General features: G+C 38.5%; 3 protein-coding genes and 2 long non-coding RNA genes across 9 annotated transcripts; all 5 read left to right on the top strand.

Moving 5' to 3' along the window:
* The first annotated feature begins 36,311 nt into the window (after positions 1–36,311).
* LOC137048637 (phosphoinositide-interacting protein-like) lies at positions 36,312–39,478 on the top strand. Its single transcript, XM_067426818.1, has 2 exons — positions 36,312–36,379; positions 39,018–39,478. Exon 2 carries the CDS (start codon positions 39,086–39,088, stop codon positions 39,476–39,478), a length of 393 nt encoding a protein of 130 aa, XP_067282919.1. The 5' UTR covers positions 36,312–36,379; positions 39,018–39,085.
* An 8,495-nt stretch (positions 39,479–47,973) lies between these two features.
* LOC137050327 (uncharacterized) lies at positions 47,974–53,173 on the top strand. Its single transcript, XM_067428754.1, has 3 exons — positions 47,974–48,395; positions 49,692–50,086; positions 52,180–53,173. The coding sequence occupies exons 1-2, from the start codon at positions 48,074–48,076 to the stop codon at positions 50,078–50,080; spliced, it is 711 nt and encodes a 236-aa protein (XP_067284855.1). The 5' UTR covers positions 47,974–48,073; the 3' UTR covers positions 50,081–50,086; positions 52,180–53,173.
* A 6,065-nt stretch (positions 53,174–59,238) lies between these two features.
* Positions 59,239–171,118, top strand: foxk2b (forkhead box K2b). Of its 4 annotated transcripts, none has more exons than XM_067456323.1 (14): positions 59,239–59,502; positions 65,778–65,891; positions 72,123–72,227; positions 73,662–73,986; positions 93,843–94,012; positions 94,990–95,040; positions 152,788–152,979; positions 155,570–155,714; positions 157,582–157,728; positions 161,969–162,162; positions 163,535–163,737; positions 166,463–166,708; positions 166,791–167,003; positions 170,884–171,118. In XM_067456323.1, the coding sequence occupies exons 1-14, from the start codon at positions 59,267–59,269 to the stop codon at positions 171,084–171,086; spliced, it is 2,544 nt and encodes an 847-aa protein (XP_067312424.1). In that variant the 5' UTR covers positions 59,239–59,266; the 3' UTR covers positions 171,087–171,118. The 4 variants fall into 4 exon arrangements, with proteins under 4 accessions (XP_067312424.1, XP_067312426.1, XP_067312425.1 ...); XM_067456325.1 differs by lacking the exon at positions 59,239–59,502 and adding an exon at positions 64,112–64,367; XM_067456324.1 differs by lacking the exon at positions 59,239–59,502 and adding an exon at positions 65,299–65,514.
* A 3,295-nt stretch (positions 171,119–174,413) lies between these two features.
* On the top strand, positions 174,414–176,033 carry LOC137050311 (uncharacterized). 2 transcript variants are annotated; one of them, XR_010899897.1, is made up of 5 exons: positions 174,414–174,492; positions 175,298–175,363; positions 175,441–175,515; positions 175,640–175,734; positions 175,856–176,033. It is a non-coding gene; the product is annotated as an uncharacterized lncRNA (long non-coding RNA). The 2 variants fall into 2 exon arrangements; XR_010899896.1 differs by lacking the exon at positions 174,414–174,492 and adding an exon at positions 174,573–174,649.
* A 24,926-nt stretch (positions 176,034–200,959) lies between these two features.
* On the top strand, positions 200,960–261,089 carry LOC137091855 (uncharacterized). The gene is made up of 3 exons (XR_010908144.1): positions 200,960–201,106; positions 239,782–239,844; positions 260,798–261,089. It is a non-coding gene; the product is annotated as an uncharacterized lncRNA (long non-coding RNA).
* Positions 261,090–267,500: the final 6,411 nt, after the last annotated feature.

The following is a 267,500-nucleotide window of genomic DNA, read 5'->3' as shown; positions in this document are numbered from 1 at the left end:
ACATCAAAAAAACCCTCTGGAGCTGAAGGTGCTTTGTAGAAAGTGATGACAAAACTCTTTGTTAGCAGATGGCAAACGCTGACTTCCCTTTGATGCGCTAGTTTGATCTAAGGCTGTTTCGTTGATGTTTTTCAGGTCTGCGTTCAGAGGGAAGGCCAGTCGTATAATGCTAATTATTTAGCGCGTGCAGAACTGAAACATCATCAACTTAAGCACGCATCTGTCGGCAGATGAGCACCAGATGTTTGCCGCAAGTATTTTATTTTTTAATTATGTTTAAAAATGGATAGCTGTGATCTTCAATGCTTCACTGAGGCGCTAGATCAATGTATTTTAATGCGCTAGAATATTAAAATACACCGAGTTATGTTGAATATCTGGTTCATATTCAACATAACTCTTTACATGCAATCTGTAAGAAATCACATGATTACCGGATGGCACAAGCTGATTGGCTTCTGATGATCCCTCAGCCAATGAGATTGCTTGCTCAACATTTAAATAGTCTGTGTCAGTGGCTGCTGTAGATATTACTGTGCGTTCACACACTGTAAAAAAAAATTGTTGGTTTAACTAAAAAAAGTAAGTGTGTGTTTTATTTGTGATGACACAGCCAAATAGTGCTATTTTCGTGATTTATCATTTTTTTTATGTGGTTCAGATACAATAATATTTTGAGTTTCTATTTATTAAACAAATTTCCTTCATTGTATCAACTCAAATTTTCAATTTCAATAAACTCAAAATATTAAGGCAACCAGGCTACAATTACCCAATATGCTTACAAAATCTTTTAATAATATTTTAATTAAGGTTGTCGAATCTCAAAAAAATGTTAATTGTATTTACTAAAAAAAAAAGTTATTTCAGTGAACTCAAAATTTTAAGGCAACCAGGCAACTTTTTTTCTAAATCATTTTTTACAGTGCACCAGACACGACTTGCGCAAATAAATAAATATATATTTTTTGCTGCTTGTTCAAATTGCTTGATTAAAATGAGCTAAAGCAACACAATTGCTATGCCTTTTGCCCTTACTTAATTTAAGTGTGTTAAATCCACTTAAATATAAGTCAAATTGAAGTCAAACTTAAATCGTTTTTTGTGTTGCATTAACTGAAACTGGGCGGGGCTTGATAGTTCCCAGCATGCTTTGCATATGGCTAAATCAGGAGAAAGTAAATGTTGTCATTTTATATGTAAAAGTGTTTTTATGTATTTTTGAGCAAAAGAGGGAGGGAGACTTGATTGTGTTTAATATTCAATTATGTTGGAATTATTAGAACAATTTAAATTACAATGAGTTACAAATGTGTTGAAGAGTGAAGCATGTGCTTCGGCTATGGACTAAACCAATTAATGTCATAACGGCTTTGCTGAAGGAGCTTTTAGTGCTTAGCATTTAAGATGCTAATGTGTGCTATTACTAGCTAAAAGTTTGTCAACTAGCTAGTGCAGTATTATAATTCAGTTATTTAACATTAAAATATATGAAACTGAAGTGGATGAATGAATATATGATTTTGAATGTCTGAATCATGACAGAGAGTCGTACAAAATTCACATTGAAATGACTTAGTTGAGTCACTTAAAATATATTCATTCCATGATGTGGAAGTTACATGAACAAATTATGTTTGTTTAACTTAATTGATTAACCCATGTACACAATTAAATCGTGTAAATCCAGCACACTTTTTTTCAGTGTATTCGCGCGTAATTGGACGCTTTTTGAGTTGGACCCCTCCACCTCCCCAGCTCCACCTGCCTAGATCTGCGACAGGATTTATGTGTCTAATCATGCAGCAGCAGCAGATCTTATCGTGTGAGCACACCAAAAGCAAATTTAATTATGTGCACGAGCGGACTGCATACAAAGTCGTGAATGACACGAATGACGTGAAGTGGGATGAAAAAGTTCAACTTGAGCAGAAAATTTGCATGATATGTTGTCGCGCAAGCCATTCAGTGAAGAGCTTATTGAGACGTCCGGTTTGACAAGTTATCAAACTGTGGCTTTCCGGCGTATTTGGGACTTCCGCAACAGGAACAGAGCAGCAATAGTAGTTATCCACAACATGCTTGATGCTGCAAGCAATCAATATCTCAGACAGCAGCAAAATGTCGGCCCAGATCTGGTACGCATTGAATCCACATGCACCAGATGTGGGCCGGATCTGGGCCGAGACTATGTACTGTCTAGGTATTGGTTTCAATACAGTAAGACTAAAACTTGCAGTATGTTTACACTGTATACCCGGATTAACCATGGTAAAAATATTATTCAGTATAAAATGCAACATTTTGTGTCACTGTACAAAAACTGTTGATTTGATGCCACACAAAAAATGTATAATATCATATAAAAATGTAAATACTTATTCAATAAGCCTTTATATTATTTAACTTGTATTAATGCTAGAATACTGAAATGCACCAACAACAATGTATTTTATATATTTGATCAGTTTTTAGGGAAAGCCGGGCTTTTTGTGCGTTTTGTCTTAAATCAATCACCATTGAGTTCCAATACATGCTTTTACAGTAAGACTACAACTTAGAGTGTGTTTCGGTTGTATACTCTTTTTTCAAAAGAGTAGTTTTTCCTGATATTACCCCTTAAAGGACACTAATCTTAGATGGATGTGAGTGCAGCATGACGACTGGTCCCGTTCCAGGAGAACACAAACGCCTCCGTCCCTTTACACTCAGGGATCGTGGGGTGATACATCTTTCCAGACACAAGGACAATGCCTGTGAGCCCTAATTCTTCATGACGGCGCTGTAAATGGGCCACAGATATGGCTGCTGTTATGAGAGAACCATTTGCATTTAGATGGGAAAAAAGAAATGAGGTTAGTTTGAGAACAACAGATGTCAAATGGTCAATCAAGAAACTACCTAAACTATAGTGTGTGTGTGTGTGTGTGTGTGTGTGTGTGTGTGTGTGTGTGTGTGTGTGTGTGTGTGTGTGTGTGTGTGTGTGTGTGTGTGTGTGTGTGTGTGTGTGTGTGTGTGTGTGTGTGTGTGTGTGTGTGTGTGTGTGTGTGTGTGTATTTATATTTTTGTCGTTCGTTTAAAAGATTTACTTGATTAATCACCATTAGAAAATACTGTATGTAGAAAAAAACATGCAGTAATTTTTTTATTATTTGTCATATCTTTTTATGAATGAAGGCCAGAATCACTGATACTAATATAGCTACTGATGTCTCCATGAAAATTATTTTCTATCAGAACCAGCATTAACTTGAGCAATTTGAGCTCCAGTAGTTGTGTGTGTGTGTGTGTGTGTGTGTGTGTGTGTGTGTGTGTGTGTGTGTGTGTGTGTGTGTGTGTGTGTGTGTGTGTGTGTGTGTGTGTGTGTGTGTGTGTGTGTGTGTGTGTGTTTGTGCGTGCGTGCGTGCGTGCGTGTGTGTGTGTCAAAGTGATAAGGACTCAAGGTTTCCCAGCAGAACATTGCCCAAATCATCACACTGCCTCCGCCGGCTGGCCTTCTTCCTATAGTGCATCCTGGGGCCATGTGTTCCCCAGGTAAGCCACACACACGGCCATCCACGTGATGTAAAAGAAAACGTGATTCCTCAGACCAGGCCACCTTCTTCCGTTGCTCCGTGGTCCAGTTCTGATGCTCACGTGCCACTGTTGGTGCTTTCGGCGGGGTCAGGGGTCAGCATGAGCATTGGTCACCCTGACCGGTCTGCGGCTATGCTCTGACCCAGTCGTCTAGCCGTCACAATTTGGCCCTTGTCAAACTCCCTCAAATCCTTACGCTTGTTGAATTTGTAACATTACAGTAGATTACTGGTAATGTGCACATGAACGCTGAATGAAAATAACCCGTCTATTTACTTTGGGCCAATCATAAAGAAGATGACGTGATTACTCTGTGCAATTTAAAGCAGCACTAGGTAACTTTTCAACCTTTATATTATATTTTTTAAGACTCTTGTGATGATAAATCGACTTACAATAGGTTGAATGACACGTCTGCCATAGCCTGATGGGGTGTGTATCGTTTTTAATCATACTTTTAAACTTCGGGTTTGGGTAGTAACCCGAGAACAAAAAGAACTACAAAATTCGACTGCTTTACGGCATATACGTCACTTCCACCAACACCCACACTTCCTTACATTCGGACGTGCGAGCCCAACTTTGTTCGTCGGATAATATAGTCATGTCCGAAGCAGCACAGACAAATAAGAAAGAAAAGGTTTAGTTGGAGGAAAGCAATAAGAGGAAACGAAAAAGTGATGGGATTAAAGGCAGGACGAGGATCAACAAGTGACCAGCGTTTGCTCGTCGGCGTGAGCTGAAGGAGGCGTGCCCGACCGATGCTGTCCTGCTTGTTACGGTGATCACCTACCACTCAAACATTGAACTGAAGTATCATATAGATTCTGGAAAACGGTAACCAATAGACTACTATAATGACGCTGGCTTGTAAACGTGAGCATCGTGATTATTTGGCGTTTGAAAAAAATAAAACCCATGAAATTATATTCATATGACATGCTGAGACATATGCCACTGACTGTACCTGATGAAGACATTTCACACGCGCCGCCAGAAGAACTCCTGCATGTGAACTCCTCCTGCAGTGTTCAGGGGAACTGTTAGTGCTGCACCGACCCGCGGCGCCACTTTTATGAAGTTATTTGGCCTGCCCCGCACCACTGTATATATTTTTACAACCCGCCCCGCACCCGCGACCATTAAATAGACATACGGGGTCAGCGGGTTATGAGACGACCCGCGCATCACTAGTTCAGGGCTATCAGGGTTGTCATGTCAACAAATGCATGCGCAATGGCATCCCCTGTTGTAGGATTACAGAGCATACGACAGTAGTTGAGGACATTATTTTTTCCAAACTGTAGGGGGACCCCGAGAGCAAAAGTAGCCAAGTGCGGCTTTAAAGGTTTTTAATAGTTTTTCTATTTAAATATGCACTAAATGATGCCTTCTTTTCCCCTCATCAGCCCTGCAGCTCTGCCGTTCGTCAGTTTTACACGCTTCTCGTGTTTTTTAGAGCGAGCGATTTCTATTTGATCATTAGTTATGTTACGAGCCAGCCTGCCGCACTTGTGTTAAAAACTGAAGCTAAAGCGTCTCGATCGCCCCCAGGTGGTTGATCCCAGTATAGCTCATAACCCCCCGTCCCTCCCTTCATGTAATGTAATGGATCCGAGACAAACTAAACAATCAAATTACATTTCAAATAATTTTCTCCCAAAGTTGGTTTCTGTCATTTTAGTCCGTTTTTATTATGATGATTTCATTTTTAAAGGGGTGCTTCAGCGCTGGGAAGATGAATCTGTATTTAAACTGTGATATGTGGTAGAAATGTGAAATTATTTGTGTATTTGGTGCCTTCTAGACTGAGAAAAGACGGATAATGTATTTTTGTCTCACGGGGATGAAAGACTACAATTCCCAGAATGCTTCACTGCCCTGTGAGGCCATTCCCAAAGCCACCGCTACTGGATTACTGTGACTGAGTTGGAGAAGACACGACAATTAAAAACTGAACGTGTCTGTTCAATATAACGATGGAGTCGCCGCGCGAGTCTCACAGCACTAACTGCAGGAGTGAGATAAATGAGCTGATGAGCTCTCGTGATGAGAGCTGAGGTAATCACACTCGCGGCAGTCGTTCACAGCGTGTCTCCAGTCTGGCGCGTTTCAGTTCATGCCTTTAGAAGCTTAACTTTCATAGAAATTAATTTGAGAAGTTAAAACACTTACATTGCTCACCATAGCTCCGTTTAAATGAGTGCCTGCAGCTGCGAGCTGAGCTGTGAGTGTGATCTCCATCCCCCATGCGCGGGTTCAAAACATGTGGAAATGGCTCCCTCTGCTGGCTGTAGTCTTTAGCCTTTGGCCAAACATTCCTCCAATGATGGAAATATCATCAATTTGCGTCACGGGAGGAATTTTTCCAGAAATAAAATGCATAAGTCTCTCATCTCAGGGGGATATGAGGGCGGAAAGCACAATCATTTGAATATACTCCAGGGTTTCTACTGATACAAAGCCATATGCTAATCGCTGAAGTAACCCTTTAAGTGTTGTCGTGATTGACTGCTGGGAATGACGGCTTCTCTGAGTGAATTTTCAGGAGGAGATTGGAGCTTTAGCTTTCATTTCTACATATCCATAGCTGTTTATTTCACACCGACATAATGAATATTTCTAAATCTGTGAGAGTGTGGGCGGGCTTTTGATATCGCGCATCTACTTAACGCTCTCTACTGCGCATAATCCGTTCCTGAGTTCACTGTGCGGTCCCAAAATCTGCGCAAGATTCCGGTAAAAAAGTCAGAATGCCATTGTTTGTGTGAACAGCATATTTGTGTATTTGCCAGTAAAAGTCATTCTGGTAATTTTTTACCGTAATTTACCAGAATTGCTGTGTGAAAGAGGCTAATGTCTTAATATTTTCAGCCCCAAAATCTGAGTCCCACTTCACTTTCATTTTAATTTTGTTAAACATCTGAAAAACAGATGTTTGTGCACAGGGATTTTCTCCAGTGAGTCTCGATCTCAGTTCAGCTTTCAGATCCGGGAAGTGAGTGGTAGAGAAAAGAAGAAAAAAAAAAACACAACTTCATGAATAATGCAGCATGTCGCTCGGTGTAAATGCTACTTTATAATACGCTGTGATATCCGAATATGACAGCGAGAGGGCTGAGGGTAATTATTTTAACCCGGCTTACACTGTTTGCACTGCACAAATCCAGAACGACGTACAACAACTAATCTCAAGGCAGCTTCTCTGTCGGTTTGTGGAAATGAATCAGAGCGGCTGTCTGGAATTTGCATGTAATGACTTATTTGCTTGCTGTTATTGAAAGAAAGAGAATTATGCTGAATTAATACCTTTAATAAATCTATAAATCCCTAGAGACATGGCATGCCTGTACCAATGATGTGTTGTTATTCAGGTAAACCTCAACAGTTTAACTAACTTGAACTCAGCACTGAAAAGAGAAAAAAGACAGTGGAAGAATATGGTAAATGCTGCTCTAGCACCTCGTGTGGCAATGCTGAGAATGCACTACTTGCTGTGTTGTTGTTGTTTTTTGTTGTTGTTGTTGTTGTTGTTGTTGTTTGTTTGTTTTTTGGAAACAAAACAGTGGTTTGTGAAAAGCTTGTGTGGATACATATATTTGCATTCATACTCAAATGCACAGTTATGCACAATGAGATTTAAAGGGGTCATGCACTGCATTATTGTTTTTATTTTTTTCTGGGTGCACTTATAATGTAAGTATGAATTTTACATCAACATTTATAGTCATAGTTTAGAAATCTCAAAAATTAAAGGAAATCCTGGACACTATTGATACTTGCGAAGTTATCAAAGATATCAAAAACTTTTTATTAGCAACGTTTCAGTCTTATATGGAAGCCTGTTTCCACCACTAAAAAAAAAAAAAAATGAAAAGACATAATTTTGCAACTTTTTATCTCAGAATTTTGACTTTTTTTCTCACAATTGTGAATTATAGTCATAATTCTGACATATAAACTCGCAATTGCAAGTAATAATTTAGATTTTTTTAATCTCATAATTTCGATATAGTATGTCATAATTTCAAATGTTTATTTCTCATAATTATTACTTTTAAATTCATAATTTCGATTTAGCATGTCATAATTATGACTTAAGTATGCTCAATTTTATTTTCTTATGTGGCGGGAATAGGTTTCCATACCATTGTGACTTTATATCTCAGAATTCTGACTTTATATCTCAGAATTCTAACTTTATATCTCAGAATTCTGGCTTTATATCTCAGAATTCTGACTTTATATCTCAGAATTCTGGCTTTATATCTCAGAATTCTAACTTTATATCTCAGAATTCTGGCTTTATATCTCAGAATTCTGACTTTATATCTCAGAATTCTGGCTTTATATCTCAGAATTCTGACTTTATATCTCAGAATTCTGACTTTATATCTCAGAGTTCTGACTTTATATCTCAGAATTCTGACTTTATATCTCAGAGTTCTGACTTTATATCTCAGAGTTCTGACTTTATATCTCAGAGTTCTGACTTTATATCTCAGAATTCTGACTTTATATCTCAGAGTTCTGACTTTATATCTCAGAGTTCTGACTTTATATCTCAGAGTTCTGACTTTATATCTCAGATTTCTGGCTTTATATCTCAGAATTCTGACTTTATATCTCAGATTTCTGACTTTATATCTCAGACCTTCGTCAGGCATAGACATTTAAGAAGCTTTTATAAACATGCCTTAGAAATATCTGGTGTGAATCGGAGGACAAAACAATGACACTGACATATGTCAGTGCGAGTTCCTTCCAGTTAAAACATTTAGTTAGACTCTAGCCCGGTGCATTGATCTTATGGGCTTGATGTTGTGACGCTTTAACGCTCCCTTTTGTGTCTTCTGTAAACTCTTTTCGTTTAGCTTTGCATGCAAGAAAGCAAGTCGTGTTTGGAGCGGCATGTAGGTGAGTAAATGCTGACAGAACTCACATTTTAGGTCATTTAATTCAATTTTCATTTTCAGTAATACTGCTGTTTGTTTTTCATCCCTATAGATATACAAGACAAGTTCCCAGGGCATTGTGGGTCCTGTGGGTGTGGAAACAGATGAGAAACGAAATGTGCAGCTGGGAGCTTCTGAGGGGCTTAAGGACGAATCGATTCTTTAGCTCAAAAGGAGAAAATACTATCGACAATCCTGTGAGAGTCCGAGGGATTCACCTTTACCCTTCAGCGCTGGAGGAGATCTCAGGTGTTTAATCGCTGATCTCTGCTTCACCTGTGCATGTCATTAAAGAGTTTGTGCCTGTGAAACTGAGGAAGGGGATCATGACTAGCATTGTATCACTGTGAGAACAAAGACTTGCAGATTAGGTTGATTGAGTCAGTTTTCCAGGTTCTGCTATTCATCTAAATCCTTATCTTATACACAAATTTATAATTGGGGGGGGGGGGGGGGGGGTTGAGACCCTTCCTCTTTAGTCACCAGCTTATTTTGTTTTTGTGGTCACTGACTGCTTTATAAGACGGCTATAGCTAGCTTTCATTCTGTTAGTCCGCAATAGCACATAATGAACACGTCAAGTGCTTTGAAATGCTCTTTAATGGCATGTGCTGTCTCAGTCCACAGCCTACGCAATCACTCCGCGCTTCTCCACTGTGGTAACCCAGTATAAGTTAAATAGTTTTTATTATTCCAACATAATTAAACATTAAACACTATTAAACAATATAAAGTCTCCCCCTTATCTAATTTTGCCCCTAAAACACATAAAATAACACTTAAGTTCAACAATTTTAGTCTTCGTATCAAGTCTCACGCAAAGCATGCTGGGAACTTCAGTTTCAGCAAAAATCATGTTGGAGAACTTGGTTGGTCCCAAAAATGTAATCTAGTAGATTTGCACAATTAAAGAGAATTACATTAATCGAAAGCAGAGAAATCACGTTTAGAAGAGAGAAACAATTTTGTTGCGTAGATCGCAAATAATAAGATTTCATAAATTGGACAATGTGTGTTTTCCTTTTTTTTCAGTATATGGTAAAAATGCACAAAAAATGTTTTATATAAATACCACAATTTGTGTTGCTTTCTGAAAAACTGTATTCACTTGTTTAATGCCGTGAAAAAATGATGTAATAAAAAAGTACAACTTTAAAGCAGCACTAGGTAACTTTTCAACCTTCATAATATATTTTTTAAGACTCTTGTGATGATAAATCGACTTACAATAGGTTGAATGACACGTCTGCCATAGCCTGATGGGGTCTGTATCGTTTTTAATCGTACTTTTAAACTTCGGGTTTCGGGTAGTAACCCGAGAAAAAGAAAAGAACTACAAAATTCGACTGCTTTACGGCATATACGTCACTTCCACCAACACACACACTTCCTTACATTCGGACGTGCGAGCCCAACTTTGTTCGTCGGATAATATACTCATGTCCGAAGCAGCAGAGACAAATAAGAAAGAAAAGGTTTTGTTGGAGGAAAGCAATAAGAGGAAATGAAAAAATGATGGGATTAAAGGCAGGACGAGGATCAAAATGTGACCAGCGTTTGCTCGTCGGCGTGAGCTGAAGGAGGCGTGCCCGACCGATGCTGTCCTGCTTGTTACGGTGAGCTACCACTCAAACATTGAACTGAAGTATCATATAGATTCTGTAAAACGGTAACCAATAGACTACTATAATGACGCTGGCTTGTAAACGTGAGCATCGTGATTATTTGGCGTTTGAAAAAAACAAAACCCATGAAATTATATTCATATGACATGCTGAAACATAAGCCACTGACTGTAACGTTACCTGGGATGAAGACATTTCACACGTGCCGCCAGAAGTGCTGCACCGACCCGCGGGACGCTTTTATGAAGTTATTTGGCCCGCACCGCACCACTGTATATATTTTTACAACACGCCGCGCACCCGCGACCATTAAATAGACATACGGGGTCCGCGGGTTATGAGACGACCCACGCATCACAAGTTCAGGGCTATCAGGGTTGTCATGTCAACAAATGCACGCGCGATGGCATCCCCTGTTGTAGGATGACAGCTCTTACGACAGTAGTTGAGGACATTATTTTTTCCAAACTGTAGGGGGACCCCGAGAGCAAAAGTAGCCAAGTGGGGCTTTAAAATGACCACAGTAAAACTGTTATTCAGTGCAGATACCAGAGTTATTATTACTATTGAAAAAAAAAATATTTGGTTAATGCCATAAAAATACATAAGAAAATTACCATGGTAAAAATGCACAAAATACCACAATTATTGTTACTATCAAAATACTGTTTATTGCCATAAAAAAAAAAAAAAAAAATCTAATAAAAAAAATCACCTTATTGTTAAACTATAAAAAGTCACTGTTGGTTTTGTAAAATGCCACAAGAAAACAGGAAAATTATATCATATAAAATAGAAATAAATGGCAGATAAAGTATGAATGCTTAATTCATTACATCAGTATTTTTATTATGATTTTATTGTTTTACTGTATTTTTACAGTAACTGTTTATCATGAATTTTTGTTAGGTTATTTCAGCCAAGTGTTCGCCATTGTTTTATTTTATTTTTTTTCACATATTAATTGCATTGATATAAAAGCGCTTGCAAAAACATTTAGTTTCTGAGACAATTACATTTACAAAAAAAAAAAAAAAAATGATTGTATGATTTGAACTAAAGTGCTCCTAAGAATAAACTCTCATTAAAACCAGTTGCAGAAACACAAAACACACATCTCATTCTTATGAGAATATTGGGACATTTGGCCTTTCCATAAAAAGTTATTAATATTTTTTTCTGAAAGCCCTGCCCTGCCCCGAGTCATTCACATTCAAAATAGCATTAGGCCAAACCTCTGAACATTTGTTATACGTTTTCATAAAAGAAGAGTTTTGATTATAAGTGCATTTCATGCATTCACAAAAGAAGATCCCCCTTGCATTCACTAAAAGCAATTATTACTGCAATAATCATTGCAAATGATCAATTACCAACTTATACATTTGCTGGAAAATATAAATTAACATTTGCTAAATGATTGACCATAAATGTAAATACAATTTGTCGTTATTCTTACTTAGAGTTTAATATGTAATGTGAACTCTTTGCCTCTGAAGAAAGAAACATCTTGCAGATCAAAGATGTGTTGGGTTTGTAGTTAACAGCAGCAAAAAAATAACATCATAAAGTCCATAATCCTAAAACAGCAATCATTTATTCATGCTGGAGTGCATGAGTTTGCAGAGCCTTAGTAAATAAGCTTATTTTTTAATTAAATTGTTTATTTAGACTCTCTTAGTTGAGATTGGGGGAATATGTTTTTTTTTATTTTTTTTATTATTTTTTTTTTTTATGTAGATTCATTGTCATTCATGTTTGTTTTTAGATTTTAATGCATTTGCAATTTCTTTTTTTACAGTGTAAAACGAGCGTTTTTTAAATATTATTAATATTATACTTCTGTTGCCACCACCACATTAAGCCTTGTGCAATACAGTGATTTTAGCACAGTAAGGAGAACTCCCCTTTTTTCTTTATTTTGTTTATTTTCTTGTTTTCCTGCTGCTCTGAGTGTGAACCGTGCTGCTGTAATTCTCTGCCCAAAGAAAGGGAGTCTTTTTTTCGGGATCTTTGGCCCCATAACTCTTCCTTATTGCATTGGCTGACTTTACCGCGGTAAGCGCTGACAGAGGCCTTTGTGCTCTTACAGGAACGGCATGTATTAATGGAGTCAAAGAGTTCAGATCCAGCTCCAGACTTTGGACAATAAGATCAAGAACCGCAGGGCAGACGCAGTGCAGCCGTCAGGAGACTCTCCTTGAGGATTCAATGGATTTACAGGTGAAGCTTTTATTCAGATCAAGTTTAAAGTTAAGAGCCAGTCACTGATAGTTTCACCTCCTGAAGAATAAAACTCTGTGGCTCTGTTTACTCCTGGCATTAAGATGCGTTTTGGTCGACTGGATCAGCCGTAGATGAGGAGACCCATTCCCATTTACAGCTGGTGTTTTAATCCGTCTCTTTTGTCCACTTCTGTCCTGATTTCTTCGAGGGGAGGGTCTATGGGCGGGTAAATATATGAGCTTTTCAGATCTTTCCATCTAATGGATGAAATAAGCTCACACAATTTACATATGAACACACCGGAGATGATGGAAAAACACACAGAGATCCTCAGGTTTAGTTTCTGCTTTGACAGACACAAGAGCAGCCGAACGCTGAGAGTGTGTGTTAGAAATCAGGAATGGTGGGAGAACATTGTGCTTGGGATGTTTTTAACATAAACTAGAAAACACATTTACAGATTAAATCCCTCAATGTGCAACAGAAAACTCACATGACTTTGCCTCAACAGAGGATGTGATTGGATAATTGGACTAACCAGCGAACCAATCGAATCACAGCATCTCAATATCGTGTTGGTTTTGTCGTTTTGAAATGCCAACGTCATGATATTAACTGTTTGAGCAGCATTTGAGCATACATTTTCATTGGCAATTGTATTATAAATCTGTACAAAAAAAAAAAAAAAAAAAACACGTAACACTTAGTTACATGCATGAATGTTTCGCCAGGCATTCTTACACATTTGGGTCTTTAGTGACCCGGATCTATATCTAACATGGATGGATTGCCTGTCGCGATAATATATAAAACTCTCCTGATATTAGAGTAACACTTACAGAAGAATAATATGAAGCATATTTTGTTGCTTTTGGAGTTTGTAAGGGTTCAGTTTGAGCAGATGTTTTATCTCATCATCACTGTCCTCGTCAGAGCTCGTTTCAGTTCATTCAGCATCTGCCTCATATTCACCATCTCAAACATATTCTCAAAACATCTCCAAAATCAATATTTTGATCTCTGACAGCTTCAGCAGATCCAGCATCAAGTGACAATAATATCTGATTGAGTTCAGTTCTTGCTCTGGAGTAAATCTGAGCCATTTCAGGTTTTGCTGATGATTCTTCCTATTCTTTTGTTTACTGCCTGCGGTGACTATTAGTGAAACGTCACTTCATCACTGTGTGTCCGACATCACCTTGAGGAATAAAGGTGAATTGCACTTATTTAGTCATCAAAGATTTAATTATTGTTGTGCCGAAAAAATATACTTACACTGTTACACACATCAAGCGTATAGTGTCAGTTATGCAAGGTCATGTCAGTCAAGCTCACATCAGCTGATCACGTCTACCTACACTGTAAAAAAAAGGCACATTTTGAACTTTTGCAGTACAACTTGGATGTTTGCAAACGACTTGGATGTTTAAGTTATTTCAACTTAAATTATGTTAAACTGACTTTAAAAAAATGAGTTACATCTTGTATAACTAATAAAAAAAAAATTACACTTAACTTATTTTGATGAGTTAAACAATGTAAAAACACATGTTGCCATAACATTTTTAACAGTGTATAGGAATACGACGTCTATCACAGCCTACATATGTATAAGCTCCTCAGTACTATCAGCAGCTGTCGCATATATATAAAATTTACCCTCCTCCATCCCCAGCTCCTCTCGTCCAGTCAAGATTTGGTATTCTAATTCCCCTTGATTCAGACGATTTTGTATATTTAAAATGAACATTAATGATATCTGCAATGCATTATGTTAGTTCCAGAGGTGGACAGTAACTAAGTATATTTACTTGAGTACTGTACTTAAGTACACTTTTTGAGTATCTGTACTTTACTGGAGTATTATTTTTTCTGGAAACTTATGACTTTTACTTCACTACATTTGAAAGACAAATATCGTACTTTTTACTCCACTACATTTCTATTTAGGTCGAAAGTCGTTTCTGTTGCACCTCTGAAAGTCAGTGGATGGTTTTTCCTTCTTTAAAATGTTTTGTTGTTGTTGTTTCAGACAGTCTGTCAGGAATCACTCTTATAGGGTCATATACATTTCCCCAACTTTTTTTGAACACTGATCAGTTCATAGCAAAATGGAAGAAGACGGTTCTTAGGCTCAAGTGTGTGCACCCATAGCCATACTTTGAAAATATGTTTCAGTTTTTTTTTTTTTAAATCAAGATTAGTTTAGTTGGCATACACTTGGTGCCTGTCTTATTAAATATTAAAAATATAAACGTCTGGGAGAAAGAGAATGGTAAAGTTGGGAGAATATCAGATGTGTATCAGTGTATTGGATTCGTGCATTCGGCCTTAAAGTGACAGCAACTTTGTAACGAGCTTTGTAACTTATATATAAGTATTTAGATAAGTTTAAGTTAGTCGTATGATAGTATGTCAGATGGAGCATCACTGAATGACTTTAACAATGATGACAGTGTGCATTTATTAAACAATAATAAAATAATGCATTGGCATAAAAAAGCAAATTTACTTTTATACTTAAGTACTTTTGAAAACATATACTTCTGTACTTTTACTTGAGTAAAAATCTGTTTTTACAACTTTCACTTGTAACCGAGTAATATTTGACCAGTAGTACTTTTACTTTTAGTCAGGCATTAGAGTTGTGTACTTTGTCCACCTCTGGTTGGTTCTGTTCTGTTTACCCATAGGGGGGTATTACCAGTGATTACTAATTTAGTTACTATTTGTGAGAAGTAACTAGTAACTATAACTAATTACTTTTTTTAAGTAACTTGACCTATTGCTGCTCTCCCTGCTCTTATCCATGCTAGACTGCATATCCAAAATATATGCTAATAGTCAATCAATCATCTTTGACGTTAGTGGTCCTGACAGAACTCAGGTCACTAGCAACCCTATCATTTTATAAGAATATAAATGGGCAAACAGAAAACTGCTATTTTCTTGCTATATTGTTTATAATAAATTCATTGAGGAATACTAATGGAGATTAACTTAAAAATGAATGATAAAGAGGGCAGTGAATAATGCCCCGGGTCACTAAAGACACGTGGTACATGCTTAAAGGTTAAACATTTCTGGTTACAGTGTTTACATGAAAGTCTTAGAGGCAAAAAAAAATATTGAAATATTATTTGTGCCCAAAAATAGACTAACATTACCTGAGGAAAAAAGTATGACGATGGCTCCCCCACAGACAGAGACAAGAAATCAATCTGTGCTTTGATTCAGTGTTTTTATCAAGCCCTATTCATTATTCACATGCCTTGAAAACAAGCTTACACCGGAAATATTATTCAGTATACAAACATGTCAGGTTTGAAATGATCTTTCCCAATGAAATCAGCATGTTGAACACCCAGTGTTTGCTCTCTCTCTCTCTCTCTCTCTCTCTCTCTCTCTCTCTCTCTCTCTCTCTCTCTCTCTCTCTCTCTCTCTCTCTCTCTCTCTCTCTCAGTAAAGTCTAATGTCTCTGACTCACTGTGTTTCTCTAATGCAGGTTTTCAAATGTGTGTGTTAATTACCCGAACAGACTGAAAAGTTTGCTGTTTGATCAGAGGTGATGAGCTGTTTACTCACGACATCCTCACAGCACACAATAATTATGAAATAAACATCCTGATATCCTGCAAGATGCGCCGTCGACGTGTTTCTGAAACACGAGATGAGAGAATCTGTAAGAGCAAACATCTGAAACATGATTCAAATATTAATGAATCTGCAGAAAATAGATGGGTAAGCTTGTCATTTATGGTGAAAATGTGCCGTAGGCTATGCAGTTTTTTAGAAATGCTCTCTGACTGTCGATCGTTTTGCATGTCTAGGGGTCTTGAAAAAAGGACCATCTGAAATCAACTCAGACAAAACATTTTGTTCACAGTAAAATATTGTAAAAAGTGTCAAAAGTGCATTCTGTGTGATCTTGTAAAGGCACAATATGTACAATATTTAGATTAAAATATCCAAAAGCCACTACAACAGTTATATATTTTGTTGACTTGTACAGTCCCTGACAAAAGTCTTGTCGCTTGTGTACAAATTGACCTAAAGTGCTGCTGAAATATATTTCTAATCAAGATTTTTTTACAAGAAATGGCTCATTTTAATCCCACCAGCTTTTGTGATAATGTTTCAGTGAAAAACTAAACTTTCAAAAAGTATTCTAATATTCACAGCTTGGTAAAGCCCATTGAGTCAATTTTTGCAAAGACATAAGTGTTGTCTCCTTGTCATATGAGCTTCACCTGTGACTAATAATGGATCAATTAGGTCTCAAGTGTGTATAAAAAGAACCCCAGTAGACTAGACCTTCACATCAACTGCAACTAGACCTCTGCAAACATGCCTAAGATTCACCCTGAGACTAAAGTTTTAATTATCATGAGGCTGAAGACCAGATCCACTGCTGATGTGGCAGACACCTTCAATGTGTCTCAGAATCAAGTACAGAGGATTAAAAAAAAGATTTGAAGAGACTGGAGACGTTTTTGACAAGCCCAGGTCAGGCAGACCCCGCAAGACAACTGCTCGAGTGGACCGTTTGTTGGCTCGAAAATCCAAGGCCAGCCCATTTTCCACTGCAGCAGAGCTCCACGAGACCTGGTCACCTGAAGTCCCTGTGTCAACCAGAACAGTTTGTCTGATTCTGTCTCGAAATGGCCTCCATGGTCGAATCAGTGCCCAGAAGCCAGCACTAAACAAAAGACAATTGAAAAACCGTGTGGCATTTGCCAAGGCCCACAGCCTGCTAAAAGGATGGACGCTGGAAAAGTGGCAGAAGGTGGATTTTTCAGATGAATCTTCTGTTGAATTACACCACAGTCGCCGCAAATATTGCAGGAGACCTACTGGAGCCAGAATGGATCCGAGATTCACCCAGAAAACAGTGAAGTTTGGTGGCGGAAAAATCATGGTCTGGGGTTACATCCAGTATGGGGGTGTGCGAGAGATCTGCAGGGTGGAAGGCAACATCAATAGTCTAAAATACCAAGAAATCTTAGCTACCTCTTATTCCCAACCATAAAAGAGGCCAAATTCTGCAGCAGGACGGTGCTCCATCGCATACTTCCATCTCCACATCAAAGTTCCTCAAGGCGAAGAAGATCAAGATGCTCCAGGATTGGCCAGCCCAGTCACCAGACATGAACATCATTGAGCATATGTGGGGTAGGATGAAAGAGGACGCATGGAAGACGAAACCAAAGAATATTGATGAACTCTGGGAGGCATGCAAGACTGCTTTCTTAGCTATTCCTGATGACTTCATCAATAAATTGTATGAATCCTTGCCAAACTGCATGGATGCAGTCCTTCAAGCTCATGGAAGTCATACAAGATATTAAATTTGAATCTCACAGCACCACAACTTAATTTGCTGACATATTTTTGTATTTGCTGTAAATTTGTTCAATTTCTGTGTAGGCGACAAAACTTTTGTCTTGCCAAAATTTGACCTTTCTGTCTTGATTAAATGATAAATATTTTTTCTGTGAAAATTATTTATTTCAGTGCATTAAACATCATTTGGGAGGGTTTTAGCTTTTCATATGAGCTATTTTTAACACCAATTAATTAATTAAAAGTCAGGTTAATATCAGGTATTTCTAGAAAATAGATAAGCGACAAGACTTTTGTCAGGGACTGTATATAACCAATGCCATTGTTGACTGTGTGGCAGACTGTCTGTCCCATGTCTTAAAAATAAAGCAAAGCGCAGTGCCCTTAACGCACACTAAACCCACACAAAATAGCTAAGCTAAGCGTATCCCATCATGTATCATATTTAGGAACTTACATGCCTCGAAATCGCGAGATGTCGAGAAAAACGTGCTAAATTAGTTGGATGTTACATATAATTTGCTAAACATAAAGTGTTGCACATTTTATTGGTGCAAAGATGACACAACAAACATTTGCAACTTTTTTTTATCACTTAATTCGAGGCACCACCATTTTAAAATTGTGTCTTTAGTTAGTTACATAGCAACTACTGAAAAGACATTTCATGTTTATGTAACACTATTAGTTTTTCACATTGGGTAATCAAATGTTCTACACATTCGCAGCCTTCATGTCTACTTGAACATTTGGGACAAACACGGGAAATATGTCATGTAATATAATTTGATCATGTTTATTGTGATATTTAAAGGTGCAGTGTGTAAATTTGAGCAGCATCTAGTGGTGAGGTTGTAAATTGCAACTATCACCTACCCCTCCCATTCAAAGCACATAGAGGGGCATACGGTGGCCGACACAGGACAAAAATGTCATCGTCTGAGACAGCAGAGAGGGACTAGCGCTCTGTAGAGAAGTTTGTCCCTTTAGGGCTACCGTAGAAACACAACGGCACAACATGGCGATTTCACATAAGGGGACCTGCGGCGTATAGAGATAGAAATGGTTCATACTAAAGTGACAAAATCATAACGGTTCATTATGCAAGCCATTTATACACTACTGAAAACATAGTTATGCATATTATATTGCATTTCTGTCAATAGATCCTCATAAATATTATACACTGCACCTTTAAAATTAAATCAACCCTCAAGAAGAAAAAGTAGCTTGTAATTCTGTTATAGAAAGCATCTGTCATAAATGTGTATGTGTGTTTGAGACAGTTCAGTAAAACAAATCTATACGACAGAGAAAGATCTTTTGGGACCAGCGAGGGCTTGCTAACAGTCTTTGTCACACACACACACACACACACACACACACACACACACACACACACTATCCTACCCACACTGTGTTAAATAAATAAGGAGCTCCTGTCAAAGGAAGGGGACATGATAAATCCACACTAGTAAACAAAGAGAGCAAGAGAAATGGGCCCGTCTGTGGTGAGTATTTGCATGTGTTGCTAATGTGATCACTCATGACATTCAGTCTCTTGACAGACAAATTAATGACGTGTGTCTCATATACTGCTTTAATGTTAAATGACTAAATTACTGTCATGCTGTCTACTGTGACGTCCTATTGTCACAGTTTTTATTCTGAGAGTGTCTTCTCCATAAAGGATTCACGCAGTGCTCACAAAATGACCTTTCTGACGTGATGGTGTCATACGTTATGCAAAAGCACAACACCAAAGTCTCGCATTTGAGGTTAAAAAGTATACAAAATGTTTTTTTTTGTTTGTTTTTTGTTTTATTCCTTATTATTTTCAACACATTAAAGTATGCCCCCTCTATATGGAAAGAAAATTGTTATTAGGGCCAGGACAGGACTTGAAAACAGGACATGTCTGGAATGTTTTCCTCAAAAAAATATATTTCTTTTCGAATGAAGAAAGAAAGGCATCTTGGGTGAGATAGAGGGTGAGTAAATTATCAGGAATTTTTCATTTTAAAGTGAACTAATCCTCTAAGAAAACTATTTCATTGTACTTCTAGGTCAAGTTTTGCTTGAGTTCAGTGAACTTAAATATTTAAGTTGGCTGAAGTACTTAACTTGCCAAATTGAGTTACCAATACTAAGGTCTTCTAAACCTTCCAAGCCTTATGGATCATATTAGATGCTTACATTTGAACATGATTTTTCAAAAAAAAAACTGAGTATGGATAATCAAGTAAACTTCGGTCCAGTGTGCACATTCGTGTCCTAATTGCTCTGGTTTTAAACATTTTTGAAACCATTTAGGATAATGAAAGTACGCAAGTCAACAAAATATAAAACATTGCTCTAGTGGTTTTTGGATATTTGAATCCAAAAATCGTACATATTGTGCCTTTAAACTTCATATCATTATTGTTATTATCCTTGGTGTTTGAACGGGCCTTTAACCCTTATGTTGCGTACGGTCCGTTTTGACCCGAAGACAATTTCCTGAAAAAATGTTGGTTAATGTTTTCGCATTGGACTAAACTTACCGACTTTGCTCACAAATGGCTTTTAATACTTCCCCAAAAATTTTGGGATACATTTGGTACTTTTTTTTCCTTGTTACACCTTATTTTTACACTTGTGGGGCAGCAGTGGCTCAGTGGCTCATGTAGGTTGTCTACAAACCAGAAGGTTGGTGGTTCGATCCCCGGTTCCACCTGACCAAGTGTCGACGTGTCCATGAGCAAGACACCTAACCCCAGCTGCTCCCGACGAGCTGGATGGCGCCTTACATGGCTGACATCGCCGTCGGTGTATGAATGGGTGAATGTGAGGCAAAAATGTAAATATGCGCTTTGGATAAAAGCGCTATATAAATGCAGTCCATTTGCCATTCACTTGTGGTGTTCCTGGTCAGAACTGACTGGGCTACACAAAATAGCTTATAAATCTTGTTATGCTATATTAGCACCGGATATTGGATTCAAACTTTGTGTCAACTTGTTTTCTTTCAATAAGAACAGGTTTTGTATTTATTGTTAAAACTGACTGATTGTATGCCTCACTGATCTGAGCTTACATTGGTCAAAAATGACCATGCATTGACAATAAAGAGGGAGATTGAAAATCAGAAAAACATTTAGGCCCCGTCCACACGAAGCCAGCGCTTTCCCAATCCAATCTTCTTTTTTCCCTCGTTTCAAGAAATATCTGCGTCCACACGAGATTACCGAAACCGACTAAAAACGATGTAGTTTGCATGCCAGGCCAGTGTGTGACGCTGTAATTCTGCCACAGAAATACACTAAAAACGGAGAAGAAGAGTTGTGGCTAGAAGGGGTATAGCAGTGGTCGGAGGTGAGGCAAACTCACACAATAAAATAACAATAAATACATTTGCTACTAAACAGATGTGTTTTATTAATGCCTACACCTACCCCAACCCAAAACCCTTATAATAATGCAGATACGGTTATTAAATGACGTGATATTGATGTGCGCATACCCAGAGCCCGTAGTTGTATCCCTTAACTCTTTCACCGTGCCGGACGTAGTGTGATGACATCACTGTTTCAGAAAATATACGGGTTCGCCGCACACACGAAAACGGAAGATGATCGTTTTCAGATTTATCCACTTTGGGACCCGGTTTCAGAAAATATCGGATTCATGCTTTCATAACACCGGATCCGTGTGGACGAAACGCTGATACGGTACAAAATTTATATACGTATGGTCACTAGGGGTGTCAACAATAATCGATTCGGCGATGCATCGCGATGCGGGGCATGAACGATTCAGCATCGATGCGGCAAAGTGCCATAATCGATTATGTCACTGTTTATTTTCTGGCGGACGATAAAGTTGTGAAGTTTCAAATACTTCCGGTTCCGGGCGCAATTCACCTTTATTCCACAAGGTGGCAATGTCTGATATGCAGTGATGAAGTGACGTTTCACTCATAGTTACCTCTGAAAGAAAACGAAACAATAATTATAATCTGCAAAACTTGAAATGGGTTAGTGATTTACTTCAGAGAGCAAGTACTAAACACAATCATATGTTAGTGTCACTGTCTTTTGATGATGGATGTGGTCAAGAAGCTGTCAGTGATCAAAATATTGATTTTGAAGACGTTGAAAATGAGTTTGGAGAATATGCTGGAGATCGCGAATATTAGGCAGACGCTGAAAGTACTGGTAAACGAGCTCTGACGAGGACAGATGATGATGGTATTAAACATCTGCTCGTACTGAATCCTTCCAAGCTCCAAAAGGTAACGAAATAGGTTTTATTTTATTCTTCTGTAGCTGTTACTCTAAAATCAGGAGTTTTATATATTATCACGACAGGTAGAGGTCTATCCATGTTAAATATAGATCTGGGTCGCTAACGACCTGAATATGTAAGAATGTTTGGTGAAACAGTCATGCATTTAAGGGTTAATTGCCTTTTTATTTAATTTTATTTAATTACATTTTATTTTATTTAATAACTTTTATGTCAAAGATACAGGAGACACATAGCAGCCAATACAATCTGTTGTTTAATATCTGCTTGTATTGCCTCATGACTGATGAAAAATTAGCTTTGTGTGCAGTAGAATTTTGATGCATCACAATGCATCGTAGAATCGAATTGAATCGAATCGTTACCTGGTGAATCGTAATCGAATCGAATCGTGAAGGCAGTGCCAATGCACACCCCTAATGGTCACACACACACACACACACACACACACACACACACACACACACACACACACACACACACACACACACACACACACACGTACATCCACAGACAAGGTATTTAGAGTATTACATGCTATCTTTTTCACTGAGATGAACTTGATCCTCAGATCAATGAGGCTCAGATCAATGAGGCCTACGATGTAAAACCTGTCCTAACTAAAAGAAAACATGTTGACCAAAAGATTGAATCCAATATTTGGTGATAATATAGCATAGCAAGAAATTTATAACCACATTTTTATTTGTATTTTTTTTGTAGGCCGATTATTTTTGAGCTGGGACACCAATAGTCAACACGGTGCAAGTGTGTAGTAAAAACTCCCTGTTAAATCCGTCTGTTCCAGATTTTCCAACTTCGGATCTAGTTTTCCATGTTTTATGACCGATGAGTTCTCCACAGCATGTGTGGCTTTTGTTCAAAGCCTGCTAGCTCTGGAATATGGGGTGATTTGTCTGATTTGGAGCAGATTTATCGAGTTTTCTGTCTGGCTGCAGGGCTTCTCGTGTTGTGGTGAAGAAGAACATGAAAGGGCTCCCAACCCTCCCTCTCTCTCTCTTTCTTTTTTGAAAATGTATTAGAGTTTGTATCAGTACGGCTGCTTATTTGAAGTGGATCATCGTGTTTTCCTTTAACTAAGTTAACTATGTCAACAGGTCTGAACGCTAGCATCGCTCTTCAGGAAGCCAAACTACCAATAGTCAAACAAATGACACCCGGCAGCTTTAAATCACCCCGTTAATCATCATAAGCGATAGTCGTGTACTGACGTGATCAGTGAGACCGCAGCTTATTTTTACAGGGCTCATAAAAACGAACTTGCCCGTAAAGAATGACGGTAAAATTCGGTCCTGAATGAACCGCCGGCGTAGTGTTGGTTTCATAAGCTCTCAGGGTTTCATAATGCCTTTATCATCACAGAACTGCGCTGACTCGCAAGACTAAACCCACTTTCGGCTGTAAATCTCTGCGGGATACAGCTTCACATTTACACCTTCTCTCTGCCGTTATATTATAGAAGTTATTTTGTTATAACGATGAAATAATGATATGGTGTAAAAAGTATTTTTTTCCACAGCAGATCATTATTTTCTCGTTCACCTGATGGATTCCTTGCTGTAAAATCCAGCTTAAACTGATGTGTTTTGGAAAATTCAGAAATGCTGGTCTGGTTTAATTGTAACATATACCTTGAATGCAATATGTGATTTTTTTGATAAAGTCCAAATGCATAAATGTAAATCACAAACTAAAAATGAATAATAGTTTTACAACATTTATAAGGCTTTTAATCTAGGTTAATTTTATTTCTAGGTTTTAATTTATTTCTATGGTCTACTTATATATTTTACAATTTTAACCCTTAAATGCATACCTCGGGTCTTTAGTGACCCAGGATGTCATTCACTACCCTCATCATACTTCATTTTTATAAAGTTTGACATCAACCTTCTGTGGAGCACTCATTCCCTGGCTGGGCCACTCAAGGACATTCACAGAGTTGTCCCGTAGCCACTCCTTTGTTATTGGCTGTGTGTTTAGGGTCGTTGTCCTGTTGTAAGATGAACCTTCGCCCCAGTCTGAGGTCCAGAGCGCTCTGGAGCAGGTTTTCATCAAGGATGTCTCTGTACATTGCTGAATTCATCTTTCCCTCGATCCTGACTCGTCTCCCAGTTCCTGCCGCTGAAAAACTTCCCCACAGCATGATGCTGCCACCACCACGCTTCACTGTAGGGATGGTATTGGCCAGGTGACGAGCGGTGCCTGGTTTCCTCCAGACATGACGCGTGCCATTCAGGCCAAAGAGTTCAATCTTTGTTTCATCAGACCAGAGAATTTAGTTTCTCATGGTCTGCGAGTCCTTCAGGGGCCTTTTGGCAAACTCCAGACGGGCTTTTACTGAGGATACAGGCCTGATTGGTGGAGCGCTGCAGAGGTGGTTGTTCTTCTGGAAGGTTCTCCTCTCTCCACAGAGAAACGCTGGAGTCAGATCGGCCATTGGGTTCTTGGTCATCTCCCTGATTAAGGCCCTTCTCCTCCAATCGCTCAGTTTGTACGGCGGCAGCTCTAGCAAGAGTCCTGGTGGGTCCAAACTTCTTCCGTTTACGGATGATGGACGCCACAGTGATCATTGGGACTTTCAATGCCACAGAAATTGTTCTGTACCCTGTTCCTCATACAATCCTGTCTCTGAGGTCTACAGACAATATTTTGGACTTCATGGCTTGGTTTGTGCTCTGACCTGCATTATTAACTGCGGGACCTTATATAGACAGGTGTGTGCCTTTCCAAATGATGTCCAATAAACTGAATTTACCACAGGTAGACTCCAGTCAAGCTGTAGAAACATCTCAAGGATGATCAGTGGAAACAGGAGCACCTGAGCTCAATTTTGAGTGACATGACAAAGGATTGGAATACTTATTAACATTAATTATTTATATATATATATATATATATATATATATATATATATATATATATATATATATATATATATATATATATATATATATATATATCAGGGATGGAAATTAGCACCCACCACCAGCCAAATGGGGGTGATTTTGAGTTGTGGTGGGTAAACTCGCTTCACCTACCGGCCACCGTGGCGGGTAAATAAAAATAGCATACTGTTTTCCCTCTTTATAAACTGTGTTCAGTGCATGCGAGTGCGGCCGTATGTCCGAATATGACCGGTCGTTTTCGCCGTCATTACCCGGATGTAGTGCCAGAAGACGCGAATAAGAACTCGCGCTCGCGCTGAGAGAAGATCCGTCACTTTCATCCGGAAGCGCGCACCCGTCTCACAGCGCGCAAATATTGAGTTATCTTTCAAGTCTTATGCTTAAACAGACAAACTCACACAAAAAGTATGCCAACATGTTCATCTTGATGAGTATTCTAGCAGACATAGTCTGTATATGCCTTAAGTGAACTTTATACAGTCGTGAAAGATGACGCAAATCCTTCTATTAGGTCTTAAAGGGGAAGTAACGTTAGCCTTTACTGCTATGTTTAATGTCAAACAAAAGGACATCACTCACTGCTCTTGATTGAATAGCTTTTGTAAGTTTAGTAAGGATTAATCTTTGATTTAAACAGTTAAATATGCAGTTATTTTACATTTGATTACTTTATTCAATTTCTGTACCTTTCTGCAGGCCAGTAGACCTGTACATTATTATTTAATGTACACATGAGTGAGGTCGTGTTAAACATTTTAGTTTGAATTTTATTTTATACTGTGGGTTGTTGCAATGTGCTAAATAAATATTTGCATAATTTGTAATTGATTTATTATTTGAAACTTTAATATTAATTAATGCAATTGCAATGCCTTGATTTTTAGTAAAGTTACACAGTCACAGCATTAGCCATAAATGCAACGGATAATTGGCAAAATTTCTTTTAGTGCTTCGGTTTCAGTCAATAATTTTTATTTTGGTGCATCCCTACTGACAATGTTCTGCTCGGTGTGTCGTCAACACGCTTCAGAAGATGCCAAAACTAGTAGTTTCATTGTTGGTACTAAAAACCTAAAACTGGAAGCCATAAAAGACCACAAATCATCCAAATGCCACATCCAGGTAAAAAAAAAAAAAAAAAAAAAAAAGCACACAGAGCCCTACTCATTTAATGAAATGTATATCAGTTCATGGTTTGTGTGTGTATTAGAGTGAAAGACAAAATTTCAGTATTTCATTGAGATTTAAGATTAAATAAACAACTTCAGTATTGTAGAGCTTGTAGTATTAATTTTCACGTGCAGTTACACATTGTCGGTTAAAAACAAGAAAGTGGCTGGTTAAAACACTGAGTGGCTGGTAGATTTTGAAATCCACCAGCCACAGTGGCCGATGGACAAAAAAGTTAATTTCCATCCCTGATATATATATATTGCTAAGATTTCAAACAAACTTCTTTCACGTAAAAATCAAAAAAATGCTTTTGACCATGCTGATCCATTTCTGGGTGAGATTGAACATTACAGTTCTGGTGTTCATTGCTTTATTGCACTCTACAGGAGTTCAGTTGATATTTCTAAGGCTGTCGATAAACAGCTCACAAACATGAAGGAGCATGTGCAAGCTTTATTTATGTATATAGCCTAGCACCTTTTAAAACAGTGCTTTAGAAGAGAAATACACAGAAATAAGATAATACATTTAATAGAAATAGCAAATACAAATAAAATACAACAATAGCATGACTCAAGGAAAAGATGATGGCTCAGGTTGTCAGGAAGAGAGTTTCATAGCTTGGGAGCGAAATGGGTGAAGGCTGACTTTTTGGCACAGCCGACAAATTACTTTTTGATGTTCGGAGTGAACTTGCTGGATCTATTCAACAAATTAGAAAGGTATAGGCTACTGGGGCAGTTCCATGAAGACATTTAAAGACAAATAAGAGGATATTTAATTAAATTATGAATGATACAGGCAACCAGTGAGGGGATCTGAGTGTTGGACTAATGCGATTACTAGTTTTAGAGCGAGTTAGCATTCGTTAAGCTGCAATCTGAACTCTTTGTAAGTGTTTAATAGAGCTCTTTGGTAACCCAGCCAAAACGCTTTTGCACTAGTCAAACGCATTAACAAGTTTCTCATTGTCAAAAGCTTTGGAGTTGTCCCTGGGGTGATAATATGCTGTTTCAGTAACAATTTCAAACATTATTCCTTTTTATTATTATTATTATTATGCAAACAGACAAGTGCAATATTTACAAAAGAGAATTAGTTGCAAAATACAAATAGAAAGACCAGCGAAACACACAAAATGTCAAACATGATTCCTAAGTGTGCGAGTCTGCCCATGTCCTCATGTGAGAAAGTGTGTTCTGAATGTTGTCTTACAGAAAGAACACGGGCAGTATAGATTTTAGTACACTAGTAGGCTATCGCTTCTCTAAAACACCCTGCTGTTTAGAGTCAGAGCAGATGGTTAATAATGAAGCACTACTGCCCTCTAGTGTTGAGCGCTGGTAAGTCTGACTCACTAAAACACTTGAATGTTTAAATGTTGTGACTGACTGAGTTTTCCATTTGGAATTGTGTCACACGTATTTAAGGACACATGCACAAATCAAATGAGTCAAACGCTTTTCTCTCTGCTTTTCTTTAGACATCTCTATCCCAGAATAGATCCTGTCCTGTCTATTAGTCGCATTCGGTATTATTAAATAATGTTGCATTGGACTATTAGATATTCTCTTAAAGCAAATAGATCAAATGGAGAGCAAAAAATATGGACTTTTACCGACATCATCTGCTTCTCAGATGCTAGAGTTTCAGATATAGGATCTCAACAAACTGTGCTCAGATTCGTCAAGACACCAATTAAGTCAAAAGTCTGAACTCAAACATTTCTCATCAAATCATCTGAGCTGCTCCACATACATTTGAAAGGTTTTAGAGTTAGATCCATTTCTTGTATCTGAACACAGCTCATGAAACGCATTATTTCCTCTTCCTCATGAACATCTGAGCCCGAATGTGATGGAAAGACTCTCACACTCCTGCCCCGAAGCTCCACACGGCTCTATTGGGAATTTCTGGCCATCATGTTTCAAATTTAATCACAGTGATTAATAGATTCCTGACAGATAGAAGGTGAGATCATGATAGTCCTCATGGACCAGAGTCTGTGGTTCTGTGCCAGCTGGGAAAACCACAACATCATTACTGATGAATTGAGCTCAGCCCCAACACTAATGCATTATGGGAAAACGCCTATCTGTCTGTCTGTCTGTCTGTCTGTCTGTCTGTCTGTCTGTCTGTCTGTCTGTCTGTCTGTCTGTCTGTCTGTCTGTCTGTCTGTCTGTCTGTCCGTCCGTCCGTCCGTCCGTCCGTCCGTCCGTCCGTCCGTCCGTCCTGAAGCTTTCCTGTAGCTCAAACAGTAGAGTGTGGTGCTAGCAATGCCAAGGTCATGGGTTCAATTCCCAGTGAAAGCAAGAACTGACAAAAATGAAAAATGTGTTCCTTAAAAAGGCAATGTAAGTCGCTTTGGATATAAGTGTCTGACAAATGCATAAATGTAAATGTTATCTATCTATCTATCTATCTATCTATCTATCTATCTATCTATCTATCTATCTATCTATCTATCTATCTATCTATCTATCTATCTATCTATCTATCTATCTATCTATAGGCAGCATTGTCACCCATAACACCCAATATTCGTGTTACATAATAAGAAAATTGACATCTACCCTAATATTAGTCTCTCTGTTTATCCCATGGTTTACCGTTGTCACAAATAGTCTGTGTCGTCTTAGTTTCACTTTCATGCACTTTTTGTTTTTATTAATTGGTTCCTGTTTTCCTTTGTTCAGTTCCTTTACTCGTTTGTTGTCATAAGCCGCGTTTCCACGGCGGGAACTTTCCCCAGGAACTAGGGACTTTGGGGTGATACTCGGTGTGTTTATATGTTCGGGTGTAAATAAAGTTCCAGGTAAAGATGTCCCCCTTAAAACGGCCCTGCTTACGAGGTAGTACCAGGCTTGCAGTATCCCTCTCAGAAACTGAAGCTTTCGTGCCTCGATCGCCCCCCGGTGGCCGGTCCCAGTATAGCCGCCCCTCTGTGTTTTCTTACGGACGCGAGGCAAACTAAACAATCAAATTACACTTCAAATATTTCCCCCCCAGAGTTAGTTTATGTCATTGAAGACAGTTATCATCACGATGATTTCATTTCAAGTGTTTTTAAAATAAGTTTAGTTTTAGTTAGTTATCTGATGCTATAAAAACGGGGTGTGTGACGTCATGATTGACAGCTGAGATCGACGGCTTCTCTGAGTGAAGTTGTCACTGAGGCACTAACAGACTTTTTTCAGGATTTTAGGGAGCAGATTGGAGCTTTAGCTTTAATCTCAACATTTCCATAACTGTTTATTTCACACCAACATAATTAATTGTTCTGCATCTGAGAGTGTGGGCGGGCTTTTGATATCGCTACTCTACTTCCTGCTCTACTTCCTGCTCTACTGCGCAACTCCGGTCCCGAAATCGCTACTGCGCAGACTCGGTCCCAAGATGTCACCGCCGTGCAGGCCGGGTCATCATGATGTCGAGTCATCGATATTTTTTTATGGTCTATGGGTAGTACTTTTTAAAAGTTCAGGAACTTTCGGGGTGGGACTTGGCCGGTGAACATGCTGATTGGTTGAGCTCACGCAGCATTTTATTTCAACCTAAAAGTCTGTTTTTGTGTGTGCAACGATAGTCGTTTGCAATTCAAATCATCAATGGAGTTTAAAAAATACGGCCGATGGACCAACAACGAGGTTCAGGCTTTGTTAAGTTTATTTGGGGATGATGAAATCCAATGGGAACCTGAAAGACTCACGCGCAGTCCTACGTTACCGGACTAATCTTCGTGGTACTTTAGACTGCGATGGAAACGCAGACAGCAGCAGGTCTGAGGGAAAAAGAGTTCCAGCGGAAAAAAATTCCTGGTAATTTCAGTGGAAACATGGCTATAGTAATGAATATGATTTGTCATTCTGCTGAGCTGCATTCACCTTATTATCGTCTGTATATATATATATATATATATATATATATATATATATATATATATATATATATATATATATATATATATATATATATATATATATATATATATACAGCTCTGGAAAAAATTAAGAGACCACTAAGTGGTCTCTTAATTTATTCCAGAGCTGTATGTTCTCATGTGTTCAGTGTTCATTGTCCAGTTTCATTGATGCATTGTGGAGATTATCCTTATCTGTTTTATATTGAAGTAACATTGGCCCCCATCATCGTCTTCATGTTCCCTTAAATCCTGACAGAAGGCCAGACCCAGAATGTTGCCATCCTGATCGACAATCCCTGAGCCTCCTGCAGACTGGAAGCTTCCACTTGTCTCGACAAAGGAGCCTGTGCCCAAAAAAAGGGAAGACAGAGCATACAATCGCCCCGGAGCTGAAGCAGCTTGAAGAGTCTGACCTGGGGTGTCTCCTGTCACTGAGAGTTAGTACCAGCTTGACCTTTTGGACAGTTTGGATAAGTATGGGGAGATAAATTCCCTGTACCCCTTGATCTCGCCAGAACCAGTCTCGCCTTCTTCAGTCTTGTTAACCCCACCATTCTCTCCTGCCACCACTTCAAACTGCCATTGGTAGCGCTCTATTCTTCATTGGATTTTGTTCAGTTCTCCAATTTCTTCTTGGGTCTTCATCCAGTCATCCTTGTACCCCATCGGTTTTAGGGTGTCACATCTACCTTTCAGTGGCGTGGCAACACTGAGACCTCCTGGGAACCTGAGGCTGCGCCTTCAGTTGCTGTGCACATTAGTACACCTCGCCCGACCACCTCAAACTCGTTGTGCTCCTCAAACCACTCCTGAACCATTTGTGCTTTGTGCCAGGAGCATTATCCTGCTGAAACAGGCCACCAGGGATGTACATGGTCTGCAACAATGCTTAGGTAGGTGGTATACGTGTCAAAAGTAACATCCACATGGATGGCAAGACCCAAAGTTTCCCTGCAGAACATTGCCCAAAGCATCACACGGCCTTCGCCGGCCTGCCTTCTTCCCATGGTGCATCCTGGGGCCATGTGTTCCCCAGGTAAGTAACGCACATGCACCCGGCCATCCACAATAAAAGAAAATGTTATTCATCAAACCAGGCCACCTTTCTTCCATGTACCCACTGTTGGTGCTTTTGGCAGGGTCAGGGGTCAGCATGGGCACCTTGACTGGTCTGCAACTATGCCGCCCCATACACAACAAACTGTGATGCATTGTATATTCTGACACCTTTCTATCAGACCCAGCATTAACTTCTTGGGCAATTTGAGCTACAGTAGCTCGTCTGGTTTGACCACACGGGCCAGCCTTCGCTCCCCAGTGACCACTGGATACTGACCACTGCAGACCGGGAACAGCCCACAAGAACTGCAGTTTTGGAGATGCTCTGACCCAGTCGTCTAGCCATCACAATTTGACCCTTGTCAAACTCGCTCAAATCCTTAAGCTTGCCAATTTTTCCTGCTTCTCACAACAATTCTGTGGACAAAATGTTCACTTGTTTTGTCCACAGAATTGTTGTGAGAAGCAGGAAAAATTGGCAATTTTTTAAAATTGGCAATTAGAAAACAAACACAACCCTAAGTATTTATTCGATACAGTGGCTAAATTATCAAAAAATAAAGCTTCAGCTTCTGATGTTTGTAAACAACACAGCAGTAATGACTTTATGAACTTCTTTACTAGTAAGATTGATAATATTAGGAATAAAATTATAACCATGCAGCCGTCTATTACAGTATCACTTCAGACAGAGCACTGCAGGGTCACTGAGGAAAAATTACACTCATTCACTACTATAGGAGGAGAAGAACTGGCTAAACTTGTAAAATCATCAAAATCAACAACATGTATGCTTGACCCTATACCGACTAGGCTATTAAAAGAGATACTTCCAGAGGTCAGAGATCCTCTGCTTAATATCATTAATTCATCTTTGACATTAGGATATGTACCGAAAACTTTTAAGTTGGCTATAATTAAACCACTTATTAAAAAACTCAACTTAATCCTAAAGAATTAGTCAATTACAGGCCAATCTCGAATCTACCGTTTCTATCAAAAATACTAGAAAAGGCTGTGTCTTCACAATTATGTTCCTATTTAGAAAGAAATGGTATCTGTGAGGATTTCCAGTCATGATTTAGACCGTATCATAGTACCGAGACTGCTCTAATTAGAGTTACAAATGATTTACTCTTATCATCTGATCGTGGTTGTATCTCTCTATTAGTGTTACTCGATCTTAGCGCTGCATTTGATACTATCGATCACAATATTCTTCTGAATAGAATCGAAAATTATGTTGGCGTTAGTGGAACTGCTTTGGCATGGTTTAAATCGTACTTATCTGACCGTTATCAGTTTGTAGCAGTAAATGAAGAGATGTCACACCGATCACAAGTTCAGTATGGGGTACCGCAAGGCTCAGTGTTAGGACCGTTGCTTTTCACCCTGTATATGCTACCACTGGGAGATATCATTAGGAAACATGGCGTTAGTTTTCATTGTTATGCTGACAATACTCAGCTCTATATTTCCTCACGCCCTGATGAAACCTACCAATTCACAAGATTAACAGAATGCATAGCTGATATAAAAAATTGGATGAATAGTAATTCTCTGCAACTTAATTCAGATAAAACTGAATTTTTAATTATTGGACAGAAAAGCTCCACAAGTAGTAACCGAGAATACTGTCTAACACTTGATGACTGCTCTGTCAAGCCCTCGTCGTCAGTGAGGAACCTGGGTGTGCTCTTTGATACCAATCTTTCATTTGAAAGCCACGTTTCTAGCATCTGTAAAACCGCATTCTATCATCTTAAAAATACATCTAAATTACGGCACATGCTTTCAATGCAAAATGCTGAACAGTTAGTACATGCGTTCATGAGCTCAAGGCTAGATTATTGTAATGCTCTACTGGGTGGTTGCCCTGCTCGCTTAATAAACAAACTCCAGCTAGTCCAAAATGCAGCAGCTAGAGTTCTTACTAGAACCAGGAAGTATGATCATATTAGTCCAGTTCTGTCAACACTGCACTGGCTCCCTATTAAACATTACATACATTATAAAATCTTGCTTATTACTTACAAAGCACTAAATAGTTTAGCTCCCCGGTACTTAAGCGAGCTCTTAACGCATTATACCCCATCACGTCGATTGCGGTCTCAAAACTCTGGCCAGTTGATAATACCTAGAATATCTAAATCAACTGCAGGCGGTCGATCATTTTCCTATTTAGCTCCTAAATTGTGGAATAGTCTTCCTAGCATTGTTCGGGAAGCAGACACACTCTGTCAGTTTAAATCTAGACTAAAAACACATCTCTTTACTATGGCACACACATAGAACATTTTTAACTTTCATTATTCAATTCAATTGACTGATTGTTAGGCTGCATTAACTAGGTCAGCCGGAACCGGGAACACTTCCCATAACACCTGATGCACTCGATACATCATAAAAAGAGTGACATCTACGCTAATGTTGTCTCTCTGTTTATCCCGAGGTTTATCCCGGATCTGGGCCCTGTCCGGATCGGATGGTGGACCTGCCTGGACATGACCAGCTCATCCTGGAGTGTCTGCTGAGCCGTGTCAAATGGTGTCTCCTCCGAATTTGCCTCACTGGCACGACATGCTCAAAACCCGTCTTCGGCGCAATAATTCCGATCTTTCATGTATTCATACTCTTGTGTAATTGACGCCCCATCCTAACTAAATCTGTCTCTTCCGTGATACCCTGAAAATTTTGAATAATCCGATCTAATATGATTTCCGACCTGTAAGGTTGCCAGAATAATAATCATACACGGTGTGTTAATAGGCCAGAGGAGAACTGGCACCCCGACTGAGTCTGGTTTCTCCCAAGGTTTATTTTTCTCCATCATGCCCCGATGGAGTTTTGGTTCCTTGCCACTGTCGCCTTTGGCTTGGCTTGCTCAGTTGGGGACACTAAAATTATGATTAAAGTTATTCAACTTATTATACAAATAAAATATATGAATTAGGTCTTATTTAATTCTATAAACTATAATACTGATCTGCCAACATTGTCGCTATATGATAAATTAAAATAAGCTGATAACATCATTGTTTTCTCCAGTACGACTGTACAGCCAAATCTAATTTTGTCGCAATATTATCCTGTTTGACACTGTGAAGCTGCTTTGACACAATCGTGATTGTAAAAGCGCTATATAAATAAAGTTGATTGATTGACTTGTTGCCTAATTTATCCCACCTGCTAACAGATGCAGTGATGAAGATAATCTGTGTTATTCACTTCACCTGTTAGTGGTCATAATGTTATACTTGATTGGTGTATATGTTCCTGTGTATTCAGTGTACATTGTCCTGTCTCGTTAATGTGTTGCAGAGTTTATTCTGTGTTAATTTATCTTAGAGTACTGAAGTACTGCTGACCCTTCATCATTGTCTTCGTGTTTGTGTTCCCTACAACTCGTGACAACCATTAAATATTTTGAATGTTCTGATGCAATATGACTTCTGATCTGTAATGCTGTCTGAACCATAATCATGCAATGTTCGTTCACTGGCCGGAGGAGAACTGCCCCCCCGACTGAGCCTGGTTTCTTTCGGGTCAGTGCAGCATTGACATTATTGTATGAGAACTAAACTGAACTGGATGACATCACTGTTTTCTCCAGATCTTCTGTATCGATATATTAACTAAATTAATAACCAATGATTTTTAGTGCAGCTGGAAGAAAGCAAAACTAGAGTCGCATTTTACATTTTGTGGAAGGAAACTGTTATTGCATACAGAGTTACACTTTTTGACTCTTTTAGAAAAGAACAAACACAACCCTAGGAATTTATTCAACCCGTTCTCACTCCTAAAGCGTCAAAATCCGATGCATGTTCAAGTGCCTTCCTCATCTCAATGAAGACGCTAAAGGTGCCCCTAGGTGTCATTTTTCGACACGCTGAGTGCTCCATTAATTTCAATGAGACCATTTATAGGCCACTTTTATATTTTGGATCTACTAACCCAACTCCTACCCTAAACCTACCCACATCTAAACAATATAAAACACATCACAGGCAAATAAATGTACAGTCACAGGTATTTATTGCAAAAAAACAACAAAAGTATAAAACTATACTGAAGAAGCTGATCGCTTTGGGGGATTTCCTTCACACAAACCATCGTTTGGCCTCAGAAAACTTTTTTTTTGTATTATTTGTACTTTTTGAATAACTTGTGGATGCAGTCATATCTGCCTGTTATATCCTGTGTTTTACATCATGTTCACACAAATGGGTAGGTTTAGGGCATGGGTTGGGGTTGGATTACATCTTAAAACTCGTCTAAATAGCATAAATAAAATAAATATCAATAAAATTATGCTTACTGATTAAATTAAGAATCACACTCCAACATGACATAATGGCAAAATCATAAACCAAAAAACTTTCATCATGACGATAACATTCACACACCACACACACATTGAGTATGTGTATGACGCCAAAGGTTTCTCATTGTAATGAATGGAGCACCCAGTGCGTCGAAAAATTATGCCTAGGGGCAGCTTTTGCATCTTCATTGTGACACGGAAGGCACTTGACCATGCTTCGGATTTTGACGCTTTGGGAGTGAGAATGGTTTGATTTATTTGATACAGTGGCTAAATTAATGAGAAATAACAGCCACCAGCACAGATCCTCAGCAAAGACCCCAAAAACCAGACAGCACACAGACCCTATGGCCAGCTTTGGCTCCATACCAGCGTGTTGAATCGAACTGGATGAATATTTGAATACTAAAGATTCAAGATTTCTCCATTCTGTCAACTGATCGAGTTTGGGTTCCTTGCCACTGTTGCCTGTGGCTTGCTTCGTTGGGGATACTTAATATTCAACAATATTACTGTTGTATGAGAACTGAACTGATCTGGGCAATGACATCATTGTTTGCAACAACAAAAAAAATGACAAAAATTAATTTAATAATTGATAATCTTTACAGTGGAACTGAATGAACACTGACTTGAACTGAAATTACACTATTTTCCTTTTTCCTGTTTATGTTATCTATTATGAAAAAAAAACTGTCAGGACTGTGCTGTGAAGAGAGAATGAGTGTGGAAATCAGAGGAGATGTGGGGTGGGGGTGGGGGGAACTCCACTTAGTGTCCATTGAAAGCACTTTAATGCGCGCACGCACACACACACACACACACACACACGCCTCTCAAGTCTTGGATCATCTCACAGCAGAGGAGTTGACAGGACTGATGCTCATCTGACAGATCAGACAAATATCAGACTCCGGATAAGACGATACTCACAAGTACACAGATTACTCTGCCAGGTAAGACCTATAATTATGTGGCTTTTTGACCATATTTATTCATAATTAAATATTATGAGTATATTAATGAACAGAACAGATATTTATAACTTCAATTTCTTTGTAAATCTTTGTACTAGACAGAAATTATGCATTTAACAGTTATCTTACTCAACACTCTTCACTTATACTATAGTGTAATATTCATTTATAATGGGCTGTTTATGTTTATGTACAGTAGCTCATCTGGGTGTGGTCCTGTATGCCCTATAACGGTTATTTTTCTCACTACAATAATACTGAGATGACCACCACCACCAACAACTATGGTGACTGTTTATTGTCATGTAGTTTATGACATTGTTGACATGTATGTTGAAATAGTCTTCTTTTTGGACTTTATTAGTAATCTTTGTCAAGGAATATCTCTATTATTACCGTCCAAATTAACTATTAAACTAAAGATTGGTACTTCATAAATGAATGATTCCTCAAATCATGTGTGCTGTTGAGGAGAGCGTGTGCTCTTACTTTAAAAACTGATCAGATGCAATATTTTCACTGCTGGACCAATCACAGGTAAAAAAAATCCCACTGTAGGAAGAACCTGAGCAAATTTACAGACTAAAAGATCACAGAGACGTGAAGTACAACCCTTTTTTTCACACCAGATAGAAAGAAACACCCTAGCAGCCTCCAACAACATACTAGAAACTGCAAAGCAACCACGCAGAATACTTTGGCAACTGTTTAACAATGCACTAAAAAACATTCATGCATAGCAAAACATCATAGGGGCAAAATTTGCAAGTCCATGCATGGAACCTAGGCCAGTAAGAGCTGTGCGTGTAAACCTCACTCCCCTGGCCTCAAGGGGCATGCTAGTAACTCACCTTAGAGGCTGCGGTTTTTAGCATCCTTGTTAGCAACACAGTTTGAGGCGCAGTTTGAATCCCGCTTGGAGTAAGTCGAGTAAGACCAGTTACATTTAGCGCTGTGTCCCGGATGGGAGTTTAGGAGGGCTGAGTGTGACAGACATAGGTCAGTAAGAGCTGTGCATGTAAACCTCACTCCCATGGCCTCAAGAGGTGCACCAGTGGCTCCGATCCTTAGCATCCTTATTAGCACACATCCGGTTTGAATCCCGCTCCAAGCAGGTCGAGTAGGACCAGTTATATTTAGTGCTGTGACCCGGATGGGATTTAGGGGGGCTGAGTGTGACAGTTACATTTGAGTTACATTTGGTGCCTAAGGGGATTGAAGTTTGGTGGTGTAAGTGTGACGTAGGACTATAAGAGGCGTGTGTGTAAACCTCACTCCTCTGGCCTCAAGATACACACTAGTTACATTTGGTGTCTAATGGGATTGAAGTTTGGGGGGGTGAGTGTGACGTAGGACTGTAAGAGCAGTGTGTGTAAACCTCACTGCCCTGGCCTCAAGAGGTGCACTAGTTACATTTGGTGTCTAATGGGATTGAAGTTTGGGGGGGTGAGTGTGACGTAGGACTATAAGAGGCGTGTGTGTAAACCTCACTCCCCTGGCCTCAAGATACACACTAGTTACATTTGGTGCCTAATGGGATTGAAGTTTAGGGGGGTAAGTGTGACGTAGGACTGTAGGAGCCGTGTGTGTAAACCTCCCTCCCTGGCCTCGAGACGCACTAGTTACATTTGGTGTCTAATGGGATTGAAGTTTGGGGGGGGGGGTGAGTGTGACGTAGGACTGTAAGAGCAGTGTGTGTAAACCTCACTGCCCTGGCCTCAAGAGAAGCACTAGTTACATTTGGTGTCTAATGGGACTGAAGTTTGGGGGGGTGAGTGTGACGTAGGACTGTAAGAGCCGTGTGTGTAAACCTCACTCCCCTGGCCTCGATACGCACTAGTTACATTTTGTGCCTAATGGGATTGAAGTTTGTGGGTGTAAGTGTGACGTAGGACTGTAAGAGCAGTGTGTGTAAACCTCACTCCCCTGGCCTCAAGAGAAGCACTAGTTTCATTTGGTTACTAATGGGATTGAAGTTTAGGGGGGGTGAGTGTGACGTAGGACTATAAGAGCTGTGTGTGTAAACCTCACTCCCCTGGCCTCAAGAGAAGCACTAGTTTTATTTGGTGTCTAATGGGATTGAAGTTTAGGGGGGTAAGTGTGACGTAGGATTGTAAGAGCCATGTGTGTAAACCTCACTCCCCTGGCCTCAAGAGGCGCACTAGTTATATTTGGTGCCTAATGGGATTGAAGTTTAGGGGGGTGAGTGTGACGTAGGACTGTAAGGGCCGTGTGTGTAAACCTCACTCCCCTGGCCTCAAGAGGTTCACTAGTTATATTTGGTGCCTAATGGGATTGAAGTTTAGGGGGGTAAGTGTGACGTAGGACTCTAAGAGCCGTGTGTGTAAACCTCACTCCCCTGGTCTCAAGAGGTGCGCTATCAACTGACATTAGAGGCTGTGATCTTTAGTGTCCTTGCTAGCACGCCTGCCTCGTATGTTGTAGACGCTGGTTCGAGTCCCTCTCAGAGCGGCTCGAGTAGGACTGGTTACACATGCATACACACTTTTAAATGACTTAGGCTCTGCAACATTAATAATAATGCCTTCATAAATGTGTTTAATTTGTGTGGTGTAATTCTGAATGCTTGAATTCATTGGTTTAATTATTTCCCCAGACTCTGCCGACCGGACATCACAGTGCTGTTCAGCAGAGGCGGCACAGGGGTGCGGGACATCTGAAGACATGCTGTCTGTCCCAGAGCACCTGCCCCTCAGGGACTGCTCCCAATCATATTCCTGTGAGCAGCTGACGCCTCGCTCCGAGCACACGATCCTCAGCCTGTCCGACAAAGAGATCCGCTGGACCCCTCTGCCCCCTCCTGGCAACTGCGAGTACTACTGGCAGGCGATCCTCCTCATTACCTCTGGGGGCAGCGTGCTGCTTTTCGGGATTGTGCTGAGTGGACTTTATTTTGCAGAGGTTTCCACCATGGCCACCAATATTTTAGGCCCCGCCCTGCTGTCTGTTGGACTTATGGTGCTGGTAGTGGGTGTGGTTTTGATGCCCATCTCAAAGGAAATGAGGCACCAGAATGCTGCGAAACGTCTCTTCTACAAGCCTCATATAAACCCATGAGAAGAACATAAGGCAAGACCAGGGGTGTCCTGGAGAGGGCCACTGTCCTGCAGAGTTTAGCTCCAATTTTCCTCAACACAGCTGCCAGGAAGTGTCCGAAATCGCCCTCTTTAACCTCATCCACTATTCCCTATAATACTCCACAAATATAGTCCACTTGAAGGAGTGAGTGAATTCGGATACTGAGAGCGCCAAAAGGGCTGCTTGTAGAAACTTAGCAAACTGGCAGCTCCGGTAGTAATGAAAAGATTTATCTTGAACTCTGTCATGGAAACTATGTTTAAACCCTAGTTTAACAATCTAATAATCAATCAAAAAGGCATTTATACCTCTTTGATGTTACGCTGTAGCCACATTGGATCAGCGGTTTGAAAAACAGATGGATGGATAATTCAGCTGCGGCGCCATCTTCTGGTCAGACGTAGGAATTAATTCAGTGCGTGCGACTCTCACAGTGCATTGTGGGTATTCTCTAATCGTTAAGTGTGCATCTGTCATACCCTCATTATTGCGGAGCATTGTGGGATTGAATGAGTGCACTTGATAACGTCCACTATCGTTTCGTACACCGCTACAAATGAGTGCTCCCCCAAATCGGTTCCTAATTATAGGGGGGCGATTTCAAACAGCCCTAGTAAGAACTTGATTAACTGGTTCAGGTGTGTTTAATTGGGGTTGGACCTCTGTAGGACAGTGGCCCTCCAGGACAGTTGGTGCGTTCAAGTCATGACGTAAAGATCGTATTTACGAGTTGAACGCACATGAACGCCACCACAAAGTTGTAAATACCAGTGGGAAGTTGGGGATTTTCTTTAAGCCCTGATCTGTACGAGTTGGGGGCGTATGGATGCAACGTCTGTAGTTGAATTTAACGGGTATTTAGCAGTGACACTGTCTGGCTTTGTCGTTTACAACAAAGTAAGCTAGCATTGTAATATAACAATTAGCCTAATATGTAACGATACCGTTTACAGTAGCTTCATAGATTAATTAAAAACTTAAAAGATTAAAACTCACCTGATGCGCATTCTTTGTTCTTCATTTTCTATAAGCAGAGTTAACAAACCTTGCTGTTTTCATGAAATTACAGTACACCGCCATCTTGCTCCGACCAAAGAGACTTGCCCTGCGTCCCAATTCACATACTATCCATCCTAAATAGTATTCGAAAATAGAATTAGTATGTCCCAAATCGTAGTATGTTGAAAAGAGTATTCCAAAGATTCCCGGATGGTTTACTATTTCCGGTCTGAATTCGAAGTATGGACCGATGGGCACTCTAACGGCTGATATTGCCCACAACCCACTGCGAGTTGGACGAGGATTCAATTAGAACTACAACCGCGGATAAAAAGCGTTAAAAACTACAAACATGACGGATGTGCGAGTCCGCCGGTTAAGTAGAGAAGTTTAGATAAAGGGTTTGAGTGACCAACTATAAGTATTTAACCTGACGAAAATATATTTATTCAGTGTAGTCCACATTATATTTCACCTGCAGCAGCATTGAGGACTTTTGTAATGACACGTTTGGGCGTTAACTTTTGAATACATCATTATATTTAAACTGCAAACACATGAGGAGAGTCTCTGCATTAAAGACCCACACATGGCAGATCAACGAGCGGCTACATTTCTCTCCCATACGGTAGGAGATTAAACTGAAGGTGTGTCTCAATGTCAAGGATGCTTCCTTGACATTGAGAAACGGCTTGAATGTGGAGGATTTGAACTGTGACGAATCTGACGATGATTGACAGGGCAGTTAAACGGTGACGGGATGCACGTAACTAAGCGACAGAGTCCGTTAAAGACGGCGAAGTAGTCCCGAAGCTTGCATACTTTTCTGCTACACACTCAAAAGTATATACCTTTTCTTCACAAAAAGAGTACATACTTTTAGGACATAGTATAAGTAGGCGACTTGGGACGCAGCATTAAACACACATGATGTCGTAAACACGACTCCTCACCTCGTAAATCGAACATCCCAGGAGGACTTGAACGCACCAAGTGGCCCAACCCTGGGCAACACAATTGTTTCTTTTAAGCACTATTCAATTTTCTTTCCATTACTTTTCTTTTTTCAGACCAGGGTTAATCTCTGTAACCAAAACTAAAACTTATAAACATTTTTGTTAATTGTAAAAAAAGAAAAAAAGAAAACTGAAATAAAATATTAGATGATCTACAGAAAAGGAATGAAAAAGAGACTCCCCTCTGTAAATAAATTTTTTTTATCATTTCTGTAATATTCTATTCTGTCATGTTTAATTCAAAGGTTTATTGCGTTTTTCACAGCTTCAAAGCAGCTTTACAGAAAATATCTCATCAAAATGAAACAAGAATTTTGAACATGGCTTTATCCAATGTTTAGATTTCTGTTCTGGAAATGTATGTAAATGAGTGCACATATAATTAGATTTGCATATTTAAACATACCATTTCAGATACAGTGTAATGCAAAACATTGTCTTGATGTGATTAATCAAGTGTAGGATGTTTGGTGATGTCCTTTTAAATAGTTTACTCTGTTCACCTGTAGTGTCTTGTCTTAATGGAGAAATCGCAGCACTCATCATTGTGGCTGTAAACGGCGTCCCGCTTCCTTAGCGGAGGTGCTGAAGATTTTGTGTAGCCTACATGTGCATTAGCTAAGCCAATGTGAAATACACAAGTAGTTTACTGGTGACGTTAGTCTCACCCTCAGACGTTTCGACCATGGACCACTGACTGAATGTCTGGTGCATTATGGGACATTAAATGGGAAACTTCACCTAAACGACTGAATTCTCCCAAGATTTCCGGGGGGGACATGTTTGTCTCTCGTTCTTTAACGGTCCGCCTGGAAACAAAGCAGTTGTGAATCCAAACCCCCTCATGGAAGAAGAACGCCATTATGTTTACAACTGTGACAATGAGCGCTTACCAGGATCAACTAAACGCTGGATTTTCAAAAGTACGTGAAGCTCACAGTAAACTTGCAGTGTTCTTGAATGAATTGCACGCCAGTCTGTTATTGTGACGACATTGACATTACATCATCACGCCCCTGTATGACGCTAAATGGAACGAACTGTGATTGGTTGCTTAATGTGTCAATCAGACGATCTCTTGGCGCTACTTGGCCAATGAAAGCTGCTACTGAAGTCAATCTGAAGGCCTTATTTACTGTTGTCTGTCTGCTGTTTGCTAAGGTAAGAATCGCTGTCAACATTGTTCATGTATTAAACAAATTGTTTGGATGACTAAATGGGCAAATCATCTTATAGACTCTATACTTGCCTGCTTTAGCTTTATATGCAATTTTACACTGAGGTAACAAAACAAAACAAAAAAGTGGAATGTGAACGTTAATTAAAAACCAGTTTGAATACTGAGCCAGATTTTTATTTATTGTGTGAGATGCATTTGTTGTCTTTTTTAAAACCTACCTAGGAATGTGCATAGCATTTTTATATTATTATAGTAATATTGTAGTTTTAGTTATAGATCTGTTTTTTAGATTTTGTCATTTAATATTTAGGCTATATTTAGGTTTAATTATTTTATTTCAGTTTCAGTCATTTTAACACAAGTTCCAAGTTTTTCATAAGATTTGTCGTAGATTACATATTAATTATGATTTTTAATAATAACTGTTCTGTATTTTAGCAGAATGGTTATCCAAATATTTGTGAGGGCTCAAAGGTAAGGTTTGATTAAAATAAAATTGAGGACTCATTAGGTATTAAATGTTTATCTCAAATTAATCCTATAATAAATGAATAAGAATCAAACACAACTCACGTCTTTTTCATAACTTCAGTTAATCCAGTACTTGATTCTTGGCAATCCTTCTGTATTCCTTAAGGGGTTTTCACCTTGCTAACATTAACACAGTATTGGGAAGGTTACTTTGGAAATGTAATCAGTTACAGATTACAAGGGAGCGCGGGGTTAGTTGTAACACACATAGTTTAACACTTTCCACACATGCCAGGATGACCAAACTGTGTGTATTTACTAGTTGTCATATCAAAATTATTTAGAGAAAAAAATGCACCAGAATTTAAAAATCTTTGGAAAATATCACTGAACATTTATTTAACCATAGAAAAAGCACATTTCTTACTTAAAGGGTTAGTTCACCCAAAAATGAAATGAATGTCATTAACTCCTCGCCCCAAAAGTCGTTCCACACCCGTAATAATTAATAATTCATTACATTTATATAGCGCTTTTCTAGACACCCAAAGCGCTTTACATATAGATGGGGGGACCTCCGTTTATCTTCACACACAGTTTAAGATATTTTATATTTAGTCCAAGAGCGTATCTAAGGCCCCGTCCACACGGAGACGCGTTTAGCTCTATAGTATACGTATACATTTTGTACCATATCAGCGTTTCGTCCACTCGGATCCGGTGTTATGAAAGCATGAATCCGGTTTTCGTGTGTACAGCGAATCCGTATATTTTCTGAAACGGTGATGTCATCACACTACGTCCGGCACGGTGAAGAGTTTAGGGATACAACTACGGGCACTGGGCATGCGCACATCAATATCGCGTCATTTAATGACCGTATCTGCATTATTATAAGGATTTTGGGTTGGGGTAGGTGTAGGCATTAATAAAACACATCTGTTAAGTAGCAAATGTATTTATTGTTATTTTATTGTGCGAGTTTGCCTCACCTCCGACCACTGCTTTACCCCTTCTAGCCACAACTCTTCTTCTCCGTTTTTAGTGTATTTCTGTGGCAGAATTACAGCGTCACACACTGGCCTGGCATGCAAACTACATCGTTTTTAGTCCGTTTTCTTTATCTGGTGTGGACGCAGATATTTCTTGATAAGGAAAAAAAAAAGATCGGATTGGGAAAGCGCTGGCTTCGTGTGGACGGGGCCTAAGTGTATGCACACTATACTGTCCATGTCCAGAAAGGGAATAAAAACATCATCAAAGTCGTCCATATGAGACATCAGTGGGTTAATTAGAGTCTCTTGAAGCATCGGAAATACATTTAGGTCCAAAAATAACAAAAACTACGACTTTATTCAGCATTGTCTTCTCTTCCACGTTCCTCAAATAAAGATTCAAACGGTTATGAATCAGCGAATTGATTCAGGATTTGGATCGCGTGTCAATCTGCTGAAATCACGTGACACTGGTGATCTGAATCATTGATTGATTCACTGATTCATAACCGTTTGAATCTTTATTTGAGGATTGAAAACAAACACGGAATAGAAGACAATGCTGAATAAAGTCGTAGTTTTTGTTATTTTTGGACCTAAATGTATTTCTGTTGCTTCAAGAGACTAATTAACCCACTGATGTCTCATATGGACGACTTTGATGATGTTTTTATTCCCTTTCTGGACATGGACAGTATAGTGTGCATACACTTGCATACGCTCTCAGACTAAATATAAAATATCTTAAACTGTGTGTGAAGATGAACGGAGTACTTACGGGTGTGGAGCGACATTAGGGGGAGGAGTTAATGACATACATTTCATTTTTGTGTGAACTAACCCTTTAAGTTTATTTTTCATCTCGGTTATATTTAAAGACAAATCTGATATTATTGTAATCTTATATCTGTTATTTAAAAGTTGAGATGGTTCTTTAATGGTAATCTAACAACAGAAGACACGAGCCGTGGTTTAAATCCTAGTTGTGCAGGTGGGGTGCGTTGTAACAATCAGCCCCTATTAGAAATATGCTAATGTCACAGGGTGTGTTGGTGTTGGTGTTGGTTCATCAAGTTTTTGAGTTTTCATGTTCACTGTCATGTGTCTTAGTTTGCTTTGTTCAGGCATGCTTTGTTTTGTCATGCACTTCCTGGTCTTGTCATGTGACTCCATGCCCTCATGTGTTCCTGCCATGTGTCTTGTGGTCATTGGTTTATAGTTATGCTGCCTTCACGTGCTATCGGATTTATCGCAAATACGAGTTTCCGAAGTAAAAATTGCACATGAATGCCCTCTGATGTCGTGTTTACCACTCGAAGGTTCGGAAATAATTTTGATACCCAAGTTCCCGAGATGGGCATGGCATAACCGTCAAAAATGCCAGATAGGAGACGAATTTCTGCTGTGGCGGGTGTTTAATTCGTTTTTGTCTTGTCTTGCCGTTAAAGTAGTACATATTTACTTAAATTGATAATCATTTAAAGCATATTGTGTATTTTAAACACATTGAAAACCGCACGTAGTTGACCATCATTCCAGAATAGTGAGCAAGCTGACAATCTAGATAGTGTAGCTATACAATAGGATCATGTAGGGCTGAAAACTATTGCCATTTTAGTCTTTAAGCAGCCGTTATTATCTACATTATGCCTTTATTGTGAATGTGATTATAAAAAATATGCTTTCATGTTGTGCTGCTAGTGTTTGCCGGTGATTCGCTGATTTTCTGGGACTGAATGACTGAAATGGTTATAGTGTTAAAATAACATTTTCCAAAGACGCACAAAAGAGTATGAACCTGGCGTCCTCCATTCTTTCCGACAACAAAGCACCTGAACACAACAAGCTCGTAATCACGACTTCTGAAGTGGGAAGTAGGAAACTTCGATAGCACGTGAAGGTCGCTGAAATCATTGTTCACACGAGTCCCTTGTCTTGTCATTAGTCCATGTGTATTTAGCCCTCATGTTTGCCATAGTCTTTGTCTGAATTTGTAACCTGCTTGTTTGTGAGTCTTTGTCTATGTCAAGTTTGGCCAATGTTTTTGTTTGTTTATTGCCAAGTCTTTGTTTAATGTTTTTGGATGTTTTGATTATATACTTTTCTTAATTCTGTTTAGAGGGTGAATAATGGCTGAGAGTAAATATTCAGAAATGATTCATCATTGTTGTTTTGAACTATGCTGTAGTAGTGACGTGTTTGTTGTCAAACTTAAAAAATATTATTTTTAATGATTTAAAAAATGCCATTATTAATTAATTGTATTTTATTGACAAAATATTTGAGTTTGCAGTTAGCTAGTTTTTTTATTAGACCAGCATTAAAGCTCTGGTCATATTACAATGAGCCCCAACAATGGGGCATGTTGTCACATTTTGCTTCCATTCTTTCGGCGTAAAGCAAGAAAAAAAGTTTACACTGTATGTCTTACTTAAAAAAAAATTGGGGGAAAAAACGCATAATTACTAGATATGAAATGAATGTGGGGGAAAATAAATACTCTGAACCCCAAATGGATTTACACGAAAAGTGTTAGCTTGTGCCACACTCTCCCCCACCCAAATATAACCTTTTCTTTTTACATCACACCATCCAGTCAGGAAGTGTGTGAGATTACAAACTAAAGCTTTAGACCTGAAAGGCTTAAGCAGACCCAGGTCTCTAGTTTGAATTAGGCCTGCTTGAGCCCAGATTTGACAGGCAAATTTTGAGGATGTACAATCTGACACTGAATCCAACATCCTGCTTAACAGAAGGATATGACTGACTCTAAATATAAACATGATATGCTTTTTACAGAGCCAAAATGGAGGTTTAGCCCACGCGACACTCTATATACTGCATATTATCACTAAATGCAATGTAGGAAGGTCATTTTCTTCAATTTTTTTCTTGTATTAATGCTCGAATGACAATAGCATAAATAACATTGCCACGGCAAGATGCATAAACACACAAGATAAAATAATACATAATTTCTACATAATTGACATACATTCACACACTTCTTACAACAAATTAAGAATAGTTACAACTTAATAATAAAAAGAATATTCAAAGAGAAAAATATCTAAAAGTTAGATGTCAAAATTTAAATCAAAACATAAGTTTCTGCGACAAGGACACAGGCAGATTTTATTAACACAGACATTGATACACTAGGAAAGCTTCTACATGGATTTTCCTTAAATATTTCCTTATAATCTTATTTTTTTAATTTATGTAATAAAGAGATTTAAGAAGTGAGTTTAATTCAAATTCAAAGTGGGGATCGGATAGAAAACCGTTTGCAAATGTTTGCTTATGAATAATAAAACAAAACAAAAAAGAATACTCCAGGAGTCTATTTTTATTATCATTATATTAAAAAAGTATTTTAAACTGAAACATTGGCAGAATGAAATACGTGAGAAGCAATTATATGATATGATTTTATGGTTTTACATTGCTTTAACTCATTAAAATAGCTAAGTTAAGGCATTTTCAACTGTTTTTATGTTTTACAAGATTCAACTAAATTTTAAGTCTGTGGCTAATTTAAGTTGAAATGACTCGACTCCGTCCAAGAGTAAAGTTTATTGCATTGTAACTGGACTCCTTGGATGAAGTGACTTTTAATAAGGTGAATGAACTCAGGTGAGATTAACAAACTCTTTTGGGGGGAACTGATCAAGAGTCAAAAGCCTAATTCATCATATAAGGACAATATGCAGTTCATATTATTTTGGAAGCATTCTTGGAAAAGGCGACTATATTCCTCCTGATCGCGATAAGGAAGGCCATTTGAATGCATCGGTTTGCAGTGACGTCACGTGGGCGTTCCGTTCACGCGCGCCAGGTGCGTCTCACCTGAGCTCTGCAGATCTTCCGCTACACCGACAGGAACGGCAGCATCCCTCTCCTCCTCCTGAAGATGAAGGAGCTGAGGTGCATCGGCAGCTGTCTGCCGTTATTCGTCATGGCGATCGTCTTCGACATCGTCGGCGTGATCCTGCTGTTCGTCGGCATCTTCGGCGACGTGCGGCGGAACGGCGTGTTTTACGGGGATTTTCTCATCCACACCGGCGCGCTGCTTTTGTTCGCCAGCCTGGCCTGGTGGCTCATGTGGTACGTGGGGAACATCAGGGTGGAGGAAGAAAGCCTGACGCACAGACCGAGCGCCGCGCGCAGCGTCAAAGCGCTCGCGAGGAAACTCACGGAGAGACTCTCCAAAACACACCTGAAGGACAACACCGGTGAGAAGCGCGTTATGCTTTCACAACAACCCACATAAACACCCTATAATGAAGCATTGTGACCTTTTGTAATCTCATATAACAACTCAAAAATATAGTACAGCAAAAAGCATTTATTTTATTTTTCTTTTTAAAAGGCTTCTGTTAAACCTAAAGTTACGGGGCACATAAAGGGACATGTTGATAGTGCAAATAAACAAAACAAAAATTGGGTGGGAAGAAAAAGTAGACTATATAAATGCATACAGGAAGTTTATTTTCGCCACAGCGAATTCGGACTTTTTCCTCAGAAATGCGTGATATAAACTTGCAATTGTGAGTTATAAAGCCAGAAAGAATTGCGTGATATAAACTCACACATATAAGAAATTCCCCCTCTTTTCCTCTTCGGGGGGAAAAAAGTTAGATTTTCGAGATAAAAAGTTGCGTTATCTTTCAAATTGTTTTATTCCGTGTTGGAAACAAGCTTCCCTAATATGATTATTGAGATGGATACATTAAGATGTGGGAATATAAAAGCTAATACGAACTACTTTACTAGCTATTTTTTTCTGTCCCCGTCAATACGTATAAAGAACCATTGAAGAAAATGTTTACCACCTTAAAGTGCATGCATTAGTATTTTTTGTGCTTTATTTTATTTTGATTTTTTTTTTTAAATTACATTTAGGATTAAATACTAAATTAAATAATACACTTTTAAAATAAAGGTTCTTTTTTTTGCCATGAAGAAACTTTAACACATTCATTGATTTTTTTTTTTTTTTTTTTTTTTTTTTTTTTTTTTTGTAGTAGTAGTAGTAGTAGTATAAAAAGGCTGTTTAAATTTTTAAAATGTTCTTTCTACCAAGCAAAAAAGGTTATTTTAAGAACTGGGGCTAGTTGCATAAACTTAGCCACTATGTTAAGACTGTGTCTTAAACACTAATTTGTCCAACTACACTCTAAAAAATGCTGGGTTGTTTTAACCCAATGTTGGGTCAAATATGGACTAAAGCAGCAATCGTAAAAAATTTAACCCAGCGATTGGGTTGTTTTAATCCTGTGGTTGGGTTAAATATTTGCTTAAGACAACCCAATCGCTGGGTTAAAACAACCCAACTGCTGGGTTAGTCCATATTTGACCCAACATTGGGTTGTTTTTTACTCAGAATTTTTTAGAGTGTAGCAATTAGTCAAAATGTAATCAGTCTTACTTTTTTAATTCAAATTGAACCGATCTACCATTTTATGTAACTGTATATCCTCTTGTGTATTTATATATTGAAGCTAACCATCTGCCTTTGTTTTGCACAGGTCTGAAAACAGGAAGCAGTTCTTCCACCATTCGAAACGTGACATGGGGCAAATCCACCTATTTCCCAGGACAGAAGGATCTTGAATCGGATATGATCAAATGTGAGAAGCTGCCCAAAGAAAAGTCAGATGATGATCAGTTCATGTGCTACCAGAACCAAGGGTACGAGGACGAGGAGTCGGGTGGGACAGAAGGAAGCAAAACCACAGAGGGTTCTGAATCGGATGTGAGCAAATCCAATGAAGCATCTCAGGAGGAAAAGCCAAACGAGGACCAGTTCACCTGTTACCAGAATGAAGGGTATGAGAATTCAGAATCAGACGTGAGCAAAGGTGGTGGAAAGGCCGACGATCAGACTGAGTCACAGAGCATCGATGATCTGCTGTGAAAACAGGTGAGCAAAAATCAACTGCCTGCATAAAGACACTTAAATGTTAAATTCAACAAAATAAACTCCCTTGGGACATGAACTATGCACAGTTTCATGCTGTGCTCATGACATTTTCATAAATAAACATCCGTGTCTTGTTTTAGCTGGTGTGTAATTGTTTACCAAGTTGATCTGCAAATATTTCTTGTATTTAGATATATTATTTCTATACTCTTGCATGCATGTATCTTTATTAGTGCTGTAAAATCGATTAATCGCGACTAACTTAAAAGTTTTTGCTTATATAATATTAACTATGTGCGTGTCTGTGTGTGTCTATATACAGTATAGGCCTATATACTAGTTCTGTCAAATTAATTAATCGCATATAACATAGGTATATATATATTCTATAAACAAACTTTTAGATGCGATTAATCGATTTGACAGCACTAACACACACTTAGACACATATATAATCGATTAATCATATCACATATAACACAAACGTTTTTGTTTATATGTGTGTGTACATAAACGTGTTTGTGTGTGTGTATGCTATATATACATACACACATTATATAAACACAAACTTTTATGTTAAATGTGATTAATCGTGATTAATCGATTTGAATGTACTAACATACACACACAAACATACATATAGAGTAAATGTATGTATTGCGATTAATCGGTTTATCAATAAAGGTTTTAGTTTATATAATTGTGTGTGTGTGTGTGTGTGTGTGTGTGTGTGTGTGTGTGTGTGTGTGTGTGTGTGTGTGTGTGTGTGTGTGTGTGTGTGTGTGTGTGTGTATAAACACAAACTTTTATGTTAGCTGCGATTAATCGATTTAACAGCACTAATCTTTATTCATCCATTCTGGTTTTTGTTCATATGTGTGTGTACATAAACGTACGTGTGTGTGTGTGTGTGTGTGTGTGTGTGTATGTGTGTGTATGCTTTATATACATAAACACATTATATAAACACAAACTTTTATGTTAATGTGATTAATCGATTTGAATGTACTAACATACACAGACAAACATACATATAGAGTAAATGTATGTATTGAGATTAATCGGTTATCGATAAAGGTTTTTGTGTATATAATTGTGTGTGTGTGTGTGTGTGTGTGTGTGTGTGTGTGTGTGTGTGTGTGTGTGTGTGAACACAAACTTTTATGTTAGCTGCGATTAATTGCGATTAATCGATTTAACAACACTAATCTTTACTCATCCATTCTGGTTTTTGTTTATATGTGTGTGTACATAAACGTGTGTGTGTGTGTGTGTGTGTGTGTGTGTGTGTGTGTGTGTGTGTGTGTGTGTGTATGTATATACATATACACATAATATAAACACAAACTTATGTTAAATATGATTATTCGATTTGAATGTACTAACATACACAGGCAAACATACATATAGAGTAAATGAATGTATTGCGATTAATCAGTTTATCAATAAAGGTTTTTGCTTGTGTGTGTGTGTGTGTGTGTGTGTGTATAAACACAAACTTTTATGTTAGCTGCGATTAATTGCGATTAATCGATTTAACAGCACTAATCTTTATTCAGCCATTCTGATGTTTGTTTATATGTGTGTGTACATAAACGTGTGTGTGTGTGTGTGTATACTGTATATACATACACACATTATATAAACACAAACTTTTATGTTAAATATGATTAATCGATTTGAATGTACTAACATACACAGACAAACATACATATAGAGTAAATGAATGTATTGTGATTAATCGGTTTATCGATAAAGGTTTTTGTTTATATAATTGTGTGTGTGTGTGTGTGTGTGTGTGTGTGCGCGTGTGTGTGTGTGTGTGTGTGTGTGTGTGTGTAAACACAAACTTTTATGTTAGCTGCGATTAATTGCAATTAATCGATTTAACAGCACTAATCTTTATTCATCCATTCTGTTTATTGTTAATATTGTGATCATAATTTTAACCCCAATCGAGATGTATTAATTGAAGCAAACTAATTCACGCAAGCATAATTTTAAACACGATTTACATGGAAAATTGTTCTACCAATGAATGAGGCCTGATATAATTTCACTCGAAAATGTAAGAACTTGTTCTTTTTTTCCAGGTCCTGAAACAATGCCTGAATTAGCCAAGAACCTTCAATAGTTTTGCCAAGCATTTGCCATCCGCAGTACGTTTAGAGATACTGCGTAGATTTCAAACGGAGGTCTGGAGTGTAGTAAAACTGCTTTAATATAGTCAAACACAACTGTCTGTTGTGTTTATGTGGAGTGGTCAATTGATAGGTCAACTTTTACTGATGTTTGGAAAGCAGTGTGGCTTATATAATGTAATTTAGTCGGGATACCAAACTGGTGAAATGAAGTGAACTGTTACTTTGCACAATTTTACTTTAATTTAATAAGGCGTTGGCAAATTACCTTCAGATGCTGGAGGTAACACTAACCAAAATGGCCAAATACTGTATTTATTGTTTAATATACCAGTCTATCGCTATTTCAGTGTGTCGTTGTGTCCACTTGTGTCGTGTTTCTGTTATTGTTGGGTTTGTTTGTTTTTTGGCGACGTTTTGAAGAGAAACTCAGGTACAGTCCTTGTTTTTGCACATTCTCATTTGTAAATTCATGCATGACCTCACGCATTGTAAGAAGCCATTTCCCTTTCAAAGCGGCAGCTGGGCGTTCATGCAAACTGCTCCACAGAGTCATTTTACTTGTCAGTGATCAAACCAGTCCGACAACAAACACTGATTCAGCCTGAAATTGCAATACTTTAGTTTATTGGACAGAGCTTTAGTGGAAATGGGTCAAATATGCATGTTATTTTATTGATAAATATTGTGGCATAAAACTATATGAAGAATTATATATTGCGAGATGATGTGTAACATAACTATATTTTAATATATAGATTATATTTTTAGTTGTGAGGCATGCATGTGTGTATGTAAATTGACATGCCAAACGCATCCTGAATGTAAACACTCCTGCTTTCACTGTATATTGTACTAATGTGATATGAAATGCATGTAGAGTTAAATCTGCCTTTGGATAAAGTTTGTATAAACAGTATAAACACTATCAAATTAAACCATGTTTCACCCGTAATGACTGTGTCTGTTTTTAGATAATTAGCAGGATTTGTCAGATGAACTCATAATCTTAAGTATTAAGGTTAATGTCAAATTAAATGATAACTTATATCGTGTGCCTTGCAGGAATGTGCAATTTCTTTGTGATTGCATAACTCTGACATGTTACTACTTGTACTTACAATAGTAATAAAAAACCAAACCCTAACCGTAACTATAATAAGTACATGTATTTATTACCCCTTATCTAAGTACAATGTAACTACGTCACCTTAAAATAACTACTTAAACTCCAGGACCATTTTATTGGGATTTCCGCCTCGATTTGGCCGACCCAAATTGAAAAGCCTCCCATACACACATACAGTGGTCTAAGTTCAAAATGTTGGTGTCATTTTACAGGAAACCCTTTGAAGTTACATAAAACACTGCTAAAAGTGATAAACATGTAAGTATATGTTGTCTAAACTGTTATAATCCCCCAAAAAAGTAGGCGCTTTTTGATTATTATTATTATTTTTATAAATTAATTGTTGAAAGTGTGTAACTCAGGCCCTGTGTGCTCTAGGACCCTGCAGACAGTTTGGGCTGTTTCCACTGTCCCAAACATATAACAGCTTAGACAACACATACTTACATGTTTATCACTTTTAGCAGTGTTTTATGTAACTTTAAAGGGTTTCCTGTAAAATGGCAAACATTTTGAACCTAGACCACTGTATGTGTGTATGGTTTTCAATTCACAGGCGGAAATGGCACCAGAGTAATTTAGTGTAAATACATTACTTTGTGTAAAACAAATGCCAAAGTGATGCCTATCTCCAGAAAGTAGAGACTCTAAGCTTTCAAATGATACCCCATTTGACATCATAGCTCCTCCACAGACATTTAAAATGGAAAGTAAATACATGACGATGTCATTCCCGACCCTGTACTCATGGGTTAAAAACAACCCAATGTAGGACAGAACACATGTTGGGTTATTTGTACCCAGAAAATTGGGTTTTTTATTTAACCCAGCACAATGGGTTGATTAATTTTTACTATATTTTTTTTTTATGTTTACCCTTTTTATTAACTTCATACATGAATTAATGTTTGTGGATTAACTTAAATCCTCTAAGCTTTCTTAAAATATTCCACAAAACCACTGGCTCGCATGATAATTCCTTTTCTTCTATCATATTTTACAGTATAGCAATATTTTATATATCATTTAATACATATTACCTGCATTTAAGCTCGTTTAACAAGTATTAGAAGTAAAAATTAAACATTTAAAAGTAATTCAAGTGTAATCGACCAGTCGCAATCTGAGCTACGCGAAAACTACCCAAACACTGGGTTGTTACGTCTGACCCAGGATCTGAGTTACACAAAAACTACCCAAACACTGGGTTGTTACGTCTGACCCAGGATCTGAGTTACACAAAAACTACCCAAACACTGGGTTGTTACGTCTGACCCAGGATCTGAGTTACACAAAAACTACCCAAACACTGGGTTGTTACGTCTGACCCAGGATCTGAGTTACACAAAAACTACCCAAACACTGGGTTGTCACGTCTGACCCAGGATCTGAGTTACACAAAAACTACCCAAACACTGGGTTGTCACGTCTGACCCAGGATCTGAGTTACACAAAAACTACCCAAACACTGGGTTGTCACGTCTGACCCAGGATCTTAGTTACACAAAAACTACCCAAACACTGGGTTGTTACGTCTGACCCAGGATCTGAGTTACACAAAAACTACCCAAACACTGGGTTGTCACGTCTGACCCAGGATCTGAGTTACACAAAAACTACCCAAACACTGGGTTGTCACGTCTGACCCAGGATCTGAGTTACACAAAAACTACCCAAACACTGGGTTGTCACATCTGCCCCAGGATCTTAGTTACACAAAAACTACCCAAACACTGGGTTGTTACGTCTGACCCAGGATCTTAGTTACACAAAAACTACCCAAACACTGGGTTGTCACGTCTGACCCAGGATCTTAGTTACACAAAAACTACCCAAACACTGGGTTGTTACGTCTGACCCAGGATCTGAGTAACACAAAAACTACCCAAACACTGGGTTGTTACGTCTGACCCAGGATCCCCAAAAAATCACCTAAAAGGCTCAACCCAGGATTTTGGTAGGAAAAAATAACCCAAGATTAGTTGATGATCTGACTCTATTCTACTGAACAGTTGTTATTCTAGGATAGCCTGTGGAATAATATGCATAAAAATAGTCTTGGCCTCTTCAGTATGCGTCTGCCAGGCGGTTGAACTTGTTTTGGTGGTTGCATACCTCACCTGCCATCAAAGAAATGCACTACGTAAGAATGTGGGTGAGCTCCTTCACAAAAGCTTTATGGAGAAAAGGTTCCTGTCATTTGTTCTTCGGGCTCGTCAGCCTGCAGTGCGTCCGTCGGCTCTCCCAACCTGAGCTTCTCCAAGATGGACTGCAAGGAAAGAGTGGGACGCTGCTTCCTCTTTCTCTTCTTGGCCATTCTCTTCGACGTCGTCGGACTGCTTCTCTTCCTCATAGGCATTTTTGCACCTCTCAGTTTTTGGGACTTTTTCGTCCTTTCCGGACCGATCATCATCTTCCTTAGTCTGGTGTTTTGGATCTTTTGGTACATGGGGAATCTCACAGTACCTTACCGTGAACTTCTGCCCAAGTGAACACCGCATATGAGGAGGAAAAATGGACTGGGGAGTTTAAAAATATGGACTTTTGGAAGATGAAGGGACTCATGGAAGGATGACGTGTCACTGCTGGAGTCAACGGTTGAACCATCTTTGTGCCCACATGTCTTGGGAGTTTAAAGCACGGGAATTTAAAACTTGAAGATTTTCACCATCTCGCGATGTTTCCAGATGGGAAAAGTGGAGTGATATCCTGTCAGTGAATTTTAATGGCAGAGACTGGCAAAAAAGGAGAGGAAGATTCTTCAGTTAGAAGTTCATTTTTAGCCATTGCATTTTTTCCAGTGGCCAAAAATAAAAGACTTAACACACAGTTCTTCGCTCTTTTTTTTTTTTGGGAGATCCTGTCATGCACTTTATGGAAAACATTGGAAAACCTCAGGTGAAAAGCTGAGCCCACAGACACTGATTACTGCACTGGAAGCCTATATTATTGATTTACCAGCAATGTCTTGCCTTTTCCACAGATTTTACATCCATTTACAGGCTAACAATTGAACTATTTTGTCATTATAACCAATAAGAGCATAACATGCTGAATGTGAACACCTGTACAGAAATCATGTGGTTACTTTGAATGTTTCATATAAGTTTAATTTATGAAATGAAGTTTTTGTTTGGTCAGTGACAGTCAATGGGTGTTGTCTTTTATGATCTTGTGTTTTGGTCAGATGCCTTTGTGGAAACCTGATGAACTGGAAATGCCAGCCAAACGTCAGCAGTGAATGTGAGAGAGCCACCCTGCATGCGTGACTCAGGATATTTTTTACTTCGTTATTTTGCCTAAAGTGTTTCTTCTCACGGTGTTTATGATGTTGACATCACACGACCAGTACAATAGAACATATTTCTCATGGTTATATTACTTTTCAGGACTCAGTTCTGAAGAAATGTTTTGTTTACTTTGGTTCGATTTACGCTTGATGTCCAATGTAAATTCAGGAGCAAAACCAGTTGAGACCAGCTGACTTAAGTCTTGTTTTCCAGGTGGACATAACACTCAACAACTTAACAATATTTTGAAGCTAGAACAAAAGACAGGCAGACTGAAAAAAAGCAATGCAATACATCAGACTTTTGTCCACTGTAGTGGACCTTATATTTTAGTGAGTTCCTCTGACACCATCAGGGTTTTGAGTCAGGAAGGATTTCCTTTATAGAGCACATTCGGGGCTTTGCACAGATACTAAATGTTTGGAGGTTTCACCAGGACAACAACAACTTCTTGGTCTTTAAAAATGGCTGACATCAATGTTTAGCACTCATATGGAAATATGATAATATTTTGTCATTATAGTTTAAATCTGATTAATTTTCACATTGTTTGTTATAAATCAACATCTCAGGAAAATGCTATGGGGTTTCTAATCAAAACAGGACTTTTTTTGTTACAAAACAGGGCATTGATTTCATAAATGTCGACTGTAGTGGACGGCAGGACTTTAATCATGTTTATCAGGCATTTTGGAGACACAACAAGTTAATAGGGAAATAAATTACATATCAATATTCCTATGAAATATTACATATTATTATTATTTAAATGTTGCCAATTATTACTCCCATTATTACACTTCTTTTTTTCATTAAATGTTACAACAAGAACACAATAATATACAAATTAGATGCAGTGTAGCGATACATTGTATTGAAGTATGGCCATTTTATTGCATAAAGTAAGATGGTATATCAAAGCATTCAGTTATATATTTTATAACATAGCTCAGAATCATCTTTAAAAAAAGAAATTTGTTAAAAAAAACTTGTTTAAAACTTAAAAATGTATTCGTAAATTAAAAATAAATCCCATTGTTTTTGCTTATACATGCAATTTCATTTAATTTTTTTTTAACAACTGAGTCCTGGTGTCAACTACAGAGGACATATCATAACATATTTATACAATATACTTTTGCAAAAAAATGATGTGTCCATTTGTTTCTTATGCTCTAAAAACAATCTAATGACATGAGAGAGAAAAAAGTTTCTCTCATGAAAGCTCAAAAAAGCTCCCATGAGGTTACAGTACCCCTGTGCTTTTTGGGATATTATCTGTCCTGCAGTCAAAAGACACATTTTTGCAAATTGTTGATTAAACATTACCACAACAAACTTTTTTTCTGTATATTAACTTGCTCAGGTAAAATGTTTACCACAAGATTAGCGATGTGCACTAACAAAGTAAATAGGGTCCATTTTGGTTTCATGATGACCTTAACCATTATAGAGAAATCAGAGCCAAACTAGCCGAGGAAAGGCTGCTCTCGGCAGGGGTTAATAAGCGCTGAGCGCTCAACAACAACAAATAATAATAATAATAATATCTAATAGTTGATATCTTTATAAATAAACTGCAGATTTGAGCTTCAAACAACTAAATTATTTACTGAAAAACTCTTAAAACTACATTTCATGACACAATAGTTTAAAATATGTGTGTTTTCTCCTTTTTCAGACTCTTTAAGAATCAGGTGATGTGCAATGCATATTGAGAAATTAAAAGGTAATAAAATAGTAATAAAAGGTTTTTTTTTTTACTTTTCTTTTTCTTGGATGCATGTAAACCTATTGTAGGAGACCCACAGAACAAAATTAAGAAGGGTAAATATGTAAGAAAGGTACAATATGGCCTAAGAATTTAGCATTCAAATGCACACACACACACACACACACACACACACACACACACACACACACACACACACACACAAAACACTAGACCAATGTTATGTGTTTCACTTGTGTACATCATCCCAAATTATGCTATGAGATCCAGGCAGACAAGCAGTGATTATGTCAGAAATCAATAAGAACACATTTTATTAAATAATTGCAAATAGGTTTCAAGATAAGGTAAATCAAACTAGGCCTGTTAATATCCAAAATAGGCTATTTTACAGATGAAGTTTGTGAAGTGTATAGAACTGAAAAAGAAATGCCCGAAAGAAGTAAAATGTTTGAAGAATGAAAAGAAAGCGAGCCCCAAGTCTTCTGAAACTAAAAATGTATATGCCGTGCCTACGTGACAGGACTATGTTGAACTTCTTTGTACTTCTCTTGATATTCATTTAGTAGAACAATACACACAGTATGAACCATGATTATTAGTTTATTTTATTAGTGAATAAAATACATCAATAAAAAGAATAACATTTAATGAACTCAAATAGGCTATGAAATATTTTGCATTCACCACCAAATGTTTCTAACAATGTTTAAATCCAGAGAAATCCGCGATTTTAACCAGTACAACGGCCCGTGTCATTGCGTCGCCTGTCAGTGACGTTGTATCCCCATTACCCTTTACTTCCGCAGAAACCATGGCAACACACATGCGACTCGTGAAAAAATGCGGAAGTCGTAGCGTCTAGCAAGAGCAAGCCCCTCTGTTGTTATGTACAGTATGGACCATAATTATACGCAGCCGTTTGCAGCAAGTTATGTTGCCGAAGATAGCGGCAAAAAACGAAGTAAACGCACGGGTAAATCAAATGACCCAAGAAGACTTTGGGACAAGAAGAGGAGTAAAACAAGGATTAATATTGGTGTATCGTTCACAAGATGGAGAGAGATTCGGGACAAACTTCGTATTGACAGAGACGCCGATCTTGCACGTTTTTTATTAGACAAGTGAGTTCTGTTTTTATATCTTTGTTATCATTATTATACAGCTCCACATAGTTATCTTACTATTTGAACGTCTTGTTTTCCTTATGAGCATATGCCTTAGAGACAACACTATCTTGTCAAGTGAATATAATAGCAGAGGAAGATTTAGAGAGAGAGAGAGAGAGAGAGAGAGAGAGAGAGAGAGTCTCAAGTTGGATCTCCGCCTCATATGCTATTATTTCAAATAACTTCAGCTCTGCGAATACAGAATGTAATATAAAAGAGATGACAAACTATTTATAAAATAAAAAGTAAAAAAGAAAAAAAAAATAGACGAAACGTAATGCGTAAAATTGGTGTGCTATAATGACTTTTGTTTGTGTGCATATCCGAGAGCGTTATATCCTTTAAAATAATCAATTCATGGCATACTGTATCACCTTGTTCTATAAAATGTATCTAGTTTTAATTTATTTTCAGTACATTCAAATAACAAATATTTTAGGTAACTTTATTTTAAGGTGATAGTTACACAGCTTACTATAACAGTAAATTATAATAAAGTAATACATAGTGAATTATGCATAATTACAAGTAATTTTAATTATTATGTAGGAAATGTGTAACCTTTTAGGTTTTGGTTCAGTACATTTAATTAATTTGCAGTCGATTCAGTCAGGTCCACTTAAAGGGATAGTTCACCCTGAAATTAAATTAAAGCCATCTTTTACTCACCCTGCTGTTGATTGAATGCCCTATGTCCTTTTATCCCTTTCAGACATCAAAAGCAGTAATTTAAAAAAAAAGTTCTGCACGCGCTCCTTCCTATTATGGCAGTGGATAGCGACCATGGTAAAACATTAAAAAAAATTATAAAAAAGTATGATTTAATGATACAGTGAGATACCCACCATATATGGAAAGTGTCCAGAAGGCATACTATAAGGTTTGCGAGAAATAAACTATTATTCAGTCAAAACCCTGAGCTCAGCCGTTTCTATGTGCGCGTTCCATGCATCTTGTGGAAGAACATTGTAACCGGATCTACTTCTCTCTGTTTGTGTCTATAGAGAGTCACGCACGGACTGTGCTCCTCCGCAGCGCTGCGACCCGAACCGGAATAAAATAGTCCGAATATAAACATTTATTATATGTGTACCATAGTGATTCATAGTGAAGACGATTACAAAGACGTAGTGAAGACAAAAACACGGTTGTGTGATAAAGATTAAAATCAAGAACTCTTCTTCTGCTGACTGAAGGCATGAAAAGCAGTTGATTGCAGTAGGAAACATAGCCTAACAGTTTCTCAGTGTTGATGCACTTTGGGAGTTATAGTTTTTATTACGATTTTATTACACATCTATTCATGAGAATCGATCGGGTCATTCCGTTGCACCTAAATATTTTTCACCTGAAAATTACCGTGTGCGAACACAGTAATTTTCAGTCGCAAATGCGCCTAAAATGGTCGCCATATAGAGCCCTAAATGCAGCGTGCAGCAGAAACAGCCAAGCAGCAGACTGAACTGAAGCTACGCTAATGTAAGGCGCCCTGTTTAAGAGTTGTCAATTGAGTGCATAGGAATCGGATCAGCTGATATAGGTGGGGTTGGAATTTTTCCAATCAGCTGATAGCGGAGCTTGACTATCGCCTGCTTGAAATGGAAAAGCTATGGAAAGCTTGATTTATGTTATGTTTTGTAATCTTAAACCATCCCAAATATCAGCCGTCCACAGTAGTAAACAGACTAAGAAATTTATATTTATAATCAATACGCTGATTCATGACCGTTTTAATCTTTATTCAAGGAACACGGAAGAGAAGACAATGCTGAATAAAGTCGTATTTTGTGTTATTTTTGGAACAAAATGTATTGTCGATGCTTCAAAAGAGTCTAACTAACCAACTGATGTCACATCTGGACTACTTTGAAGATGTTTTCATTACCTTCTGGACGTGGACAGTATAGTGTGCATTCACTTGCATTCAAAGGACAGAAAGCCCTCGGAATAAATCTAAATATCTTAAACTGTGTGAAGATGAACGGAGGTCTTACAGGTGTGGAACAGCATTATGGTGAGTCATTAATGAAATAAATTTCCTTTTAGGGTGAACTAACCCTTCACCACAGTGGTAACCTCCAAAAACACTAACATAACACAAACTTTTAAATACCAACATTAAACATTAAAAAGTCTCATGCATTTTTTCATCTTGTTAAAAATGCATATAGCACTGTATTTAAACATTTAGGGCGTTTTCACACCTGAAAGTCCGCACCAAGGTCTGAACCAAAGTTCATGTTTTGATACATTGCATTAATTTGGTTAGTTTTGGTTTGCTTTCACATTGCAGTTACGCAAGCGCACTAAAGAACTTTACCTGACGCGCTGCTGTCCTGTCGTCATCATCTATGTGGGCTGCATCTAAACATTGATTGGTTTGTTAGCGGACGTGCGTCTGACGTCAGTGTGTTCTCTTAATTTTAATAAATGTTTCATCATTTGCCTGAATTTAATAAATAGGCTAATATAGCAGACAAAACGTGACGGAGCGATCATTTGCGTTGCACATGAACTGGAGCGGTCTCATAAATAAACCAAAACTCAGCATATATCATACAGGCTACTTGTCTCACAGACATGATAAATATATACCACCAGAACTTCCTGTAAATGGTCTGAAAGTCCGAACTATACAGAAAATGCTTTCACACAAGAAACGAAATAACCAAACCTTTGTTCAGTTTGGTCCGGACCGAGACTCCCTCTTTTCGTCGGACCAAATTTCATCTGTTTGGTCCGTGGTCCGAGGGAGGTTTCACACCTGTAATTTTGGTCCGTACCAAACTGAAAAGTCAGAAAATCCGGACCAAACAAGGTAGGTGTGAAAGCAACCTTACTCTCTGAATTCAGCCCATTTGCAAAGCATGATGCGAAGTGAATGTCCTGTTTGAGTCACTTGATTGAAACATGTTATTTGAAATAAAAACATCAAGTTATGTCCAAGAGTAATGTTTTTATCTCAATATAACATGGAGGAGTTACATTTGAACCAGAAACCTGATATAATGGTGTTAAGTCAAGATATTTGATATAAGGCAATATTTCTTGCTGTTGTTGTTTAGTGTAAGGGGTCTTCAGAAAATTTCAGAGAATTAAAAGACAAAAGCAAAAATGGATAAAGTCTACCGAACTCTCGGTTTAATTTCTAACCGTTTCTCTCCTTGTTTGCTGTATACATGCAACAATTCGGGAAAAAGTATCTTTATGAGTTCTTCTCACTATAGTCCCCTTCATCTTGCTCACTGGGGTTGTAAGTGTACTTGTACATTTGTAATGACAATAAACTTCTATCTAAGGCAGCATTTTGTAATGCGGTAGGCTACGTAAGCTGCTTGCATACATTTATTGTGAAAGTTTCTTATACAAGTAATTGCAAAGAAAATGTTCTTCTTCAAGTTTATACATCCAATATTAAGTATAGCCAATTTTAGTTGGGAAACAATTTATTGTATTTATAATGTCACACTTACTATTTCTCTAACTTGCTTCATGCATAAAAATATATAGATTTTAGGAATGGGGTCCCCCATAAAGGTTCATCATCTGGGGGTCCTTGGTATCAAATAAGGGTTAAAAATCCCTGCACTAAGCCAGGGGTTTTCAAACTGGGGTCTTGGGACCCCCAGGAGTCCTCCAGAAGGTTCTAAGGGATCCCCAGAAATTTTCAGAGAATAAAAAGACAAACCAAAAATGGTTAAAGTCTACCAAACATTCGAACTGTTTCGGTTTTAAATGTTTCTCTCCTTTCTTTCCCGAATTGTATGTTTGCTTTGTTTCTTTCTAGTGAGTTTCTCTTACTATAGTCCTCTTTATTTTGGGGTTGTAATGTAAACATACATTTATTGTGAGAGACTACTTGCTTAATTTCCAACATTACGTATAGCCAATTTAAGTTTGGAAACAATATGTTGTATCTATAATGTCTATTTACTATTTATCTAACAGTTTAAATGTTTTTTCACACATACAAATTTTAGGATGGTGGTCCCTCATAAAAGGTTTATCATATTTGGGGGTCCTTGATATCATATAAAGTTTGAAAAACACCTGCTCTAAGCGATGTGACCATAAAACACACTGGTGCGGTCTGGACCACGAGGCATAACAAACAGTGCTTCCTCCAGCCAATAGCCGACAAGATTGATTTGGGGGTGGAAATCATTCTTGTCGGCTATTGGCTGGAGCGCTTTTGTTATGTTTCGTGGTCCAGACTGCACCAGTGTGTTTTGGTTGCAGTTTGTGGCGCTTATGAGGACTAAAGTGACCGCGTTTTTTTACAGTGTGTTCATGGGACAGGCAGCTAGCGGATAGTGAGGTTATGTTTGCTGTATGTGACACACAATGAGCACCTTTAAAGGAACTGTAGTGTATGAAAGAAATGTATTTCAGTTCATCATAAAATGGCCCTGAAATCGTGTCAATTTCAAATATATCACTGACAATCGTGGTCCAGTCAGGATATGGTCATTTAAAATGTGAAGTTGGAGCCCTCAACTGATGTTGACATGTTGTGTTTAGGACATGATGTGTTATTATCGCCACCTATCCACCAATCACGAAGTCAGTATTTTTCGGCATCCGGATGCCCAGCTCTGAGGCTGCTCTAGTTACCACAGCTGCAGCTACAAACATTTGTATACAAAGATGTCTTACTTTACGAAACCTAAAAGACCTCGTTATGAATCGGAAAAACGTCGTGACATAGTCCGAAATAAAACAAGGATTTGTATAGGAGATGCCTTTGAAAGATGGAGATGGCTGAAAACGGAGAATAATTTGAAGACAGACGTCAAGGTTGCTCATTTTCTCCTGAACAGGTAAGGACGGTTAATCTTTGGCTAACTTGTAGTAGGCTACTTAATGTAAATGGACATTTCCAAATAGTCATGACAGTCGAACAAAGTTATGCATGTTCGTGCAAAGTAACGTTAGCTTAGCGCATATGGAGGAGGTGGGTGCTTGAATCGAAAAGGTAACGTTAAGGAATTTTTGGGAAATAAAAACGGCGAGTAGCCATTGCTAACATTACGTTAATGCATTATCAGAGCCCGTTTTTCTATCATTATGCTGAGACACTGAGGAAAACAACATTAGCACGCTCATTATGGCAATGTGAAAACGTATTTGAGACAGTACAGCCTAACGTTACCTCAGTAAAAATGATTCCTCATTCGTTATTCGCATAGTGGACAACACACGCAGCAAAATGAGCTGTATGGCAATTGTTAATGTTATTCTCTTGCCACTGGAAGCTAATTGTGTACGTTCCTGTTGGATCTGGCAACCTCGAGTCAAGGGGGAGAGTGGATGCTACATTTGAAAGTGATTTCAGTACCAGTTTTGGCCACAATCTTACATACACTTTCCTTTAAAGATCTTATTCCTCAGTCATCGTCCAGATTTTTAAGATCTTCAGACAGGGCTATTTTATTCTTCCCTTGCTCTCGTCTAAAATCTAAGGGAGATGAGTTTTCTCTGTTATATTTTTCTCTCTCTTTACTCTATTCAGCACTTTGGATAGCTCTGCTATGTGCTATATGTTGTCAGAAGTGGTGCAAGCATGTAAATTCGTTATTCAAACCAACAAATAAAGGGGTAAAACTGAGCAAAATGTCTGAAAACTATATCGCAGACTTGGCAACCCTGTGTGCCGGAACGTCTGTTTTTGTTTTGGTCCGTGTGGCCCCGCCGACTTGTCAGTTTACCCAATAATATTTCGTCACCCCGGGTTGCCAGGTGACAGAAAACCCAGTTCCAAAACATGGAAGCAGGCAAACGAACTGGGTCAGAGAGCGCAGATTCTACCCGATCTAAAAAGCCCAGGCATCCATCAAAAAAGCTGTATGACCAGAAGTATAATAGAAAGCGGATAAATATCGGAGACGCGTTTGACAGATGGAAACAGCTCAAAGCCCAGAAAGACTTCAAAACGAACGCGGAGTTGGCTGATTTTCTCCTGGATCGGTAAACCTTGAGCTTCAGCTAAAGTTAGCTAGCTAATGTATTCAGAGGAAGGGATATTTTATGCAAATTAAATCTTTACACTCATGGTTATAAATGCAGCGAGTGTGTGAGACACTGTTTACCACATATCATCATGGCGAAAACCACAAGTTTGACTCCATGCGAATGCATGTCAGTGTATAGCGCTGGGTACATTAACTGTTAGTAATTGTATGTGCACATATGTTGATTATGGCATGTTTTTTGTTGTTGTTGTTTTTTAGATACGAGGGTCTAAGCACCCGCATCCCCCCTCGCATCCCTCGCAAAGGTCGCAAGCGTCCCCCGAAGGCTCCTGTACTGTCCAGCACTGACTGTCCATCAAGACTCTCAGACTGGTCTGTATCTCAATGCATAAAACACATTGTGAAGTGTATGAATGTACAAGTATGCAGTGAAAACTAAGAACTTTGATGTTAAAGGCACAATGCGTAAGATTTTGGGGATTAAAATGTACAAAAACCACTAGAACAATGTTATATAATTTGTTGATTTGTGTATCCCAAATGTTTCCAATAATGTTTAAATCCAGAGAAATAAGCAATTTTAACCGGGACACAGACCGTGTCCACACGTCGCCTATCAATGACATCATACCCACCTATGTCACATGTTTTATTAGACAGGTGAGCAACTGTTTTGGATGCATTCATTGACAGAAAACGAATCATTGTTATACAGCTCAACACAATTAGTCTTACTGTTTAAATCTGTAAAAACTGTGGACTAGATGGAGACAGATGATTCACTGTGGCGACCCCTGAAGGGAACAGCCGAAAGAAAAAGAAGAGTGTGTTTTACCATGCCTAATATCGATCTAGCTCACTGCAGTCTCAGGCCCCGATCACACAGAACCTGAACAATTAAAATAACCCAGAACAATTTTTCCCAGGAACTCCTTTATTTTCCCCATACTTGTTGCTGTCTGCATTTTGATGGCAGTCTAAAGTACCATGAGGATTAGTCCGATGACGTAGGGCTACATGTGAATTTTCCAGATCCCACTGGATTTCGTCCTCTGCAAATAAGCTTAAGAGATTAGTTCACTTTTAAATAAACTTTTGCTGCTAATTTACTCACCCCCATGTCATCCAAGAGAGAAGTAGCTTCTAGTGTTGTAGTCAAGACCACCTAAACCTAAACCAAGACCAAGGCAGGGCGAGACCAGACCAGCACTCCTTAAATTCATCCAAAAGATCAATATAGTCTGAGAAATGACTTATATTTAGTGAATAAATATAATTAGAAAAGTAAGACAGTATTGTGCTGTTACCAGTCAAAACACTGACAAACATAGCACAGAAGTTACATCTGAATTGGTATAGCTACACCTTCATAAATAATGTTCAGATTAATTTAACATTAAAATATTAACATTTAACATTAACAGAATCATTTATTCAACCGATTTGTTCAAAGCAGCCGGTTCATTTAATAACGCATTGTTCAAATGTTTAAAATGTCAATTAATATTATTAACTTCTTTATTGAAAGTTTTCAATATCCTTTGCAATCATGATTATATTCATGAAAACAGCTCTCTTAATCCTGTGATATTGCTTAATTATATATATATATATATATATATATATATATATATATATATATATATATATATATATATAAAAACTAATCGTTTTGGCCATTTATATTAATTTTGGGCATTTTTGAGACAATGCTGTATTGCTTTTGAACCCGGCAGCACAGAAACAAAAGAAATCACATTTCAAAGAAGTTATTGATTGCATTTTAAGCAAAAAGTTTTATATCAAATCACATTATTGATGTTAAATCAGTTTAGTGATTATCCTTGCAGTTGTGGTCTTGACTGGTCTTGAGATAAAATCCAGAGTCCTCTAAGTCCGAGACCAAGACCAGAGCAAGACCATCAAAAAATGGTCTTAAGACCAGTCTCAAGTACTACAACACTAGTAGCTCCGGCTGCAATGTTCTTCCGCAAGATGCATGTGGTTCTGTTTATTTAACGCTAGAGTACGTTTTCTAGTGTTGCTTTAAATGCAATTTGGGGGCATTTTGTTATTTATATAGCCTATTTGCACTGTCAAATTTAATGTAAAATAATAATAATAATAGATTTTATTTATAATGCACTTTTCATTCCGAATAATCTCAAAGTGCAACAAAGGGGGGGAAAAATAACAAAAAAATGAATAACAAGTAAAAAATATAGAATACTACAAACAATCAACCAACACAGAAAACAGAACAGAAACAGAGCTGATGGTGAACAGAAACAGAGCTGATGGTGAACAGAAACAGAGCTGATGGTGAACAGAAACAGAGCTGATGGTGAACAGAAACAGAGCTGATGGTGAACAGAAACAGAGCAGATGGTGAACAGAAACATAGCTGATGGTGAACAGAAAACAGAGCTGATGGTGAACAGAAACAGAGCTGATGGTGAACAGAAACAGAGCTGATGGTGAACAGAAAACAGAGCTGATGGTGAACAGAAACAGAGCTGATGGTGAACAGAAACAGAGCTGATGGTGAACAGAAACAGAGCTGATGGTGAACAGAAACAGAGCTGATGGTGAACAGAAACAGCTGATGGTGAACAGAAACAGAGCTGATGGTGAACAGAAACAGAGCTGATGGTGAACAGAAACAGAGCTGATGGTGAACAGAAAACAGAGCTGATGGTGAACAGAAACAGAGCTGATGGTGAACAGAAAACAGAGCTGATGGTGAAGAGAAACAGAGCTGATGGTGAACAGAAACAGAGCTGATGGTGAACAGAAAACAGAGCTGATGGTGAACAGAAAACAGAGCTGATGGTGAACAGAAAACAGAGCTGATGGTGAACAGAAACAGAGCTGATGGTGAACAGAAACAGAGCTGATGGTGAACAGAAACAGAGCTGATGGTGAACAGAAACAGAGCTGATGGTGAACAGAAACAGAGCTGATGGTGAACAGAAAACAGAGCTGATGGTGAACAGAAACAGAGCTGATGGTGAACAGAAAAAGAGCTGATGGTGAACAGAAAACAGAGCTGATGGTGAACAGAAACAGAGCTGATGGTGAACAGAAACAGAGCTGATGGTGAACAGAAACAGAGCTGATGGTGAACAGAAACAGAGCTGATGGTGAACAGAAAACAGAGCTGATGGTGAACAGAAACAGAGCTGATGGTGAACAGAAAACAGAGCTGATGGTGAACAGAAAACAGAGCTGATGGTGAACAGAAAACAGAGCTGATGGTGAACAGAAACAGAGCTGATGGTGAACAGAAACAGAGCTGATGGTGAATAGAAAACAGAGCTGATGGTGAACAGAAACAGAGCTGATGGTGAACAGAAAAAGAGCTGATGGTGAACAGAAAACAGAGCTGATGGTGAACAGAAACAGAGCTGATGGTGAACAGAAACAGAGCTGATGGTGAACAGAAACAGAGCTGATGGTGAACAGAAAACAGAGGTGATGGTGAACAGAAACAGAGCTGATGGTGAACAGAAAACAGAGCTGATGGTGAACAGAAATAGAGCTGATGGTGAACAGAAACAGAGCTGATGGTGAACAGAAACAGAGCTGATGGTGAACAGAAACAGAGCTGATGGTGAACAGAAACAGAGCTGATGGTGAACAGAAAACAGCTGATGGTGGAAGTCTCTGTTAGCTCCGCAGCACACTGTGGTCCACTCCATGTTTTAAATTTCTCCCAGCGGCAGTGTGTCCTGATGACATCGTCGAGGCATGACAGCTGAAGACCAGATGATGGGTCTTCATGACGATTCAAACGATGGGGATCGCCGCAGCACCATGCAGGAGGCAGAACAATTTTCCGGGCACTTTTGTGGACACACCGGGGTCGGCACAGAAGTCCAAGCTGCTCCACGGCCACAATGCAGGACGGAACAGCGGCGCAGCCGAGAAGCGGAACATCCCAACATCATGCCGAAGGCCGATGACGATGGCCCGGATGACGCTAGCCCGGTGCAAACTTCAGCCACCATGCAGCTTAAGCCCAAGGGAGACCACCAGTGAGCAGTCGCGGCGAGAAACATCAAATGTCCTCCAAACCAGAACCAAACACAGCAATTCAAACATAAACATTAGAGAAGCGGTGGAAAACGGCAAAACGACGAACAACTACCTCTCAGTGGCTGCCAGCAATCAGCAACAGCCCCAATTGTAGCTCTGACTGTTAGACTAGTCACAAAATAAAATAAAATCTAAATCTAATAGTACAGTAACATGATTTGTGGGTGGAGAAGCGGCGAACAGACAACGCCAGCGTCCTCTCCCCCACGTTGCCTAGCAACCTCCACATAGTAAAACAATCTTTATAAAGTCTCTATCCAGAAGAGTCGCAACAGTTAGAGAATATTTAAATGGATAGTGCACCCATTTACTTACCATCAAGTTGTTCCTCACCTGTATGAGTTTCTTTATTCTACTGAACAAAAAAGAAGATATTTTGAAAAATGTTGTTAACCAAATATTTGAGCCTCATTGATATGTATAGTCTTTTTTTTTCAATGGTATTGTTGTAGTCGAGACCCCCTAAACCTAGACCAAGACAGGGCGAGACTGTGTCAAGACCAATACCAGACCAGCACTCCTCAAATTCAACTAAAAATCCATAAATAAAATTAGAAATTAGAATAATAAGACAAGATTACTCTTTATTTTAAGGTACCGTTGTTACTATGTAATTATATATTTAAGTAATGAGTAATAATAATTAACTAGATATACTTTATATAGTTTTATAAGCACAAACGCTCGCCTTGCTCTGTTCTGTGATGCGGTTCATGATGTCACATAATACGCAATTACGCTGAAAAGGTCACGCTTGATGTAGGCGAAAGTACCGAGTCAGTGTTTACAAGTGTTCATAAAAACGTTTTAAACGATGAGCTGTCATAAAAATACATTTGAATATGTGTATATGGTCCTCCTTCCGCACACTTGTAAACACTGACTGAGTACTTGTGCTGATGTCAAGCATGACCTTTTCAGTGAAATTGCGTATTACGTGTTGTTTTGTTTTCTAGATAAGACCCTTGTTCATCGTCTGGTATCGTTTAAAGCCCTTTGAAGCTGATTTTTCACCGCCAGAATTTCATCTGATCAGAGCGGTCATTAATCAGCTGTCGGTGAACACGTCAGACTAATGATCAAAGACGTCACATTTTAGACTAGGATCAGAGGAATCTTTTAGGATTTGCAAAATTTGTCCCAAATCGTGGCCAAAATCCCACAGTGTGCACCCAGTTTTAGTCTGAGACCGAGACAAGACCAAGACTTTCAAAGAATGGTCTTAAACCAAGTATCCACCAAAGTGTTTTTTCACGCGGCTGGCTGGCGTATTCAATTGTTTTAATCACTGTCACTCTTCAGTGGTCCAATCACAGTGGAGGAGGGGCGGGACAAATACAACACCGACCAATTGCCACATTCTACGTGTACAACGTCAACAGATGAAAACAAGCAGACTAATAACGAGAAAAATTAATTTAAAACAAGAACAAGAGCAAATAATTTAAATTGTATCAGCATTTTTATATAGAATCAATACAGTAACAAACTATCAGTGAAATGAGATACTAGTAACATTTCCGCCCAAATGAGACGTTTTCAGTAGCCTAGAAATCTAGACGCACCCTAGCGGCAGCAAATTTAATTTGCCCGCAAGTGTCATCTAGCAACTCTCAATACCCTTCTGAGCTGTATTCCCCTCACTCTGGACGGGCCAATAACATTGTGTATAGAGTCGGTGGGCGGGGCCATAATGACAACGGCCGAGTTGCGTTTGCGTGCTTCTAGTAAACACAGAAACTGGCGAACGGCGGCGGTCTTTCGAATCAGCTTTGACCGCGACTCTGAAAGACTTAGAGTTAAGCTTTTCTCTGAGAAAAGAACGGCACTGAAGTCATTCTGAAGAAGGGAAGATGTGTTCAGAGTTTTGCCGACCGGATACGGCGAATGTTTAATATATCAACAAGCTCTGCTTCACCTTCGTTGCTCTGGTTGGTGTAGCGCTATCCTATCGCGTGCAGAGGGAGTTTGAAAGGCAACCGTTTATCCCGCCCCCCGGATTGAGCTATCTATGGTGAGTTTCCAGACCAAACATCTTGATGTGGGTCTGGCTTGTCAGGCTACGTTTTCAGCAGAGTGCCTTGCATTTACAGCTGGCTAAAAACACTTTAGTGGACACACGACCGGACTCGAGTACTACAACACCAGTCAATGACTACCGTCAGTGGTTTGATTACCGACATTCTTTAAAATATCTTCTGTGTTCAGCAGATGAAAGAAATTCACTTAAAAAACAACTTTAGGGTGAGTAAATGATGACAGGATTTATGTTTTGGGTGCACTATCCCTTTAAATATAGTCTCTCAGTAAACATGATACTGAACTAGTAGCATACCAATGCTGACTTTCTTTGTGTAATATATTTTATAGCTAGTCTTCAAAATGTGAGTGTCCACGACAGTAAAAACATTTATAAAAAAATGATCTCTGTGTGCAAGTTTTAATATTCATTTTTTTTAATAGTATTTTAAAAATGAAATGGCAATTCCTTGTTTAATTTCACAGTTTTGATTATGAATGGGGAACAGATGATGAGGAAGAAGAAGAAGAGGAGAAAACTGAAGAAGATGACAGCCAAGACGAGGAATGTGTTTCTCATCTTGGTATACGGTATGTTGTATGTCGTTCTTACCAACCTAAATACAAACCTGATTCCAAAAAAGTTGGGACACTGTACAAATTGTGAATAAAAACAGAATGCAATGATGTGGAAGTCTCAAATTTCAATATTTTATTCTGAATAAAACATAGATGACTTTAACGGTTGGATGACATAGATGACACAACACATGTTTAAACTAAGAAACAGTCATCATTTTCAAGGCAAAAATAAGTTGATTTTAAATTTCATGGCATGAACACATCTCAAAAAAGTTGGGACAAGGCCATGTTTACCACTGTGTGTCATCCCCTCTTCTTTTTATAACAGTCTGCAAACGTCTGGGGACTGAGGAGACAAGTTGCTCAAGTTTAGGAATAGGAATGTTGTCCCATTCTTGTCTAATACAGGCTTCTAGTTGCTTTAACTGTCTTAGGTCTTCTTTGTCGCATCTTCCTCTTTATGATGCGCCGAATGTTTTCGATGGGTGAAAGATCTGGACTGCAGGCTGGCCATTTCAGTACCCGGATCCTTCTTCTACGCAGCCATGATGTTGTGAGTGATGTGGTATGTGGTCTGGCATTGTCCTGCTGGAAAATTTAAGGTCTTCCCTGAAAGAGACGACATCTAGATGGGAGGATATGTTGTTCTAGAACTTGGATGTACCTTTCAGCATTGATGGTGCCTTTCCAGATGTGTAAGCTGCCCATGCCACACACACTCATGCAACCGCATACCATCAGAGATGCAGGCTTCTGAACTGAGCGCTGATAACAACTTGGGTTGCCCTTGTCCTCTTTAGTCCGGATGACAAGTCGTCCCATTTTTCCAAAAAGAACTTCAAATTTTGATTTGTCTGACCATAGACAGTTTTTCACTTTGCCACAGTCCATTTTAAATGAGCCTTGGCCCAGAGAAAACGCCTGTGCTTCTGGATCCTCTGTCCATCTGGATTTCTGAGAGACTCTTTTTATACCCAATCATGTTGCCAATTGACTTAATAATTGCAAATTGGTCCTCCAGCTGTTCCTTATATGTACATTTAAATGTTACGGCCTCTTATTGCTACCTGTCCCAACTTTTTTGGAATGTGTATCTCTCATGAAATCCAAAATGAAGCAATATTTGGCATGACATTTCAAAATGTCTCACTTTCAACATTTGATATGTTATCTATATTCTATTGCGAAAAAAAATATAAGTTTGAGATTTTTAAATTATTGCATTCCTTCTTTGTTCTAGTGTAACCCAACTTGTTTTGGAATCGGGTTTGTAGTTGCTGGTGTAAGAGCCTAAAGTCACTACCAACATTTTTTTCATCTAAAACTCCATTTGCAACAGGAGAAAATGGCAGCAAATGAATATGAGCGTGAGAGGCTTATTGGCTAAACCGACATGTTAACCTTAAATGTGATCAATTATATCAATGTTTAATTTGTTGACAGGAATGATGCAGCATCCCATGCGCCACCAGACACTGAAAGTCTGCCACAAATTGGACTGAATGAGACAGTTCATGACACCATTGAGCCTCCATCTACTCCACCGCCCATCTTTCCCTCTCCGCCCGAGGTCTTCACCGAGGACGACCTAACAGGAAAACATGCATCCATTGCCTATGAGGAGTGTCTAAAGCAGCTGGCGACATTCCTCCTGCTGCCAGTGCAAAGGTGCCCGTACCGGTGTAGCGTCAGTCATGTGGCGTGCCAGTGCCTTCCCCCCTTCCAGTTCTCAATCACATCCAGGGGTACAGCAAGCATCATGCAATGGGTCAGTAAATGTCACCATGCAAGTCGGTGTATTTGCAGTGAACTTGGTCTTGCGAGACTTGATTACTTGGTTTGAAAAGCTTGAATCCCAAATTGTTAGTTGCATTTAGTGCTGCAACTAACAATTATTTTGATAATCAGATAGTTGAGCGATTACTTTACTCGGCTAATCGATTAATCGGATAAAACGTTTTTTTTGTTTTTTTGACAAAACATACTATTCCTCATCCTGCCCAATGCTGTCTTTCAAACAAACATGTCAGCTGTGCTATGAACATTCACATAGTAAATATATCTACCTTTACAAAAATTTGCCATGGTTTTACAGTGAACAAAACAAAAATTATAATAAATTAAAGCTGCGAGCAGCGATGGGCGGGCCCAAGCCGGTGGCACCGCCACCCCGGTGGCATCAGCTTAACTGTGCACAGCAGGCCAATAGGCATTTAATATGGGAAAAAATAAATAAAGGGACTTTGTCTAAGTAATTTGAATTCACCTCATTAACTGCAGCAACTGGTGCTGCTATGACCAGGAACCACAACAGTCACATCTATGAGATCAATTACATTTTATTCATTAATTTTATGTCAGATGACGTCAAATGTCAATTTCAAAATGAGTGCAGAATACTGTCCAAATGCTGAAGTTGTATTATCCTTACACTTCTCTTAAAAATAAATTAAGCCAAATCACAGAGACCGCAACAATGATTTTAATATCAGTGTCAGGGAAGAGTAATATGCGTGCATATAATTTATGGAAGTTTATTATAAACAGCCACTTTTATAAGATCCTGTGAAATTATTTTTTTATCCATTTGAATTCTATCAATAAATAATTAGTTTAAAGAGGTGTCATACGTGATCTTTGCAAACACAGCACATGACCTTCTTTAAAGCCCATGTTATAGAAAACAATTAAAAGTATTAGGATATCACTTTCAATTATGTGCAAATGTATTTTTTTGCAGCTCAAAATTTTGTAAGTTCAGAAGACCAGTATTTAATTAAAGAAATAATATATGTTTTAGTTTTTTACTTATTTTTCACAATAAAGTTATAGATATTTGTGATAGCCTATGATATGAAATTGTTAAATTATTAAAAAACAAGGTGACACACACACAGAGTGAGAGAGACCCCCTCCACACACACACACACACACACACACACACACACACACACACACACACACACACACACACACACACACACACACACACACACACACACACACACACATTTATTTATATATTCACAATATTTATTTTTTTATTCAAACCCAGTATAATATGTTTAATCCTTTAATGCAGGCCAAAGCACAGCATTGAGAGGTAATCGTTTTAGACAGAAGAGTGGCTCACACACACACACACACACACACACACACACACACACACACACACACACACACACACACACACTGTAGAAATCAGTGACACGTGTCCCCATGAGTCTGTGTGCATTCAGGTTGAAGTCCCCACCAGGCTAGAAAAAATAACACACACACACACACACACACACACACACACACACACACACACACACACACACACACACACACACACACACACACACACAGTAATGCTGAAGTATGCTGCAGGCAACCCTTATCAGCTCAGCCCATCTACCACCCCCCCCCCCCCCATCCCAACACACACACACACACACACACACACACACACACACACACACACACACACACACACACACACACACACACACACACACACACTCATGTCTGGTTCACTATCTTTTTGGGGACTCAGCATAGACGTAATGGTTTTTATGCTGTACAAACCATATATTCTGTCCTCCTACACTGCTCCTGCCCATCACAGGAAACTCTGCATTTTCACATTTTCAAAGTAACTCATTCTGTATGATTTATAAGCTTTTGTACCCATTGGGAAGTCCCTATGAGTCTGTGTGCATTCAGGTTGAAGTCCCCACCAGGCTAGAAAACCATTCACACACACAGAGGCAAGGTTTTTTGCTTGAAAACGTATACAATATTGCCCTCTACTGGTCCTTTAAGGGAGAGCATAAGTGTTGAGAGAAAAAAAAAAAACAAAACAAAAAAAACCAGTGTGATATAAAGAATAACCAGCAGGTGGGAGTATAGCCTTATTTATGAACCAGTTACTTGTGTCTCTCTTTTGTATTTTTTAGGCTTTTGCTAAGGGAGCACCGTTTGAGATATCCAATAACCGTTCACATTTTAGCATCTTCTGTATATTTACTTCATGTTGTCCGAGTTTGGAGGAGATTGAATGAATCGCTTTTGAGGAGAAGGTAAAAACTCAGAGCCCGCTTTCCACTTTGTGTTATCTTCCAACCAAATTATCTGACTTCCTGTTGGTCAGAGCTAATGACTGTAAATTAGAAAGTTGTCCGGCTCGAAAAGTACAATATATATACAGAGTTTGGTGACTGCAGATAAAACTATCCCCCCACTTTGGACAAAAGTGACACTTCCTGCTGCCAGTTGGTGGCGCTATAACTTTGACTCACAAAAGTCATATCCATGTGATCGGCCTTTTACAACGAACACACAGCTGAAGTTTCATCAAGATGAATTAATGTATGCAAAAGTTATAACACACTTCCTGTTTCCCTTTTCTCGCCATAAATTTGTCTCTTCGCCACGGCCAAACCGTTTGAGATATCAAAAAGTTGCTCGCAATTTAGCATCCTCAGTGTCTTGACTTCATGCTGACCGAGTTTGGTGCTGATCGGGTGAATCGTCTAGGAGGAGTATCGCAAATTCCAGAGCATGCGTTTTCCGAACAACCCATAATAGCTCACTTCCTGTTGGGCTGACGCATAACTTAGAGCACGAAAGTTGTTCGGCCCGATGAGCTCTATATGTGTACCGAGTTTCATATATCTACATGCAAGTGTGTTTGATTTATAGACCACGTTTTCAGACCCCACTTTAGGGGGCGCTGTCGAGCCCCCCTGCCACGCCCGGGTCCCAGCCTCAGCCCGGCCCTGATGGCCGCGCATTCTGATGCGTGTGCAAAGTTTCAAGAGTTTTCGAGCATGGGAAGCGCCTCGAAAATGCCCAAATAGTCGGGTTAAAATAATAATAATAATTAAAGCTGCGAGCAGCGATGGCGGGCCCAAGCCGGTGGCACCGCCACCCCGGTGGCATCAGCTTAACTGTGCACAGCAGGCAATAGGCATTTAATATGGGAAAAAATAAATAATGGGACTATGTCAAAGTCATTTGAATTCACCTCATTAACTGCAGCAACTGGTGCTGCTATGACCAGGAACCACAACAGTCACATCTATGAGATCAATTACATTTTATTCTTTAATTTTATGTCAGATGATGTCAAATGTCAATTTCAAAATGAGTGCAGAATACCGTCCAAATGCTGAAGTTGTATTATCCTTACACTTCTCTTAAAAATAAATTAAGCCAAATCACAGAGACCGCAACAATGATTATAATATCAGTGTCAGGTAAGAGTAATATGCGTGCATATCATTTATAGAAGTTTATTATAAACAGCCACTTTTATAAGATCATGTGAAATTATTTTTTTAATCCATTTGAATTCTATCAATAAATTATTAGTTTAAAGAGGTGTCATACGTGATCTTTGCAAACACAGCACATGATCTTCTTTAAAGCCCATGTTATAGAAAACAATTAAAAGTATTAGGATATAATAGGTCACTTTCAATTATGTGCAAATGCATTTTTTGCAGCTCAAAATATTGTAAGTTCAGAAGACCAGTGTTATATATATATATATATATATATATATATATATATATATATATATATATATATATATATATATATATATATATATATATATATATATATATAATACATTTTTTAAACTTATTTTTCACAATAAAGTGATAGAAATTGCTGATATAGCCTATGATATGAAAGGGTTAAATTATGAAAAAAAACAAGAAACAAGGCGACACACAGAGTGAGAGAGACCCCCTCCACACACACACACACACACACACACACATAGAGTGATCCTGAGAGAGGGAGAGAGACCCCCTCCACACACACACAGAGTGATCCTGAGAGAGGGAGAGAGACCCCCTCCACACACACACACACACACACACACACACACACACACACACACACACACACACACACACACACACACACACACACACACACACACACACATAGAGTGATCCTGAGAGAGGGAGAGTGAGGGGGGAGGCACTCTCCCAATGACAGACACAAAATCTAAACAGTGAGAGAACATTGTTTTTATTTCACTGTCTGAAAACACTGTTTTTCAATAACAACAATAGTTTAATCTTCAAAACAGTGTTCCCTAGGACATATCCAACCTGGTTACTAAATAAGGCTACACTTCCACCTTCTGGTTATTCGATATACCGGTAGCTCATTGGTTCTCATTTTTGTCCTTAAACAAAAGGCATTAATCTTCTCATTTTTTAAGTTACACACACTACTTTTTTTTTTTTTAAGACAATTAAATGGGTTTTTTCTTTTGTTAGTAATGTTTTTTTATATTTATATTTTTATTAATAATTATTTGTATTAACACAATTATTTAACTAATTATATAAAACAATATTGTCAATGCCCTACAAATAAACTGGTTTTATACATTCATTTTTTTATTCAAACCCAGAATAAATTTTTTTATCCTTGAATGCAGGCCAGAGCACAGCATTGAGAGGTAATCTTTTTAGACAGAAGAGTGGCTCACACACACACACACACACACAAACACACACACACACACACACACACACACACACACACACACACACACACACACACACACACACACACACACACACTGTAGAAATCAGTGACACGTGTCCCCATGAGTCTGTGTGCATTCAGGTTGAAGTCCCCGCCAGGCTAGAAAAAAGAACACACACACACACACACACGCACGCGCGAACACACACACACAGTAGTAATGCTGAAGTATGCTGCAGGCAACTCTTATTAGTTAAGCCCATCCACCATCCCCCATCCACAAGACACACACACCCACCCACAAACACACACACATACACACACACACTCATGTCTGGTTCACTATCTTTCTGGGGACTCATAGATGTAATGGTTTTTATGCTGTACAAACCATATATTCTGTCATCCTACACTGCTCCTGCCCCTAAACCTACCCATCACACAAAACTTTCTTCAAAAGAACTCATTCTGTCTGATTTATAAGCTTTTGTACCCATTGGGAAGTCCCAATGAGTCTGTGTGCATTCAGGTTTAAGTCCCCACCAGGTTAGAAAACCATTCACACACCCAGAGAGGCAAGGTTTTTTGCTTGAAAACTTATACAATATTGCCCTCTACTGGTCATTTAAGGGAGAGCATAAGTGTTGAAAAAACAGAAAAAAAAACAGAAAAACAGCCAGTGTGATATATAGAATAACCAGCAGGTGGGAGTATAGCCTTATTTATGAACCAGGCACGTGTGTCCCTATTTTGTGTTTTTTAGGCTTTTACTACGGGAACACCGTTTGAGATATCCAATAACCGTTCGCATTTTAGCATCTTCTGTATATTTACTTCATGTTGTCCGAGTTTGGAGGAGATTGAATGAATCGCTTTTGAGGAGAAGGTAAAAACTCAGAGCTCGCTTTCCACTTTGTGTTATCTTCCAACCAAATTATCTGACTTCCTGTTGGTCAGAGCTAATGACAGTAAATTAGAAAGTTGTCCGGCTCGAAAAGTACTATATATATACCGAGTTTGGTGAATGTAGATAAAACTAACCCTCCTCTTTGGACAAAAGTGACACTTCCTGCTGCCAGTTGGTGGCGCTATAACTTTGACTCACAAAAGTCATATCCATGTGATCGGCCTCTTACAACGAACACACAGCTGAAGTTTAATCAAAATGAATTAATGTATGCAGAAGTTATTACACACTTCCTGTTTCCCTTTTCTCGCCATAAATTCGTCTCTTCGCCACGGCCAAACCGTTTGAGATATCAAAAAGTTGCTCGCAATTTAGCATCCTCAGTGTCTTGACTTCATGCTGACCGAGTTTGGTGCTGATCGGGTGAATCGTCTAGGAGGAGTATCGCAAATTCCACAGCATGCGTTTTCCGAACAACCCATAATAGCTCACTTCCTGTTGTGCTGACGCATGACTTAGAGCACGAAAGTTGTTCGGCCCGATGAGCTCTATATGTGTACCGAGTTTCATATATGTACGTGCAAGTGTGTTTGATTTATAGAGCCCGTTTTCAGACCCCACTTTAGGGGGCGCTGTCGAGCCCCCCTGCCACGCCCGGGTCCCAGCCTCAGCCCGGCCCTGATGGCCGCGCATTCTGATGCGTGTGCAAAGTTTCAAGAGTTTTCGAGCATGGGAAGGGCCCCAAAAATGCCCAAATAGTCGCGTAAAAAAATAATAATAAATTAAAGCTGCGAGCAGCGATGACGGGCCCAAGCCGGTGGCACCGCCACCCCGGTGGCATCAGCTTAACTGTGCACAGCAGGCCAATAGGCATTTAATATGGGAAAAAATAAATAAAGGGACTATGTCAAAGTCATTTGAATTCACCTCATTAACTGCAGCAACTGGTGCTGCTATGACCAGGAACCACAACACTCACATCTCTGAGATCAATTACATTTTATTCTTTATTTTTATGTCAGGTGATGTCAAATGTCAATTTCAAAATGAGTGCAGAATACGGTCCAAATGCTGAAGTTGTATTATCCTTACACTTCTCTTAAAAATAAATTAAGCCAAATCACAGAGACCGCAACAATGATTTTAATATCAGTGTCAGGGAAGAGTAATATGCGTGCATAAAATTTATAGAAGTTTATTATAAACAGCCACTTTTATAAGATCATGTGAAATTATATTTTTTTATCCATTTGAATTTTATCAATAAATAATTAGTTTAAAGAGGTGTCATACGTGATCTTTGCAAACACAGCACATGACCTTCTTTAAAGCCCATGTTATAGAAAACAATTAAAAGTATTAGGATATCACTTTCAATTATGTGCAAATGTATTTTTTGCAGCTCAAAATATTGTAAGTTCAGAAGACCAGTGTTATATATATATATTACTTTTTTTTAAACTTATTTTTCACAATAAAGTGATAGATATTGCTGATAGCCTATGATATGAAAGGGTTAAATTATGAAAAACAAGAAACAAGGAGACATACACAGAGTGAGAGAGACCCCCTCCACACACACACAAACACAAACACACACACACACACACACACAGAGTGATCCTGAGAGAGGGAGAGTGAGGGGGAAGGGGAATGACAGACACAAAATCTAAACAGTGAGAGATCATTGTTTTTATTTCACTGTCTGAAAACACTGTTTTGCAATAACAACAATAGTTTTATCTTCAAAACAGTGTTCCCTAGGACATATCCCACCTGGTTACTAAATAAGGCTACACTTCCACCTTCTGGTTATTCTATATGCCGGTAGCTCATTGGTTCTCATTTTTGTCCTTAAACAAAAGGCATTAATCTTCTCATTTTTTTAAGTTACACACACTACTTTTTTTTTCTTTTTTTTTTAAAGACAATTAAATGTGTTTTTTCTTTTGTTAGTAATGTTTTTTTAAAATATTTATATTTTTTTTATTAATAATTATTTGTATTAACACAATTATTTAACTAATTATATAAAACAATATTGTCAATGCCCTACAAATAAACTGGTTTTATACATTATTTTTTTTATTCAAACCCAGAATAATATGTTTAATCATTTAATGCAGGCCAAAGCACAGCATTGAGAGGTAATCTTTTTAGACAGAAGAGTGGCTCTCACACACACACACACACACACACACACACACACACACACACACACACACACACACACACACACACACACACACACACACACACACACAGAGTGATCCTGAGAGAGAAGGGGGGGGAAGGGGGGAATGACAGACACAAAATCTAAACAGTGAGAGAACATTGTTTTTATTTCACTGTCTGAAAACACTGTTTTGCAATAACAACAATAGTTTTATCTTCAAAACAGTGTTCCCTAGGACATATCCAACCTGGTTACTAAATAAGGCTACACTCTCACCTTCTGGTTATTCTATATGCCGGTAGCTCATTGGTTCTCATTTTTGTCCTTAAACAAAAGGCATTAATCTTCTCATGTTTTAAGTTACACACACTACTTTTTTTTCCTTTTCTTTTTAAAGACAATTAAATGTGTTTTTTCTTTTGTTAGTAATGTTTTTTTAATATTTATATTTTTTTATTAATAATTATTTGTATTAACACAATTATTTAACTAATTATATAAAACAATATTGTCAATGCCCTACAAATAAACTGGTTTTATACATGAATTTTTTTATTCAAACCCAGAATAATATGTTTAATCCTTTAATGCAGGCCAGAGCACAGCATTGAGAGGTAATCTTTTTAGACAGAAGAGTGGCTCTCACACACACACACACACACACACACACACACACACACACACACACTGAAGAAACCAGTGACACGTGTCCCAATGAGTCTGTGTGCATTCAGGTTGAAGTCCCCACCAGGCTAGAAAAAAGAACACACACACACACACACACACACACACACACACACACACACACACACACACACACACACACACAGTAGTAATGCTGAAGTATGCTGCAGGCAACTCTTATCAGTTAAGCCCATCCACCATCCCCCATCCACAACAACCCCCCCCCCCCCCCCCCCCCACACACACACACACACACGCACACACTGTAGAAATCAGTGACACATGTCCCCATGAGTCTGTGTGCATTCAGGTTGAAGTCCCCACCAGGCTAGAAAAAAGAACACACACACACACACACACACACACACACACACACACACACACACACACACACACACACACACACACACACACACACACACACACACACTAGTAATGCTAAAGTATGCTGCAGGCAACTCTTATCAGTTCAGCCCATCCACCCCCCACACACACACACTCATGTCTGGTTCACTATCTATTTGGGGACTCACCATAGACATAATGGTTTTTATGCTGTACAAACCATATTCTGTCCTCCTACACTGCTCCTACCCCTAAACCTACCCATCACACAACTTTCTGCATTTTCACCTTTTCAAAAGAACTCATTCTGTCTGATTTATAAGCTTTTGTACCCATTGGGAAGTCCCTATGAGTCTGTGTGCATTCAGGTTTAAGTCCCCACCAGGCTAGAAAACCATTCACACACACACACAGAGGCAAGGTTTTTTGCTTGAAAACTTATACAATATTGCCCTCTACTGGACATTTAAGGGAGAGCATGTGTTGAAAAAAAAAAAAAAAAAAAAAACACAGTGTGATATAGAGAATAACCAGCAGGTGGGAGTATAGCCTTATTTATGAACCAGTTACTTGTGTCTCTCTTTTGTATTTTTTAAGCTTTTGCTACGGGAACACCATTTGAGATATCCAATAACCGTTCGCATTTTAGCATCTTCTGTATATTTACTTCATGTCGTCCGAGTTTGAAGGAGATTGAATGAATCCCCTTTTGAGGAGAAGGTAAAAACTCAGAGCTCGTTTTCAACTTTTTGTTAACTTCCAACCAAATTATCTGACTTCCTGTTGGTCAGAGCTAATGACTGTAAATTAGAAAGTTGTCCGGCTCGAAATGTACAATATATATACCGAGTTTGGTGACTGCAGATAAAACTAACCCCCCCATTTTGGACAAAAGTGACACACTTCCTGCTGCCAGTTGGTGGCGCTATAACTTTGACTCACAAAAGTCATATCCATGTGATCGGCTTCTTACAACGAACACACAGCTGAAGTTTCATCAAAATGAATTAATGTATGCAAAAGTTATAACACACTTCCTGTTTCCCTTTTCTCGCCATAAATTTGTCTCTTCGCCACGGCCAAACCGTTTGAGATATCAAAAAGTTGCTCGCAATTTAGCATCCTCAGTGTCTTGACTTCATGATGACCGAGTTTGGTGCTGATCGGGTGAATCGTCTAGGAGGAGTATCGCAAATTCCAGAGCGTGCGTTTTCCGAACAACCCATAATAGCTCACTTCCTGTTGGGCTGACACATAACTTAGAGCACGAAAGTTGTTCGGCCCGATGAGCTCTATATGTGTACCGAGTTTCATATATCTACATGCAAGTGTGTTTGATTTATAGACCACGTTTTCAGACCCCACTTTAGGGGGCGCTGTTGAACCCCCCTGCCACGCCCGGGTCCCAGCCTCAGCCCGGCCCTGATGGCCGCACATTCTGATGCGTGTGCAAAGTTTCAAGAGTTTTCGAGCATGGGAAGGGCCTCAAAAATGCCCAAATAGTCGCGTAAAAAAATAATAAATAATAACAAAAAAAAAAAATAATCCTTAGAAGAACAATAGGGCTCTGCGCCCTTTCAGGGCTTGGGCCCTAATAACAAATAATCCTTAGAAGAACAATAGGGCTCTGCGCCCTTTCAGGGCTTGGGCCCTAATTAAAGCTGCGAGCAGCGATGACGGGCCCAAGCCGGTGGCACCGCCACCCCGGTGGCATCAGTTTAACTGTGCACAGCAGGCCAATAGGCATTTAATATGGGAAAAAATAAATAAAGGGACTATGTCAAAGTCATTTGAATTCACCTCATTAACTGCAGCAACTGGTGCTGCTATGACCAGGAACCACAACACTCACATCTATGAGATCAATTACATTTTATTCATTAATTTTATGTCAGATGATGTCAAATGTCAATTTCAAAATGAGTGCAGAATACTGTCCAAATGCTGATGTTGAATTATCCTTACACTTCTCTTAAAAATAAATTAAGCCAAATCACAGAGACCGCAACAATGATTTTAATATCAGTGTCAGGGAAGAGTAATATCCGTGCATATAATTTATGGAAGTTTATTATAAACAGCCACTTTTATAAGATCATGTGAAAAATTTTTTTTTATCCATTTGAATTCTATCAATAAATAATTAGTTTAAAGAGGTGTCATACGTGATCTTTGCAAACACAGCACATGACCTTCTTTAAAGCCCATGTTATAGAAAAGTATTTAGGATATCACTTTCAATTATGTGCAAATGTATTTTTTGCAGCTCAAAATTTTGTAAGTTCACAAGACCAGTATTTAATTAAAGATATAATATATGTTTTTGTTTTACTTATTTTTCACAATAAAGTGATAGATATTTGTGATAGCCTATGATATGAAAGGGTTAAATTATGAAAAAACAAGAGACAAGGTGACACACACACACAGAGTGAGAGAGACCCCCTACACACACACACACACACACACACACACACACACACACACACAGAGAGAGAGAGAGTGAGAGAGACCCCCCCCCCCCCCCACACACAGAGTGAGAGAGATCCCCTCCACACACACACACACACACACACACATAGAGTGATCCTGAGAGGGGGGGGGGGGGGGGTTGTGACAGAGACACAAAATCAAACCAATAGCTTATTGGTTCTCATTTTTGTCCTTAAACAAAAGGCATTAATCTTCTAATTTTTAAGTTACACTACTTTTTTTTTTTTTAAAGACACTAAAATGTGTTTTTTCCTTTGTTAGTAATGTTTTTTTATATTTATATATTTTTTATTAATAATTATTTGTATTTACACAAATATTTAGCTAATTATATAAAACAATATTGTCAATGCCCTACAAATAAACTGGTTTTATACATTTATTTTTTTATTCAAACCCAGAATAATATGTTTTATCCTTTAATGCAGGCCAAAGCACAGCATTGAGAGGTAATCTTTTTAGACAGAAGAGTGGCACACACACACAAACACACACACACACACTGTAGAAATCAGTGACACATGTCCCCATGAGTCTGTGTGCATTCAGGTTGAAGTCCCCACCAGGCTAGAAAAAATAACACACACACACACACACACACACACACACACACACACACACACACACACACACACACACACACACACACGCGCACACACACGCACACACACAGTAGTAATGCTGAAGTATGCTGCAGGCAACCCTTATAAGCTCAGCCCATCCCCCCGATCCCCCCCCCCCTCCTCCCAACACACACACACACACACACACACACACACAGACTCATGGCTGGTTCACTCTTTTTGGGGACTCAAGCATAGACGTAATGGTTTTTATGCTGTACAAACCATATATTCTGTCCTCCTACACTGCCCCTGCCCATCACAGGAAACTTTCTGCATTTTCACATTTTCAAAGTAACTCATTCTGTCTGATTTATAAGCTTTTGTACACATTGGGAAGTCCCCATGAGTCTGTGTGCATTCAGGTTTTAGTCCCCACCAGGCTAGAAAACCATTCACCCACACACACACAGAGGCAAGTTTTTTTGCTTGAAAACTTATACAATATTGCCCTCTACTGGTCATTTAAGGGAGAACATAAGTGTTGAAAAAACAAAAAACAAAAAAAACAGTGTGATATATAGAATAACCAGCAGGTGGGAGTATAGCCTTATTTATGAACCAGGCACTTGTGTGCTTATTTTGTGTTTTTTAGGCTTATGCTAAGGGAAAACCGTTTGAGATATCCAATAACCGTTCGCATTTTAGCATCTTCTGTATATTTACTTCATGTTATCCGAGTTTGGAGGAGATTGAATGAATCGCTTTTGAGGAGAAGGTAAAAACTCAGAGCTCGCTTTCCACTTTGTGTTATCTTCCAACCAAATTATCTGACTTCCTGTTGGTCAGAGCTAATGACTGTAAATTAGAAAGTTGTCCGGCTCGAAAAGTACAATATATATACAGAGTTTGGTGACTGCAGATAAAACTATCCCCCCACTTTGGAAAAAAGGGACACTTCCTGGTGCCAGTTGGTGGCGCTATAACTTTGGCTTACAAAAGTCATATCCATGTGATCAGCCTCTTACAACGAACACACAGCTGAAGTTTCATCAAAATGAATTAATGTATGCAAAAGTTATAACACACTTCCTGTTTCCCTTTTCTCGCCATAAATTCGTCTCTTCGCCACGGCCAAACCGTTTGAGATATTAAAAAGTCGCTCGCAATTTAGCATCCTCAGTGTCTTGACTTCATGCTGACCGAGTTTGGTGCTGATCGGGTGAATCGTCTAGGAGGAGTATCACAAATTCCAGAGCATGCGTTTTCCGAACAACCCATAATAGCTCACTTCCTGTTGGGCTGACGCATAACTTAGAGCACGAAAGTTGTTTGGCCCGATGAGCTCTATATGTGTACCGAGTTTCATATATGTACGTGAAAGTGTGTTTGATTTATAGACCACGTTTTCAGACCCCACTTTAGGGGGCGCCGTAGAGCCCCCCTGCCACGCCCGGGTACCAGCCTCAGCCCGGCCCTGATGGCCGCGCATTCTGATGCGTGTGCAAAGTTTCAAGAGTTTTCGAGCATGGGAAGCGCCTCGAAAATGCCCAAATAGTCGGGTTAAAATAATAATAATAATAATAATTAAAGCTGCGAGCAGCGATGACGGGCCCAAGCCGGGGGCACCGCCACCCCGGTGGCATCAGCTTAACTGTGCACAGCAAGCAATAGGCATTTAGAAAGAAGAAATAAATAAAGGGACTATGTCAAAGTCATTTGAATTCACCTCATTAACTGCAGCAACTGGTGCTGCTATGACCAGGAACCACAACACTCACATCTCTGAGATCAATTACTTTTTATTCATTAATTTTATGTCAGATGATGTCAAATGTCAATTTCAAAATGAGTGCAGAATACTGTCCAAATGCTGAAGTTGTATTATCCTTAGCCTTCTCTTTATGTGTTTTTGACCTACTGTAGCTTGTGATTGTTCACCAATCTTATGCAGCAAAAAGCATACTTGTTTTTATTTCAATATGTGTGGCATTCAATATTTTTTTAAAATAAAATAAAATAAATAAATAAAGCCAAATCACAGAGACCGCAACAATGATTTTAATATCAGTGTCAGGTAAGAGTAATATGCGTGCATATAATTTATGGAAGTTTATTATAAACAGACTCTTTTTATAAATTCATGTGAAATGTATTTTTTTTACCCATTTGAATTCTATCAATAAATAATTAGTTTAAAGAGGTGTCATACGTGATCTTTGCAAACACAGCACATGACCTTCTTTAAAGCCCATGTTATAGAAAACAATTAAAAGTATTAGGATATCACTTTCAGTTATGTGCAAATGTATTTTTTGCAGCTCAAAATTTTGTAAGTTCAGAAGACCAGTATTTAATTAAAGATATAATATATGATTTGGTTTTTACTTATTTTTCACAATAAAGTGATAGATATTTGTGCACACTGATTTTAATATTAGTGTCAGGTAAGAGTAAGATGCGCGTCTAAATTTTATGGAAGTTTATTATAAACTTTATTATAAAATTTACTTAGACTGACTGGGTAAACGTAGCCTGATCTGCCAGCGATTTGACTTCGCCCTGCAACACAGTCTGAAAACCCGTACATTCATTTCTACTGCTTCTGTTACACTTTTGCGGGAACAAATCACAGACTAACTTATTCACCTGGCACGCTATTGGCGAGTTTAGCAGTCTGTTTAGTTGACTATCCAATTGCATACAGAGTCATTCAAATAATGCTCATTGATCAATCTTAAATTGAGCTTGGTCTGGTGATAGCCAGACAACTTATAAACTAGAAAATTATTTGAAATTTACTTTTTAAATCAATTTGATTTTTATCAGTAAATAATTAATTTTAAGACATGTGTCTCTTCAAAAACAGCAAATGACCTTTTGTAAAGCCCAGAAAACACACACACACACACACACACACACACACACACACACACACACACACACACACACACACACACACACACACACACACACACACACACACACACACACACACACTCACACACACACACACACACACACACACACACACACACACACACACACACACACACAATTTCAAGCATGCTAAGTCTCAAAAACACCCAAAAAGATAATTAAAATGACACTTTGCCATAGCAACAGTATATAAAATATCAGAAATCCATTCGTATGTCTATATCTGTCATGTTTTCACATTATACTGATGAAGTAAATCGGGTGAAAGTAAGACAGTGATTCAAAACATTTTCAAAAAGTGACACATCCTGCTGCCAGTTGGTGGCGCTATAACTTTGACTGAATATTGGAATTTAGATGTCCCCAGGCCAGGTGAAGTGAAGTTCAACATGTGAAGTTTGAGGCAGATCGGACATTGTATGCCTGAGGTACAACAAATTCCTGTGTCATGGCGAAACATCAACATTTGTGAGGCCGCCACGGACACACCCTTCAGGGAAAACTCAAGATCTTCCCAATTTAACGCCACAAAGGCCTTTAGATTAGACTGTGCAAATACGATGTTGATATGATTCAATCTCTAGGAGGAGTTTGTTAAAGTACAACGTCTGGCAATGGCAAAAACTGCACCAATTTACCAAAGAAAATTCAAAATATCTCAGTTCCTGTTGGTTTTTCAGATTTGGCGCCTTGGATCTTTTTTGTAGGTATTGGGCTGTTGAATGCATCTACCGAATTTTCATACTCATACATGAAACGTAGCACGAATGGTGCTTAATTTAAATTTTGTAGGTGGCGCTATCGAACCATTTTGCCACACCTAATTCTGAAACCCATATCAGATGTATGTTTTCACCACTTCTGATGCGTGTGCAAAGTTTCATGAGTTTTCATGCGTGTTTAGGCCCTCAAAACTGTAATTCATTTGGGAAAAGAAAAATGATGGTTTGAGCAATTACAATAAGGTCCTCACACCTTAAGCCCTAAATATCTGAGTTCCTGTTCGTCGGAGCTAATGACTGTAAATTAGAAAGTTGTTCAGCTCAAAGAGAACAATGTATATACAGAGTTTGGTGACTGAAGATAAAACTAACCCCCCCACTTTTGACAAAAGATTGCATTACTTTTGTCAAAAGATGGCGCTACTGAGCTCCTCCACCACGCCCGTTTCTGAGTCTTTGCCCTTATCTACTGGACAGCATGTCTGATGTGTGTGTTGAGTTTCATGTAATTTGAAGCATTTTAAGAGTCTCAAAAGGAGCGAAAAAGAATGTTATAGTTTGATGTGTTGCCGTGGCAACAGTATATACAATATCAGGAAGTGCTTACCAGCTTTATATCTGCTCTGGTTTGACATTATACTGATGAAGTTTGAAGTAAATCGGGTAAAAATAAGATGGTGATTTCAAATGCATTTTGAAAGTGACACACTTCCTGCTGCCAGTTGGTGGCGCTATAACTTTGACTCACAAAAGTCATATCCATGTGATCAGCCTCTTACAACGAACACACAGCTGAAGTTTCATCAAAATGAATTAATGAATGCAGAAGTTATAACACACTTCCTGTTTCCCTTTTCTCGCCATAAATTCGTCTCCTCGCCACAGCCTAACCGTTTGAGATATCAAAAAGTTGCTCGCAATTTAGCATCCTCAGTGTCTTGACTTCATGCTGACCGAGTTTGGTGCTGATCGGGTGAATCGTCTAGGAGGAGTATCGCAAATTCCAGAGCATGCGTTTTCCGAACAACCCATAATAGCTCACTTCCTGTTGGGCTGACACATAACTTAGAGCACGAAAGTTGTTCGGCCCGATGAGCTCTATATGTGTACCGAGTTTCATACATGTGCGTGCAAGTGTGTTTGATTAATAGACCATGTTTTCAGACCCCACTTTAGGGGGCGCTGTCGAGCCCCCCTGCCACGCCCGGGTACCAGCTTTGGTCCGGCCCTGATGGCCGCAGATTCCGATGTTTGTGCAAAGTTTCAAGAGTTTTCGAGCATGATAAGGGCCCCGAAAGTGCCCGAATAGTCGAAAAAGCTAAATTGTCCTTAGAAGAACAATAGGGCTCTGCGCCCTTTCAGGGCTTGGGCCCTAATAATCCTTAGAAGAACAATAGGGCTCTGCGCCCTTTCAGGGCTTGGGCCCTAATAATAATAATCCTTAGAAGAACAATAGGGCTCTGCGCCCTTTCAGGGCTTGGGCCCTAATAAATAACTAACAGGGTTATTGTAATTATTCAGTGGTAAAATATCCGTGGTTAAAGACGGGTGCAGCCACTGTGGAGGAAATGTAAACTTTATTTATCCTTCCATTTGGGCACACACGGCTTGAAGAAAGATGTGCAGTAATAAAATAATCATGCTTCACACACACAACGCTTTTCCCAACTGGACTATTTGCCTTTTTTTCTGGCTACCGCTGAGTTCCCACAGGACTTCAGCGCGAGATACAGCTAGCCGTCTAAAGAACTATTTAGGTGAATTTAAACAATAGCTAAGTGGCTAATTGCATATCGTTGTCACGTAAGGGACCTGTTCATGTTGAACAGACATTTTAATTGCACTTTGTGTCTGTTGAGAGGCACAAAGTCACCCTTTACAACAGACACTATCATTTCAGCTGCTCCGTGCAGCTCAAACATATGAGCTCAGCTTTGCGGCTGAGACATGAATAGACTATTAACTTAAAGCTTTTAATCTTAAACACAAAAGGCACATCCACTTTAATAAAAAAGGAATATTGATTAAACAAGCTAGATCAAGAGCAGAAACGAAATAAAGTGAATAACTGAAAAATAAAGCATAGGCTCATAACTAATACAAACAGTGGGCACAGTGCATCGCGCATTAGGCTCCAAATATTTTTTTTTAATAAAGAGCATGCAGTTATAAAACGATTATTACACTAAAACATTGAAATATGGCAATTCTGATATGTTCATGTAGCCTACTTGAAAAAGACAGGGCAACCTAATGCAGACAGGTTAGCTTACCATTTTTAGATGATATGACATGTTAGTAGTCGAGCTGTGATATAGAAAATGTGCGTTCAACTTTTTTCCCATTTTCTATTTTTATAAAAATGCTGCCACACTGCCGATGTGTTTGTTGTAGGGATGGCTCGATACCACAATTTTGGCTTCGGTACTGTACCACAATCTAATACCGAAGTACCGATATTAAATCGATACCACAAGGTCTGATATTAGCGCGGGTATATTGCACGCGAATGAGAACAATTAGCCTATGCAAGTTTTGAGTTTATAAAGTGGGAAATTACCACAAATGTTTATTAGTAAATTAATCAGCAAAGCTTATCACATCAAATCAGTCATTTGAAAACTTTCTTGTGAGAAATAATTTCAGCAAAAATCTCTCAAAATTAGCAAATTGCTTCTGGTTTTAAAAGACATCGCACTACACTAAAGCAATCTGCATAATCCTATTCAACATTTAACGCTCGTCTCGGGATGGATAACGGAAATCATTTGAACACGCAAGAGATTTTATAGCATTTCGTAATAACAGTTACAGGAGATATGAGCTCATACGACACACACACACGCCTGTCACTTAGTCACGCTCGCACATTACACATTAAGTTTCCTTAAACAGTCAAATACACAGAATTATGTGCAAATGTCCGTCTTTAGTGAGTAAGTTATTCACATAAACACAGAAGGTTGTGTCTAACGGGAATATAAATAGTGCAATAGTACGCGTGCAAATATAATGAGATCTAAATGTCATTGGTTGAAACGAACGCTGGAGATTGTGATATTCGATCTTATGTTAGGCTGTGTGTGTGCGTTGATCAGTGTTAAAAGAAAATAAATGTCTAAATGAGATTTATTTGAATGATTCACTGACCTGTCGATCTCTTAAGAAGTCTTAAAGTCAGGATAGTGACAGATGCTTCTTGGCTGATGGTTCTTCATCAGTTTTATAAGCAAAGTCATTACAAATGTCACTTCTACTCCTCTCTTTATTAATTCGTTTTGGGCATCTTGAGTGAGATTCAACTGCTTTATCCATTTTGTCCGTCTATGTTGTTGTCACATTAGCCGGTTGTTTCGGGTCAGTTTGGGTAGCGCGCTGCCATCTAGCGGTGAACTTCGGAACAGCAGCATATACCGAAATGTGCCAAATCATGATATCGTACCGTTTTAAATAAAATATATACCGGTATTTTTCCAGTACCGGTATATCGCGCATCCCTAGTTTGTTGACATGGTAGAAGAGGACTGACTAGGAAACGCTCTCACAATTAAATAATATACAGCAAAGTAGCCTACTTGAATCTGTCTCTCTTCTGCAGTGGGTTGGGCTAATCCAAAAGAAGTGAAAACAAGGGGGGTGTTCTGAAGACAGACTGTTGACAAATTTTAGTGCTTTCCAACCTGATGAAATGAATGCGACAAAACCAAGCGGCAACCTGCCGCGATCTCTCTTGAAGCCGATAGGGAAGTGATTTAAACTGTAGTTCATCGACTGGCCACTAGAGGCAGACTCCAGAAGGAACAGAATCTCATTGAGCCTCATGGTAAAATGCCCAACTTTACAGCAGAAAAAAAACATGTTTACAGCCTGGGACAAATTGTGGTTTTGACCTATATGGCTAATTTTGACCTTCATGATGACTCTGAGGGGGGAGAATTTTTTTTATAACTCATTCGTTTACATTATATAAAGCCTTAAAGTTCTGCATAATTAAGGGCGTGGCCACTTTGAGTGACAGGTGGATTGCCATTTATCCGCCGTCTATAGTCATTGCGTCACCTAAGCTCCGCCCACACCCCGACTTTTTGCCCATTTTCTGTTATCCGGGAGTGACACGCGATGACTCGCTCGCAAGATGGCGACGCTCAGCTCTCCCTACTTTAAGCTTCAGAACAGCTTATCAGAAATCGACTAATCTGATTTTTGGTCTAGTCAGAATGTGTCGACTAATAATTGACTAATCGACTGGGAGATTACAGGCCTAATGTTTTCCAACTTGCTGCTGTTTACTCTCAGACCTGTCCGAATGGCCACACTGTGTGGAGGTGGAGCTCGCAGCCTACTGTAAAGTGCGGGATACAAGCGGGGGATTTCATGTTGGCCACTAACATCTTGCTCTCTGGGAGCAACTATTCCGGCATGGGTATGAAGAGCGATGCGCGGTTGGCATGTCTTCTGTTGGACAGGTATGTGCAGGAGGTTTGCTAAATTATCGACTTCTCCATTGCAACAAATTCTGTTCATACAGTATAGACTGCAGTGTGTGTACAAAAAGTTCTAAGTCCTATTATCAACCAATGCCCTGGCAGATCATACGGTTGATATGAAGTCAGGTGCAGGAGGCGCACACTTCTGCTGATGTTCAACCCTGAGTGAGTTTACAATAGAGATGCACCGACCTACTGATTTTCCGCAGGGTCCATTTTTGTTAATAATTTTGGTAATAACGTCAGTTGCTGTCTGACTTGAAGACTTGCTGACTTTGAGTGTAACACTAATGCCCACCTGAAAAAGATAAAGCTGTGTTTGTCATATTTCCCTTCATTCTATTGCTGTAATTTGTGCTGTTGTGTTTATTTGTTCTTATTTTATTACAGTCTTTTTTTCTTTTTTTAAAAGAAAACAAAATTCTGCATTGAATAAAAGTAGATTTTTGTTTGTATATGATGCCAATTATAGTTCTTAGAACAAAAAATAATCGGCATCTGTAAAAGTCGATATCGGCAGGTCTTTTTTTCACGCTCTTGTATTCGTCTTTCGGATGAGACGTTAAACCGAGGTCCTGACTCTGTGGTCATTTAAAAATCCCAGGATGTCCTTCGATAAAGAGTAGGGGTGTAACCCCGGCATCCTGGCCAAATTTGCCCATTGGCCTCTGTCCATCATGGCCTTCTAATCATCCCCCTCTCCTGATTGGCTTCATCACTCGGTCTCCTCTCCACCAATCAGCTGGTGTGTGGTGAGCGTTCTGGCGCAATATGGCCGCCGTCGCATCATCCAGGTGGATGCTGCACATTGGTGGTGGTTGAGGAGATTCCCCCCCCTTCTATGTAAAGCGCTTTGAGTGCCTTGAAAAGCGCTATATAAATCGAACACATTATTATTATTATTATTAGTATTGAAATGTAGCCGTATATGATTTATTATGCCTTTTTGTTCTCAGGGAAATGGCAGAATCTGAAGACATGCTGTCAGCAGACGAATCCGAAGACAGGTAGCATGTTATTGAAATTATTACTTGACAAACACTTGATTTATTGAGGTTGGCAATAATTTACCACCTTTAAAATGGGCTCAGACTACAGGAGTTCCAGGCCAATTTATTCCTAATTTACCTCTCCCGACATTTGGAGAAAAAAATTGCGTCCAGGGCATCGGCCGGTTCTGATGTTCGGTCCTGATTATCTGGTAATGTGATGCATTTTCAGGTCAAATCTAGGGATTGCGAAAACTAAACATTTTCTTCACCGACCACCGAGCCTCATTAGCCGGTTGAAACCGGTTAACCGAATAGTTTAAAATATGCTGCGCTATTTGAAATAACAGCCGTGAGCTGCTCATGCAATTTCACAACTCTGTCGCATCTCTGCCGCTCTGCCTCCCGCTCTCTCACACACACATGCGCGCTGTCCCGGCGCCGCCGCCTCCCTTCCACTCACGTCGCTTTTTTTAAATCCCCTACAGCGCGAAACATGAGTCCCGCAAACACGGCGCCGTGGAGCTTGTTTGTAATCGGAGGACAAATGGCTCCTTAGTTTCGAAATGGTTTGGGAACAAGGGGATCGTGTTGAAAATAAAGGCATTTATCTAGTGTTAGAAGCTCATTTGAAACCTTTCCGCAGCTCATTTTATTAAGTACAAACAGGCGAGTTTGGAAAAATTGAGTGTGAGGGATTTGTTCACGTCACACAAAAAGTTTTTGGTATGAGACGGCTAACTGTAGTAGCGTTTAGTTCACTGTCTATAATAGACTTATTAAGAGATCAATTTTTTTTTTAACCGACAACTTTGATAGGTTAACGTTGATACGGTCAAGCGGTCATCGGTTAACATCCCTAGTCAAATCTTTAACCTCGTGGATACACTGGGGCCGTCCCGACAATATCAAACATGATTGATATTTAGGATTTCAAATCGCGTTTTCAATCTTGCAGGTTCGAGATTTGAAAGAAGAAAACCTGTGAAGATTCTCCTTATTTGCGTGATGCAACCAGATTTCACAATCGGTTAAGATCCGAGTATGTGAGCGGCAGCAATTTCCCTTCCACGCTTTAAGCATTCAATAATCACTCCGCTCCAGGATCACAATTTCCCGCTCCCACTCCTCGCTCACTGATATCTAAAAAACACCGCTCCGTCTTTGCTCCAAGGAAATTTGCGGCTAAACGCAAAAGCATTTAAGTAAGCTCTGAAATATCACAAAAGTCGGCTTTATAACATGAAATGAAAAAAATAAACTATAGGAGATATTAGGCTTTATCACCATTAAAACAGCATTGCTGCTTTTTGCAATGCAAATTTAGTGTGGAAAGATGAAAATAGTATTACATTACAGATTTCTGCTCATTCAAAATCAGAAACCGATAACTGTAAGCAGATATAGCACTATTAGATTACATTTGTTTGAATGGATTAGAGAGAGCGATTGCGTGTGTGAATAAGTGCTACCTGTTTAAAATGTGCTTTCACTCGATCATATTCAGTATGTAGAAGGTACTAAAGAATTCCTTGAACTATAACGTCCCGCTCATATCCATTGCGCCATCATATTCTATACCTACTTTCGGATTTGAGTGATCCATTTCTATCAAGCTAGTTAAATGTGTTTAACGTGTGAGTTCTGGCTAAAAATGCAGTTATATTATGGTATTATTGTACTTGTGATGGAGCAGTAGTGGAGCGCTCTCTTTTAAAAACTCTACATCTCTCTCCATTCAAAATCACACCACTCGACTCCGCTCATATATTCTGGTTAAGATTTAAAAACTCCTGTAGTCTGAGCTCGGCTTTAGACCCGTAGGAATTGTTTATGGAAAGATAGTGATGTACATACACACTTCACACTTCAGCATTAAAGGGTTAGTTCACCCAAAAATGAAAATTCAGTCATTAATTACTTACCCTCATGTCGTTTGAAACCCGTCAGACCTCCGTTCATCTTCAGACACAGATGAAGATATTAGTGTTGAAATCCGACGGCTCAGAAAGGCCTTCATTGACACCAATGTCATTTCCTCTCTCAAGACCCATAAAGGCACTAAAGACGTCGATACAAAGCCCATCTCACTACAGCGGCTCTACAATCATTGATGAAGCGATTAGGCCTAGTCCACACGTACACAGGTATTTTTATTACCAGAGTTTTTCCTCCTCCGTTTTAAAAAACAATCGCGTCCACACAAGCACGGTTTTAAAAAAAATCTGTCCACATGAGAACTCAAAACTACGCTATGATTGGCTGCCTGATTTCCACATGGGTCCCATTCACTGCACCGATGCACATTGCACTGACTGAGGGATGCCATGGGCTCAAGTGAAACCCTTCTACGAGTTCCTTTGCTTTGGACTCAGTGACAGGTAACTGTATACACAGGTGCAGGACCGAAGTGGACTGTAATAGCTTCACACACTTGCTTTACTATTTTGTATTATTGCATTCTGGCAACTTTGCTCTGCAATACAATGAAATAACTGAACATGTATCTGTAGGATATACATGTGATAAGCGCTGTTAGTGGAGTCCGCCGCATAGAATCGACTCACGTAAATCAAAAGGAGATGTGGAAAATCTGACGTCAAACAGAGGAGAGAACGGCGCGCACTTCAATTTAAAAAGCCGAAATCTCCGGTTTCACCATCTACACGACAACGCTGTAACCGGAGTTTCTAAAAATCTTCACCCTGGCCGGAGTTTTTAAAAAAGTCCGGTTTTAGTAACCGGATACAGCGTTTGCGTGTGGAAGAACAGCCAAACCGTGTAGAAAAAGCTGCGGTTTTAAAAATACCCGTGTTCGTGTGGACAGGGCCTTATATAGTGATGGCCGATTTCAAAACAAAGCTTCAAACTGTTAATGAATAAGTATATCAATTTGTTCTGCTCCAAGTTTACTTGTCACTTTTATTTTGTATAGTTGTTGTAGTTTTGGCGCCACCTAGGGGCAATTCTCTAGAAAAATAAGTGACCACATTTCACCAGTCAGCATCTCCTCAATCTTTGGATGCCATCCTTTGTTTCGTGTTTGTAAAAGCATCATCTGTAAGTTAATTCTTCATTATATAATGCTTGATTATACATATTTGTAGGGCTGTTTCGAATGCCATTTTTTGAGCTTCGAAGCTTAGGTGGCAATCAATATCGAATATTCGAAGCTTCGGTGGGTGGGGCTAAATATATAATAATAGTGTCGGTTTGCATTTGTATCATCTTTCACGACTTCACGTTTCACTCTTCGGCATCCTAAATGTGTTGCGGCAGACCCAGTGGAGTGCAGTGTTGCATTTGGTGCAATATGATCAGGTGGCACAAATTCTTTAAATATTAATAAACATTTAATAATCTTTTAAACAGAACAGTTTCCGGTACACATTACACGGGCAGGTTTATGCTCCGAAAACGGACAGTGCACAAGTGATACAAAACACAAAGTCTGTTGAGAGCAAGAACTTTAATAAGGTATTAATAACGAACCTTTCTTTAACACAAATGAATCCCAAAACAGAAATTAAATTAGTAACACACAGTGATTTCAACGAACTGTAATAAATAAAGAACACGGTAGCATGCTTATAAACAGTTGAATAAGAATAAATGAATTGTTTTTAAAATGACACAAAATATAATATCTATTACAATTAGTTTTATTCTATATAAGGGATTTATTTTGTCTTATTCTGACTTTTTGTTAATTTAAATCTTTAAAATGCGCGATGCTTTTATTGAAAGCATGTTGCGGTGTTTTTTTTAATTTATTATTATTATTTCAAGCATGAGTGAGAATGAGTCCGCGACGGAAGTCGAGCGTTGAAGAAAAAAAACAAAAACGAATCTTCGAATCTCAAAACTGAAAATCGAATGCCACCTCACCGAACGAATATTCGAATATTCGATTATTCTAGTACAGCCCTACATATTTGCGATACGTTTGTTTAAGGCGTTGAGTTAATGCATTTTTTGTGATAGCCTTTAGCTATTAGCTTAGCCTTTGTTTGATATAGCACTCAGTGTGTTGATTTCAGTCTACTTTGGTAAAATAACTACTTATATGCGTGAATATCTGTATTTGTTACTGTTTTCTTGGTCATCTGATGATCCCATTTATGTAAATTGATTATATTGAATTTATTTGAGACATTTACAGATAAAAGTTTCAGAACTACATGAATCTTCTTTAGTCATTGGATAATTGTTCTAATCTTGTGTATTTGCTGTTTATTTACAGTTTTACTCCTTATTCATAATGCACTTGGCATCTTATTAAACGGCAAAGACTAAGATGAATCCTGACTCGTCTAGTGTTGTCACGATACCAAAATGATGACTTCGATACGATACCAGACTTAAATATTGATATATCGATACTAAATCGATACCACAGTAAAAAAAAAAAAAAAAAGATAAGATGCTTAATATGACAACAGAACTTGTTATTATTCATTGTTCTTTTTTACTAAAAATTCATGTGGCCAGCATGTTTCTTAGGGTTGGGCATCATTTTGATTTGAACAATTATTGATCAATTACTATTAAAATTATCTCAATGTATTTTTTACAGCGGGGTAATTGTGTTGCAATAGCTTACACACACGGCACAAGAAAGCTTGATTTCGAATGGTAAATTGAATTTAAAAAGACAAGTAAACAGTAATAAAATAAGAACAAATAAACAGATTACAAAAAATAGCACAAATAAATGCAATAGAGGAGAAGATACAAAATAAATAGACTGCTTTATTTTTTCAGGTAGGTCTAACATTCAGATAAGAAACTGAATTAAAAAAATGCATAGTAATTACATTTAAAACAACATTGGATAATGTTCTTTGTAAAAAATGCAATAGCGTACAGATGAAACAATTAAAGTTACACAAGTTGATCAGTCAAGAGCAGTTGATCGTTTGTCTTTCTGTAGTTTGGATAATAAATGACTGCGGTCCCTTTAAGACTAACGGACGCATGGATCCTAAACACTGTTCCTGTTACTCGTTCTTCCTGAACTGTTTGCGACTGTGGTTACGTTAATACTCTTCCAGATGTGCAATGATAATTCTGTGAGTGTATTTGACCAATAATAAGCTGGAAAAAGAAGCAAATGTTTGCATTTGTATCATGTCAGAGGCGGCTTTATTACAGTAGGCTATGTGTGTGCCTTTCAGATGTGAGCAAGAAATCTGCGGGGATTAGCGTTAGTAGAATTAATTTATGTGCAATCCCGCGCGAAATTCAGACGGATCACACACTAACACACTGTCATGAGGAAAAAGTCCAGCAGAACGCGCGTTCGCCGTGCTCAGAGGTTAACCGGGCTGAGTGAGAATATGCCGGTGTGTGTCAGCTCGCTTTCGGTCGGAGAGGAGAGCACAGCTGGTATCGATACTGTAAAAACTGAGAATCGTATCGTTTCAGATACTCCAGTATCGATACATATCGAAATATCAATATTTTTGACAACACTAGACTCGTCTGTACTTTATGGATGGAGTTTGGCTGGCTGTTAAATTGCATGTACATGCAAGGAGAATTACACAAAATAATGATTCGAATCGCGTCAAACTGCCAAACTGCTGAAATCACGTGACTTTGGCGATCGGAACCACTGATTCATTAATGCTTTTCAAAGCGGTGTTTTGAAATTGGCCCATCGCCATTTAAGTCGTGATTTCGTTTTTTTGCGCACAAAAGCTATCCTGGTGTCTTCATCAATGATTGTAGAGCCGCTGTAGTGAGATGGGCTTTGTATCGCCATCTTTAGTGCCTTTATGGGTCTTGAGAGAGGAAATGACATTGGTGTCAATGAAGGCCTTTCTGAGCCGTCGGATTTCAACACTAATATCTTCATCTGTGTCTGAAGATGAACGGAGGTCTGACGGGTGTCAAACCACATGAGGGGGAGGAATTAATGACTGAATTTACATTTTTGGGTGAACTAACCCTTTAAATGTTTTTTTTTTACCTTATGGAAACAACAGAATGTGTATGCGTGATGTTTTTAATTATTATTATTATACCATATACAATAATATTATGAACTGTATACAATAATACTGTATGCAAGCAGTTAAATCCCACAATTTTGACGATCTCTAGAATATCATGCACTTTCCCAGGAACGAGTTCAGGTGAGTGAGGGAGCAAGCCACTTATTTGTGCATGTAATAATTTAATGCTTATATATTTTAAAGGGATCCCATGGTGTTGAGACTTGTATGGCTTAATAAAACATAAATTATGTCCTTTACTTAAATATGTAGTAGAAAACCCATGAAAGATTTACGTTATTTAAAAAATCGATTTTATATTTGGACCATGGGCGGCGCCATCTTGTTTGCGTTCTAGGTTGATGACGTAGATTGGTTGAACTCCTCAATCAGCTGGCGTTACCCGTAGCTATTTTTACCACAACGCAACTCGAAAATTGTTTCAGAGTTAAACAAAACCAATGAATTGCTTTGTAATTGTACTTAAAACACACTCAAACATACATGTGCACACAAACTCACCTACACAAGTCACAAACAGATCGGCGGGCGCGCACACACACCTGACAGACTGCGCTGTCTCAATCGAGATGTTGGGCTGCTCAGTCTCCACGACAGGGGCTGAATCTGAAATCGACCCCCTATACCCTGAAATAGGGCATTATTTGAAGGAACGGCCATTTGTAGTGTTGTCCGACACCATAGTGGACATGTTCGAGTGCAGTCATTCAGTCTCACGTTGCACCGCAATAACGAGTGTACAGCCGATTTACAAACAGCTGTCCGACTTCACGCACTCGATCGTCTTCATTCACTCCTTCAAGTTGTATTATTGAACAAAAGTAGGTAATGTTATTGTGTCTTAAAAATGAAAGTTTAAAGATTGTGGTTAATTCACTGAGCTTGTGCTCAAACTTTAATGCACAAACCAATCCCATGCATCATCACCAAAACATCCTGCCTCTCTTCCTCACGTTACCCTATATCCCATCGTCCTACCTAGATATTTCCCTCTGCTGGTTACATTAGGCATTACAGTTCATCTACTGCATATCAACAGTCTATCTATAATATCGACACAGGGAATAGTGATTGAGGGTTATGTATGCGCGCACGCAGTGCGTGTGTGTGTGTGTCCGCGCCGATCTGTTGGGGTGTGTGCGAGTCTGTGAGAGAGAGAGTTTGTGTGCACATGTATGTTTGAGTGTGTTTTAAGTACAATTACAAAGCAATTCATTGGTTTTGTTTAATTCTGAAACAATTTTCGAGTTGCGTTGTGGTAAAAATAGCTACGGGTAGCGCCAGCTGATTGAGGAGTGCAACCACTCTACGTCATCAACCTAGAACGCAAACAAAATGGCGCCACCCATGGTCCAAATATAAAATCGATTTTTTAAATAACGTAAATCTTTTATGGGTTTTCTACTACATAATTCAGTAAGAGACATCATTTATGTTATATTAAGCCATACAAGTCTCAACACCAGGGGATCCCTTTAAAGCACTTAATCACGGCCAAATCACGGGGTCATTCGATTCCTATCATTTTAGATCAATTATTATGACCGAAACAAACGATTCACGATTCAAAAATACAAGATGGATGCATATGTCAGGATTTGTAATCGATGCATCAAGAAAGCGAGTGAATCGTTACAATACTCCGACTGAAATGCTGCCACTAGATGTTTTTTTTTCTTCCAATTTAGGGGGTTGGAACGTGTTTGGTAGATTCTTGTAAAAGCTGCTAAAATCTCATTCTGCATAAGTGGGATGCTGTCGTTAGCCACAATTTCCCAGTAGCTTTATTGCACTGGTTTCCTAAATGGTTTCTGTAAGAGCTTTCCAATGTAATTGTCAGCCAGGCTTTCTGGAGCTCTGAATATTGATTTCTGCGCTCTTTATTTTTAATAACCCATGAGATGTGCATCCTGGTGGACATCGGTAGATACAGAAAATACCACAATGAGCATGATGTGTGTGTGAGAGAGTAAGACAAGCCATGAAGAAGAAGAAACGCTAATGGCAGTTATAATGGGATGAGGCCAATGAAACAAGACATCATATTTCATCACATATAGATTGTATTACGAATCCACATCATTAATAAGCAAACAAATACTTATAAACATAATGCAATAATTCCTGCTTGTTCAAAATGTTGTTGTTTTAAAGACCTCATGACATCTTAATGGGAGTTTTATGGTTGGTATGTACATTTAACCTTTTCAGTCTTCCTCTTTGGTTAATGGACACTTCATGGTGGGGCTTATTCAACTAACGGAGAGAGTCTGAGTGTGAATGAAAAGCACGGTGAAATCTTTAAGCCAACTTTTGTGGGAAGTGACACATTTTTTAATGTGGCGCTTTAGTGGGAGAGAGAAAAAACGCACACAGAGTGGAAAAGGCCTGAATGAAGTGCGTTTTGCTTAAGATAAAAATATTAAAGGATGTAGCGCCAAAAGATCATTACCGTAAACGACCCTGAGAGCTTTTGGTGTGAACCACTCCATTGTTTGTACAAAATGTCGCATAGGAGGTCTGTCTGTCTTCAACCCTTTGGAATCTAAGGCTATTTTGTGGCCCTGAAGAAGTTTGACATGCTCTGACATTTGTGTTTTTTCAGTTGCTTTAAAGCAAATTAATAGATAAAGTCTGATTACAATGTATTCAGCACAATTGGGGCTACAGTAATATGTGAGCAACATGTACATTAAAGCAGCACTAGGTAACTTTTCAACCTTCATAATATATTTTTTAAGACTCTTGTGATGATACATCGACTTACAATAGGTTGAATGACACGTCTGCTATAGCCTGATGGGGTCTGTATCGTTTTTAATCGTACTTTTAAACTTCGGGTTTCGGGTAGTAACCCGAGAACAAAAAGAACTACAAAATTCGACTGCTTTACGGCATATACGTCACTTCCACCAACACACACACTTCCTTAAATTCGGACCTGCGAGCCCAACTTTGTTCATCGGATAATATAGTCATGTCCGAAGCAGCACAGACACATAAGAAAGAAAAGGTTTTGTTGGAGGAAAGCAATAAGAGGAAACGAAAAAGTGATGTGATTAAAGGCAGGACGAGGATCAACATGTGACCAGCGTTTGCTCGTCGGCGTGAGCTGAAGGAGGCGTGCCCGACCTATGCCGTCCTGCTTGTTACGGTGATTACCTACCACTCAAACATTGAACTGAAGTATCATATAGATTCTGGAAAACGGTAACCAATAGACTACTATAATGACGCTGGCTTGTAAACGTGAGCATCGTGATTATTTGGCGTTTGAAAAAAATAAAACCCATGAAATTATATTCATAGACATGCTGAGACATATGCCACGGACTGTACCTGGGATGAAGACATTTCACACGCGCCGCCAGAAGAACACCTGCATGTGAACTCCTCCTCCAGTGTTCAGGGGAACTGTTAGTGCTGCACCGACCCGCGGGACGCTTTTATGAAGTTATTTGGCCCGCACCGCACCACTGTATATATTTTTACAACCTGCCGCACACCTGCGACCATTAAATAGACATACGGGGTCCGCGGGTTATGAGACGACCCGCGCATCACTAGTTCAGGGCTATCAGGGTTGTCATGTCAACAAATGCACGCGCAAAGAGCAAAAGTAGCCAAGTGCGGCTTTAAAGTTTGTAGTTTTGAGAAAATAATGTTTATGCACAGTTTTTGGGAAAAAACTAAAATGTTAAGTCTCTGAAATGAGGCCATCTAATACACTTTGAACATTCGTTCACAAGGCTTTTCAGAACTAGATGTTGTTGCTTAGAGTTTTTTTCCTTCAAAACAGTGTGAAAACCATTTTGATCACTCATTCATACAAAACAATGTAGTCATTTAACTTTTGTAAGACTTATTGTCAGAATGGCTGTATGCGGGTAAGCTGCACTTAAAGGGAAAGTTCACTTTAAAAGGAAAATTGTGTCATCCTTTACTCGCCCTCAAGTTGTTTCAAAGGGAAGATTTTTTGAAGAATGTCAGTAACCAAATACGACTAGTATTTTTTTTTCCTACTATGGAAATCAATGGCTCCAGTCAGCTGTTTGGTTACTGACATTCTTCAAAAAATCTTCTCTTGTGTTCAGCTGAAGAAAGAAATTCATACAGGTTTGAAACAACTTGAGGGGAGTAAAGGATGACAGAATTTTCATTTTGAAGTGAACTATTGCTTTAAACCATAGATTGTAAAAAAAGAAATGAACGTAGTGTCTGTAACATCACTCATAGGACTCTGAAGAGCAGTTTTAAAGCGTAAAGTAGAGGCGAGCTGGCCGTTGCCACGCCCGGATAACAGTAAATGGGTAAAGCAGCGGGACGTGGGCGGAGCTTAGGTGACGTGATGACTAACAGACAGCAGACATACGGCTATCCACCTGTCACTCAAATTGGCCACGCCCTTAAAGGACAACTCCGGTGAGAAATGCCCCTAGGGGTAATTAACAGATGGTTACCGAGTAGATCGTTCTCTGGGATGCGTTTTCATGAAAATCGAATGTAAAGAGTTTTATCTCTAAAAACAGATTAGCTTATAACGCTTGTCTATGGGGCACAGAGTAAGTGAAATTAAATCGCTAGTTAACACCACTAACAAGGCTCAAAATAGCCTCACACTAACACGGCAGCATAATGAGGGTCACTACATGCAAACCGAAGCATTGAGAACTTTGTAAGAGTACAAACAGTTTAATAAGAAGATACTTTATAAATACAGCACATTACGCGTTTACAGACGGCGGCCATCTTGGAAAACAGTCTCGACGAGTCGAGCCACGAGGGCTGTGCTAAGTGAGCTGGTCGATAGGAATTAAGTTTGTGAAATCTAATTACACCGACATTTTTATACTTTACAGCAAATAAATAGCTTTTATAAAACCGTATAAGTCCTGGTGGCCGTTGAGAGTTGCTATGCCATCCGTAAACAAATTCCAGATGCTGGAGAGGACGGCGTCGACATCTGATGCGGTAGACAAACTGAAAGCTGTGATGATTGCATATAGTGGCACATATCGATTGAGTTGATAACCTGCTGCTTCAAACATTAAGTTAACAATTTATTTTTCCATACAGGCTGTGGCCTGATTGCTGTTTATGACTGTCAGACTGTTAATCCTTTTGTGATTGAATCTCCGTTACGGCGGGGTCCGTTTTTTTGTGTGTGTGTGTGTGTGGGCGTAGATATTCGAATATATTCGAATACATTGCTTGATATTTGATATCCGTTCGAATTAGATTCTTTAAAAAAATGACAGCCCTAATTCTGATATATTGCATGCTCAGATATTTATTAAAGAAAATATTCTATGGGCTATTACATTTTTGTGAAAATGGTCAAAAACCCTGGCGATGGCTGGCAACTTTTTTTTTTTTTTTACGCTGGTGGGGAAAGAGTTAAAAGCCAGTTGTGCTCGCACCATTGCGGGTTCGCTATTTATTTGTGTGTATTATATTATGCAGGAGTGTACGCGTGTTGTGCACCGGCTTTATTAGGCACATATTACTAACACACCCTTTAAATAATACACAAAATACTGCACTATTGACTTTAGACCAGGTTTTTCTTTTGGTTAATGGCACAGTTGCCTCAAAATAGCAAAACGCCAACAATGCGCCTGAGCACACCTGGTTTTCAGACCAGCACACCAATGGGTGAACAGATGGGCGCGAGTGGATTTGCTATTCAAACAACGCTGGATGTGGAAGGAAAAAAGTGTCCCGGGTCAGGGTGTCCGTGGGGTTTTAAAAAGTATTAAAAGTGATAAATCAAAATTGTCAAATTTAAGGCCATTAAAAGTGTTAAATGTGGTCTCAGAGGTATTATTTTTTCTGACTATCAGGTGTCCTAATCTGATTGAAATTCTATCTGCGTTCGTGTTAGTTCGTTTAAATATGGGCTTTAGCATATCTGGGCACATAATCAAAGATCTTTCGTCTCCGGCTCAACATATGTTTGATGCTGACGTCATATTCAGCGGTCGTTCGGCATCATCTCAGAACACTGCGCGCTCAACAGAAGGGGCTGGCTTACGTTTTATTTTAGACTTGCTTCAAGGCATATCTTCAACGACTATCCTCATAAGAGCAATCTTACATGATTTGTATAAAGTCTAAAATGAACAAAAAGAGTGGTGAGAGAATGAGGCGCGATCCATAGACAGTGAGATCCGCGTGTCTGTCTGCTCTTAAAGGGACAGCAGCCAATAAAGCTTCCTGTCAGTAAAGTTAAAGAACAAAGGGAACAGAGAAAAGGACTCGCTGCTCTTGACTAAATAACTTTTGTAGCTTTAATATGGATTAACTATTTAATTTATAGTTTATGCAGTGCAGACTGCATATAACTTTGATAACTTCATTAAATTTCTGTATATTTCCTAACTGTTAAGACAGGAAGGGCAGGAGTAAACATGACATTTATTATGGGTTTATGTTAGCATTGTTTTAAGTTTACTTAAATTAAAAACTGTTATATTTTTGAAGCCTAATAATAAATGTAAAAAAACAAAAACAATCAGTAGCTGTATTAGCCTAATATCAGTCAAACTGGCCTTCATTCATAAAAAGATGCCATTTAAACAAGTATTTGAAATATACCGTCTTTTTGTTTCTACATTAATTTGATTAACTTTGAAATTATTATATTAAAAAAAATATTAAAAACGTACAAAAACTTTTCTTTTTTTATTGCGATTAATCACAGAAAAAATGTGTAATTAATCTAGTTAAAGTTTTTAATCGATTGACAGCACTAGTTTTTAGTATTTTGTTAAATTCAACAACTTATCACAGTTATAGAAATGTAATATTTGGCTCAGGTTTTGTTGTTGGAAAAGAAACACTAAATAATTTAATAACCAATTATTAATGTAAATCAGATGTGTATGCAGTAATGCTTCTCCTTCACCAACCTTTGTGAATGTTGAGATGTATTTTACTGTGTCTGAATGATAACTTATAACAGATTTCCTCCTGGTGTCGATTCTAAATCTTTTCTTTTCTTTGTATGTTATATATGTCAAAATCTGTGTAAATAATAGAAAGGTCACTGATTAACACTTGCAATTCAGTGTCGTGATGGTTTTAAAAACATTCTGAAGGTAGTAAAAAAGGTATTAAACAGTAGTAAATTTAACTTAAGGATTGCTGTATATACCCTGTGGGTGCTCACGGAGTTAGAAAAGGATTATTTGAAGGTGCTCTTTGGGGTCGGGAATTCAGTAGAATATAGTAGAAGGAAATCCAAGGCACCCTTTTTTTTAGAAAATTATAAAAAGCCTTTATTAAACTGGCTATTTCATGATAGAAAGTATAAAAGCCATGGGAGAAAAAAACAACCCACGCGTAGCGGCCCAAACAGCCTTCTTCAGGGTATGGATGTGGATGTGGAAATGATAAATGTGTCGGGCTGAAACTAGCAAAATACACTTGTGTTGCGCATGGCGTCGCATTGCTCCGGGTGTATGATAGGGTGTTCAATAGTGTTTAAAAGGCACCATTGAACGGTTTCTGTCATTGGTGGAGTGAAAGATTGGGGTGGGGTGTTAAAAAGGTTCTGCCATTGGTGGGAACAGGATCTCTGAGGACCAATCTGAAAATCCTTGGAACCTCGCAACGACGGCATTTCCTTTAAAGATATTTTGAACACGAAGACGACGGTGGTAAGAGAGATTTTTCTATTGCACTATTACTAGGCCTAGTTATTCTGCATATTCTATTCTATCTATATTTTATTAATGTTCTGTACATTCATGTCACAGATATATTTATACCATCTGAGAGGTAAAAGCCTCTTAGTTAGACAGGAAGCTCAGACTTTGCTCAGTGAATGTAGATTTTTTTTGTCATGATTTGAACATTTCTAAGACAGTTTTCATATTTTCATTGGTGATTTCAAATATGAATGTTGACCTTGAGCTGAGTGAACAGCCTTGGAGAAGTAGCTGCCCGAGAGGCGTTTTCTTAGATGGCCGCCGACTATAATGACTTGCCTTAAATGGACTGTGGTACGTCAAAATAACATTTTGTCTGTTTTGCAGGTATTGTCACTGGGATTCTGTCCATGTAGAGGAGAATAATGAGTATAGATATACAGTACCGGTCAAACGTTTGGAAACATTATTGTTTTTAATGGTTTTGAAAGTCCCTTATGCTCAGCAAGGCTGTATTTATTTGATATAAAATACAGGAAAAAAAATATAATATTGTGAAATATTATTACAATACAGTTTACAATTTAAAAAAATAAAATTGTATATATATATATATATATATATATAGAGAGAGAGAGAGAGAGAGAGAGAGAGAGAGAGAGAGAGAGAGAGAGAGAGAGATTTTTTTATTATTAAGAAAAAGAAAATGTACTGACCCCAAGCATTTTAATAGTAGTGTGTGTAACTTCTTACAAAAGATTTTAAATAAATACTGTTCTTTTTTTAATCTTCTTTTTTTTATTCATCAAGTGTGCAGGTTGTATAAAAAATATTAAGCACCAACATTTATAATAATAAATATTAGGGCAGGGACTCGATTAAAAAAATTAATTTAATTAATTAGAGGCTTTGTAATTAATTAATCGAAATTAATCGCATTTTAATTGCATATAAATATTTGACCTGAGAACAATGAGAAGTAATTTTTCACATGTATTTTTAGTATACCATTGAATAATGACTGAATACATAAGCTTAATCAACAAAATATTATTTATTTATTTCAGTCCAGCAGACCAGTGCCCTGACTACTGAACTAGGGAGCTGATTGAGACGCACCCATGGTTTGTTGTTGTCGTGACTCCGGAGCGCTAGTTGGTGTTCCAGTATAATCGGTCCGTCGAAACTCATTCATTGAAAAACGTTCCGCGGTGCAAAAATAAGTGTGGTTAAATTTTTTTTTTTTTTTTTGCGTAATTAATTAACGCGTTAAAGTCACGTAATTAATTCATCTTAATTAACGCGTTAAAGTCCCGGCCCTAATAAATATATATAATAATAATATCTGAAGGATCATGTGACACTGAAGACTGGAGTAATGATGCTGAAAATACAGCTTTGATCACAGGAATAAATTATTTTAACATATATTCTCATAGAAAACACTTATTTCATAGTATAATATATCTTTTTTTAATATTTATGATTTTTCTGTATTTTTATATCAAATAAATGCAGCCTTGGTGAGCAGAAGAGACTTCTTTTAAAAACAAACATTTTTATCATTTCCAAACTTTTGACCTGCACTGTGTATGTTGGAGACGAGATGACCAGTTGTGCTGGATGTGGACAGTTAGTGACTGTAAATTGAAGTATGTTCAATGCAGGCAAACATGCGTCCAAAGTCACGTAATGTCTGAGTAGGTTCAACATTTGAGTTTTAATGTGCGTTGGGACCGTTAAATAAGTATGTTCAATATATTGTGAGTGTACTACATTCGCCATGTTGACATTGTCACACGATCTACCAGCGTCGTGTCACCTCATGGGATAGTAAAGTGTACATCGAATCTTACCGGAAGTAGTTTTTCGAATACTGTCTTTTCAGACATCTACTCTTTTGCTATATTATATAGTAGGAAAGTGTTTGATTTAGGCCGCAGTGAAAGTCTACCACTATAGGTCTTGCTGTGTGTCACATTTATGAAGATTAATTAAAACCTTTCCCTTTTGCTACTCATTTGTTATGATTATATTTATATAAAAAAATGTGGAATGGTGCCTCCATTATTTTGCCTATAATATGTTTTAATGGTTGTTTTTTTAATACAGATGGATGTGTAGAAATGTTTGCCCATAGGTCACTTGTGGTGTTCAAGCTAAATAAAGCATTAATCTATCCCACAATCATTCCGTGACTTATCATTTTGTGATCATTTAACGCACAACACTTACATTTGATTATCAGGCATAACATATGCAAAGAAATAATAGAATAATCTACAAACAAAACAGTCATTGTGTCGTGTGTGTTTCATGAGTTCATAGTTTCATGTGTGTCAATTCATTATAATAGCACCTCTCAAGTGTTTAGTGGTGATAGAAATGTGTTTCTGTTGATTCATTGACAGTGAATGAAGTCTTACTTTGACCTGCCGTCTCCATTTTTATGCGGACTCTCGGCACATTTGCTCATCTGGATCGAAAAAAATAAATAATTGTTTGGATGTGTGTTGTGTTGGGTGTCACATATACCACTCACAACAATCTCCTGACACTTGTGTAATAACAGGCGCTATCCTCACTGATTTGTATAAAAGCGTCTGCTGAATGAATAAATGTAGCATTTATTAACAGGATCTCAGTGACATTGGCCTGTAGATTTGTGTCCCCCCAGTGGTCATTTAAGAGGTTCATAAGGATTGAACAGCAGTCAAATACACATTAGCTTGAAGGGTCATTGCATTGGGAAGACCACCGCCACCACCACCAGCACACCCTCCTAAAACACACAAGCACAGCATGAAGTCTCCCTCTTGTGGCTGATGTGCAACTTCATGAGCATCAATAAACAGGCACTTAAAGGATTAGTTCATTTTAAAATGAAAAGGTCCTGATATTTTACTCACCCCCATCTCATTCAAGGTGTTCATGCCTTTCTTTCTTCGGTCGAAAAGAAATGAGGTTTTTGAGGAAAACATTCCAGGATTTTTCTCCACACAGTGGTTTTCAATTAGCCTGACATGGTCATACTCAGTTCTAGTCAGATTATATGAGTCTGATGCTCCATTGGGCTGTGATAATGGGGCGTGTTTACACCAAACCAGGAAAGACATCGATTGGATAGACCTACAACCAATCAGAGCAACGGAGCGACGCATAACGTTAGTTGTCAAATGTCAACAGAGCTCAACTGCACTGTGTTGCCATGTCTGCGGTTTTCCCACAGTTTGTTTTCTATGTCCGCGGGTTGAAACGACCTCAATTATGTGATATATAGACCCATGAGTGCGAATTTTAGCAGGCAACCCTGCCAAAATAACACACAAATTGCTTTTTTTCCTTTTCTTTTTTCGGAGACCCCCTGAAAAGCCTTTGGGCTAGTAGTTGGCAGGTTTTTTTGTAAAAACTTGGCAACCCTGTCTGCACACCCGCTGGAATAAGTAACGGGAGGAAAAAGATGTGTAAACAATCTTTGCCGGTGTTGTAAAAATTGAATTTTAAGGATACACAAAAAGTATAAGTACTTACTACACTATAAAACAAAAAAATTTCAAGTGACGGTTCACATCTAAATTTTTCAGTTGGCCGAATTGAATTTCTGTGAATTAAATTGCATCAATTCACAGAATTTTAATTCAGCTAACTGAAAAATTTAGATGTGATCAGTCACTAGAAAATGTTCAATTGAAACCATTATTATTTTTTTGCAGTGCAACATGATCATCATTTCTGAGAGAAATAGTGAAGGTGAATGCAGATACGAACAAGCTCTCCGTTTAGGATTCGAACAAATATAACCCAAGCCCCTTTGATGACGTGATGATTACGTTACTGTTGATCATCTGTCCGTCATCGTCTAAAGCCCGCCCTGATGATTTCATTGGTTGAGCAGTTTCTGTTCAGGGATAATTACTGCTCTATGGAGCGAGTCCAGACCGAGTCCGGCTGGCATTCAGGCTAGTTTTAAATGGCAACACACAGGTTGAAGGTCTTATCTTGCTTTATGAATAGGATTAACCATTGGCCATTTTCTTAAAAAAAAAAAAACATTTATTATATATACTTTTTAACCATGAACATTTATTTACTCTTTACCTTGGTGGGGTATGGTGTCATTACGCTCGAAAGGTCACGGCCATGCGTCCGAAAAACCTCATGGCCTCGCAGCCTTATGAGACGATGGCTTGACAGAAGTGGAAAATATTGGTAAAAAAAACACATTTACACACAAACTGAAAAGCAAGCGCAACTTTTGGACGCCATCTTTTTTTTCCCAGCTCAACCATTCATACCGACAGTAAAAGAAATGGACAGAGCTCTCCCATAGACTTCAACGGCGAATTGTGAAGTCAATTAGGAGCACTCACTTCCTGATGGCAGAGCGAACTGCGAGCCTCAGACTGAGCTTGAGGACGTGGATGTGACGTGAGCCTCCTGTCTGACAGCTGTAGGTCTTCTAGTAGTTGTGGAAAGTGAAATCTGAATCACGTTGTTTAAATGATTTTCTCCCATTGCTTTTGGCTCACTATGGGCTTCTCCCCATTCTTCCCCCTTGGCTTTATCAGACTCTATGTCTCCACGTCCCCCCGACTGTCTGATAGACAGTAAAAGATTGCTTCTGAGCGTCTCCTCCTGTCTATACGGTAATTTCTCTACTGTGCGACAGAGTCGTGTTGGTTATGACGCAATCGTTAGCCTATTTTTACAAAAGCAGCTTCTACGGGGCGATAGTGTAAGATACAAGGTAATGGAGCCTTTTATACATTGTCGTGTTTCTTTAGAAATAAACAATGGACAAATGGAGTCTTTAAACGCCTCAGATGTAAAGTTATTCACTGTCAAAGTGACTCAAAAATGAATGGGAGTCAATGGGATGCTAACAGCAGGTGATGGCTCGCTTAGCAATGGCCGTCCCTAGGGGTGGAACGCTTTCAGGGGGCTGGATTACCCCCTTGAGCTCGACTGTCACTGAATGGGACGCACAGGATTGTGGGATATCAAACGCAGCGAAGGATACATGTTTGCTGCCTTCAAAACTCGATCAGATAGGAGGCAGGAAGCAAACATTAGATTCGAACGTGGCTTGATGCCTTCCCGCCTTGAAATGTGTCCTCCGAAGGCAGCATTTTCCAGGTTTCGGACGCAGCCCCAGTGTTAAAACGAACGTGAAAAGACTAACGCCGTTTACAAAAATAAAGGTAAAACAGCGATGTCAGGCAATTTTAAAGTTGGAGGAGAACATGAGATGAAGTTTTTTGGTACTTCCACTGATGTCACTGTGACCATTCCTCCGTGATGACGTCATACGCCATGAAGAACAACAACACTTTCGCGTTCGTGGTTAAAAAGTGTATAAATGTTTATAAACCCAAGACCGTAATCCTCAGCTGCGATCGAGCAGAGCCTCTGAAGCCCTTCCTTTGAAGCTGCATTGATTTGGACCTTCAAGCGTTGGTTCCCATTGAAATACATTATTGTGGTAAAAAAAAAAAAAATCCTGGAATGTTTTCCACTAAAAACTTTATTTCTTTTCAACTGATGAAAAAAAGGCATGAATATCTTGGATGAGATTGGGTGGAGTAAAATATCAGGAAATTTTCATTTTAAAGTGAACCAATCTTTTAATGCACTTACCCAACCTTTTGGCGAAGACTTCCTGCCCTCGACTGCTCGGGCAATGCTTTATATAAATAGCACTTCACTCAGGGTTTCTGCGGATCTTAAAAAAAGTCTTAATTTAACCCTCCACTATTTAAGTCCTTAAAGGGGTGGTTGCATGCGATTTGACTTTTTAAACTTTAGTTAGTGTGTAATGTTGCTGCTTGAGCATAAACAGTATCTGCAAAGTTACAGCGCTGAAAGTTCAATGCAAACGGAGATATTGTCTTGTAAAGTTATGGCAGTTTATCGCCTACAAAAATGGCCGGTTTGGACTACAACGAGCTTCTTCCTGGGTTGGTGACATCATAAACCCTCGCTAGTCTCCGCAGATGTGACTTCTGCCCGTAATGGGAAGGGGTGTGGCGTCTCCATGACAACCTGTGCTTGGCACTTCAGCCAATAAAAATACAGGAAACTACATTTGGCCATCTAACCAATTGCGTTTTTCAGAGGGATGGGCTTCATAGAAGTAGGAAGCAAACGAGCCGTTCAAAGGACAGTGGAGACTGCGGTGTCGAATAAAGGGAGTATATAAGAAAAATACAGCGTTTAAAAAAAAAAAGTATTAAGACATGTTATATACTGCGCCCAGGGCCGCATTAAGACTATAAGGGGCCCCTGGGCTTTTACCTCTTGAGGGGCCCTTCATCCATTGGAACTGCATAATTAATCGTTAAAAGTTATGGTCCCACCCCTTTTACCCCACCAGGTGGCAACAAGTGACTGTTAAAAATGCATTTGTCATTGAATCAATCTCAATTTTACTCAGTCTTTTCAATCACAAAAAAATCACAAAGCCTTTTATTTTACGGGAATAAATGGTATTTAAAAACATCCAAATCTATAGGTCTGTTATATAAAATACACAAAAATAAGTGAAAAAGTGCACTTCTTCCAGGTACTTAAAGACACCATGAATAGGAACTAAAATGTGCTTTTAATATAATTATTATTTTTTTAAATACAGAGATAGTATGTTAAAAACACATTTTAATTCATATTCATGGCGTCAAGATTATTCAAGATTATCGTAGGAAACGGGTATGATAAAGCCTATTTAATTACATGTAGCCTATGCAGAATCTTTTGTATCAACATTGCCATAGATAAAAATTATTATATTCCACAGCTCTAGTGTGGTGGCAAGTTAACTACTGGGAGCTCAACTAAGTTGTTAAGTTTAAAAGGAGTTAATTATTTTGATAGACTATCATATCGAGCTACTGCCTGCTGTATCACAACCTACCGGTACATGGTGGTGATTCCTTTTCCCCTTCACCATCACTGTTCTGACGTTCTACTTTATCTTGCGCTGTTTTTCTGTTTTGCGCACTACTTTTATATTACGAGACATTGCTGTCACACAGTGGCGGAGCCAGGATTTTTTTTTATAGGGGTGGCCGGGCAGGGGCCAGCAACCATTCTGCGGTGGCACAGAAATCTTTATTATTTCAACATAAAAATTAGTTTGAATATTATATACTGGACTGTTTTAGTGACTACAACACAAAAAAATACAGTTAATAAATAACTTAATTGTAATTTAGATAGTATAGTGAATTAGATCATGGAATACTGAGTGAATTTGACATTTTTGTAGTGTTATTCCCCACCTCCAGGCAAGGGGCTTACATTATAGCTGTTTAACCTGCTCAGTCATCTTGGTTCTGGTTCTCAAAGCTTGTTCTCCATTGTTGCATCTTTCATGGATGAGACATGCAGATAACTTAGCCTAAATTATTCAATCTTCATTGAATTTTATATAATAATCAATTAACTCTTCAACAGTTCTGAGTTAGTCTGTAAGGGCTGTTTCTAAACCTTGAAACGGAGAAAGTAAAGACTTAATGTTAGTAAAGTAAATACTTTCTATATTAGTTGTCAAAATAAATAATTGCAACAGTTCTGTCAAAAATTTAACTCAGTAAAAGAAAAAAAAGTGTTCTCTATTGAATCCCTATGCAAGAATATGAATTTATTTAAATGATAGCCTATAATAAGGACAGAAGTCAACATTTTATTTGATGCATTTAAATATTATACATTGTTGTTTGTATAGGCTACTTTACAAGTTAAAGCAAAATAAGCGCCTATATTTCAGTATACAGTGCTCACATTTATTTGAGCATTAAAAAAAAATCATATTATCAGCGTATGCCTTAGGCTATATTGCTATATTACATGGCAGAATATTTTAGCACATTTTCGCGTGATATTCAAGAGTTTGCTTGTCTCGGAATCTAGCAGAAGTGTCAACAGTTTTCACATACGTCTTTTGAGCAAACATAATTTTACCGGTGAGGGTTCATGATTATTGCGGATTATTGAGCGGTCACACCGGTCCGCTCCGATCTTTCTCGTCAGAACACCCTTGTATTGAAAAATGGTCGGGTTTAAATCAGGCTCATAATTACAGTTAATGTGTCGGGCAGGGCCGGGCTCGGACAAAATAAGGGGCTTGGTAGGGTCGGGCTTGATTTTTTGAGCTCTAAACTCCAACTGTGACTGTTGATTGCAGGGTTCATTGAGTGAGAGGGTTTGACTCACTGACATTTTTCGAGCAGGACTTGCAAAGCCCGCATGTGCATTCAACGCGATAAAGCGTAATTTTAAAGGGACAGCCAACATATTATAAAATCCGGTTACAATATTTCCCGGCATCAGCGGGGCCCTCCCCCAGCCCGGGGCCCTGGGCTTAAGCCCAGGTAAGCCCGTGCATTAATGCGGCCCAGACTGCGCCCCATAAACACACCCAAGCCAAGAAAAACACCATGGAAACACCCCTTTAATAATGTCTTGAATCGGATCAGAAAGTCTTAAATTCAATGTCATGGCATTAAATTAAGGCCTTGTGGACAGAATTGCAGAATCCATTCATAAAATGGATATAATTATTGTATAATACAGAACGTATTGTATAATCGGTACACTTAAGCCCCTTTCACACTGCGATTCCGGCAAATACACGGATAATGCGACCCGGCATTTGTTCCCGGGCCGCTAGATTTGGTCCATTCACACTGCCAGCGAAATACCGTAATATGTGCGCTTTCACACACAACGCTTAACGGTCCCGGGTCGAGTTGACACGTGACATCCGGATGTGACGTATAACGGCGAGCGATCTCAGCTTCAGCGCAGATAGTAAGGAGCTCCGTGGTCTCGACTTGTGTCCAGTTTGCGCTCATTTCTGCTTGTTTAATTTTAGTTTCTTTTGTATACGAACACTCTCTGCGTTTAAAACACCGACGAGCTCTTCTGGCACTGCAGGGTTGTGTTATTGAAGAAACAAGCTCTAGGAGTCGCACGATAACTACGTACACGTTGCGGCATTAGTTTCGGCTTTTGTTCACACAGCGCTCGTCCCGGGTCGAATCCCGCAATATTACTAGGTCCCCGACCCGGGTTGAATTCGGTAATCAATCCCGGGACGTGGTTGCTTTCACACAGAAGGCGACCCGGTAATGTTCCGGGAATATTGCGGGTCCGACGTGCAGACTTACATTCATCATTTAAAACCATTGAGCCTCTTCAGAAAATGTGGAATAAAGTCGGCCTATAGAGTAGTTTTATGATCTCTTTCTGAACTTTTTGAAGTGGATGTTGCTTTGCATTGGCAATCTTTCAGATTTCATAAAAAAATAACTTATAATTCAATCTAACCCTTTAATAAGCAGAGTCCAGAAAAATTAAAACAGAGTAATCTATACAAAATAGAACTGATTTCTTAGAGCCCTACTTTTAATTTTAAAATTAAATTACATGCACAGCAAAAAAACAAACAAACAATGGTTTTCCAGTACAAATTCAAAACATCCTTAAATTGGGATATATTTAGTGATATGCAAAATTAAGAAATTAAGTCTTACTTTCTGAGAAATTGATTTTTTTTAACGTGAGTTTATGCTTAAAACAAGAACAAGTATCATCATTGGGTATGAAAATTGCTTACATTTGAGTTAAGTGGTTTTTTGTGGACCCATCAGCAGATATTTGTTCTTGTGAAAGTGATCTTCGTAGGTTTTTATTATTATCATTATTATTATTAATTAAAAAGTAATGGAGATCTGTTGGAAATTGTGTCCTCAAACTTTGAAGTGTCACTAATACAACTCCTTGTGTGCTTATAGGCATTTACATTTGCAGAACGTTCCCTTACATTTATTCCAGGCATTTGGTCTTAAATGAACCTTTATGTAACCTGCAGGTTCAACCCTGTTCACTTAATATTTATATGTTATGTGAATTTGCATTTAATATAAACAAGATGTTTTTTGTTGTTTACAGATATATGCAGTGTTGGGCTGACGCTACTAGCTTAACTACATTTTTCAGTAGCGTGGTGGTAGCGTCGCTGTTTTCTCAATGAAATAGCTTTTCAGTAGCGAAGCTCTTCTGTTGACCAAGTAGTGCGGTAGCGTCCACACAAGCTAACGTTACATTTTCCCAAGCATTTCTGAGGATCAAGCTCAAATTGGAAACACAACTGATAAGAACGCGGATATACTTAACTTTCTACGTTCCTTTCTGCCTCGCGCAGACGCACGCGCACAGTTGCGCACGCGAGCCTTTCAAAGTACTCATTTGGCAGTGAGCGTGTTAAGACGGGATAGGCGCGTGCACATCTAGTTGACGTTTTTTTTCCCTAGCGCTCAATTCGCTGTTGCACGCGCATCATCCGCGCAGTGACAAAAGAGCATCTGCAAAGTTTTAAAATCTATTGTGTCCCTTGAATTAACACCTCTTGTTAAAAGTATCGGGGTCCAGCCTGGCCACCTCTTGATATGAATGAATGAATGAATGAATGAATGAATGAATGAATGAATGAAACTTGTTTCATGTGTGTGGGCGTCTAGGCACGCACGCACGCACGTTTTGTTTTTTGGCACTGTTTGGAGCAGGTCTTAATTATTTTGCTACTGTAATTTCTGGACTGGACTTTTTTTGTACAAGTTGAGTTGTAAATTAACTTACAGTTTGTCCTGCAAAAGTGCCCAAGTCTAAATTGAGCATAAATGCAAACACATAGTTGTGTATGCATATCATACACATACAGATGAACATAAACACACACACACTCTCAACACCAGGGGCCTATTGCACAATACTAGGATAAGGGATGAAGCTGGGATATTTTGGTGATCCTGGCTCAATTTATCCGCTAATATACAGTTATCTTCCATTATCGTTATCGTTCTTGGTATGAGTTTGCCTTCAGGGTATGTTTACATGACAGCTGTGTACTAAATTTTGCATAAAAATGACAAGATCCCCAAGATATCCCGGCCTAATCCCTTATCCTACTTTTGTGCAACAGGCCCCTGGTTTTGTTAATATTTTGGATCACATGTTTTTCTTGCCGAATTGATTTCGGTCAGTTTTTGAATAACTAAAAAAAATGTGTGTCTATATGCTTGACTTTTAATGATCACTGAGATTTTGTTTCAATATAAAAATAAATAAACAAAAAGTAGCTTAGATGTAGTAAACTACTTTTTTCAAGTTGCTGTAGCTTAGCTTGCTACATTTCCCAGGGGGTTAGCTTCAGTGTAGTGAAGCTTAATTTAATGTAGAGTAACTGGTAGCTTAGCTCACTTCCTTTTTTTCAAGTAGCTTGCCCAACACTGGATATATGATATTACAAGTTTGGATTTTAAATTCCCATAGTGTTCCCAAAATTGTGTGTGTGTGTGGGTGGGTACAGTTATGGTATGGCAATACCATCTTCATTTCTTAATTCACCCTTCTTCAAAATGAAGGCCTTAAACGAACGAGACTTAAATCAGAGCAGAAAGTCTTAAATTCATAGTGTGGCGTTAAATGTTGCATGTGCTGCATGAGAATGATATTTTAATTTACATTTTCCCATACGAACATCCTAAAACTCAAAATACATTTGCAAAATGATAAATTATATAAAGTCTTGTTTTTGGACTTAAATGTATGCTTTAAACAAGAACAAATATGTCAATGAGTTATAAAAACTAGAGACCCTTGAGACCATTCCTCTTTAGTTCATGTGGGAGGTTAACAGTGGCAGCATTGTATCACTCAGGACAGGAGTGTATCCACATACTATGAAATCAATCAATTAATCAGTCGTGGTCCGTGTGAAAGGGATTATGTTGAACAAGGCTCTCTATTGTTCCCCTGAACCGCATGTGTTCCCCGCAGAGCTGTTTTCGGGGTGTATCGAGGCCGGACGGGGGGTCACAGTCACACCCCAGCCACACTGTTTACAAACACCAGGAAGAGATGACGTCACCCCGCACGAGCACATGTTCTGCGTGCACGCTCGCGCATCTCCTCGCGCGCGTCCACCTCTCTGTAGAAATGATGTCTGCCGAACGTGTGAGCGTCGTTCTGCGCGTGGCTTCGAGAAAAGGGGGATTTTCGCGCGTAAAACGCGGTGAAAAAACGCGTTTGTTTTCGTGACCTCCATACTCAAAACACACGCTGACGGCGCGGGGGATTATGGGGGATTCGGCGACTGCAGCCGCGGAGAGCCGTGAAACACGGAGCGGATTTCAGTGAGACTGCTCTGGGGTTACTCGGTTTAAACACATTAACGGTTTTTTATTTTTACGAACTTAAAGCTGCATAAAGATAAATTATTACCTTTTTGACTGAAGAAAAGTTATGTATTATAAAAATGCATATCGCATAAAATGTGATGTTAAATTGGTGATGAGCTAAAAGCATTATATATATATATATATATATATATATATATATATATATATATATATATATATATATATATATATAATATGTGTGTGTGTGTATGTATGTATGTATGTATGTATGTGTGTGTGTGTGTGTAGATATGTGTATGTATATGTGTGTGTATGTATATGTGTGTATGTATATATTTTGTTGGTTTTTATTTACTTAATCATTTTGCATAGCCTATGTATCCTTCTTTAGTTTCGCCTATTGGGCTGAAACTTGTTACTATGTTGAATTTTGTGGAACTAAGATGCTCAAATAAATAAAGATGATGATGATTTTTTTAAAGATTAAAATTTTTAAAATCTACCCATGACCAGGTGTGTGTGTGTATATGTGTGTGTGTAGGTACTTTTATTAAGATAATTGCATTATTAGGCACACACACAGAAAAAAAAACTGACTAAGAAAAATATGAATAGAAAATAACCATTTATATTAATACAAATAGATACTCTATTGCATATAATCTGTTCTATTATTACTGATTAAATATATTGATATCATTAAAAATATTGCATTCTATAATTGACTTTTATTCGATGCATTTGTATTATTAAACCATCTTACGTCCGCAACACAAATTTCCAGTCCAGTGTTTGCGACTCTCCGCGTACATGCGTGTTGAGGCACAGCGCAACCGACCTTTAGTCCGTCGAACCGTCCATTTTATTTTTTTTCATTGGCTGCGATTGAATTACCGCATTCCTTAGAGCGTCTCTCATTGGCTGGGCCGTCTGTCAATCACTGAACTTTGTCCACTGGCGCGCTTTGATTGGCTAACGCACCCTTCCCTTTCTCTCTGTGGTGTATCGCGGCGGTGGGTCGAGTCGCCGCCGCTGATGCTGGTGTCTCCGGTCGGGCACGTTTAACGTTTCATATTTTCCCTTCATATTCATATCGTGCCCCGTTCCGTGTGAGGAAAGATAAAGATGGCAGCGGTGGCCCGTTTGGAGGGCCGCGAGTTTGAGTATGTGATGAAGAAGCGCTCGGTGACGGTTGGTCGGAACTCGTCGCAGGGCTCGGTGGACGTGAGTATGGGCCACTCGAGCTTCATCTCCCGCCGGCATCTGGAGATCTTCACCGCCGAGGACACGAGCTCGGGCCCGGGCGGAGGGGATTTTTATCTGCGATGTCTGGGGAAAAACGGGGTGTTCGTGGACGGGGTGTTTCTGCGGCGGGGGGCGCCACCCCTGCAGCTCCCGAGATTGTGAGTTATTATAACCTTCATCTTCATCGTGCTTAGCACATCATCATCATCGTCGCTGTTATTGTTGTTGTTGTCATGGCGGAACGCCGGGAGCACGTGCTAGTGTGCCTATGCTACACAAATTTTTCGTTTCGCTTTCAGAGCCTCTTGGGCTGCGTCTCATTCCCCTGCGAGCTGGCTAACTAGACAGCATTCCCGAGCGTCATGTGTTCATGCAGCATTTTTGGCCATTGTGTGCAGCCCTTTTTTTTTAGAGCATCATGCACGTGTAAACATTTTTGGGGCAACCACAACATTTCTGATTATCATAAAAGTGCATGAAGGTTGTTTTTTAGGAGGGCATTGCAGACGTGTGAAGCTTTACACCATGGGTGCGTGCAATAAGTTTGGGGTGTCGTCATTATCTTTGCGTGAGGGGTTTGTAGCGTTTGGATGTGTTAGATGTGTGTGTGGAACATTTTGGGGCATCGTGTGTGTGTATGTGTGTGTGTTGGAGCATTTTTTTTAGGAACAATAGGTGCATGCAGCATTTTTGGGAGTCATGGGCCCAAGCTGCAGCAGACTGGGGCACCATAGGCATTTGCAGCAGCATTTCGGGGTGCATCATAGGTGCTTGCAGTAGTTTGAGGTGTTATTGGAGCATGCAATGGTTTTGGGCAGCATCCATCATTATAGATTATTAGAGCATTATTTTGGGGCATCACAGGAGTGTGTAACATTATTTTGGGGCATCACAGGAGTGTGTAACATTATTTTGGGGCATCACATGAGTGTGTAACATTATTTTGGGGCATCACAGGAGTGTGTAACATTATTTTGGGGCATCACAGGAGTGTGTAACATTATTTTGGGGCATCACAGGAGTGTGCAACATTATTTTGGGGCATCACAGGAGTGTGCAACATTATTTTGGGGCATCACAGGAGTGTGCAACATTATTTTGGGGCATCACAGGAGTGTGTAACATTATTTTGGGGCATCACAGGAGTGTGTAACATTATTTTGGGGCATCACAGGAGTGTGCAACATTATTTTGGGGCATCACAGGAGTGTGCAACATTATTTTGGGGCATCACAGGCGTGTGTAAAACTATTTTGGGGCATCACAGGAGTGTGTAACATTATTTTGGGGCATCATAGGCGTGTACAGCATCATTTTGGGGCATCACAGGCGTGTGCAACATTATTTTGGGGCATCAAAGGCGTGTGCAACAGCATTTTGGGGCATCACAGGCGTGTGCAACAGCATTTTGGGGCATCACAGGCGTGTGCAACAGCATTTTGGGGCATCACAGGCGTGTGCAACAGCATTTTGGGGCATCACAGGCGTGTGCAACAGCATTTTGGGGCATCACAGGCGTGTGCAACAGCATTTTGGGGCATCACAGGCGTGTGTAACATTATTTTGGGGCATCACAGGCGTGTGTAACATTATTTTGGGGCATCACAGGCCTGTGCAACATTATTTTGGGGCATCACAGGCGTGTGTAACATTATTTTGGGGCATCACAGGCGTGTGCAACATTATTTTGGGGCATCACAGGCGTGTGCAACATTATTTTGGGGCATCACAGGCGTGTGCAACAGCATTTTGGGGCATCACAGGCGTGTGCAACATTATTTTGGGGCACCACAGGCGTGTGCAACATTATTTTGGGGCACCACAGGAGTGTGCAACATCATTTTGGGGCATCACAGGCGTGTGCAACATCATTTTGGGGCATCACAGGCGTGTGCAACAGCATTTTGGTGCACCACAGGCGTGTGCAACAGCATTTTGGGGCATCACAGGCGTGTGTAACATTATTTTGGGGCATCACAGGCCTGTGTAACATTATTTTGGGGCATCACAGGCCTGTGTAACATTATTTTGGGGCATCACAGGCGTGTGTAACATTATTTTGGGGCATCACAGGCGTGTGCAACAGCATTTTGGGGCATCACAGGCCTGTGTAACATTATTTTGGGGCATCACAGGCGTGTGTAACATTATTTTGGGGCATCACAGGCGTGTGTAACATTATTTTGGGGCATCACAGGCGTGTGTAACATTATTTTGCGGCATCACAGGCCTGTGTAACATTATTTTGGGGCATCACAGGCGTGTGTAAAATTATTTTGGGGCATCACAGGCGTGTGCAACATTATTTTGGGGCATCACAGGAGTGTGCAACATTATTTTGGGGCATCACAGGCGTGTGCAGCATCATTTTGGGGCATCACAGGTAGGGATGGGTATCGTTAAGATTTTAACGGTATTACTACTCTTACCGATACTGCTTATCGGTCCGGTACTTTAACGGTATTCTTATCGGTACTTTTTGAGATATATAGATATATATACACACACACACACACAATTAACAAAAATACACATTATATAGGCCTATACAGTGCTTTAATTTCAGGAAGAATTCTAGTAAAATAACACTGCATAGTTTATCATAAATAGCCAAAATAATGTGTAATAAAGCTGAAGCTATTAATTCAAGAGCTGTGAGTGATTTTCTCTTTGCATTTGGTTGTTTAATTCGCAGTAATTCGTCAGCATGCTTATTTACACCGCTGCCTCTTTAAGACAGATGTGCAGCTCTAGGCGACTGATAATAGGCAGATACACACTTTCTCCTGACTATATCCATAATAACTACGTCCATTTTAGACACAAACTAAAACTGTTAAACTGTTGTGTTTAAGAGACTCTCCAAGCCGGGATTTTGACATAGATATTTGTGTACATTTGATCGTTTAGACGCGAGTGTGAAACCGAAAGTGTAATTTGCTCGTCTCGTTGCGGCTGTTTCGGAGCGCGCGCGCCGACTTGGGAACATCCTCTTGCGCACATTTTTGTGCTTAATCGCTCTTTTTATTATTAAAACGCATCCCACAATTTACCAACAGTAGCTAGACTGTATTTTACAACAATCTCTGATCGTGCTGATTCTGTCATTGCGTTTGAGTTTTATGGAGAAATGACAGCGTGGGCTACTGCTGCAAAGGGAATTAGCCTACATAAGTTGCGCTAGACATAAATATTATTTTAATCTTTGGATGCCAAAATCTAAAATAAAATCAGACTATCACAGATCTAAAGTGTAACCAGGCTGTGTTTGACTGTTTAGTTCTGTCCTCTGTCGTTTTGCTCGTGGTCTCTCTCTTTCTCTCTCTCTCTCTCTCGTCACGTGTATTTTCAAAAGTACCGACAGAAGAACCGATAACGTCCGAGCTTATCGATACAACGGTCTTTCAAAATTCACCCCCGGGGCCCGTTTAATACCGGTTTTCGGGACCCATCCCTAATCACAGGCGTGTGCAGCATCATTTTGGGGCATCACAGGCGTGTGTAACAGCATTTTGGGGCATCACAGGAATGTGCAACATTATTTTGGGGCATCACAGGAGTGTGTAAAATTATTTTGGGGCATCACAGGAGTGTGCAACATTATTTTGGGGCATCACAGGAGTGTGCAACATTATTTTGGGGCATCACAGGCGTGTGCAGCATCATTTTGGGGCATCACAGGCGTGTGCAACATTATTTTGGGGCATCACAGGCGTGTGCAACATTATTTTGGGGCATCACAGGCGTGTGCAACATTATTTTGGGGCATCACAGGCGTGTGCAACATTATTTTGGGGCATCACAGGAGTGTGCAACATTATTTTGGGGCATCACAGGCGTGTGCAACATTATTTTGGGGCATCACAGGAGTGTGCAACATTATTTTGGGGCATCACAGGCGTGTGCAACATTATTTTGGGGCATCACAGGCGTGTGCAACAGCATTTTGGGGCATCACAGGCGTGTGCAACAGCATTTTGGGGCATCACAGGCGTGTGCAGCATCATTTTGGGGCATCACAGGCGTGTGCAACAGCATTTTGGGGCATCACAGGAGTGTGCAACATTATTTTGGGGCATCACAGGCGTGTGCAACATTATTTTGGGGCATCACAGGAGTGTGCAACATTATTTTGGGGCATCACAGGCGTGTGCAACATTATTTTGGGGCATCACAGGCGTGTGCAACAGCATTTTGGGGCATCACAGGCGTGTGCAACAGCATTTTGGGGCATCACAGGCGTGTGCAGCATCATTTTGGGGCATCACAGGCGTGTGCAACATTATTTTGGGGCATCACAGGCGTGTGCAACAGCATTTTGGGGCATCACAGGCGTGTGCAACATTATTTTGGGGCACCACAGGCGTGTGCAACATTATTTTGGGGCACCACAGGAGTGTGCAACATCATTTTGGGGCATCACAGGCGTGTGCAGCATCATTTTGGGGAATCAAAGGCGTGTGCAACAGCATTTTGGGGCATCACAGGCGTGTGCAGCATCATTTTGGGGCATCACAGGCGTGTGCAACATTATTTTGAGGCATCACAGGCGTGTGCAACAGCACTTTGGGGCATCACAGGCGTGTGCAACATTATTTTGGGGCATCACAGGCGTGTGCAACATTATTTTGGGGCATCACAGGCGTGTGCAACAGCACTTTGGGGCATCACAGGCGTGTGCAACATTATTTTGGGGCATCACAGGCGTGTGCAACAGCATTATTTTGGGGCATCACAGGCGTGTGCAACAGCATTATTTTGGGGCATCACAGGCGTGTGCAACAGCATTTTGGGGCATCACAGGCGTGTGCAACAGCATTTTGGGTAGTGGTGTAACAGATCACAACTCACGGATCAGAAAAAAAGGGGGAGGAGACTATTTTTATTTGCTTTCCATATATTGTATGAAAACTTTTGGTGTTAGCGTAACATATGGTTATGGTTTTAACAAATATAAAATAAATAACCAGCTGAATAAATCAAATTTTACTCAGTTGTTAAAGTGTATGTGCAAAACCTGTGATGTGAAAATGAGCCTGAGCATACAATGAAAAATAAAAATCCAAAAGATTAGGATCTCAACATTCTCAGGAGAGAGAGTAGACCTTTTTATTCAAAAATCCAAAAGTACTGAACGTGGCTTGCCATATGTTGATATCATGTTTAAACACACTACATTTAAACTGTTTTATTCAATTCATTACTTTATATTTATATATCAATCCGCTGATTCATGATCCGGATCGCCGATTCATGATCAATCCGCTGATTCATAACTTTGAATCTTTATTTGAGGATTGAAAACCAATGCGGAAGAGAAGACAATGCTGAATAAAGTCGTAGTTTAGGGCGAGGAGTTAATGACATCAATTTCATTTTTGGGTGAACTAAACATATATAAACATATAAAACATAACTAAGCATGTGCAGCAACATTTTGGGGCGCCATAGGGGTGTGTAGCAGTTTTAGGCATGCTGTGTAGGTAGGCAGCTCACTAGGTTTTCGAACACAGCTTATATGCATATTCAGACATATGCATGCAAATATCCCTTGTCAGAAATGTGCATTGTGCGAAAAAGATGTGTTGGCTGTCATGGAAGAATGAGTGATGTGTTGTCATTTGAACTGTACACAGTCATGCTAATGTGTGTGTGTGTATATCAGCATGTATGTAGCGCTTTTTTTGGTGCATCTTAGAAAAGCACCACCTGTCAGTTAGGTATGTTTGCTGTCAGATATTTGCGTTTTTTTTATTTATTTGTCTTGAGAAGATCTGGTGTGTTGACATTATCCTGAAGTTGAACATTGAATTGTGAATTATCTGTTTTGAATGTCTAATTTGCATTCAGTCTCACCCACAGCTGGCCAGCGTGTTTCAAAATCATTTTGCACTGTGGATTTTAGAGATCTTTTTTTTGCACGGCATCAAATCACAGCGTCAAGCACGACTGTAGTGCACACTTATCGCTTTTTTTAAACACATGACCCACTTATCTCAATATAACAACAAATCTGTTGCACCCCACAATGCCAGCCTTTAAAGCTATTTTATGCACAGCCGTTTTCAGCCCATCTTATTTCTGTGTAATTGTACAAAGATTTAAAATGCATATCACCTCTAGATCTTCTTGATATGTGGTGTCACATTAAGAGTGCAGTAAGGAAGGGAGCGGATATAGTTTGACTGATTAGCACTTTCTAAATATGGACGCATACATGTTTGAGTTATAAAGAGACTGTCTGATGTCTTTGTGCTGACAGACTTCAGAACATGTAAATAAGGCTTTTTATAGCCAATATTTCTCTTTAAAGCTTGGGTGTGAAATCCAAATGTTGTGGTTTCTGTTTTAATGTTTCTGGATTCCATTAAAATATTTCAATTTTGATCATCAACAAAGGATGTCTAATCAATTGAAGTAATACAAATCATTTATTAAAATGTTAATAATAATATTACCATATGACATTTTTTTGTGTGTGCTATTTATTTTAGTTGTCTGAATGCTTTGTTTTATGATTTTAATATACATTTTATCATCACAACAGGTCTTAATCAAATTAGAGGTTGACCGATTAATCTGCACCGATAGCTGATTGGTGGAACAATTGGTTATCGTCAAAAATCAATACCGATAGTTTTTCCGGTTTGCGTCCGTTGCGGGAGCGGCTGAGAAGGCTGCTGCCATTACACAGTAGCCTACGAGAGCTCTGAGAAGGGTCTGCTGGCATTATATAGTGCGAGAGCGGTCTCTAGAGGCCAGATAAAAAACTGTCACTGTTTACATTAACACGTGAGGACACGTAACAACTAGTGATGTAAAGCTGCGTTTCCCCCACAGGAACTTTACTCAGGGACTTTGGGTGGTACTCAGTGTGTTTAGACCGCAGGAACCAGGGTCTAAATGAAGTTCCGGGTAAATATTTCCCCCTCCAAACGGCCCTGCTCGCGAGGTAGTACTTTTTCAAAGTTCAGGAACTTGGGCGCTGAACGTGCTGATTGGTTTAGCATTTTATTTCAACCGGCATTTTTAAAAGTCTTTTGCGAGCTTCGGTCTACGTTCAGTAAATATCAGTCTTGCTCTCTGTCTGATAGTGCGCGTTCGTCTCAGCCATCTCACGTTCAATGTCCGTAATAGCTGATAATAATATACATTGTCATTTTAAATCTAGCTTTACAAGCTTTCTGAATATGCTGCTCTTTTCTGTCGTTGTTAATTTCCTCTTTAGTAAACCTAACGTTATACATAACCAGCAAAAGCAGCACAGCTTGAATCTCTTCCATTCTCGTTATTAATTTTTTTACAGTCTATTTTTTACCATGTAAACGACCTGACCGATTACTTTTAAGTGTGCGTCCTTACATGACGTGACAGCGCGCGCCGCGCTCATGTTGACAAGAGAGGAAAGTTTATTTTTCTGAGGGGTAAACTTTTTATTTCGTAAGTTATGAAGATAATGTTGGAATAATGACACAGCGTATATTGCCCCAGGCAGTTTTTACCTTAACTGCGCCTGACGGAAGAATAAAAAGATTTTCTGAGATGATTATTACACTTTAGAACAAATAAATAGCTTACAGGTCCTTCTAAAAAAATTAGCATATTGTGATAGTTCGTTATTTTCCACAATGTAATGATAAAAATCAAACTTTCATATATTTTAGAGTAGAGGTCGACCAATTCATCAGATTTGCCGATTAATCTGCACCGATAGCTGATTGGTGGAACAATCGTTATCGTCAAAAATCAATGGCGATAGTTTTTCCGGTTTGTGTCCGTTGCGGGAGCAGCTGAGAAGGCTGCTGCCATTACACAGTAGCCTACAAGAGCTCTGAGAAGGGTCTGCTGGCATTATATAGCGCGAGAGCGGCCTCTAGAGGCCAGATAAAAAACTATCACTGTTTACATTAACACGTGAGGCTGCACGCTTCACCGAACGCTGCACAGAGCGCGCTGACACATCTGACGTTTAAAACAGCGAAAGGGAAATGGTATGAATACAGAACACTTCAGTACATGTTGCCAAATCATTATAAAGTAATTTTTTTGGGGCGATTAGATGCTTTAGCAGCGGAAGAACAGCAGTATGTATGTACAGGGCCATACCCACCATTGAGGTCCCCGAGGTCCGGACCTCTGTAATTCTCCGAGGTGTACATAATAGAAGTTGCAAAATAATAGCCTATTAAGGCGGCGTGTACTAGGCCTGCACGATATTGGAAAAAAAATTACATTGCGATATTTTTTTTCCCAACAATATATATTGCGATATTGAGAGCCATCAATCCAGGCTAAAGTCAATAATTACCATTCCGTGATATTAATAATTTCAGTAATAAGCAAGCTTCATTACAGGTGACAAAAAGAAATGTTGGAAAGTATGTGCAAACATGCAACTAAACCTCCTGTAGGTGGCAGCAGGTGACCATCTTAATGAGTGAGTCACTGAGTCGTTTATTCAAACGATTCATTCGAACGCTGAATCGTTCACACTTGTTGCTATGAGTGAGACGTGTTACGGGTCTGCTATGAACGATTTTCACTGCTGAAATAGAACAAAAACACTAAATATTGCATCTAAAATGTAAGTGACTAAGTGAATGTTAATTAGTTGTTTATGAACCTGTCATATGAAATCAGTGTCATTTTCAGTCGTGATGGTATTCAGGAAAACGCTCTAGTGTTGGGATTTCTCCTCGAGAGGCTGCACGAGCGTCAACAGCGCGACCTTATTATCATCAGTTCATTATATATTATCATCCACTATCGATCGCCACTTACACTAAATTAATGCGCAATCATTCTTGCATTTTGGTGATTCGCTAGTTATTTCTTGTTTTAATCAGGCTCTTGGCCGTCTGGCGGGTAAAATTCTCTTTCACTTGTCCCTTCAAAACACCCACATGTCCTGGACAAGCGTTAATGTCGAGCCCTGCTTTGTATTCGTCGTAAAATCTTTGTGGTGCCGTTTTAAGTGATCAGACAAATTGGTGGTGTTTTCTTGTTTTGTGGCCACAAGACACTCCATGCAAAGTACTCTTTTTGGCCAACATCCTCCTTTATGTAGCCGAAATAGTCCCAAAAAGATGATTTCTGGTACGAACGTTTTTTTTTTTCCTCTTCGGATCCTCTTCGTCGCGCATTTTAGCAGTGAATGTTTGGCTGTGAGCGCTGAGCAGCGGCTCAGCGAACCAATCACTGTGCAGGCACGCTGAATGTGCATGTCTCTCCAGCAACAAACTCGTGTTTACTGTGTGCTTCCTTAATACACCATGGGCGACTACCATAGACCATAAAAAATACTACTACCCTTCACATCGCATGTTTCGGCGATGTGACTATCGCACACGCGCACATCGCGATGTCGATGTTAAAATAGAATATCGTTCAGCCCTAGCGTGTACAAACAGGTGTTCTCGCCTCGCCCGGCGTATGTTTTCAATTGTTTCCAATGGATGCGCCACACTTTTCAATAGCGCCAACAGCTGGCAGGTTTTGACCATTTTTACGCGTTGAGCGTCCACAGTTCAACTTTAGGTGTACATCAATGTCCAATCACAGTGAAGGAGAGGCGGGACAAATGCCACAACCACCAATCGGCGCTTCGAACAACGACTGATGTTTGACATCACAACACCGCAAGAGCGCTTAAATAATCAGGGATGCAAACTAATAACGTTTTCTTGACCTGGTTTTCTTGGAAGCCTTCAGTAAATTTACATTTACAACTTTGTTTTTACCAATACGGAGGGAAATGAAAAGACTGCTTCAAACAAAGCTCAGTTTTGAAAAGAGAAAAGATACAGGGCAAGAGAAGGAGACTGGGGAAAAAGAAAGAGAGAAGATGATGGCGATGAGAATGAAAGAGCAGGTAGCCCACTGTGCTCAGAATAGAAAAAGCATTAGCCTACAATATATTCCTAATTGCTACACATTATCTGATTCTTGTCTGTGAAATCCAGGCTAAAGTCTCATAATCTAAAATTGAGATTAGGAGCATCAAATTTGGATTTCACTCATTGGTTATATTTTCACATTGATTTCTATCTTTGACATGATCTTACTCATTCAACATTAAATATATCAAGGTTATATGTTCAAATAATGTTCTTTACATAATGTTAATCACACAAATTTTCTTTAGCTAGGTTTTCAAAGACAGTCACACATATGTCGTCTTTGGCTCAATTTAACAACAAAACTGATTTTCTAATTTGGAGTCTAATTTTTTTGCAACATTTATCCAGATTCTCATTTATAAAAATCTGTTCTCTTCTTAAAATAATTTATACTGCACACTGACATAGTTTTAAAGCTACAGTTAGCTGATTCTTTGATTTTCTTATGTCTTAAAATGCATATGTCAAGGAGGGAAAGGTTTTTTTTTTCAAACCCTCCAAAATTCATATTTGGACCTCGGTGTTTAGAAAATCCTGGGTACGGCCCTCTGTATGTACTTTACTTTGTCGTCGAGGCTGAGAGCATGCTCACATAAGCAGTTACATTTACCTCAAGCAGTTAAAGCGATGTTACAACTAGTGATGTGAGAAACCAGACTGTATGGTCATGCATCCGACAGAAATATAAACACATCAGAAACACATTTGATTTCAATACATATTTTGTTATTTGATGAAAACATTATTGAAAACTTTATTTATTCTTCCATTTGGGCACACACGGCTTGAGGAAAGATGTGCAATGATTTAAACCTTGTTTCACACACACTGTGCACAGCTCTTCCCAACTGGCCGCTTATTTTCTGTCTACCGCTGCGTTCCCACAGGACTTCAGCGCGAGACACAGCTAGCCGGCTAAAACAGTAGGGCTGTTTCGAATGCCATTTTTTTGAGCTTCGAAGCTTAGGTGGCAATCAATATTGAATAGTCGAAGCTTCGGTGGGTGGGGCTAAATATATAATAGTGTCGGTTTGCATTTGTATCATCTTTCACGACTTCACGTTTCACTCTTCGGCATCGTAAATGTGTTGCGGCAGACCCAGTGGAGTGCAGTGTTGCATTTGGTGCAATATGATCAGGTGGCACAAATTCTTTAAATATTAATAAACATTTAATAATCTTTTAAACAGAACAGTTTCCGGTACGCATTACACGGGCAGGTTTATGCTCCGAAAACGGACAGTGCACAAGTGATACAAAACACAAGTCTGTTGAGAGCAAGAACTTTAATAAGGTATTAATAACGAACCTTTCTTTAACACAAATGAATCCCAAAACAGAAATTAAATTAGTAACACACAGTGATTTCAACGAACTGTAATAAATAAAGAACACGGTAGCATGCTTATAAACAGTTGAATAAGAATAAATGAATTGTTTTTAAAATGACACAAAATGTAATATCTATTACAATTAGTTTTATTCTATATAAGGGATTTATTTTGTCTTATTCTGACTTTTTGTTAATTTAAATCTTTAAAATGCGCGATGCTTTTATTGAAAGCATGTTGCGGTGTTTTTTTTTATTTATTATTATTATTTCAAGCATGAGTGAGAATGAGTCCGCGACGGAAGTCGAGCGTTGAAGAAAAAAAACAAAAACGAATCTTCAAATCTCAAAACTGAAAATCGAATGCCACCTCACCGAACGAATATTCGAATATTCGATTATTCTAGTACAGCCCTATAAAACAGGTGAATTTAAACAATGGCTAAGTGGCTAAACGCATCTCGTTGTTGTGTGAGGGAACTGTTCATGTTGGACAGACATTTTAATTTTATTTTGTGTCTGTTAAGAGGCACAAAGACACCCGTTACGTTTATGCCCCCAAAGCGTCGTTTTAGCTGAGTGGGGGCTCTGGGCATTAACTGCAATAACTCCGTGTTGCAAGCACCAATCCGGTTCAGGTTTTTTTCTAGAGACTGTACTCACAAAGATATAACCATCAAGATAAACTTAAAATTTCACCGGAGTTGTCCTTTAACAAAACATTTGGTTCATCATAATCCTGATGTGAGATTTCCATACCGTCCCTAATCCAAAGTGACTTGCATTGCAAGGTGTGTATTATCAGGTAATGCATGACCTAGACGTGGCTAGCGCAATGAGCTGACTGCACTAAAATAGTTCACAGCACGAGTTGTTTATAAATGTTTGTCCTTAGTGGTTTTGAGCATCTGTGAAGTTGTTGGCGTGCCGTACGTTGCTGGATGTTGATGCTAATTCGACTGCCACTTCTCTAAAGATTAGAGCGGAGCCACATGCTTTAATTATCAAGAAATCAATCCGTCCCACCCGCTGAGGCGTGCAGTACGTCCAGATGGTTTGTGCGGACAATAATGGACAGCACGTTTGAGGTAGAGATGCTTTGAGTTACAATATTGATCAAGAAACTAAAGAGCATTTAATTAGTGGAGATTCACTCCTATTGGCTCTCTGTCAGCACAAAGAGCTGCTGACGTTCCCACAGATGCATGACCAGGCAGAAACCGTGGACTCTTTCAGCACTGAGTGATGGATTTAAACATGGTGAAATGAGTCCGATTCTTTTCTTAAAAGACAACTCCGGTGAGAAATGCCCCTAGGGGGTAATTAACAGATGGTTACCAAGTAGATCGTTCTCTGGGATGCGTTTTCATGAAAATTGAATGTAAAGAGTTTTATCTCTAAAAACAGATTATCTTATAACGCTTGTCTATGGGGCACAGAGTAAGTGAACTTAAATCGCTAGTTAACACCACTAACAAGACTCAAAATAGCCTCACACTTACGCCGCATTCACACGCGGGCGTAGGCGTTAACGCTTCCCATTTACTTTGAATGGGTGACATCATCCGTTGCCGAACTGAATTGTGGGTTCCGTCGCGGCGCTTCACTCGCGTTGCAAGCGGCAGAAGTTGAAGAATTCTCAACAGGCGTCATCCAATCAGATCGCCGTATGCAAATATCCTACAGCAGACGCTAGCCAATTGCGTTCATTACTGCTCCGTGAACCATCCAGACCATAGACCGTTAAAAATGCAGACGCAGCTCCTGGACCACTACGTTATATTCTTCCCGCTGTCGGCGCTTTTTCAGGATTTAATGTACTTAACAGCTTCGTGCACCTGTGCAGTGCGCTGACAACAACTACACGGGCAATCGCACACGCACATACAACCAAATCGGCATCCATTTCGTCTCACAGACTAGCTGTCATAAAAAGGCGCTTTTTTGTGTTGTGTTTTGGTCCAAGCGGCAAGTTAATGTGATTTGGCTGTTGTCACTATGACGATCGCGTCAGCACCCAGCTTCAGCCACGCCCTCCGTCAAGCTTTAACGCTAACGTGTGAATGCGGCGTAACACAGCAGCATAATGAGGGTCCCTACATGCAAACCGAAGCATTGAGAACTTTGTAAGAGTACAAACAGTTTAATAAGAAGATACTTTATAAACACTACATTACGCGTTTACAGACGGCAGCCATCTTGGAAAACAGTCTCGATGAGTCGAGCGACGAGAGCTCTGCTAAGTGATGAACTGTGACTTGGACTGTGTCCGTTGTTTCCGGAATAAATAAAAATAAAAATGTCGGTGTAATCAGATTTCACAAACTTAATTCCTATCGACCAGCTCACTTAGCACAGCGTTCATCGCTCGACTCGTCCAGACTGTTTTCCAAGATGGCTGCTGTCTGTAAACGCGTAATATAGTGTTTATAAAGTATCTTCTTATTAAACTGTTTGTACACTTACAAAGTTCTCAATGCTTCGGTTTGCATGTAGAGACCCTCATTATGCTGCCGTGTTAGTGTGAGGCTATTTTGAGTCTTGTTAGTGGTGTTAACTAGCGATTTAAGTTCACTTACTCTGTGCCCCATAGACAAGCGTTATGAGCTAATCTGTGTTTAGAGACAAAACTCTTTACATTCGATTTTCATGAAAACGCATCCCAGAGAACGATCTACTCGGTAACCATCTGTTAATTACCCCTAGGGGCATTTCTCACCGGAGTTGTCCTTTAATGCCACGGTCAAAAACCGACGGGTATATCCGTCAGTCCGGGTGGTCTTTTTTAGAGAGTTTCTGATTTATTGTGATGGTTTTATGTGGAGCAGCAGCAGTGAGGTGTCAGGTGAGGAGAAGGGCTTTGGTTTGGGATGTCGTAAAAGACTTCTAACAAATGACCCCCCTGCAGAGAAACCCAAACACTGACCCCCACTGACCTTCTGGAAAGAAACAATTCATTGGTGAGGGAGTTTATGCTGAGAATCCGTGGATTGAAGTGATGTTGGAGCTGCGCGATTCTGGATAGATTGAGAATCATGAGCACAATTCTGAACAGACAACTAAACAAAAATACGAATTTTGAAAGAACTTTTTTAATCAGTGATTCAATGACACTTTCATAAACACTTCATTGTTTCATTACTGGATAAATCAGTGTTTGTTTTGTGTTTTACAAATCTTTTGAATGAGTGATTCATTGATGACTCTCTCAATACTGGATAAATCAGCGTTTTTTTTTGATCGAATCTCTTGAATGAATGATTCAATGACTCGCTCAAAAACACTTTTTCATTCCTGGATGAATCAGCGTTTTTGAACGAATCTCTTGAATGAAAGATTCAATGACTCGTTCATAAACACTTCATTGTTTCATTACTGGATAAATCAGCGTTTTTTTTTAATCTAATCTCTTGAATAAATGATTCGATGACTTCCTCGTAAACACTTAATTAGTTCATTACTGGAAGAATCAGTGTTTTTGAACAATTCTTTTGAATGAATGATTCGATTACTCCCTCATAAACACTTCATTGTTTCATTACTGGATTAATCAGTGTTTGTTTTTTACTAATCTTGTTCATGTGTGTCATTGAATCACTCATTAAAACTTCATTGTTTCATTTCTGGACAAATCAGCGTTTTTTTTTGTTTGTTTGTTTACGAATCTCTTGAAATGAATGATTAAATGACTCACTCGTAAACAGTGCATTGTTTCATTACTGGATGAAAGCACCATGTTACTTCCTTGAATTGGTGATTTGCTCTTTGGACAGAGTTTTCAGTTTTGGGTGAACTGTCCCTTTAAGATGTAAAAAATGCAAAACTAATCTCTAATAATAGTTTTTGTAGTCCAAGTCTTTCCCTTTGTGTCTACATCTCGGTTTACTGTCATAGCTCTAAACAGGACTAGACCGCTGGAGGAGTGAGTCAAGTTTTAATATCTGTTATAAAACAGTGCAGTGACTATTTTTCCTGTTGTAAGACAGTGAGTCACTGGGAATGGGATTGTGTCTGTCTGGAAATCATTAGGGTTTGCTGCTTTGGTCTGTCTTTTAGTGTATACACCCCAGCTGGTGACGTAATCTAGTTTTAGACTGAACCTACTCGCTTCTCTTCTGTAGCTGTCCTGCTCCTGAGTATTTTAAACTCATGAAAATTAACATGCAGAGAATATAGACTAGTCTTCTGACGTAAAACCTTTGAGACCCTTCAAGATCGTGTTCCTTATATTTTCATTTTGGTTGCTTAACTTAAAGGGTTAGTTCACCCCAAAATGAAATGTATGTCATTAACTCCTCGCCCTAATGTCGTTCCACACCCGTAAGACCTCCGTTCATCTTCACACACAGTTTAAGATATTTTATATTTAGTCCGAGAGCGTATGCAAGTGTATGCACACTATACTGTCCATGTCCAGAAAGGGAATAAAAACATCATCAAAGTCGTCCATATGAGAGATCAGTGGGTTAATTAGAGTCTCTTGAAGCATCGAAAATACATTTTGGTCCACAAATAACAAAAACTACGACTTTATTCAGCATTGTCTTCTCTTCCTTATTTGTGTTCAATCCTCAAATAAAGATTCAAACGGTTATGAATCAGTGAATCGATCAATGATTCGGATCGCATGTCAATCTGCTGAAATCACGTGACACTGGCGATCTGAATCATTGATTGATTCACTGGTTCATAACCGTTTGAATCTTTATTTGAGGTTTGGACACAAACACAGAAGAGAAGACAATGCTGAATAAAGTCGTAGTTTTTGTTATTTTTGGACCAAAATGTATTTTCGATGCTGTGTGGAACGACATTAGGGTGAGGAGTTAATGACATCAATTTCAGTTTTGGGTGAACTAACCCTTAAAAATGGCACACCACGTTGACTAAAAAAGAAAGCGAAACATCTGATGGTTAACTTTGAGATGCCCACAACAGTCATTGAGGTTCTCATTAGTAGATGTTTGTATTGATTGGCTAATGTCAGATGCGTTTACTGTTGTATTTAATGTGCTTTGTTTCAATTCCACATTGAAACATGCATTTTCTGTAAAACTGCTTTGAAACTAAATTTGAAAATGATCCAGTAGGTTTATTATGTGGAAAATAGACGACAGGATAGATGTTTCTGATGCTACATCTTAACTTGTCAAGTTGAGCGAACTGTGTTTATAGTGTTGTTAAACCCAGTTTGTAAAGAGTGTTAGTGTTGGCATGATTCCTCAGTTTTAAGTTTTAAAGTGCTGCGGTCTAATGGGACGACGAATACTTCCACCAGAGTTTAAAACCTGGATCATTTTGGTGCTAAAATCTGTTTGTCAAGTGTGTTTTTGTTCAGTGCTGAATTCTGCCTGCTCATTATAAGAAGGAAAATGTGTAGACCTTATGAAAGATTCATTGTGCAGTCAGTCTCATTGATTGCAGAGCTTCGTGAGGTTGCGCTGAACTGAGATGTCAGCTTTTTAGGAATTATTAAGGGAACACTGCCATGCCAAACCAGACTAGGCACGCGCTTGTTTTTATGGCAAATTACTTGAAACTATACAATGGATGTACAGAAGGAAACCTAAAATACTTTTGTGGGAGCTTGACTGAAAAATCAGTCCCATGCAGGTCTGAGAATGAGTGCTTAAATAACGCTTGTGCTTTTCAGACATGATTTAATTTTTTTTTTTACAAGAAAAACAACACAAAGTTTGGGGTATCTGATCAGTGCTTTCTGTGTGAGATCTGTAGTGTATTTTTGTAGATGCTTTTGAGTGTTTTTGTGTTTTGTGGAAGAGATGCTGGGAGATATGCAGGAACAAGTCTGTTCGGAACACACACACACACACACCACCCACAGGGAAGAATGTGAGGGGTTGAGATCCCGGCATTCCTGTTTTAAGGAGCCCCTCGTAGTTGCCATGGAGGAATTGGGCTTGAAACGCCGGCTGAGAGCAGAAACACAGTTAAGATTTTACCCTGAATACACTCATTAAAATTCACATCAACAAAACGATTGCTAGATATCTGACAAAAGCAACTGGCAAAGATTAATGAAGGTTTATTGAAGAAGTCGAGATTCTGTACGAGTGGTGATTTTCTTCCTAAAGTATCCTTGTTAAAAAAAGTTAGTTTTTCATCAACACGTGTTTTGTAAATTCACTGACCTCCGTTGTTATATTAGTATTACTGATAGTTATTAATATTTAAAATCTGCTTTTTATTGTAATTTGTTTGTTTGAAAAAAAATTTGGGGGAAGTTTTTTTACATTTAATTGTTTAATTTTAAATATTGACATCAAGGTTTAATGTACCAAATTCGGGCATTTTTAGTGCTTTCAGTTACTCGCCAAGGCAATATGTAATGTTTTTCATCTATATATATCTTAATTTAATGCAAGTTTTTTTTTTTTTATTAACAAACGTTTTAAATAATTTAACAACAATTACATAAAACACTTAGTATTCACAGAGAGCACTTAGATGTTATTGTTGTTGGTCATTTAAGCTAATTAAAGGATTAGATCACTTTAAAATGAAAATTCGCCCATGATTTACTCAACCTCAAGCCATCCTGGGTGTGTGACTTTTTTCTTTCAGACGAACACAAGCGGAGTTATATTAATAAATATCCTAGCTCTTCCAAGCTTTATAATAGGAGAGAGTGGCTGATTTGTTTTGAAGTCCATAAGTGCATTGATCTATCACTGACTCGCAGTTCAAACCGCTTGCACTACGTCAGACGCCGTGTCAGTTACGCTTTATATATAATACGCACAAGATATTTTACTATATAATGTGTTAAATATAGATATTTTTCTTAAACCCCGTTGATTCGCTTCAGAAGGCCTTTATTAACCCCCCCCCGAGCCATGTGGAGCGGTTATATGATGGATAGATGCAATTTTATGTGCAAATTCACCCCGTCACTGCCATTATAAAGTGTGGAAGCATCATGACATTTATTAATATAACTCTGATTGTGTTTATCAGATAGAAGAACGTCATACTACACCTAGGATGGCTTGAGGGGTAAGGGTTCATTTTAAAGTGAACTAATCCTTAAACATGTTGGGGATGTCTTAAAGTCTTTGCACACTGAGTCCGATATTTTCGCATGCGTTTTTACGTATTCGTGATCGAAAAATTCGTCACACACAGAAACCTTGCACAGTCCGATGCGTATTAATTAATGCGTTACGGATAACAAAACGCAAACCAAGACAGTGACGTCTAGTGAGGATGATTTGTTTGTCCTGAGGAGATATTGTGTTCATCCACTCCAGCGATCGCGTAGAGAGGAGAGTTTCCCCTCCTTATCCAGCGGGATTATCCAGACCGACCGATTCAAAGTTTCAGGGTGCGTTCACACTTGTCATGTTTGGTTCGATTAAAACGAACCCTGGTGCGGTTGCTCGGTTAGTGCGGTTCATTTGAACATATGTGAACGCTGCCATCCGAACCCTGGTGCGCACCAAACAAGCGGACCGAGAGCGCTAAAGAGATGGGTCTCGGTCCGCTTCCAAACGAACTCTGGTGCGGTTCGATTGATATATGAACGCAACACGGACCAAACACATGTAAACGGACCAAAAACCAGACGTAATGTCACAAGATGCCACGCATAATGCAGCTGATTTGACGACGCGGAAAGATCGGCGTATCCAAAATGAGTAACTTTAACGTTAGAGGGCAAACGTAGAGCAACGAGGAAGAGCCTCATCAATATTTGGTCTGCTGACGAGCATGTTTCGAAAATGCTAGAAAAAAACACACAAAAATCATACCTGGCTCTTCTCATCAAAGTTCCTGTGTTGCCCATTATTAGCAGGTACAGACGACAGAACGGCCGTCCCTTTTGCATAAGAGACGCCCGACTCTTTTCTGCACAACGGAGGAAATCCTGCTGCTGTTTTGAATGTTTTGAATGTTTTGAACATTTTATGAGCTCTTCATGAGTTCTCAGCGGGTAAAAATAATGCCATATGTGTTACACGCATAAAATGACCGCGTTTAATCCAGCACACACCGTTGTTTTGAATGTTGTGAACATTTCATGAGCTCTTCATGAGTTCTCTGGTAAAAAATAATGCCATATGTACACGCATAAAATGCCCGCGCGTGTAATCTGCACACAGCATTGTTTTGCATGTTCGGCAAACGAGCTCCTACGTCATAAGCCGACCAATCAGGTTGTGAGCGTCTCCCTGTGCCTTTGGTTCGGTAACTTTAGGTTCGCTGTTAAAAATGCCCGTGTGAACGCTAAACGGTCCAGGACTATTATGTTTGTTTTTGTTTTTTGGTCCGGACCAAACGAACCAAACGAACCGAACTACAAGTGTGAACGCACCCTCAGTGTCGGTGCTCAGTTTGATGCTTTGCTAGCGATACTGGACCCACATATTAAAAAGAAGACCACTAATTTGATCTCGAACAGAGACTGGCAGTATGTCTATGGATCCGATCTCTCTCACACACACACACACACACACTCAGAAAAAAAGGCACAGTGCTGTACCCTAAGGTACAAAAATGAAAAGGTACATCTTTGTACCTTACTCACCCCTAAATGGTACATATCAGTACCTTAAAAGGTACGTATCAGTACTTTAAGGGTGTACTCACACTAGCCAGTTTGAACCGTGCCCGAGTGCGTTTGACTACCAAAGCGCGGTTCGAATTGACTAGTGTGAGTGCTCCGAACCGTGCCCGGGCGCGGCTCGATTAGCCGGCCCTGGCCCGCTTGGAAGAGGTGGGCCAGAGCACGGATCAGTTGGACTCGGGCGCGGTTCACATGCAGTGTGAGCGCTAACCGTGCTGGAGTCCGTAATCAAAGCTGCAAAGTCCTAGCTGCACTTCAGCTGGTACCTTGCAAACCTCATAATACGAGCAGCACGATTACGTGAACATTTTCGCGCCACTAAGGCGACACATCTGTTTAACAACAGGCTGTGAGAGGGCTGTGGACCACCATGGACCAAACGACCCAAAATTATCCACAAAGAAAACAGAGCGATGGACTCAATTGTGTTCAGAGAGCGCCGCTCTTCCTGTTTATCCCGAAAACGGCGCACCATAATGACGTGAGCGTGCTCCGACACGCATGCTGAAACCCGAAACCGTCGCACCATAATGACCTAAGCGTGCTCCGGCACGAATGCTGAAACCCGAAACCGTCGCACCATAATGATGTAAGCGTGCTCCGACACGCATGCTGAAACCCGAAACCGTCGCACCATAATGACGTAAGCGTGCTCCGACACGCATGCTGAAACCCGAAACCGTCGCACCATAATGACGTAAGCGTGCTCCGGCACGAATGCTGAAACCCGAAACCGTCGCACCATAATGACGTAAGCGTGCTCCGGCACGAATGCTGAAACCCGAAACCGTCGCACCATAATGACGTAAGCGTGCTCCGGCACGAATGCTGAAACCCGAAACCGTCGCACCATAATGACGTAAGCGTGCTCCGACACGCATGCTGAAACCCGAAACCGTCGCACCATAATGACGTAAGCGTGCTCCGACACGCATGCTGAAACCCGAAACCGTCGCACCATAATGACCTAAGCGTGCTCCGGCACGAATGCTGAAACCCGAAACCGTCGCACCATAATGACGTAAGCGTGCTCCGACACGCATGCTGAAACCCGAAACCGTCGCACCATAATGACGTAAGCGTGCTCCGACACGCATGCTGAAACCCGAAACCGTCGCACCATAATGACGTAAGCGTGCTCCGGCACGAATGCTGAAACCCGAAACCGTCGCACCATAATGATGTAAGCGTGCTCCGACACGCATGCTGAAACCCGAAACCGTCGCACCATAATGACGTAAGCGTGCTCCGACACGAATGCTGAAACCCTATGTGAGTGCAGGCCAATAGTACTCGGGCCCAGTTCATGGCAACCGTGCCTAGTGTGAGTACACCCTAAGAGTGCATAGTAGTACCTTTTTTGGTTTTGTAGCTTTGGGTACCACCCCAGTGACAGCAAAGTACCTTTTTTTCTGACAGCACACACAGCTTTACAGAGACTTGGTGTGCTATAATTATAGCTGTGATATAATAATATGTGTAGTATTTTTGCTAGAATATGTACGGTGGCTATGAGTTGTCAAAATGCGTTTTTACGGATGCGAAAACGCAGAAAATCGAACCTGTTCCGAATTTTTTTTTTTTGACAGACGAAAGTTTCAGAGGCAGTGTGCAAGCGTGATTGACATAACGTGAGGTCAAATACATTTTTTGACGTGCGTAAATTTCGCATACGAACTTAAATCGTGAATATTTCGAGTTGTTTTTGCATTGTAGTTTCAGTGAATGTTGTGGTTACACCAGAGAGGATTTTCCTGTCAATTGCTGTCATGTAGAACATCAAACTCTTGTTTGAAGCGCAAGAATTCGACCCCATGAGCTGAAGGAACGGACTCATTACCGCTGTAATGTCCTGCAGATGTTGAGAGACACGCTGCCCGTTTATGACTGCTGTGGGTCTGAATGGACCTTCACTGATGTGTTTGACAGTAGCAGACATCAGAAGGGCCAGAGTTTATCTGTCAGATTATGTGGTGGTATTCTTATCGTTTGCTGGATGTGGAAAATGTTGCTTTTTTTGTTTGTTTATACGTTAATTATTTATTCTAGTTTGTGCCACATTTGACTTCAGCCTCTAATTAAGAGCAGATTTGCCCTCTACTGAGGTTTCAGGTCTGGTAACACTTCACAATAAACACAATGATAGAATGAACTAACAATGAACAAATCTTCTATAGAATCAGTTTAATGTTAATCAAAGCACTTACTAATACATTTATTTATTTTAAATCAGAAAGCTTCTTTGATATTAGTTCATGAACGAACACAAACAAATGATAAACAATTGTATTTTCATTAACAAACATGAATCAACATTAGGGTTGCGAAATTCTGGGAATTTGGATATATAGAATAAATATTTCAATAAAGATCTTGTAGCGTAATCTTGAATAAAACCACCCGATTTAACGTGATTTCAGTTGAATTTCCTTTCTGCAGGGCTGTTGAGGACACTGTGCATTCCTTTATAACGTGCACATTGATCAAAAATACAGAAGACAAAAGGTAATATTTTGGGATATTACAATTTAAAATAATGGCTAATACGCTTTTATACATTTTATTCTTGAGCTCAAAGCTAAATTTTCAGCATCTTCAGTGTCACATGATTCTTCAGAAATCATTCTGATATGAGGATTTATTATAAATTTTGGAAATAGTTGTGCTGCTTAATATTTTTCTAACTTGATACTTTTTTCAGGATTCTTTGATGAATAAAAAGTTGAGAACAATGTATTTAAAGTAGAAATTGTTTGTAACAATACAGTCCCTGACAAAAGTCTTGTCGCTTATCTATTTTCTAGAAATTCCTGATATTAACCTGACTTTTAATTAATTCATTGGTGTTAAAAATAGCTCATATGAAAAGCTAAAACCCTCCCAAATGATGTTTAATGCGCTGAAATAAATAATTTTCACAGAAAAAACGTCTATACAGAAATTGAACAAATTTACTGCAAATACAAAAATATGTCAGCAAATTAAGTTGTGGTGCTGTGAGATCCAAATGTAATATCTTGTATGACTTCCATGAGCTTGAAGGACTGCATCCATGCGGTTTGGCAAGGATTCATACAATTTATTGATGAAGTCATCAGGAATAGCTAAGAAAGCAGTCTTGCATGCCTCCTAGAGTTCATCAATATTCTTTGGTTTCGTCTTCCATGCGTCCTCTTTCATCCTACCCCACATATGCTCAATGATGTTCATGTCTGGTGACTGGGCTGGCCAATCCTGGAGCATCTTGATCTTCTTCGCCTTGAGGAACTTTGATGTGGAGATGGAAGTATGCGATGGAGCACCGTCCTGCTGCAGAATTTGGCCTCTTTTATGGTTGGGAACATAAGAGGTAGCTAAGATTTCTTGGTATTTTAGACTATTGATGTTGCCTTCCAACCTGCAGATCTCTCGCACACCCCCATACTGGATGTAACCCCAGACCATGATTTTTCCGCCACCAAACTTCACTGTTTTCTGGGTGAATCTCGGATCCATTCTGGCTCCAGTAGGTCTCCTGCAATATTTGCGGCGACTGTGGTGTAATTCAACAGAAGATTCATCTGAAAAATCCACCTTCTGCCACTTTTCCAGCGTCCATCCTTTTAGCAGGCTGTGGGCCTTGGCAAATGCCACACGGTTTTTCAATTGTCTTTTGTTTAGTGCTGGCTTCTGGGCACTGATTCGACCATGGAGGCCATTTCGAGACAGAATCCGACAAACTGTTCTGGTTGACACAGGGACTTCAGGTGACCAGGTCTCGTGGAGCTCTGCTGCAGTGGAAAATGGGCTGGCCTTGGATTTTCGAGCCAACAAACGGTCCTCTTTAGCAGTTGTTTTGCGGGGTCTGCCTGACCTGGGCTTGTCAAAAACGTCTCCAGTCTCTTCAAATCTTTTTTAATCCTCTGTACTTGACGCTGAGACACATTGAAGGTGTCTGCCACATCAGCAGTGGATCTGGTCTTCAGCCTCTTGATAATCAAAACGTTAGTCTCAGGGTGAATCTTAGGCATGTTTGCAGAGGTCTAGTTGCAGTTGATGTGAAGGTCTAGCGTACTGGGGTTCTTTTTATACACACTTGAGACCTAATTGATCCATTATTAGTCACAGGTGAAGCTCATATGACAAGGAGACAACACTTATGTCTTTGCAAAAATTGACTCAATGGGCTTTACCAAGCTGTGAATATTAGAATACTTTTTGAAAGTTTAGTTTTTCACTGAAATATTATCACAAAAGCTGGTGGGATAAAAATGAGCCATTTCTTGTAAAAAAATTTTTGATTAGAAATATATTTCAGCGGGACTTTAGGTCAATTTGTACACAAGCGACAAGACTTTTGTCAGGGACTGTATACACTATCATTTAAATTTGGGTGTCTGTAACTTTTTCCTTTTTATTTTTTATTTTTTTGGAAAAGAGATTACTTTTATTCAGCAAGAATGTGTTAAATTGGTTAAAAAAAAAGTGAGAGTAAAGGTTTATATTGTTAAAGAAGATTTCTATTTTGAATAAATGCTGTTCTTTTTTTTAAACTTTTTTTTATTAAAACTCTTCTTTTTATTCATTAGTGAATCCTGATCAAAATCGAAAATGAGAAGGAAAACTATTGCCGTTAACTAAAAAATTAAAGTGGGAGTTTGCAAAGGAACAACAACTAATTAAACATGCTCATTTAGATAAAAAGCATCAGTTTAATTTGGCATGGAAAATTTTAGTTTTGCTTTTTCTTTTTGGACTCGTCAATGGCAGAAAAGCTACAAAATAATGCGTAAAACAAAACTCAACAAAGATAGTTTATGAACAGTTGACATTTAAAATTTTGCCGGAATACATCAAAATATAGCATCAGATTGTATTTTGCAGCCTGAAGGATCTTATCTTTGCGTTGAAACTGATTTTAGATCAGCATCTCTTTTAATTTCCTTAAAGCTAAGTCCTAATATTGGTGGTTTGTGTTTATTCCAGACACGTACGGATGTCGTCTCTGTTTCTGAACAAGAGCAGGATTGAATCCTCCTTTCATTTGTTAGTGAATAAACAGGATAGTTTTCCGCTGCATTCTGGGATAATTGAAGACGCTGGGTGTGTGTATGTGTGTGTGGCAGGTCTGCAGGGGCCTGGCGCAAAGTTTAGTACAAGGCTTGGCACAAAAACACGCCACCCAGTGCCAACCATATGGACCAAAAACGTCGAAATGGAGAGAGGTGGCCCTTATCCGCCGTGGAGGAAAATCTCTCCATCAGACGTAGCGCACCGTCTCTGAACTCTCGCTTGTGTGCTTTGAGAAATGTTTTCTTTTTCTTGTCCTCCTGTCAGGTTAACGGCTTGTTGTTTATAAATGATGAGGGTATTAAAATGCTGCAGTAATAGTGTCATGACTGAACAACTTGAAGTTATGATTGCTTAATCGAAATGCTGGAAGGATACTTTTTTGGGGTAATTAATATTTATTAACAATTGCTCAATTATTTAAAATAATGGCTTGTGATTTTTTTTTTTTTTTTTTTAATGCATTGGATTATTATTTATTGAACATGGTAAGAACGCTAGCTTTGCAATTGAATAAAAGCGAATTAAATAAAAACACCCAATTAAATGAGAAACAACCTGATTTTAAAGCTGCACTGTGTAACTTTTTTAGTTGATTCTTAGCTAAAAACACTTAGTTCTTTCAAAAGTAGATGTGCTCATTAATGTATATTTACTTCTTTCAAGTAATAAAGTATTCTCGTAAGTTTATAATATGCCATTGAAAATACATACGGGTGAGGGGTTCGAATGCCGGTCGCCATGTTGCTCCTCCATCTTGAAAGTACATTAGCCAAAGAGGGACATACCCGTAAATTAAAGCTTCGCGTTTTAACACTCGATGGCACCGTGGCGAATGTGAAGAGGGAGATTGCCATGTTAATCTTGGACTAAATCAGCCACCGTAGAAGTTAAAACGAAATCAGAACTGAGAGGAACAGAAACTAATATTCGCTGGATGGTCATCAGGGCTCTACATAACGCCCATTTTGGGCGCATTTACGCCTAAAAATTACTGCGTGCGACTGTGAAAAAATATTTAGGCGCACCGGTGCGAGTGACCCGATGGATGTGTACAATCGGAATAAAAACTACAACACTGACTGAATCAACACTGAGAAACTGTTAGGCTATGTTTCCTACTGCAATCAACTGCTTTTCATGCCTTCAGTCAGCACTCAGCAGAAAAAGTGCAAAAACGTGTGCGACAGACTACACTTCAAACAACGATTGTTTACAACGATTGAAGTGAAACATGTGTGACGAGTCTGACGACGCAGCCATGCGCACTTTACCAGACGCTTCGCGCTGTTTATCAGCCAAATCAAAATTAACTGGAAATACCACGTTTGGATTATCATAAGCAAGCCCAGAAATTAGCGGATGCTTGGGGCATAAATGCCATCAAACAATAATGTATTAATAATACATTTAAAAAGCCCTTGAGTTAATCTTTATCACACATGCTGTTTAAAAAAAATACTAAATGTATATAATGAGCGAGTATATCATGAAGATTTTTTCCAAACCGGGTTTTTGTCTTATTCTGAATCACTGTAACGTTACACACAAAATAAATTATTCCCGCTGCGGATTAGCACAATATTTGCGTGACTCACCACCTTTTTTACGGTCTATGCTCACCACAAACAGAGAGAAGTAGATCCGGCTGCAATGTTCTTCCGCGAGACGCATGCGGTTCTGTTTATGAAGCGCCAGAGCGCCAAAAGTTACGGCTTGCTATAGCTCCGAGTATTGGCATGATTGCATGTGTGATACTGATCTCGTACAAAAATCTAATAGACAAGTTGATATTAAGTAACAACGTTTTAGCCACAACATTTTCTATTTGTGAAAATCAAAGCCTCACCAGAACTGATTCGCATCCCCAAGCGATTCGATTCAAATGAATCTTGTGTTTTGAACTATTGACTGAATGACTTGCCGCCACCTACTTGCGGTTTTTATTTTCATATTTATACTTTGCATGGACTTTTTTTATTTAAAATATTAAACTTTTAAAGTTTAATATTTCTAAATTCAAAAACGTATATGTAAAACATTCATACAACATTAACTCATGCATTAAATGCATAGGTGTTTGATAGTATGAAGTCCAGTTCTGCTTTTTGTGTGTATTTGTGCTGTACTCTCAGAAGTTAATGATAATATAATGTCAGAATTATGTTGAATTTAAGAAATTGACAGATGATGCATACATTTAATAAGATTAGAAAACATTGCTCTTATAATGGTAAAAATGACCCTGGACATTAAAGGACAAATATCGTCCTGTAATGGGAAGGATATAATTGGAATGTGTTTGATGGATTAGAATGTGCTCCTACATTTTTGACTGTGCTCCTAATTTTTTTTAATTAGGAGCACAAGTGCTCCTCAAGAAAAAAGTTAGCGTAGAGCCCTGGTCATATACCTTCACACCGCTAGATGGGGGAAATATCACACAGTGTAGCATTAACAAACAATTACTTACCGATATTTGTCACTTGCCCTATATTTTTTAACTTTATTTTAATGACAAAGTTTAAAATTATAGTGTTTTGATCATGTTGTAATTAAGCGAAGTAAAAAAAAAAAAACATACATTAACTTACAGCCTTCTAGCTAGTTTATTGCTGCATTATCAAATAATTTCTAATGAACCTAGACCGGATCCCTTAAACATTCAACAGGCCAACAAAAATACAGCAGAACAATATACATTTGAAATAAACAGTGCTTTAAAGGGAAGTTTAACAGTTTTCAGGTTCAGAAATAAAGTAAACCAATGTTAAATAACACTCAATATTCTCGACAGTATAAATTATATGTTGTTATTCCATTGAGACGTAGCTAAATTCTTCTATATTTGTCACAATTACTTTGTTTAACTGAACCTTTATGGTGACGGTTTGCCGTTTGTGTGTGTGGGCATGTTTTTGTGACACATGAGGACACAAATGTGTATAATGCCATGGGTCTGACACAGGTATTACAGGAGAGGGTGAAATATGAGGACATTACCCATGGCCCCACTTTACAAAAGGCTTATAAATCACACAGGAGGAGTTTTTTTTTTTATAAAGTAAAAATGCAGAAAGTTTCCTGTGAAGGGTAGGTTTAGGGGCTGTGTGTGTGTTATGCGTAGGTTCAGGGGTAGGGGGATAAAAAATACGGCTTGTACAGTATAAAAAACATTATGCCTATGGAATGTCCCCATATGTCACAAAATCAAACGTGTGTGTGTGTGTGTGTTTATGACATAGCGATAGATTTTGTTGAATGAAACGGAAAAATGCTCATGAAGTGACTTGAGGTGAGGTTCATGTCCTCATATATCGAGAGGCTGAAAAACTGTGTGTGTGCGTGGGAATGAAACCTCGCCATTCATTCATGCAGAGACGCACAGAAACATGCACGATTCATATTTAAACATGAATCCTGCAGCTTAATATTCACAGACACTAGCATATATATCCCGGTTTGATTTAAGTGACTGACCTACGTTTTATTTATTTATTGACCGTGGTATTCAGTGTCCGTCGCAGAAATTACTCCTTATGAAACTTATGTACAGTAGTATCATTATTATTTTAAAAACGCAGACAGCAGCGCAGCAGAAATATTACATTATAATCTTGGATAATGCAGCAGACGTTATGCAGCTCAGAGCCTTCACGCAGTTCATTAATAAACCATCCGTTTATTTCGCTTGTTCAGACTTACGCACCCTCCAGAAGCTTGTGTTCTGCAAATGAACAACGCCTCGTGGTGCCATCCCAAAGAGGCACGAAATCGCTCTCACGGACCTTTTCTTGGACCGTTCCCACCTGGTTGAACGACCTGCCGATCTCAATTCGTGCTGCCGAGTCTGTCGCCATTTTTCAAAAAGCATCTTAAGACACATCTTTTCCAGCTGCACCTGACCAATAAAGACTAGCACTTAACTATTTTATTCATTTTTCTGTTTGCTTATTTATATATAAAAATGGTCTGGATAAAAGCGTCTGCTAAATGATTTAAAGTAAATATTCTCCTTTTTCCAAGCTACAGCCAATGGTTGTAAATTGATCAGAAATCGGCCGATAAATATCAGCGGCCAAAATGTCGGTGCATCTCTAGTTGCTTTTTCCTATAAAATGACTTAATGAACAATTACAATTAAAACCTGAATTGGAAATTAGAATGCATGACATTTTAAATTAATATCCTTGCGGAAGTTTTAGATGAGACTTATTATTAGAAGCTTGATATCTTCAGTGAAACGAGGGATGCCAATTTACATAATTCCCATTATAACAATTGTTTCCGCAATTAAAGGTGCACTATGCAGCTTTCCGTCCACTGGAGGGCGCCTATTCTAAGCAAAGGCGTAGTTTGATGACGCCAAGTGTGAGCGCAGCATCTTGGGACATGTGGTCTTCACCTCACAGCCGGAGGAAAATAGGACTCGGGCAGAAATCATGTTGATGGATGCGGTTATTAACGTTACTGTAGTGAAGCAGAGCAGGAGCGAGTGTTGTGGAGCTGAGCATGGCCGCTGGAGCGATTGTTACACAAACACACACGGCTCGTGAATACCGGGACTTTTATTATGACGGGACGGGACACAGTCGCCGGGCGTGCGCACTTCCGCCTTTTCCGGTCAGGTAAAGCAGCTCTTTTTATCATATCAGACACATTTAAGTGTGTTTTAAATGATGTTATGACGTTCCTCTGTGCGTTCACTCAGCGCTGCTGTGACATGTTGTTCACACTGCTGAGAGTAAAGCGCTCCTCCAGAATAAAACCGAGGGTAGCGCAGATATGACGCGATTGACAGGCGACTCGCTCAAACCCTATGCTGACACGTCCCGGTCCTCGGTTAAAATAGCAATTTTCTCACAATTTACAAATAGTTGAACACATTTGGGATATTGTAAGAACTCAACTGAACAAAATATATAACACCGGCCTAGTGGTTTTGGGGTATTTTACTGCAAAAATCCTACATAGTGCACCTTTAATGGCATCCATATTTCTTAAATGTATGCTAATGTTGCAGTTTATTGTTTTTTGGTGCATTTTCTACTGCATTAATTTAGGAAGAATTGTGTTTTATTAATGTTATTTATTGAACATAGTGTCTTTTTCTTCTTTTTAAGTAATGCTGTACTTTTTTTTTTTTTTTAATCGTGCATCATGATTTGCAAGGCTAAAATACCTGTTTTCTGTGTGAGCCGTGTTCTGTCATGTTTTCGTGGATGAGGTGACTTGTTTACTCCTGAGGCTGTTAGTGTTGAGACTGAATATTAGTTCATCAAGGGCTGGTTAATTTTAGCATTGCTTGGAGAGCTACTTAATCTCCTGAGCTTTATTACCACAGTGATCTTGGTCATAAATGAACGTATGTTTAAAGCGCATCGAGGGTGTTTGCATGCATCTAATAATCGTACACCAGTTACACTTATTAAACCGACCGGTCACATAAGGTCATGCAAACATGTCCAAACAAAACTGTTTCTGTGGTTTTTGTTTTGCAGGTAACGGACTTTCCATACTGCAGCTCATTTGCTGGACCTCATTTATGCGTATTTCTGCGTTAATTGTTTTATAACATTCTCAAGTAAATGAGTACTGTCACTTCAGACCGTTTTTAAATGTCAAACGCCCTCTTTTCCACACCATACACGCTCCACCCGTGTGTTTTTAGGAGCGTGAATCTTTGTTTTGGCTGCAGGTCATGTTTCTGGGTTCATGTTGATGCTTGTTCAATGCATGAGGATTACATCTCCTTAGTTACAAATTGTCTTTCTCTTTCTCAGGTGCACGTTTCGGTTCCCCAGTACGAACATCAAAATCACGTTCACGGCACTGGCGAGCGTGAAGCGTGAGAAGAGGGAGCCGGAGTCTCCGGTGAAAGCGGTTCAGCCCCAGATCTCCCCTTTAACCATCAACATTCCCGATAACATCGCTCACCTCATGAGCCCCTTGCCCTCGCCCACCGGCACCATCAGGTAAACACACACACACACACGTGTTTGTTTTTGTGACCTATGTGGACATTCTATAGGCGTAATGGTTTTTATACTTTACAAACCATATTTTCTATCCCCTTACACTGCCTCTGCCCCTAAACCTACCCAACACACACACACACACACATAGCCCCTATCCCTAAATCTACCGATCACAGGAAACATGCTGCATTTTTACTTTCTAAAAAAAGCTCCTCCTGTGTGATTTATAAGCCTTTTGTAAAGTGGGGCCATGGGTAATGTCCTCATATTTCACCCTCTCCTGTAATACCTGTGTCAGACCTATGGCATTATACACATTTGTGTCCTGATATTTCACAAAAACATGCTCCACACACACACACACCGTCAGGTTGAAAGGTTGAGCGATGTGTGTGTAAAATATATAATATATGCAGTGGTGTTTTTTTTTTTTTTTTTGAGTTGTGATTAGGGCTGCACGATTAATCGAAAACGATTTTAATTAAATAAATGAATGCCCAGTGTGTTAGCAAAGAGCGACTCTGTGATAAACGCTGCTCCGTCTGCGAGTCCCTTATAACGTGCGTTTGAAAAAGCAACACGAGTCAAACATCTTCACAAACTAGTGAAGCGAACATAAACCTGTTCAACTAAAGACAACGTTTAATAACATGTTTTAGCTCCCTGCATTATAATACACTTTGTTATTATGAAAATACCCTTGACGGCTTGAAGAACTCAAATACACCATATTTTGCTGCAGTCGTGTTTATTGTCGTCATGTTTAATCAAAGCGTCTCTATCTTCTGTTTACACAGCGTTAGCTTCACATCATGGATTTCCTGAAAACTAACGTCAATTACTTCTCTGAGGCAAATGTGGCGGTTTCCGCTCGAGGGCGCCCTCTGGCTTTCCGTATGAATTAAAAACTTTTGGGTAATCAATAATAAGAAACTTAATAAACTTAAAAAATTATAAATTTATTGGACAATCCATGTTTTTCTTCAATGTACAGGAGTTTTTTCCCGTACAGTGGATGCACAAGAGGTTCATATTTCATATTAAAGACAGACTTTAAGAAATTTATATCACAGATAAACAACACACACACACACACACACACACACACACACACATATATATATATATATATATATATATATATATATACACCGTATTTTCCGGACTATAAGTCGCTCCGAAGTATAAGTCGCATCAGTCAAAAAATGCGTCATGACGCAGAAAAAAACATATATAAGTCGCACTGGACTATAAGTCGCACTGGACTATAAGTCGCACTGGACTATAAGTCGCATTAGGGCAGAGCTGGAGCCGCGCGTATGGGAGCACCTGCTCGCGTGCACTCGCTCGTGCCCGCTTCACTGCATAACCCGAGCAGAAGAAAGAAAGTTTGAAGTGAGTGAGAAACTTGTAAGGGTTTTTTTTGCGAAAAGCAGAGGTTACTTTAACTGTGATGAAGAAGAAAAAGAAAGCTACTTGCGGACTGTAAGCAAGATGGCCAGAGCTGAAGGAACGAGTCCACAGACGCTTGAACTCTCTGCCGGGAGAGGCTCAGCCGCGCGAGACGAACGCTGTGTGAATCGTTCTCCGCTGCATATTTTACAACATGCTGTTTGTGTTTTGCAGAATAAGATTTTCTTTATGGGGGCATTTTGTTTGTGTTCAGTCTTTCTAAGTTGTTGTCTATAAGTAAATATTAGGCTACAGGAGCAGCATAGAGCGCATTCTCGCGGCTATATGTTTATTCTTGTCAGTCAGTATGATTTAAATTTGATATATAAGTCGCACCTGACTATAAGTCGCAGGACCAGCCAAACTATGAAAAAAAGTGCGACTTATAGTCAGGAAAATACGATATATATATATATATATATATATATATATATATATATATATATATATATATGATATATATATATATATATATATATATATATATATATATATATATATATATATATATATATATATATAATTTTATTTTTTTTACAATAACTCCTTAGGCTTAGACCTTTCTAATGTTTTTTAGTCATAGGCTGTCTGCATATTAATAGGTAACCCAGCAGTTGTTTTTTTTGTAAAATAAGTTTTCTGTAAAATATTACAAAAATAATAATAATTAGTATTATATTGTTATATTTATTTTGTCATAAAATAAAATAAAATTTCATAAAATGAAATCTGCAGATTCTCCTGAAGTGTGTGCTGCAACCAGACTTTACAACCGGAGAGGATTTAAAAACTCCTGTAGTGTGAGCCAGGCATTACCGAACGATAAGATATGATATATAAAGCAGAATCTTATGGAAGTTGTTCTGATCTTTTGAAGCTTTCGAGCGAGTTTCAGTGCTGGGATGGGTTTTTTCGAGTGTCTGCGTCTGAATTGTGGCTGCAGCTGTGTGTCGTTTATGGGCCACTTCTGATGTGATTGATTTAATTGAGTTTGGCTCCCACTTAAATGAGGCAGTTTCCTGTTCTGCAGAGAAAATTAAACTTCCTTCTTCCATCTGTTTGCATCGGCCCGTTTTACGAAATGATTTTGGAGTGTATGGTAATGCATTTTTTCTCTGTTGTGTGTGTCCACCAGCGCTGCTAACTCGTGCCCGTCCAGTCCGCGTGGTGCGGGGTCGTCCGGATACAGGCTGGGCCGAATCGTGCCTGACCTGCAGCTCATGAATGATAACTCTCAGTCCGAGAACGACAAAGAGGCGTCAGAAGGAGACAGTCCAAAGGTGCCGAACGCTTTCTGTGCCGATTTCGGGATAAAACGTCACTACCGGACGAAAGATGTTTGTTTGGGGGAAAGAAGTTGCTAATGCTCACTGAGGCGGCATTTATTTGTAAATAAATTATTAAATAAACAGTATTTATTATTATATAATCAGTAATATTATCAATTTAAGAAGTGTTTTCTATATGAATATTTGTTTAAATGTAGCTTATTCCTGTGATGTTAGAACTGTATTTTCAGCATACATCATTACTCCAGTCTTCAGAGTCTCAAGATCCTTTAGAAATCAATTAAATGTGCTGATTCGATGCTTAAGAAACATTTATGATTATTATCAGTGTTGATAACAGTTGTGCTGATTCATATTTTTGTGGAAAACAGGATACACCACAATTCCAAAGTTTGGGGTAAGATTTAATACATTACTTAAAGGGTTAGTTCACACAAAAATGAAATGTCTGTCATTAACTCCTCACCCTAATGTCGTTCCACACCCGTAAGACCTCAGTTCATCTTGAGACACAGTTTAAGATATTTTATATTTAGTCTGAGAGTATGCAAGTGTATGCACACTATACTGCCATGTCCAGAAAGGGAATAAAAACATCACAGTAGTCCATATGAGACATCAGTGGGTTAATTAGAGTCTCTTGAAGCATCGGAAATACATTTAGGTCCAAAAATAACAAAAACTACGACTTTATTCAGCATTGTCTTCTCTTCTGCGTTCCACCAAAAAGATTCAAACGGTGTGAATTGATCAATGATTCGGGTTGCCAATGTCACATGATTTCAGCAGTTTGGCGGTTAGATGCGATCCTCACTGCTGAAGTCACGTTCACCTTTAAAGGGTTAGTTCACCCAAAAATGTCAGTTCTGTGATTTAATTCCTCACCCTCATGCTCCAGGGTCCAACCAGGGAGGGTCCAACCACCCTCATGTGGTTGGACACAGACCGTCAGACCTCCGTTCATCTTCAGACACAGATGAAGATATTAGTGTTGAAATCTGACGGCTCAGAAAGGCCTTCATTGACACCAATGTCATTTCCTCTCTCAAGACCCATAAAGGCACTAAAGAAGGCGATACAAAGCCCATCTCACTACAGCGGCTCTACGATCATTTATGAAGACACGAGAAGAGTTTTTGTGGCAGCCATCGGATTTCAACAAAAAATATCTTCATTTGTGTTCCGAAGATGAACGGAGGTCTTACGGGTGTCGTTTTTTGGGTGAACTAACCCTTTAATTTAATGCTTTTAATTCAGTAAGGCATTAAATATATTTTTTTTTTAAAGTGACATTTAAGCACATACATAATCATATTCAGCAAATCCTTCTGGATAAATGCATCAGTTTCAGCAAAAATATGAGGCAACTGTTTTTAACACTAAAGAAATGTTTTTTTTGAAGGGTCATGTGACACTGAGTAATGTTGCTGAAGGACTTTGATCACAGGAATAAAGTACAGCTTAACATTTATTCACATAGAAAACAATCATATTTCATAAATTACCTCTTTTATTGTATTTTTGATCCAATAAATGCAGTCTTGGTGAGCTTAAGACTTTCAAAAACAAATCGTAATTTTTTTAGTTTACGTATTTACCTATTACTACATGCACTTACTATAGCAATTACAGTAAATTATGCACAATTACAAGTAGCTAACCCTAAACCGAATCCTAACACTATAGAAAGTACATGTAATTTAGTATTTAAGTACGATGCAACTACTTTAAAATAAAATGTAACCCTTGCTGATGCCCAACTTTTGACTGGTAGTGTATAACACCTGGAGAAAACTGTCCGTCTGTTCTACACTCATTGTTAGTTCATAGTAAAGGTCAAATGATTCTCTCTCTCTAGGACGACTCCAAGCCTCCGTACTCGTACGCTCAGTTGATCGTCCAGGCGATCACGATGGCACAGGACAAGCAGTTAACACTAAACGGCATCTACACACACATCACCAAGAACTACCCGTACTACAGGACGGCAGACAAGGGCTGGCAGGTCAGTACCACACCGACCCCACAGAGGGTTACTGTAAACGTCAACCATTTTACATTAGTCTCTTACCTATGGAAGCCCGTTTCCGCCACTAAATACTTTATCTCAGAATTCAGACTTTTTTCTCACAGAGAAACTCACAATAGCGTGATATAAAGTCACAATTCTGAGATATTAACTCGCAATTGCGTGATATAAAGTCACAATTCTGAGATATTAACTCACAATTGTGTGATATAAAGTCACAATTCTGAGATATCTCGCAATTGCGTGATATAAAGTCACAATTCTGAGATATTAACTCGCAATTGTGTGATATAAAGTCACAATTCTGAGATATTAACTCGCAATTGTGTGATATAAAGTCACAATTCTGAGATATTAACTCGCAATTGTGTGATATAAAGTCACAATTCTGGGATAACTCGCAATTGCTTGATACAAAGTCACAATTCTGAGATATCTCGCAATTGCGTTATACAAAGTCACAATTCTGGGATATTAACTCGCAATTGCGTGATATAAAGTCACAATTCTGGGATATTAACTCGCAATTGCTTGATACAAAGTCACAATTCTGAGATATCTCGCAATTGCGTTATACAAAGTCACAATTCTGGGATATTAACTCGCAATTGCGTGATATAAAGTCACAATTCTGGGATATTAACTCGCAATTGCGTTATACAAAGTCACAATTCTGGGATATTAACTCGCAATTGCTTGATATAAAGTCACAATTCTGAGATATCTCGCAATTGCGTTATACAAAGTCACAATTCTGGGATATTAACTCGCAATTGCGTTATACAAAGTCACAATTCTGGGATATTAACTCGCAATTGCGTTATACAAAGTCACAATTCTGAGATATTAACTCGCAATTGCGTTATACAAAGTCACAATTCTGAGATATTAACTCACAATTGCGTTATACAAAGTCACAATTCTGAGATATTAACTCGCAATTAAGAGATATAAAGTCACAATTCTGGGATAACTCGCAATTGCTTGATATAAAGTCACAATTCTGGGATAACTCGCAATTGCTTGATATAAAGTCACAATTCTGAGATATTAACTCGCAATTGCTTGATATAAAGTCACAATTCTGAGATATCTCGCAATTGCGTTATACAAAGTCACAATTCTGGGATATTAACTCGCAATTGCTTGATATAAAGTCACAATTCTGAGATATCTCGCAATTGCGTTATACAAAGTCACAATTCTGGGATATTAACTCGCAATTGCGTTATACAAAGTCACAATTCTGGGATATTAACTCGCAATTGCGTTATACAAAGTCACAATTCTGGGATATTAACTCGCAATTGCGTTATACAAAGTCACAATTCTGAGATATCTCGCAATTGCTTGATATAAAGTCACAATTCTGAGATATCTCGCAATTGCTTGATATAAAGTCACAATTCTGAGATATTAACTCGCAATTGCGTTATACAAAGTCACAATTCTGGGATATTAACTCGCAATTGCGTTATACAAAGTCACAATTCTGAGATATTAACTCGCAATTGCGTTATACAAAGTCACAATTCTGGGATATTAACTCGCAATTGCGTTATACAAAGTCACAATTCTGAGATATTAACTCGCAATTGCGTGATATAAAGTCACAATTCTGAGATATTAACTCGCAATTGCTTGATATAAAGTCACAATTCTGAGATATCTCGCAATTGCTTGATATAAAGTCACAATTCTGGGATAACTCGCAATTGCGTGATATAAAGTCACAATTCTGAGATATTAACTCGCAATTGCTTGATATAAAGTCACAATTCTGGGATATTAATTCGCAATTGTGTGATATAAAGTCACAATTCTGGGATATTAACTCGCAATTGCGTTATACAAAGTCACAATTCTGAGATATTAACTCGCAATTGCGTTATACAAAGTCACAATTCTGGGATATTAACTCGCAATTGCGTGATATAAAGTCACAATTCTGAGATATTAACTCGCAATTAAGAGATATAAAGTCACAATTCTGAGATATTAACTCGCAATTGCGTTATACAAAGTCACAATTCTGAGATATTAACTCACAATTGCGTTATACAAAGTCACAATTCTGGGATATTAACTTGCAATTGCGTGATATAATGTCACAATTCTGGGATATTAACTCGCAATTGAGTGATATAAAGTCACAATTCTGAGATATTAACTCGCAATTGCGTTATACAAAGTCACAATTCTGAGATATTAACTCGCAATTGCGTGATATAAAGTCACAATTCTGAGATATTAACTCGCAATTGCATGATATAAAGTCACAATTCTGGGATATTAACTCGCAATTGAGTGATATAAAGTCACAATTCTGAGATATTAACTCGCAATTGTGTGATATAAAGTCACAATTCTGGGATATTAACTCGCAATTGCGTGATATAATGTCACAATTCTGGGATATTAACTCGCAATTGAGTGATATAAAGTCACAATTCTGAGATATTAACTCGCAATTGTGTGATATAAAGTCACAATTCTGGGATATTAACTCGCAATTGCGTTATACAAAGTCACAATTCTGGGATATTAACTCGCAATTGCGTTATACAAAGTCACAATTCTGGGATATTAACTCGCAATTGCGTGATATAAAGTCACAATTCTGAGATATTAACTCGCAATTGCGTGATATAAAGTCACAATTCTGAGATATTAACTCGCAATTGCGTGATATAAAGTCACAATTCTGAGATATTAACTCGCAATTACGTGATATAAAGTCACAATTCTGAGATATTAACTCACAATTGCGTTATACAAAGTCACAATTCTGGGATATTAACTCACAATTGCGTTATACAAAGTCACAATTCTGGGATATTAACTCACAATTGCGTTATACAAAGTCACAATTCTGGGATATTAACTCGCAATTGCGTTATACAAAGTCACAATTCTGAGATATTAACTCACAATTGCGTTATACAAAGTCACAATTCTGGGATATTAACTCGCAATTGCGTTATACAAAGTCACAATTCTGAGATATTAACTCACAATTGCGTTATACAAAGTCACAATTCTGAGATATTAACTCGCAATTGCGTTATACAAAGTCACAATTCTGGGATATTAACTCGCAATTGCGTGATATAAAGTCACAATTCTGAGATATTAACTCGCAAGTGCATGATTTAAAGTCACAATTCTGGGATATTAATTTGCAATTGCGTGATATAATGTCACAATTCTGGGATATTAACTCGCAATTGCGTGATATAAAGTCACAATTCTGAGATATTAACTCGCAATTGCATGATTTAAAGTCACAATTCTGTGATATTAACTCGCAATTGCGTTATACAAAGTCACAATTCTGAGATATTAACTCGCAATTGAGTGATATAAAGTCACAATTCTGAGATATTAACTCGCAATTGCGTTATACAAAGTCACAATTCTGGGATATTAACTCGCAATTGCGTGATATAAAGTCACAATTCTGAGATATTAACTCGCAATTGAGTGATATAAAGTCACAATTCTGAGATATTAACTCACAATTGCGTTATACAAAGTCACAATTCTGAGATATTAACTCGCAATTGCGTTATACAAAGTCACAATTCTGAGATATTAACTCGCAATTAAGAGATATAAAGTCACAATTCTGAGATATTAACTCGCAATTAAGAGATATAAAGTCACAATTCTGAGATATTAACTCGCAATTGCGTTATATAAAGTCACAATTCTGAGATATTAACTCACAATTGCGTTATACAAAGTCACAATTCTGAGATATTAACTCGCAATTATGAGATATAAAGTCACAATTCTGAGATATTAACTCACAATTGCGTTATACAAAGTCACAATTCTGAGATATTAACTCACAATTGCGTTATACAAAGTCACAATTCTGAGATATTAACTCGCAATTAAGAGATATAAAGTCACAATTCTGAAATATAATCTCGGAGTTGCGTGATATAGTCATTATTCTGACCTTTTCTCATAATTGCGTGATATAAAGGCACAATTCTGACTTTTTTCCTCAGTCAGATTTCTGACTTTATAACTCGCAATTGTTAGAAAAAAAAGTCAGAATTCTGAGATAAAATTGCAATTACTCTTTTTATTTTGTTATTTAATGGTGGAAACAGGCTTTCATATTTACCAGTTCTCTTTGTGTGTAAATAAATAATTTTACAGGATGAAGATTTAAGGTGACAGTATGAGTACCTCTCTGTTTCAGAACTCGATCCGTCACAACCTGTCCCTGAATCGGTACTTCATCAAAGTCCCGCGCTCACAAGAAGAACCGGGCAAGGGTTCGTTCTGGAGGATAGACCCGTCATCCGAGAGTAAGCTGGTGGAGCAGGCCTTCAGGAAACGCAGGCCGCGGGGCGTCCCCTGCTTCAGGACCCCACTGGGGCCCCTCTCATCCAGGTCAGGGGCCAGAAATCACTCTATGATGATGATGATAGTTGTTCAAGAAACATTTCTGATTATTGTCAGTGTTGAAAACAGATTTTTGTTGAAACTGTGACGATAAAAAAAAAAATCAGGATTCTTTGATTCTCGAAAGAACAGCATTTATTTGAAACGGAAATCATTTGTAAATAAATGCCTTTACTGTCACCAGTGTTCATTTTGACAGCAAATTTTGATTTAGCTTTAGTTAATAGTCTTTTGACTGAAATGCCATTTAGTGGTAGCCATATTTTAGTATTGTTTTTAGTTTTAGTCGACCAAATATCATTTGATTTTTGTCAACTAAATCTACAGTAGATTTAGTCTCCTAAAATCTAATGAGTTTAGTTCAATTGTAATGCATTTATTGAACATTTAAGCATTACATAACCGACTGTTAATTAAACTGACATTTTGACATTATTGTGTTGTTGACATTACAAATACACGAAAGAGATTGTTTTTTTTAAATATATATATATATATATATATATATATATATATATATATATATATATATATATATATATATATATATATAATATATATAATATATATAGTTTGTATAACTTTGTATTTCTGTTTTAGTTAGTCGGCTATATCAGATTAAGCTACGGCTTCAAATAAGGTTATTATTTTTTGGTATTTTATTTCCCTTAGATTTTCTTAAGTTTCAAGTAATGAGTTTTTTTTTATTCATGGTTTTGGTGAACTATTTTAACCCTGATATTTTATTTAATATGTGTCAAATACTGGTCTTTCTATGAATCAAATGGGAGTGAAATTAAATACTGTGTATTGTGTAAACCAAAACGAATATATAATGTGTGACTTTTCATTATAAACATGTTCGAAATGCACATTGACTCTTGATTTTGAAATGCCTGCGGCATATGCAGCTGCTCATTGAAGTTCAGATGAGGGAGATAAAATATGCATCGTTACAACCGTCTAAAACATATTACCTTATAACACATCATATGTCATTATTCATCAGCATTATTGATAAACAATTGCCTGGAATAAATGTGCGCTGTTCATTGAGCCGCTCTGAAGCGCCGCTTTTTCCCTCGGTTAGATCCGCACATTACAACTCTTCCCTAATTGTCCCTTTCTTACATCTTGTTTTTATCGTTAAACGTCATAGTTTTTATTATCCAACACTGCTTTTTATTTAGTTATCGTCTGTAAAAAAAGGTTGTTGACATTATTCATCCCCGAAATTAACAATGACTCCCTTTTGATTTCCTTGCTGATAAATGTTACTTTTGAATAATCTTGCTGGCCCCAAACTTTTGAAGGGTAGTGCTTGTGAAGTGAATCCTAATGTGTTGGTCTTTGATGACAGGAGCGCCCCTGCGTCGCCCAATCACGCGGGCGTTCTCTCCGCCCACTCCAGCGGCGTCCAGACTCCTGACAGCCTATCACGCGAAGGCTCACCCGTTCCCATGGAGCCAGAGCCTGTCTCAGCTCCGCCCCCTGCTGCTGCCACCGCCATCCAACCCAAACTAGCCGTGATTCAGGAGGCCCGTTTTACCCAGAACAACTCAGGTATGCAAACATTCACTTGTGCTGATCTTTTTATGCGCAGAAATTCATGATCTTTATTATATTTAATTTCTTGACAGTCTAATTTTTGCCCCTCTACAAAGCGTTAACAGCAGTTATAATCTAATGTAATTAGTGTAATTGTTAAATATATATAATATATATTAGGGATGCAATAATACAGTTAGTCCACGGTTCAATACATACCTCGGTTTTTAACCACAGTTTTTCGGATCGGTTCGTTTTTTTTTTTTGCTATTCTATTCTTAGGCGACAGGAACAGAAAAGGGTTAAGGAGAAAATGTTTTTATTGCAATACTCTTTCTTTATTTTACTTCAAAGACTTGAAAACCCTTACTTAAACTTAAAACTTTACTTAAAAAACCCTTCTACACATTTCCAGTGTATTGTATAATATAAATATACATAAAGAGTTACAGTTCAGAGGTGTACAGTAGCATTTAAGTATGAATTTGAATGAATAAATGTAGGCTTAAATTAAAACTACATAGTCTTTAATATAGAACATTGATTAAAAGCTACTGGCAAGGCAAGGCAAGACTTGCCTTGCCTTGCCTTGCCAAAAGCTACTGTATTAAAGGTTTTTTTTATTTTATTAAAATCATTTTAAAGGCAAACTGTCCCTTTAAGGACTAGGCTGCTGCTGTCAATTGAAGATCTGCTCGCATCTCATAGACACACGCAATTTTACTTTCACTTTAGACATAACCCACTGTGTTTATATGTTAACCTTGTGTGTATTTGACAGTATTAGCGCAGTAAGACTGTCCAGCAATCGTGTGTTTGACAGACGTTTAGTGCGCACGCTCAATGCAAAACAGTGCTTGCACGCAAATGAAATGTTTAACCGGCAAGGCTTTAAAATGCGGCTAACACCCCCTAACTTTAGTGCGTATGATCGGATATTTGCTCATATCAGCGCGTAGACTCACTGGCATAGTCAAACAGAGCCGAAATAAACTGAGAAATATTTTAAGTGGAGAGAAATGGAAATAATTAATGCAAAACCGGAGAAAAACGCAATTCACCAGCGCGTATTGAACCGTGAATGCCGTACCGATATAAAATATAATGTGTGTGTGTAGATTTACTGCTTAAGAAACATTTATTATTGTTATCAGTGTTGTTTAAAAAAAAAAAATGATTCTTTGATGAATAGAAAGTTAAAAAGAACAGCATTTATCTGAAATATAAAGCTTTTGTAACATTTATATTTTAATAATAATTCACAATATTACAGCTTTTCTAATAACAAACGCAGCCCTGGTGAGCAGAAGAGACTGTTGAATATTACCCTTCTAAAACCTTTGACCGTGTGTGTGTGTGTGTGTGTGTATGACTACTCTTATTTTTTAATTTCTTAAATATTTATGATTTTATAATTATATTATTAAATAATCACCTCTGACTACAATCAGTCAGAATCTATGCATCAATATTTTTATTAGTTTACAGTGAAATTATAGACTAATTGTTTGTTTGCTTTATCATGAGCATTAACATGTACGAAAACAAATTGTTTTATATTTAAGTATCAGAAATATCAGAATCTTTCTCAATAAGTGAATTAGTTTAATGTGAAATTATGGACTTCTCCTTTTCTTTTGAGTTTTATTCCGCTTTAAACATACGCTCTCATTGGTATCAGTCTGAATCTGTGCATCAGTATTATAAATTAGTTCACAGTGAAATTGTAGACTAACTGTTTGTTTGTTTGCTTTATTATGAGCATTAGCATGTTATGAAAACAGTTGCTGCTTCCCAATTCACCTACTTATACGACGTCCTAAAAGTATGTACTGTTTTTGTGAAGAAAAACTACACACTTTTGAGTGTGTAGCAGAAAATTATACAAGCTCCGGGACTACTTCGTCATCTTTAACGGACTCTGTTGCTTAGTTACGTGCATCCCGTCACCGTTTAACTGCCCTGTCAATCATCAGTTCAATTCCTCCACATTGAGTTTAACCTCCTACCGTATCGGAGAGAAATGTAGCCGCTCGTTGATCTGCCATTTGTGTGTCTTTAATGCAGAGACTCTCCTCGTGTGTTTGCAGTTTAAATATAATGGTGCTTTTAAAAGTTAACGGCCAAACGTGTCATTACAAAAGTCCTCAATGCTGCAGCAGGTGAAATATAATGTGGACAACGCTGAATAAATATATTTTCGTCAGGATAAATACTGATAATTGATCACTCAATCTCTTTATCTAAACCTCTCTACTTAACCGTCAAACTCGCACATCCGTCATGTTTGTAGTTTTTTTTAACACTTATCCGCGTTTGTAGTTCTAATCGAATCCTCGTCCAACTCGCAATGGGTTGTGGGTAATATCAGTCGTTGGAGTGAGCATCGATCCGGAAAAAGTAAACCAGTAGAGTCAAGAGTATTTTTGGAATACTCTTTTCAACATACTACGATTTGGGACACACTAATTCTACTTTCGAATACTATTTAGTATGGATAGTATGTGAATTGGGATGCAGGGAGTGTTTATTATTTAAGTAATAATAAACACAGTTTTCATCCGTATTTGTCAGAATCTGTGCTTCAATAAGTGTATTAGTTTAATGTAAAATTATGGACTTTTCTGTTTTAAATATTTGTGTTTTGTTATTCAGCCTTAAACATAAGCCCTCATTGGCATCAGTCTGAATCTGTGCATCTGTATTAGATCACTAAGTGTGTCCGTGTTTCGTCTCTCAGTGTCTCCCATCACCACCCAGCCGGTTCTGATCGCGGTCCAGCGTCCGCTAACGCAGAACATGAAGCCCTTGACTTACACCGTGGCCACCCCAGTCACGTCCTCCACGTCTGCGCAGCCGCTAATGCAGACGGTGCATGTGGTGCATCAGATCCCGGCCATGGCCGTCAGTACCATGAGCGGACACAACCTGCAGCCCGCCATCAAAGCCGAGCCGCTGGAGAACGGGGAGTATGAGGAGGTCAAAGGTGAGGAGTCCAGTCAAGGAGCTACAACCAGAAATGTCTTCAGATAATGTTCGTAACCAACACGTGTTCTGTCTCTCTTTAGTGAAGGTAGAGTCGGTTCCTGGCATCGCTCACGGCTCTATAGGCTCAGCCAATAGGGTCATTCAGACCAGCGCTGGAGCCACGCCCCTCCAAACGGTTACCATAGTGCAGCAAGCCCCGTTGGGCCAGCACCAACTGCCAATCAAAACCATCACCCAAAATGGCACTCATGTAATGCCTATTGCCACGGCGATACAGAGCCAGGCTAACTCAGGTATTACATTATTAATAATGTCATGAGAGGAAGGATTATATCATTCAGAAAAATGGAATTTAAATGCTGAATATTTTTCTTTTGTTGTTGTTTTTGGTTTTGTTCACCTTCATGCATATATACATGCATATATCAAAATAATAGCAGTACAATGTGACTAACCAGAATAATCAAGGTTTTTCGTATATTTTTTTATTGCTACGTGGCAAACAAGTTACCAGTAGGTTCAGTAGATTCTCAGAAAACAAATGAGACCCAGCATTCATGATATGCACGCTCTTAAGGCTGTGCAATTGGGCAATTAGTTGAATTAGTTGAAAGGGGTGTGTTAAAAAAAATAGCAGTGTGGCATTCAATCACTGAGGTCATCAATTTTGTGAAGAAACAGGTGTGAATCAGGTGGTCCCTATTTAAGGATGAAGCCAACACTTGTTGAACATGCATTTGAAAGCTGAGGAAAATGGGTCGTTCAAGACATTGTTCAGAAGAACAGCGTACTTTGATTAAAAAGTTGATTAGAGAGGGGAAAACCTATAAAGAGGTGCAAAAAATGATAGGCTGTTCAGCTAAAATGATCTCCAATGCCTTAAAATGGAGAGCAAAACCAGAGAGACGTGGAAGAAAACGGAAGACAACCATCAAAATGGATAGAAGAATAACCAGAATGGCAAAGGCTCAGCCAATGATCACCTCCAGGATGATCAAAGACAGTCTGGAGTTACCTGTAAGTACTGTGACAGTTAGAAGACGTCTGTGTGAAGCGAATCTATTTTCAAGAATCCCCCGCAAAGTCCCTCTGTTAAAAAAAAGGCATGTGCAGAAGAGGTTACAATTCGCCAAAGAACACATCAACTGGCCTAAAGACAAATGGAGGAACATTTTGTGGACTGATGAGAGTAAAATTGTTCTTTTTGGGTCCAAGGGCCACAGGCAGTTTGTGAGACGACCCCCAAACTCTGAATTCAAGCCACAGTACACAGTGAAGACAGTGAAGCATGGAGGTGCAAGCATCATGATATGGGCATGTTTCTCCTACTATGGTGTTGGGCCTATTTATCGCATACCAGGGATCATGGATCAGTTTGCATATGTTAAAAGACTTGAAGAGGTCATGTTGCCCTATGCTGAAGAGGACATGCCCTTGAAACGGTTGTTTCAACAAGACAATGACCCAAAACACACTAGTAAACGGGCAAAGTCTTGGTTCCAAACCAACAAAATTAATGTTATGGAGTGGCCAGCCCAATCTCCAGACCTTAATCCAATTGAGAACTTGTGGGGTGATATCAAAAATGCTGTTTCTGAAGCAAAACCAAGAAATGTGAATGAATTGTGGAATGTTGTTAAAGAATCATGGAGTGGAATAACAGCTGAGAGGTGCCACAAGTTGGTTGACTCCATGCCACACAGATGTCAAGCAGTTTTAAAAAACTGTGGTCATACAACTAAATATTAGTTTAGTGATTCACAGGATTGCTAAATCCCAGAAAAAAAAAATGTTTGTACAAAATAGTTTTGAGTTTTTACAGTCAAAGGTAGACACTGCTATTTTTTTGAACACACCCCTTTCAACTAATTGCCCAATTGCATAGCCTTAAGAGCGTGCATATCATGAATGCTGGGTCTTGTTTGTTTTCTGACAATCTACTGAACCTACTGGTAACTTGTTTGCCACGTAGCAATAAAAAATATACTAAAAACCTTGATTATTCTGGTTAGTCACATTGTACTGCTATTATTTTGAACAAGACTGTATATATATATATATAATTGGGGTGTAACGATTAATCTACTACATCAATGTATCGATTTATATTCCTATGATCCAACTACATCGATCTGTGCTCGGCAAGTTGGCCTTCCGGACGACATATATCGATCTAATATCCCGGCAGGAGCAGCTTTACCTCAGCCAGTCCTTCTGTCTCTGTAGTGGTTAAACATGAGATATAATTCATCTTGTGTAGATCTAACGGGTTATCTTTGGTCTCATGAATCTATAATTTGTTGCTTGCCAAATCGTTTTGACTGAGGGCAAAGTGAAGTTTCATAACTTTATATTTGTACTTAAACTTGATATGCATATATATGCACATTTAATGCCTGAAGCACATTTTAAAGGTGCACTATGTAGTATTTTTGCAGTAAAATATCCAAAAAACCGCTAGGGCGGTGTTATATATTTTGTTCAGTTGAGTTCTTAAAATATCCCAAATGTTTCCAATTATTTGTAAATTGTGAGAAAATTGCTATTTTAACCGAGGACCGGGACGTGTCAGCATAGCGTTTGAGCGAGTCGCCTGTCAATCGCGTCATATCTGCGCTACCCTCGGTTTTATTCTGGAGAAGCGCTTTTCTCTCAGCAGTGTGAACATGTCAAAGCAGCGCCGAGCGAACACACAGAGGAACGTCATAACATCATTTTAAACACACTTAAATGTGTCTGATATGATAAACAGAGCTGCTTTACCTCATAATCATGACCGGTAACGCGGAAATGGCGCCGGCGACTGTGTCCCGTCCCGTCATAATAAAAGCCCAGGTGTTCGCAAGCCGTGTGTTTGTATAACGATCGCTCCAGCGGCCGTGCTCAGCTCCACAACACTCGCTCCTGGCGGATTCAAAAGGAGAACTATAATGTACGGCGGAATAGCACTTCTGAGAGTACTTCGACTCGGCGCAGTAAAAAGTCCTGGCCGAAACATCTTCCCTCACCTCTCCCCCTCCCTCTCTCATTTCTGTCAATAGGGGGAGAGTTATGAGGAGGATGTTTCAGCCGGGACTTCTTACTGCGCCGAGTCGAAGTACTCTCAGAAGTGCTATTCCGCCGTACATTATAGTTCTCCTTTTGAATCCGCTTAGATAAGCTTCACGTTTTATTTAATGTCACCATACTTGATCGTTCAACTATTCCTGTATTTTAAGGGAAACCGTGGAGGTGTTTGGTACTTCTAACTTGATCTCTGTTTGGTACCATAGTGAATGAACTGGGCTTAGTGGGCTAAGCTAAATGCTATCAGATCGTCACTGCGTGTCAGAGATTAAGTGCACACACTGAGATGAGAGAAGGATGTGTCAACTCGTTTTAGTTAAGGGAAAAACAGTTTAATATGAAAAAGCGGTGAAGTATCCTTTTAAAGGGATACTCCACAGTTTTGTTCATATTAAACTGTTATATAAGGGTTAGTTCACCCAAAAAGGGAATTGATGTCATTATCTCCTCACCCTAATGTCGTTCCACACATCAACACACACAAATGAAGATATTTTATATTTAGTCCGAGAGAGTATCTTAAGTGTATGCACACTATACTTTGTTCAGCATTCCGAGAGCTTTTCTGTTCCTTCATGAAAGTGTGTGCACACTATACTGTCCATGTCCAGAAAGGTAATAAAAACATCATCAAACCTCATTCATCATTCAAACGGTTATGAATCAGTGAATCGATTCATGATTTGGATCGCACGTCAAACTGCTGAAATCACGTGACATTAGCGATCTGAATCATGAATCAATACACTGATTCATAACGTTTGTTAATCTTTATTTGAGGATTGCTGAATAAAGTCGTCGTTTTTGTTATTTTTGGACCTAAATGTATTTCCGATGCTTCAAGAGACTCTAATTAACCCACTGATGTCTCATATGATGTTTTTATTCCCTTTCTGGACATGGACAGTATAGTGTGCATTCACTTGCATACGCTCTCTGACTAAATATAAAATATCTTAAACTGTGTGTGAGGATGAACAGAGGTCTTACGGGTGTGGAATGACATTAGGGTGGCGCGTTAATGACATACATTTCATTTTTGGGTGAACTAACCCTTTAAGACTTGGGAGGGAATCTGATTTTAAACGTGTCTCTCTTTTTCTTCAGTGTCGAGTCCGTTACACCTGTTGGCCGCTCACGCCTCGGCCTCCGCCTGTCTGCCCACGAAGCGGCAGAACGGGGAAAAGGCCAGCGAGGCGCCAGAGAGCAAACGAATGAAATCCGAGGACGAAGAACAGAAAATCACCTCCAACCCGAACGGAACCGCTGTGGACACAGACTCCACCAACCAGCACGGCAACCACAACTAGTTACCCATTAAACACCACCACCACTTTCCCTCCTTCTGTTTTCCTTTTTCTTTCTCTCTCATCACGGTTTCTCTTCCATCCAGCTCACGGTGCCAAAACTAAAGGCTTTCAGGCTGGACAACCACTGTTAACCCGTTCAAACAAAGCAAAAATCAATTCTAATGTCAAAAAAAGAAAACCAAGTGCATAAAATAGCGTCCGTTACTGTTGTAATGTTTTTTTTCGCCCGCAGCAAACAGCTGCCCGTTTTCCATTTTATGACTCGAGAGCCCGAATGAACAAGAACTTGCACCTCGAAACACAAGAGCAACTGCCATCTGGTCCATAACTGGCCATTTTATTACAGACTTTCACAGACCCTGCAGATGTTGTCCGATCGGAGGCGGTCGATTGGCTTGGGTTCTACTTTTGGGAGTCAGTGATATTTAGCAACTCGGGGCCCAAATTGGAAGCATCTTTACAAAAAAAAAAAGCGCTCTTTCCCGGATGTGCAGATGTTGATCCTACCTGGACCGTTGCGGCCTGACCTCGGAACCTGAAAAAAAGAGTCTAGAACCTCACGGAACCCTTGCGTTGTTCACAGAGAATTCCAGAACCTCCCGCTTGTGGAATCTGGATCTCTGACAGCGGAACACGGGCTTCTATCCAACATTCCAAAGTTTGGCATTCAGATTGTGGAGGGTGGAAAGCCAAGAGGATGTCCTGGAATGAAATTACACACCACGAACCACAAATAGGCTGGGTTTTTTTGTTTTTTGTTTTTTTTAGTAGTGCATACTAGGGCTGTATGTGGAGACTGTCTTCAGCCAAAGGGATCAAACTAAAGAGAATTCACATATTCCTAAACTTTCGGCAGCTAGCCTGACAGCATCCCCCACAATCCCCTGCAATTGTCGTAGTGGATAATATGCAGTATTTTGTCGTTCATACGTGGAGCGTAGGATCTGGGCGTGTTTTCATTTATAGAGACGTTTTAAAAAGTAATAATAACAATAACTATATATATATATATATATATATATATATATATATATATATATATATATATATATATATATATAAGCAGCAGCAGCAGCATACGAGCAGAAGAGGACGTGGGACGTCTGGACTGTGTCTCTTTTCTGTTCTGTGAAACTAAGCGTAGTTTCTTTTCTAAGATGGATAAAAATGTATTAATGGAGTATTTCCTTCCTATGTTTTTCCTTTGTTTATTTTTAAACCTGAGCAAATCCGGCATTGTTACACTGACATATTTTCATACGTGCACAGATGCTCGAGTGGACGTGTCATTTCCATGTGTAGTTGAACTGTTTTCATCCAGCTTGCATGTAACGGACTAGACAAACATACCTGATCTGTCGATTTAAACGTAATCCAGAAGAAGAAAAAGAAGAAAAAAAAAAGAACCTGCTTTGAATCGGACCAGATGTGCACTTGATATTAGACTCTTCTGTTGTTTATCTCTTTCCCCCCACCCCACCCCCCGTTTTCTTTCCGTTTTGTTCCCTTTTCTTTTTAGGCTGTATTGGTGTAGGCCGATTGTGTCTGCTTAAAGATTTGACTGATTATATACGTTTCAATCAAAAGCAAAAAAAAAAATATGATTGATGTTTGTTCTGCTTCAGTGGGTCGATGCTTTTTTTTTTTTATAAATTAATTTAAAACCTTACACTGATGATGTTCTTGTCTTTTCTTCGATTTGAATTAGTCTAGCCATGCATAGACATTTCAGAGAGAGAGAGAGATAGTGATAGTGTTACTTGAAAAAGTCATATTTTCTTATTTTGTTTTATGGAAGCCTGTTTATGCCACAGTTGAGTAAAAAAATGATTCTTTAAGTCAAATTAATGAGAAACTTTATCAAAATAATGACTTAACATCTCGAAATATTAACTTAACATCTCAAAATAATGACTTATTATAATAATAATATAATATCAAAATAATGAGAAACTATATTTTTCTATAACTATATCTCTCAATATTTCGAGAATTTCTCATTATTTTGGCTTAAAGAATCATTTATGTTTCTCAACTGTGGCAAAATACAAATACAAACAGTTTTAATACATATGTAACCCGATCAGGCATCAAAATAGAGGGTGAATAGGAGGTGAAGTGAATAACACAGATTATCTCTTCATCACAGCACCTGTTAGTGGGTGGGCTATATTAGGCAGCAAGTGAACAATGAAAAATGGGTAAGCATCAGGATTTGAGTGAGTTTGATAAGGGCCAAATTGTGATGGCTAGACGACTGGGTCAGAGCATCTCCAAAACTGCAGCTCTTGTGGGCTGTTCCCGGTCTGCAGTGGCCAGTATCTATCAAAAGTGCTCCAAAGAAGGAACAGTAGAGAACCGGCCACAGGGTCATGGGCGGCCAAGGCTCATTGATGCACGTGGGGAGCGAAGGCTGGCCCGTGTGGGCCGATCAAACAGACGAGCTACTGGAGCTCAAATTGCTCAAGTTAATGCTGGTTCTGATAGAAAGGTTTCAGAATACACAGAGCATCCGTTTGTTGTGTATGGGGCGGCATAGACCAGTCAAGGTGCCCATGCTGACGCCACCAAAAGCACCAACAGTGGCACTCGAGCATCAGAACTGGACCACAGAGCAATGGAAGAAGGTGGCCTGGTCTGATGATTCAGCTAGAAGGAATATTAGGTCATAATGTTATGCCTGATTGGTGTGTGTGTGTCTGTATATATGCAGGGGTTAATATAAAGTGTAGGGTTTCATATTCACAAAAGCTGCATTTATTTCATCAAATATACACTAAGATATTACTACTGAAATTACAATTTTAAATAACCTTTTTCTGTTGTAATGCATTTTAAAATGTCATTTATTTCTGATCCAAGCTGAATTCAGCATCATTACCATAGATCATTACTCCAGTCTATAGTGTCACATGATCAGAAATCATTCTATGATGATGATTTGATGATCAAGAAACATAATTATTATCAAAGTTGAGAGAGAGAAAAAAAAAGTAAACTGATTTTATTAATTTTAAGCCGAGGTTTCTGGCTTGTCGCTCCACATGATTTCAATTCTTAAACTTTTACTTGCATTAGTGAGCTTGATGCTAATTAAGATCACTAACACTAATTCAACAGCTAATTTGAATCCTGTTCATTCAGCTGCCATTTCATTCTAACCTGGTTTTTGAAAGCAAAAACAAGCTTTCTGTGTGGGTTAGCTACTCTAAAATGTTAATATTGCAAAATTAAATATAGGTTTAGTTACGTGTCCTAAAATAATGTTGTTCTCCTCAGTAAGATGTGTTATCCATAATCAATTTTCAAATTGCTTTATGAGATGCCTGCTGAAGAATTTAAGTAACAAATTTAAGCTAGAAATGTGGTCATTCTTCAGATGACCACTGTGTGGCGCTGCCGGCATGTAAGCATTCAGACAGGCAGTATGTGGCAGAACTCAAATAGTAGGCCTATAGTGTGTGAAAACCTGTCGTCCTACCTGCTCTTATTGGTAATCTGCTCTAGATTTTCTTTTTAATGCACACCGAAAATAGTTTAACCTTAAGTATTTTTTTCACAAGGTGAGTCTCGAGAGAGTACAGCAGATCCCTTAAGTGCACTGAACTGAAAGATGATTTGATTGACCTGTACGTTCCTCCTGAGGGGCTCGTCCCCTCCTTGTTGAGTTTGCTCTTTACGGGCTGAATTTGAACATGCAAAATGGCGTCGAGAATAGTCTTGTCTGACTAGTGGAATAAAGGTTTATTAACTTAAGATGTCATACGAGTAAAATATAAAAGTGGTCTGAAACGATAAAACTATAGATGTGGTGTGCAACCTGACAGTATGTGGCGATTTTTGTGTTTGTTGTGGATCGTGTTATATTTTATATAGTTTATTGACTTGCGCGGCAAAATTTCGCGGGCAAAATCCAATCCGCACGTGAGGGAGAAAATTAAAGCATATGTTAAAGTTCCAATATGCCGCATGGTTTTAATTTCATTTAGTCGTGTCTTTAAAATATCGCTACACTTATGACAATAATGGGTCGTTTTGCAGTGAAATCTCGCTAGTGTGACCGTATTTTGAGCGTAACTTTGAATGTGGCTGTTAGTGAATTGGAAAGAATGAGGGATGGGTGAATGTAAATATATTTAGCTTCAGCTATTTATCTGAGACTTAATTTGAGTTTTTATGCAGTTTATGATTAAATGTTCTTTTCTGAATAGTTCTTAATGGCAGCCTCAGACAGCAGGAAAAGGCAGCGCTAGACTGGAGACAGCGGAAGAACACAGGTAACACTATAGGATTGAATGAACGCAGACGGTGGGAGGTAAATTAAGCCTCTAATGAACACATCTCACTGGCACAGACGTGGGAGGCGTTGCCATGGCGACCGGGAGCAAAGTGATGCTGATTAGGGGAAATGAAAGGAGCAGAACCTGAGGTAGGTGTGTGTGTGTGTGTGTGTGTGTGTGTGTGTGTGTGTGTGTGTGTGTGTGTGTGTGTGTGTGTGTGTCAGACGCTAGCATCCGTCTCCATCACTTCAAATGTGTGTCTCTTAAATAAAGCAGGACCTTGAGCTGAACTACATCATTACAAACTCACAACTGATGTAGAAGTGACTGGCTGTCTCAGAACACGTATTGAAAGAAAATCTGGACAGGTATTAGAACGTTTTATGCATGAAAATACTTTTTCTTATTGATAAATGTGAATATTTCATCTCGATTTGTTTTCAACAAGCTTTTCTCATAATACTATACTCATATAATTTCGTTATGCAGATTTCCAGTGTTTCCAGGAACAGAAGACCTATACTACAAATGCAAAAAATGAGCAAGTATACACTACATGGAGTAAAGCATCCCACAATGCAACATGTTCGACTTGAAACGTAATCAGATTTGGGAAATGGTGAATTAATGCTTAATGGGTACACCAAAAAAAAGTGCACTGAAATGAAATCTGAATCCAAAACGGAGGGAATGCAAAGATATTAAATTCATTATTGGTCAGTGCAACCTAAAACCAACTTGTATATTGTCTCATATCATAGCTTTTTGTGCTGGGTATAAGTATATGGGCCATTCTGCAGAACTGGATCAAAGTCAGAGTTGGAAAAATGTGTTTACCACAAATATTGCACATTGTGTAATTTCAAATGATTGCTTAATTGCAAGTTAAAAGTGTTTGGTACTGATGTTCCTATTTTCAGATTTTCAGTTTAAAATGATGGGACCTATCTACAAAAAAATTCCCATATGTATCTATTAAATTGTAACTTTAACATCATGGCATAATGCATTTTAAGTGACTCAATTAGTAGTCACAAAGTGAATTTTATATGCCTACCTGACATGATTCAGGCATCTAATTTCATATATTCATTCATCCACTTCAATCTGAAATGATTTAGCCATATGCAAAGCATGCTGGGAACTACCAAGCCCCGTCCAGTTTCAGTTGCTGCAACACAAATCATTCATGTAACACAACACAAACGGATTAAGTAAACTTCAATTTGACTTATATTTAAGTGGATTGAACAAAATCTACTTAAGTTAGGATCAAATGTATAGCAATTGTGTCGCTTTAGCTCATATTAATTAAGCAATTTGAACAAGCAGTAAAAATCTTCTTTTTTTTCAGTGCAGGAATATTTCCTGATCGAAAATGTGGTTGAAATCAGTCCCGACTAATGGACTAAAACATGCATTGTTTCAGTACATTTACATTTAATCATTTAGCAGACGCTTTTATCATAGGCGTAATTTACGGGTGGGACGGGTGGGAAATGTCCCCACCATTTTTTTAGAAAACATCTTGCTTCACGGGTGAACCTAACTAATACAAACAAAACATCTCTGGTTAACTAGAAGAGTAGGCACTTTCATTTTGTTCGTTTGTTAAATAAGAGGCGATCTGGCGCTCGAATTGCCGCTGTTATCAGTGGAGCATATTTCTCTCGCGGCTCACGCAGTCTTCACACAGACGAGCGCTTTAATCTAACGCTTAACGCCGTTGCAGAGACTTTCTATTTGTTCCGGTCAGATCACAAAATAAAATGCACAAAAACTGTCCCTGCTCTTGATGTACTGATATTCGGTTTTGATGAGAGAAAAAATAGGCTACGAGGGCAGATTAGAAATGAGAACTTCTAACAAGTTTAACAGACTAGACCAGGGATTATAAGCAAAGTGTGCAAATCTATATGCCTTTATTCACGTGAAAATTCATGGCACAACGCTATATTGTGTTTAGATGCAATAATTAAATCTGCAATAGATCTAGATCAATAAATGAACTATTTAATTGATTTCAGACATCTTAATACTCATTTTTCTGCAATTGTTATTGTACATATTTTACATCTGATATAACATTGTATCAGCAATGCTACCCCACTTAATACGCCATATAGTGCATATCATATGCACGCGAAAAACTGCCTACCATGCATGCCAAAGCTCATTTTGATGTTTGAGCGCCCCTCATACGTCAAAATGAGCTTTGGCGTGCATATAGTAGGCAGTTTTTTTTTTGCGTGCATATGATACGCAATTTATGTCCCACCCAGTTCTTAAAACAAAGTTACGCCACTGGCTTTTATCCAAAGCGACTTTAAAGGGGAGAGCAATAGAAGCAACGAAACAAACAAGGCCAACCTGTAAGAGCTGTAAGAAGTCTCAGTTAATTAGCCCAGTACATTGTTTTTTTGTTTGTTTGTTTTTTGACAAACAAATTAATGGATAGTTAAGTGCTATTCTTTATTGGTCAGGTGCAATTGGAAGAGATGTGTCTTAAGATGTTTTTTAACAGTTTTAAAACAGATGTTTTTTCGGCAGCACAAATTCAGATCGGCAGGTCATTCCACCAGGTGGGAACGGTCCAGGAAAATGTCCGTGAGAGCGATTTCATGCCTCTTTGGGATGGAACCACGAGGCGCCGCTCGCTCGCAGAACGCAAGCTTCTGGAGGGTGTGTAAGTCTGAACAAGTGAGTTTAGGTGTATTGGTGCAGAGCCAGTGGTTGTTTTGTAGGCGAGAACTAGTGCCTTGAATTTGATGCGAGCAGCCATTGGCAACCAGTGCAGTTTGATGAAGAGAGGCGTAACATGCGCTCTCTTCGGCTCATTAAAGACCACTCTCGCCGCTGCATTCTGGATCAGCTGCAAGGGTTTGATAGTGCATGCTGGAAGCCCAGCCAGAAGAGCATTACAATAATCCAGTCTGGAGAGAACAAGAGCTTGAACCAGGAGTTGTGCAGCCTGTTCTGATAGGAAGGGTCTAATCTTTCTAATGTTGTATAAAGCAAATCTGCAGGACCGGGCTGTTGCAGTAATGTGGTCAGTGAAGTTTAACTGGTCATCAATCACAACTCCAAGGTTTCTGGCTGTCCTTGATGGAGTTCTGGTCGATGAACCAAGCTGAATGGAGACATTTTGATGAAGTGCTGGGTTGGTTGAGAAAACAAGTATTTCTGTCTTTGCAAGATTGAGTTTAAGATGATGCTCCTTCATCCAGGCAGAAATGTCTGTCAGACAGGCAGCGATACGAACACTGACTGTAGGATCATCTGGTTGAAATGAGAAGTAGAGTTGAGTATCATCAGCATAGCAGTGATAGGAGAAGCCGTGTTTCTGAATGACAGAACCTAATGATGACATGTAGATGGAGAAGAGAAGTGGTCCAAGCACTGAGCCCTGGGGAACCCCAGTAGCTAGATGATGTGACTTAGACACTACACCTCTCCATGACACCCTGTAGGACCTACCAGAGAGGTAAGACCTGAACCACTGGAGAGCAGTTCCTGAGATCCCCGTCCTCTTAAGTGTCGACAGGAGGATCTGGTGGTTAACTGTGTCAAAAGCAGCAGACAGATCCAGCAGAATGAGCACTGAGGACTTGGAAGCTGCTCTTGCCAGTCTCAGTGCCTCAGTTACCGAGAGCAAGGCAGTCTCAGTCGAGTGGCCACTTTTGAAGCCGGATTGGTTGTTGTCCAGGAGGTTGTCCCGTTCAAGAAACATAGAGAGTTGATTGAACACAACTCGCTCAAGGGTCTTTGCAATGAAAGGCAGAAGGGATACCGGTCTGTAGTTTTCTAAAAGTGCTGGTAATGCGGTAATGACATAAACTCAAAACACTTTTTTCATGATTTACAAGGGAAATATAAAATAAATATTTGAAATTTTGTTTAAAAAAAATCTAAATAGAAATTTAGGGGTTAGGGTTCAGGACAGCCGTCTCCAAATTGAAATTATTTTTTTTATATACATACATTAACCGTACAGATATTTTAAATATTATTGTGGGATTCAGTAGATGGCAGGATCTTAGTTAGCATCTAAGATTTGAATACTTAAATTAATTTTAAATGTTTTTTGTTTTTTTGGTTGTGGGACAGCACCAGTTCTGTAGAATGGCCCTTTTATTCACGGTATGCTAAGGAAAAGCAATATATACTGTAAAATCTCAACTGCTATCGACGAAACTACACAAATGTAACTTTTATGAAGTTGGATAGTAAATCCAATTTTACCCACATAAAGCTATATTATATATTATCACACAGTATATATCCTGCATACACACATTATACTTATGTAAATATGATACAGATTTGTGAATCTCAACTGCTTGATTGTTTATATAGTCTAATTATATAGTTTAAATACTTTATTATTGCACAGCTAGAATATGTTAAATGCTACTCTAAGGCATTAAGATATTATGATTATGCTGCTCTGAAACAATGTGTATTGTTAAAAGCGTTACACAATCGAAATTGACTTAATATTTACTTTTTCAATCTGTTGCGTTTTGTGGCTAAGTATAGTGTTTTTCCTGATAGCGATAAGCTCGTTCCAGACCCCTGTAGATCATCTTGTGCTGCTTTAAGAGCTATTTTATCCTTAGACTAATCTAGATCCTCTGCTAGCCCACAACCCTGTTTCTGACCCCTGACGACGCAGAGGTCACCGAGGGATCAGACGCAATCTGATTATCTCGCTGTTGTTTTGCTAACAAGCCTCTTGGCTATTCGGCCAAACTTACTTTCAGTATTCTGGGTCACTAAATTTAGTTAGTGTCTCTGTAGCTCAGGTTATATACAATTTTCATTCACCAAAAAAGTGCTATGGTAAAGCAATATATAATATGATGAATATATATGGTGAGATGGCCTGTGACAAGTGGACAGTTAAAGTTTCAACCGGGAATAATGTGTTTGTCATTGGAAACAAGATTTGCATTATACATAACATTGTGGAATGCAGTGAATTCTGACTTTTTTCTCACAAATCATGATATATTTCTTTATTTCTCAGTCAGAATTGTGACTATATTACACTATTGTGAGAAAAAAAATCAGAATTCTGAGATAAAAAGTCGCAATTACCCTTTTTTTGTGGCGGAAACGGGCTACCATACAATTGACCAATTTCAATTATTTTACTTAAATTTTTTTGACTTGTTGAATTAAATACATAATTACAATATAATTCTGGTAACGTTCTCTTGTCTTTATTAACCATCTGGTTAAAAAAGTTTATTCCATGTGCACCACAACTGAAGGGATCATCATGGTAAATGTAAAACAAATGACTTGGCAAATATTGTACAAACAAATCTTAAACGCAAATACTCAGAAATGATACACCGATCAGGCATAACTTAATGACCACCTTCCTAATATTGTTTTGGTCCCCTTTTGCTGCAAAAACAGCCCTGACCCATCGAGGCATGGACTCCACTAGTCCACCAGGGAATACTGTTTCCATGAAAGGGTGAACATGGTCTGCAACAATGCTTAGGTAGGTGGAGCGTGTCAAAGTAACATCCACATGGATAGCAGGACCCAAGGTTTCCCAGCAGAACATTGCCCAAAGCATCACACTGCCTCTGCTGCCTCGCCTTCTTCCCATAGTGCATCCTGGGGCCATGTGTTCCCCAGGAAGCCACGCACACGGCCATCCACGTGATGTAAAAGAAAACGGGATTCATTAGACCAGACCACCTTCTTCCGTTGCGCCGTGGTCTAGTTCTGATGCTCACGTGCCACTGTTGGTGCTTTCGGCGGGGTCAGGGGTCAGCATGGGCACCTTGACTGGTCTATGCCGCCCCATACACAACAAACTGATGCTCTGTGTATTCTGAAACCTTTCTATCAGAACCAGCATTAACTTCTTGAGCAGTTTGAGCTCCAGTAGCTCGTCTGTTTGATCGGCCCATATGGGCCAGCCTTCGCTCCCCACGTGCATCAGTGAGCCTTGGCCGCCCATGACCCTGTGGCCGGTTCTCCACTGTTCCTCTTGGAGCACTTTTGATAGAGACTGACCACTGCAGACCGGGAACAGCCCACAAGAGCTGCAGTTTTGGAGATGCTCTGACCCAGTTGTCTAGCCATAACAATTTGGCCCTTATCAAACTCGCTTTAAATCCTGACGCTTGCCCCTTTTTCCTGCTTCTAACACATCAACTTTGAGGACAAAATGTTCACTTGCTGCCTAATAAAGCCCACCCACAACAGATGCTGCGATGAAGAGATAATCAATGTGATGATATCACTTTGTAAAGAAAGACTATGCTCCTATAGAGGGTATGCATCGACGTCACTTTCCCACCGAAACACGTCCCCTCAGCCGGGGCTGAGTGGCAGAAGAGCAGCTGTGTGACTGGAGTTAATGGAGGAAAACTTGAGAAGAGCAAACGATTATCAGTTTAAACTAAAGGTTGGACTTGATATAGTGTTCCTTACAACTTACCAAAGATTCAGTGATCCATGGAATATGACATGCAGGCAGGAATCCTGCTTTCCTGACATTTTTATCAGCCTGATTTATAACTGTCATTCATCAAAATTTCTGTGTGAATCCTGCATGAGTCGGTGGGCGGGGCTGCTGGATTAGATGCGCTGTAGATTCGGTAGAGGCGGCGTTTCGTCGCGCACTGACGTCAGTATGAAGCACAGGACTGTTTGCTGGGCCTGGTGTCTATAAAAGCTTTTCTTTGACTAACAAGGAAGTTTTCAGCTCTGAAACTTACAGGATATTCTTATATTACCATGACTGTTTATATATCAAAAGCTCAAGGGAAAGTTGATTCCTCAATTCATCACCCCTTTAACACGTAATTCGCATGACGTCACCATTTTCACAGATTGGTTTTCACGGAGACGATAACGGTATTGTCATCAAAAACTTGCACTTAAAAACAATTTTTAAAAAGTTAATTTGTGCTTGATGCTGTCTACATGCTAATTAATGCTATCAACATGTTAATTTGTGTTAGTAAAATGTTAATTAATGTTAAAATATGCTAAAAACATGGTAATTTATGTTAAAACACGTTCATTTATGGCTAATTTACGTTAACATGTTAGCAAGATGGTAATTATTGCTAACGTGTTAAGTAAATTAATGTTAACAACATGTGAAGTCATGTTTGAACGTCCTAGCAAGCATGTTATTTCATGCTAACAAAATGTTAATTAATGTTAAAATATGCTAGCTAAATGTTAATTCATGCTAAAAAAACATGTTAAATCATGTTATTTCATGCTGATTTATATTAACATGCTAACAACATATGTTAAAGTATGCTAACAAAAGTTTAAATTAATATCAACATGTTGCAAGCTAGCTAACTAGCTGCACAGCTGGCTGGCTTTTAAAACTACTTAAAACTAAAACTTAAGCCATTTCAAACTTTCAAGCTTTCAAAAGTACTTCAAACTTACTGGCTAGGCTTTTTCAAGCCAACTTGAAGTTTATTTTACGAACTTTGCTCATCTAGTTCCTAATAAAAATCCTAATAAATGGTGATTTTTAGTCGTCGTTTTTGTCCACGTATTGAAGTCTGAAGCGGTTTGTTTTTCTCCACGACACAAGCTGAACAATCATACCCGCTGACAATCGCTCCAGTGTTTATTTGCTATTTTCAGCTTGTTGACTGAGCCCTTGTGATCCTAATTTTGAAATCACAAAGCCGAACAACAATTTCTTGTGTTTGGAGCGTGTAATGCTGAGGAATTTGGGCCTGTCGAAGGTCCAAGCTGACCGTGAAGAAATTACATTATGAAAGAGACTCTGGTTAGCTTGGTTGGGATCAGCCAGTAGTAACTTCTGCCTGTTTTTAGCTCTCTGCTGCTGTTTTGCACTAGGCACAGGTGGTGTGTTTGGGAAATAAGTCTGTGTTTGTGTGTGTGTTCCTTGGGCCAGAGGAAAATAGGCGAAGCTACAGGTCCTTAGACTCCCTCATGGAGGCGCTCTAGAGCAATAGATGTGTTTTGGAGCAAATCTGCAACCATTGCCCTCTCAGACTCCAGGATGTAAATGAATGTAATTTCTCAGTGTTTGGTGTCTGTCGGCTTTCTTGTCCAGAGATCGAGTTTTTTATTCTGTGAAAACCAAATGACATGTTAGACTGAACTGTTTTCCATATAATCAAAGTGAATGTATCTCCAAGCACCATAATCTACATACATCATGACTTTAGAAGTCACATGACATCTTTGTGTAAGGAACGGGTGCAAGTTTATGGCAGATTTCCACCACATGGCAAAAACAAAACAGTTCATGGTTTAGTAAGACATAATTATGATATCAATAAAAAATTATAAGAGGAGACCTTTATGACGGTCATAACTGACATAAAAATACAAAATTTTGAGATAAAAAGTCATAATTATGACACACAGTCATAAGTACAAAATATTTTATCACAATTAAATTTTTTCCATCATATATTTGTTTTCCTTTGACTTTTTATCTCAGAAGTTCAACATCATAATTTAGTTACTTTCGCTTTTTATTGCATAATTTTTTACATTTTTATTTAATAATTTCTACTTGTATTTTTATTACATTGGAAAAAATTTAATGATCCATAAGTTATGAAAACGTGTTTTTACATTGCTTTTACTCATCAAAATAAGTTAAGTTATACAAGATTCAAAACCTTTTTTAAACCGCCACCGTCCCACGCTCTTTTTTTCTTTTCTTTTTTTTTTGATGGCCTTTTTTCGTATCCTATATTTTAGTAATCATTATAAATTCGGTATCATTCGAAAGCTTAAGACCTTGAGATTTATCCTTCGAGATTTCAAAATATTTTTGAAAGCGGACGTTTTGTTACCATGGAAACGTTACTCTAATATCTTCTAGCAGGCTCCTCCCCTCATGGGAGGTGTCATGTTTCATATTACAACATTTATTTTAACTTCTTTATAATCTTTTCTAATCTTTACTAAACGCATATTGTCGGAAAAGGTCAGAGTCTCAAGGTTCCATATTTTGTGATTGAAGTGATATTTGGACAGACATTTACAGGAAAATTCATCAACAAAACAATCAGTAGAATGTGATTGACACCCAGTGGCTATTTTTGGTACAGCGCCTAAACAAAATTTCATGGGAACTTCATTTTTTTGTGATATAAACTTTAAATTTGGAACACAATTGGTTAGATAATATAGCTTTGATTTTATAGTAATTTGGGGTTTTTGTTTTGTACAATACATATTTTATATAAAATAAAAATGATTAAGTACAATTTATTTTATTTAAAGTTAATTTAAACTTCCATAACTTTTTCATATTTTGAATTGCTTTCACTTCAGCAATAATCTGCCAAGTGTTTGTTAAAACAAGACCAAATTTAGGTCATCTACTCAAATGCATTCTTGAATTACAGCCATTTAAGCCTTTATATTGAAATTACTTAAACAATCAAGTTGATTGAACTTAAATTTAAGACGGCAACTACTTCTTCTTTTTTTCTTTTTTATTTCTTTTTACAATGTATGCTTTACCAAAGCATGATTTGTTCCCTTCTTTCTTATATGGTGGATTTGAGCTTCCATATACAGTAATGCATTATTGAAAGATAATCTTTCCATCGACTTTTGTTGTGTGGGAAAAAAAAGAAGCTCTATAGTAACTATATGTAATTTCCAAAGAAAATTGTCAAAAAATCTAAAAGAATTAGCATATGTCATCCGACCAATAAAAGAAAAGTGTTTTTAATACAAAAAAAGTCAACCTTCAAATAATTATGTTCAGTTATGCACTCAATACTTGGTGGGGAATCCTTTTGCAGAAATGACTGCTTCAGTGCGGCGTGGCATGGAGGCGATCAGCCTGTGGCACTGCTGAGGTGTTATGGAGGCCCAGGATGCTTCGATAGCGGCCTTAAGCTCATCCAGAGTGTTGGGTCTTGCGTCTCTCAACTTTCTCTTCACAATATCCCACAGATTCTCTCTGGGGTTCAGGTCAGGAGAGTTAGCAGGCCAATTGAGCACAGTAATACCATGGTCAGTAAACCATTTACCAGTGGTTTTGGCACTGTGAGCAGGTGCCAGGTCGAGCTGAAAAACCAAATCTTCATCTCCATAAAGCTTTTCAGCAGATGGACGCATGAAGTGCTCCAAAATCTCCTGATAGCGAGCTGCATTGACCTGCCCTTGATAAAACACAGTGGACCAACACCAGCAGCTGACATGGCACCCCAGACCATCACTGACTGTGGGTACTTGACACTGGACTTCAGGCATTTTGGCATTTCCTTCTCCCCAGTCTTCCTCCAGACTCTGGCACCTTGATTTCTGAATGACATGCAAAATTTGCTTTCATCCGGAAAAGTACTTTGGACCACTGAGCAACAGTCCAGTGCTGCTTCTCTGTAGCCCAAAAGTGTCTTGACCTGGGGAATGCGGCACCTGTAGCCCATTTCCCGCACACGCCTGTGCACGGTGGCTCTGGATGTTTCTACTCCAGACTCAGTCCACTGCTTCCGCAGGTCCCCCAAGGTCTGGAATCGGCCCTTCTCCACAATCTTCCTCAGGGTCCGCTCACCTCTTCTCGTTGTGCAGCGTTTTTTGCCACACTTTTCCCTTCCCACAGACTTCCCACTGAGGTGCCTTTATACAGCACTCTGGGAACAGCCTATTCGTTCAGAAATTTCTTTCTGTGTCTTACCCTATTACATTATGGAAAAAAATGAACTTTATCACAATATGCTAATTTTTTGAGAAGGACCTGTATGGTGTTGTTAAATGTTTCCACCATGTCATATGAACATATTTTGACCCTTGAGATGTGATTTTTGTCATGTAGGATCAGATTGACCCATAACATCTAAGCTGGATCTTCAGCGGTAACCACACACATCATGATGAGCCTGAACTCACGACACAAGTGTCCAAACCGAAACATCACTGTCAACTCAACCAGACGGACAACAGACTGAGGTGTGTTTTTGTTTCCTCACCTAATGAACAGTGTTTGTTTAGTTTGCTTCCGCAATAACTTTTATGCAGAAAGCCCTCTAATTTTGGCTCTTGGTGTTTGCGAAAGGCTTTTTTTCTTTATAGCCGTTGCTCAGGTCATTGGTTGAGTTTCAAGTTGACATGGCAGTCCTCTTAAGCAAACAGGTCAGTATTTTGTGCGTATCACAGAGTACCATTGACATGACAACTTCTTGGCTTGATGAGCAGAATAAACTTCTTTCAAAAACATTACAAATAGTAATGTGTCCAAACTCTTGGCCTGTACTGTACACTCTAAAAAATGCTGGGTTAAAAACAACCTAAGTTGGGTTGAAAATGCACCGACCCAACAATTGGGTTGTTTTAACCCAATGGTTGAGTTGTTCTTACCCAGCAATTGGGTTGTCTTAAGCAACATTTAACCCAACCACTGGGTTAAAACAACTCAACCACTGGGTTAAAACAACTCAACCATTGGGTTAAAACAACTCAACCACTGGGTTAAAACAACTCAACCATTGGGTTAAAACAACTCAAAAATCTGGGTTAAAACAACTCAACCACTGGGTTAAAACAACTCAACCATTGGGTTAAAACAACTCAACCACTGGGTTAAAACAACTCAACCACTGGGTTAAAACAACTCAACCACTGGGTTAAAACAACTCAACCACTGGGTTAAAACAACTCAACCATTGGGTTAAAACAACTCAACCACTGGGTTAAAACAACTCAACCACTGGGTTAAAACAACTCAACCACTGGGTTAAAACAACTCAACCATTGGGTTAAAACAACTCAACCATTGGGTTAAAACAACTCAACCACTGGGTTAAAACAACTCAACCACTGGGTTAAAACAACTCAACCATTGGGTTAAAACAACTCAACCATTGGGTTAAAACAACTCAACCACTGGGTTAAAACAACTCAACCACTGGGTTAAAACAACTCAACCACTGGGTTAAAACAACTCAACCACTGGGTTAAAACAACTCAACCACTGGGTTAAAACAACTCAACCACTGGGTTAAAACAACTCAACCACTGGGTTAAAACAACTCAACCATTGGGTTAAAACAACTCAACCATTGGGTTAAAACAACTCAACCATTGGGTTAAAACAACTCAACCACTGGGTTAAAACAACTCAACCATTGGGTTAAAACAACTCAATTGTTGGGTCGGTGCATTTTCAACCCAACTTGGGTTGTTTTTAACCCAGCATTTTTTAGAGTGTACGTATATATAATAATTTCACACAGAACACACACATGTACACAGAACTTTTATTTTGGATGTGATTTAATCAATTTGACTCTGATATACATATACAAAGAAATTTAAACATAAATAAATGACTATGCTTTAATTTTCTTATTTATAATTGTTTTTTCCCCCCTTGTTTATTTGTTTATACATTATTTATTACTACTTTTATTTATTTTTGATTTATTACATTTCGTCATATAATTATATGTGTATTTTTTTATTTATTTATACTTTTGGAAGCTTTAGTAAGTTCATCGTCCCGTTCGTAAAATGTAGTCAGATCCGTTTCTGCATGACTTGGCATAAACCAAGATTTTCCGCTCTTCGAAGCAAGTTTAATGTTTAGCCATCTGTTATCAGACCAACATAAACCTCCTCACTGCCAGGCGAACTATTTGTAGCTATCGCAGGTTTTGTTTGTGTGGAGTTTCTGTACCGGCTCTCTAATCAATAAGCCTGCGAGTGGAGACATCTGCGTTTCCAGACTTTAATTAGACACTAATGGGAATGTAGTGCCAAATCCCGTACAAACACTATCCTTCCGTCTTGTCACAGGATTAACAGCAACTACTGGAAGCCCCAGGCCATATTTTACATCTGTGATACACACACACACATCCGTCATAAATGGCGGCGTTCCTCGGGGTCTGACAGCTTTGTTGCGCGGAAGTCAGTTGTGCTTTCTGCAGAGAGGGTCAGGGGTCAACACACAGAAGGGCAGCTGTTACTGTAAACATCATCTAAACCATAATGCGTTTCACTCTTTTAGCATTCAGTATAAGTCATATTTTTCAGCTTTGCTTGTAGTTCCTTAAATTTGCCCTTTTTTCTATTTAATTTATTTTTGATAATATTTTCTCTTTTTCTTTTTTTGTATTTTTTTGTCTTTCTTTCTGTTTATTTTGTCTTTCTTTCTGTTTATTTTGTCTTTCTTTCTGTTTATTTTGTTTCCTTTCTCCTACCTTTTAATTTCTCTTAGTTTTATTGCTGCTTTTCATTTCTTTATCATTTACTCTTTCCCTGATTTTGATTTGCTATTTTTCACATTATGAACCTTTTTTCTTTTCCTTTTCCTTTTTCCTTTGATCTTTTGCTCTTTTTTTCTTTTATTTATCACTTTCTTCAATCAATTTCTTTTTTAATCATTTTTTTTTTATTGTATTAATCTTTTTCTGTGTTTTTTTTTTCTTCATTTTTCCCTGGTTTCTTTTATTTTTAGCTTTCCCCTAAATTTTTTCTCTCTTTTTACTACAATTGTTTTGTTCTTTCTTTTTACACTCTCAGAAAAAAATGTACAGTGCTGTCACTGGGGCGGTACCCTAAGGTACAAAAGTGAAAAGGTACATCTTTGTATCTTACTCACCCCTAAATGGTACATTATCAGTACTTCAAGAGTGTGTATTAGTTCCTTAAAGGTACATTATCAGTACTTCAAGAGTGTGTATTAATACCTTAAAGGTACATTATCAGTACTTTAAGAGTGTGTATTAATACCTTAAAGGTACATTATCAGTACTTCAAGAGTGTGTATTAATACCTTAAAGGTACATTATCAGTACTTCAAGAGTGTGTATTAATACCTTAAAGGTACATTATCAGTACTTCAAGAGTGTGTATTAGTACCTTAAAGGTACATTATCAGTACTTCAAGAGTGTGTATTAATACCTTAAAGGTACATTATCAGTACTTTAAGAGTGTGTATTAGTACCTTAAAGGTACATTATCAGTACTTTAAGAGTGCGTATTAATACCTTAAAGGTACATTATCAGTACTTTAAGAGTGTGTATTAATACCTTAAAGGTACATTATCAGTACTTTAAGAGTGTGTATTAATACCTTAAAGGTACATTATCAGTACTTCAAGAGTGCGTATTAGTTCCTTAAAGGTACATTATCAGTACTTCAAGAGTGCGTATTAATACCTTAAAGGTACATTATCAGTACTTTAAGAGTGTGTATTAATACCTTAAAGGTACATTATCAGTACTTTAAGAGTGTGTATTAATACCTTAAAGGTACATTATCAGTACTTCAAGAGTGTGTATTAATACCTTAAAGGTACATTATCAGTACTTTAAGAGTGTGTATTAATACCTTAAAGGTACATTATCAGTACTTCAAGAGTGTGTATTAATACCTTAAAGGTACATTATCAGTACTTTAAGAGTGTGTATTAATACCTTAAAGGTACATTATCAGTACTTCAAGAGTGCGTATTAGTTCCTTAAAGGTACATTATCAGTACTTTAAGAGTGTGTATTAATACCTTAAAGGTACATTATCAGTACTTCAAGAGTGTGTATTAATACCTTAAAGGTACATTATCAGTACTTCAAGAGTGTGTATTAATACCTTAAAGGTACATTATCAGTACTTTAAGAGTGTGTATTAATACCTTAAAGGTACATTATCAGTACTTCAAGAGTGTGTATTAATACCTTAAAGGTACATTATCAGTACTTCAAGAGTGCGTATTAATACCTTAAAGGTACATTATCAGTACTTTAAGAGTGTGTATTAATACCTTAAAGGTACATTATCAGTACTTTAAGAGTGTGTATTAATACCTTAAAGGTACATTATCAGTACTTCAAGAGTGCGTATTAATACCTTAAAGGTACATTATCAGTACTTTAAGAGTGTGTATTAATACCTTAAAGGTACATTATCAGTACTTTAAGAGTGTGTATTAATACCTTAAAGGTACATTATCAGTACTTCAAGAGTGCGTATTAATACCTTAAAGGTACATTATCAGTACTTTAAGAGTGTGTATTAGTTCCTTAAAGGTACATTATCAGTACTTCAAGAGTGCGTATTAATACCTTAAAGGTACATTATCAGTACTTCAAGAGTGCGTATTAGTTCCTTAAAGGTACATTATCAGTACTTCAAGAGTGTGTGTTAATACCTTAAAGGTACATTATCAGTACTTTAAGAGTGTGTATTAATACCTTAAAGGTACATTATCAGTACTTCAAGAGTGTGTATTAATACCTTAAAGGTACATTATCAGTACTTTAAGAGTGTGTATTAATACCTTAAAGGTACATTATCAGTACTTCAAGAGTGTGTATTAATACCTTAAAGGTACATTATCAGTACTTCAAGAGTGTGTATTAATACCTTAAAGGTACATTATCAGTACTTCAAGAGTGTGTATTAGTACCTTAAAGGTACATTATCAGTACTTCAAGAGTGTGTATTAATACCTTAAAGGTACATTATCAGTACTTTAAGAGTGTGTATTAGTACCTTAAAGGTACATTATCAGTACTTTAAGAGTGCGTATTAATACCTTAAAGGTACATTATCAGTACTTTAAGAGTGTGTATTAATACCTTAAAGGTACATTATCAGTACTTTAAGAGTGTGTATTAATACCTTAAAGGTACATTATCAGTACTTCAAGAGTGCGTATTAGTTCCTTAAAGGTACATTATCAGTACTTCAAGAGTGCGTATTAATACCTTAAAGGTACATTATCAGTACTTTAAGAGTGTGTATTAATACCTTAAAGGTACATTATCAGTACTTTAAGAGTGTGTATTAATACCTTAAAGGTACATTATCAGTACTTCAAGAGTGTGTATTAATACCTTAAAGGTACATTATCAGTACTTTAAGAGTGTGTATTAATACCTTAAAGGTACATTATCAGTACTTCAAGAGTGTGTATTAATACCTTAAAGGTACATTATCAGTACTTTAAGAGTGTGTATTAATACCTTAAAGGTACATTATCAGTACTTCAAGAGTGCGTATTAGTTCCTTAAAGGTACATTATCAGTACTTCAAGAGTGCGTATTAATACCTTAAAGGTACATTATCAGTACTTTAAGAGTGTGTATTAATACCTTAAAGGTACATTATCAGTACTTTAAGAGTGTGTATTAATACCTTAAAGGTACATTATCAGTACTTTAAGAGTGTGTATTAATACCTTAAAGGTACATTATCAGTACTTTAAGAGTGTGTATTAATACCTTAAAGGTACATTATCAGTACTTCAAGAGTGTGTATTAATACCTTAAAGGTACATTATCAGTACTTTAAGAGTGTGTATTAATACCTTAAAGGTACATTATCAGTACTTCAAGAGTGTGTATTAATACCTTAAAGGTACATTATCAGTACTTCAAGAGTGTGTATTAATACCTTAAAGGTACATTATCAGTACTTCAAGAGTGTGTATTAGTACCTTAAAGGTACATTATCAGTACTTCAAGAGTGTGTATTAATACCTTAAAGGTACATTATCAGTACTTTAAGAGTGTGTATTAGTACCTTAAAGGTACATTATCAGTACTTTAAGAGTGCGTATTAATACCTTAAAGGTACATTATCAGTACTTTAAGAGTGTGTATTAATACCTTAAAGGTACATTATCAGTACTTTAAGAGTGTGTATTAATACCTTAAAGGTACATTATCAGTACTTCAAGAGTGCGTATTAGTTCCTTAAAGGTACATTATCAGTACTTCAAGAGTGCGTATTAATACCTTAAAGGTACATTATCAGTACTTTAAGAGTGTGTATTAATACCTTAAAGGTACATTATCAGTACTTTAAGAGTGTGTATTAATACCTTAAAGGTACATTATCAGTACTTCAAGAGTGTGTATTAATACCTTAAAGGTACATTATCAGTACTTCAAGAGTGCGTATTAATACCTTAAAGGTACATTATCAGTACTTTAAGAGTGTGTATTAATACCTTAAAGGTACATTATCAGTACTTTAAGAGTGTGTATTAATACCTTAAAGGTACATTATCAGTACTTCAAGAGTGCGTATTAATACCTTAAAGGTACATTATCAGTACTTTAAGAGTGTGTATTAATACCTTAAAGGTACATTATCAGTACTTTAAGAGTGTGTATTAATACCTTAAAGGTACATTATCAGTACTTCAAGAGTGCGTATTAATACCTTAAAGGTACATTATCAGTACTTTAGAGTGTGTATTAGTACCTTAAAGGTACATTATCAGTACTTCAAGAGTGCGTATTAGTTCCTTAAAGGTACATTTTAGCACCCTTTCAGTTTTGTACCTTAGGGTACCGCCCCAATAACAGCAATGTACCTTTTTTTCTGACAGTGTAGTTTATCTTTTAATTATATTTTATTCTTTTGTTTCTCTTTTGCTGATTTTATATTTGTCTCTGCATGCACTTTTTATCATCAATGCTTCCTTATGTTTAATTTCTTTCTTTATATTTTCATTTAATTTCATGCTTGGCTTTTTCCTTCTTTTCAAACTATACATTCAAAAAGTTACAAAAGCTTTCAGAGGTGATACATTTTCCAAAAGGTACACCTTTATACCAAAAGAGCACATATTATTATTTAAAAGGGTTAAATAATAATAATTGGTGGTAATAATAAAGAAAATATTACAATACAGTATAACATAACTTGAACTTAAATAACTGTTGTAACAAATTAGAACATTTGATACCACAGTGTTTAAACATATATATACACACAATCACATACTGGGGGTCACTGTGGTGGACAGTAGGGACACACACTGAGGTCAGATGCATTACACACATTACACACACACTCACCTGCTGTCTCTCAGGCTGTGACACACACACGTATCTCGCAGCCAGTGCCGCTGTCTGTCCCTCTCCCAGTATTCCAGTATTATATTTATGTGTTCTATTTCAGTTATGGCTTTAAAGTTATTTATTAATGTATTAAATTTATTAAAGTATCGAGGTCTCTTATAGAAATGTATTTGTGGCAGTGAAGGAGAAAGTGCATCTCTCTCTCTCTCTCTCTCTCTCTCTCTCTCTCTCTCTCTCTCTCTCTCTCTCTCTCTGTTAGACATTATTAATTGCTTCTTCGCTATGGCGTGTTTTGACTGTATTTGGGTCTCAGTGGAGCTGTTGTGAACAGTTTCTGTTTTCCAGGAAGCTCTGGCTGTAGATTATGTTGTAATTTCAGCATGATGGACAGAATAATTTGGACAGACTGGCACCTGGACGCAGATGCACAACACCTGTGTGTATGAGATTATAGCTGGGCAGATGTGATTTCCAGTTAACCAGTTCAAGTTCAGAAATTTTCAATGCACCTCAATTTGCAGTGATGCCAGTAAGGCGTTAAAAAACAGACTTGGCAACACAGTGCAAGTTGAGCTCTGTTGACATTTGACAACTAACGTTATGCATCGCTCCGTTGCTCTGATTGGTTGTAGGTCTGTCCAATCGATGTCTTTCCTGGTTCGGTTGAAACGCCCCATAATCACAGCCCAATGGAGCAGCAGACTCATATTCTGACTAGAACTGAGTATGACCACGTCAGGCTAATTTTAAGTCATTTTCCTTAGTAAAAATATATATTTTTGATCGGGGAGAGTATTTTTTCAGGAAAGATTTTTTTTTAATTTCAACTTAAAATGTCAGGAGATACATTGCTGACGTTACTGTTAAAAATACACTTCCAATAAAGTGAGTGTTGGCAAAAACGGTTGTCATTTCTATGTTGAGGTGGCAGGGGTGTTGTCTGCAACTGCAGAATGTAACTAATAAAGTAACTTGTAATCTTACTAAATCACTTTTTAAAGGAGTAATCAAATTACTTTTTCAAAGTAACTGTCCATTCGTTGGATCTCAAGGGATTTAAATAGCAGTGAGATATTGCTGAATCTAGTTTTGAGGAAATATATTTTTGGTGCAATTTTTGTTTGTTTCTTTTGTTTTATGCAATTTGTCATCCCTGTGTTGCAGTGTATAAATGTGTCCTTGTTGGCCTCTGGGCAGAGTTCTCTCATAAATGGGTTTAAAACTGATGTTCCCTAAAACACACACTGATGGCATGTTTAATTTCCTTTTTGAGCTATAAAAAGCCTCTTGCATGGTTATCAAGCTCAGGGAAGCCGCAAACCTCATGAATAAATCTAATCTCTGGATTAGGACATCTGTGTGTCATGAACAAAATGCTCTCTTTGAGTTTGAGTTTTCCTCATCTGGTCCAAATGTGATGTGAATGATATTTCCCCCCTTCTATGTAAAGCGCTTTGAGTGCCTTGAAACGCATTATTATTATTATTATTTAGTGAGACCTTTGGAATAATCAAAGAGGCATTAAAAAAAGAAGCATTATTTCCATTATTTATTTTTATACATTATAAGTTCTCTTTCATTATAACTGTGTAAGTTTTAAGTTCTCTAAGTTATTTTATAATGAACGTGTTCTCTACTAGACTATTCTTTATATAAAACATATAAAGGAACTTATGAAGTTGTCAGTAAGGTATTTTATGTGTTTTTAGGTTCTCTGTAACGTTATTTTAAGTTCTTTATAATTCATATTTAAGTTATAAGTTATGTTCTATACAAGTTATTTCATAATTTTTAAGCGATCTATAAGTTCTTACATAAGTTGTGTTATTTTTAAGTTATCTACAAGTTATTTGATAAGTTATGTTCTGTTTTTTGTAAGTTTAAAGGTCTCTGTAAGTTCTGTCATTAGGTAAGTTCTCTATTAGTTGTTTTACGGTTGTACGTTTATGTTATAAGTTATATGTAATGTTATAAGATGTTTTCTATAAGCTTTTTGTAAGTTTAAAGGTCTCCGTAAGTTCTCTTCGTTTTTTTTATATGTTTTTCGGTCTGTTCTAAGTTATGTTCTTTGTTAGTACTTATATAAGTAATACTTTCTTTTATAAGTTATTTAATGTTATGTTCTCTAAAAGTTATTGTATAAGTTGTTCTCTATAAGGGTTTTTTGTCAGTTTTAAGGTCTCTGATTGTTATACTAAAAGTTCTCTATTAGTTTTGTATATGTTTTACTGTTATATGTTTATTTTATAAGTTATATTCTATTTAATTTATAAGTTCTCTACAAGTTATTTTATAAGTTATCTTCTCTATACGTTTTTTTGTAAGTTTAAAGGTCTCTGTAATTTCTGTCATAAGTACTCAATGTTTTTTTATGTTTTATGGTCTTTTAGTTCTCGTATTAGTTATACGTTCTCTACAATCTAGTTTATGTTATGTTTTCTAAAAATAGTTTTATAAGTTATTTTCTTCTCTATAATTTGTGTAAGTTTTAAGGTCTTTGTTAGTTCTGTCATAAGTTCTCTATTAGTTATTTTATGTTTTACGGTATTTTAGTTCTCGCATAAGTTATACGTTCTTTTATAAGTTCTCTACAGTTTATTTTATGTTTTCTAAAAATAGTTTTAAGTTATTTTCTTCTCTAGTCAATTTTTGTAAGTTTTAAGGTCAGTTCATTCATAAGTTCAGTCATAAGTTCAGTCATAAGTTCAGTCATAAGTTCTCGATGTTATTTTTTTATATGTTTTACGGTCTTTTAGTTCTCGTATAAGTTACAAGTTCTTTTATAAGTTCTCTACAATTTATTTTATGTTATGTTTTCTAAAAGTTGTTTTATGAGTTATGTTCTCTGTAATTTTTTAAGGTCTCTGTAAGTTCAGCCGTAAGTTATAAGGTCTCAAGGTCTCAATTTTATTAGTTCTCTACAAGTAATTTTATAAGTCATGTTCTCTGATGACATTTTTGTTGCTGAAATCGGTTCGGCACACACTGTGTAGAATTTATGTGAATGTTGTCGTAACTACTTGGATTTTTCAGTTAATTCAGGTGTAGAATTAATCTGTCACTCTTGTAAATTGCTAGCCTGTGTGTACAGTACAGGATTAAACACACTGAGCATGTTGCCTATTAGTATGTTGTGTATAAAACTGACTTGCATTCGCACCAGCATCTCTACTATTGCAGCTCTATTTAGTTTAGAGTCGTATGCAATAACAAGAGATGAAGATTACTCTTTATATTCCTCCTCAGCACAAAAATCTGAAATTCAAGGAAGTCACCACAGCAAACGATTGAATTCAGGTGTGGCTTTATGACACTAATGTGAACATTACCCTGTGGTTTTGTTCAGTAAATAAATAATGACAGTGTTTTTGTTACTCTTGTGTTCCTACAGGCCTGCAGCTGGACACTTTGACACTTTCTGTGTTTGATAAAGCACTGAAAGGACAGATTATAAAGGTCAGCGGCACAGAGGGTTTCCTTCGGGTTACTGGATCACACTGCTCTGCATTAAACACCGACAGCTCAGCTGGACTCAAAGGTTCACTGCTCTGAAGAGAACAAAATGCACACTGTGTGTACTATTTGTTTGCTTATAAATAGTATGTGACTGTATGAACATCCAAACTTTGACTACAGGTTGCATAGTGTTTTTTCTTCCTGTCACAGTTTTTCTCTCTCTCTCTCTCTCTCTCTCTCTCTCTCTCTCTCTCTCTCTCTCTCTCTCTCTCTCTCTCTCTCTCTCTCTCTCTCTCTCCAAAGTGCACAACCGAGAATTAGGATCGGAAGTTGAGAATGGAGAAATATAAAAAAAAACGAGGAATTTGTGACGAGATCCTGAATTGCGCTGACTTCGATCTGTCTGATGATATCCTGTGTGCCGTTCTGTGCAAATGCATCAGACACACTAGGACTGGATGTGAGGTTTAGTACACGATAAAGTATCACTATTGCCTGACACCAATGATCCAGGCTGCAGACAGTATTTCCCTCTCTATTTACATTTACATTTATGCATTTTATCCAAAGCGACTTACAACTGAGGAGTTCAAGAAGTCATGAAGAGGTGAAGAAACACAAAAAGTGCCCTAAATACAAAGATTTGGATATTACTAATAGGAATAGGGAGGGAAAAGAGAAAAATAGCAGAGGAAGAGTTTGAATTTTTTTTCAGAAATATTATTACTATCAGAGAAATTACCAACAATCAGCTTCTGAGGGCTGGGTTTACCCGTCAGATTTGCTGTTTGCAAATGAAGTGAAAGACAAACAGATGAATCATCCTTTTCTTTCAAAGGCAGCTTGATTAGTCAGTGAAACGATTGCTTTTATTCAACTATTTTTAGCATTTCCTTGTGGGCTGTGTCTGCATTAGTACTGTCAGTGGTGCTCCGAGACCAGTGGTGTAAAGTATTTGAATAAATGTAGTTAGTTACCGTACTTAAAGGGTTAGTTCACCCAAAAATTAAATGTAATGTCGCCCTAATGTCGTTCCACAGCCGTAAGACCTCCGTTCATCTTCACACTAGGGCTGTCTTCGACTAAGGATTTAGACATTCGAATCAGAATTGTCGAATCTCTCTATGTTCGACCAATAGTCGAATCATCTATGCGTGTGTGAATGGGTTGGGAGAGGCACGACTTGTCAGCAGCAGGGGCGAGGCTACATAAGGGCCTGGGTGGCACTGGCCCACTCAGATTGACGGCTGGCCCACCCAATCAGAACAGACAAAAAAAAAAAAAAAAAAAATTGGGGATAGCAGAAAGAATATGCCTATGTGACAACACAAATCACTTAAACACGTACAAAAAGTTTCATTAAAAAATAGGGCTGTCAAATATGTTAATAACGCGTTAACGCAAATTCATTTTAACAGCACTAAATGTATTAACGCAGCGCGCATTTTCTGTTTGATCTGTGGCATAGCCCGTAGTTGGAAAAAGTGAGAGCAGTCAGGCAAAGGATGCAGCACCAAACATTACTAGGGAAAGAAAAGGGTTGACATTAATATTCTAAACCAAAAGAGCAGTTATTGCCTACATAAGCTACCACATTTTTTGTTTCACTTTTATTAGACTTCAGAAAGAAAAGGGCGTTTTTTTCACAGAGCGCATTCTCTGCAGCTCTGAGCGCGATGCACTGCAGCTCACTCTCGCTCATGTCTGAGGTAAATCATTATCACCGATTACAGTACACCTGTTTTATTGAACTAAATACATTACAATCGGCTAAAACGAATGCACAGTTTACTTTCCTGAACAAGCGCGCTCCCGAGTCCATGTTCTTCACACTGTCCACGTAAATCGCGGCCCAGTTCGGCGCGCACACGCAAAATACCGGCAGTTCAATAGGGAGCGCGCGTCTCTTAAAGGGGCCGCACTATATTCCTACTCGTGTAATATGGACCTCCTCCGGGTGTGGTGTGGTTCTGGTGCTCTCACTGGTACACATTACCAATTTTTCATACGAACTTTGCCCTGCTCTGAATTAAACTGCCAGTGTAAAAACTCCCTTTATATTCTTAAAATGAGAGAAATCACTACTTACACTTAATTTTTAAGTTTAGGCTTAAGAGAACAATTTCTTAGATAAACATCTATGACCTTTGATACGTCTAATCTTCATGCTGTATTGATTATTATCGAATAAGTATGGTTTCACTAATAATAAATGTACATTTGCATAAAGCATGCATATTTGTCCATACTCATGTTGATTAGAGTATTAAAAGCTTAATTTTAGATTTACAATAGCTAAAAATATGCGATTAAATTACGATTAAATATTTTAATCGATTGACAGCCCTATTAAAAAATAATTATGGTAGAGCGAAAACATTTTCATATTTCATTGCAATTTCATATGCCTTATTGCAACAGCCAATCAATAAGCTTAGTAGTAATGTTTAGCCAATCACGTATTGTTGAGGAGATGGGAAGATTAGTTTAAGTCTGATAGTGAAATAAACTTTTAACACTGGCCACGGTGCATAACACAAGACGAAATTCTCACAGGTTAAGCTGCAAATACATGTTTGATAACAGTTATACTGAGTTGCATAAGTGACAAGAACTGGTTATTCCATTTTAAAATTAACCCAGTTACTAAACACTGATGTCTTGTTACAGTCGTCATATAGCAGCACAATATCTATATTTGTCTTCCTTGCAATAGGCTTTGTAGCTGCTTGTTATAAATTAATTTTGTATATATGAATTATATGAATTTGTTGGCAAAAAATAAATCATATAGCTTATATTTACTGTCAAGTGATTTTGTCCCATATTGTTAAATTTGTGTAATTTGAGAGTAGTCATTGAGGTCCACCCTATTCCACCAAGGTCCACTCAGTTAAAAATTTCTGGCCTCGCCACTGGTCAGCAGAAGGGTAAAACTATTTTTATTTTCCTTTACACACTGCACACAGCAAACACTTTTAATAAAGCGACCAAAACTGCCTGCCAACTGATAGACGAACTGACAATGGATTTCTTATTTAGGTTTAAATAGCCTAAAAGGTGATGTGGTGGATAAACATTAATAAACCGTTTTCTCATAACAGGTTAAAGCCGCGATCGAAATACAGAACATCATTCAAAAATATAAAATAAAATTTTGATAAATAAACCTAAAAAAAATACCTGCATAGAGAAGAAAATAACACTTTGAGTGTGTTTACATGCACGTTCTTAAGCCGCTTGTGCCTATAGCGGGTGAAGGACGCCACCTGACGCGCACATTATATACACGCGAGCTCAATTTTGAATTGACTGACAGATGAGCTGCACGAAAGCGCTCTGTGGTGCGGCAGGATTTTAAACAACTTCCTGAGTGGCCGCGGACAGGCGCTGAATGCTGCCGCCGGTGTGTGTACACTCATTGAACGTGTTCGAATTTTAAAGCCGCGATGCGATGCTCAGCGCCCTTAAAGGGGTCGCACACCGATGCTCAGCTCAGCGCTGCGACACGTCTTTAAAATATTGAGCACCCCCATATTGCCAAAATGGTATGATCTTCGTTTCATAACAACCACGAAGATTCGACCATGAGATTGGTGGTCGAATCAGGCTCACATATCGATGCATCGAATCTTCGACTTTTCGGGGTCACCCCTACTTCACACACAGTTTAAGATATTTTATAATTAGTCCGAGAGCGTATGCAAGTGTATGCACACTATACTGTCCATGTCCAGAAAGGGAATAAAAACATCATCAAAGTCGTCCATATGAGACATCAGTGGGTTAATTAGAGTCTCTTGAAGCATCAGAAATACATTTAGGTCCAAAAATAACAAAAACTACGACTTTATTCAGCATTGTCTTCTCTTCTGTGTTTGTGTTCAATCCTCAAATAAAGATTCAAACGGTTGTGAATCAGCGAATTGATTCATGATTCGGATCGTGTGTCAATCTGCTGAAATCACGTGACATTAGCGATCCGAATCATTGATCGATTCACTGATTCATGAACGTTTAAATCTTTAGGAAATATTGCAACAAAATTAGATTTGGCTGTACAGTCGTTCTGGAGAAAGCAGTGATGTTATCAGCTTATTTTAATTTATCATATAGCGACAATGTTGGCAGATCTGTATTTAAGTTTATAGAATTAAATAAGACCTAGTTAATTAATCTTATTTGTATATTTATTTGAATAACTTAGATCATAATTTTAGTGTCCCCAAATACAGTGGGTACACTAAAAACATTAAAACAATAAAATAATTTACATCCCTGATGCACATTCTTTGTTCATTTTCTAGGAGTAAAACGTGTCTCGCTCTGACGAAAAAGGGACTTGGAGCGCATCTGACGTCATAAACGCGACTTCCCAATTCGGAAATATGAACTTCCCAGGAGAACTTGAGCTTGCGTTGAGTCTGCGCATCTTCACGTGAGGTTTCAGGTCCCAATTCAGCCAGGTAAGATGCTAATTTGGGGCTAATTCATACAGAACACGTTTTACTTGTAAAAACGTGAGGCGCAGCTAAAAGGAAAATACGTAAAAAATAATAAACAAGTCATTTTAAACGTGAACGTGGGATGCAGCGCAACGGATGTCCGTTTGCATTAAAATTAGAAAGTTAGTTTCCAATGTAGACAGGGAAGGAACTACACATTCAAGGATATTAATCAGAGATTTGTTTCAGACGGTTCTATTTTTGGATGTTATGTGTTCCTGTCAGAGAGGACAATGACTTACTGACTGATAAGATCAATGGTAAGCATGATTTACATGGAATAACACTTCTGTGAACAGGTGTGTGTGTAAAAACACCTGGCCTTTGTTTACAATGGCATGCTAGCTTAGTGGTTGATGGGGCTTTTTTTAAGCTGGTCATCCCAGGTGAAAAGGGTTGATAACTAGAGTTAGTCTGATTTTTGTACAGTTTTTTTTTTTTTTTTTTTGTTAAATTTATTAGTTTTAATATATTAGTCCTGGGCAACAATTCAAATGTTTAATCACGATTAATCTCATGATTTTCCACCAATTAAATTTAATTTGAGTTGATATTTACAAGAAATATTGTAACTGTTACTAACTTTTAACTGCTGTAAAAAGCACCTTATTTGTTTAAAGTGTTTGCAAACCATATTACACTTTTGTTCATTTAGCAGCACTTTCGTATTCATTATTGAATTTTGAATGAATCGCAATTAATCGCTGCTCAATTGTTTTGATTTCTCCACGAATGTCTCTCACAAAGAGACAGGCAGCGCGAGCCTCAACGCGACTTTGTTACCAGAGATTCACTCCATTATCAATTGCTGTTTACATTGAATATAATAATAACAACAACAAAAAAATTTGAATCATTCTTGCGTTTCTGGTTATTTTTATATTTTATTTGTCCCAGACAAAGAATGTCAAGCCCTTGGCTTAGGCTACAGACAGCCCTGTATTCTCCTGACCAATGCTTGTCTGTGTATTCAGAGGCAGTGAGCAACGGCCTTTCAATATAATAATAAATAACTACTTTAATGCGCGATAAAATAATTGTCAGCGTTAATTAATTAATGCGTTAACTTGCCCATCCCTAATATATATATATATATATATATATATATATATAGTCATATTAGACCAGGGCTTTAAATGCCACAGAATATGAAGATCCTTGTGTGAAATTTAAAAGGGAAAAAATGTATATTATATATCTAATGTTAGTTTCTATTAAGTTACTTATAACTTTTCTACTCACTATAAGAATGTACTGTTAATTACATCATTTATTTGTATATTTAAATCATCATTTTATTTATTTATATTAATTACTAAATTAGATAAGAGATAATACCTTTTTTTAATTTCAATCACAATTTATTCTAATATATTTAATGTTAATTTAATGTTTAATCACTAATTTATTTATTGTAATCTAATTTATGTACTTAATTTAATATATATATATATATATATATATATATATATATATACAGGTCCTTCTCAAAACATTTGCATATTGTGATAAAGTTCATTATTTTCCATAATGTAATGATAGAAATTAAACTTTCATATATTTTAGATTCATTGCACACCAACTGAAATATTTCAGGTCTTTTATTGTTTTAATACTGATGATTTTGGCATACAGCTCATGAAAACCCCAAATGCCTAAAAAAATTAGCATATTTCATCCGACCAATAAAAGAAAAGTGTTTTTAATACAAAAAAGTCAACTTTCAAATAATTATGTTCAGTTATGCACTCAATACTTGGTGGGGAATCCTTTTGCAGAAATGACTGCTTCAGTGCGGCGTGGCATGGAGGCGATCAGCCTGTGGCACTGCTGAGGTGTTCTGGAGGCCCAGGATGCTTCGATAGCGGCCTTAAGCTCATCCAGAGTGTTGGGTCTTGCTTCTCTCAACTTTCTCTTCACAATATCCCTCAGATTCTCTCTGGGGTTCAGGTCAGGAGAGTTAGCAGGCCAATTGAGCACAGTAATACCATGGTCAGTAAACCATTTACCAGTGGTTTTGGCACTGTGAGCAGGTGCCAGGTCGTGCTGAAAAACCAAATCTTCATCCCCATAAAGCTTTTCAGCAGATGGACGCATGAAGTGCTCCAAAATCTCCTGATAGCGAGCTGCATTGACCTGCCCTTGATAAAACACAGTGGACCAACACCAGCAGCTGACATGGCACCCCTATAACATGTATAAATAATTAGCAGATTTAAGTACTTATTTTATTATTGATTTATTTTTGTGCATGTTTTATATTTCAATTTAACATTTAATCACTTATTTGTTTATTTATTAAAAATCATAGTTTTTCCCCAGTTTGAAAACCCTTGTATTAAACAACCAAAGCCAACATGAGATTGCAGTTAAAATTCGTATTGCAATTGCTTCCTATTCGTTTAATTTAAGTGTACTGAGTTCACATTTTGAGCCATGTAGATAGTCATCCAAGTATTTACATACACACTATAAATAGTGTGACACTGCATGTTAGATTGCTCTTTTTGAACATCGCCACCGACTGTTTGCTGGTGAAAGTCTCATAATGATCTTTTTTTTTCCAGAGCTGTCTGTCAGCTCTCACACACACACACACACACACACACACACACACACACACACACACACACACACACACACTCACACGCACACACATATGCACTCATGCATCCTGTCACACACTTCCCCTGATGAGGTTTACTCAGCAACAAGGGCTGTCTGCTGTTCCCACGGAAACAAAGCGAATGTATGCACGCCGCGCCATCTCTCGTCAGCCAATCTGAGCCGGCCTTCCTGGATCTGCTCTAAATCTCCATCACGCCAACGCACAGCACTGCCTCAACATCTCTGCTTACTGTAAACGAACCTCATATCACTCATAAAATTGTTGCAGCCTAAAATTTCCCAGATCATCTTTCTCTTGAAACGTACACAGGAGAGGGATTAAGTCACGAATACCTCACATGAATGTAATGTAGCATCTGACAAAGGGCACTTCCTGTTTTCATTCTGTTTACAGGAGAGTGCCGTGGCAACGCATCAAATATAAACACTCGTCGCCAAAGTTACGAATTGAATTTGCGACATTCTGACCTCAGTCGTCACAGCTGGGACGGACAGGTGTCAGTGCGAGCGCATGATGACAGCTTTACATGGCATTTCAATATCCACACCATTTTTATAATCTCCAAAATTCGCACTGCAAAAAAATGCTTTTCTTACTTACACTGTAAACAATTTTGGTTGGTTTAACTTAAAAAAGTAAGAAACCTGGTTGCCTTAAAAGTTTGAGTTTATTAAAATTAAAAATTTGAGTTGATACAATGAAGGAAATTTGTTTAATAAATAGAAACTAAAAATATTATTGTGTCTGAACCACATAAAAAATGTGATAAATCATGAAAATAGCACAATTTGGCTGCATCATCAGAAAGAAAACACACAATTACCCAATATGCTTACAAAATCTTTTACTGATATTTTAATAAAGGTTGTCGATTCTCAAAAATGTGCATCGTATTAGGCTAACTAAAAAAAAATATTCCAATGAACTCAAAATTTCAAGGCAACCAGTTAAAAAAAAATATTTAACCAAGTTAAAAAAATTGAATTAAAATTAAATTAACCAAGTTAAAAAAAAAAAAAAAAAAAAAAACTGAGTAAGAAAAGCATTTTTGGTAACACTTTACAATACAGGGGGCACTAATATGCATTAATTCATGCTTAACTAATAATAATAATAATAATAATATTTAATTTATAACACACTTTTTATTCCAAAGAATCTCAAAGTGCAACAATGGAAAAAGGGGAAATAAATAAATTTAAAAAATGAATTAAAAAAATAAAATTCATGAAAAATACAAACAATCAACACATAAAAGCCTTTCTGAACAGAAAAGTCTTCAGTTCAGCTTTAAACTGGTCCAGGCTCTGAACTGCTCTCAGCTCACTGGGAAGGTGGTGTAATGCACAGATAATCATGAGTTAATGTATTACTACTGGTGAACTAACCCATTTATTAATGATCACTGCAGCAGCAACTAATGAAGATTCATCATGATTAATAGATTAAGTCATCAATAAATTGATATTAGTTAAGTATGTCATAATGTATTAATTACTTAATAACATATTAAATTAACTAATAATTTAAATGAACGTGTTCATTACCACAACGGGTCAAAGCCATGCATTTCAGCTTCCAGTTGTCTGCTTTAATTAATCATTAGCTAATGATTTATAAAGGTATCATTACGTTATGACTTTACTTGTTGAGGCACATGACTATTAACTAATTGATTGAGTAATATTTAATTGTGGTAATGGGTTATGAATTCATTTTTAATTAGTTAATAGTCATGTGCCCCAACAAGTAAAGTCATAACATAATGATACCTTTATAAATTATTACCTAATGGTTAATTAAAGCAGACAACTGGAAGCTGAAATGCATGGCTTTGACCTGTTGTGGTTATTAACACATTAATTTACTTTATTAGTTAATTTAATATGTTAAGGAATTAATACAATATGACACATTTAACTAATAACAATTTAATGATTAAGGGTTAGTTCACCCAAAAATGAAATGTATGTCATCAACTCCTCACCCTAATGTCGTTCCTCACCTGTAAGACCTGCGTTCATCTTCACACACAGTTTAAGATATTTTATAATTAGTCTGAGAGCGTATGCAAGTGTATGCACACTATACTGCCCATGTCCAGAAAGGGAATAAAAACATCATCAAAGTCGTCCATATGAGACATCAGTGGGTTAATTAGAGTCTCTTGAAGCATCGGAAATACATTTAGGTCCACAAATCACAAAAACTACGACTTTATTCAGCATTGTCTTCTCTTCTGGTTTTGTTTTCAATCCTCAAATAAAGATTCAAACGGTTATGAACCAGTGAATCGATTCATGATTCGGATCGCGTGTCAAACTACTGAAATCACGTGGCATTGGCGATCCGAATCATTGATTGATTCACTGGTTCATAACCGTTTGAATCCTTATTTGAGGATTGAACACAAACGCGGAGGAGAAGACAATGCTGAATAAAGTCGTAGTTTTTGTTATTTTTGGACCAAAATGTATTTTCGATGCTTCAAGAGACTCTAATTAACCCACTGATCTCTCATATGGACGACTTTGATGATGTTTTTATTCCCTTTCTGGACATGGACAGTATAGTGTGCATACACTTGCATACGCTCTCAGACTAAATATAAAATATCTTAAACTGTGTGTGAAGATGAACGGAGGTCTTACGGGTGTGGGACGACAATAGGGAGAGGAGTTAATGACATACAGTTCATTTTTGTGAAATGTTATTGTGAATTTTTGAACTAACCCTTTAATCTATTAATCTTCATTAGTTGCTGATGCAGTAATCATTAATAAATGGGTTAGTTCACCAGTAGTAATACATTAACTCATGATTATCTGTGCATTAGTTAAGCATGAATTAGTGCACCCGTATTATAAAGTGTTACCGCTTTTTTTTTTTTTTGTAGTGCATTTAAGATTACGTGCTAAATCTTATGAAATTATTATAATAAAATATATTAATGTCTGTGATATATTAAGCTTCGTAAGCTCTAATAAAACATTGCTTTCATCAGTGCTGATTTGCTTTTTGGTTCTGGAATATTTCACTTTTAGTATCACTTCATTGCCAACAGGGTTATTGTTATTATTATTGTAAGCTAAATTTAAAACTAAAACCATATCCGTCACTTGAAATAAATATTTGTGTCACTTGAAATGGATGCAAACTTAAATCCTCAGAAATAAAATTTGAAAAACGTAATTTATTTCAGCTATTTTCCAAGGCATAATTTATCATTTGCCTTGGAAAATATGACATTTATCATTTATCATATCACAAGAATCTCTCTACAAGTGTAAATTAACAATATGACTTTGAATGGCTTTGTTTGTTGCATTAATCAGTGACATGATGACAGAGAAATGATTAACAGATTGTGTCTGAATATTGTGTTTAAGAAGTGAGTTAAGCAATATCACACTGGCAGTCGTTCTGCTGGACTAAACATCTGTGTCCTGGCTGGATCACAGATATTTGCAAATGTGATTTGGATTAAATAAACTGTACGTGTTGCACGTTCTGATTGTGGATGTCTAGTTGGCTTGCACGTCTCATCCAGAGCTCAGAGATTTAATGTCGCGACCCTCAGAAGTGCTCATTGCAGCTGTCTGGGAACATCACATCTCAGCTGCTGGTCTGATACAAACCTCTGTTAAACTTTTAGAAATGGCATAAAGCCAACCAATCAGATTGGAGAAACTTCTTCCCAGTTTTGTGTGCGATATGAATCAGGCTCTCTGTGGCATATTTGCTTGTAGAAGCAAAGTAGAAAAAGTTTCTTCTGAGTTGGCTTTAAAACATTAACTCTCTCTCTTTTTCCCCTGTCTGGTTCGATTAGCTGCACTGAATGGCTGTGGTCAGGATGAAAGAGTTGTCGTTTCGCTGTAATGTCTTTTTATCCTGCATGAATAAGCATATCCCAACATCTCCAGGCCCCAGGGGCCCTTTCGGACACTCTCCCCTGCTCCGGGCCTCCTCTCTTGGGACCCTGTTTCCCTGCCTTTCTACTGCTTTAGATATTGTTGCACATTTAGGAAGGTCAAACAAAAGACAGAGCAGCATCTTTCCTCCTCAAAACAAAGCTTCCAATTAGATGTTTATTCTCCAAATAACCATACAAGCTCTAGAAAGGCCCATATACACTCAGTGAGGTTCTGTTTCGTTTTTTTATTCGAAATTAAGGTGAATGTGCTGCTCGCTGAGAAAATATCAGTTAAGAAAGTATCTGATTATAGCGATGTAGATTTATTTGCACCAGTTTTGCAATTTGGCTGCTCGCTTTGCTTTCAGTAATAAAATAAACACATCAAAAATTATAGTGGTGAGAAAATACCATTTAAGAAAGCATCTGAACATAGCAATGTAGATTTATTTGGTTGGTTGGTTGGTTGGTTGGTTGGTTGGTTGGTTGGTTGATTGGTTGGTTGGTTGTTGGTTGGTTGGTTGGTTGTTGATTGGTTGGTTGGTTGTTGGTTGGTTGGTTGGTTGTTGGTTGGTTGGTTGTTGGTTGGTTGGTTGGTTGGTTGGTTGGTTGATTGGTTGGTTGTTGGTTGGTTGATTGGTTGGTTGGTTGGTTGGTTGTTGATTGGTTGGTTGTTGGTTGGTTGGTTGATTGGTTGGTTGTTGATTGGTTGGTTGTTGGTTGGTTGGTTGGTTTTTGGTTGATTTGGTTGGTTGTTGTTTGGTGGTTGGTTGGTTGGTTGGTTGTTGGTTGGTTGGTTGTTGGTTGGTTTGGTTGGTTGTTGTTTGGTTGTTGTTTGGTTGTTGGTTGGTTGGTTGGTTGTTGGTTGGTTGGTTGGTTGTTTGTTGATTGGTTGGTTGTTGGTTGGTTGGTTGGTTGTTTGTTGATTGGTTGGTTGGTTGTTGGTTGGTTTTTGGTTGATTTGGTTGGTTGTTGTTTGGTTGTTGGTTGGTTGCTTGAGTTGGTTGGTTGTTGTTTGGTTGGTTGGTTGGTTTTTGGTTGATTGGTTGGTTTTCGGTTGGTTGGTTGGTTTTTGGTTGGTTGGTTGGTTGGTTGTTGTTTGGTTGGTTGATTGGTTGTTTGTTTATTGGTTTGTTGGTTGGTTGGTTGGTTGTTGGTTGATTTGTTGGTTGTTGGTTGGTTGGTTGGTTGATTGGTTGATTGGTTGGTTGTTGGTTGTTGGTTGGTTGGTTGGTTGGTTGGTTGGTTGGTTGTTGTTTGGTTGGTTGGTTGGTTTTTGGTTGGTTGGTTGATTGGTTGGTTTTTGGTTGGTTGGTTGATTGGTTGGTTTTTGGTTGATTGGTTGGTTGATTGGTTGGTTGGTTGGTTGGTTGGTTGATTGGTTGGTTGATTGCTTTTGATGGTTACTTCTTTGTTACTTCTTAATTTTTCAGTTTTATTTATTTTATTTATTGTTGCTGATGGTTTTAAATCTGTTGCACTTTGAGATTTTGTTTAATATACACTGCAAAACATGCTTTTCTTACTTAGTATTTTTGTCTTGTTTCTAATCTAAATATCTAAAAAAAAAAAATACTCAAAATGAAGAGAGTTTTTGCTTAAAATAAGCAAAATAATCTGCCAATGGGGTGAGAAAAATATTTGTTTGAATTAAGATTATTAAGATTATTATTATTTTAAGCAAAAACTCTCTTAATTTTGAGTTATTTTTTCTCAAAACAACACAATTACTTTTGCTTACTTCTTGTTTTAAGAATTTTTAGATGTTTGGACTAGAAACAAGACAAAAATACTAAGTAAGAAAAGCATTTTTGCAGTTTTAAGTGCGTTACAAATAGATTTTTTTATTATTATTGTTATTATTTATTTGCACCAGTTCTGCAATTCGGCACTCCCGTCAAGTCACTTCACATTTATTTATATAGCGCTTTATAGAATAGATTGCTTTAAAGCAAGCAACTTTAAGGCCTGTTCACTCCAAGAAAACAAATGTGTTAAAAAAATATATATATATTCCAAGTTGGGTTTACTTAAAAATTGAATTACTAATTGGTGCGCGCATATTTTAAGTAAATCCAACACGTAATTTTTTTACCAGTGTAAGCATGTGAAAAGGCAATGTGTGTGTCAGATTGTGTTCTTTTGACACCGGCGCTATGAAGTCTGCTGTGTGTGTTCGGTAATAGGAAATCAGTTTCTCAGTAATGGGGCACAACAACTCTGTTTAGAATAAACCTCGAGACCCGCTGTCCTGCCAGGGCATATCGCTTACCGTACCACGACTGACACCATGTTTTACCCCCTCGCTTATATCCCAGAGTCAAATTTTATTGCTCAGGGGTCACTTGGGAGCCTTTCAGTTTTCAGTAGAAGCCGACATGTGTTTTCCCTTTAATCTTATTGCTATCTAGGAGAAATGTTTACGGTCTTAAAGAGAAATCATAAGAAAACTACTGATCTTTCATAATGCAGTCAAGTCACCTTTATTTTTTTTACAACGCTTTATACAATACAGATTGTTTCAAAGCAGCTTCACAGCGATAAACAAGACAATACCAGAATCAATGATGCAAACTTCATAAAATATGATCAATTCAAATTCTGCTGAAAAGCAGATCTAAACACAGACAATAGTTTCGGTATTCAGCTAAAGAAAGTTCAGTGTTGATTCAGTTCAGTTTCATATTTAAGTTTATCAATTATGAAATGTGCTCAGTTCAGCTTTAAAGGGATAGTTCACTCAAAAATGAGACTGTGATGTTGATCTGCTGACCCCCAGGGCGTCCCAGCTGTAGGTGTGTTTGTTTCTTCAGGAGAGCACAAATGAAGATTTTTAACTCCTGCCATTGCTCGTATAATGCATGTCAATGGGGTGTATTTCTATGAGAGTAAAAAACACACAGACATACGAATCATATTAAACCCTGCGGCTCGTGGCCACACATTGATGTCTTAAGACATGAAACGATCGGTTTCTGTGAGAAACACAACAGTATTTATGGCATTTTTTTAATCTCATATCAGACGAATCTCATCTAGGATCCCCAGCACCATTACTTCCACCGAGTAGTGGCGCAATCGCAGAAATTTATATCCCAATAATCCCAAGCAACTCAGAAAGCCATCAGTCGTGACAACACCCCCCCCCCCCGTTTTTAAAGCATCAAATAACTAACTCAAACTAAACTTATTTAAAAAACGAACACTTGAAATCAAATCATTGTGATAAAAACTGCCCACAATGACAGAAACCAACTGTTGATCGTTTAGTTCGTCTCGGAGTTGGAGTCCACTGATCTGAAGGATGGAATACAGTACATGACGTAATGCACAGATTTGATCCCAATCTGGATGAGCTAACGCTAATCGCTAAATAGTGTGTGATGGGGACAGACTCAGATTTTTTTTATCTTTAGGCCTTGATTATGTCCAGTTTGGTGATATCAAGCTTGTTTGATATTTTGAGAACACTTTGTTTTCATTTGTCATGAATCTGCTAGCAGTGAGGCATGTTTCTGCTGAGTTAGCTGTTTTTTAGGAATGACTTAGGGCGTTTTCACACCTAAAAGTCTGCACCAAGGTCCAAACCAAAGTCTGTGTTTTGATACATTGTATCCGTTTGGTTAGTTTTGGTTTGCTTTCACATTGCAGTTATGCAAGCGCACTAAAGAACTTTACATGACGCTACATCTGAACATTGATTGGTTTGTTAGCGGACGTGCGTCTGATGTCAGTGTGTTGTCGATTCAGTGGCTAACTTTGACAAGAATGAATGACCAGACGCATATCGTTGCCAATACTGTTAATATTTTGGCATTATTATCTGCAGCACCAACTATACTCGAGGCAAATTCACCAAATGAACGTCCTCGCTGTGCAAACATTGTATCGCCGCGACAGAACAGGAGGAGAAGGCTACTTTTATAGCCAAACAATGTATTTTGTTTTATAGTTATGTTTAAATATTATAATGTTATTTTTTAATTTAATCTAGGCTATATTGATTATGAAACGCGCACAGATGTGCAATATATGTCAAAGACATCGGGTCAGAAATGATTTTGACCACTTCATTAAGTTTTGTTTTGTAGAGAAAGCTTTGTATAAATTGTATCTTCATTTTAATAATAATTTAATTATAAATGTTTCATCATTTGCCTGAATTTAATAAATAAGCTTTAATAAATAATATAGACAAACCGTGATGGAGTGATAATTTGCGTTGCACATGAACTGGAGCGGTCAGCATATAGGCTACTTGTCTCACAGACCTGAGAAATATATATATATATATATAAAGCTCGAAAATAAATAGTCAAGCAAAGCGCGCTGTTCACGCGAGCTGACTACACAAGCGGTTCTGTTTAAAACGCTGCTTTAAGCTGTTTTTTTACTAATCCTACCACCAGAACTTCCGATGTCCGAACTACACAGAAAATGCTTTCACGCAAGAAACAAACCGAAATTGTTCAGTTTGGTCCGGACCGAGACTACCTCTTTTCGCCGGACCAAATTTCGTCTGTTTGGTCCGAGGGAGGTTTCACACCTGTAATTTTGAGTTGGACCAAACTGAAAAGTCCGAAAATCCGGACCAAACAAGGTAGGTGTGAAAGCACCCTAAGACTTCTGGTAGTGTGTGATCTTCAGTCGTCTAGTGTATGATGCTCAGTTCTTCTCTTTATACTGTAAGTCAGCGAGTGTATGCTTCTTTACTACTTCTATTTACTTCTTTAGTGAATTTCAGCCTCGAGTTACTTTAGGTGCATTCACGCCACCTTGTAATTATGAAATCCTAGCTTGTAAAAAGTGTTCAACTTCCACGTATACAAGCGGATAATCCCCAGTTCAAGACCTTGAACGGCTCCGGGACAGTCCCGAAATCTACACTGTTGTCCCGAATCCCGAATCTGGCCCTAATTGTCCCGAAAATTATACTAAAGCAAAATCTTGAGTAGCCTAGTTATTGTCTGATAAACATTAAAAGCTGTCTGCGGAGGTTGAGGCGTCCTGCAACCACCCCCTGCCGGCTGCTCATTGGCTGCAACATCTTTTTTTCTATGTTCTTAAAAAATTACTGTAGACGGAATGTGCTGTCGTCTGGCCTCCACCACCTAGGTAGGCTATAGCTGTGTGAATTAAAGCTACACTGTGTGATATTTTCCCCCATCTAGCGGTGTAAAGGTATATGACAATCCAGTGAATATTAGTTTCTGTTCCTCTCAATTCTGATTTCGTTTTAACTCCTACGGTGGCCGATTTAGTCCAAGATTAACATGGCAACCCCCCTCTTCACATTCGACACGGTGCCATCGAGTGTTAAAATGCGAAAGGCGAAGCTTGAATTTACTGGTATGTCCCTCTTGGGCTAATGTACTTTCAAGATGGAGGAGCAACATGGCGACCGGCACTCGAACCCCTCACCCGTATGTATTTTCAATGGCATATTATAAACTTACGAGAATACTTTATAACTTGAAAGAAGTAAATATACATTAATGAGCACATCTATTTTTGAAAGAACTAAGTGTTTTTAGCTAAGAATAAACTAAACAAGTTACACAGTGTAGCTTTAAAGTTGTATTGTTTCTATATATGTATCTTATTAATCTATATGCACAAAGACAATACGACCTTTTTGTCCCCATTTTGTTTTAATCCCTGATGAAGAGAGCCGCGAGGAGGACGGTGATGCTCGCCTAAAGGAGTAATTGATTGCTCGCAGCACTGTGTAAAAAAAAACATAATTCACTACACAATTATTTCTTTATTTTCGTTTAAGCTTATTATTGTTAGGCTATGCAGAAAGGTCTCATTCATGCACTGTTACTTACAACAGTTATTGTTTTGGGGGGTTTTCACAATAACATTTGAGTTCATGATTTTAATGTTGGGTTTTTTGTGGCAGACTAAAGACTAACAGACTGTTGATCTTTTAATAAAAGTATGTTTGGTTCAGGTTTGAAATTCATTATCTTTAATTATAGGCTAGTAATGTTACGCAGTCTAAAATCATTGAAGCACCCCATCTCTTCACTCCAGACCGCAGACAAACCCATACCCCTCCGTCCCCCGAATTTCGGCCAATGTCATCTGGTCACACTAAGAACTAGCCTGGTTAAAACCTGCGCATTCTCAGTTGTAACTGAGTTACTGATGGTCTGGCAAAGCTTCATAGACAAATAATTTTCAAAGGGGCGTCACCAACGGACGTCGCTCAAATACCTCTGGGCCAATTGGATAGACCTAAAACCAATCAGAGCAATGAAGATTACTTATGCAGAGTCGAGAAACATCTGAGACTCTGACAGCAATTCTCTGTTTGTGATTTCGAGGAAGATGCTGTGTGTGAATGAGAGGGAACCAAGGGGGACAGTGAGGTTACAGGGAGAAGAGGTAAAGAAGGTGCAGGACTTTAAGTACTTAGGGTCAACAGTCCAGAGCAATGGGGAGTGTAGAAATGAGGTGAAGAAGCGTGTGCAGGCAGGTTGGAATGGGTGGAGAAAAGTGTCAGGTCTGTTGTGTGATAAGAGAGTACCAGCAAGAATGAAAGGAAAGGTGTACAGGACAGTAGTGAGACCAGTGATGTTGTATGGTTTGGAGACAGTTACACTGAGGAAAAGACAGGAGGAAGAGGTAGCAGAGCTGAAGATGTTGAGGTTCTCTTTGGGAGTGACGAGGATGGATAGGATCAGGAATGAGTACATCGGAGGGACAGCACATCTGAGATGTTTTGGAGACAAAGTTAGAGAGGCCAGCAGGTTGAGATGGTTTGGACATGTTCAGAGGAGGGAGAGTGAATATATCGGTAAAAGGATGCCGAGGCAATAGCTGCCAGACAAGAGGTCAAGAGGAAGACCAAAGAGGAGGTTTATGGATGTAATAAAGGAGGACATGAAGGTAGTTGGTCTGAGAGAAGAGGATGCAGAGGATAGGACTAGATGGAGGCAGATGATTCGCTGTGGCGACCCCTGAAGGGAACAGCCGAAAGAAGAAGAAGAAGAAGAAGAAGAAGAAGTGTCCACCGCCACTCCATCAACATTTTTGCAAAAAATCTCAGACCGACTGAAAAATCTTGGATTGACTGTCAAACAGAAAACATCTGACTGCGTTTGCCCCCGTTGTAAGGCATTTGTATTGCGATTAGAACGTGATTTGCAACATTTAGAAAATAAAACAATATTGAAGAGTCTTTGGAAAATTGTGTCCCACAAACTTTATTCAAATTCAGTCATTTCAGATGTGTGCAGACTTGGGCATAGTTATGCTAGTTATTTATTTACATTACTACCAGGTCTAGTGTGAGGAAATAAGCACAGAAAGGCCAGCTACAGAGCTGCCGTGTGGTGTTATGATCACACTCCCCATCCTCCTCATCAAAGTAGCCGGTGTAATCCACATCTGGTAGCCGAGTGTTATTCTTTTCTCGGGTTTTATCAAAAAGGAAAAGCTTAAATCGCTTAAAAAAGACATGATAGCTGATTAGAACGAGTGATGTTCCACGGTGGCATCCGTCTTTGTAATGTACAAAATCTGCTCGTCATCGTGTAAAGATCGTCATCGTGTAAAGCCCGCCCCAACGTTTCTGATTGGTGCCGTGATTTCGACGGATTAGAAATGGGCTGAAAGATTTGACATGATCCAGGATTGCTCATTTCTTTGAAGTTCGTCCTGGAGTTGCTGTCATAGCAACAGGTCCGTAAGCTCAAATCTGCTCAGGAGCAGCTCATCTCACATAAACAAGATTAGACTGTGACTTTTTTAAAGGTGAAAATCTGTCCCAGCCATTGCTGCTTTCTTAAAAGAGCACCCTATTTTTCCTGCCTGGCCGTTTCCCAATTGCACATAATCATAATTTTAAAGGTCGATATATCTGCTTTCCAGTGAACACAAGACTACGCAGTAATATCAGACAACTTTATCCAGATATTTTATTAAGTCTGCAACTTTATTTGAAAAACCAAATTAGGCAGAGATCAAGATTAGAGCATCTGTCAAATAATCTCAGAAGTATTAACCGAGGTTTGAAGAGACCTTGTGTGTTGGATCACCATTTGAGACATTTTTTTGTTCTCTTTTGAGAGACATGCGAGATTACTAGGTGGTTGGTTTTTATGCCTGCATCTGAGAAACAGGAGACTTCAGTAAAAAATCTCAGTTTTTTGGATCTCGCAGCTGTCTAGGAAAAACTGATTTTCATTTCCTACAGACTGATCTGTTAGCAACTCATCAATTTGTCTTTGTTTCTCATTCAGATCGAGGTGAAAAGGTCTCATTTGCGGTTTGAGTCATGTCTGAGTTCCAGGTCTATGTCGTCGTCTCATGATGATGTTGGCTGCAGTGTTGGAGATGCATTCATTCAGTGTTTCACAGAATCATTTAAACCCTCATTCGTCTGCCGGCCTGTTCTTGACAATTTGTCAAAGCAAATCCGCCAAGTCTCTCTCTCTCTTTCTCAGCATGAGACAACTTTTTGTTCAACTTCCTCAGACGGCGGACAGAAAAGTAAAAAAAAAAAAACTTTCAAGGCCCACTCAAAATCAGCAGGAGCCGTGAATGGAGCTGTTGCGTTTAGATCAAGGGATGTGTTTTGGCTTCGGGGCAGCCCAGAACGAGCCTGTCTGATCTTGTCTGCCTGGCATGGAATGGAAAATACCCACCTCCTGCATGGAAATCAATGAGAGGCAGAGGTAAAGGAAAAAAAAAAAAGTGTGGATTAGATGGATGGTCTGACATATGCATGAGGGCCCGTTCTGTGTGAGCGAGGGAGAGGAGGATATGAGACTGGCCTCTAGGAGAGGAGAGGCCCTTCTGCCTGTGGTATTCTGGGTGCCTCAGTGTTTAATCACATTACGAACACACAGAAAACCTGGAGTAAGAGACGGACTGCAATCCACTGACCACCGGAGATTGATGAAACCATGTCAGGGTTAGAATTAACCACAGCATTTAAAAAAAACCTAGAAATTATAGTTGGCTTGAGAGAAAAATTTGTGGGATGTGTATGTATGTATACACACCGATTAGGCATGATGTTATGACCACTGACAGGTGAAGAGAGAATAATCCTGATTTATGGCACCTGTTAGTGGGTGGGATATATTAGGCAGCAAGTGAATATTTTGTCCTCAAAATGTATGTGTTAGAAGCAGGAAAAAATGGGCAAGTGTATGGATTTAAAGCGAGTTTGACTAGGGCCAAATTGTAATGGCTAGACGATGGGAGCATATAAAGTGGTCAGTATTCATCAAAAGTGCTCCAAGTAAGGAACAGTGGTGAACCGGCCACAGGGTCATGGGCGGCCAAGGCTCACTGATGCACGTGTGGAGCGAAGGCTGGCCCGTGTGGGCCGATCAAACAGACGAGCTACTGGAGCTCAAACTGCTCAAGAAGTTAATGCTGGTTCTGATAGAAAGGTGTCAGAATACACAGAGCATCAGTTTGTTGCATATGGGGCGGCATAGCCGCAGACCAGTCAGGGTGCCCATGCTGACGCCTGACCCCGCCGAAAGCACCAACAGTGGCACGTGAGCATCAGAACTGGACCACGGAGCAATGGAAGAAGGTGGCCTGGTCTGATGAATCACGTTTTCTTTTACATCAAGTGGATGGCCGGTTGCGTGTGCGTTGCTTACCTGGGGAACACATGGCCCCAGGATGCACTATGGGAAGCATAAATGGTTCAGGAATGGTTTGAGGAGCACAACATTGAGTTTGAGGTGTTGACTTGGCCTCCAAATTCCTCAGATCTCAATCCAATTGAGCATCTGTGTGGTGTGCTGAACAAACAAGTCAGATTCATGGAGGACCCACCTTGCAACTTACAGGACTTAAAGGATCTGCTGCTAACATCTTGGTGCCAGATACCACAGCCACACCTTCAGGGGGTCTAGTGCAGTCCATGCCTCAATGGGTCAGCAAAGGAGGACCAACACAATATTAGGAAGATGGTCAAAATGTTATGCCTGATCGGTGTGTGTGTGTATATATATATATACACTCACCTAAAGGAATATTAGGAACCCCATACTAATACTGTGTTTTTTCAATAAATTAACTATTTAATTGATTTCCGGACATCTTAATACTAATTTTTCTGCAATTGTTATTGTATATATTTTACATCTGACATAACATTGTATCAGCAATGCTACCCCCCTTAATACGCCATATAGTGTGTATCATATGCATGTGAATTGTTGTATGTTGTATTTTGATGTATGAGCACCCCTCACACGTCAAAATGAGCTTTGGCGTGCATATGGTACGCAGTTTTTCGCGTGCATATGATCCGCAATTTATGTCCCACCCACTTTTTAAAACAAAGTTACACCACTGTCTATTGGGTTGAGATCTGGTGACCGTGGCGGCCATTTTAGTACAGTGAACTCATTGTCATGTTCAAGAAACCAATTTGAAATGATTTGAGCTTTGTGACATGGTGCATTATCCTGCTGGAAGTAGCCATCAGAGGATGAGTACATGGTGGTCATAAAGGGATGGACATGGTCAGAAACAATGCTCAGGTAGGCCGTGGCATTTAAACGATGCCCAATTGGCACTAATGGGCCTGAAGTGTGCCAATAAAACATCCCCCACACCATTACACCACCACCACCAGCCTGCACAGTGGTAACAAGGCATGATGGATCCATGTTCTCATTCTGTTTACGCCAAATTCTGACTCTACCATCTGAATGTCTCAACAGAAATCGAGACTCATCAGACCAGGCAACATTTTTCCAGTCTTCAACTGTCCAATTTTGGTGAGTTTGTGCAAATTGTAGCCTCTTTTTCCTTTTTGTAGTGGAGATGAGTGGTACCCGGTGGGGTCTTCTGCTGTTGTAGCCCATCCGCCTCAAGGTTGTGCGTGTTGTGGCTTCACAAATGCTTTGCTGCTTACCTCGGTTGTAACGAGTGGTTATTTCAGTCAAAGTTGCTCTTCTATCAGCTTGAATCAGTCGGCCCATTCTCCTTTGACCTCGAGCATCAACAAGGCATTTTCACCCACAGGACTGCCCCATACTGGATGTTTTTCCCTTTTCACACCATTCTATGTAAACCCTAGAAATGATTGTGCATGAAAATCCCAGTAACTGAGCAGATTGTGAAATACTCAGACCGGCCCGTCTGGCACCAACAATCATACCACGCTCAGAATTGCTTAAATCCCCTTTCTTTCCCATTCTGGCATTCAGTTTGGAGTTCAGGAGATTGTCTTGACCAGGACCACACCCCTAAATGCAGTGAAGCAACTGCCATGTGATTGGTTGATTAGAGAATTGCTTTAATGAGAAATTGAACAGGTGTTCCTAATAATGCTTTAGGTGAGTGTATGTATGTGTGTGTGTGTGTGTGTATATATGTGTGTATATTTGTGTGTGTGTGTGTGTGTGCTGTCAAATCAATTCATTGTGATTAATCACATCCAAAATTGAAGTGCATGTTTACATAATATATGTAAATATAGTGTGTATAATTATCTATACATAAATAAACACTAATGTATATATTATTTGACCACACAAACACACACACACACACACACACACACACACACACACACACACACACACACACACACACACACACACACATATATATATACAAATGTGTGTGTGTTTGTGCTGTCAAATAATATATACATTAGTGTTTATTTATGTACAGATATTTATACATACATACATACATACACTCTCTCACAAACACACACACACACATTTACAAACTGTGTAAATATACACACATTTATATCTGTGCATGCTTGAGAAATGAAATAATGTTATCATGAATTAGATATATTTCATTCATCATCATTATTGAATTAGTGTGTTTCTGGTTATCAAGAGTGGAAAGGGGCCTGACTGAGCGTTTTTAGTAGAAAGGGGTAGGACATGCATTATGGTCGCCTACACAGGCCTGTCTATCGCACCTGAGTGTCTGTCATCTTTACCCCAGTTGAACAAGCAGAGATTAGTGCGCTGCTCCTCCCCTCTGTCTCTCTCAGCTCGTGCTCCAGTCCAGCTCTTCTCGCCCGATCCACTCCTGGCATTCCTTCTCGCATGTTCCCTGTGTGTAAAAGTAGGTCAGTGTTTGCTTTGTATTATTCAGCAACTGGGCTGATTGGAGATTGAGAGAGAGAGAGAGAGAGAGAGACAGAGAGAGAGAGACAGACAGAGACAGAGACAGAGAGACAGAGAGAGAGAGAGAGAGAATCTTTAATGCGATCTCAGGGATGCATGCATCCAGTCCTTGTCATTGCATGTGTGTGTGTTTTGCAGTCTCATGCCAGCCCGTCTCTTGATGGCTCATTAGTAGGAGTCGCTGCTCCATGGGCTGAAGGTTGTCAGACCTTAGATTGCGTTTCCCAGCAGGCCTTGCAGCTCACTGCGCGCTACTGTTTCATACCCTCGTCTGCCGCTCTCGCTTCCCCTCCTGATGGCTCCATTCCCTACGATAATGGCCCAATGTACTTTCCTCTCTGGCTGTTTGCTGCATTCCTCAGTCGGAGGAAGTCCGTGCAGGAAAAAAGCTCCAGGCGGCCAAACAAGAGCATTCATTATTAAACTGCACAACTTAAAATCGTTACAAAAAATAAATGAAAAATAGCATTTCTATCAACGTGTGCATATATACATTATGAAGAAGGGAAGAAAATATTAGAGGCGAATGTGCAGAAACCCCTATATTATGCTGTGGGTGGTCTCTAGGGTGGTGCTATGTGGTTGCTAAGGTGTTTTAGTCGTTGTTAGCATGTTACTGTATGGTTGCTAGGGTGTTTGGGGTTGTTGCTAGGGAATTCTGAGTGGCTTCTAGCATGTTGCAATGCACTTACTAGGATATTTTTGCATGACCTGCTTAAATACATTTTACTTAGGAATTGCTATGTGGTTGATAGGGTGTTTTAGTAGCTGCTATGTTACTATGTGGTTGCTAGGGTGTTGGGGTTGTTGCTAGAGAGTTCTGGATGTTTCTAGCATGTTTATGTGCAGTTACGTGCAGTTACTAGTATGTTTTGCATGACTACTTGACTACATTCAACTTGGGAATTGCTATGTGGTTGTTAAGATCTTTTAGTAGCTGTTATCATGTTACTCTATGGTTGCTAGGGTGTTTGGGGTGGTTGCTGGCTTCTAGCATGTTGCAGTGCAATTACTAGGATATTTTTGCATGACTACTTGATTACATTTTACTTTGGAATTGCTATGTGGTTGCTAGGGTGTTTTAGTAGCTGATATGTTACTATGTGGTTGCTAGGGTGTTGGGGTTGTTGCTAGGGAATTCTGAGTGGCTTCCAGCATGTTTAACTGCTCTTACTAGTATGTTTTGCATGACTACTTGACTACATTCGACTTGGGAGTTGCTATATGGTCGCTAGATTGTTTTTATTAGTTGTTAGCATGTTACTATGTGGTTGCTAGGGTGTTTGGGGTGGTTGCAAGGGAATTCTGAGTGGCTTCTTGCATGTTGCACTTACTAGGGTATTTTTGCATGACTACTTGACTACATTAGACTTGGGAATTGCTATGTGGTTGTTAAGATGTTTTAGTAGCTGTTACCATGTTACTGTGTGGTTGCTAGGGTGTTTGGGGTTGTTGCTAGGGAATTCTGAGTGGCTTTTAGCATGTTGCAGTGCATTTACTAGGATATTTTTGCATTACTACTTAGCAACCACATAGCAATTCCCAAGTAAATAGTAGTTAAGTGTTTTTTAGTAGCTGTAAGCATGTTACAATGTGGTTGCTAGGGTGTTTGGGGTTGTTACTGGTTAATTATGGGTGGTTTCTAGCATGTTTAAGGGATATTACTAGTATGATTTGCATGACTACCTGACGACATTTTACTTTGGAATTGCTATGTGGTTGCTATGGTGTTTGGGATTGTTGCTAGGGAATTCTGAGTGATTTCTAGCATGTTACAGTGCATTTACTAGGGTGTTTTGCATGACTACTTGACTACATTGAAATCGGGAATTGCTATGTGGTTGCTAGGGTGTTTGTTAAGATTTTTTAGTAGCTGTTAGCATGTTACTATGTGGTTGCTAGGGTGTTTGGGGTTGTTGCTAGGGAATTCTGAGTGGCTTCTAGCATGTTGCGATGCAATTACTAGGATATTTTTGGTTGACTACTTGACTACATTTAACTCTGGAATTGCTTTGTGTTTGTTAAGATGTTTTAGTAGCTGTTAACATGTTACTTTGTGGTTGCTAGGGTGTTGGGGTTGTTGCTAGGGATTTCTGGGTATTTTCTAGCATGTTGCAGTGAATTTGTTTTTATTTTTTAGCAAACGCCCCTAATAAACACCCATGTTGTCAAAGTTGATATTGTGGCTTTATATATAGTCACATGCATGTGTCATTTATAATATTCTAATTTTATCGAGCGAATATTGGTCAAATTCTCATGTTATTAAAGGCAAAGGGCTATTTAAGACAGTATTGGCTATGACTAGATTAGGCTAGACTTAGGGTGCTTTCACACCTACCCTGTTTGGTCCGGATTTTCAGTTTAGTACGAACCAAAATTACAGGTGTGAAACCTCCCTCGGACCAAACAGACGAAATTTGGTCCGACGAAAAGAGTTAGTCTCGGTCCGAATCAAACTGAACAAAGGTTCGGTTCGTTTCTTGTGTGAAAGCATTTTCTGTGTAGTTCGGACTTTCAGACCATTTACAGGAAGTTCTGGTGGTACGATTAGTGAAAAAACAGATTAAACTCACAGCACATGCAGTGATGGAGATCGCATCGCAGCATTTTAAACAGAATCGCTTGTGTAGTCAGCTCGCGTGAACAGTGTGCGTTACTTGACTATTTATTTTCGAGCTTTATATATATATATCATGTCTGTGAGGAGTAGCCTATATGCTGAGTTTCGGTTTATTTATGAGACTGTGCAAAGCAAATGATCGCTCCGTCACGGTTTGTCTATATTATTTATTAAAGCTTATTTATTAAATTCAGGCAAATGATGAAACATTTATTAAAATGATGATACAATTTATACAAAGCTTTCTCTACAAAACAAAACTTAATGAAGTGGTCAAAATCATTTCTGACCCGATGTCTAAATTGCACATCTGTGCACGTTTCATAATCAATATAGCCTAGAAGAAAATTAAAAATAACATTATAATATTTAAACATAACTATAAAACAAAATACATTGTTTGGCTATAAAAGTAGCCTTCTCCTCCTGTTCTGTCGCGGCGATACAATGTTTGCACAGCGAGGATGTTCATTTGGTGTATTTGCCTCGAGTATAGTTGGTGCTGCAGATAGTAATGCCAAAATATTAACAGCATTGGCAACGATATGCGTCTGTTCATTCATTCATTCAAACCAATCAATGTTCAGACACAGCCCACATAGATGATGACGACAGGACGCCAGTGCGTCAGGTACATTTCTTTTACGCGCTTGCGTAACTGCAATGTAAAGCAAACCAAAACTAACCAAACGGAAACAATGTATCAAAACACGAACTTTGGTTCGGACCTTGGTGCGGGCTTTCAGGTGTGAAAACGCCCTAAGACACTCTTCTCTACTCTAGGGTTGCCACCTTCAATACAGAAAAATAAGGGACGCCTGCCGCAGCGGTGGCCACACCCCTTGAGGCCACGATGACCACAGTCCCGATGGTGTGCCAGTGCAGTGGTCGTATATCATAACTTAAAACATGTTTTCATAATTTGTATATATATTAAGCTTGATACCAATGGACATTATAATAGGATATCTGCTATTGAAATCAGTGTGAACAGATGCACTCAGTATAATACACAGCTATGACAATGAAAAACAAACTCAGCTGGTGTAACCTAGAGGGGAGTAGGATAAGAAATTACTAATTAACTCGAGTAATTTTATAGTGTTGTGAACAAAGATTTTGACTAAAACATTTGTCATTGTTTGCAGTAACACCATCCAAACAGTGAAACCACACCTAAATAACTGTAAGTGATATAATATCTACAATCATTTCTTATTTTAATAAAACACTAAACAACATTTTTATTTTTGGTAAGTTAAGTAAATATATTTATGTATTATTCGGTTTTTATATAGTCTATTGTTAATTCTATAATATTGGATGATGCAATTATTTAAATTTGTTAAGCATAACAAATAGTTGTTTATTGTATTCCTAAAAGGTCCTATTTTGATTAAATATGTATTAAATATATATATATATCTTATCTCTTATTAAAGTAATGCTTGTGTCTGACTGTACAACTTAACCTTAATAAACAAATCATACCATAACATCATTAATCTAGCCTACATTATTAACATTATTTCTTAATAGGCAGCATATGAAATCTAACGTTATCAATCAAAAAATTATTTTGATATAGGGTATTTGGACCTGCCTCCGCCATCGTTTCAAATGGATTCTGTCCATATAGAAAAGAACCGGCGAGGCGGGGTCCCCTCCTCTTCTGACTCTGATTGGCCGTGATTCACGGCCCGTGAACCTGAAACAAACCAATCAAACAAGCCAACGACGGCAGCGACCCAATTAGGGGCAGAATAGGACGTGTCTTCACACAATGCGGGTGGACCTATGTAAAATACGGGACAAATCGCGTCCTGTATTGCTTTGATACAGGATGCGTCATTTTTCCTGAAAATACAGGACGATTCCGTATTTCACGGGACGGGTGGCAACCCTACTCTACTCCTTAAATATATAAAACATTATTCTTCATATATAGTCTTTCTGGAGTAAATAAAACGCTGTACTTATTCAGAGAAGCAGTTTACCATTGCATTGCAAACAAGCATAGATGCTCTGAACAGATCCAGTGGAGTTATGAGGTTTAGTCACAATCTGTTTCTAATCTGACCAGTTTATGCACAGAAATAAAATATGCGGATTCTGTTCGGGGGTATTTATATATGAATATGTTTCTCTGCTTTGATGTGATTTGTATTCAGCTCTCTTGGTTACACATCCACGAAAGTGAGAAAACAGAGTTGACACTTTAACCACGGTGTGTGTGTGTGTGTGTTTGTGAATAAACCACCGCAGCGAGGTCACACATAGTTGAAGTAGTTTTACTTCCTGTCCAACAGTTGCTGTTTTTTGTTTTTTTTATTCTCTTTGCTGATGTGACAGTTTCGCGCTGTGGTTGCATGTTTGTGCTGTAAACTTTCTGAGGCCTTGGGGAAACAAACCTGGTGTTCGTGTAAAGTATTTGTTGCTGTTCCTACTAACCTGTACTAGCGATTGCATAAACGGAGACCTCAGATGGCCCTGTAATGGTTTCCTCGTGATAAAGACACTGGCGTCAGGCCACCAGGAAGGGTTTCCAGTACAGAGTGTATCCGTATATATTACTATTTAAAGTGTGTTAGAAAGAGAGACGGGGTTATTGGGGTCAATCCTGTGTTGTCTCATAGGAAAGAAAAATCACAAATGAGATCTTAATATCTCAATTGTTCCTCGTATACTGCAATGAGATTAAATGGGGAACAAATGGATTACATCCCCTGCTTCTCAGATCTTTAAAGAGACTCTCTTCCAATGTAGAAAAGTGACTACTTCAATCACAGCTGTCAAACATGATTGACCAAAGAAGATATATATCCACAAAAATATATCCATGTGATAGATAAACTACCTAAAATGATTAAATTGTTTTTAGCAGAAAAAAAAATTGAAGTCTAGCTTGATTGTTTAGTTTGTCTTGGGTATGTACCATTAGAATACATGTAGAGGGCGGGTTTATGACCTATACTGGGACCAACCACCAGGGGGCGATTTAAATGTTTTGTCTTTAATTTTCAGGACTTGTGTCGTAACTGAAAACTCCAGTGTTTTTGAAGATGGAATATTGTAATCTTTACTGTAAAAAACCTGACATTATGAAAAAAAATGGTACTTTACCGTAAAAAAGTAGCAACATTTTAGGTTTTATGGAACTTAGGGAGCTGTGCTAAAATATATATATATTTTTTTATTTTTTTATTTATTTATTCATTTTTATTTATATTTAAATAAACAGCTGGGGTTGCCAGTACTTTACCGTAAAAAAATACGGTAGAATCATTTAAGTTGTATGGGACTTAACTTTACGGTAAAAAAAGGCAGCTGTGGATGCTAATACTTTACAGTAACAAAATAGGGAAGCAACATTTTCAGTTTTACAGGACTTAAATTTGCAGTAAAAAAAAACAGCAGCTGTAAATGCTAGTACTTTACTGTGTAAAAAATATTGTAGCAACTTTTTAGGTTTTATGAGACTCAAATTTACGTAAAAAGGCAGCTGTGGATGCTAGTACTTTACTGTACAAAAAACACGATAGCAACATTTTAGGTTTTGTGGGACTTACATTTATGGTCAAAAAGACATCTGATGCTTTAGAAATCATTCTAATATGACTATTTGATGCTCAAGAAACATTTACGATTATTATCATTGAGTGTGTTTACATGCACGTTCTTAAGCCGATTATGCCTAATAAGCCGACAATGATCACGGTCATGTAAACGCGGTAACCCGTTTTCTGTTATCGGAGTAAGCTCATAAACGGCGTAAGCATAAACCGGTCGGGACAGGCCGTTTTTTGCCTCTTAGCCTGATTTCGCTCTGCATGTAAACGCATTAACCTGCTTTCTGTCGGCTTATTGAAGTGCGCATGTGTGATAGGGGACAAAAACACAAACTTACAGCAGATTTAAACACATCCAGACAGAGCGAGCGAGCGCTTCGCATGAAATAAGGACATATATCACAAACGCAGACTCTTTTAAGAGCCAGTAAATTGTAAAGATGTGTTCTCATCTCCTGCAGCAGAAGAGGTTCAGTCTAAACGCTGCATAACTGCATGAGGGGTAATATGAGCCGTAAATCTCCCGCTGACACGCTTTATTAACATCACAACTGACGAAACATTTGGAGAACTCAGAGTCAGATACGGCACATTGTTAGAAGGAAATAACCCGGTTTATTAATAAAGTCATGTAAACGCGGTGTACTTGCGTTGTCAATTTACTGATTTGCATGTAAACGGGGAAAACTGATTATTTCAATAAGCTGATATTTTTGAGTTATCAGCTTACTGGTGTGCATGTAAACACACCCGTCGTTGAAAACAGTTGTGCTGCTCCATATTTTTGGAGAAGCTGTGATTTAAAAAAATCAGGAATATTTGATGAATTAAAAGTTAAAAAGAAAAGCATTTATTTGAAACAAACTTTTGTGACATTCTGAATGTCTTTACTGCATTCGATTGAATGCATCCTTGCAGAATCAACGTTTTAATTTCATTCAAAACTTAAAAAAACACTCTTAACTATTTTGTTTTCATGCTTATCATCCGTGAATCATCATTAATTCACAATACTTAATGGGATTCATTCCTGGTTCCTTTTGTCTTGCTTGTTTTCATATACTGTTTGAATCATATTTGTAAGGATTGATTTATTGGCTTGGTACATGGAGTTAAAATCTTTCTTGAAAGCGTTTATAAATGCTAATAGAGAAAGTGTGTGTCTGCTGAAGTACACTTTTGAGCTATTGAGCTGGATTAACTCTGATAGCAACTCTGTCCAGCTGTGTCAAAAATGTATCCAAATGTGTTATGGGCTTGGTTGTGGGTAAGAAGTCATACTGTACAAATAAATGACCCTGGTATGTTGAAAATCTCACATTTTGGTCACTGTGTGAACTGAAGATTGGATGAATACTTTACCTGGCATCATGAGACTTTTTCCCAAAATGTTGGTCTTTGCACAATCTGTACTCAGAACATTTTATCCAGTCTTATGTGTCTTACACACCAACAAACTTTTCATACATTTACCCTGAAAGCTGTGTATTGTGTTACTAAATCAAGTTATGAAACTTGAATTATTGGATGCACTTGAATATGAACTTATTTTTCATCAATGAGGTCATGTTGCTTTTAAAGCTCGTCTTCATACATTCTTATTGGCCTTGATGGTTCCATAATAGAACCTTTAGCATCCATGGAATCTTTCTATTCCATAAAAGAAACCGTTTAAAAACTGTTCAGGTTCTTTGGCGAACCAAAAATTGTTTACTAGTGAAAAATAAAAATTTGGAACCTTTATTTTGAAAAACACCAGAAAATGCATTTTTCAAATGTATGTGTGCATGTGTTTCTAAAATATTGAAATGTCCAGTTTTATGATAATATTCATAAAAATATTATTTTTACTCCCTATATAACATTCTTTGAACATAATCTATAAACATTTAGCAATGATACACTGTAAAAAAAAAAAAAAAAGTGACCTGGTTGCCTTAAAATTTTGAGTTCACTGAAATTAAAATTTTGAGTTAATACAATGAAATTTTTTTGAGATTCGTCAACCTTTATTAAAAGATTTTGTAAGCATATTGGGTAACTGTGTGTGTTTTATTTGTGATGACGCAGCCAAATTGTGCTATTTTCATGATTTATCACATTTTTTATGTGGTTCAGATACAATAATATTTTGAGTTTCTATTTATTAAACAAATTTCCTTCATTGTATCAACTCAAATTTTTAATTTTGATAAACTCAAAATTTTAAGGCAACCAGGTTACTTACTTTTTTAAGTTAAACCAACAAAAAAATGTTTACAGTGTAGATACAATTAACATCATAAAGATGTTGTGAGAATGTTGTTCTTAGATCATTTATTATTATAATAATAAGAATATTTAAGAATATTTTATCTTAATATTTACATATGCAAAAAAGTGAAATTTGTGAGAAATGTTATTACATATTACACTCTCAACAAAAGTTGTTAGCCTTTAAATACTTGGATGTTTAAGTCATTTCAACTTATTTTACAGTTTTTCACCTTGTTTTTTTTTTCTTTCTTATCAGTGTGAAAGAGATTCAAAATACTCAGTCAGTTTTGGCCATTCAGACAAATGTTATACATCATTATAATCTGTTAAGTTTCTACTTGTATTTGTGTATATCCACAATTACAACAAAATGTTTTACTTTTTGCAAAATAAAGAAAACAAACACGATGCACGATCTGCTGCCTCTTTCTCAATGAAGTCCAATCTGATACTCTTCACAAGATGAACTGTAACTGAATACTTGTCACTCAAACATGAGACGTGTCTAAAGAAACATTGAAATGTCAAGTTTTAAATAATGTAAATAAAATATAAAAATATTTTGTTTATGTAATCTGTGATATGTAATCATTTGCAAGCGTCTCATTATTTACTAATGCGGGACCGCCCACATCAACTCGAATAAACGCAGATCGAGTTAAGTGCATGTATTTAACTCTTTCCCCGCCAGCGTTTAAAAAAAGTTGCCAGCCACCGCCAGGGTTTTTGACAATTTTCACAAAAATTGAATAGCCCATAGAATATTTTGTTTAATGAATATCTGAGCATGCAATATATCAAAATAAAGAGCTGACCCTCTTCTTTTAAACAAAAAACCCGTTTTATTCTAGCTTCATGCATTCCTTCTTTATCAACACTTGAATATGGGTAGGTTTCATAAAAAATAAAAATTTTGAACAAAAAGCTGAGATAATCAAATTTTTGTGAAAGATTGTTTCCAGATCAGATTCAGAGCGATGATCAACCGCAGATGGAGGATATCGAGTCCATCAACTCGCACAGTCATGTAGCTCGTCCTGGGTCAACATTTCATTCAGTAACATTAGGCAGTTTTGATTCATATGCTGTTTATTGATGATGATCAGGTTATTTTTCATATGCATATGATTACATGCGATCGTTCGTTTCACTGCATCTTACTCGCGTGTGTTTTGATCAGGAGATTCAGTACTCTCATTCAGAAGATGCGCAATAGCGCCCCCTAGCGTCCGACAGTGAAAACACGGAAACACGGAAAATTCCTTTATTGGCCTGGAAGCGTTGTCTAACAAATAACAGAAATTTCCGTGTTTGGCGGGGAAAGAGTTAACATCGTTAACGGGCACGATAAGGAATAATCCTGGAATCTTCAGGAAAAAAATCTGTTTAATTTCAAGGAGCAATGGATCCAGCCAAGTATTGTGAGATTATTCTGTTAGCCTCTGTGAATATTAACCGCAAAATTACTTTATTTAACCTTTATTTAACCAGGCAAGTTACTTAAGCAGCCTGGGAGGCGAATTAGATCTCGTGAAAGACAAACAAACATATTTTACAGTACATATATATAAAACATTTAGTTAAACATTTACATTGTGTAATAAAAACACTCCTTAATCGTTTTTTGCTGAGATTAAAATCTGATTCCAGTTTCAGTGACTTTTGTACCAAACTCCAGTCATTAGGAGCAGCAAAACAAAAAGCTGAACGACCATAAGCGGTTTTCTTTTTTGGGATATTTAAAAGAATTTGATGTGATGATCTGGCTGTATATGTACTAATAAGAGGTTGAAGCAATTCTTTAAGATATTTTGGTGATAAACCTAACAGGACTTTCTAAGTGAAAACATACCAATGTCTTTCCCGTCTGATGTGTAATGATGACCAATTTAATAGGGAGTAAAGCTCATAGTGACGTGTTCTGTAAGGGGCATTGGTAATCAATCGAATAGCTGTATGGTACAATACATCTAATTGGTCAAGAGTCCCTTTACGAGCATTTCTATAAACTATGTCACCTAGTCAAATAGCGGTAAGACTGTAGGACAGTTTAAATATGAATCCTGCTGCAACATATAATGTCATAGACTTAAGACTTCTTTAGCCTGTTTTGGACAGATTATGAAGTGTTTACTGTAAAGTAGCCTAGTGTCACATCAATAAAGCTTTTATTCGCAAAAAAATATATATTTTAAAGTATATTAAAATAGAAAGCAATTATATCTTTTGACAGGTACTGTATATCATTTCAAATAGTTCTACACAAAACATGTGTAGACATGCTGTGCAATATCAGCAATTATGTTTACGGTTAAGAGTGAACATTATATTAAGGTTAAAAGTTAAAGGTGGGGTAAGTGCTTTCTGGTAACTGTTTCAAATCACCGAAACAAACAGTGCCCTTACAGGGGCGATCGCTCAGCGCCGCGACACGTCTTTATAACACTAATATTGAGCACCCCCATATTGCCAAAATGGTATGATTCTCGTTTCATAACACCCGCGAAGATTCGACCATGAGATCAGTGGTCGAATCCGGTCCTGCATATCGATGCATCGAATCTTCGACTATTAGGGCTCACCCCTAATAGAATTTTACTTGTTGGACACATTTTGTGAGCTGACGCTTGAAGCACACAGTAAGGAGATTTAGATGCTTGATTATTCGGTGTGGAAATGAACGGGTCTTTATCATCGCTGAAGTGAGCCACAATACGATCGCAAATGAACTAACAAGTGAACATGACACACGAGCATATTCGAGCAAAAGCAGCCTATATTAGGCTAGTTCTCGGCTAATGTCCGTCATGTGTGACTCGTGTGTTTTGAATAATGACGTGCACAGAGCGAGAGCGAGCGCTCTTCTCACCATCATTAGTGGACACGCACCTTACCTGCTGATTGGCTACAAGTTTGTTATTCCACTTGGCCCGTGTCCTTTTTCTAAAATGGTTTTGAAATAAGACTTACCCCACCTTTAAACATAACAAAAAGTAATAGTCTCACATAATTTCACGAAAGAGAAAATGGGTTGGAGAAAAGGGAAAAAGAGATATTGGTTTCAGTACAGACATCTGTAACGATAAAGCAGGGTTATTCAAACTTTATGATGCCAAGGACCCCCAAACATGATGAACCTTTTATGAGGGACCCCCTTCCTAAAATCCATCTGTATATTTTGATGTATGGAAAGCTAACTTAAAACCCCAGAGAGCGATATAAAGGGGATTATAGTGAGAAAAACTCACGAGAAAGATATATGCAATTCTGGAAAGTATGTATACAGCAAAAAAAGGAGAGAGACATTTAGAACTGAAGCAGAATGTTCGGTACAATTTATTAATTTTTGCTTTGTCTTTTATGCTCTGAAATTTTCTGGGGTTAGGGTTGAGGCCCTAACACTAACACTAGTGCCTTTGGCTCTCACTTTATATTGTTGACTTTATATTCTAAAGAAACTACAAAAAAATACATGTATTTAGTCCTGTTTTGTCCCCATATTCTTGTCACATACCTGACTCATTTATAATGTGGCTCATTATGAGGTTCTTTTGTGGTTATGTGATTATACTCAATTTTAGTCAGAATATGAGTCTGCTGCTCCAGTGGACTGTGATTATGGGGCGTGTTTCAACCGAACCAGGAAAGACATCGATTGGATAGACCAGCCTTTCTCAAACTTTTTTCAGTCAGGGCACCTTTCAGAAGTGCCTAAAATTTCAAGGCACCCCAGTTTAAAATATAATTTAAAAACACTGCATAACCCAAATGTAAACGCAAAATGTCCTGTTTATTTAGACAGTAATGAACAGAGCATAATACGAACTGTAAATAACAATAACAATAATAATTACAACTTTATAGCACCTTTAAAAACACAGGTTTGCAAAGTAATTCACAAAATAATTAATCAGAGACACAAATGCCATACAACCGTAAGAGGTGGACCGCACAATTACAAGAACTCAACAACAAATCCTGACCAGGAGAACTAAACTGAAGTGGAGGATGCAGTTAAAGTAAAATAAAAAGGGGCAGACATGACAAAAATAAAACATAAAACACCCCAGCTAAAGCGACCGTTATTAATGTGTCACTTTATGGTTTCCATGGTGATGCGTCATTGCTTGTCACGTGACACACCGCAGCAACAACAGAGCTGAATGAATGATGATCTGCTTTTATGTCATTTTTACTTTTTTATTCAAAATATTCACAAATTTGTTAGATATGGCCTGAAATATCTGATATTCCGATTGTCAAATATATACAAGTGGAAGTTTTTTGTCGTTTAAACACCTTTATAACGATCGCGTAAGTTGAGCTGTATGCACGATGGGCGCCATCGCCGTCGCAGTTCAGAAAATCGGATCTGTTGGATTTACAAGACGTGAATTCATCCACTTCTCCCAAAATACATAAAAGTAAGTGGCAGGTGAACTGGGAGAAGAATAGAGTAAACTTTAAAGTTACTTACACAATGTGTATCTGATATGAATAAAACTAATTATAATGGAAAGGATTATTATTGCCTCTTCATTTTTCGTCATTGTGTATTTTACAAACTCTAAATGTATTGTTTTTTAGTACGTATATGTATGAAACCTAAAATAAACATTATGTGGCTGAAAACACTGAAAAGTTGTGATATATGACAGATCTGAGCGCGCCTGTCTCTGGCTCAGGGCAAGCCAACGCGAAAGCACATTTGAATTTAACGTTACATTTGAATGAACGTGATGCACTGACCGTTCTAATCACGTGTGAATGTGTGATCGTACGTGCGAAAGGGTTAAAAAGAAGAAGAATGTATTTATGTAAATTCAAATATATTTTATATATGAAATTTCAGATTTTTTATTTTTATTTTGTCGCCTACGTAATTTTTTGGCGGCACCCCTAACACAGTCAGGGGGCACCCCAGTGTGCCGCGGCACCCACTTTGAGAAAGGCTGGGATAGACCAACAACCAATCAGAGCAACGGAGAGACGCATTGTCAAATGTAAACAGAGCTTAACTGCACTGTGTTGCCAAGTCTGAGTTTTTTTCCGCGGGTTGTTTTATATGTCCGCGGGTTGAAGCGACTATTATGTGATATATAGACCCATGAGTGTGAATTTTAGCAGCAACCTTGCCAAAATAACACACATTTTACCCCCAAACGCCATTTTCCCCCCGGAGAACCCCCTGAGAAGCTATTGTTTAGGGCTAGTAGTTAGCGGGTTTTGTTGTAAACACTTGGCAACCCTGTCTGCACGCGCGCTGAAATCAGGCTGGAATACGCGATCTTTGCCAGTGTTGGAAAATATTGTAATGATACACAGAGTACTTACCCAACATGATCATCATTTCTGAGAGAAATAGTGAAGGTGAATGCAGATACAAACAAGCTCTCCGTTTAGGATTCGAACAAATATAACCCAAGCCCCTTTGATGACGTGATGATTACGTTACTGTTCATCATCTGTCCGTCATCGTCTAAAGCCCGCCCTGATGATTTCATTGGTCCGAACAGTTTTTGTTCGGGGATAATTACTCCTCTATGGAGCGAGGCCAGACCGAATTGCACGACCTAAAAATTCTGTGGGCGGGGCTTAGTTCGGCTGGCATCCAGGCTAGTTCTTTTGTCCTTCCAGGTGTGAATCACAGCATTATTTATGTCTCTTTGCATATGGGTTTGTAAACTAAATGTGCCTTACAAAATGTAAATCAATATATAGTTTCATGTGAATAAGTAGCAGAATGGTTTTCACTTCAGTTTGAAGCAAAAACTCTAGGCAACAACATCCATTATTCAAAAGTCTTGTCAACATATTTACTCTGCATTTTGTGGCCTTAATTCAGTGACTTCAGTAACCGCAGTTATAGCTGTGAAATTCCTTAGTTGAATGTGAAAACCGGATGAATGTGGCTGTATCAAAAATGTGAAGGTGACTCAAAAAGCGAATAAACTGAAAAGCGTTTCATTGAAAAACTCTCCATGAGTTTGAAGAGGTGTTCACTCGGGTGAGTCAGGCGCCCTTGAGATATTTTCTCCATCATATGTAAATCTATTACCATCTGATCAGGCTGTAAAATGATTTATGCAAAGTGGAAATATTCAGACGTACCTAACCCGTTACCCATGGCAACCCATCACCAGAGCTTTAATGATACAAACAGTTCGATGTCTGTGGGAAAAAAATTATTCATTCACATATCACAGTTACAAGGCAATGAGATTAAATGGAGACTCTTGCTCGAGTTATCTGCTTCTCAGACGTTTATCCCGAAACAAGTATCCCTGTAATCATCTCATGTGTCTCTACTATGTCCCAAACCAAAGCCTGCGATCGAAAATCTGAGATCTCAATATGAATTCAAACATTTGTCATCAATTTCTTCAAAATCCAAGTGATCTGAACTGCTCCACATTAATTAGCTTATCTCTTTGTCCATTTTCAACCCAACTTGGGTTGTTTTTAACCCAGCATTTTATAGATAGATAGATAGATAGATAGATAGATAGATAGATAGATAGATAGATAGATAGATAGATAGATAGATAGATAGATAGATAGATAGATAGATAGATAGATAGATAGATAGATAGATAGATAGATAGATAGATAGATAGATAGATAGATAGACAACCCAATTTCTGGGTGTGTCCATTTTCAAACTTGGGTTGTTTTTAACCCAGCATGTTTTAGAGTGTATATACTGAATTTGGGATTTTCCTTAGTTGTCAGTTATAATCATTAAAATTAAAATAAAGAAACATTTGAAATATATCAGAATGAATGAATATAATATACAAGTCTCCCTTTTTGAATGATAATCTAATTATATGACCAGCGCCTGTATAGCTCTGTCAATCAATTACACTTTTGTACTAACTAATAGCAAATATTTCAGTTTTAATTTTTTATTTTTGAGTTTTTATTTTATTTTTAGATTGTAATAATTGCACAGTTACTCTCTACATTAATTTTGAAACAGCTTAAATACAGTATATTTTAAATATTTGTTATGTAATAGCATCTTTTTATGATTGAAGGCCAGTATCACCGGATACTAATGATTCGGACACCGGACATAAGCGTGTGCGTGTGTGTGTGTGTGTGTGTGTGTGTGTGTGTGTGTGCGTGTGCGTGTGTGTTTTAATCGACATCAGTATCAGTTACTGATGTCGATGTTGATTAAAACACACACATACACACACACACACACACATTAATGATAGACATTCAACATTATTGAAAGCTTATCAATTTTTAACATTTATTAGGCTTCAATAAAATAACTTTAAATTGAAGTGTACTTGAAAATCTCACATAAACCCATTATAATAAATGTCATATTTACCCGTGGCTTTATATATAATCAATATATAGAAGTTGAATATAAGAAGGTAAGAAGGTTATCTCACACTTTACCTTCTTACCTGCATTAAATATAAATGAAACATAATTAATCCTGATTTAAGCTGCAATGTTCTCTGTTCCCTTTGTTCTGTGGTGAACTTTAAAGCGGTGATGAATTGAGAAATCAACTTTCCCTTGAGCTTTTGATATATAAAAGGTCATGCTAATATAGGAATATCCTGTACGTTTCAGAGCTGAAATCCGCCGCTGCCGAACATGACGTGGTTTTGATGCGCTGTCACGCACATCTCATTCCCTCACACCACTTTAAGCTCATTTAAGGCTTTATTTAACTCATTAAAGACTGCTCTTTTGAGAATACGCCACAAAATCGTAAATTTGGCATAATTGTTTGTGTTATTGTCCATTCAAGCGTGAAAGAGAACTCGATTCTGACTGTCTATGTACACGATTCTCTTTCTCTCTCTCTCTCTCTCTCTCTCTCTCTCTCTCTCTCTCTCTCGCTCGCTCGCTCGCTCGCTCGCTCTCTCTCTCGCTCTCTCTCTCTCTCTCTCTCTCGCTCTCTCTCTCTCGCTCTCTCTCTCTCTCTCTCGCTCTCTCTCTCGCTCTCTCTCTGTGTGTGTGTGTGTGTTTGTCACATAGTCAGGTTATTCACAGTCAGCACGTTCTCTTTGGTCTTGTCGTGCTTAAACGGTTTAAAAACATTTGAATGAATAAGAGTGTGATCATATAATGTTACACTAGCCAAAGATGACAGAAAAATCGGATAATGCATTAATTGTTACATATTTTTAACGCATTGAACTGAAAATTGTATGTGTTAATGCGCTAATTTTGACAGCACTAATATAACCTATATATATTGCACCAATAACTTTTTTTCTTCTTTTTTTTACTGGTAGCTAATTGACCGCTTTGCAAAGACCCGCCTCCTTTAGTTACTGTTGCTATGTCCGACAAGCCGCGCTCTCACACCACACAGTCACACCAAGCGGCAACCTCCCCCGATCTCTCTTGAAGCCGATACGGAAGTAATGTAAACTGCAATTCATCGACTGGCCACTAGAGGCAGACTCCAGAAGGAGCAGAATCTCATTGAGCCTCATGTTAAAATGCCCAACTTTACAGCAGAAAAAAACATGTTTACAGTCTGGGACAAATTGTGGTTTTGGTCTATACGGCTAATTTTGCCCTTCATGACAACTGTGAGGGGGTGAATGTTTTTATAACTCAATCATTTACGTTATATAAAGCCTTAAAGTTCTGCATAATTAAGGGTGTGGTTACTTTGAGTGACAGGTGGATAGCCATTTATCCGCCGTCTTTTCGCTTGTTAAGTCGTGACTTAAGGAACGGCGTTTCTGGGTCCAAGCCTCAACTGGTTTCACTTGAGAATGCCATTGACGCCCGTTTATGAGCGCTATTTTTTAATATTAAACATCAAACATTTAAAAAAGTTAAACATTTGAAATACTTTTGAGTCTACACAACATTCTCTATGGTTACAGACATTAATATTTTAACGATTTATAAAAGATGAATCACTGTCTGGCCATCTGGAAGTTTGGTATGGAGAAAAAGGTTATTATTATAACTTTTTTTGTAGTATTACACCATATTGTGTGTGTGTGTATTAGCACCGTTTGTAGTTTTTCTTGTGGTATAAGATAGAGCGGTTGGACCCGGAAGCGCTGCCGCGTGACGTCAACCTTAACAACTGGATAGTCATTGCGTCACCTAAGCCCCGCCCACATCCCGCCATTTTGCTAATTTTCTGTTATCCGGGAGTGACACGCGATGACTCGCTCACAAGATGGCGACGCCCAGCTCGCCCCTACTTTAAGCTTCAGATCGGCTTATTGGAATCCTATGGGTGACGTTCGGACACTACGTCCATATTTTTTTTTACAGTTTATGGACAAAACTAATGAAATTAATGCGGCAAAACTGATGACATTAACCACGCACACGTTCTCACACAGTTAAAAAAAACAAGAGGTAAAGGCAAAAAAAGGCAAAGAGGATACTGACAACACAGACAGACAGGACAGAGCAGGTTACTTTTAATATGAAACGATGTCTCAGCCCCAATTTTTTTTTTATTTTAAAGAAATGTAAACAATAAAGTTTTGTGGCTCTTTAATGTGTGGTGACAGGTCACCCACCAATCATCTCTTACTTCAAGTTAATTTATACTATCAAATAAACATGAATGATCTTCAGAAGGAACGTTGTTTCAAAGACAGAAAGAAATTAGTTCAAGTCCACCGATGTTAATCTACGAACTCGTTTGACTGCTTTGTCGGACAACAATGGCGGATTCAGCGGATGGCGGATTGTGATTGGTCAGATCACCTGTCAGTCAAACTCCCAGTGAAGTGTGAATTGCATACAATTAGTAATCTATATTTATTCATGTTAAAGCTCTATACTTATTATAGATAATTTCTCTCTTTTAATGTAGGCGAATTAAATCTGATGTGCAAGAACTACACTGAGCGATTCGGTAATGACCTAGTTACCACATGAACCAGGACGGTTTTAACATTCATCTCTAAGTTATAGTTATGAGTGTAAGCAGCAGGTCCTCTGCACATGATTTCCTGGTTTATGAGGTCGCTCCCATGACCTTAAATTCAACTCGTCTTACAGATAGAGTAGAGGCCTTTATGAAGAAACACTCACTTCCTCTACGGGCGACACACTTTTCAAGCCGCAACCGCTGTGATGGAAATCAGCAAGTTACGGCATTAAACACAGAAGATTTAATCTCCAGTGTGTCGCTTTAGAAATCTTTCATTGGCCTTGAGTCGTTCCAAACCCGTATGATTTGCATAGCAAAAGGTCAGGTTTCAAGCTGTCAATGTTCATCAAAACATGATTTTGTGAATCAGATCGATTGGTGGTTTCTATGGGGTCTCTAAACTATTCGAAAGTGATTTGGGGACTTTCAGACTTAGGATATTAATTAAATGTTATTAAACATCTGATTACTAATACAATCTGTGTTTTTAAAGACCGGTCAGAAATCATAAGATTGATTGCAATTATTAAAGCATTTTATTTGTTGAAAAAAAGTGCTAATATCAGATACATAGTCCTTTAAATAAATAGTAAATATTGTATATAATACTGCAGCAATTTGCTTTAATACAATGATAATGTAAAATATTTTTAAAGACTGGCCAGAAATCATGAGATAAATTGCAATTATTTAATTTGAACTTATTTGTTGAAAAAAGCGTTAATATGAGATAAATAGTACTTTAAGTATTTTTCAATAATATTTTAGAAATGTCCTTTAGTAAAATGCCAATATAACAGCCAATTTATGCTTACGAATAATATGATTACTATTAAAATCTGCTTTTTAAAGTCTGGCCAGAATTCATGAGAATAAGTGCAATTATTTATTTAGATTTTGTTTTCTTATTTGTGAAAAAAGTGAATATATTATTATATTATTTATTTATATTATTATTATTATACTATTTAAAGATAAATATTTTTAGATTACATTTTAGCTGTTAATTTGGACGGTCAAGCTAAAAGTGTGTTGTTTTAATGAGGGTATTTTAAGGCTTTGTGTCGGGGGGGAAAATTAAGTGTGTAAATATTTTTAGATTACATTTTAGCTGTTAAATTTAATATAATGACTATAAAATTACAGTTATTTAATTAAGGGAACATTTAGTTAATTTAGATTTCTTTATAACATCGCACTTAAGTTTTTATACTCATTTACTCAAAATATTAAGTATATGAAATATAAAGCATCTTTTATATTTTTGCAGGGTTTTGATATCTAAAATCTGAAAACCGGTGCTAATATATGCACTGTAAAAATAAAAAATAAATTGCTCCAATTTATAATTTTCTAGTGACTGATCACATCTAAATTTTTCAGTTGGCCGAATTGAAATTCTGTGAATTTTTGCAATTTATTTAAAAGAAATTCAATTCAAAAGTTCAAAATTTCGATGTGAAATTTTCAATTGGAGACCTGAATTTTTTTTACAGTGTGTGTAGGCCTCCACCATAGCTGCTAAACAGCTGTTTCATGACACAGCTGATCAATATCATGTTGTTTTATCAATGTTTAATGCTATGTTTATAGTGCTTTCTTGTCCTTCGACAGCCCCAGCCTCCCGTTGTGCTCCACAAAAGAAAGTCAGTCATACAGGTTTCAAGCGACATGAGGGTGAGTAGAGTACTTTTTTTTTTTAGTTCAATATTCCTGTTAACCATAAACAAGCTCGTACTGTCTGGGCAGTAAAAACACAGACGCTTCTGTCAATCTCCGTGTGTGATTGTGCGTTTACTTTTGTAAACAACAAAAAGAGCAGCTCGTCATGTTCGATCTCACCTCTGCCCACACACTCGCAACTTCTGTTCAAAAGCCTCCACATCTACAACTACAACCCTTCCTCTTCCTCGCTGTCGTTCTCTCGGAGGGGGCGGCGTAGGCGTTTAGGGCCCGAAGGACATGAGGAACATCGCTGCTATAGACGAAAATATCTAAAGGAAGCACACATACGCTCGCGATTGTGTCAGCGATCGTGTTATTGGCAGGGAAAAGCAGCGATGCACTGTTGCCGAGGATATTTCCATAGAGGAGCAGCAGAATGCTTTTATATTTAGACACATCCCTCCCCGGCTCACAAATATGTTCTAAAAACGTTTTGATAATGTTCCCATTAAGTTAGAAGAAAAGGTTCTATATGGAAGCTTAAAGGGTTCCGTCAGACGCATCATATTTAGATTCTTTTAGGAGTTAATTTTATGGATTTCATTTTTAATTGTAATATTTTTTTTTATTAAACAGCACGTAAACATTTTATTATAGCCTGTTAAAGATAAAATTATTAATCAATAATTTAAGAAATTAAGAAATTTCTCCTTACGATATATAGAACCTTTTTGGCATAAAGTGTAATTCTAAGAAAGATATTACACTTAAAAAAATACATATACACACACACACACACATACAGTGCATCCGGAAAGTATTCACAGCGCTTCACTTGTTCCACATTTAATGTTACAGCATTACTCCAAAATTGATAAAATTCATTATTTTCCTCAAAATTCTACAAACAATATCCCATAATGATAACGTGGAAAAAAAAGTTTGTTTGAAATCTTTGCAAATTTGTAAAAAAAAAAAAAAAAATTAAATCACATTTAATTCATAAGTATTCACATCCTTTGCCATGACACTCAAAATTGAGCTCAGGTGCTCCTGTTCCGACTGATCATCCTTGAGATGTTTCTACAGCTTGACTGGAGTACACCTGTGGTAAATTCAGTTGATTGGACATGATTTGGAAAGGCACACACCTGTCTATATAAGGTCCCACAGTTAATAATGCAGGTCAGAGCACAAACCAAGCCATGAAACATTTCTGTGGCCTCCATCATCCGTAAACGGAAGAAGTTTGGACCCACCAGGACTCTTGCTAGAGCTGCCGCCGTACAAACTGAGCGATTGGAGGAGAAGGGCCTTAATCAGGGAGATGACCAAGAACCCAATGGCCGATCTGACTCCAGCGTTTCTCTGTGGAGAGAGGAGAACCTTCCAGAAGAACAACCATCTCTGCAGCGCTCCACCAATCAGGCCTGTATCCTCAGTAAAAGCCCGTCTGGAGTTTGCCAAAAGGCCCCTGAAGGACTCTCAGACCATGAGAAACTAAATTCTCTAGTCTGATGAAACAAAGATTGAACTCTTTGGCCTGAATGGCAAGCGTCATGTCTGGAGGAAACCAGGCACCACTCGTCACCTGGACAATACCATCCCTACAGTGAAGCGTGGTGGTGGCAGCATCATGCTGTGGGGAAGTTTTTCAGCGGCAGGAACTGGGAGACGAGTCAGGATCGAGGGAAAGATGAATGCAGCAATGTACAGAGACATCCTTGATGAAAACCTGCTCCAGAGCGCTCTGGACCTCAGACTGGGGCGAAGGTTCATCTTACAACAGGAAAACGACCCTAAACACACAGCCAATAACAAAGGAGTGGCTACGGGACAACTCTGTGAATGTCCTTGAGTGGCCCAGCCAGAGGTCAGACTTGAACCTGATTGAACATCTCTGGAGATCTGAAGATGGCTGTGCACCGACGCTCCCCATCCAACCTGATGGAGCTCGAGAGGTCCTGCGAAGAAGAACGGGAGAAACTGCCCAACAATAGCTGAGCCAAGCTTGAAGCATCATACTCAAAAAGACTTGAGGCTGTTATTGGTGCCAAAGGTGCTTCAACAAAGTATTGAGCAAAGGCTGTGAATACTTATGTATGTGATTTTTTTTGTATTTTTAAATACATTTTCCGTTTCATAACAATATGACTAATGCATTATATTCCAAATCATCTGAAGTCACATGATGCTTTGTGTGAGGAGCAGACCAAAGTTATGTTCATTACTTACAGATAATCTTTAGAAAGTGTTTGAAAGACACACACACACACACACACACACACACACACACACACACACACACACACACACACACACACACACACACACACACACACACACACACACACACACACACACACATATATATATATAAAACACAAGCATCTACTAGTAAATTTGACAAATAATCTTACCAAAAAAAACACAGCAAGTAATGTCTTTGTTTATTTACAACTTCAGAAAAAAAATATTTTTACAGTGTAGCAGTAAAGAAATAGCGGTTAGTGACGAGGCCCTCTGTAAAAGACTTGTAGCACTTCGAGACACACACACATACACTCTCGCTCATCACACGCGCATACACACACACACTCGCTCATCACTGACTCACCGATGGGATGAAAGTTCACTCAAAAACACACACCACATGCAGGGATGCAGCATATGTTGCTGGTTTTGCGTTTTTAAGCGTGTGTGTGTGTGTGTGTGTGTGTGTGTGTGTGTGTGTGTGTGTGTGTGTGTGTGTGTGTGTGTGTGTGTGTGTGTGTGTGTGTGTGTGTGTGTGTGTGTGTGTGTGGTACGTCAGAGCGCAGTGTGTACTCCATCTCAACCTGGACGTGCCATCTGCCGCCACAATCATCCACCGGACGCAGAAGAGTCTCGCGTCAGAACCCACGAGTAAGAGAAACCACACAAGATCACTTTAATATGTCTTTGACCAAACAATGAGACCTAATGGAGACATTTGTCTTAGACTTCTGCCTCCCGAAAAACAATAATCTCGAATGTGTCTTCAACAGAGCTTCACCAAAAAATATTGTTCTTCTATTTACATTAAGGGGATATTTTCCAGTGTAATTATAGTCAACTAAAACAATAAAAATTAATATACCTTACAATATTTTTTTAAATGTACAAACATTTAATTTCAGTTTGTTGTCAAACTAAAATGACTAATTTTCATTTAGTTTATCTTGAATATATACAGGTCCTTCTCAAAAAATTAGCATATTGTGATAAAGGTCATTATTTTCCATAATGTAATGATTAAAATTAAACTTTCATATATTTTTGATTCATTGCACACCAACTGAAATATTTCAGCTCTTTTATTGTTTTAATACTGATGATTTTGGCATACAGCTCATGAAAACCCAAAATTCCTGTCTCAAAAAATTAGCATATCATGAAAAGGTTCTCTAAACGAGCTATTAACCTAATCATCTGAATCAACTAATTAACTCTAAACACCTGCAAAAGATTCCTGAGGCTTTTAAAAACTCCCAGCCTGGTTCATTACTCAAAACCGCAATCATGGGTAAGACTGCCGACCTGACTGCTGTCCAGAAGGCCATCATTGACGCCCTTAAGCGAGAGGGTAAGACACAGAAAGACATTTCTGAACGAATAGGCTGTTCCCAGAGTGCTGTATCAAGGCACCTCAGTGGGAAGTCTGTGGGAAGGAAAATGTTTGTTCTGGAAACTCACCATTGACAGGGCTCAATCCGAGGGGCGGATAAACGTCTTTCAAACTCCCTCTGCACGCGATAGGATAGCGCTACACCAACCAGAGCAACGAAGGTGAAACAGAGCTTGTTGATAGATTAACCATTCGCCGTATCCGGTCGGCAAAACTCCAAACACATCTTTCCTTCTTAAGAATGACTTCAGTGCCGCTCTTTGTTCTTTTCTCAGAGAAAAGCTTAACTCCAAGTCTTCCAGAGTCGCGGGCAGAGCTGATTCGAAAGACCGCCGCCGTTCGCCAGTTTCTGTGTTTACTAGAAGCACGCAAACGCAACTCGGCCGTCGTCATTATGGCCCCGTCCACCGACTTTATACACGCTGTGATTGGCCCGTCAAGAGTTTGGCAATTACAGCTCAGAAGGGTATTGAGAGTTGCTAGACGACACTCGCGGCAGATTAGATTTGCTGCCGCTAGGGTGCATCTAGATTTCTAGGCTAGGAGGTAGTTGTACCCCTCCTGTTGTTTACATAACCCTCTTGTGTTCCTGTCTCGCATGTGCAACGTGAACCAGCATTTGATGCAGTGATCATTATTTCTGAACTAGAAACAAGAAAGGCTCTGAGAACATGGTGGTTAATGCGCTTTCCAGAGCCTGTGATGGAGACTAGAATGTACTTGAATGTAGCCATGGATTATAAACTTGGTGATGGGGGTGTTAGGTCCTGTTACATAGTTTGTACTGATTTAGGGCGGATGGACGGATGGACGGATGGATGGACGGATGGATGGACGGATGGATGGATGGATGGATGGATGGATGGATGGATGGATGGACGGATGGACGGATGGACGGACGGATGGATGGATGGATGGATGGGTGGATGGACGGAGAGATGGATAGATGGACTGATGGATGGATGGGATATGGCTAGATGGATGGATATGGATAGATGGATGGAGAGATGGATGGATGGATGGACGGACGGACGGACAGACAGACTGATGGATGGATGGATGTATAGTCGGACGGATGGATGAATGGATTGCCGGACGGATGGATGGGTGGATGGACAGAGAGATAGATAGATGGACTGATGGATGGATGGGATATGGCTAGATGTATGGATATGGATCGAAGGACGGAGTGATGGATGGATGGATGGATGGATGGACGGACGGACAGACTGATGGATGGATGGATGGATGGATGGATGGATGGATGGATGGATGGATGGATGGATGGATGGATAGATGGATGGACGTATAATCGGACGGATGATGGATGGATATGAATAGATGGATGGATGGATAGATGGATGGACGTATAATCGGACGGATGATGGATGGATATGAATAGATGGATGGATGGATGGATGGATGGATGGATGGATGGATGGATATGGCTATATTATATATGTATTATATATTATTATATAGAATATTATTATATATTTAGATTTAGATTTTATTTTCTTAGGACTTTGACTAGTTTAACAGTCAGAGCAATGGAGACTGTTGCTGATTGCTGGCAGCCACTGAGAGGACGTTGTTCTCCGTTCGCCGTTCTTCGCCACTTCTCTGCTGTTTATGTTTGAATTGCTGCTGTTGGTTCTGGTTTGAAGGGCATTTGATGTCGCTCGCTGCGGCTGCTCTCTCCTCTGGGTGTCGGCTGCTCACTGCTGGTCTCCCTCGGGCTTGAGCTGCATGGTGGCTGAAGTTTGCACCGGCCCAGTGTGATGTTGAGATGTTCCGCTTCTCGGCTCCGCCGCTGTTCCCCGGTGTGTCCACAGAAGTGCCCGGGAGCTTTGTTTGCCTCCTGAATGGTGCTGCAGCGATCCCTCCATCTGGTCTTCAGCTATCATGCCTCATGCGGCATTTTGGATTGGACAGAATATTTGACGAGAAGGTGAAGTCTGCGATGATGTCTTCAATATCTGAGATCCGTTTTAACGGAAGCGAGAGACTGTACATTTTGAATGCTTATATCTCCTGAATGCAAATTTTGTCATTGTTTTGGAGCACACCAGCTTATCCATAACGTTAAGGCTAACACAGTCATACTAAAAGCTAAAAAAACTTCCATTTTGATTTCAATAGGCCTAATGGTGTTTATGTTCAAGAACAACCGGCCAATCAGTGCTCTTGATTCTGCTTACATTACTTCACTCACAGACATGCTGTGGCTGTTTTAGTTCACTGGCCTCTCATGTTTAGCTTATCAGCGCGTTATCAATAACAGATCGATTAATGTTTCAGTCGCTGCAGGACACACAGCCTCCGCTTGGTGAGCCGGCGTCATGTGACGAGTCTCTGAGAGGAGCGCAGCTGTTTGGGTGAGAGGCCTGAACACAGCAGCAGGTGCTGTTCCGTATTTAAAGCTCTCCCTAAACAATCACAGCAAGTGCAGGCGGACAGATGTTTCGCATTACCGCTGTTCATTCACACACACACACACACACACACACACACACACACACACACACACACACACACACACACACACACACACACACACACACAAAAATCGTACCTGCTATTTCAGTCTTGTTTTTCAGTAAAATATCCAAAGTCAAGTAAGAAGGAAAATTATTGAAAATATTAAGTGTTTCTTTTTTTTCTTCTTTTTTTTTTAAAAAAAGAGAGAAAAACAGGTGGACGGGATACACGATCACATGACCCAGACCAGCAGGAAAAACAAGAAACGTGTGTGTGTGTGTGTGTGTGTGTGTGTGTGTGTGTGTGTGTGTGTGTGTGTGTGTGTGTGTGTGTGTGTGTGTGTGTGTGTGTGTGTGTGTGTGTGTGTGTGTGTGTGTGTGTGTGTTGGCAAAGACTAAGCACTCTCATCTGGAAACCTGTTATTGTAACCTGTTAGCATTAGAAAACTTTACATTTCTTCATTTTATCCAGAGTGACTTACAGGAGAGCAAAATAACAAGTGATTCAACGAAAGAAAGAAAAAACCAAACCTGTTTACCGCGCTGATGTCGTGTCCATAACGGGAATATCAACTTCCAAAATATTCCACGTTAAAAAAAAGTGTTTTATTTATTTACTGTTGTTGATGTTTATTTACTTTACTAATCGTCTTTTTTGCCTTGATAGGAAATCCTCCATCATCCATCCTTCTGTTGTTCTGTCATTCCATCCATCCATCATCCATCCATCATTCTGTCATTCCATCCACCCATTGTTCTGTCGGTCCATTTATCCATCCGTCCATTTATTTCATCCATCCATACATTTTCTTCTATCCATCCATCCATTCATTGTTCTGTCATTCCAGCTATCCATCATGTTGTTCTGTCATTCCATCCATCCATCATCCATTCATCCACCATTCTGTCATTATATCATTCATCATCCATCCATCCACCATTCTGTCATTCCATCCATCCATCATCCATCCACCATTCTGTTGTTCTGTCATTCCATCCATCCATCCATCCAACATTCTGTCATTATATCATCCATCCATCCACCATTCTGTCATTCCATCCATCCATCATCCATCCACCATTCTGTCATTCCATCCATCATCCATCCACCATTCTGTCATTCCATCCATCCATCATCCATCCACCATTCTGTCATTCCATCCATCCATCATCCATCCACCATTCTGTCATTCCATCCATCCATCCATCCACCATTCTGTTGTTCTGTCATTCCATCCATCCATCCATCCATCCACCATTCTGTCATTCCATCCATCCACCATTCTGTCATTATATCACCCATCCATCCACCATTCTGTCATTCCATCCATCCACCATTCTGTCATTCCATCCATCCATCATCCATCCACCATTCTGTCATTCCATCCATCCATCATCCATCCACCATTCTGTCATTCCATCCATCCACCATTCTGTCATTCCATCCATCCATCATCCATCCACCATTCTGTCATTCCATCCATCCATCCATCCACCATTCTGTTGTTCTGTCATTCCATCCATCCATCCATCCATCCACCATTCTGTCATTCCATCCATCCACCATTCTGTCATTATATCACCCATCCATCCACCATTCTGTCATTCCATCCATCCACCATTCTGTCATTCCATCCATCCACCATTCTGTCATTATATCCACTGTTCTGTCGTGCCATTTATCCATCAATCCATCTATTTACTCCATCCGTCATCCATCCATCAATCCATCCATCGTTTCTTCTATCCATCCATCCATCCATCCGTTGTTCCATCCATCCATCCATCATTCTGTCATTCCATCCACCCATTGTTCTGTCGGTCCATTTATCCATCCATCCATTTATTTCATCCATCCATCCATTTTCTTCTATCCATTCATCCATTCATTGTTCTGTCATTCCAGCTATCCATCATGTTGTTCTGTCATTCCATCTATCCATCATCCATTCATCCACCATTCTGTCATTATATCATCCATCACCCATCCATCCACCATTCTGTCATCCCATCCATCCATCATCCATCCACCATTCTGTCATTCCATCCATCCATCCATCCATCCATCCATCCATCCATCCATCCATCCACCATTCTGTTGTTCTGTCATTCCATCCATCCATCCATCCACCATTCTGTCATTATATCATCCATCCATCCACCATTCTGTCATTCCATCCATCCATCCATCATCCATCCATCCACCATTCTGCCATTATATCCACTCATTGTTCTGTCATTCCATCCATCATCTATCCATCATTCTGTCATTCCATCCATCATCCATCCACCATTCTGTCATTCCATCCATCCATCCATCATCCATCCATCCACCATTCTGTCATTATATCCACTCATTGTTCAGTCATTCCATCCATCCATCCACCATTCTGTCATTCCATCCATCCACCATTCTGTCATTATATCCACTGTTCTGTCGTGCCATTTATCCATCAATCCATCTAATTACTCCATCTGTCATCCATCCATCAATCTATCCATCATTTCTTCTATCCATCCATCCATCCATCCATCATTCTGTCATTCCATCCACCCATTGTTCTGTCGGTCCATTTATCCATCCATCCATTTATTTCATCCATCCATCCATTTTCTTCTATCCATTCATCCATTCATTGTTCTGTCATTCCAGCTATCCATCATGTTGTTCTGTCATTCCATCCATCCATCATCCATTCATCCACCATTCTGTCATTATATCATCCATCACCCATCCATCCACCATTCTGTCATCCCATCCATCCATCATCCATCCACCATTCTTTCATTCCATCCATCCATCCACCATTCTGTTGTTCTGTCATTCCATCCATCCATCCATCCACCATTCTTTCATTATGTCATCCATCCATCCACCATTCTGTCATTCCATCCATCCATCCATCATCCATCCATCCACCATTCTGTCATTATATCCACTCATTGTTCAGTCATTCCATCCATCCATCCACCATTCTGTCATTCCATCCATCCACCATTCTGTCATTATATCCACTGTTCTGTCGTGCCATTTATCCATCAATCCATCTATTTACTCCATACGTCATCCATCCATCAATCCATCCATCCATCCATCCATCCATCCATCCATCCATCCATCCATCCATCCGTTGTTCCATCCATCCAACCATCCATCATTCTGTCATTCCATCCACCCATTGTTCTGTCGGTCCATTTGTCAATTAATCCATCCATTTATTCATCGATCATCCATCCATTCACTATTTTTCCATCCATACACACATGCATCCATTGTTCCTGCCATCCACCCATCTATTCATCCATTGTTCTGTCGTTCCATCATTCTATTGTTCCATCCTTGTTCTGTCGTTCCATCCATCCATTTTTTCTTTTATTCATACATCCGTCTGTTGTTCTGGCCATCCATCCATCAATCCATTGTTCTGTCATTCTATCATCGTTCTGTTGTTCCATCCATTCTGTCGTTCCATCCATCCATCGTTCTTTCATTCCATCCTCCACCATCCATCCTTTGTTCTGTTGTTCTGTATATCCATCCATCCATCCATCCAGAATTTGGCCTTTGGTTTTATTCTTGTGAATAATAGCATTGATTAGTGTGTTGTGAAGGAGCCCAGAGCCTGTGTGTAATGATCTGCTCAGACCGACCTGAATGGAGCCCTAATTAACGGAGACACACTTGAGTTTGTTTCGCTGTTTAAAGAATCTCGCCATGTTCATTCATCTCTCTGCCTTTATCGCACACAGCCGCCGTTTATGTAAGACGCCATTATACTGCAGCAGCTCATTACAAGGTCGCTGTAGGACTGAGATCAGGCCATGAGCATGACGATTGACTGTTATAGTGAGAAATATCACCGACAACGGTCTGCTGCTGTCTCTACTGGATCTGACCCGAGGGTCAAGAATTATTTCATTTGATTAAAATTTAGAGAGGATAGTTTATCCTCGCAGCTCAACAGGTATTTAATGTGAGTGACACACACGGTCTGTGTATTGATGTTAATTAGAAAAGTGTGAGACGAGTGCTGTGACGGCAATTCTTTTTAAAGTTTTCAAGTTCCCTTTGAACTTGCTAACACCGAATGCACCGAATCTTCTGAAAGGAAAAACACATTTACAGTATAGAAGTGGAATGACTGAATGATGGATGGATGGATGGATGGATGGAATAGATGTATTGATGGATAAAGGGAATAACAGAATGATGGATGGGTGGATGGATGGAATAAATAGATGGATTGATGGATAAATGGAATAACGGATGGATGGATAGATGGATGGATGGATGGATGGATGGATGGATGGATGGATGGATGGATGGATGGAATAACAGAATGATGGATGGATGGATGGATGGATGGATGGATGGATGGATGGATGGATGGATGTATAAAGGGAATAACAGAATGATGGATGGGTGGATGGAATAAATAGATGGATTAATGGATAAATGGAATAACAGAATGATGGATGGATGGATGGATGGATGGATGGATGGATGGATGGATGGATGGATGGATGGATGGAATAAATAGATGGATTGATGGATGAATGAATGAATAACAGAATAATGGATGGATGGATTAATGGAATAAATAGATGGATAAATGGAATAACAGATGGATGGATGGATGGATGGATGGATGGATGGATGGATGGATGGATGGATGGATGGATGGATGGATGGATGGATGGATGGAATAAATAGATGGATTAATGGATAAATAGAATAACAGAATGATGGATGGAATAAATAGATGGATTGATGGATGAATGAATGGAATAACAGAATGATGGATGGATGGATGGATGGATGGATGGATGGATGGATGGATGGATGGATGGATGGATGGATGGATGGATGGATGGAATAAATAGATGGATAAATGGAATAACAGAATAACAGATGGATGAATGGATAGATGGATGGATGGATGGATGGATGGATGGATGGATAGATGGATGGATGGATGGATGGATGGATGGATGGATGGATGGATGTATAAAGGGAATAACAGAATGATGGATGGGTGGATGGAATAAATAGATGGATTAATGGATAAATGGAATAACAGAATGATGGATGGATGGATGGATGGATGGATGGATGGATGGATGGATGGATGGATGGATGGAATAAATAGATGGATTGATGGATGAATGGAATAACAGAATAATGGATGGATGGATTAATGGAATAAATAGATGGATAAATGGAATAACAGATGGATGGATGGATGGATGGATGGATGGAATAAATAGATGGATTAATGGATAAATAGAATAACAGAATGATGGATGGAATAAATAGATGGATTGATGGATGAATGAATGGAATAACAGAATGATGGATGGATGGATGGATGGATGGATGGATGGAATAAATAGATGGATAAATGGAATAACAGAATAACAGATGGATGGATGGATGGATGGATGGATGGATGGATGGATGGATGGATGGATGGATGGAATAAATAGATGGATTAATGGATAAATAGAATAACAGAATGATGGATGGAATAAATAGATGGATTGATGGATGAATGGAATAACAGAATAATGAATGGATGGATAGATAGATGGATGGATGGATGGATGGATGGATGGATGGATGGATGGATGGATGGATAGATGGATGGAATAAATAGATGGATTGATGGATGAATGGAATAACAGAATAATGGATGGATGGATGGAATAAATAGATGGATTAATGGATAAATGGAATAACAGAATGATGGATGGATGGATGGATGGATGGAATAAATAGATGGATTAATGGATAAATGGAATAACAGAATGATGGATGGATGGATGGATGGATGGATAAATGGAATAATTAATAATTCCATTATCATTCGATCCATCCATCAGTCATTCCATCAGGCCGTCCGTTCATCAATGTCATTCCATCCATCCATCCATCCATCCATCCATCCATTCATTGTTTGACCATGAAACAGCACTGTAATGAAATCCAAAATTGTAGCTAACCATGAAGTTAGCTACAATTAAGTTTAAAATCAATGTGAATGTCAAATACAACTCAAAATCTAAACTATGCCACTTCATTTTTGGCGAGAAATTAACAATGAAGTTGAGTGTTTGATGAGAGAATATCCCTTTAAATCTGAACTCGTTCGTGACGTCTTTCAGGTTCCCACCGGTTCGTGATTTATAATCGTATGTAAAATCAATGATGGTTTATCTCAGAATGAACTGTGAACTGAACAAACAAACACGAGCAGATAACAAGAGTTCATGTCAAAGTCATCAGCCGAGATGAACTAAGAACTTTGTGTTGATGAATTAAAGTCATGGTCAGAAAAAAAGAGGTTTTCTGGCGCACAGCATATCCATGAACGATTTCACATGTGTATGAAGGACAGCATTATTTTAGGAGCTGTAACTGTTCAATCCTACACTGTAAACATTTGTTGTTGTTTTAACTTAAAAAAGTAAGTAACCTGGTTGACTTAAAATTTTGAGTTTATTGTAATTAAAATTTGAGTTGATGCAATGAAGGAAATTTGTTTAATAAATAGAAACTCAAAATATTATTGTATCTGAACCACATAAAAATGTGATAAATCATGAAAATAGCACAATTTGGCTGCGTCATCACAAATAAAACACACACAATAATATTTTTTTACAGTGTATTTAATCTTTTTTAAATATAATGTATTTTATTAAGTATATTTTAAGTTTAAATATTGCTGTTGTGTGAATGATTAATAATATTTTTTATCCCACACTGTAAAAAATTAAAAGTAAAATTTTGAGTTAATACAATGAACGTTTTTTGAAATTCGACAACCTTTATTAAAATATTAAAAAAAATTGTAAGCATATTGGGTAATTGTGTGTGTTTTATTTGTGATGACGCAGCCAAATTGTGCTATTTTCATGATTTATCACATTTTTATGTGGTTCAGATACAATAATATTTTGAGTTTCTATTTATTAAACAAATTTCCTTCATTGTATCAACTCAAATTTTTAATTTCAATAAACTCAACATTTTAAGGTAACCAGGTTACTTACTTTTTTAAGTTAAACCAACAAAGTTTTTTACAGTGCATGCAATCTCTCAATTAAATTGAGCCCATGCAACTAATAACTAATAGACAATAAGCAAAATGCTTATATTCCCTTGCTTTTTTATTGCAAATCATTTGACGTATTTGACATTGTGAATTGCTGACCCTGCTATCTTTCCCTTGTGCTGGTGCACTGTAAAAATAAAAATAAAAATAAAAATTGATAAGGCCTGGTGTGAGCCAGAGTTATCAGTTTGCCTGTGTATAAAGGCTGATTAAGTGGATGTTCACAGATATGAAAATATAACAAACAACAGCCTATAGCCTGTTCACTTCTAAAGCCACTTATTGTATATTCTGTAATTTACTCATCTTTAAATAATTTTCAAATCAACTTTCCTCTGCAAATGTTGACGTGTATACTTCGATTAATGTTATATGTGAACCATATACTGAGCAAAATGTTGTTGTCATTATTATTAGTCTTCTTGCCGGAGCTCGTGGGTCATACAGCAGACCTCCAACCGTCTTTCATTAACAGACTGAACAGTTTCAGGCCTGTTGACGGCAAACCAGCTCTAATGAAACGCAGTGGGTGTAAAAACAGCGCTGCTTCAAACCCAATTACATCTGACGCTTCCTCGTCTCTTCTGCTGTTCATTGAAAAGGACAATAATCAGGAACTAATCAAACTTTGGTATTGGCCCTGATGAAAGGCTCATTTTCTCTGCGTGCCGTCTATCCTGATCTGTTTTCTTCTCGATGGGGAATCTTTCCGAGCGCGCATATTGCCATGGCAACTTTGTAATGAGACGCTATCTTGTGTGAATAAGTCTGCTGGGAGATTGAGATTTTATTCAAAACCGGTGTGTGTGTGTGTGTGTGTGTGTGTGTGTGTGTGTGTGTGTGTGTGTGTGTGTGTGTGTGAGTGTTTGTGTGCAATGAGACAGAAAGAAATCACACAGCAGCGGACAGCCAGCATAACAAACGCCTGAAATGTCTAGTTTTGGACACTCCTGTCACAATTCAGAGGATGCGTCCTTCGTAGGTCGAACTGAGTGTTGTTAAAGGTGCCCTAGAATGATTTAAAACAATATGTTAAATTGTTCTCTGATATCTACACAGAGAGTATGTGGCTTATTTAAGGGAAAAAATTGTCCAGATACATTTTTACAGGTCCATTTACAAACCTATAAATGGTCCCTAGGATGTAATGCTCTGTTTTTGCCTTATTTGGAAGAGTCATGAATATTAATGTTGAGCTCTGCTCTGATTGGCTTATTTCAGCAGCACACAGCAGTTCAGTGAAGCGGCTCGTGAGTCCTGACCGTCCTGACAGAACACAGACCGACTGAACGACACTTTAAGCAGAACATCTCAAATGGAGATTTGCTGAAATGCAGCTTACTTGTTTATTGGTGTTTTCAGATCATCCGCGAGCAAGAGAGAGCTTGTGTGCATATGGTTGCCAGATTGGACATGTTTAGGTAAAACAACGGATATTAAACGCGTTCTTTACACTGAAAAGGTCTGTTTGGGGGATTTAATTACTGAAATCTGGCAACCGCAGGAACAATCTTCCTCCCTCAGACAAAACCAAAACCAGTGATTTTAGATCTGTCTTTTTCCGTCAAGGATATTGCATGTTAATATAATGCTAGTCACAATGTAGGCTAACGTTACGCAGTGACTGTGATGTACTCTGAAATACAAGCATGTAAAAACATCATACTTATGTTCTCAAAAATATAAATATATATATTTTTACAAAATGAATAGCCTTGTCAAATGACTGTCGTTTTAACTTATATGGTGGAGAAGGTGACGTTTGTTAGAAGGATCGAGTGAACGATCTGTAACCAAAGTATCTACGGTTGTATTTTGTAATACAAAATAATATTACCCTTTGTCATTAGACACACTATTTAGTTTGGTATGGTACTTGGTGTTTCCTATTGTTACAGTACTATATCTTGCGTTATCTAGACAAATGCTGTCTCTCTAAAAAAAACTTTCAATTTAATCAGAAATTGTTTAAACAGTCGGTAAGTGGATAAATCGCTGCTTACTGCTTGCAGGAATATAGTCGCCCCTTTCTTCAGTTTAAGACGCTGAGCGAAGCTTGCTTAAAATGGGCCGAACAAACGAACAATCTTGAATTAAATTGTTTGGTATCGGATTATAAACATAAACCATGACTGTTGACATTTTTTATCTGTGGGAAGGGTAGAAAAGTCCTCACGTCCCCTGCACAGCCTGAACATGACACATGTTTCCATGAGAGCTGATGTTTTGCTTTCCTCAAGTGTCGCTTGTTTACCTGCAGTCCTGATGATTCGGCTCCGTCATTTCCGCCTGATAATGAACATGTTTGGACAGATGCAAATGTTGGGGGCGTGCATATAAATGATCCCCAACGCTTGTGTCACGGTTGGCGTTATGTTGAGAAGCACTTTTTTTCCCGTGGTGTTTTTGATTTACGAGATTTACATAAGAAGGAGGAGGCGATGGTGTTTGAGACTCACAGTATGTGATGTCCATGTACTGAACTCTTATTATTTCACTATGGCAAGGTTAATTCAATTTTTCATTCTAGGGCACCTTTAAATGGGACGGCCTGTGACTGGGCTGTCGCAAAAAAGGCTCCTTCAAATATGGCCTTGAAATACATTTTCCTTTTCACGTGCAATGAAGGAGACAACAGATGGATCCTTTGCGGCCTTGCCTATCCCATAATGCATTGCACGCCGGTGACGACCAGAGAGAAATTGCTGTATTACAGTTTTATATTGAAGCTTGTTTTCACCACAGAATTTAAATAAATTTGAAACACATTTGCGAGTTTGTATTTTGCATTCTGCCGTTCTTTTCTCACAGCTGCAAGATATAAACTCGCACTTTAAATTTTAACGCTATCCCGTCTTTTTCTTTCAATTGCGAGGAAAAGAAATATTAGATTACATAAAAACATTTTAATTCAGTGGCCGAAACAAAATTCAATACTTTTAAATGTAAGCATTGGCTTTGCAACTTCTAATGGTACAAATGTAAAAATAAAATATATATAAAGCGGCTCAATTTTCGACATATTAGTAGGATATGCAGCTTTATATAGTAGGCTACTCTTTAGTTTAAAGTATGCAAAGTATTGAATATTAAAAAATGTAAGTATAAAATTGAGTGTCAGTAGTGAGCATATACCGTAAAAAAATATGGACGGTGCGACTTCATTTTCTTACGCTGAAGTAAAGTTGTCAGTGTGAAATAAACAGTTATGGAAATGTAGAAATTAAAGCTCCAAAAATCCTGAATAAAGTCCATTGGTGCCTCAGAGAAGCTGTCAGTCTAAGCTGTCAATCATGACGTCGCATACCCCGTTTTTATATCATAAAATAACTAAATTAAACTAAACGGGGGTGATCGAGGCGTTTTGGCTTCAGTTTTTAACACTAGTGCAGTAGGCTTGGGGGTTATGCGACGTTTGTTTCCGACCTCATCATAACAATAACTAATCACTTTCAGTATTTTTTTTAAAGAGATGAGTGCTTAACCATCAACAGACAATCAGAATCATACCTGTCAAGTATCCAGTTTTGGCCGGGAAAGTCCCGTATTTTACGATACTTTCCCGCAGGCCTCCCGTATTAGTATTTTCCTGTAAATATCCTGTATTTTAACCTGCATTATTAAAATTATATAAAATTATAATACTGGAGGGAAAAAAACGAAAACCTTTCCAATCTGAGCTGATCTGCTGTAGCCTACAGTACTGTAGGTGGCCGTTATCGCAAGGTTAGTGTGTGAGGTCAGATGACGAGTGACAACGCGGGGGAAAACAAAAACAAAACAGAGACGGATGATGGACGTAAGACAGAAGGCACTCCTGCCAAAAAACAAAACCCTCGTGTAAATACCGTGATCAATGGGACAGCAAATTTAATTTTCTGAAGAGGAGCAGGTGGGGGACAGTCACGCGTTTTGTAACAGCGACTTCAGCATCTCACAGCCATATCATGTGCAACAGCGGAAGATCTTTTAAAGTGACAGTAACCACTTTAAATGTCAATGTAAAGAACTAAAGTAATCGCTCACTAAATATGCTCTGCTCTTGACTGAATAACTTCAGTACCTTTAATAAAGATTAATCTATATATAATTCATAACTTATGCAGTGCAAACTGATAACAATTTATGTATTTTTTTCCTACTTGTTGAGTTGTTATACAAGTCGGAAGAGCACAGGTACAAATTTAAAGTATTATTAGGGTCGCCCCTGATCTTTTGATACCCAAAAGTTGACAGGTATGATCAGAATTCAGACTTTAAAGAGCTCGAGCATTTCAAGCGGCAGACGACAAAACGGGTCGTAATAAACCAGAACGTTTATCATGCGTTGGTGTGGACGCTACTATAGCTATGGTGATAGACATTTTTATAGTTCTCATTCTGGACGAGCGTTTAAATGTAAAAGTGTGTGGTCGTTAGCTAACAAGCTCATGATTTACTTTCTGTAAAATCTTCCAGTGCGTCGCATCAAACTCTTTTACTTACAGAGCAAGTCCTGTTTTCACACAGAATCAGTAATGAAATCGACTGGAAACACTGCGAGCGTGTGTGTGTGTGTGTGTGTGTGTGTGTGTGTGTGTGTGTGTGTGTGTGTGTGTGTGTGTGTGTGTGTGTGTGTGTGTGTGTGTGTGTGTGGCTATTCACACCTCCCCGTCTCTCCTCTCACATCTCTCTTTTCTCACAGAGCTGGGAAAACTGGCGGCACTCATGGACACAATTCAGGGATTGAGAGATCTCAAAATTCTGTCACTGTGGTGAAGGAACGAAACATGAGCGCCCAGATCATATCATCACCGCATGATGTGTGGGGTTGATTTGTAGTTTACAGAACGAAATAACAACTGGTGCTTTAATGAGCATTAGCATAAAGTAGTTAGCCGACATTTCTGTCATTTACCGATCTTTAAAAGTGCACTTTCAGCCCCCCTAAGTTATAGCTTTACCCGCAAGGTTCAGGCTTATTTGTTCATTAATGGCATCAGTAACTAGCCGTCCTCGACTTGAATTTTGTCACATTAATGTTGACTTTAAAAAAGTCGCTCAACCGCTACTTACCCGACCACGTAACGTTACATAAAACACTGCTAAAAGTGTTAAAAAAACATATAAGTATGTGTTGTGTAAGCTGTTATAACCCTCCCAAAAGTAGGCGCTTTTTGATTTTTTTTATATAAATTGTTTCTTGAAAGTGTGTAACTCAGGCCCTGTGTGCTCTAGGACCCTGCAGACAGTTTGGGCTGCTTCCAGCATGTATAATTAATTTAAAGGAACTGTATGCAAGAAATATATTTCAATTTATTATAAAATGCCCCTGATATGTCACTAGACATTAATAAATCATGTTAATTTAAAATACTTATATCAGTGACAACAGTAGTCCGGCCAGGATATTGTCATTTAAAAGTTGTTGTTGCAGCCCTCAACTGATGTTGATGTTTTGGCCTGAAGCTCCGCCCTTCACCTATCGACCAATCACAACGTCAGGAGTGTTTCATCATCCAGGGGGTGGGGGATACACCACTCTGCTGTCATTTGAAAGTGATTGCAGTACCAGTTTTGGCCACAATCTTACATACACTTCCTTTAATGACACTGGGATATTGCATTTATATCACTGTATATGGTGGGTGGAGGGAGGGGGAAGGGGGTCATCCCTTCAGACCCATTTGAGTAAATCTGTCATACAACATGACACAGACAAACTTCTTTTTCCCACTATTTTGCTCAAAGCAGACAAATGACGTGCACTCCACTGACTTCAATCGCTGAAAATCGCTTCTCGTTTGCATAAAGTTGAAATTTCTGAGCTTTTGTCGCGTCTCACGTCGCTTGACACGCCCACATTCTGTCGCCAACGGTCACTGTCGCTCATGTCGCCGGAAGTCGCCAGCGCTCCATTGAAATGAATGGGATCATGTCGCTGCGTGTCGCTGGCGGTGTGAACGGGGCTTCAGGGTTCTATTCAGACAGGGACAAAGTAGATGGAGCAGCTTTTCTTTATTTAAGGATATGACGAGACACACGTATGGGCGAGGGATGTATGACCGCAATTTCCCCCGGAAACCGTCCTGACTAGTTACGTTCGTTCGTTCGTTCGTTCGTTCGTTCGTTCATTCGTTCTAGAAATAATCCAGTGAATAATTTCTCAAGAAAGGGAATAATCTAGTAATAACAAAAATATTCATTCATTCAGCCTTTCATTCATTCAGTCATTCATTCATTCAGCCATTCCCTTACTCATTCATTCATTCAGCCACTCATTCAGTCATTCATTCAGTCATTCATTCATTCAGCCATTCCTTTAGTCATTCATTCATTCAGCCACTCATTCAGGCATTCATTCAGTCATTCATTCATTCATTCAGCCACTCATTCAGTCATTCATTCATTCAGCCACTCATTCAGTCATTCATTCAGTCATTCATTCATTCAGCCACTCATTCAGTCATTTAGTCAGTCATTCATTCATTCAGCCATTCCTTTAGTCATTCATTCAGCCACTCATTCAGTCATTCATTCATTCAGCCACTCATTCAGTCATTCATTCAGTCATTCATTCATTCATTCAGCCACTCATTCAGTCATTTAGTCAGTCATTCATTCATTCAGCCATTCCTTTAGTCATTCATTCAGCCACTCATTCAGTCATTCATTCATTCAGCCACTCATTCAGTCATTCATTCAGCCATTCCTTTAGTCATTCATTCATTCAGCCACTCATTCAGTCATTCATTTAGCCACTCATTCAGTCATTCATTCATTCATTCAGCCACTTATTCAGTCATTCATTCAGCCACTCATTCAGTCATTCATTCAGCCACTCATTAATTCATTCATTCATTCAGCCATTCATTCATTCATTCATTCAGCCATTCCTTTAGTCATTCAGCCATTCCTTTAGTCATTCTTTCATTCAGCCATTCCTTTAGTCATTCATTCATTCAGCCATTCATTCAGTCATTCATTCAGCCATTAATTCAGCTATTCATTTAGCCGTTTATTAATTCATTCAGCCATCCATTCAGGCATTCATTCATTCACTCATTCATTCAGCATTCATTCATTCAGCCATTCCTTCAGTAAGCCATTCATTGAGTCAGCCTTTCATTCATTCACTCATTCATTCAGCATTCATTCATTCAGCCATTCCTTCAGTAAGCCATTCATTGAGTCAGCCTTTCATTCAGTCAGCCATTCATTCAGTCATTCATTCATTCATTCATTCATTCAGCCATTCATTCATTCAGTCATTCATTTATTCAGCCATTCATTCATTCAGCCTTTCATTCAGCCTTTCATTTATTAATTCATTCAGCCATTCATTTAGTCATTCATTTAGTCATTCATTCATTCATTCATTCAGCCATTCATTCAGCCTTTCATTTATTAATTCATTCAGCCATTCATTTAGCCCTTCATTCATTCATTCAGCCATTTATTCAGTCATGCATTAGGCCTTTCATTAATTCATTCATTCAGCCATTCATTCAGCCATTCATTCAACCAACCATCCATTTATTCATTCAGCCATTCATTCATTAATTAATTAATTCATTCATTCATTTAGCCATTAATTAATTCATTCAGTCAGCCAGGAGTTAATAGTCCAGTAAATCATTTCACAACTTAAAGATTATTTATATTTGTTTTGTTGTTTTTTTGCTTGCTTTCTTTGAGCATCCAGTGAAATCGGTAAGCGAATATTCTATTATTATTTTCAGAAGAGGCGCCGAGGGGCTGAAAGAGCAGCGCACAGAAAGGAACACAACACCAGCAGCTCACCGCAGAGTACAGTAAATCTGTAAAACTTTGCTCCAGGGGATTTGAACCCACAAACCTTGAGCTCTTAAAACACTTGACCCATAAACCACACAGCAGTATCAGATGTTTGCACAGACCCAAGTAAATCGTCAGCTAGCCGCTCACTCCCTGGAGTTCAGAGCTGGATGTCCTGTAGAGAAAAACAGTCACTGCTGTAACTGAGAACACGTACTATGAACTGTTAAAATGTAGTTTTTCTCTGTTCAGCCCAAAGGAAGCAATCCTCACCGTGATATTGAGCTTCACAGTGTCACTGCATGTGAGGAGCTTCACATCTTTTTAGTTCCCTCCAGAGGACTAATTCAGACTAAAATGAGCTCTCAAATCAATTTCATGCACACTTTCTAAAGATTATCTGTAAGTAATGAACATAACTTTGGTCTGCTCCTCACACAAAGCATCATGCGACTTCAAATGATTTGGAATATAATGCATTAGTCATATTGTTATGAAACGGAAAATGTATTTAAAAATACAAAAAAAATCACATGTAAGTATTCATAGTCTTTGCTCAATACTTTGTTGAAGCACTGTTGGCACCAATAACAGCCTCAAGTCTTTTTGAGTATGATGCTTCAAGCTTGGCACAGCTATTGTTGGGCAGTTTCTCCCGTTCTTCTTCTCAGGACCTCTCGAGCTCCATCAGGTTGGATGGGGAGCGTCGGTGCACAGCCATCTTCAGATCTCCAGAGATGTTCAATCAGGTTCAAGTCTGAGCTCTGGCTGGGCCACTCAAGGACATTCACAGAGTTGTCCCGTAGCCACTCCTTTGTTATTGGCTGTGTGTTTAGGGTCGTTGTCCTGTTGTAAGATGAACCTTCGCCCCAGTCTGAGGTCCAGAGCGCTCTGGAGCAGGTTTTCATCAAGGATGTCTCCGTACATTGCTGCATTCATCTTTCCCTCGATCCTGACTCGTCTCCCAGTTCCTGCCGCTGAAAAACTTCCCCACAGCATGATGCTGCCACCACCACGCTTCACTGTAGGGATGGTATTGTCCAGGTGACGAGCGGTGCCTGGTTTCCTCCAGACATGACGCTTGCCATTCAGGCCAAAGAGTTCAATCTTTGTTTCATCAGACCAGAGAATTTAGTTTCTCATTTAGGTCTGCGAGTCCTTCAGGGGCCTTTTGGCAAACTCCAGACGGGCTTTTACTGAGGAGACAGGCCTGATTGGTGGAGCGCTGCAGAGATGGTGGTTCTTCTGGAAGGTTCTCCTCTCTCCACAGAGAAACGCTGGAGTCAGATCGGCCATTGGGTTCTTGGTCATCTCCCTGATTAAGGCCCTTCTCCCCCAATCGCTCAGTTTGTACGGCGGCAGCTCGAGCAAGAGTCCTGGTGGGTCCAAACTTCTTCTGTTTATGGCCCATTGGGACCTTCAATGCTACAGAGACTGTGATAGCTGTAACCTTCCTGTATATCCATCCACACATCCATATCCCATTCAATTCGATCCATCCATAAATATACAAACATGAAAATCTAATTTATTTCACATTTCAGCAATCTATATTTTTTAATAAAGCAAAGCAAAATGCAGCAATGTATTGCTATTATATTTTCTTATTCAATTGGCAATATTGTACATTTTGGACGATCCATCTTAAAAGATTGGAAAACAAACAAATTTGCATCTACTTTTGGTTACAGTCAGCATGAGAGAGAATCAGTGATGGTGTGTGTGAGAGAGAAAGTGTGTGTTTAACAAGCTAAATAGTGCTATTTGCTATCAGCACCAACTTTGCTAATTCAGTCTTGGAGTTCTAAGTTTAGTGACGTGAACACAGGTAAAGATGAATGACTTCTAAACTCATTGTTTTAATCCGATTAGTAACTCTATTCTTACCAGGGTGAAAGGCTCTTCACATGATTATAGAGTAAAAATAAACACAACCCGACTGTAAAGAGAAAATATCGGAGTGGAGCTATAATATTGTTATGTGTGTGTGGTTTTGCATAGCAGTCGGATGTCCTCTGCAAATCGGGATTATCTGTGTCTTCTCCACTCTCTGATTTCAGCTGCCATTGCTGAACAGCCCAAATACATCCCAAAATATCCCACTTTCTCAATCTCGCCTCAAGCTTCCAACCTGTTTAAATCCACAGAGATTCACACTGCAGTTCGGAAGTGGGAGTCTTGATTTTTATATATAATATTAGGATTTATTTCACTCATGTTTCTGGTTCAGAGTAAAGAGGATTATATTTTATTATTAACCCGGGGGAACCTTTTAATTTGCTCTTTTGTAGTCTTTATGTATTTTTCAGTTATGTCTCAGCTTTGTGTCAGATGTTTAGATCATTTGATCTCTGAATCGTCTGAAACTCTCGGGTCGTATTTTTCAGTAGAAGCATCAGATGCAGAAGCGGTTGAGATCTTGTTGAGATGTCATTTTGTGATTTTTCTCCTCTATGTAAGGTCTATTTGATTCATTCATGATGAACATCAATCAGGCATTGTGTGTGTGTGCGTGTGTGTGTGTGTGTGTGTGTGTGTGATCTCAGCATGAGTCTGCTGGAACGCAGCGAGTCCAGAAGTGCTGGAATGTGTTACGTAACAGCAGCTCTGGCTCTGACTGCATCTCTTTCCACTTCATACTGACGCGGAGAGAAACATTTGGATCTGGAAAAAGCGCTCTGAAACATCTGTGAGAAGGCTTAGAAAATAATGTAAAACATTGCGTGATTGTTCTGTGTGTGTGTGTGTGTGTGTGTGTGTGTGTGTGAGAGAGAGAGAGAGCGAGTGTGTGTGAGAGAGAGAGAGAGCGAGTGTGTGTGAGAGAGAGAGAGAGAGTGAGTGTGTGTGAGAGATTGTGTTTTTGCGTGTGCGAGACTGTGTGTGTGTGTGTGAGAGAGAGAGAGAGAGAGTGTGTGTGTGTGTGTGTGTGTGTGTGTGTGTGTGTGTGTGTGTGTGTGTGTGCGAGACTGTGTGTGTGTGTGTGAGAGAGAGAGAGTGTGTGTGTGTGTGTGTGTGTGTGTGTGTGTGTGTGTGTGTGTGTGTGTGTGTGTGTGTGTGTGTGTGTGTGTGTGTGTGTGTGTGTGTGTGTGTGTGTGTCGTTGTTGTGTTTTCTCTCTGTTGTCTCACAGGAAGTGACCACCCTGCCACTGTCGTCCCCAGAGAGACAAAGATAGAAATGCGATCAAGTTCACCGCGACAACAACTGCATGACAAACACTCAAACGTGATCAACTTCATCTGGCTCATGTTTATAAAATATAAAACATTTTTACTACTGTTTTGGGTCGGTAAGACTTTTTAATGTGTTTTAAAGAAGTCTCTTCCGCTCACCAGGGCCACTAAAAGCCAAGTCAACTTTATTTATAAAGTGCTTTTACAATGACAAAAATACTGTAAAATCTGAAATATTTCGGAATATTATAAAAATTTAATTTGTGTTTTGTATGTATATATCACCTAAAGGATTATTAGGAACACCACACTAATACTGTGTTTGACCCCCTTTCTCCTTAATTCTCCGTGGCATTGATTCAACAAGGTGCTGAAAGCATTCTTTAGAAATGTTGGCCCATATTGATAGGATAGCATCTTGCAGTTGATGGAGATTTGTGGGATGCACATCCAGGGCACGAAGCTCCCGTTCCACTGCATCCCAAAGATCCTCTATTGGGTTGAGATCTGGTGACTGTGGCGGCCATTTTAGTACAGTGAACTCATTGTCATGTTCAAGAAACCAATTTGAAATGATTCAAGCTTTGTGACATGGTGCATTATCCTGCTGGAAGTAGCCATTAGAGGATGGGTACATGGTGGTCATAAAGGGATGGACATGGTCAGAAACAATGCTCAGGTAGGCCGTGGCATTTAAACGATGCCCAATTGGCACTAAGGGGCTTAAAGTGTGCCAATAAAACATCCCCCACACCATTACACCACCACCACCAGCCTGCACAGTGGTAACAAGGCATGATGGATCCATGTTCTCATTCTGTTTACGCCAAATTCTGACTCTACCATCTGAATGTCTCAACAGAAATCGAGACTCATCAGACCAGGCAACATTTTTCCAGTCTTCAACTGTCCAATTTTAGTGAGCTTGTGCAAGTTGTCGCCTCTTTTTCCTATTTGTAGTGGAGATGAGTGGTACCCGGTCGGGTCTTCTGCTGTTGTAGCCCATCCGCCTCAAGGTTGTGCGTGTTGTGGCTTCACAAATGCTTTGCTGCTTACCTCGGTTGTAACGAGTGGTTATTTCAGTTAAAGTTGCTCTTCTATCAGCTTGAATCAGTCGGCCCATTCTCCTCTGACCTCGAGCATCAACAAGGCATTTTCTCCCACAGGACTGCCGCATACTGGATGTTTTTCCCTTTTCACACCATTCTTTGTAATCCCTAGAAATGGTTGTGTGTGAAAATCCCAGTAACTGAGCAGATTGTGAAATACTCATTTCACGTCTGGCACCAACACCACGCCACGCTCAAATTGGCTTAAATCACCTTTCTTTCCCATTCTGACATTCAGTTTGGAGTTCAGGAGATTGTCTTGACCAGGACCACACCCCTAATGCATTGAAGCAACTGCCATGTGATTGGTTGATTAGAGAATTGCTTTAATGAGAAATTGAACAGGTGTTCCTAATAATCCTTCAGGTGAGTGTATATATACGCACATGTATTAAAATGTAGTTTATTCCTGTGACGTTAAAGCTGTATTTATCATCATTCCTCCAGTCTTCAGTGTCTCATGATCCTTCAGAAATCATTCTGATATGAGGATTTGATGAGGATTTGATGATCAAGAAACCTTTATAATTATTATCAGTGTTCAAAACAGTTGTGCTGGTTCATATTTTTTATGCATTTTAGGATTTTCTGATTAATAGAAAGTTTGAAAGAACAGCGTTTATTTAAGATGATAATGAAATCGTTTGTCACTTTATAAAAGTCCTATGACTTTTGGTCAGTTTAATGCATCCTCGCTGAATAAAATTAATTGTTAAAATAAAATAAATTAAAAAACAAAAAACAAACAGTAGTTTCTTCACTCTGCAATGTCCCAGATGTGTGTTTTATGTTACGGGCTATTTATTTTTCATCTATGAAAGATAAGTCTGTATTTGCCCAAGACAACCTTCACGCTGATAAAGCGTCAGGCAGAAATAACCTCGCAGAAACCACATGACACACACAAACACAAAGGCTTAGTGTGTTTACAGTGGAGTGGCTTACAATGCACACATGAACACAGAGCATTTCTATTTCACATCACGATTTTAAGCTCCATAATTCCCATTAAAACTGGAGCGGCCTGTGAGAGGGAAATAAAGTGACTTGTCATTCCGGTGTTTAACAATGCGCTCTAATGGAATGACCCAGATAGCGTGAGATATACGAGTCACATACTGTAATTAATGTGAAAATGCCACAGTAAATAATATGAGCACAAGACACGCGGCTTTTAGAAGAGAAGCTTCTATTTAGAATCTTCAAGGGTTCTGTCAGATGTATATAAAACTGTTGAGGGGTTCCATCGTGGAATCATTTTATGGATTCCGTTTGGTTCCGTTGTCAGGAAAACAGTGCGCAAACATCGGCTACTTTATCCCTAGCAGAAATACAAATCAAATATATAACGCAATCATATGAAGAACAATTTGAAAGCTTAGAGTCTCTGCTTTCTGGAGATGGGCATCACTGTGGCATTTGTTTTAGATGATGTAACTTATTCACACTAAATCACTCTGGTACCATTTCCACCTGGGTTTGGATTTGGCCTATTGAAAAGCTTCCCACAGTAGTCTAAAAAGTTAAAAACTAAATTGTAATCTTACAGTAAACCATTTGAAGTTACATAAACCACTGCTAAAAGTGATACACATATAAGTATGTGTTGCCTGAGCTGTAATGGCAATAAATGCAATATCCCTTTTTTTTCGTTGTTGTTTTTTTACCGTTTTTTTTACTGAAATTACTTAAAACACTTCTGAAAGTGATAAATATTATAGTTTATTCTGTTTGTGATATAATAAACATATAAAATAATAAAATAAAAACAGACAAAGAAAACAGGTTTTTTTGTTTTGTTTTGTTTTTTTGGTTATAAATGCAGTTTTGAATCTATCTACTGTTTGCTGCCATCTAAAGGAAACAGCCCAAACTGTCTGCAGGGTGCTAGAGCACACATGGCCTGAGATAAACACTTTCAAATGTGAATTTATATTTTAAAAAATCTAAATTGTGTATTTAGAGGCCACTGTATGTGGGAATGGAAAGCTTTTCAATTTGGGTAGGCCAAAATCCAGGTGTAAATCCCCAAAAATGGCCCCAGGGCTTAATTGGTCAAGAAGTTTTTTTATATATATTTTTGGCATAAAGGTTTCTTTTAAAGTTGAGGCAAGCCTAGAGTTCCGTATAGAACCTTTCCTGGTATATAACTACTGAACCTTGCATTCTAAGAGTGAATTGAGGTAACATCTATAGTCTCTGGTACACTATAAGCCTTGTTCGTAGGAATTTATTTGCATTCAGTTTATACACAGAAGAAACAGAACAGACCTTTTTTTTTTTTTCAAATTTCGACTTTTGTTTTCAAATGCTTGACATGCTTTATTGACTTGGAGGTAGCAACTCAATGGGTTCTTTTCATTCTTTT

Source organism: Pseudorasbora parva, chromosome 2, assembly GCF_024679245.1.
Source record: "Pseudorasbora parva isolate DD20220531a chromosome 2, ASM2467924v1, whole genome shotgun sequence".
In the NCBI taxonomy this organism is placed as follows: Eukaryota; Metazoa; Chordata; class Actinopteri; order Cypriniformes; family Gobionidae; genus Pseudorasbora; species Pseudorasbora parva.
This window is presented reverse-complemented; position numbering and strand designations above follow the sequence as displayed.

Bases quoted from the DNA above. Each gene is read 5' to 3' on its own strand.
- LOC137050327 (XM_067428754.1), top strand. From the start codon at position 48,074: ATGAAGGAGCTGAGGTGCATCGGCAGCTGTCTGCCGTTATTCGTCATG. The intron at 48,396-49,691 runs GTGAGAAGCGCG...TGTTTTGCACAG, and splicing joins ACACCTGAAGGACAACACCG to GTCTGAAAACAGGAAGCAGT.
- foxk2b (XM_067456323.1), top strand. From the start codon at position 59,267: ATGTACAGTATGGACCATAATTATACGCAGCCGTTTGCAGCAAGTTAT. The intron at 95,041-152,787 runs GTAGCATGTTAT...TCTCTTTCTCAG, and splicing joins GCAGACGAATCCGAAGACAG to GTGCACGTTTCGGTTCCCCA. The intron at 163,738-166,462 runs GTATGCAAACAT...TTCGTCTCTCAG, and splicing joins TTTTACCCAGAACAACTCAG to TGTCTCCCATCACCACCCAG.
- LOC137048637 (XM_067426818.1), top strand. From the start codon at position 39,086: ATGCTGTCTGTCCCAGAGCACCTGCCCCTCAGGGACTGCTCCCAATCA.